The sequence below is a fragment of the Chlorocebus sabaeus genome, chromosome 4 (assembly GCF_047675955.1).
Source record: "Chlorocebus sabaeus isolate Y175 chromosome 4, mChlSab1.0.hap1, whole genome shotgun sequence".
Classification (NCBI taxonomy): Eukaryota; Metazoa; Chordata; class Mammalia; order Primates; family Cercopithecidae; genus Chlorocebus; species Chlorocebus sabaeus.
In genome coordinates this window covers 23,953,085-24,241,442 of record NC_132907.1, presented here as the reverse complement: position 1 = coordinate 24,241,442, position 288,358 = coordinate 23,953,085, and the positions used below count along the sequence as shown (strand labels likewise).

Genomic DNA, 288,358 nt, shown 5'->3' with positions numbered 1-288,358 from the left:
CGAATAACTTGACTGAAAAATTACCCCAGGCTGTCTTTTCTCAGCAGTAGGCTCAAGAAGAAAGCCTGATTAGTGTTACGTCCTCCCCTCACAAGGCGGTGAGAGGTTTCCTTTTCCCCAGGGCAGAGCACAGAGACTTTGGATTTAGTCCACCGTGTGTTAAATTCTACATCTCAAAACATGTAGAACTAGATCATCTGAAAAGGGAGCAATTGAAGGAGCAGGTGACAAAGAATAGAGGGGTGGTCAGTCCCAGGAGGGTCGGGGACAGATGCCTTATCACACACAGCCCTTCCCAGATGGCACCATTTCCAATGGGGAGCCTACACAGCATTCTGTCATGGGCATGGTGCACTCTGGCCTTGAGGACCTCAATCAAGACACTATTGATGGGAGGAATAAGTTCAATAGATCCATTGTACATCATGGTGACTACAGTTAACAACAATACATTGAATATTTGAAAATTGCTAACAGAGTAGATTTTAAGTATTCTCAGCACAAAAAGTGAAAATATGTAACGCAATGCGTAAGTTAAATGGCTTGATTTAGGCACTCCACAATGTTTATATATATCAGAGCATCATGTTGTTCACCATAAACATTTACAATTTTACCTGTCAATTTAAATAAATATATAAGACACTGTTGGCCAAGCATATGAGAAGGAGATCTGGGCTAGCTTGACCAGACTGTGACTGCCAGGGAAATTTTGGTGACAATTAGGATTCTTCTAATGTTAGAAACTGTCGGCGGGTGGAGCAAGATGGCTGAATAGGAACAGCTCCAGTCTCCAGCTCCCAGCGTGAGCGACACAGAAGACAGGTGATTTCTGCATTTTCAACTGAGGTACTGGGTTCATCTCACTAGGGACTGCCAGACAATCAGTGCTGGTCGGCTGCTGCAGCCTGACCAGTGAGAGCTGAAGCAGGGTGAGGCATTGCCTCACCTGTGAAGTGCAAGGGGGAAGGGAATCCCTTTTCCTAGCCAGGGGAACTGAGACACACAACACCTGAAAATCGGGTTACTCCCACCCCAATACTGTGCTTTAAGCAAACAGGCACACCAGGAGATTATATCCCACACCTGGCCAGGAGGGTCCCACACCCACGGAGCCTTCCTCATTGCTAGCACAGCAGTCTGCGATCTCGCAGCAAGTCAGCAGCAAGGCTGGGGGAGGGGCACCCGCCATTGCTGAGGCTGAAGTAGGTAAACACAGCCCTGGGAAGATCGAACTGGGTGGAGCTCACAGCACCTCAAGGAGGCCTGCCAGTCTCTGTAGACTCCACCTCTGGGGACAGGGCACAGCTAAACAACAACAACAACAACAACAACAAAAGCAGCAGAAACCTCTGCAGATGCAAGCATCTCTATCTGACAGCTTTGAAGAGAGCAGTGGATCTCCCAACACGGAGGTTGAGATCTGAGAACGGACAGACTGCCTGCTCAAGTGGGTCCCTGACCCCTGAGTAGCCTAACTGGGAGACATCCTCCACTAGGGGCAGACCGACACCCCACACCTCACACGGTGGAGTACACCCCTGAGAGGAAGCTTCCAAAGCAAGAATCAGACAGGTACACTCACTGTTCAGTCATATTCTATCTTCTGCAGCCTCTGCTGCTGACACCCAGACAAACAGCGTCTGGAGTGGACCTCAAGCAATCTCCAACAGACCTACAGCTGAGGGTCCTGACTGTTAGAAGGAAAACTAACAAACAGGAAGGACACCCACACCAAAACCCCATCAGTACATCACCATCATCAAAGACCAGAGGCAGATAAAACCACAAAGATGGGGAAAAAGCAAGGCAGAAAAGCTGGAAATTCAAAAAATAAGAGCGCATCTCCCCCTCCAAAGGAACGCAGCTCATTGCCAGCAACGGATCAAAGCTGGATGGAGAATGACTTTGACGAGATGAGAGAAGAAGGCTTCAGTCCATCAGACTTCTCAGAGCTAAAGGAGGAATTACGTACCCAGTGCAAAGAAACTAAAAATCTTGAAAAAAGAGTGGAAGAATTGATAACCAGAATAATTAATACAGAGAAAGCCATAACGAATGGACAGAGATGAAAATCATGACACGAGAAATATGTGACAAATGCACAAGCTTCAGTAACTGACTCAATCAACTGGAAGAAAGAGTATCAGCGATTGAGGATCAAATGAATGAAATGAAGCAAGAAGAGAAATCTAAAGAAAAAAGGAGAAAAAGAAATGAACAAAGCCTGCAAGAAGTATGGGATTATGTAAAAAGACCAAATCTACATCTGATTGGGGTGCCTGAAAGTGAGGGGGAAGATGGAACCAAGTTGGAAAACACTCTTCAGGATATCATCCAGGAGAAATTCCCCAACCTAGTAGGGCAGGCCAACATTCAAATTCAGGAAATACAGAGAATGCCACAAAGATATTCCTCAAGAAGAGCAACTCCAAGACACATAATTGTCAGATTCACCAAAGTTGAAATGAAGGAAAAAATCTTAAGGGCAGCCAGAGAGAAAGGTCGGGTTACCCACAAAGGGAAGCCCATCAGACTAACAGCAGATCTCTCAGCAGAAACTCTACAAGCCAGAAGAGACTGGGGGCCAATATTCAACATTCTTAAAGAAAAGAATTTTAAACCCAGAATTCCATATCCAGCTGAACTAAATTTCATAAGTGAAGGAGAAATAAAATCCTTTACAGATAAGCAAATGCTTAGAGATTTTGTCACCACCAGTCCTGCCTTACAAGAGACCCTGAAGGAAGCACTAAACATGGAAAGGACCAACCGGTACCAGCCATTGCAAAAACATGCCAAAATGTAAAGATCATTGAGGCTAGGAAGAAACTGCATCAACTAACGAGCAAAATAACCAGTTAATATCATAATGGCAGGATCAAGTTCACACATAACAATATTAACCTTAAATGTAAATGGACTAAATGCTCCAATTAAGAGACACAGACTGGCAAACTGGTTAAAGAGTCAAGACCCATCAGTCTGCTGTATTCAGGAGACCCATCTCACATGCAGAGACATACACAAGCTCAAAATAAAGGGATGGAGGAAGATCGACCAAGCAAATGGAGACCAAAAAAAAAGCAGGGGTTGCAATACTAGTCTCTGATAAAACAGACTTTAAACCATCAAAGATCAAAAGAGACAAGGCCATTACATAATGGTAAAGGGATGAATTCAACAGGAAGAACTAACTATCCTAAATATATATGCACCCAATACAGGAGCACCCAGATTCATAAAGCAAGTCCTTAGAGACTTACAAAGAGACTTAGACTCCCATACAATAATAATGGGAGACGTCAACACCCCACTGTCAACATTAGACAGATCAACGAGACAGAAAGTTAACAAGGACATCCAGGAATTGAACTCATCTCTGCAGCAAGCAGAACTAATAGACATCTACAGAACTCTCCACCCCAAATCAACAGAATATACATTCTTCTCAGCACCACATCACACTTATTCCAAAATTGACCACATATTTGGAAGTAAAGCACTCCTCAGCAAATGTACAAGAACAGAAATTATAACAAACGGTCTCTCAGACCACAGTGCAATCAAACTAGAACTCAGGACTAAGAAACTCAATCAAAACCACTCCACTACATGGAAACTGAATAACCTGCTCCTGAACGACTACTGGGTACATAACGAAATGAAGGCAGAAATAAAGATGTTCTTTGAAATCAATGAGAACAAAGATACAACATCCCAGAATCTCTGGGACACATTTAAAGCAGTGTGTAGAGGGAAATTTATAGCACTAAATGCCCACAAGAGAAAGCTGGAAAGATCTAAAATTGACACTCTAACATCACAAAAAAGAACTAGAGAAGCAAGAGCAAACACATTCAAAAGCTAGCAGATGGCAAGAAATAACTAAGATCAGAGCAGAACTGAAGGAGATAGAGACATAAAAAACCCTCCAAAAAATCAATGAATCCAGGAGTTGGTATTTTGAAAAGATCAACAAAATTGATAGACCACTAGCAAGACTAATAAAGAAGAAAAGAGAGAAGAATCAAATAGACGCAATAAAAAGTGATAACGGGGATATCACCACCAACCCCACAGAAATACAAACTACCATCAGAGAATACTATAAACACCTCTACCCAAATAAACTAGAAAATCTAGAAGAAATGGATAATTTCCTGGACACTTACACTCTCCCAAGAGTAAACCAGGAAGAAGCTGAATCCCTGAATAGACCAATAGCAGGCTCTGAAATTGAAGCAGTAATTAATAGCCTACCAACCAAAAAAAGTCCAGGACCAGATGGATTCACAGCTGAATTCTACCAGAGGTACAAGGAGGAGCTGGTACCATTCCTTCTGACACTTTTCCAATCAATAGAAAAAGAGGGAATCCTCCCTAACTCATTTTATGATGCCAACATCATCCTGATACCAAAGCCTGGCAGAGACACAACAAAAAAAGAGAATTTTAGACCAATATCCCTGATGAACATCGATGCAAAAATCCTCAATAAAATACTGGCAAACCAGATCCAGCAGCACATCAAAAAGCTTATCCACCATGATCAAGTGGGCTTCATCCCTGGGATGCAAGGCTGGTTCAACATATGCAAATCAATAAACGTAATCCAGCATATAAACAGAACCAAAGACAAAAACCACATGATTATCTCTATAGATGCAGAAAAGGCCTTTGACAAAATTCAACAGCCTTCATGCTAAAAACTCTCAATAAATTCGGTATTGATGGAACGTATCTCAAAATAATAAGAGCTATTTATGAGAAACTCACAGCCAATATCATACTAAATGGGCAAAAACTGGAAAAATTCCCTTTGAAAACTGGCACAAGACAGGGATGCCCTCTCTCACCACTCCTATTCAACATGGTGTAGGTAGTTTTGGCCAGGGCAATCAGGCAAGAGAAAGAAATCAAGCGTATTCAGTTAGGAAAAGATGAAGTCAAATTGTCCCTGTTTGCAGATGACATGATTGTATATTTAGAAAACCCCGTTGTCTCAGCCCAAAATCTCCTTAAGCTGATAAGCAACTTCAGCAAAGTCTCAGGATACAAAATTAATGTGCAAAAATCACAAGCATTCTTATACACCAGTAACAGACAAATGGAGAGCCAAATCATGAATAAACTTCCATTCACAATAGCTTCAAAGAGAATAAAATACCTAGGAATCCAACTTACAAGGGATGTAAAGGACCTTTTCAAGGAGAACTACAAACCACTGGTCAGTGAAATAAAAGAGGACACAAACAAATGGAAGAACGTACCATGCTCATGGATAGGAAGAATCAATATCGTGAAAATGGCCATCCTGCCCAAGGTAATTTATAGATTCAATGCCATCCCCATCAAGCTACCAATGAGTTTCTTCACAGAATTGGAAAAAACTGCTTTAAACTTCATATGGAACCAAAAAAGAGCCCGCATTGCCAAGACAATCCTAAGTCAAAAGAACAAAGCTGGAGGCATCATGCTACCTGACTTCAAACTATACTACGAGGCTACAGTAACCAAAACAGCATGGTACTGGTACCAAAACAGAGATATAGACCAATGGAACAGAACAGAGTCCTCAGAAATAATACCACACATCTACAGCCATCCGATCTTTGATAAACCTGAGAAAAACAAGAAATGGGGAAAGGATTCCTTATTTAATAAATGGTGCTGGGAAAATTGGTTAGCCATAAGTAGAAAGCTGAAACTGGATCCTTTCCTTACTCCTTGTACGAAAATTAATTCAAGATGGATTAGAGACTTAAATGTTAGACCTAATACCATAAAAACCCTAGAAGAAAACCTGGGCAATACCATTCAGGACATAGGCATGGGCAAGGACTTCATGTCTAAAACACCAAAAGCAATGGCAACAAAAGCCAAAATTGACAAATGGGATCTAATTAAACTAACTAGCTTCTGCACAGCAAAAGAAACTACCATCAGAGTGAACAGGCAACCTACAGAATGGGAGAAAATTTTTGCAATCTACTCATCTGACAAAGGGCTAATATCCAGAACCTACAAAGAACTCAAACAAATTTACAAGAAAAAAAAAAACAACCCCATCAAAAAGTGGGCAAAGGATATGAACAGACATTTCTCAAAAGAAGACATTCATACAGCCAACAGACACATGAAAAAATGCTCATCATCACTGGCCATCAGAGAAATGCAAATCAAAACCACAAAGGGATACTATCTCACACCAGTTAGAATGGCGAACATTAAAAAGTCAGGAAACAACAGGTGCTGGAGAGGATTTGGAGAAATAGGAACACTTTTACACTGTTGGTGGGATTGTAAACTAGTTCAACCATTATGGAAAACAGTATGGCGATTCCTCAAGGATCTAGAACTAGAAGTACCATATGACCCAGCCATCCCATTACTGGGTATATACCCAAAGGATTATAAATCATGCTGCTATAAAGACACATGCACATGTGTGTTTATTGTGGCACTATTCACAATAGCAAAGACTTGGAATCAACCCAAATGTCCATCAGTGACAGACTGGATTAAGAAAATGTGGCACATATACACCATGGAATACTATGCAGCCATAAAAAAGGATGAGTTTGTGTCCTTTGTAGGGACATGGATGCAGCTGGAAACCATCATTCTCAGCAAACTATCGCAAGAACAGAAAACCAAACACCGCATGTTCTCACTCATAGGTGGGAACTGAACAATGAGATCACTTGGACTCGGGAAGGGGAACATCACACACCAGGGCCTATCACGGGGAGGCGGGAGAGGGGAGGGATTGCATTGGGAGTTATACCTGATGTAAATGACAAGTTGATGGGTGCTGACGAGTTGATGGGTGCAGCATACCAACATGGCACAAATATATATATCTAACAAACCTGCATGTTATGCACATGTACCCTAGAACTTAAAGTATAATAATAATAATAATAATAATAATAATAAAAAGAAACTGTCAATGGGATCCTCTGTGAACTGGAGATGAAGGACTACCAGCTCAAATTATCAAGCTTAAGCTTTTAATATTCCTTAATATTCCTTAAAGCTTAAGCTTTTTATTCCTACCAGGGCTACAGCTCTTGCTACATCACTCCTAACCAATGAGATATCTTAAATACCACCAATATCACCTATCAAAATACTATTTCTAACATCTTGTTTATTACTTAACCAACTTCAAGGTGTTGGTTCAGATTAACTTGTTTGCACTTACATCACACTCCTCCAACTGAAGTTATTTCCAAGTGAGTTACCATAAATCAATATAGCTTTGTCCCCAAACCAAGCCTTCCCTTCTAATGTGTCACTATCGACTGTGAGGATTCAAACCCCAGGGTTCTACATAGACTTTCTCCAAGATATCGGTCTCTGTGATATCTCCAAGGTGAGACAAGACTCTACTTGAGTAGAGTAGCTACACAAGAGTCCTGTAAAACACTCAAGCTAAAATAAAATCTGTGTTTAAAAGTACTCAGGGCAAATTGTATACTAAACCACAAATCAAAAGCTGACAGCTGCAGCTGCCAGTTTCATGAAGGAATCTGTCCTCTTTGGCAAATGTCCAGGCTGGAAGGGGGCTCCAAGATCTCGTGGGGGTGATGCCATTCCTCATAAATGAAAAAACAGAGGTGCAGGCAGGTTAGTAAGTTTCATCTGGTACAGCCAGGATGACAACTGATGACTTTTGACATCCAATCTCATCACTTTCAACTAGCCCACCTTCTTCATACTATGTGAATTCCTTGGGATGTGTTTCTTCTGGAAAATGGGAGAGAGGAAAAGGCTAAGAGAAAGAGATTTTAGGCATCTGAAGTGGCAAATGTAATGGCATGGTAAAAAACTGACTGAACAGCCTATGGCAGAGTGGAGGTCTTGAAAGCCCTTGCCACATGACATCTAATACTAAATAAAATATAAATAAATCATAGATAGGTATATGATTGACTGACAGATAACTTTAATTGAGAATCTGAAGCTACAAGAAGGTGAAAGAATTTTGCCAAAACCTGGAATATAAGTCTAACAAGGTAAGCAAGTGTGAAAATCACTGGGTATCTGTGGGCATATACAAATCCTGAAGGTCGTAGCACTGAGGCATGGAGGACTGCAAACAAAGTCTTGGGCATGTGCAGAGATCTAGAAACGGATATACTTTAAGGGAAAGAATGAACTAGGAAGAAAAGTAGGGAGGGGGACCAATAGAAGCTGCGAAAAAATAGTACGTGTCTCTACCTTCATTCTAGAAGCTGGGAATAAAGGAAGGTTTTCCTGGCAATTTGTATCTACTGAGTAGCCTTTAAGTGGATTTAAGGCTCAGATCTACATTACTTCTGTGGTGCTTTAAAAACTCTAAGAATTGTTGTTTCAAGTAACCCCTAGTCGATGGTATCCCCAGACACCTAATAAAAGCAAATTCAAATCATCCCTGTAGAAGCACACTGACAACGCAGGACTCTAGGAATTCCAAGAGAAACTTCCATCACAGAGACACACACACACAATCACAAAGCACACAAACCACCATGAACTTGAATCAGCAAAAATAACACATAACAAAACTAGGCCTGCAAACATTTGACGTATTTTAATATTTCAAATACTAAAATAACCAGATACAGAATTCAAGATAAGCATTATAATTTGTTTAAAGAAAGAAAAAGAAAGAAAACTGGAAAAGAGCAACAAATTATCAAGATTTGAAATAAAACCAAACAAAACTTTCTGACATGAAATATAAAACAATTGAAATGTAAAACTCAATGGAAAAGGTTTTTGGTGAGGGACAAATAGGCACAGGGAGTGTGTGTGTGTGTGTGTGTACAATTTTTTTCATTTTTACATTCAGAACCATTTATTGGTTTCTATTTTTTTGTGCAAATATATGGGGTATATGAGAAAGTTTGTTACATGTATACAATGTGTAGTGATCAAGTCAGGGTATTTAGGGTGTCTGTCACCCGAGTACCAAATATTTTTGTTAAGTATAGTCACCCTACTCTACTATCAAGCATTGAATTTATTCCTTTTATTTTACCATATGTTTATACCCTACAACCCAGTTCTCTTCATCCTCCCCTCTCCCCAGCACCCACCCTTCCTAGTCTGATATCTTTCCACTCTCTGCCTGCATGTGATAACATTTTTTAGCTCCCCCATGTAACTAGGAACATGTGAGATTTATCTTTTTGTGCTTAGTTTATTTCACTTAACAAGTTCCATCCATGTTGCTGCAAATGACAGGATTTCATTCTTTTTTGTGGCTGGATAGTATTCTATTGTGTATTTATACCACAGTTTATTTTTATTTCATTTTATTTTATTTTTTTTACTTTAAGTTCTGGGATACATGTGCAGAACTTGCATGGTTGTTACATAGGTATACATGTGCTGCACCTATCAACTCATCATCTAGGTTTTAAGCCCCGCATACATTAGCTATTTGGCCTAATGCTCTTCCTTTCCCCACTCCACCCCGCTACTGGCTCCAGTGTGTTGTTCTCCTCCCTGTGTCCATGTGTTCGCATTGTTCAACTCCTATATATGAGTCAGAACATGTGGTGTTTGGTTTTCTGTTCCTGTGATAGTTTGCTGAGGATGACGGCTTCCAGCTTCATCCATGTCCCTGCAAAGGACATGATCTCATTCTTTTCATGGCTGCATAGCATTCCATGGTATATATGTACCACATTTTCTTTATCCAGTCTATCATCGATGGGAATATGGGTTGGTTCCATGTTTTTGCTATTGTAAATAGTGCTGCATTAAACATATGTGTGCATGTGTCCTCATAGTAGAATGATTTTTATTTCTTTGGGTGTGTACCTAGTAATGGGGTTGCTGGGTCAAATGGTATTTCTGGTTCTAGATCCTTGAGGAATCACCACACTGTCTTCCACAATGGTTGAACTAATTTACATTCCCATCAACAGTGTAAAAGTGTTTCCATTTTGCCACAACCTCTCCAGCATCTGTTGTTTCTTGACTTTTTATGAATTGCCATTCTGACTTGTGTGAGATGGTATCTCATTGTGGTTTCGATTTGCATTTCTCTAATGATCAGTGATGTTTAGCTTTTTTTCATCTATCTGTTGGCTGCATAAATGTCTTCTTTTGAGAAGTGTCTGTTCATGTCCTTTGCCCATTTTTTGATAGTGTTGTTTTTTTCTTGTAAACATGTTTAAGTTCCTGGTAGATTCTGGATAGTAGACCTTCATCAGATGGGTAGATTGCAAAAATTTTCTCCCATTCTGTAGGTTGCCTGTTCACTCTGATAATAGTTTCTTTTGCTGTGCAGAAGCTCTTTAGTTTAATTAGATCCCATTTGTCAATTTTGGCTTTTACTGCAATTGCTTTTAGTGTTTTCATTATGAAGTCTTTGCCCATGCCTATGTCCTGAATGGTATTGCCAAGTTTTCTTCTAGGGTTTTTGTGGGTTTGTATTTTACATCTAAGTCTTTAATCCATCTTGAGTTTTTTTTTGTATAAGATGTGAGAAAGGGGTCCAGTTTCAGTTTTCTGCATATGGCTAGCCAGTTTTCCCAGCACCATTTATTAATAGGGAATCCTTTCTTCATTGATCGTTTTTCTCAGGTTTGTCAAAGATCACATGGTTGTAAATCTGTGGTGTTATTTCTGAGGTCTCTCTTCTGTTCCATTGGTCTTATGTGCATTTTGGTACCAGTACCATGCTTTTTTAGTTACTGTAGCCTTGTAGTATAGTTCGAAGTCAGGTAGCACAATCCCTCCAGCTTTGTTCTTTTTGCTTAGGATTGTCTTGGCTACATGGGTTCTTTTTTGGTTCTATATGAAATTTAAAGTCTTTTTTTCTAATTCTGTGAAGAATATCAATGATAGTTTGATGGGAATAGCATGGAATCTATAAATTACTTTGGGCAGTATGGGCATTTTCATGATATTGATTCTTCCTATCCATAAAGATGGAATTTTTTTTCCATTTGTTTGTGTCTTCTCTTATTTCCTTGAGAAGTGGTTTATAGTTCTCTTTGAAGAGGTCCTTCACACCCCTTCTCAGCTGTATTTCTAGATATATTATTCTCTTTGTAGAAATTGTGAATGGGAGTTCATTCATGATTTGGCTCTCTATTTGTCTATTGTTGACGTATAGGAATGCTTGTGATTTTTGCACATTGATTTTGTATCATGAGACTTTGCTGAAGTTGCTTATCAGCTTAAGGAGTTTTTGGACTGAGATGATGGAGTTTTCTAAATATAGAATCATGTCATCTGTAAATAAGAGACAATTTGACTTCCTCTCTTCCCATTGGAATATGCTTTATTTCTTTCTCTTGCCTGATTGCCCTTGCCAGAACTTCCAGGAGGAGTGGTAAGGAGTGGTAAGAGGAATAGGAGTGGTAAGAGAGAGCATCCTTGTCTTGTGCCAGTTTTCAAAGGGAATGCTTCCAGCTTTTGCCCATTCAGTATATGCCACATTTTCTTTATCTATTGATTCATTAATAAATATTTAGGTTGATTATGCATCTTTGCTATTGTGATTAGTGCTGCAATAAACACGTGAGTGCAGGTAGGTCTTCCTTTGATATATTGATTTCTTTTCCTTTTGGTAGCTAACCAATGGTGGGATTGCTAGGTCGAATGGCTATTCTATTTTTAGGTGTTTTTTTTTTTTTTAATCTTCATATTGTTTTCTATAGTGGCTGTACTAGCTTACATTCCCACCAACGGTGTAGAAGAGTTCCCTCATCTCTTCATCCTCACCAACATCTATTATTTTTTGTCTTTTTAAATAATAACCATTCTGACTGGCAGAAGGTGATATCTCATTGTGGTTTTGATTTGGATTTCTCTTTTTAATTTTATTTTGAGAGGAACTCTCATTCTGTCACCCAGGTTGGAGTGCAGTGGCATGATCTCGGCTCACTGCAGCTTCCGCCTCCTGGGTTCAAGCAATTCTCCTGCCTCTGCCTCCCGAGTAGCTGGGATTATAGGCGTGCACCACCCCGCCCAGCTAATTTTTGTATTTTAGTAGAGACAGGTTTCACCATGTTGGCCAGGCTGGTCTTGAACTCCTTGAACACCTCAAGTGATCTGCCCATCTCAGTCTCCCAAAGTGCTGGGATTACAGGTGTGAGCCACCATGTCTGGCCTGCATTTCTTTAATTAGAGATGTTGAGCATGTTTTCATAGAACTGTTGGCCATTTGAACATCTCCTTTGAGACATGTCTATTCATGTCCTTTGCCCACTTCTTAATGGGATTTTTTTCCCTGTTGAATTGTTTGAGTTCCTTGCATATTCTGGATACTGGTACCCTGTCAGATGAATAATTTGAAAATATTTTTTCCCATTCAACAGGTTGCCTCTTCACTCTGTTGATTGTTTCCTTTGCCATTTGTCTATTTTTGTTTTTGTTGACTGTGTTTTTGAGGTCTTAGTTATAAATTCTTTGTCCAAACCAATGTCCAGGAGAGTTTTCCCTAAGTTTTCTTCTATCATTTTTATAGTTTGAGGTCTAACGTTTAAGTCTTTAATCCACTTTGAGTTGATTTTTTGATACAGTGAGAGATAGGGATCTGGTTTCAGTCTTCTCTACATGACTATGCAGTTTTCCCAGCACTATTTGTTGAAGAGGGTATCCTTTCACCAATTTAACCTCTTGTTGGCTTTGACAAAGATCAGTTGGCTGTAAATATATGGGTTTATTCCTGGGTTCTTTATTCTGTTTCATGAACCTATGTGTCTATTTTATATCAATACTGTGCTGTTTTGGTTAGTATAGCCTTGCAATATATTTTGAAAACAGATAATGTGATGCCTCCAGCTTTGCTCATTTTCCTCAGGATTGCTTTTGTTATTGGAGTTCCTTTTGGCTCCCATATGGATTTTAGGATTGTTTTTTCTAATTATGTGAAAAATGATCTTGGTATTTTTATAGGGATTGCACTGAATATGTGGATTGCTATGGTTAATATAGTCATTTTCACAAAATTAATTCTTCCAATTCATTATCATGGAATGTTTTCTATTTGTTTGTGTCACCTTCTATCTCTTTAATCAGTGTTTTGTAGTTTTCCTTGCAGATATCTTTCATCTCCTTGGTTAGATTGATTCCTAGGTATTTTTTGTTAGCTGCTGTAAATGAGATTGGCATCTTGATTTTTTTCCAAGCTGCATGATTATTGGTATATAGAAATGCTATCAATTTTTGTATATTGATTTTGTATCCTGTAACTTTACTGAATTTATCAAATCTAAGAGTTTATTGATGCAGTCTTTGGGTTTTTCTAGATATAAGATCATATTATCAGCAAAGAGGGACAATTAGACTGCCTGTTTTCCAAGTTGGATGCCATTTATTTCTTCTTTTGCCTGATTGTTCTGGCTAGGAGTGGTGAAAGTGAGCATCCTGGTCTTGTTCCAATCCTTAGGAAAAAAAAAGGCTTTTAAGTTTTTCCCATTCTGTATGTTGTTAGCTGTGGGTCTGTCACATATGTCTTTATTATTTTGAGGTACGTTCCTTCTCTGCCTCGTTTTGTGAAAGTTTTTATGAAGAAAGGATGTTGAATTTTATCAAATGCTTTTTCTGCATCTATTGAGATAACCACAGGGTTTTTGTCCTTTGTTCTCTTGATGTGATATGCATGTTTTTTGATTTGCAGGCATTAAACATCCTTGCATTCTGATATAAATTCCACTTCTTTGTGGTTTATTATCCTTTTGATGTGCTATCAGATTTGGTTTGCTAGTATTTTTGTTGAGAATTTTTGTGTCTATGTTCATCAGGTAAATGGGCTTGTTGTTTTGTTTTGTTTGTTTTTGCTTGTGCTCTTGTCTGGTTTTGATATTAGGGTGATGTTTGCCTTGTAGAATGAGTTAGGGTAAATTACCCCCTCTTCTATTTTTTGGAATAGTTTCAGGAGGATTAGTATTATTTCTTCTTTGTGTGTTTGGTAGGCTTTGACTGTGAATCCATCTGGTCCTGGGCTTTTCTTTTTTGGGAAACTTTTTATTACTAATTGAATCTCGTATTTACTATCAGTCTGTTCAGGTCGTCTATTTCTTCCTGATTCAATCTTGGGAAGTTGCATGTTTCCAGAAATTTATCCACTTATTCTAGATTTTCCACTTTGTCAGCATGAAGTTGTTCATAATAGTCTCTGATAACTTTTGTATTTCTGTTGTATCAGTTATAATGTCTTCTTTTTCATTTTTTAATTTTGTTTACTTGGCTCTTTTTCTTATCTTGGTCAGTTTAGCTGGAAGTTTATCAGTTTTGTTATCTTTTCAAATAACCAACTTTTCATTTCATTGATCCTTTGTAGTGTTTTGTTAGTCTATTTCATTTAGCTCTGCTCTGATCTTTATTATCCCTTTATCCCTTTTCTTCTGCTAATTTGGGGTTTGATTTGTTCTTGTTTTCCTACTTCCTTGAGGTACATTGTTAGATTGTTCATTTGTAATCTTTCCACTCTTTTAATGTAGGCATTTGTTGCTATAAACTTCCCCCTTAGCATTGCTTTTGTTGTATCCCACAGGTTCTGGTAAATTGTATTTCCATTTTCATTTGTTTCAAGAAATGCTTTTATTTCCATCTTGATTGCTGCATTGATCCAATGGTCATTAGAAACATGTTTAATTTTCATGTAATTCTATGGTTTCCAAAGTTCCTCTTGGTATTGACTCCTATTTTTACTCCATCATGGTCTAAGAGAATACATGATATGACTTCAATTTTTAAAAAAAATTTTAGATTTATTTTGCAGCTTAACATGTAGTCTAACCTGGAGAATGCTCTATATGTTGATTAAAGAAATGTATATTCTGCAGTTGTTGGAGAGAATGTTCTGTAAATGTTAGGTTTATTTGGTCTAAAGTGCAGTTCAAATCCAATGTTTTTTAATCTAGATTTTCTGTCTAGATGATCTGTCTAATGCTGAGAGTGGGGTGTTGAAGTCCCCCACTATTATTGTACTGTCTCCCTCTTTAGTTCTAGTAATGTTTGCTTTATGAATCTGGGTGCTCTAGTGTTGAGCACATATATATTTAGAATTGTTAAATCCTCTTGCTGGATTGATGCCTTTATTATTATGTAATGACTTTCTTTGCCTTTGTTTTTTTACTGTTGTTGATTTAAAGTGTGTTTTATCTGATATACATGTAGCTACTCCTGCTTACTTTTTTTTTAGAACAAGTGTGAAAGTCCATTAAAAAACTTTATAGTAGGAAAGAAAGGAAGGTACGCTTGGAAGAGACCCAAGTGGGTACCTCAAGATTAAATGCGCCATTCATTTTTTTATTTTTTTATTTTTTCAGATTGAAATTTAATTTATTGATTTATTATTACACTTTATGTTCTAGGGCACATGTGCACAACATGCAGGTTTGTTACATATGTATACATGTGGCATGTTGGTGTGCTGCACCCATTAACTCATCATTTACATTAGGTATATCTCCTAATGCTGTCCTTCCCCCCTCCCCCCTCCCCCACCCACAACAGGTCCCGGTGTGTGATGTTCCCCTTCCTGTGTCCAAGTGATCTCATTGTTCAATTCCCACCTATGAGTGAGAACATGCGGTGTTTGGTTTTCTGTTCTTGCGATAGTTTGCTGAGAATGATGGTTTCCAGCTGCATCCATGTCCCTACAAAGGACACAAACTCATCCTTTTTTATGGCTGCATAGTGTTCCATGGTGTATATGTGCCACATTTTCTTAATCCAGTCTGTCATTGATGGACATTTGGGTTGATTCCAAGTCTTTGCTATTGTGAATAGTGCTGCAATAAACATACGTGTGTGTGTGTGTTTATAGCAGCATGATTTATAATCCTTTGGGTGTATACCCAGTAATGGGATGGCTGGGTCAAATGGTATTTCTAGTTCTAGATCCTTGAGGAATCACCCAGACTGTCTTCCACAATGGTTGAACTAGTTTACAGTCCCACCAACAGTGTAAAAGTGTTCCTATTTCTCCACATCCTCTCCAGCAACTGTTGTTTCCTGACTTTTTAATGATTGCGATTCTAACTGGTGTGAGATGGTATCTCATTGTGGTTTTGATTTGCATTTCCCTGATGGCTAGTGATGATGAGCATTTTTTCATGTGTCCGTTTGTTGTATAAATGTCTTCTTTTGAGAAATGTTGGTCATATCCTTTGCCCACTTTTTGATGGGGTTGTTTGTTTTTTTCTTGTAAATTTGTTTGAGTTCTTTGTAGGTTCTGGAGATTAGCCCTTTGTCAGATGAGTAGATTGCAAAAATTTTCTCCCATTCTGTAGGTTGCCCGTTCACTCTGATGGTAGTTTCTTTTGCTGTGCAGAAGCTCTTTAGTTTAATTGGATGCCATTTGTCAATTTTGGCTTTTGTTGCCATTGCTTTTGGTGTTTTAGACATGAAGACCTTGCCCGTGCGTACGTTCTGAATGGCATTTCCTAGGTTTTCTTCTAGGATTTTTATGGTTTTAGGTCTAACATTTAAGTCTCTAATCCATCTTGAATTAATTTTTGTATAAGGTGTAAGGAAGGGATCCAGTTTCAGCTTTCTATGATATTGATTCTTCCTGTCCATGAGCATGGTATGTTCTTCCATTTGTTTATATCCTCTTTCATTTCATTGAGCAGTGGTTTGTAGTTTTCCTTGAAGAGGTCCTTCACATTCCTTGTAAGTTGGATTCCTAGGTATTTTATTCTCTTTGAAGCAATTGTGAATGGAAGTTCATTCATGATTTGGCTCTCTGTTTGTCTGTTACTGGTGTATAAGAATGCTTGTGATTTTTGCACATTAATTTTGTATCCTGAGACTTTGCTGAAGTTGTTTATCAACTTAAGGAGATTTTGGACTGAGATGATAGGGTTTTCTAAATATACAATCATGTCATCTGCAAACAGCAACAATTTGACTTCTTTTCCTAACTGAATACCCTTGATTTCTTTCTCTTGCCTGATTGCCCTAGCCAGAACTTCCAACACTATGTTGAAAAGGAGTGGTGAGAGAGGGCATCCCTGTCTTGTGCCAGTTTTTAAGAGGAATGCTTCCAGTTTTTGCCCATTCAGTATGATATTGGCTGTGGGTTTCTCATAAATAGCTCCTATGATTTTGAGGTACGTTCCATCAATACCGAATTTATTGAGAGTTTTTAGCATGAAGGGCTGTTGAATTTTGTCAAAGGCCTTTTCTGCATCTATTGAGATGAACATGTGGTTTTTGTCTTTGGTTCTGTTTATATGCTGGATTATGTTTATTGATTTGCGTATGTTGAACCAGCCTTGCATCCCAGGGATGAAGCCCACTTGATCATGGTGGATAAGCTTTTTGATGTGCTGCTGGATTCGGTTTGCCAGTATTTTATTGAGGATTTTTGCATCGATGTTCATCAGGGATATTGTTCTAAAATTCTCTTTTTTTGTTGTGTCTCTGCCAGGCTTTGGTATCAGGATGATGTTGGCCTCATAAAATGAGTTAGGGAGGATTCCTTCTTTTTCTATTGTTTCAGAAGGAACGGTACCAGCTCCTCCTTGTACTCTGGTAGAATTCAGCTGTGAATCCATCTGGTCCCAGACTTTTTTTGGTTGGTGGGCTATTAATTATTGTCTCAATTTCAGAGTCTGCTGTTGGTCTATTCAGGGATTCAACTTCTTCCTGGTCTTCTCTCTTTTCTTCTTTATTAGTCTCGCTAGCTGTCTATCAATTCTGTTGATCTTTTCAAAAACCCAGCTCCTGGATTCATTGATTTTTTGGAGGGTTTTTTGTGTCTCTATCTCCTTCAGTTCTGCTCTGATCTTAGTTATGGCTTGCCTTCTGCTAACTTTTGAATGTGTTTGCTCTTGCTTCTCTAGTTCTTTTAATTGTGCTGTTAGAGCGTCAATTTTAGATCTTTCCTGCTTTCTCTTGTGGGCATTTAGTGCTATAAATTTCCCTCTACACACTGCTTTAAATATGTCCCAGAGATTCTGGTATGTTATCTCTTTGTTCACATCGGTTTCAAAGAACATCTTTATTTCTGCCTTCATTTCGTTATGTACCCAGTAGTCATTCAGGAGCAGGTTGTTCAGTTTCCATGTAGTTGAGCAGTTTTGATTGAGTTTCTTAGTCCTGAGTTCTAGCTTGATTGCACTGTGGTCTGAGAAACAGTTTCTTATAATTTCTGTTCTTTTACATTTGCTGAGGAGTGCTTTATTTCCAACTATGTGGTCAATTTTTGAATAAGTGCGACATGGTGCTGAGAAGAATGTATATTCTGTTGATTTGGGGTGGAGAGTTCTGTAGATGTCTATTAGGTCCACTTGATTCAGAGTTGAGCTCAATTCCTGGATATCCTTGTTAACTTTCTGTCTCGTTGATCTGTCTAATGTTGACAGTGGGGTGTTAAAGTCTCCCATTATTATTGTGTGGGAGTCTAAGTCTCTCTGTAAGTCTCTAAGGACTTGCTTTATGAATCTGGGTTCTCCTGTATTGGGTGCATATATATTTAGGATAGTTAGCTCTTCTTGTTGAATTGATCCCTTTATCATTATGTAATGGCCTTCTTTGTCTCTTTTGATCTTTAATGGTTTAAAGTCTGTTTTATCAGAGACTAGGATTGCAACCCTTGCCTTTTTTTGTTTTCCATTTGCTTGGTAGATCTTCCTCCATCCCTTTATTTTGAGCCTATGTGTGTCTCTGCCCGTGAGATGGGTCTCCTGAATACAGCAAATTGATGGGTCTTGACTCTTTATCCAATTTGCCAGTCTATGCCTTTTAATTGGAGCATTTATCCCATTTACATTTAAGGTTAATATTGCTATGTGTGAACTTTATCCTGTCAGTATGATGTTAGCTGATTATTTTACTCATTAGTTGATGCAGTTTCTTCCTAGCATCGATGGTCTTTACATTTTGGCATGTTTCTGCAATGGCTTGTACTGGTTGTTCCTTTCCATGTTTAGTGCTTACTTCAGAATCTCTTGTAGGGCAGGCCTGGTAGTGACAAAATCTCTCAGTGTTTGCTTGTCTGTAAAGGATTTTATTTCTCCTTCACTTATGAAACTTAGTTTGGCTGGATATGAAATTGTGCGTTGAAAATTCTTTTCTTTAAGAATGTTGAATATTGGCCCCCACTCTCTTCTGGCTTGTAGAGTTTCTGCCAAGAGATCTGCTGTTAGTCTGATGGGCTTCCCTTTGTGGGTAACCCGACCTTTCTCTCTGGCTGCCCTTAAGATTTTTTCTTTCATTTCAACTTTGGTGAATCTGATAATTATGTGTCTTGGAGTTGCTCTTCTCGAGGAGTATCGTTTTTGCACTCTCTGTATTTCCTGAATTTGAATGTTGGCCTGCCTTGCTAGGTTGGGGAAGTTCTCCTGGATGATATGCTGCAGAGTGTTTTCCAAGTTGGTTCCATTCTCCCCGTCACTTTTAGGTACACCAATCAGACATAGATTTGGTCTTTTCACATAGTCCCATATTTCTTTGAGACTTTGTTCATTTCTTTTTACTCTTTTTTCTCTAAACTTCTCTTCTTGCTTCATTTCATTCATTTGATCTTCAATCACTGATACCCTTTCTTCCAGTTGATCGAGTCAGTTACTGAAGCTTGTGCATTTGTCACATAGTTCTCGTGTTATGGTTTTCATCTCTATCGGGTTGTTTATGGACTTCTCTGCATTTGTTATTCTAGTTATCCAATCGCCAAATCTTTTTTCAAGGTTTTTAGTTTCTTTGCAGTGGGTTTGTAGTTCCTCCTTTAGCTCTGAGAAGTTTGATCATCTGAAGACTTCATCTCTCAACTCATCAAAGTCATTCTCCGTCCAGCTTTGTTCTGCTGCTGGCAATGAGCTGCATTCCTTTGGAGGGGGCAAGGAGCTCTTATTTTTTTAATTTTCAGCTTTTCTGCACTGGTTTTTCCCCATCTTTGTGGTTTTATCTACCTTTGGTCTTTGATGATGGTGACATACAGATGGGGTTTTGGTGTTGATGTCCTTTCTCTCTGTTATTCTTCCTTCTAACAGTCAGGACCCTCAGCTACAGGTCTGTTGGAGTTTGTTTGAGGTCCACTCCAGGCCCTGTTTGCCTGGGTATCAGCAGCAGAGGCTGCAGAAGAATGAATATTGCTGAACAGCAAATGTTGCTGTCTGATCGTTCCTCTGGAAGCTTTGTCTCAGAGGTGTACCCGGCCATGTGAGGTGTGAGCTGTCAGTCTCCCCTAGTGGGTGATGTCTTCCAGCTAGGCTACTCGGGGGTCAGAGACCCACTTGAGCAGGCAGTCTGTCCATTCTCAGATCTCAAACTCGGTGCTTGGAGAATCACTACTCTCTTCAAAGCTGTCAGACAGGGACATTTACATCTGCAGAGGTTTCTCCTGCTTTTTATTTAGCTATGCCCTATTCCCAGAGGTGGAGTCTACAGAGGCAGGCAGGTCTCCTTGAGCTGCGGTGGGCTCCACCCAGTTCGAACTTCCTGGCTGCTTTGTTTACTACTTAAGCCTCAGCAATGGTGGGCACCCCTCCCCCAGCCTCACTGCCACCTTGCAGTTAGATCTCAGACTGCTGTGCTAGCAATGAGGGAGGCTTCATGGGTGTGGGACCCTCCAAGCCAGGCACGGGATATAATCTCCTGGTGTGCCATTTGCTAAGCCCCTTGGTAAAGTGCAGTATTAGGGTGGGAATGACCCAATTTTCCAGATATTGCGTGTCACGGTTTCCCTTGGCTAGGAAAGGGAATTGCCTTCCCCCTTGCACTTCCCAGGTGAGGCGACGCTTCGCCTTGCTTCGGCTCTTGCTCATTGGGCTGCACCCACTGTCCTGCACCCACTGTCTGACATGCCCCAGTGAGAAGAATTCGGTACCTCAGTTGGAAATGTAGAAATCACCCATCTTCTGTGCTGATCACGCTGGGAGCTGGGGGCTGGAGCTGTTCCTATCCAGTCATCTTAAATGCCCCCACTTCTGGTTTTTATTGCATGGAGTATATTTTTCCATCCCTTAACTTTCAGTCTTTATGTATTTACTGGTAAGATGAGTTTCTTGTAAGCAGCACACAGTTGGATCACAGTTTTTTAAATTTATTCAACCATTCTATGTTTTCAGTGGATAATTCTTGGGCTTCCAAGTGGCTTGCTTAGATGCTGATAGTGGCAGTGGTGAACTAGGGGAGTGGGTGGATTCTTGGTCCCCTGGGCAGCTAGTGTGGTATGAGCAATGACAGTAACAGTGGCATGACAATTCTCTGGATTCCAAGCAGTGTGTGTTGATATTGGCAGTGGCTGAAATGAGCTGGGTGGGTCAGTCTCCAGGCCTATAGGTGGCACTTGCAGATAGGTGCCAGCTAAGATGGCAGTGATTGAGAGTTTAGGCCCAACCTCAGGTCCCCAGGAGGAGTGCCCTGAAGCCCAGTGTGGTGGGTTGGGTTAGGCAATTCCAGGACCCCAGGCCATGTGCTCTGCTGCAGAGGGGTATGAGGGAAGCCAGGTTGGGTGGGCTTATATTCAGGCCCTGCAAGGGTAAAAGCAGGCAGCAGCCACAGTAGGCAAGGGTGGGAAATCCCTTGGACTCCTGGCAGAGTGCTTGACTGAGGGGTGGTAGCAGCAGTGCTGAGACTCTGCCACTGGAGATGGTGCAGCCATACTCAGTGTCCATAGCCCGCACCAGCAAGTAGAAAATGCACGGACCTCTCATGTCCCAGTCCTGGTGAGGCTTGCCCTCCAGCCCTGGTAGCAGTAGCCTGGACCTAGTAATGTCCCCAACCTGTCTGCAGGATTCCCCACCCAGCTGGTGACCAAATCCCAGTGGCAACTCATGCACCACTTGCCTTCGGGTCTTCGTCTCAGAAGTGCTCACTTCCCAGCATTAGCAGCTGCAGCCCATACCTCACTCGTTTCTTGGCCCCAACTGCAGGAATGCTCCCTGCTCCCTCCCTAGTCCCAGAAGCCATAGCCTGAGTTTCCATAACACCTCAGTCCCAGTGCCACTGTGCTCCAGGACAGTCTATAGTCTGTCAAAGCATGGGTTTGACACTGGTACCTTGCTATAGCTTCTTATGTCTTAGAAAAGGTGTGGGACCCAGCACAAGCTCCCTCCTGGGTGTTGTTTCATCCTATGGTCTCCTGGCGACTCCCCCATGTTAGTTTCAGGGATTAGGAGGGTTGAGAGGTAATTTTGTAGCCAGGAATGCATGATTCACAGTGAGGATGTGGGGCACTAGAAGGCTTTCACTCACTCTTTCCCCACATGAAGAGGTTACTCACAGCTCTCAGCAAATCCCGGCCAGGTGTGCTGCTTCTCTAGCTTCTCCTTCTCTACTTCTGGTGTCTCCTGTCACTTCTCTGTTGAATTCCAGTGTCTTCTCATGGATAATATATTTGAAGTGGAACTGTTTATACACTATTTTGGTTCTTTTAAGTGGAAGGGATGGGCATTAAATGCTTCTAGTCAGTCATCTTGAAGCCCACCCCCCAGGCACAGAGAATATTCAGGCCAATGAAACTATTCCATATGATTCTAAAACAGTGGATACGTGCCATTAAACATTTGTCAAAACCTGTATAATGTACATAAAAAGTTAATCTTAAAATAAACTATGGATTTTGGTTTATATTGAAGTATCAGTGTTGGTTCATTGATTGTAACAACTGGACCACACTGGGGTTGAATGTGCATGGTGGGGAGGCTGGAGTGTGTGTAGCAAAAGGTTATGAGGGAACTCTATGTACTTTATATTCCGTTTTGCTGTGGACCTAAAACTTCTATAAAAAATAAAGTCTATTAACTATATTTAAAGGGACATCATAAAAAAAAGCTTAATGGATGAATTAAACGGTAGATTAGAAATAGAGTTAATGAATCAGAAAAAAGTTATACACAATGCAGCATAAAGAGACAAAAACTACACACACACATATACTTATACACACACTTCATATATAGCAATGAAGTTCAGAGGTACAGAGAAAAGAAAAAGGACCAACATACGTCTACTCAGGGTTTCAGAAACGGCGGAGATTACAAAAAGAATAAAGGAGGCCAGGTGCAGTGGCTCATGCCTGTAATCTTAGCACGTTGGAAGGTCAAGGCGGGTGGATCACCTGAGGTCACGAGTTCGAGACCAACCTGGCCAACATAGCAAAAACCCATCTCTACTAAAAATATAAAAATTAGCTGGGCATGGTGGCACATGCCTGTAATCCCAGCTACTCCAGGGGCTAAGGCAGGAGAATCGCCTGAACCCAGGAGGCAGAGGTTACAGTGAGCTGCAGTCATGCCACTTCACCCTAGCCTGGGCAAAAGAGTGAGACTCCATCTCAAAAAAAAAAAAAAAAAAAAAAAGAATAAAGGAGTGGCAACACTTGAAGAGACTGTATAAATAATATTCCAGAATATTCCATGCATTTTAAAATCCAGAAGCACAGTGAATTCCAAACAGAATAAATAAACATAAAGGCACACCTACACATATTATAGTAAGATAGAAGAATACCTAGAATACAGAGTCTATCTTAACAGCAGCTGGAAACCATACAAATTATCTACAAAAAAGAGACAAGTAGACTGACAGTTGACTTCAAAACCAACAGTGGAGGCCACTTAAAATAATTTCTTAAATGTGCTGAATGAAAATAAATAAACATGAACCTCAAATTTTGTACTCCAAAAACCTGCCATTCAAGAATGAATACAAATATTTCAGAAGAAAAAAACCTGAGATTCTCAGTAATTCAGTAAAGAAATTTAGAAATTTAGAAATTCAGTAAAGAATTTCTAAAGGGTATACAGCAAGAGAAAGAAAAAAATTATTTTAGAAGAAAATCTGCAACACAAGAAGAAACATTTAAAAATATATGACATTTAAAAATAATATGACATTTATTAATTATATTAAATATAAATATATTTAATATATTTATATTATTTAAATATAAACATATTTAATATATTTATATTATTTAAATATAAACATATTTAATATATTTATATTATTTAAATATAAACAATAATATAAATGTTTATATTTAAATAATATAAACATTTAAAAATAATATGACAGTCATATACAGTAGTCCCCATTATCCACCAGTGATCAACTGCAATCTGAAAATAGGTTAGTACAGACAATAAGATATTTTGAGAGAGAGAGAAAGAGAGTTTGACACGTATCCACCATTACAGTATCATATGGCACAGTTTCATTGCCCTAAAACTTCCCTGTGCCTGGGGAATGGGCTTCAAAATGGCTGACCAGAAGCATTTTATGCCCACTCCTTCCCCTTAGAAGAACCAAAATAGTATATAAACAGTCACATTTCAAACACATTATCCAGAGAGGACACTGGAATTCAACAGGGAAGTGACAGGAAACAGCAAAAGTGGAGAAGGAGATGGCAGAGAGGCAGCACGCCTGGCTGGAATTCGCCACATTCATAGAACTTTTATCACAGTATATCGTTGTAATTGTTCTACTTTATTATTAGTTATTGTGTTAATCTCTTACTGTGCCTAATTTATAAATTAGAATTTATTATACATATATGTGTATAGGAGAAAAACATAGCACTGTATATATGTAGGATTCAGTATACTGCTATATAAACTCAGATAACCTTTCAGGAAGTCAATTCAGCTTACACATTCCACCACTCTGGCAAGCCCATTCCAAACATGCATTGCAGATATTACTTTTCAACCATGACTCTCTTTTCAGCTTAGAGCAGAGCTTCAGAATCTTTCTCAACACAGCACTCAAGATAGTTAAAGCTAATTGCTCAAAATTAAACAAATCTATTTGCCACAGTGGGATAAAAATACAAAAACAGTCTTAGCCAAAATTCTCCAGGATATAGAGTGTGAGGCAAACATTTTTGTTCCAGTGGTTTTTTGGAGGTGCAATCCTAAGGAAACATGAGTGAAGGAAGCAGAAAAGTGAGGTAGGGAAGGAGGGAGAGCAAATTCATCATAATGCATTATTAAGTATCACAATGTTGCACAAACAAAACATCTCTAGAGAGGTACCCACACCACTGCTTGTCAGAACAGTCCACTGGATGAGGGCAAGATGAATCCTTTTTCTGCTGGTCCCTTCCATCTTTTGTTTCTCACTGTCAAAGTCCCCCCACAGGTCAATAGCCCTCTCTCTCGCTCCTTCTCTGGGTTGTGTTGCCTGGCCTCTCCAAGCAGCCACTGGGAATGCTATGGCCTCTGTGGGTCCCATCCAGAGACACTCACAGTGTCTCTTGTTGGAGGTGGCGCCAGTGGCAGGGGCAGGGGTGGTCACTGGGGCTAGCTAGGGCAACTCCATCAGAGAAGCAAGGAGAAGCAGGACCAAACAGATTTGGGCTGTTGTATAAACCAGGGTTGGTACAAGTATGATCCCATTTTTACAAAACTTTTAAAAGTCTATGTATAACACAGATATTCATATATATATATTTGCATGGTTAAGTCTGAAGGGCTATGCCCAAAAATGTCTACAGGGGTTACATCTAAGTGATTTTTTTCTTTGTCTTGCTTGTCTATGCCTTTTCGGCTTGCTATAATAGATTTGTATTTCCCGTATAAAATAAAGAAGCAAGGCTGGGCGCGGTGACTCATGCCTGTAATCCCAGCACTTTGGGAGGCCGAGGCTGGTGGATCACCTGAGGTCGGGAGTTCGAGACCAGCCTGACCAACATGGAGAAACCCCATCTCTACTAAAAGAAAAATACAAAAAATTAGCCAGGCATGGTGGCACATGCTTGTAATCCCAGCTACTCGGGAGGCTGACACAGGAGAATCGCTTAAACCCAGGAGGTGGAGGTTGTGGTGAGCTGAGATCACGCCATTGCGCTCTAGCCTGGGCAACAAGAGTGAAACTCTATCTCAAAAAAAATAAATAAATAAAAATAAAATAAAATAGCAAAGATACATGCTGGTAATTAAAAATCATATTTTAAAGTATAATATCTAATAAATCACAATAAATTTTAAAAGTGATACTCATAAAATTATATAGTAAAAATGACCTGCAAAAAAATTTAGTAGCATATGACAAAAAGTATATATGCCCAAGTAAGTCTCGAATGATAAATAACAAATAGAAAAATGGATAAATGGAATAAATATGAAATGCATTTAAAATATGTATGTAATGAAAAATTATTACAATTAGAACCACAAAAGACAATTTTTTAGCCATCAAATTGACAAATATTTTTAAACAATGCTGTATTGACAAGGGTTCAGGGGAAAGCTCTTCATGCGCCAATGGTAGACACATCAACTGGACATCCCATCTAAAGGATGGTTTGGAATACTGTCCTTAGAGCTGAATTGCTCCTCCCTCCTCCAGATTCATGTGTTGAAGTTCTAAACCTCAAAGTGACTATATTTGGAGATAAGGCCTTTAAGTAGGTAATTAAGGTTACACGAGATCATAAGGGTGAGGCCCTAATCTGATGGGACTGGTGTCCTTATAAGAAGAGAAAGAGAGGCCAGAGACCTCTCTCTCTCTGGTGCACACACAGGGAAAGGGCCATGGGAGGACACAGTGGTAGTCTGCAAGCCAGGAAGAGAGCCCTAACAAGACACCAAACACTGCTGGAACCTTGCTGCCTCCAGAACAGCGAGAAAATAAATTTCCATTGTTGAAACCACAGTCTGTGGTATTTTGTTATGATGGGCCAAGCAGACTAATACACATAGCAAAATATTTTTAAATGCGTATGCCATTTAGCCCAGCAATTTAATTTCTGGGAATTTAGCCTAAGGAAATAACAAAGAATTTTCTGCAAAATTTAGCACTGTTTCCATTACTGAAATTTGATAGTGAAGCTCCTCATACCAGAGTATAATGTATATAATAAAATTGAAATCATGGGTAGAAAACATTGTGGAAAAATTTAATTATATATTTTTAAGTGAAAAAAGCAGATTACAAAATAATGTCATATGACCCCTATATGTATGTACATATGGTGCAGTAGTTAAGCACATGGGCTCTGAGGTGCCCTGGGGGTACAGCTCAATTCGTATACACTAGATGGATGACTCTGGGCAAGTTCCTGATTGCCTAGTGCCTCAGCCTCTCCGTCTATAAAAGGGGAATGAGACTGTCTACCACCTATTGCTATGAAGATTAATTCAGATAATGAGGTCATTATAATTAAGGGCTACTATAAATGGTGGCAGCCGAATGGGTACTCTGGACTCAAAGAGTTAGAGGATTTCAGACCTGGGTCCAGCCTATCTCCACTAAGTACATGACCTCGGGCAAGTCACTCCACCTCTCCTGGCTTTAGGTTCTTCACCTTCAGAACGAGGACTCTGACTGGCTGATCTCTGAGGATCCTTGTGGCTCTAACCTCAAAGGATGAGACTCTGTGTCCCATCAATAAAGGGAGTTATCATAGCTGTAAGCAATATAAAGAAGAGAACATCATCAGCTGCATACCACAGCCCTGCTCCTCTGGAAGGAAGCAGTTGTCCCCAGCCTTCCATGTAAGAGCAGAGTTTCACGGTAAACAATTCTGTCATTCCCCATGTGAGAGTGGCAGTAGTTTTCATAACCACTGGTTACAAAAATACATCATGGCAAAAAGCTATTTAGCATTGCTCTTAAATTAGTTTTTATTTTAATTAAGCCCAATAGCAACCTCATTTACTTGAAAAATCATAATACATATATGGGAGATGCTTCATTTATCTCAGCCACAGGCCACGCTTGGTGCGCTTATCTTCTTGCAGGCCCTTCACAACCACTCCAAGACCCACCATTTGAGAACCACTTAGATAGGGACAATTTGGAAACAACTAACAAAAAGGAAGTCTCCTCAAGGCCTCCCCAGGGAAGTAGGGGAGGAAGATCTTTCTTTCTTTGCCTGTCTCCAGTTTGAAATTGAGCCAAGGTGTGCAGTGTGCTTGTAGTCTCTGGGAATACTTCCGGTTAGAGTGCCAAACAGGGTCTAGACACCTCTGTAGATCCTGGGTTTCCATGGGAACTGTGTGAGCTGAGCACTGTGCTGAAAGCAAAATGCACTCCCTCAGCACAACTGGAAGCATAAGAAGGTGACAGATTGGATGGTCTCCTCTGTAGATCACCTTCATCATCCAAGAAAGATATTAGCCTTGATTCATGGAAGCACCATCCCTTGAACTGAAATCTTATTGTTCATTATGATTGCTGAATGTGCAAGATAACAAATTGCTACAGAAAACACTGGAACCCATGCTTGAAGCACATGGTTTCCAGTCACTAAATGTTTTTTAATCAAAGTTCCCTCATCTAAAAATTGAAAGTGAAAAGAATGCTAAATTCAATGTGGTGTTAATAAGATAATTAAAAGCTCCTAATAAACTACAAAGCATGATGGAAAGGTTAATTATTATTACTACTAGTAGTATCATGGAATCTTTTCAAGTTAAAAAATACTTGTTTCTCTGCCTCTGCAGAAATCTGGCAACCCAGATAGAAAATCTTTTAATAGCATACAAGAATGACCAGCTTAATCCCCAGCAAAACCTGTGCATGTTCATTCATCTGTCAAAGGTACCCTCTGTGCATAAGAATGATCTATAGAAGCCCAAAGGTTGATTATAAAATCTCAAGTGTCTGCTTGCCTCGAGTCATTTTAGATGAGCTATTCAAAATGCATCCAAGTAATCAGTTTGCTGTGATAGACTGGAATAACAACGAGGAGGGCTTGATTTCCTCTGCTGGAGAAGAAGCACATCCATTGTTGCCTTCCTGTCCGTGGGTTACATATCTAGCTCTTTGTGCTTAATAATATGATTTGAGACTTGAAATTTGTGTTCAACTGTATATGCTAGGAAAGAACATGTTACTTTATAAGAAGCTGAAAAACTCACAGGCAGAAATGAAATCAAACAGCTCACTTGGTATCCAGTATTTCCTAGAATTTGAGGGCCTATTTACATTTTTTGGAAGGTATAATTCTTTTACATTGCATATGTGCCAGTAAGTTCTTAAAAGTGGGATCTTACTAAAGACATTATCGTTTTGGTCTTATCTGCGCTGCCTTGCTGAGGAAACACTTTCAGTTCAAATTATTAATTAATTCCAATTAAAATCCCAACGCATCTTGTTAACTAGAGTTCAGGAGCACTGGGCATATCCTGGTGAGCAGAAGACATCAAGATGCAGAGAATTCAGACATAGACTGACAACGTGTAAGCAGTGTCTCTCCTCTTTTGTCAACGTGAGGATGTCTGTGTCACTTCTCTGATCCTCCATTTCCTTGTTTGTAAAATGAGTAAAAAATGCTTCCTAACATAATAAAATGAGAAAATTGGGATACAGTTGTAAGTGTTAAATAAATGTTAATACTACCTCAGTACAGTATGAATCCCCCCAGGAAAAATATGTGTATATGCTGAAATATTTACAGATAAAATGATATGATGCCTGGGATTTGTTTCACAAATAAAAAAGCAAGTTGTAAAATAATACAAGCCATATGCTTCCTTGGAGATGGATATAGATATGGAAATGAAAATGGAAACAGATGCAGATATAGACACAGGCTTAGCCGCAGAGACACAGATGCAGAGATGGATGTAGATATAATGCCTAATACTACTAAAGTGATTATATCTAGAGTAATAAAAAGAGAGCTTTCTTTCCCCTTGTTGGTGGCATATCTGTATTTTTCAGCTTTTTAAAATAATGAACATCTATTTCTTCAATTTTTAAGTATAGTTTGCCTTTCATTTTTGTTTTGTTTTTCAAAAAGATACTAGAGAAAAATTTAAGTTGCAATAGTCATGGTAAGAACATGAAGCATTAACTCCATACTGTCTTAAAACTAATAAGATCTCTTGGCAATTTTACCTTTGCCTAGTCCTTCCACTTAGCTCATTCTCTCCACCTCACCACCATCTCTTCTAATGGGTGGTGTTTTCCCACTTTCAGACGATTGCCTAAATTCATGTCCTCAGAAATCTGCCAGCTAGACCACCAAGTGATGCTCATTGTGTTCCTTTATAGTGCCTAACATAATTTTATAAGCATATTTTCTTTTGTTGGCTTCCTTGTTTATTGGCTGCCTCATCCATGAGACTCTACGTGTCAGGAGGCAGAGACTACGTGTCAGGAGGCAGATGACTGTTTTGTTTATCATTGTATAGCCAGAGCCTAGCATAGAGCCTGGCACATATGTATATATTAAATGAATGAATGAACGAATGAGGATCCATGCAGGAAAGCAAACATCTTCACCCAGACAAGAGCATCAGGCTCTAAAGCTGAGGGCATGGGCTGAGTCAGTAGGCATCAGAGGACTGGTATAACAATAAATATCTGCCTGCTATATTGGAAATGAAAGGTGAAGCATGATTGAATGGTTTCTGCTTAAATTCAAAGCACTCCTCCAGGCAATGCTTACTTAAGAATCCAGATCTTTACAATGAACCCCGCTCCTGCAGATGGGGAAACTAAAACCAGAGAAATCACACAGTTGGTAGTTGGCAGAGCTGGAAGCCCAGGTCCTTGTCTGTCAGCCTAGCGCTCTCTCAACTGGCCCTCACTGACCGCACTGTGACAGCAATATATCCCAGGCTCTCGCAGACTGATTGCCCCAGAGGTTCTTCCTGGCTTTTGTCGGCACTGGAGTCTGAAAGTAAATGAATAGACTTGCTTTTCCGATGGCCTTTTTATAGGTTGTTTATCACATAAAATACAGATTTATACCTAGTTTGACACCAACATTCCTTTTATTGCAGAACTATCTCAAATCCCAAACCAATATGAAACTCACTTTCTTCCTCGGACTTCTCTTCCACAGAAACTTGCCTAGTATCCCTCAGAGCCAGGTCTGCGGTTCATTGTCAACTTCTTTGGTGTTTAATAGTTATATTTAATTACATGTGATACACGTATTAAATGCATGTAATAGTAATTACATGTATTGAATGCTTACTGTATGCCAGGCACTATTTATTCTACATGTGTTACACGTTGTGACCAATGCTCAAAACAACCCTATGGAAAAGTGATATTATGCCCATTTAAAACGTGTGAACTGGGACACAGTGAGGTTTCAATAAGTCACCTAATTAGCAAATGGAGGAGCTGGGATTGGACCCAAGCAATCCAGAAACCACACTGATAACTACAAGTGGTTGTGTTGTCGCTGTTGTTGCTGTTAAATAACATAGGTGTTTATTTCCGTGTTGTACACTAGCACAGATGTACCTGGTCCGGGGCTGTGGGGGAGACTCCACCTTCCTCCACATGTGCCTCTTATCGCTAATCCAAGGCTGTGGCTCTGCTAACGGCCACTTCCCAGTCAATGTGAAGGTAGAAAGAGGAATACCGGAGCAAACCACTTCCCTTTCTCTTTCTTCAGCCACTTTTCATCTTGAAAAATTTCAACTCTATAGAAAAAAAATGAAAAGCAAAAAAGTGGAACCAAGAACTTTTCACCTAAATTAATTGTGGACATTTTGCTACATTTATATTATCTCTCCCAGCCCATTAGAAACATTATAAATGAAAATAGTTCACTTGATGAGGTAAAATATTGGGGAAAACTTACTTTTTTATTCCCTTTATTGTCAGAATGTTTGTCCCGAAAACACACAGCAAACAAGAAAAAACAATTTAAAAAGATAAACATGTGAAAGCCACAATACAAATGTGGCCAGCCTAGTTTCTCCATGCAACATAAAGAGAGTAAACAGAGAGGCAACTGGGATAGAAACAGAATGAATCTGGAGGCTGGATGCGAGCTGCAGCTCCACCACTTCCTGAGCTTTGTGATAATTGGGCAAATCACTTAGCCTTCCCGAGCTTCCATTTCCTCCTGGGTAAAATGTATAGGAATTATTAAAGATCTGTATTTCCAATGATTCTAATTTAGTAGGTCCAAGGAATCTGCTGAAAATCTGCCTTTTTACCAAGTTCGATGTAGCTGGTTCACAGAACACATTCTGAGGAACATTGAGTAGGAAGGAAGTTAGCTAAGGAATTTCTGATATGGGGGAAAGAGATCCCAAGCCCTTTACAATGTCTCTTCGGCTCTGCCTTCCCCAGCTATACCCCCTTCCCCTTCCCTTATCTTCTCCCGCCCTGGAGGCACCACAGTTTTACCTCTCTGGCTCCAGTTTGGTCTCCTCCAAGTGAAGTCCTCCTGTGTCATCTTCTCTACCCTATATCCCAACCCCAATTCACCCAACTTTTCCCACCAGTCTCTAACATAAAGCTCGCGCTTCAGACAGCCCTGTCTGCACCTACAACACCTCCCACTTGCCCTTAATCTCTGCCTTCTGTTCAGAGCCCATCTCAGCTCCTCCTCTTCCAAGAAACCCTCCCTCATTATTCCCACCACCCTGAGCTCCTTAAACAGTTTAGCATTTAACTCTACCTTGAGTTATTCTCCTGGTCTCCTGGTTTTATTCTGAGCAGCTCTAAATACGCTCTGAGCCCCTTGAGCAGCAGTGATCTCTCTTTCCTCATATTCTCTGTGACACTTAGCACACTACTAGACACATAGTAGGCACCAACTCAACCCAAACTGACTGGCTGATTACTTAACTGACTTATTGAGGATGTCTAGATGAGATCACAGAAAGCAGCTTTGAAAGGGTGAGAACAAGTGTGGAGCTTATAGGTTGAGGAACCCGCTTAGGGGCCCTTGAGTAGCGCTGACCAATCTTTAAGGCTGTTTTAAATAATGAGCCGTTAAGTGGCAAGATAAAAGTCGAGTTCACGATAAAATCTAAAATGAATGAAACGCAATGGGCAAACAGCTGCTGTCACATGCTCTGTTGTCTCTTTGATGAGTTTCAATTAAAAATAGCCTTAATACATAAAATTCCCTGGCGAGTTCCCTTTATTGTCCCTTTAGTGTGTTACTAAGGAGTTATTGGTATCATTTCATGGCTCCAGCACAAATGCCTCTAGGATTTATTGCTAGGTTCACATCTCTGCTCTTTTATAGATTTCTTCCAAGAGGGGCTTCAATACAGGGCTCCCATTATACGTCCCTTGTGGTAGTTTGGCTAGCGCAAGCTGCATCAGCAAATGGCAATAAAGCTCACCAAGGCAACAACAATTACTCACCAGCAGAGTTTGATTTAGAGCAGAATGTTTCTAGAAAGATTCTGATGTAACCCTTTTACTTCCACCACCCAACAACATAGAAATGGAAAAACCAATTACAGCTCCCAGGTTTCATATGTTGCTGAGTTTTGCCATAGCAGGAGGGGGAGGATGGTAACACACACACACTCACACATACTTCTCTTTAGACAAAGCCATTTTGCAAATAACTAAAAAACAATAATAGTGCTTCCAAAAAGGTGGTATGTTTAATTAAGACAAACTACAAAGAAGTACTATTAGAAAGGCCTTATTTTTATTTAAGGGCTTAAAAAAGCTTAAATCACAAACTCTTAGTTAGTTACGTCAACAGGCTGTCAATAAAAATCAGTAGGCTGGGGTCTCTAGAGTCACTAGCGCATTTATCAGTCCTGGGTCTTTAACCAGCGGCCATCGTCAAATCTCATTAGCTCACTCTGTATCCAGAGTGGAGAGACCATCTATCAGTTACTGTTACTTCGTGACAAACCATATGAAGAGAGTTTTAAATCCACCTGTGCTTTAAACCTGGGAAAGAGAGGATAAATGTCCTCGGGTATCAGCTCCAACAGATAAAGTGTCTGCAGTAGGCAACAGGATGACTGTGTGTGGGTTGGACTGCGTGGCTGTTTTGTTTTAAATTAACCAATGATTGCTGACTTCATTCTACAGACCTGACTTGCCCTTTCTGGATGCTTCCTAATCTCACTCTCCATAGAGGACCGAAAAATAAGTGTTGTAAAATTAGCACAAGTTTAGTGACATTATAATTAGATAACTTTCCCCCTTGAAAGTCCAACTCCTGAATCACTGAACAGATGTGATGTTCTGTTCAATGTTTATCTGACTGTAAAAGCAGAGAACAGAAACAATACACTTGTAATTAAGTAATAGGGCATGACATCCTTGACACACAGCCATCAGACACTGCCCTTCTTCATTTTAATACCCTCAGGTATTACTGCCCTTTCTTCTTTTTACAAAAATCAACAGATCATTTGAGCAAACATTTTATTCCCACCTTAGCCAACTTGTACTTATCTAAATGACTGCCAGTCTAAATTGTGTAATGGACCCCTTCCACCTACCAGATGCTCGGCAAAAGTCTTAGTTCATTAGATTGTCTAATGACCAACAGCAGTGCTTCCCAACCTTTATTGCATTTTCAGATCCCCCGAGGATCTGGTTAAAATGTAGCTTCTGATTCAGGAAGTCTGCCATGGAGCCTGAGATCCTCCAGCTCTAACAAACTCCCAGGTGATGCTGATGATGCTGATGCTGCTGATCTGAGATGCACACATTGAGCACAGATAACCTTGATAATCTTCTCTAAAATTTCCAACAGAAAATAGAAACACAGTTACATAGTTGCATGTGATTTGTTTCCTGGAAGATAACAATGATTATTTTTAAAGAGAAGTGGATTTTAAACATGAATTTTAAAACACAGTAGTAATCTCCCTAAATGTTGTCTCCGTGGATAGATATCTTTTTAGATCTCAGAGAGGTCCTTTGAGGCCAATGAGTATTGACTTCAGGAAGTGATCCAAGACAGAACACACACAGATTCATTTAAAGCAAAGCTTAAAGCCAATAGTTATCCACAGCCGCACTATTGATGACTGCTTAGCTCTTCCTTTACGGTAAATGTCCATAAACAAATCGAAATATGTTCTCCTTATTTTTGAAAACCTCTTCCTGAGAATAGGATTCAAGTTCATATTCTCACCTATAGCATCTGCTGTGCAAAGTTTATTTAAATGTGACATACTTAAATAAGATTTCTGAAATTACTAAAATTAATTCCCTTTGAAATTTATTAGCCTAATATAGATTCAACTATGGAGATAAATGTCAAAGATTCACAATATTCTGGTTCACATTTTATGATTTTATGATCCTGTACTTAATAGCAACTTTCTTCTGAGGAGCTCATAACACCTCATATTCATTCTCTCAATAAACTTTTCTGAGTTTGCTAAGACAATGGGTCACATTATAAATCTGGATTTGCAAGGTTAATATCTAAAGGCAACATAATTTTTCTATAATTCGGGTAAGTAGATACTAAATAGAACATCTATGTTGGATATGATTCTCTTATTGAGTATAATTAAGCTTTCCAAAAGAGTGGTTAACACCACTATACTCATAAATACTAGCATAATTTCCTATACACACAAGGAACATTGTAATAAAACAGCTGAATATATTCATTCCACAGATATCTAACATCTGTAATAATAATAACAATAATAACTATTGTTTATAATAAATCATGGACTATTCTAAACACTTTACATCTAAGTTGTTATTCTTTAAAACAATTTTATACGATAGGTGTTATTATTACCCCCATTTCACAGATGAAGTGAAATGCTGAGAGGCTAAATAATTGACCCGAAGTTATAAAACTAGTAAGTAGTAAAGCCAGAATCCAACCAAATCCAGGCAGCCTAACCCTTGTGCTCAAGCTCTACCATATGCCAGACACCATCCTAGGCAGTGATTATCAAAATTAAAGGTTCTTATGCGAATGGCAACGTGTTGTATTCATAGCATCTCCACTGAAGCCCAGCTCACTTCTTCCTATCAGTAGTCATTATGTCCTTTTCAACCGAGCTCATATTTGGCCTGAGAGCCTTTCTCAACCCAGAGTTCCAAGGCAGCCATTATCAATTAGAGATGATACATGAATCAAAATGTATTTGTCATGACTGATTGTGTGCACAAAGCACAATCATTTCCTAATCTTCAAATACTTGTACTTCAAATGATTATTCACAAGTTGGTACAGGTTGCACCAGGGAATTTTCACATCAAAATTCTTTACAAATGCCCTTTATAGGCTGTAATATTTCTTTAGCCTAAGAATTTGGGAAGGATGTTTACCTCCCTGAAATCATATGTTATTTTTTAAATCAACTATCTATAGAAAAAATTAAAATTAGAATCCTATATCCTAAAAATGGGAACAATAGACACTGGGGACTACTAGAGAGGAAGAGAGAGGAAGTGGGGAAAGGGCTGAAAAACTACCTGTTGGGTACTGTGCTTACCACCTGGGGAATGGGTTCAATCTATCCAAACCTCAGCAGTACACAATATACCTTTGTAACAACCCCGCACATGTACTCTGCTCTAAAATAGAAGTTGAAAAAGAAAAAAAAAATTGAATCCTGTGTCCTACAATATAAATACATTCAGATTTTTAAATTTTTGTTTAAAAAAATACTGGAAAAAATATGAGATTACATTTTTACAATCTTGAGGGGAACAAACCTTTCTCAAGCATGACAAAACTCCATAAACAACATAAAAAGACAGATTTAACTGCTCAAAATTGCAAAACTTCTTTACAACCAGGATACTCTAAGCAAAGTTAAAAAACAAATGACATCATTTCTGGATAGCTGAGATAATGGTGGCTATCTAAATCTGAATCTCTCCACATGTCCTCCAAAAAACCACATAGGTCAAAAAGAAGAAAAAAGATACATACACAAATTCCACACCTTCATCGAAACCGGTAACACGACAAACTTTAAATTATCTGTAATTAACAAAAAATATATATATACAGACACACTATACTAGATCTTCCACTACAAGCCTTAGCAGAGATTGAGTAGGGGAAAGAGGATCTCCAGAAAATCTGGGAGGAAGAGAGAAGAGGGGATCAAGCTAAAATAGCTCCCAGAGAGAGAAAGCCCATCTTCGATGTTAAAATACTGAAAGATAGTTTTTGTGGATAAGAATACAGACAACAAGGAAGAAACTGAAAAGTGACATGAGATTCAGGGAGGCAGTTCTGGAAAGGCTGGGGAAGAAAAAGACAAAGGAAAAGTACGGGTAATCTTTGGAGACTGCATAAAGAATGCAAAAAGAAGCACGAGGGAAAGATTTAGGAACCTGCAAGACAAAAGAATACAAAAGTAATCAAAGGACACACAAAATTATTAGGGCTAAATAATTCTTTATTGTTGGGAGGTGTCTATCTTGTGCATCTGTAGGATATTCAGCAATATCCCTGGCCTCTACCTACTAGATGTCATTAGCACCCCACCCCTAGTTATGACAATCAAAAATGTCTCCAGACATTATCAAATTCCCCTGAGGGGCAGAGTCACATCCCATTGGGAACCACTGACCTAGAGCAATGATTTGTGAATTTCTGATTGGTTTGTTTGTTGCTTGAAGTCTCTTCTCTAGATGTTTTGCATTTTTGTAGTAAATTTTTAAGGGGAAAAAATAATGAAAATTAAGGAAGGAAAAGATATTTCAATCCTTCATTCGTTTATTTCACATTCAATAAGAATTTGTTGAAGGTATTGAAAGGTAACAGACATTGTGTAAAAGATGAGTAGGTAAGGCAATCACAACCCAAATTTTTATACTTTTCATATTACTTAATTTAATATTATCGTGGATTTATTAATGTCTATATTTCTAAGAATTGCTATCACAGTTATTTTTAATCTAGGATGTTAACACACAAGCAAAACACTATATATGTCATTTTGCTACAAATATTTAGAAAACTCACTGTGGATAACTATTTTTGGTGCTATCATTGAAATTCTCTTTGTACAATACTTTGTTAGACATTGCTGTGATCATGTTGTGTAACAAATAGCCATAAAATCTCAGCGGCATACCACAATAGGCATTTATTTAACTTGCACATCGCTGTGTGGGCCAGGGCCCAGCTGACCTAGCCTGGGCTCAGTTTGAGTGGCTCTGTTCCTTGTGCCCCTCACCCTCTTCCTCCTATGGGCAGTTGAGAGGAGGCATGTTCTTTCGTGGCAATGGCAGAGGCATAAGAGTAACAGAATCACAAGAGAATTAGACTCAGAACTGTTACACTGTTGCTTCTATTCTATTCTCCTCAGCTAGCACACTATCACAGGACAGAGAAAATAACCTCCACCCACCGGAGTGAAGGGAACTGTAAATTCACATAGCAAGGGATAGAGACACAGCAAGGGTTGAAGGATTAGGGCCAATGCTGCCATTTACCACAGCAAGAAAAAAACCTTAATTTTGTTTTACTATTTCAAAGTTAAGATTTCCAGGCTGGGTGTAGTGGCTCACTCCTGTAATCCCAGCACTCTGGAAGGCCAAGGCAGTCAGATTGCTTGAACCCAGGAGTTCGAGACCAGCCTGAGCAACATGATGAAACCCCATCTCTACAAAAATACAAAAATTAGCCAGGTGTAGTGGTGCACGCCTATAGTCCCAGCTACTTGGGAAACTGAGGCAGGAGGATTGCTTGAGCCCAGGAGGTTGACATTGCAGTAAGCCTTGAGTGTGCCACTCCATTCCACCCTGGGTGACAGAGCACGAACCTGTCTCAAAAAAAGAAAAAAGAAAAAAAAAAAAAGATTTCTGAACACAGACTCTTAATTAATCCAATAGCAGAGTAACAATTTTCAACAATGAAAAAAATGATTAAGTCGTCAGCCTCAGAGGGATTATGATTTCAGTATGCTTTTATTAGAATAGCAGCAATACCAAATTTATTTTTTACAGCAATTCATTTCTAAAGACCAACATTTCAATGATAAATGCCAGTAAGTGACTTTTACTATCATATATACTACAGCTTTTATAGCAATTTTAAGCAAGAAACTTTTTAGATGTCATTATTTATATTCTTTATTTGTTCTTAAAAAAAATTTTTCTGAAACATAACACTTCTTAAAATCAAATATGAATCCCTCAGATTTAGATTTCCACATTCTGTATACTCCAGGGGGAAAAAATAATTGGATTGTGCTTTCTCATTCATGACCATTTAAATATTCAGTTTCTTAGGTTACATTTTAGTGTGTTTTTATGTTTTATTCAGGACACAATGTTCCAGCAAATATCACAAACCCAAATCAATGGCTTATACTGACATTAAATATGCCATTAACATGCTTGTTCCCAGGAAAGTTCAATGAGAAGGCGTCAACAAACCTGCAGAGAAAGGCTTGCTGCTTTCAAAATAAATGATAGAAGAGGCACCAGAAATAACTCAAAACATTAGGATGATCAAGAGGAGAAAAAGAAATGTGAAAATATCTAGCTCTCTGCTTGGCAGACAAAAATTATCCCGATTTCCATATACACAGACCTAGCAACAAAACAAAGTTTGTGCCATTTTCCACAGCAATCACACTGTTCCTTTCATCTCTGGGACTTAGATGTTCACAATGTAATGTGACTAACACCTTAGATCCCAGGTCTCTAATGTCCGTGTCACCACGAGCCACAGCAGGATACCACAGAGCAGCATTTCCAGAAAACAGCACTGAAAGATAAGCAACTCAGATAGAGGAACCAAAAAGAAGATAGCATATGTCGGTTATAGCATTTTTTTTTATCTCTTTTTCATTCGTTCACTTACTGAACAGAGAACGTTTACTAGCCATGCCTTTGAAAGGCAACACATGTCCCACTGTCTGGGATTGATCTTGAAAATGAAGAGAAAGAGAAGGCTGGGGCTAAACTTCTTAGTATTCAGAAATAAGGGGTGAGGGCATCTGCTGAGGTGGCCTGTGAGCTTTAGTCTATAGAAAGGTTTGGCAATATACTTTTGGCCTACGGTGCTTTAAAGAAAGTTTCAGATTAGAGGAGGATGTGCTGGTGGCAGGAGGTCATGAACACTGACAGCAGAGAGAGGGGCCTGAAGAACTTGAAGAGCAGACCAAAATCCCAGGTATAAACTCAATCACTTATACTCAACTGAGTTCATTTTTGAGGCTGTCTCATAATAATTCATATTCACAATGATGACCCACAGTCACTCAGAAGGTATTGACTTGTGTTCAATTCAATCTTTTTAAAAATGCAAAATAAATAAAATTCTCTTTAAAAAGATTTTAATGAAAAATTGTTATATATTTTGAAGAGCTGTATTGAGGCATAATTAATGAACAATATAATCCATATATGTAAAGTGCACATTTTTGGAGATTTTGATATCTGTATATACCTGTAAAACCATTCCAAAAATTATGAAAATGAGCATTCTCATTACCTCCAAAAGATTATTCACACCCCTTTGTAATGCCTTTCTCCTGCATATCTCTGCCCCAGGAACAATCTCTGGGCAACTACTGATCTGCTGTCACTGTAGATTAGTTTTCATTTTCTATAATTTTGCATAAATGGAGTCATACACTATCTACTCTTGTTGTTCGGCTTCTTCCAGTCAATATGATTGTTTTGAAATCCATCCATATTGCTGTGTATATCAACAGTTCATTCTTTTCAAATTGCTGAATAGAATTCCATTATGTGAACATACTATAATTTGTTTACCTTTTTACCTGTTGATGGATATATTATGATTGTTTCCAGCTTGGGGCTATTAAAAATAAAGTTCTTAAAAACATTTATATATAACTCTTGGTATGGAGATGTGCTCTCCTTTCTCTTGGATTAATACCTTAGAGAGGAATGACTGGATCAGACAGTAGGTATATGTTTAACATTTTCAGAAATTACTTTTAGAAATTGTTTTCCAAAGTGATTGTACCATTTTCCATTTCTTCCAGCAGTATATGAGAGTTCCAGTTACTCCACATCTATACCAACACAAGGTGGAGAGTCAGTCATTTTCATTTTCGATTCTGTAGTGGTATCTAAATGTAGTTTTAATTTGTATTTTCCTAATAACGAATGAGGTTCAGCATATTTTCATGTGTTTATTTCCCATACATATATCTTTTTTGGTAAAACAACTATCCAAATATGTTGCCCAATTTTTAATTGGGTTGTTTGTTTTCTTATTATTAGTCTTTGAAAGTTCTTTATATATTTTTGGTACATGTCCTTTATCAGATATATGATCTGCAAATATTTCCTCCCCGTCTGTACTTGTCTTTTTATTATCTTTAAGGGATCTTTTGAAGAGGAGAAGTTCTTAGTTTTAGTGAAGTTCAGTTTAATTTGTTCCTTTATAGATCATGTCTTTGGTGTTTCATGAAGAAATATTTGCCTAATTTTGCCGGGTGCAGAGGTTCACACCTGTAATCTCAGCACTTTGGGAGGCCAAGGCAGGTGGATTGCTTGAGCTCAGGAGTTCAAGACCAACCTGGGCAACATGACAAAACCCTGTCTCTACTAAAAATACAAAAATTAGCTGGACGTGATGGTGTGCTCCTGTAATCCCAGCTACTTGGGAGGCTGAGGCAGGAGAATCTCTCGAACCTGGGAGACGGAGGTTGCAGTGAGCCAAGATCACACCACTGCACTCTAGCCTGGGTGACAGAGTGAGACCTGTCTCAAAAAAGAAAGAAAGAAAGAAGGAAGGAAGGAAGGAAGGAAGGAATGAAGGAAGGAAGGAAGGAAGGAAGGAAGGAAGGAAGGAAAGAAAGAAAGAGGGATTTGCCTAATTTAAGTCCAGAAAGAGTCTTCTACCCATGTTTTCTTCTAGTGTAATCACCAAATCAATCTGGTTCAATTTTTATGTAACAAAGCTGAGTTGTTTTTCAGTTGCCATGGACCCCCCCACAGGCTGAAGGTCATGTAACCTGAGCATGCACAGATGAACCAAGCATGCAGCAATGAGCAGAATATAAGTGCTTGGACCAAGAAACAAGGACCAAATTAAGATGCAGAAGGCACATGGCAGGATCCAGGATTCAATCGGATCAAGCCCTGGTGTCACCGCATTGTAGAAGCCAGTCAGATTAGGCCTCCCAGCATCACCTCATTGCAAGATCCAATCACCTTATGCCTCATTATCCTCTGACTATAAAATCTGCCCTGAACCCCAGCTCCAAATTTGAGCCAGGCACTGGTCTCTTTGCTCAGCAGCCTTGCCATAAACTTTTCTCTGTACAAAAACCTAGTGCTTCTGTGTTTGGCTTTCCATTGTGTACTGGCAAGTGAACCCAGTTCTGTGCAGTGACAGTAAGAGTTTTTAGTTTCAGGTTTTATGTTTAGGTCCATGATCCCTTTTGAGTTAATTTTTGTGTATAATGTCAGGGGTTCTTTCATATCCCATTGTACAACATCATTTTTTGAAATGAGTATCTTTCCTCCTTGAATTACCTTTGCTATTTAGTCAAAATCAGGTTGACCCCATATATGTAGGTCTATTTCTGGACTCTATATTCTGTTCTGCTGATCTATTTGTCTATTTTTATGCCAGTACCACACTGACCTTGATTACTATAAGACTTAAAAATCTTATAAGGTAGTGTTAGCCTTCTACTTTCTCCTTTCTAAAGTTGTTTGACTGTTCGCATTTTCATATAACTTTTAGAATCAGCTTGTCAATTTCTATATAAAACTTCCTGGAATTTAGATTGATAGATTGCATTGAATCTATCAATCAATTTAGGGACAATTGAAATTTCTAAAATACTGAGTCTCTGATCCATGAAGACATGATCTCTTTCTGTTTGTTTAGGTCTTCTTTAATCCCTCTCACCAATATTTTATAGTTTTCAGTGCACAGGTCTTGCACATCTTTTGTCAGATTTATCCCTAAATATTTCATGATTTTCATTATTTTAATTCTATTATAAATAGTATTCTTTTAAAATTTTAATTCCACATTATTTGTTGCTAGTAAATAGAAATGCAATTTTAATTGTATGCTAATCTTGTATCCTGCAAACTTGCTAACTTACTTATTCATTCTAGTGACTTTTTTGTAGAGTCCATAAAATTGTCCACATAGATGATCTATGAATAAAAACTACTTTACTACTTCTTTTCTAATCTAGATGCTTTTTATTTTTTTCTTGCTTTATTGCATGGACTACAATAGAAGTATGATAACAAATAGAAGTTCAATAGAAGTATGATAACAAATAACCTTGTTTTGTTTCTATCTCAGGAAGAAAGCACTTTGTCTTTAAGTATGATGTTAGTTGTGTTTTTCATAAATGTCCTTAATCAAATGAGGATGTTTCTCTTCTATTCCTAGCTTGCTAAAATTATTTTTTTAATCAGGAATGGGTATTAGATTTTGTCAAATGCTCTTTCTGCATCTTTTGAGATGATCATATGATTTTTTTTTTTGATATGGTGTTTTATTTGTTTTAATATGGTGAAATATATTCATTAATTTTCAAATGTTAAACCAATCTTGCATTCCTAGGATAACCCTCTCTTGGTAATGATATATATTCTTTTTATATATTGTAGGGTTTGATTTTCTATATTTCATGAAGAATATTGGTTTTGTCAAGAGTTGAACTGAGTTGGAAAGAGCTTAGCTTCTAGATGTCAGAGTAGCCATTAAGACAAACCAAAATGAAAGTAACACTGAAGCCTTGAATCCAAGCTTGTCCAGTCCATGGCCCATAGGCTGTATGTGGCCCAGGATGGCTTTGAATGTTGCCCAACAAAATTTGTAAACTTTCTTAAAACATTATGACTGTCTTTTGCCTTTTTAAATTTATTTTATTTTATGTTAGCTCATCAGCTATCTTTAGTGTCAGTATATTTTATGTGTGACCCAAGACAATTCTTCTTCTTCCAATGTGGCCCAAGGAAGCCAAAAGATTAGACACCCCTAACTGAATCACTTACTGCAATTGTATAAGAAAGAGGCCAAACAGAAGAAAGTGCTGGTTCCCTCAATGTCCCCTTTTTGCCCTATAGAATGACATCCAGTGAGGGTCAGATGTCTCAGCATGGACTTAGGGACATTGTCTCACTGTCAAGGGATCACCATATAAAAGGCTCCTGCCATTCTGTGGGACCCAGAGGGTTGAGGGGGAGGGCAAAGGGGAAGTACCAGAGTAGAAAAGTACCGAGTACTGAGTCAGAGTGGGGAAAAGTGTCTTTAAATCCTCTCCAACTCCACTTTCCAATAAGGAGGGAGGTCTTAGCAGAGATGTCCCAACCAAAGGCCTCTCCAAATGGCTAGCCAGGGGACCTGAGTCCTGGACTGCTACTCCCTTCAGAAACTTCAGTACAAGGCTGGTGTTGGGAGGGCAGCTTTCCCCATAAGACCTGCTAGATAAAACCTTTGTAATTACCTTGGTCAGGCCTAAAAGATCACACATAGAATTTTGGCCAGAGCCAGGCTCCAGATTTGTGATCTTTTTTTTTTTTTCCTTGTAATGTTTTTGTCAGGTTTTGGTATCCGTGTAATTCTAGTTTCATGAAATGAGTTGGAAAGTACTTTCTCCTTTCCAGTTTTCTGGAAGAGATTGTGTAAAATTTGTATTGTTTCTTTCTTAAATGTTTGGTCGGATTTACCATTGAAGTTATCCGGTACTGAATTTTTCTTTGTGGGATGTTTTTCACTGCAAACTCAAACTTTGTAGGTATAGGGATATTTAGGTTATCTATTTCTTCTTGAATGAGCTTTAGTAATTTGTATCTTTCAAGGAATTTGTCCATTTCATCTATATTGTTGAATTTATTGGCAAGAAGTTGTTCATGGTATTCCTTTATTATCCTTTTAATGTCCCTATAATCTGTAGTGATGCCATCTCTCAATCCTAATCAGCCTGGCTAGAGGTTTATCCATTGTATTGACTTTCTCAATAAGCTTTTGGTTTCATTAACTTTTCTCTATTATTTTTGTTTTATGTGTCATTCAATGGTGCTCTGATAATTATTGTTTCCTTATTCTGACTATCTGGATTTTATTTGCTCTTCTTTTACAAGTTTCTTAAGGTAAGACCTAAGGTCATTGATTTGAGAACTTTTTTCTGTTCTAACATAGTTATATAGTGCTGTATTTTTTTCTCTAAGTCCTGCTTAAGCTGTATGCCCCAAATTTTGATATGTTGTATTTTTATTTTCTTCAGTTCAAAATACTTTCTAATTTCTCTTTTAATTTCTTCTTGAACCCATAGGGTATTTAGAAATGTTTCTTTATCTTCTGAATGTTTGGGGATTTTACAGATATCTTTCAGTTGCTTTCTAATTTCAGTCTCTTGTGGTCAGAGAGCATATGTGTGACTTGAATTATTTTAAATGTATTGAGATTTGTTATATGGTCTAAAATAAGGCCTGTCTTGGTAAATGTTCTGTGCACACTTGAAAAGAATGTGTATTTTGCTGTTATGAAGTGGAAAGTTCTAGAAATATCAAAAAGGTCAAGTTGGTTGATAGTGTTAGTTAAGTCTTCTATATTCTTACTGAATTTTAGTCTATTTATTCTAGCAGTTTTTGAGATATGACTGTTGAACCTATCAATTATACTTTCTGCTGATATGCCTTCAAGTTTCCTAGTCTTTTCTTCTGTATGTCTAATCTGCCACTAACACAATTTAGTATGCTTTTGGTGTTATTGTTGCTTTAATCTCTAGAAGTTCAATTTGGATCTTTTAAAAATATCCTTCATATCTCTACTTAACATGTTCAACCTTTCCTTTAGCTTCTTGAACAGATAATAAATATAGTTATTGCTGTTTTAATGTCTTTGTCTAGTAATTCTAATATTTGTGTCATTTTGGGGTCAGTTTCTACTGATAGATTTTTTTTTTCTTTTTACCTAATTGCAGGGTGTATTTCATATTTATCACAATCTGGGACATGGTTAAGTTACTTGGAAACTTCGAGTCTTGCTTTCAGGCTTTGTCAGGCAGGACCAGAGCAGCGTTTAGGATACAACTAATTTTGCTGTGCTACTGAGAGAAAATACTTCTTAATACTTCAGCAGATACCCTGTGAATTACATTTCCCACCACTGCTGGTGGGAGCAGGCACTATTCCCTGTGCCATGTGAGCCCGAGAGGTTGCTCCCTCTAATCATTCTGAGTGGTTCTTCCCAGGGCCCAGTTGGGTTTTACATATGCATGAGCTGATCAGTACTCCGCTGAATGCTTGAGGGGACCCTGTGCATGTCTCTGCGTTCTCTGTGCATCTTTCTTTCTCTGGCAGTCCATCCTTGAACTCTAACCACTTGGCCTACCTTATCTGGACTTCCAGCTCCAACTCCTAGACTCAGGGAAGCTGCCAAGCTCTGTTATAGATTCTTCTCCCTGTCCCACAGCCTAGACACTTTCTCAAGACAGTAAGCTGGGGCAACTGTAGGGTTCGCCTTGCTTGTTTACCATCTCTCAAAGGTCACTGTTGTGCCTGATCTTATGTCCAATATCCTGAGAACCGTTGTTTCATACACTTTGTCCTATTTTTTACTTATTTCAGGTAAGAGAGTAAATCTAATCATTATTACTCCATCATGACCAGAAACAAAGGTCCAAAATTTGTCAAATATTTTAATGTCAGCAAAATAGTTTTTTTTAAAGTATAAATGTATTTTTTAAATCTACACTGCACTAAAGTCTACTTATTTTTCAATTTTGGCAAATAAAACTAGGTTTTCATATAAGCTATTGTTCATCATGAGACTGTCCAGCTGTAAAAACTAGGAAATAATGGACTCTCAACTAAAGAGTTTTATAGGTCTAGATACACATTTTCAAGGAGCAACAACAAGAGATCAATAAACAATTAACTTTTTTGAGGAGTTGACATTTTAGATATTACCAAACTGTTGAACTTTGAATGTCTTCACTAGAGTGGCATCTAACAAAAACTAAGGAAACCTCTGCATGTGGGCACACACCCCTTTAGGGAGCCTTTCTTGGCTTAATTCTTTGACTCAGTACATATTTATTGAGCTCCTATTGTCACAGGGTCCTTAGGGTGTTGCCTCACCAACTGGAAAGCTCTGTGGCCAGCAGTACCTCTGCTTGGGTTTTGCTTGTGCCTGCTGGCTCATTCTGCCCACTCGGTCCAGCAGCTGCACTCAGCTTGCACTACTGGCCCAGATCCCATACCTGCCAAAGGTGAGCAGTGGGAGGTGTGTGAGTGAGTGAGTGCAGGGTTTGGCCACTGTGTACAGTCAGGTGCACCAGCTAGAGCAGGGCAGGCAGCTCCAGCTTCCAGCACAGGTGCTGGCTCCATGTAAGGCTACAGCTGGACCAGAAATACCGCAAGCAGCTTCCACTGTGGGCACCAGCATCCGGACAAGGAGAACACAATGGTGCCAGAAAGCTCAGGGACACCAGGAACTGCAGAGCCCCAAAGAGGGTGTTACAGGATGTCACGGCCCTGGCTTGGGGAGCTCCAAGGTCTAGGCTTCCAGAAAGGTGGCAGCTCTTCTCTCCTCATCACCTGCAAGGTGGTGAATAGGGAGCACGTTTTGGCCCTGTTTGTGTTACAGCTCTTTCAATCTCACCATTCAGTGGGTCCCAAGTTCTTGTTCCTCATCCAAGAAGAATGAGGTATACAGATATCTGGAGGGTGAGCAAGGCAGAGAGAACTTCACTGAGTAACAGAAGTGCTTGCGGGAGACCTGAAGTGAGTGGTTTCTTTCCACAGACAGGTTGTTCAGCTCTCAACAGAGAGGAGACCCGCAGTGGGTAGCTTCTTTCTGCAGGCAGGTAATCCCAATGAGTGTGCGAGTCTGACTGAGTCTGGGATTTTCATGGGCTCAGAAGGGAGGAAGTGCGTATTGATTGGTCTATGGGTGGCCATGGGCAGGCCTGGAAAATGCACCATAAGTTCTTGCCCTGGGTCACGGACCCCACCTGGAACTGGCAGCCTGGCCCCAAGGCTGCAGGTCGTCCCTGGCTTGAAGGTGGCACTTCACCAGGGACCCACCCCTTCCCACCTAGAAATCTGTCTGCCTCCTGCCACTATCAACATGCTTTTCATGGTGCCCAGACTGCTTGCACCAAGGGCACCTACAGACCTGCACCAAACTGCCCTCAGCAGCCCCCAGCCTCCCTCTCTGAGCTCACTGGTGTCCAAAGTTTCAGAGGGGGCCGAGGCAGTGTGAGGGATGGTTGCAACAATGCCTGGGCTTGGCTTCAACTTTGCTCTGAAATTGGAGCAGGCACCAGGAGCAGGGAGAGGCCAGGGAGCAGGAGTGGGCACTTCTGAGCCTGTGGAGAAGGAGGGCTTCCTGGGCTCCCTAGTGCACTGGGATGCCTGGATCTGGAGCCATGGCTGGGCAGCTGCAGCCCTGCCCAGGACCAGAGGGCTCCCATCCCACCAACTCAGTAGGGGGCAGGGTTTCTGCCTGTTCCCAGGCCCTGCTAGCTCCATGGAGTGTGCAGCCCCAACCATACCTCCCCTGCTACAGTTGGCATTCCCACAGCAGCTGCTCCAGATGGGCCATTACCACCATCAGTACTTACCTGTCAGTGACTATTCAAGGCCCTAGAGATACAGCAGGAAATAAGACAAGGATCTCAATCTTCATGCAACTTCATTTTACCCACAATAAGAAAATATTCAATAGCTCTCTTAAGAAAAAATAGATCAGAGTAAAGGAGTAAAGAACTTCTGTAGATAATATTTTAAATGGAGCTATCATGGACAGTCTCTATAAGAAGGTTACATTGGATTTAAGAGAAATGAGAAAGGAAGCCATGCAAAATTCAGAGAAGAGTATTCGGTGAAAGGAAATAGAAAGTACAAATACCCTGTGGCAGAAATGAGTTGGGTTTATTTTAACATTCTTTTTTAATAAAAATATAAATTATTTCCAGAGTATAAGCCAAGGTTTAATTTAATGTTCTGATAGAAATATAATCTAAAATCAACAGTAACTACACTACTGAATGTTGTTTACCTACGTGCATTCATTCATATTTTCATTCATATCATAAACTACATATCAAGCACCCTGCTGTGTATGGAAATGCAAAAACGTGTTGCCTCAAAATAAACCTCACATTCGGTTATAGTGAGCTGAGATTGCACCTTTGCACTGCAGCCTGGGCAACAAGAGAGAAACTCCATCTCAAAAAAAAAAAAAAATTTCCCTCACATCCACAACTTAGTAGGAGAGGTTCTAAGGCATGTATAATAAGCAATGAACGGTGGGGATAATGGGTCTTCCCATTTAACAGCCCAAAGGAAATATTAATTCTGAGAGGTCAGACTCTCCTGCTCACGTCCGAATGGTCCCCTGGGCCCTAAGTAGGTGAAAGGTAAGAAAGTGTGCTTAGGCATGAAAAGTTGAGAAGTAGCTGTTGAAAGAGAAGAGCAATTTTTCACAGATCAAAGAGCATGCCCTTCTGCCCTGCCCCTCTGGGTTCGTGCCCAAGTTCTTAGGAAGAAGAGATACATTAAAAAGGTTAAAAGGTATTTACTGCTGACACCTCTTTAAGAAACCAGAACATCAGGCCGTGATTCTTGGAGAAGTAGTTTACACTGGGTCCTCCTTCCTTGAAGTAACTGCTGCCACTTTAACAGGGAATAGAAATGGAGAGAGAGATGAAGCAGCCGGAGCCACCATGAACAGAGACCCAGACCCACACCCACCAAGACCAAGAGTCAGAGCAGACCCAATGTGCCACACCCAGGAGAAGAGGAAAGGCTGTTGTTGCCAGGAGGGCTGTGCTTATGAGCACACGGGAACATCCCTGGGGACTCCCTAAATGAGTCCCTGAATATGTCCTAATGCAAATACGTGACTCTGGAACTATATATCCTGAGGTTATGATCTTAGACCAGCTGCTTACTAGCTGTATTATCTCAGGAAATTATTAAACTTCTCTGAACCTTTTTTTACGTATATTTTAAGTAGGGGTAACAATAACACTGTGAGGTGTTAGGATTTTTGTGAGGTTTAAATAGCATGTGGTAAATGCTTAAACAATAATAGCTAATTTTAAATGCAGCTGTTATTATGAATATTATTATGATGAAGGAATTTTAGGAGACCTGGAATTCCCAAAAGTTGGTGAATAGCAATAAAAGAAATACTGTTGAGACACTGTTATTAGGATCCAATTCTATCCTGAAGCTGTTAGGCGCTGGGAAGCATGGGATAACATTAAAACTAAGGACGTGGCTTTGGACAATTTATTTAAGCTCCTTCAGCCTCAGTTTCTTCATCTGCACAACAGAGTCTTGGTGATATTTGCCCTTTTCCCTGACAGAGTTGTTACAAGGTGCTCTCCAACAATGGGCATGGAAGGTGCCTTGTAAAAAGCTGTTCAATATCACCAATGCCCAGCTGTCATTATGGTCACCAGCTCTGCGTGTGCTGCTCTGGGGTCTCAGAAATCTCATTTTGGGGCTATTTTTATGTCTGTAAGATGCAGCTGCTCAGAGTCAATTGCTATATGACTAGAACATTCTACGAACCACCTGTTAAGGCTGCCCTATGCAGAAGCCCTGGGACTAATCATCCCCTAGTTCCTGACTTGTGCAGCTCAAGAGACCAAAGGTAAATGTCTTTCTCCCACTGTTTCACTGTATTTACTTCCTGTTGCCTGACTACCTGCCTCCAGCATCAGTAATAGCCTCTGAGCCCTTGAGTATATTTATTTTCCATCTGCTCCCTCCCTTCTTGCAATAACAGTAATACACCCCTAAAGATCCAGGTCCTGGAAATTACAGCCCAGAAAAGGATTCAAAACAGCGGAGGTATAATTTTTTCCCTTGAATTCTCACACACTGAATAATGTAGCTATAACCCTCAGAACACAGCAAAGCACAATTTAAATCGGTGGGCTCCCTTGTCTTGTACGTACCATGGTACATACATATGAGAGGTGACCATTGTCCATGTTTCTTCTGGTCCAGAGGTAAGAAATAATCTGAGACCCCCTTAAGAAGTATGTACCTCCCAATAACTGCCCCAATGTGGTGCACCAAGTGCAGTGGGTGCCCACGTGAAAGCATTTCCACCGCCTTCTCAGCCCATCTCTACAGGTCTCCATGAAGCAGACTCTTCTCATCAAGCTTTAGCCCAAAGATATCTCTAGAGAGAGAGGAATGAAAATGCCTAAATACACTCTGAGGCTTGGAATGAAAGAAGCAATACTGATTCTAAGAAGGAGTTTAAATCCAGCTAAAAGATAAAAAGATGTGGACCTTAAACAAAATTAAAATTTAGAGTTTATAAGAGAAGTTTGAAGAAGAATAAAACATGCAAAAAGAGAGAATGTGAAACCTTGGAAATTTGAAATATGGGAGAAGGCATGATAAGCCAAAAGACATTTATGTTTATATAGTTGAAAGGAAATACTAAAAGTAATGGTGCAATTATCTGGGGGTAGAAAAAAATACAAGAAGGAAAAAACAGGATGATAGCATTCATGGCAAGGGGTGCTGAAAACAGTAGAATTTGGAATGGAATATAGATGGACAGGGAGGGCAGATTCATAAGAAGTTCTTTTCAATCATTCATGATATTGAAAGAAACATGAGACAGCCATTCCCCAAGAAAGGATGGGCTTAACTTTCAATAGGAGGGATTTATGATAGACATTAGAAAATAGCCTGGGTATAAGCATTGTGGGGAAAATGTGGAAACCCCATCTCTGAAGATATTAAGAAATAGGAGTAACTATTATCTTTTAGTAGTGGCTTAAGGGCAAACCTGGATACCTGGGATACCTGACCTTTCACAAATGCATCCATCCATACGCAACTATGATTCTGCGTTGAATTTTCTCCAATCCAATTCCCTCTTCACCACAGTATAATATAGAGATTTTCTTAGAAGTCTTTGTTATTTACTGGGTTTACCAGATGCTGTCCTGAATCAGCATCTTAAATCTAGTGCATCTCCCTGATCAGTATCCCAAGATCTCCTTAAAAATGTTTTACTTAGCTTTTCAGGGGCACGATACTGTCATTTCTCTGGTCAGCACTGTCTGGCACATAGAGAGTACTTGATAAACTGTCCCTGGACTATTTTCCATTCTGAGAAGTGAAGAAAATAGCTACAATAAAATAAAATAAGGGTCATGGAAGCCTCAGCAATGTCAAAGAAAAACAGATTGTTTTCTACCTCTTCCACAGAAAGCTGGTTGATAAGAGTCCTTGAGTTTCACCCATGTGATGGTTTTTATGTGTCAGTTTGACTGACTAAGGGATGCCCAGATGACTGGTGAGACATTAGTTCCGGGTGTATCTGTGAGGGTGTTTCCAAAAGAAATGAATGTTTGAATCCATGGGCTGAATAAAGAAGATCCACCCTTACCAATGCAGGTAGGCACCACCCAATTGTTGAGGGTCCAAACTGAACAAAAAGGAGGAGGAAGAGTCAACTCACTCCCTCTGTTTGAGCTGAACATCCATCTTCTCCTGCCCTTGGACATCAAAGCTCCTGGTTCTAGGGCCTTGAGACCCCAGGACTTACACTAGCAGCTCCCTCCCCACCCACATCCCCCTCTTCATCCTCTGCCCCCGTTGTCAGACCCTTGGACTTCCACTGGGAGTTATACCATCTGCTCCCCTAGTTCTCAGGCCTTTGGATCTGTACTAAGTTACAACACCAGCTCTTCTGGTTCTCCAGCTTGTGGACACCAGCTCACAGAACTTCCCAGCCTCCAAAATGGCATGAGCCAATTCCTATAATAAATCTCTCTTTTTCTTCCCCCCATCTCTCTATAGATAGTTGTATATAAATTTATAAAATAAATTTGTTCTCTGCCAATATTTAGAAGGGAGAACTGACATATTAGGTTATTGATTGTCTGACTCAGATTCAACTATTCCACTCTTAAACACTCCAATCTGGAGTACCTAGAGTCACCTCACAGAAGATTCTTTGGATCCTAGAAGGTGACTGAGTGCTACTCAATAAAGATTGACACAGAGCTCCAGACCTTAGGCCAGGCAGCACCCTGGTTTTCCAAATGCCAGTCGATTACATGTCATCTCCAAGATTTTGTCATATCTGCATATCATCCATTCATATCACCATTAATTACTTAATATTTGCCTTTACATTGTCTGTAAGTAAATCATCCTGGGTTTTTGTTTATACTTGTCCTAAGTCATAACTGCGAGAAATTATAACTTGAGGATGTGCTGTTCATTTATACCTTAAATTAAACATACAACTTTACAAATAAAAATATGTATGAATGAGCCACCTATTATTTCCCCAGTGATAGGATATTCTGCCCAGGGTTACATTTCAAGTTACAGTCCAGCCATTCTCAATCTTTTTTCCTTTCCGCCAAGATATACACAGATGGCATTCCCATCACCAGCACAATCCCATGTGAGTGTCTGAACTTCTGGGCAACTTCCTATGGAAACCTGGAGCCCTATCCTATTTTTTACTTATTCGAGGAAGTATATCAGAATACAAGTGAGTGAACGTAATTATAGGGATAACCATGAAACCACTAATTTGAGGAAAATAATATCTTTCTCACATTGCTGCTGAGACGCCAAAAATGAAACAATGAAGCATTTAACAGGGAGCTTAGCACACAGTAGGCACTCAATAATTTGTTCCTCTTCGTTTACATGAATTACTCAACAACTTCAGTGATTTTTGCTCAGTTGAAAAAAGTTGACATGATCTCATCACCAAAAGTTACTGTGTCTGAGGACTGTGGCCATCACTTACACCAGCAGGAGCTGCTCCAAGAAGGCGGCAGTCATCTCCCCTAAAGAACACTTTCTCCTCGTCTCCAGGAAATTATTTTTCTATTAATTCAGGGCATCATGAGTCCATATTTATTTTTTATTTACATCATAGCTAAGAAAATTGAGATCCACATAATATCTTTTCCTTCCAGAACCTTATCTTATTACTCTAAGTAGAAGAATTACCTTGGTTCTAACAGGCTAGTAGATTCTATAGAAATTAACTATTTAAGAAAAATATGAGTTTATGTTGGCTACTTAGGAAAGATAAAAGAGTTATCCCATTTTCCATAAGAAATAAGACCCAGAAATAAAAGAAATAGGAATGTAAGAAATAGGAAAAGATACATATAATTATAGAGATAACCATGAAACCACTAATTTAAGGGAAAAAATACCTTCCTCACATTGCTGATGAGGGCCAAAATGAAACAACGAAGCATTTAGCAAGGTGTAATATAAGAAATAGGAAAATAAGTAGGAAAAATACACATTTATTGAAAAAATATTCTTTAAAATGCGCTGTGATAAAAGCAGTGGGGGAATACAAAAAATTCTTTTTTATCAAGTCTTACAGTCTAGTAGAGAAGACAAAACATGTGTAATATGAAGCAAAATTAGATAAATGCCTTAACATTTAGCTTCTAATATTTTGTCATGAAAATACCTCCAGAGCTTTAAGTTGCTCATTCCTGTTCCTGGGTTTCTGCACCCATTTGGAATCTTTATTGACTACTCTAAAGTATGCATGGTTAAGTAATATTGAACCAGTTAAATTTTATCATGGTACAAGACATCTTCAGACATAAAGCCAACACATCTCACATCTCATTGCTTCCTGTGGCAGATCTAACACCTGAGGATGTCTGAGGGTCTGGATGCACAGCGGACCCAGCTTAGCCATGGAGTCACTTCACCATGGAGGGGACTAACAATTACAAAAGGTGGAGGATGCTTGCATGCTAGAGAATCAGTAATAACCTCAACTCTTGATTAAGTATTTTAAAAACTTCTATAGTAAGAGCTATTCCACAAAAATACTTTTACAGTATTATACACATGGCTAAATATAACTCTCTTAACTCATGTGACATCTTTTCTCTAAATTTTCTCCTGATATTGTTATATTGAGTTTTAACTTAAGGAGCATTTTGTGAAATACTTACATCATAGGTGAGAAAGTAGACAAACAGCCAAAGGAAAAAAAGAAAACTTTGAACTGATCCCAAGAGAAAATGTTTAAATATTTGAATATAGTGGTATTCAATGTTCCTTCTGAAAGGGTGGAGGAGAGTGAAATAAAATAAGATGACTTCTAGAGACAATACCTACATCCTTCAGGAGTAGCTCAGTGTATCAGAAAACACAGGCTCCAAAGGTGGGCAGAATGAACTTCCAATTCCAGTCCTATCACTGACTTATGATCTTGAGCACATTCCTCCACCTCTATCTGTGATCCTTGCTTCCCTCACTGTAGCATAGTGCTCATAAAATCACTTCATAGAGGTATTATGAGGATTAAATGAGATTACACATATAAAGCACCTGCACAACAGCATTCACAAATGTTGGTTCCCTGCAGTTCCCTGCAATGTGAAAGACTGAGATGTGGCCTACCGACTGCTCTGGGAGGGCACTGTTCCTTCATTTAGAATTACTTTTTGAGGGGACGGAGCAAGATGGCCGAATAGGAACAGCTCCAGTCTCCAGCTCCCAGCGCCAGCGACACAGAAGACAGGTGATTTCTGCATTATCAACTGAGGTACTGGGTTCATCTCACTGGGGAGTGCCGAACAATCAGTGCTGGTCAGCTGCTGCAGCCCGACCAGCGAGAGCTGAAGCAGGGCGAGGCATGGCCTCACCTGGGAAGCGCAAGGGGGAAGGGAATCCCTTTTCCTAGCCAGGAGAACAGAGACACACAACACCTGGAAAATCCGGTAACTCCCACCCCAATACTGCACTTTAAGCAAACAGGCACACCAGGAGATTATATCCCACACCTGGCCAGGAAGGTCCCACACCCACAGAGCTTTCCTCATTGCTAGCACAGCAGTCTGGGATCTAACCGCAAGGCAGCAGCAAGGCTGGGGGAGGGGCACCAGCCATTGTTGAGGCTTAAGTAGGTAAACAAAGCCCTGGGAAGATCGAACTGAGTGGAGCTCACAGCACCTCAAGGAGGCCTGCCAGTCTCTGTAGACTCCACCACTGGGGACAGGGCACAGCTAAACAACAACAACAACAACAACAACAACAAAAGCAGCAGAAACCTCTGCAGATGCAAGCATCTCTATCTGACAGCTTTGAAGAGAGCAGTGGATCTCCCAACATGGAGGTTGAGATCTGAGAACGGACACACTGCCTGCTCAAGTGGGTCCCTGACCCCTGAGTAGCCTAACTGGGAGACATCCTCCACTAGGAGCAGACTGACACCCCACACCTCACATGGTGGAGTACACCCCTGAGAAGAAGCTTCCAAAGCAAGAATCAGACAGGTACACTCGCTGTTCAGCCGTATTCTATCTTCTGCAGCCTCTGCTGCTGACACCCAGGCAAACAGGGTCTGGAGTGGACCTCAGGCAATCTCCAACAGACCTACAGCTGAGAGTCCTGACTGTTAGAAGGAAAACTAACAAACAGGAAGGACACCCACACCAAAACCCCATCAGTACGTCACCATCATCAAAGACCAGAGGCAGATAAAACCACAAAGATGGGGAGAAAGCAGGGCAGAAAAGCTGGAAATTCAAAAAATAAGAGCCCATCTCCCCCTCCAAAGGAACACAGCTCATTGCCAGCAACGGATCAAAGCTGGATGGAGAATGACTTTGACGAGATGAGAGAAGAAGGCTTCAGTCCATCAAACTTCTCAGAGCTATAGGAGGAATTACGTACCCAGCACAAAGAAACTAACAAGCTTGAAAAAAGAGTGGAAGAATTGATAACCAGAATAATTAATGCAGAGAAGGCCATAAACGAACGGACAGAGATGAAAACCATGACACAAGAAATAAGTGACAAATGCACAAGCTTCAGTAACCGACTCCATCAACTGGAAGAAAGAGTATCAGCCATTCAGGATCAAATGAATGAAATGAAGCAAGAAGAGAAATCTAAAGAAAAAAGAAGAAAAAGAAATGAACAAAGCCTTCAAGAAGTATGGAATTGTGTAAAAAGACCAAATCTACGTCTGATTGGGGTGCCTGAAAGTGAGGGGAAAAATGGAACCAAGTTGGAAAACACTCTTCAGGATATCATCCAGGAGAACTTCCCCAACCTAGTAGGGCAGGCCAACATTCAAATTCAGGAAATACAGAGAACTCCACAAAGATACTCCTCCAGAAGAGCAACTCCAAGACACACAATTGTCAGATTCACCAAAGTTGAAATGAAGGAAAAAATCTTAAGGGCAGCCAGAGAGAAAGGCCGGGTTACCCACAAAGGAAAGCCCATCAGACTAACAGCAGATCTCCAGCAGAAACTCTACAAGCCAGAAAAGAGTGGGGGCCAATATTCAACATTCTTAAAGAAAAGAATTTTAAACCCAGAATTTCATATCCAGCCAAACTAAGTTTCATAAGTGAAGGAGAAATAAAATCCTTTACAGATAAGCAAATGCTTAGAGATTTTGTCACCACCAGGCCTGCCTTACAAGAGACCCTGAAGGAAGCACTAAACATGGAAAGGACCAACCAGTACCAGCCATTGCAAAAACATGCCAAAATGTAAAGACCATCGAGGCTAGGAAGAAACTGCATCAACTAACGAGCAAAATAACCAGTTAATATCATAATGGCAGGATCAAGTTCACACATAACAATATTAACCTTAAATGTAAATGGACTAAATGCTCCAATTAAAAGACACAGACTGGCAAACTGGATAAAGAGTCAAGACCCATCAGTCTACTGTATTCAGGAGACCCATCTCACATGCAGAGACATACATAGGCTCAAAATAAAGGGATGGAGGAAGATCTACCAAGCAAATGGAGAACAAAGAAAAGCAGGGGTTGTAATCCTAGTCTCTGATAAAACAGACTTTAAACCATCAAAGATCAAAAGAGACAAAGAAGGCCATTACATAATGGTAAAGGGATAAATTCAACAGGAAGAGCTAACTATCCTAAATATATATGCACCCAATACAGGAGCACCCAGATTCATAAAGCAAGTCCTTAGAGACTTACAAAGAGACTTAGACTCCCGTACAATAATAATGGGAGACTTCAAACCCCACTGTCAACATTAGACAGATCAACGAGACAGAAAGTTAACAAGGATATCCAGGAATTGAACTCATCTCTGCAGCAAGCAGACCTAATAGACATCTACAGAACTCTCCACCCCAAATCAACAGAATATACATTCTTCTCAGTACCACATCACACTTATTCAAAAATTGACCACATAATTGGAAGTAAAGCACTCTGCAGCAAATGTACAAGAACAGAAATTATAACAAACTGTCTCTCAGACCACAGTGCAATCAAACTAGAACTCAGGACTAAGAAACTCAATCAAAACCGCTCAACTACATGGAAACTGAATAACCTGCTCCTGAGTGACTACTGGGTACACGACGAAATGAAGGCAGAAATAAAAATGTTCTTTGAAATCAATGAGAACAAATATACAACATACCAGAATCTCTGGGACACATTTAAAGCAGTGTGTAGAGGGAAATTTATAGCACTAAATGCCCACAAGAGAAAGCTGGAAAGATCTAAAATTCACACTCTAACATCACATAAAAGAACTAGAGAAGCAAGAGCAAACACATTCAAAAGCTAGCAGAAGTCAAGAAATAACTAAGATCAGAGCAGAACTGAAGGAGATAGAGACACCAAAAAACCCTTCAAAAAATCAATGAATCTAGGAGTTGGTTTTTTGAAAAGATCAACAAAATTGATAGACCGTTAGCAAGACTAATAAAGAAGAAAAGAGAGAAGAATCAAATAGACGCAATAAAAAATGATAAAGGGGATATCACCACCGACCCCACAGAAATACAAACTACCATCAGAGAATACTATAAACACCTCTATGCAAATAAACTAGAAAATCTAGAAGAAATGGATAATTTCCTGGACACTTACACTCTCCCAAGACTAAACCAGGAAGAAGCTGAATCCCTGAATAGACCAATAGTAGGCTCTGAAATCGAGGCAATAATTAATAGCCCACCAACCAAAAAAAGTCCAGGACCAAATGGATTCACAGCTGAATTCTACCAGAGGTACAAGGAGGAGCTGGTACCATTCCTTCTGAAACTATTCCAATCGATAGAAAAAGAGGAAATCCTCCCTAACTCATTTTATGACGCCAACATCATCCTGATACCAAAGCCTGGCAGAGACACAACAAAAAAAGAGAATTTTAGACCAATATCCCTGATGAACATTGATGCAAAAATCCTCAATAAAATACTGGCAAACCGGATCCAGCAGCACATCAAAAACCTTATCCACCATGATCAAGTGGGCTTCATCCCTGGGATGCAAGGCTGGTTCAACATATGCAAATCAATAAACGTAATCCAGCATATAAACAGAACCAAAGACAAAAACCACATGATTATCTCAATAGATGTGGAAAAGGCCTTTGACAAAATTCAACAGCCCTTCATGCTAAAAACTCTCAATAAATTTGGTATTGATGGAATGTATCTCAAAATAATAAGAGCTATTTATGAGAAACCCACAGCCAATATCATACTGAATGGGCAAAAACTGGAAAAATTCCCTTTGAAAACTGGCACAAGACAGGGATGCCCTCTCTCACCACTCCTATTCAACATAGTGTTGGAAGTTCTGGCTAGGGCAATCAGGCAAGAGAAAGAAACCAAGGGTATTCAGTTAGGAAAAGAAGTCGTCAAATTGTCCCTGTTTGCAGATGACATGATTGTATATTTAGAAAACCCCATTGTCTCAGCCCAAAATCTCCTTAAGCTGATAAGCAACTTCAGCAAAGATGCAGGATACAAAATTAATGTGCAAAAATCACAAGCATTCTTATACACCAGTAACAGACAAACAGAGAGCCAAATCATGAATGAACTTCCATTCACAATTGCTTCAAAGAGAATAAAATACCTAGGAATCCAACTTACAAGGGATGTAAAGGACCTCTTCAAGGAGAACTACAAACCACTGCTCAGTGAAATAAAAGAGGACATAAACAAATGGAAGAACATACCATGCTCATGGATAGGAAGAACGAATATTGTGAAAATGACCATACTGCCCAAGGTAATTTATAGATTCAATGCCATCCCCATCAAGCTACCAATGAGTTTCTTCCAATTAGAAAAAACTGCTTTAAACTTCATATGGAACCAAAAAAAAGCCCACATCGCCAAGACAATCCTAAGTCAAAAGAACAAAGCTGGAGGCATCATGCTACCTGACTTCAAACTATACTACAAGGCTACAGTAATCAAAACAGCTTGGTACTGGTACCAAAACAGACATATAGACCAATGGAACAGAGCAGAGTCCTCAGAAATAATACCACACATCTACAGCCATCTGATCTTTGATAAACCTGAGAAAAACAAGAAATGGGGAAAGGATTCCCTATTTAATAAATGGTGCTGGGATAATTGGCTAGCCATAAGTAGAAAGCTGAAACTGGATCCTTTCCTTACTCCTTATACGAAAATTAATTCAAGATGGACTAGAGACTTAAATGTTAGACCTAATACCATAAAAACCCTAGAAGAAAACCTAAGTAATACCATTCAGGACATAGGCATGGGCAAGGACTTCATGTCTAAAACACCAAAAGCAACGGCAACAAAAGCCAAAATTGACAAATGGGATCTAATTAAACTAAAGAGCTTCTGCACAGCAAAAGAAACTACCATCAGAGTGAACAGGCAACCTACAGAATGGGAGAAAATGTTTGCAATCTACTCATCTGACAAAGGGCTAATATCCAGAACCTACAAAGAACTCAAACAAATTTACAAGAAAAAAAACAAACAACCCCATCCAAAAGTGGGCAAAGGATATGAATAGACATTTCTCAAAAGAGGACATTCATACAGCCAACAGACACAGGAAAAAATGCTCATCATCACTGGCCATCAGAGAAAGGCAAATCAAAACCACAATGAGATACCATCTCACACGAGTTAGAATGGCAATCATTAAAAAGTCAGGAAACAACAGGTGCTGGAGAGGATGTGGAGAAATAGGAACACTTTTACACTGCTGGTGGGACTGTAAACTAGTTCAACCATTATGGAAAACAGTATGGCGATTCCTCAAGGATCTAGAACTAGAAATACCATATGACCCAGCCATCCCATTACTGGGTATATACCCAAAGGATTATAAATCGTGCTGCTATAAAGACACATGCACACGTATGTTTATTGCAGCACTATTCACAATAGCAAAGACTTGGAATCAACCCAAATGTCCATCAGTGACAGACTGGATTAAGAAAATGTGGCATATATACACCATGGAATACTATGCAGCCATAAAAAAGGATGAGTTCATGTCCTTTGTAGGGACATGGATGCAGCTGGAAACCATCATTCTCAGCAAACTGTCGCAAGAACAGAAAACCAAACACCGCATGTTCTCACTCATAGGTGGGAACTGAACAATGAGATCACTTGGACTCGGGAAGGGAAACATCACACACCAGGCCCTATCACAGGGAGGGGGGAGGGGGGAGGGATTGCATTGGGAGTTATACCTGATGTAAATGACGAGTTGATGGGTGCTGACGAGTTGATGGGTGCAGCACACCAACATGGCACAAGTATACATATGTAACAAACCTGCACATTATGCACATGTACCCTAGAACTTAAAGTATAATTAAAAAAAAAAAAAAGAAAAGAAAAAAAAGAATTACTTTTTGAACACCAGTAGGGATAAGTAATTGCGCTAGCACTAGCAATATAATAATGAGGAAGACCCTCAGGAGCTCCCATTTCCTATCATTCTAGGAATTTTAGATGCTGTCTTCCATTACAGAATTTCCTAAAAATAAGAAAGCACTGATAGAGAATGGGTATGCACAAAGACATGCAGCTTAAACATCAGTGGCAGTTCCAGAATTTGAGCTCCTCTCCATAATCTGTTTTCACCTCTCAGTGCATTAAAATCCTACTTAAGTGAAGAGAGAAAAGGTAGAGAAATGCAAGTGTTAAGTGGGTGATTTAGGTTGTTAGGAGTATGATCTATAGTGGAGGTGAGGAGGCAGAGGAAAGGCCCACACAGAAAACAGAGGCCAATTTTGACTACTTCCACAGTCCTTTTTATAATAGTTTTTTCTCTTTTTGTTGAAATTGCAGTTGATTTGGATGGCAAGACAGTAGAACAAATCATGAGGTGACAGGTAGGAGAAGAAGAGCATTTCGGAAAGGAAACAGCTCATGAGTCTCAGTGAGACATGTAAGTGGGTATTTCCCTAAGTACTGGGGTACTGGGGTGCACGTCAAAGATTCTTACAAGAATGAAGGACCTGCAGAACCCCAAAGAGACTCTCTAAAAAATACCACTAATTCCCCTGAAAACCACCAACTGCACTAAGGCTGCAGAGGTAGGTAGGTGCTTTGATTCCAGCAGCACAATGCAAGGTAAAAGAAATCTAGATTTGCTAATTTTGTATTTTTCATAGAGACGGGGTTTCTCCATATTGGTCAGGCTGGTCTCGAACTCCTGACCTCAGGTGATCCCCCACCCCACCTTGGCCTCCCAAAGTGCTGGGATTACAAGTGTGAGCCAAGAGTGGTGGCCCATGCCTGTAATCCCAGCTACTCGGGAGGCTGAGGCAGGAGAATCATTTGAATCCAGAAGGCAGAGGTTGCGGTGAGCCGAGATCGCACAATTGCACTCCAGCCTGGGCAACAAGAGCGAAACTCTGTCTCAAAAAAAAAAAAAAAAAATTAAAATAAAATAAATAAATACATAAATAAACTAGTTCTAGGCTCAGTTTTACCACATACCTCTGGGGTATGCATCTTTGAAGTAAGGAACTTAATTTCTCTGAATTTCACCTGTAAAGCAGTAGGGCTACCTAGCTATCAAAGGATTATTAAGGAAATGGAAGGAAACTGTGTTTTAAAAATTCTTTGTGTTGTATGGCCTTGACTTCTTCAAGATGATGAGATTCTCAATAGTGAAGATAAAATGCCCAGAAGGCAAGAGATTTCTTGAACCAGCTCTGTTGGAAGCACCATTCAGAGAAGAATCACAGGGTTATTTTAGAGTCCTCAGTTATATCACAACTTGCCTCATCTGTGTAACTGGAAAAAAATAAGCACTTCTAAGGTGTTCTATTGGCCTGAGACTCTTGGTTACAATATTCTGTGGATCCTAGACAGACCCATGTAAGCAGATGTCCCCTAAACCCTTCCTTGTGAAAAAATAATACATTTTTATACAAGAGAGAGGAGATGGGGCCTCATCAGGGAAACTGACAAGGCCTACTCCAGCGTGTAGCATTATTCTTTCAGTTGATCAACTCTTAACATTTTGGAAGGTAGAAAGTACTCTGCAGATGTTAATCATAAATGATGATTTCAGGAAACAATAGACCAGAGAGATTATGTCCCCAGATGGCAGCCTCCAGCACACACTGAAATGAATTGCCTCACTCAGTCCAGCATTCCTCTAAGAGGTCTCTAGCAGCACAGCCTTGCCTAGCGAGACTAGAGAGACTGGGAAGCCGAGAGAAAGACTGTACTACGTTGAAATAAAACTTATTTAAAATAAAACTCAGCAACAAGAACATTGGGAACTAGCCTTAGCATGAATGTCTTCAGACTGAGCTCCTTAGAGAATTCTTTTCTTTCATCAGGCCCTGGAGAGACAGTGGATCTAGGTCTTTAGATTTTACTAAATTCAGTACTGGATTTTGTTATTTGAGTACAACTAAGGCAGGACTTTATTATATCACTTAGACCGGAAAACATTCCTGTGCACTTAAAGAAAACACTTGGCATCCCCTGGTTTCTAGTTGGCTGTTTTGCAATGGACATAATTTTCTTATTATACTTGTTAGCTTCTAATTTTATGATGTCTAATATATTTGGCTTTCTGGTTTTTTTATGTGTAAGCCAGCTCAAAAGGGCATTGCAGGACAACTGAAGAAGATACATGCTTTTAAAACCGCATTAGGATTCTCTGAGTGTAGGCTCCCTTCCTTAAATCCTTTCTTCCCAATTTAGAATCAGTCATCCTTTCTCCCTAGGTAAAGGCATGGCTTTCCCTCTGACTCATCTAGAATGTAAATCTACATTAAGGCCTTCAGAATCTTCTCTTTTGTTGAGAAAAGAAATGATTCCCCCTTTATATAGACCACAGCCTCAGGAATTCTACTGAACGTAAAATGAGAAAAGCATACTCCTAAAGTTGCTTAAAATCAGATTTTTCATCCTAAATCCTAAAATCATATCTTCTCCATTGCCCCCAGTGCACTATTTTGGTTCATGAATCTTTCTTTTTTCTTTTTTTCTTGTAGTCTCAAGCATGAAGGTTTGGCCAGGGCACTGGAGACAGAGTTAGAAGATTTGGGTTCAAGTCATGATTCTGACACTTATTTGTGGGCAACAGACACATTTACAGCTGTGAGGCGGAAGTGCTCCCTGCTTGCCTGGACGCCTGTGGAGATGAACGAGAGACACAGTGGTTACATGCAGGTAGAACACCACACACTTAAGGGCTGGGGGAGAAGCAGGGTGTCTGAGAGTAAGGAGCATGGGGCCTGCAACCAAGCTGCTTGGCTCTGAATCCTGGCTCTGCTACTAGCTATGTGATCTGAGGCCCACTTAGTTTCCTTACCTGGGAACAGGAGATGCTAATGATAGTACTTGTATCATAGGGTTGTTGTGAGAACCAATTGATACTTGGAAAGTATGTAGAACAGTGCCTAGACACATCATCAGTGCTCAGTACATGTTAGCATTTTACTAGAGGCTTCTTTCTTTTGGGTCTCAAGGAGTGAATCAATCATCACACCTCGCCATTTCTTTCAGAGATGATTCCTCCTTTTCATTCCCATTACCTTCAGTCCAGGCCTCTATTTGGCCCCTCCCAAGCCACTGAGCAATGGCATTGCTGGACTCTCTAACCTCATTTCTTCTACTCCCTCCTGCACCTGGCTCCAAATCGATCCTCTCAAAACATCACTTCAAGCCAATTACATTCAAGCTTCCAACTTTTGGTGATTCTCAAATACCTATAGAATAATTGTAATACCTTAGACTACAATTAAGACATTATAAACTGATCCCACCATACCTTTCTTTTTTTTATTATTTTTATTTTTTTTTAGAATGAGTCTCGCTCTGTCGCCCAGGCTGGAGTGCAGTGGCGCGATCTCGACTTACTGCAAGCTCCACCTCCCGGGTTCACGCCATTCTCCCGACTCAGCCTCCTTAGTAGCTGGGACTACAGACGCCCGCCACCACGCCGGCTAATTTTTTTTTTTTTTTTTTTTTTTTTTTTGGTATTTTTAGTAGAGACGGGGTTTCACCGTGTTAGCCAGGATGATCTCTATCTCCTGACCTCGTGATCCGCCTGCCTCGGCCTCCCAAAGTGCGGGAATTACAGGTGTGAGCCACCGCACCCGGCCGGAGCCCACCATACCTTTTGAACCATCTATCTCTCTCACATGTAATCTTTCTACTCTTAGCAAAATAATTTTCCCCTTGTTCTTGAATGTAGCTTGTGATTTCATGCCTCACTGTTTTCGTTTATTCTTTTCTTCCTGCTTAGAACATCCTGCCTTTTGGGCCAATGAATGGGAGGCAGTGTAGTATAGTGATTAAGAACCCCAGCTTAGATGTCTGACAGGCCTGGTTTACCTCCCGGCTCCGTAACTTGGCAGGAATGTGATCTTGGGCAATTTCAATGCCAATTCCGTGTGCTGAACAAGGACACTCAGCATAGTAAGAGAAAAATCCACTTACGGTGATAAAAGTATTGATTCGGGGGGCTTTAATTGCCTTTTAATTCACTGATGTTTTACTACAACAAGTGAATGAGAACTCAAAACAAAATTAGAATTTTTCTCCTTTCTGTTGTCCTAGTACATTTTCTGTTTTCTACTAAAGAACATCAGACTTCTCAGGAACCTCATCCAGGATTTGACAACCTTCAACTACTCTCAAGGCTAATTCCTTTATTATGACATTCTTACTCTGCACAAAGCTACTCTAATCTCTCTCTCTCTCTCTCTCTCTCTCTCTCTCTCTCTCAGGTCACCTGAGAACAATGACCCAGCTTTCAGATTAGCCACAGCAGGACACGAGTGACTCGGGTGTGGGAGAGCTCTGCACTGTGAGGTCAGGAGCACCAGCCTTAGGAATGCAGCAAAAGACACGGAAGTCAAAGACAAATGACCTAGGCCAGAAAAATTGTCAACAAGTCAGGAAAGGGGAGCATGGAACATTGTCTGTTGTTTTATTTTCAAACATAGAAATATAAGACAGGCAAAAGCCAAACTGGTCTCCCCAGCAAAGAGGACACCAGCCTGGTTCCTTCCTCCTCAGTTAGCCCTTCTTAGTTCTTCTAGGTCTCTTTCTTGTCAAACCCTGAAGGAACTTTTCAGATTGTTTCAATCTATAATGCTCAGAAACAAGTTTACATCAAAGTCTACTTCTCTTCATGTCTCAGTGGTGGGAGTCCGGTGATCAGAGAACATGTGTTGCCCTCTGAGGCCATTTTTCCACTCATCCATCCTCTCATCTGCTCACTTCCTATCCTTCTTCTTTTCCCTCCCTCTTAACCCTTTCCTCTGTGTTTGAGAAAAAAATTTAAAAGCTCCCCAACACCTTCAAATATTTTGCTTCGTCTTAGCTACGTGATTCTCAACCTGGTTGCACATTAAAAGCACCTGGGGAACTTCAAAAAAAAAAAAAAAGCCTGAACCTGGCCCCTGCAGAATCTGATTTAGTTAGCCTGGGTCTAGCCCTGGTATGGATGTTCTGTTGTTTTGGTTTTGTTTGTTTAACATTCCTAGGTGTTTCCAGGGTGTACCCAGTCTAGAGAACCACTGCCTTAACTGGAACCTAGACTATCTCCTGGCAAACATGCTTCCTGCACCCCTCTCTAGAGATTCCACATCCTCCCTTACCAGAGTACTGCCAGACAAGATGGGACAGTCAATCTCAGGCCCCAGATTGCCTCTTCCAGACCGTGGGTCTCCCATCCTCATGCACAAACAAAGAAAAACATTACTCCTTTCCTGAAAGTACTTTATTTGCATGTCCCATGCCCCCTCTCCCCACCACCACCAACCTTATCTGCCTGAATAACATCTGTGTCCTTCAAAATGCAACTAAAATGGTAACTCTCCCTCTGAGAGGACTGCCCTGACAGGCCAAGTGATCTAGGAACCACCCTCTCTCCCTCTCCCCTCACTTACACCCTATGGATGCCTGCCATAGCCTTTATCTCTCTGTTTATAATAATCAGCTATTTCCATGTCTGCCTACCTCAATAAAGTGTGAGTTCTTTGAGAGTGGGAATTATATCTTCTTCATCTCTGTATCTGCACAGTGTAACTCATGCAGTGCCTGGCACATGGTTGGCATCAGATAAATACTTGTGAAAAAGAGCAAGCAGGAGAGAAGAGCTGGAGAAGGGAATGTGAGAAGGAGAGAAGTAAGAAAGAAAAGAAGAAATATCTTGCCTGTAATCCCAGCACTTTGGGCGGCCGAGGCAGGCAGATCACTTGAGGTCAAAAGTTCAAGACCAGCCTGGCCAACATGGTGAAACCCCACCTCTATTAAAAACATAAGAATTCGCCAGGCATGTGGCAGGTGCCTGTAATCCCAGCTACTCGGGAGGCTGAGACGGGAGAATCACTTGAACCCAGGAGGCAGAGATTGCGGTGAGCCAAGCTTGCACCGCTGCACTCCAGCCTGAGCAACAGAGTGAGACTTTGTCTCAAATTAAAAAAAAAAAAAAAAAAGAAGAAGAAGAAGAAATACCTCACCTCTACTGTCATCCTCCTGCCTTCCAAGGGTAAAATGTTTTACTAAGCATATTTTTGGAACTATAATATAGAAACATAGCACAGAAAGTAAAAATCCAAGACAATTCTCTCTTTTTTAGAAGAAAAATAAGCAAGTGACAAGAAAACCCATATATATAGAAGGTATTTTTTAAACTATATTTCTGGTCACCTACTAAGGACAGTATTTTTCATCTGTGACTACTTTACCATCAGTGACCCAGATCTTCTATGACAATCCCATTCTGTTGATGGTGGCTGTGGTGGGCAGAATAATGCCCCCTGCCAAAGACATCCATGTCTCAAACGCTGGAACCTATGAATATGTTCCATTGCAATGCAAAACGGACTTTGCAGATGTGATTAAGCTAAAGACCTTGAGATGGGGAGATTATCCTGGATTATCAGGGTGGGCCCAATGTAATCACAAGGGTCCTTCTAAGTCAAAGAGGGAGGCAGGAGAGTCAGGGTCAGGATGATGCAGTGTGTGAAAGACTTCACCCGCCACTGCTGGCTTGGAAGACGGAGGAAAAGCTAAAGAACACAAGTGACCTCGAGAAGCTGGAAAAGGCAAGAAAGCAGACTCTGTCCTGGAGCCTCCAGAAAGGAAAGCAACCCTGTCCACATCTTGATTTTAGCCCAGTGAGAGGCCAGAATTGTAGGACAGTAGATTTGTGTTGTTTCGAGCTGCTAGATTTGTGGTGATTTGTTAAAGCAATAGAAAACTAATACTGTGGCTATAAAAATGTTCCTAGAGTACACTCATACCTGTCAGTGCATGCTTTCTGCTTTGAGTTAATGTCACCTCTGCCGTAGTTACATTGTGAGATAATCACAGGTAGTCTTGCTGATGACCTTGAATCATTACAAGATCCTGAGTCATCAAGGCAAGAATAAGCCGCTATAACTCCAATCCTTTACCCGCTCAATCATGGAAAGGAGGACACAATACAGTCCGTGTCCTATATAGACATAATATGATGGAGCACAAAACAAGAGCCTGGAAAAATGCATGAAATAGTTCTTGACTTTGGATTCCAGCCTGCCTTTTGAATAGCTTGGACACCCAGGACCTCTGGTATACTGGTCGCCAGTCCTTTCAATCTATTGTGTCTCCTGCTAAAGGACACCAGGCTTCATTCTAAAGCTAGGATCTTGGGATAGAGGCAGAGAGGAAGGGGAGAAAAGACAGAGGTTCTTACACTGTCCATTCTCAGGATGTGATAGATGCAAAGTAAACAGACTTGCTGCACTGCCTGGATTAATCATATTGTGGGCATCTCCTGCAGGCCATTATGCAAAAAGGTGTTTATCCTTTGTCCCGGTCTGTCTGGAGGAGGAGGAAGTGAGAAAGAAAAGAGAAAAAAAATAGCCCATCAGTGGTGAATTCATACGTATTTTAGAATAATTCGCTGAATTTTAGAAGGAAATTTGAGTTAACCGTAAGTTAGCCAGAAATTTTATATAACCAGTATTCCTCATTTTCTGGCCTTTCTGGTCTTTCAGTTTTTCAACATACAGCTTATTATTTGGGCTTTAAAAACTTTTCTTTTAGCTACTGTAATACTTTGCATCCTTCCTTCTCCTCACTCAAGCATAGAACCAATTGAGAGAGTCAAAGGAGCTAGAAAGATGGAGATGAAAACATCAACTTTATTACTGACAAGCTATTTGGAGAACAGTCTTTAGGTGTGGTGCAACAATAGCTTCTAATACAGCACCAAATCGTTAAGCAGAAGGACCTACTCAGTCACGAGCAGCTGGCAAATAGTGACCCTTTCCCAGTGACAGAGCTCCCCACAGTCATATCCCGGGGAGAATCCTGAAGGGACTGAGATCCGCATGACTGTCCTGTCTTCACCTCCCCATCAGTAAGTCATTTGTTCCAGGAGGAGTAAGTGATGCAGCAAGAGAGGCCTGGATCGTTAGGCTTGTGGAAGCTCTTTAACACGGATATGTTGAAGAAGAGGGAATCAACGTTCTCCACCTGATAGTTACTTCTAAATGGTAGCAAATAAAGCTATGCTATAATTAAGCAAACTAAGTAATTATATAGAGAGAAATTTGAAAGCAAAATTAGCAAGAGCTGACTAAAGATCCATCACTCCCAAGCATCCCTGGAAGCAGCAGCCTCCCTCTTAAGAGTAATGAAAACAGTCTGAGGTGTGTTACTTACAATATGGTATGGCTATTTACAAACGCTGTCTGTTGTCTTTAGAATTCAGAGCTTGTTCAAAGTATCCCTATAGTAACATTATTCTTACCGCATTTCAGATTTACTTTCTTGAGTGGGAGAGAAAGAGGAGAAATTACAGATTACGTTCCAGAAATTACACATAAGCCAGTCTACCTCATCTGTGAAGAAGCTCCTAGTGAAGGACATTTAGTGACAGCATTAAGGGTGGTGGCAATTGTGAATAACTGAAATGCTCATACACTGATTTTTTTTCTTTTTTTTTTTTTTTCTGAGACAGGGTCTCACTGTATTGCCCAGGCTGGAGTGCAGTGGTACAATCACAGCTCACCACAGCCTTGACTTCCCGGGCTCAGGTGATGCTCCCCGCTCAGCATCTCAAGTAGCTGGGACTACAAGTGTGCACCACCACACCCCACTAATTTTTATATATTTTGTAGAGATGTGGTTTTTCTATGGTGCCCAGGCTGGTCTTGAAATCCTGGGCTCAAGCAATCCACCCCCCTTAGCCTCTCGAGGTGCTGGGATTACAGGTGTTAGCCACCGCACCAAGCCTATTATTTTTATGGTTACTTGTATGTCTTTTTCTTTTACTTATGGATAAATTTGATTAAGAAAGCAAATGAAATATGTTTTAAAAGCACATGTTCAAGAGTGACCCTACAAACATCTTTTGGTTAATGATAGAACTACAATATCAAGTAAATGCAGACCATGCAATGAAATCTGTGAAATTTGCAAGAATAATATTAATGTCATTATAAAAGATTAATGAACACAGTCCTTGTGTCACAATTTTAACAATAAAATAGGGGAGTTTTTGTTTTATTCTTCAGTTGTACATACTCATTCCTGAGGAGTATGAGTCTAGACAAAAACTTAAGTTCATTTTTAAAGTAATGGTAACAATTCTTAAAACCAGATTAGTCATACATTTTTTAAAAATAATCATTTTGAGACTTTAGTGGCTTATTTAATTATTCATTTGCTCATAAAATGAATTTATGAATGCTTTTTATGAATACAGTGGCCCTGAGAAAAGGCCTATGGCAAATTTCCTTCCCTTTCACTAACCCTCCCAGTTTGATGGGATTTTGCAATTCTGAGGATATTGTATATTATGCTTGCAAATTGCTAAGAAACAAAGTTGAAAGAATGAGCACTCCTCTTTTCTGCCCTGAAATCAGCCTCAATTCTCCTTCTTAGAAAAGCTTTAGGTTAGTCAAGAACAAGATTTGCCCTTAACATCAAATTAGTGCTATTGCTAGGTGATTGTGACATATGAAAAGCAACCTCCAATCAGAGAAGCCTCTGGAGTCTGACTGTGACATGTCACTATAAAGATGAGCACTCCCACCTGTTCTTGGGCCCTTCTCTCCATTCATAACTGATCAGAGGAACAACATCCACAATTACTAGCTCCAGCACCAAAAAGCATAAGTACTCCAAAAGACATCAAAGCCCAACCTCCAGAAAGAAAGCACATTCCAGCATTGATTTTGTCCATGGAAATTACTCATTCTTCGTAAACAAGGTCCTAAAGGAAGTGGTGTCCCATAGAGGCACATCGTCTCGCACCTTGGACCTCATAAACACTCTGATTAACAACTTCTTTCAACACATTTCCATGAAAGCTTACAGGTTGATGTATTTCAGAAATCGCTGTACTCTCACCCCTGAAGATATCCTGAAGGCAGTGTATTTGCTGTTGCCTCAGAAAACAGCTAACTATGCAGTGGCTTTTGGAAGTGAAGTGTTCCATAGATATGTCCACTCTTAAACTGCATATGCCAGCTTCATTGATCAAACTTATCATCCAAATGATCACCTCAACATTGAATTCATTCCTTTTTATTTATTTATTTTTTCTTCCAACTTATACTTTAGGATCAGGGTGTACAAGTGCAGGTTTGTTACATGAATAAGTTGCGGTCACTGGGGTTTGGTGTACGAGTGATTTCATCACTCACATAGTGAGCACAGTATCCAATAGGTAGCTTTTTATCCTCACCTTCCTCCCACCCTTCACCCTCAAGTGAGTCTTGGTGTCTATTTTTCCTGCCTTTGTGTCCATGTATACTCAATGTTTAGCACCCGCTTATGAGAACATGCAGTATTTGGTTTTCCGTTCCTGCACTAATTCACTTAGGATAATGGCCTCTAGCTGCATCATGTTGCTGCAAAGGATGTGATTTCATTCTTTTATGGCTGCATAGCATTCCATGGTGTATATGTACCGCATTTTCTTTATCCAGTCCACTGTTGATGGACATCTAGGTTGATTATATGTCTTTGCTATTGTGAAAAGTGCTGCAATAAGCATGCACATGCATTTGTCTTTATGATAGAATAATTCATATTCCTCTGAGCATATATCCAGTAATGGGATTGCTGGGTCTACTGGTAATTCTGTTTTAAGTTCTTTGAGAAATCACCAAACTGTTTTCCACAGTGGCTGAACTAATTTGCATTTCCACCAGGAGTGTACGAGTATTCTCTTTTCTCCACAATCTTGCCAACATCTATTATTTTTTGACTTTTTAATAATAGCCATTCTGACTGGCGTGAGATAGTATCTCATTGTAGTTTTGATTAGCATTTTTCTAATGATGAATGATGTTGAGCATTTATTCATATGCCTGTTGGTAACATGTATGTCTTCTTTTGAGAAGTGTCTGTTTATGTTCTTTGCCCATTTTTAACAAGGTGGTTTCTTTTTTGCTTGTTTAAGCTCCTTATAGATTCTGGATATTAAACCTTTGTCAGATGTTTAGTTTGCAAAAATTTTCTCCCCTTCTGTAGACTGTTTACCCTGTTGATAGTTTCTTTTGCTGTGTCCCACCTCTTTAGTTTAATTAGGTCCCAGTTATCAATTTTTTTGTTTTGTTGCAATTGTTTTTAGAGCCTTTGTCATGAAATATTTGCCAAGATCTATGTCCAGAAGAGTATTTCCTAGGTTCTCCCCGCTAGGGTCTTTATAGTTTTCAGTTCTGTGTTTAAGTCTTTAATCCATCTCAAGTTGATTTCTGTATATGGTGAAAGCTATGGGTCCAGTTTCAGTCTTTTGCATATGGCTAGCCAGTTATTCCAGCACCATTTATTGATTAGGGAATCCTTTACCTATTGCTTATTATTGACTTTGTCAAAGATCAGATGATTGTAGGTGTGTGGCTTTATTTCTGGGTTGTTTAACGTGCCTCATTGGTCTATGTGTCTGTTTTTATACCAGTACCATGCTGTTTCAGTTACTGTAGCCTTGTAGTACAGTTTGAAGTCAGATTGCCTCCAGCTTTGTTCTTTTTGCTTAGGATTGCTTTGACTATTAGGGCTCATTTTTGGTTCCATATGAATTTTAGAAACGTTTTTTCTATCTCTATGAAGAATGTCATTGGTAGTTTGATAGGAATAGCATTGAATGTGTAAATTGCTTTGGGCATTTATGGCTATTTTAACAATATTGGTTCTTCCTATCCATTAGCACGGAATATTTTTCTATTTGCTTGTGTCATCTCTGATTTCTTTCAGCAGTATTTTACTATAATTCTTGTTGTAGAGATTTTTCACCTCCCTGGTTAGCTGTATTTCTATGCATTTTATTCTTTTTGTGGCGATCTTTGATTCGGCACAAGAATGCAATCCTTGATTCAGCTCTCAGCTTGGACATTATTGGTATATAGAAATGCTACTGATTTTTGTACATCGATTTTTGTATCCTGAAACTTTATTAAAGTTATCAGTTCTAGGAGCTTTTGTGCAGAGACTATGGGGTTTCCTAGGTATAGAATCATATCATCCATGAAGAGAGATGGTTTGACTTCCTCTCCTCCTATTTAGATGCCTTTTTTCCTTCTCTTGCCTCATTGTTCCAGCTAGGACTTCCAGCACTACGCTGAGTAGGAGTAGTGAGAGTGAGCATCCTTCTCTTCCGTTTTTCAAGGGAAATGCTTCCAACTTTTGCCCATTCAGTATGATGTTGGCTATGGGTTTGTCATATATGGCCCTTATTATTTTGAGGCATATTCCTTTGATGCCTTATTTGTTAAGGGTTTTTAACATGAACAGGTGTTGCATTTTATCAAAAGCCTTTTCTGCATCTATTGAGATGATTATGTGGCTTTTGTTTTTAGTTCTGTTTATGTGATGAATTGCATTAATTGATTTGCATGTACTGAACCAACCTTGCCTCCTAGGGATAAAGCCTACTTGATCAAGGTGGGTTACCTTTTTGATGTGCTGCTGGATTCGATTTGCTAGTATTTTGTTGAGGATTTTTGTATCTATGTTCATCAGGAATATTGGCCTAAAGTTTTCTTCTTCATTGAGTTTCTGCCAGGTTTTGGTATCAGAATGATGCTGGCCTCATTGAATGAGTTACGAGTCCTTCCTCCTCAATTTTTTGAAATACTTTCAGTAGAATTGATACCAGTTCTTCTTCTTCTTCTTCTTCTTCTTCTTCTTCTTCTTCTTCTTCTTCTTCTTCTTCTTCTTCTTCTTCTTCTCCTTCTCCTTCTCCTTCTCCTTCTCCTTCTCCTTCTCCTTCTCCTTCTCCTTCTCCTCTTTTTGAGATAGGGCCTTGCTCTGTTGCCCAGGGTAGAGTGCAGTGGTGTGATCACAGCTCACTGCAGCCTTGACCTCCCGGGCTCAAGCGATCCTCCCACCTCAGCCCCCCCAAGTAGCTGGAACTATAGGCGTGCATCACCACACCTGACATATTTTGTACTTTTTGTAGAGAAGGGTCTTGCCATGTTTCCCAGGTCAGTCTTGAACCCCTGTCCTCAAATAATCCACCCACCTCAGCCTCCCAAAGTGCTGGGATGACAGGCATGAGCCACTGTGTGTGGCCTACCAGGTCTTCTTTATATATCTGGTAGAATTTGGCTATGAATCTGTCTGGTCCAAGGGCATTTTTCTGGTTGGTAGGTTTTTTTATTAATGACTTAATTTTGGAACTCAATATTGGTCTATTTAGTTATTAAATTTCTTCTTGGTTCAATCTTGGAAGGCTGTAGGCTTCCAGGATCTTATCCATTTCTTCTAGGTTTTCTCATTTGTGTGCATAGAGGTGTTCATCATAGTCTCTGAGGAGTTTTCTTTTGTATTCCTGTGGGTTCAGTGGTAATGTCACCTTTGTCAATTGTAATGCTGTTTATTTGGATCTTCCTTTTTATTACTATCTTATTTATTCTTTTTAAGAAACCCACTTTTGGTTTCATTAATCTTTTGCATAGATTTTTGCATCCAATTTTGTTCAGTTCAGCTCTAATTTGGGTTATTTCTTTTCTTCTGCTAGGTTTGGAGTTGGTTTGCTCTTAGTTTTTCTAGCTCCTCTAGGTGGGATGTTAGGTTGTTAGAGATTTTTCTGATTTTTTGGCATAGGCGTTTGGCACTATAAACTTTCCTCTTAACAGTGCTTTAGCTATATCCTGGAGATTTTGGTGTGTTGTATTTTTTATTTTCATCAGTTTCAAAGAATTTCTTAATTTCCGCCTTAATTTCATTCTTTATCCAAAAGTCATTCAGGAGCAGATTGCTTAATGTCCATGTAATTGTATGGTTTTGAGAGATCTTCTTGGTATTGATGTCTATTTTTACTGCTCCATGGTCTGAGTGTGTGGTTGGCATGATTTCAGGTTTTTTTAACTTGTTGAGAATTGCCTTATGGCTGAGTCTGTGGTCAATTTTACAGTATGTGCCATGTGCAGATGAAAAGAATGTATATTCTGTTGTTGTTTGGTGCAGCGTTCTATAGATGTCTGTTAGGTCCATTTGGTCAAGTGTCAAGTTTGGGTCCCAAATATCTTTGTTAGTTTTCTGCCTTGATGATCTATTTCTTGGTATTTTCCTGTTTCTCTTATCTCCAGAGATGAATACTTTCTTGCTATTTTGCCTTAAAGCTAGTTGACCATTTAGGTTTTCCTGACACCTGATTCCCACCCAGACTTCTGTCAAAACCTTGTTTTTCCTATGAATATGTAAAGCTCATTAAATAAATTTAATGTTTGTTGTACCATTAAGTTTTTGTTAACTATGCACAGGATGATTTTATTCATCTAAATATGACCATCAGATCATAATGACTTTGAATTTATTGAGACATATTTAGACAAACATCCTAATAAGTATACTAGCAGTGATAAATTTCTATCAAAAAGTATTTCATAGAGCAAATTCCATTCAACCAATTTAGTTCCTGAATGAATTCTTGGAAGATCATATTAACTATTAAAACTGTTTGTTTTCATTCTTACTTCTGGATTTTCCACCAGCTCAGTTCATATCCATGTAAACTTTCTTGAAGAAAATTTCTTAAAGATTTGGTTCATTGAGATTAATTCTTCCATGTTTATAACATAGAGCACTTATGAATCTACCACCAAATTTATGAACTTACGAACTTCACAAAGGTCTCTGAAGCTCTTTCCCAATCCCATCTGCCTTTTCACTATCTTGAGTTTTGTTTCTTTCCCATTTTTTCTTTGTACTGTTGCTACCTATATGTGTGTCTCTAAAGAATAGGTTTAATTTTGCTTATGTTATAACATAGGGATCATACTACATGTGTTCTTCTTTTAACATTATGTGTCCAAGATTTGTACCTATTGATATACGTGGGTCTAGTTCATTCTTTTTACTCCTATGCTATAAGATTCTATAGTAGAAACATACTGCAGTTTATTTACCCATGCTCTACTGATAGAAGTTTAGCTTGTTTTCAGTATTTTACTATTATGAACAATGATGCTATAATAATGAGAGTTGTAATAATAGCTAAAAATATAGCATTTGGATTGTGCCCAGCACTCTCTATATATTAACTTATTTAACCCCGATGACAACCTTGTAAGAATAAAATAATTGTTCTCACCCCACAGGTGAGGAAAATGGGGCACAGAGAACTAAGCAATTTATCCGTGGTCACACAGCTGTGTAAGGAGCAGAGCTGGGATTTGATCAGGTTGAAAGAGTCTCTGTGGACCTTCTGCTACATGCTGTGAGTGTTGTTATAAATATCTGTTGGTATACATATCCAATAATTTTTTAGGAAAACTATTTAAGCATGGAATTCCTGGATCACTAATACGCCCATATTCAACTTTATTAAATATTGCCAGGCTGTCTTCTGTTGTATCAATTTACATTTGTAATGGATGAAAGTAATTTAGGTTCTTCTGGTAACAAGGAACACATAAATTCCCTCAAGAAAAAGTGGTTTATTATACGTATACAGTGGGACCGGAACCGAGCCTATTCTAGGGAATAACCACCCACTCGTCTCTCACTTAGGACCCACTCTGTTCCTCCTGGGGTGGCTTACTTCTACATGCTTCCTTATCAGAGTTTCAGAAAATAAACCCGATATGCTTCACTCATTCTACTTGAGTCAGGCCTAGAGAGAGGTTGCTAGCACCCTAAAGATTGGCTTACCTTTATCACATGCCCACATCTACCTATTAACTGTGGCTTGGTGACAGAAGGGCTTCATGGTCTTCCAGAGGTCAGCAAATTATGGCCTTTTACTGCAAGGCTCCACTAGCTAAGAAGAGTTTTTATATTTTTATAGGGATGTTTTTTAAAAAAAATTTTTTTAAAGACTATTCAACAGTCCTATGTGGTCCACAAAGCCTAGAATGTTTATTTGCTATCTGGCTTTTTACAGAAAAAGTTTTCCAACTCTTGGTCTGCACAATGCTGCTACTTTTGCAGAATCTATAATAAGTCAGGTTTTCTAAGGCTTTTTTAGTTCAGTTCAATTCACAGATATGAAAAGTTCATAGTTGGCTTTTCAAATCACTGGAATGAGAGGGATGAATACAAATGGCACTCAACAATTGGGGCAATGGTCTAATCATTCACAGAAAATATTTACTACAAATTGAGGTATTAACATTAAGTAAAGGGAACTAGAAATTTTCCATATGTTATTATCTCTGTTTTGTGTATATTTTATAGCATTTTTAAAAAAATAACATTTTAAAATAAGATCAAGATTCCTGGGGAAAAAATTCTAGAAATGGCTTCAAGATTGATTATATAAATGCATGTGCATAAAAATATAAACTATTTTTATATAAAGTGGTAAAATATAAAATTTACATAAAATTTAGCATTTTAACCACTTTTAAGAGTATAGTTCAGTGGCATTAAATATGTTCATATTGTACAACTATCACCATTTTCCATCTCCAGAACCCTTTCATCTTCCCAAAATGAAACCATACCCATTAAACAAAATATCTCCACTCCTCCTTCCCCGAGCCTCCGGCAACCACCATTCTACTTTTTGTCTCTATGAATCTGACTATTGTAGATACCTCATATAAGTAGAAGCAGACAGTACTTGTCCTCTAGTGACTGACTTATTTCACCTAACATAATGTCTATAAGGCTTATCTATATTGTAATATGCATCAGAATTTCCTTTCTTTTTAATGCTGAATAATATTTGATTATATGTAGACACAATATTTGTATTATCCATTCATCCACTGATAGATCCTTGGATTGCTCCCACCTTTTGGCTATTGTGAATAATACTGTTATCAATATGAGTGTATAAATGTCCATTTGAGGCCCTGTTTTCAATTATTTCGGGTATATACTCAAAAGTGAAATTCCTGGATCATAAGGTAATTTTATTTTTAACTTTTTGAGGAGCCATCATACAGTTTTTTACCAAGGTCATAACATTTTACATTCCCAGCAGCCCTACACAAGGGTTCCAGTTTCTCCACATCCTTGCCAATCCTTATTTACCTTATTTACTGTTTTTTTTTTAAAAAAAATAATACCTATTCTAATAGGTGAAAAGTGGTATCTCCTTGTGGTTTGTGGTGGGTTTTTTTGTTTGTTTTTTGTTTTGTTTTTGTTTTTTTTTTTTGCATTTCTCTAGTGATTAGTGATGTTGAACATCTTTTCATGTGCTTTTTGGCCATTTATATAGTTTCTTTAGAGAAATGTCTACTCAAGTCCTTTGCCCATTTTTAAAATTGGATCGTATGGTTTTTTCATTGTTGAGTTGTAGTTCTTCACATATTCTTGATATTTCTCCCTTCTCAGATATCTTAGGTATCTCTTTTTCCTTTTTCTTTTTTTTTTTTTTTTTTTTTTTTTTTTTTTTTTGAGACAGGGCCTGGCCATGTTGCCCAGGCTAGTCTCAAACTCCTGGGCTCAAGTGATCCTCCTACCTCAGCCTCCCAAAGTGCTGGGATTACAGACATGAGCCACTGCACCTGGTCGTTGATACACAAAACTTTCGATTTTGATGAAGTACAATTTGTCTACTTTGTCTTTTGTTGCCTGTGCCTTTGGTGTCATATGCCAGTTTATTTTCTTGTTGCTCCTTTATGAGAAACATTTTCTATAACAATATTAATATTTTAAAAAATATTTTGAAGTCAATTCATAAAATTAACATAGCTTCCAAAATTTAAAAAGAGTCTCATACTAGCTAACACTCTAATTTTGACCCTTTCTGAAGGATCAAATACATATTTTTTACATCAATAGGCCATTTTACCCACAATTTTTTAAATCTTGGACCCGAGTAAGCTGAGACACTTAAATGGCAAAGACAAAGTAGCACAGACTGGTAGTAGTCATCTAATATACATTTACTCCTTCTCAGAAATAGAATCCACAATTTTCAGCTGAGCACACGGCCACCCAGGACAAAGACTGCATTTCCAAGACTTCCCTTGAGCTGGATGTAGCCCTGTGACCAAGTTCTGATAAATGGGAATGCATATGCAACTTACAGGGAATATCCTTAAATAGCAACAGAGTGTTTTCCTTTTCCTGTTGGCTGGACTGAGGATGTGAAGGCTGGAAAGGAACAGCTCTCTTAAACTAGGAGTTGAACCTGTGTATTAAGGATGGCAGAGCAGCATGCTGGAGAAAGCCTTGGTCTCTGATGATTGAACTGCCATTCTAGCTCAGGACTGCTTCTGTTTACATAAGAGAAATAAGCTTTTAACTTGTTTAAGCCATTGTTATTTTGAGTTTCTATCATTCACAGTCAAACCTAATTCTAATGTAGACATCCAGAAGATTATGGACTGCTACACAATGTGGTTAGTTTTATTAAATAAAAACATATTAATCTAGAAATGGAGGAAGATGAACGTCTTGTGTATTTGCCAGACAATGTTGCTGGAAAATGAAATCTTGTGCCATTTAGCAGTCTTTTCTCAAGGAGATGGCAGGAGCTTGCTTGTTTTTAGTCTATTGGACACATGATGTGATTATAAAACATTGTGTAAAATGCAAAAATATGTGAGAGATTCAAAGAAGATAGGAAACAGAATTTTCCCCTATGCCAACAGCATGAGCAATGTGTGGATTTTGTCATAATTTGAAGCTAGTGGCACACGGTATCATAGAAGATGCCACACACCAACAAGAAAGAATAGTGCTGACTTTTCAAAACAAATCACCCAAAAAATAAAATTCTATCAAATTTACAGATAATTCTTCACTAAGTTAAGAAAATTTGCTTTGGCAATAAATAATATAATATATAAAATAGACGCTATAATTTACTATAATTGTCTAAAGACTTGCTATGCACACTGCTAGTTTGTTCTTGTATGAGCTAAATGTGTCAGAAAGTACAGGGAATATGAAAGTCCACCAAGTAAAATAACACCTTACATATGGTGCTTATAGTTCATTTATGCATTCACAAAGTATTGAATGCCTTCTTGGACTAGATGCTGAGAAAACAAAGACTAATTCCATCCCTTTGAAAGCTTAGGATCTTATGAAACAGCAAACTGAAAATAAAATAAATTGTTGGGAACAGCTGACATGCATTGAGCTCTGACTCTGACATAGGCATAATTCTAAGGACTCCATGTTTGTCACCTCAATATAAAACCCAACGCAATCACATGAGACAGATACTGTGAAGTGACACATGTGAAGTGACACATGAGATAGTCACTTCACAGACAGGGAAACTGAGGAATGAAAAAAGCTAAAAAACTTGCAGAGGTGACACAGATAGTCATTTTAAAAAGGTGATTTATGGCTGGGTGCAGTGGCTCATGCGTGTAATCCCAACACTTCGGGAGGCCGAGGCGGGCGGATCACCTGAGGTCAGGAGTTTGAGACCAGCCTGGCCAACATGGGGAAACCCTGTCTCTACTAAAAATACAAAAATTAGCCAGGCATGGTGGCACAGGCCTGTAATCCCAACTACCTGGAAGGCTGGGGCAAGAGAACTGCTTGAACCCAGGAGACAGAGGTGGCAGTAAGCCGAGATCACGCCACTGCACTCCAGCCTGGGTGAGAGAGCAGGACTCTGAAACAAAAAAGGGGGGCAACTTACACTCACATACTCTGGCTTCACAGCCCGCAACACAATGCAGTACTGCATCTCATATGGAAAGAATCATGTAGAAGATGCTGTGGAACATGGGAGAAACATCCAACCCACATTCGAAAGGCATTTTAGAGGGGATGATGCCTGATCTAGGTCTTGAAGGATGAGTAGAAAATGCATGTAAGGCAGAAGGAACAATAACTGCTAATGCATAGGGCACTAAACAGCCTAAACTTAATTTAAAAACTACACGTAATTGCAGGTTAAGTGGCTGCAAATAAGCACAGAAGGGAGGTTGGTGAAAATGAGGTTAGAGAGGTAGGTAAATATCTGTCAGCTAACTTATCACTTGAATTTGATCCCAGTACCTATGGGAAGATTTATAGAAGGACTTTAAGAAGGAGAAATGTTATTTTATTTACATTTAGATTATTTTCACAGTAGTAACACGGAGGATGAATTAAAGCAAGATGAGACCAGTGTGTATACTATTGGAATTATCCAGGAAAGTCTTGATAAGGGCCTGAACCAAGTCAGTGGCAGTGGAGATGAGGAGAAAGAGATAAATCTGAAAGGTATTTTGGAGGCAGAATCCACAGGAGATACGTGCAATGTGTGCAATAACAGAGAAACCGCCAAATAGGGATTCCCAGAGCTCTGGCCCAGGAGACTTGATGGATCCAAGACATTAAGCACAGTTTCCTTAGCACTTCCATGTAAAATATCTAGACAGTATGCAAGAAAATTGTAAACGGTGCCACATAAGAAGTATTATAAGAGCGTTCAAAGTACAGAGAATCTGGCAAAAGTCAGATGACCTTGAGCAGGTGACTAGCACTTACTTAAAGCTTAGCTAGAAGAGGACAGCTTGAATTTTTAATACACCAGATCATTTTTTATCACAGCTCTGTGCTATGCCACACATCATGTGTTAACAGATTTTTCTCACCTTTGACAGCTGATTATTTCAGAAGACATTTGGCAGTATGGGGATAACTAGCAGACTGTGTAAATATGTGGGAAGAAAATAGCAACCTATAAATATAAGTCAGGCTGGAGGGTTATTCAGTTACATCCAAAATAAAGAATCTAGAAAATAATTTGGGTTATTTACAAAAGGAGAAAGTGACCACTGATTGATTCTAGCCTGAGTTTGGAAACAACAGAGACATTCCTAGAAGGAAAGAAAGCACAAGTTGCTTTGAAATTGATCTTTAACTGTTTATTATTGAGAATGATGATTCTTCCAAAAAGCCTCTTTTTAAAACTAAAGAGCTTTTGATCGCTCAGCAAATGAGAAAACTATTAGATGGAAAATCATCAAGGATATAGAATAATTGAAAAATACAATTAATTAACAGTATCCAATTGATATATAAAACATTCCACAGAACAACAACAGAATAGACACTTTTTTCCAGTACCCATGGAACATTCACCAAGGTAGACCATCTCCTGGGCCATAAAATCTCAACAAATGTTTTAAAATTAAAATCATACAGAGTGTTTTTCTAACCATAACAGAAACAAACCAGGAATCAGTAATAAGATAAAATTTTCTTAAAATACTTAGAAATTAAACAACACACTTTTAAATGACCCATGGGTCAAAGACGGAGTTCAAATGAAAATTTTTAAAAACATAGAATTTCAATGTAATTAAAATTACAACATATCAAAATATGTGGGATGCAGTTAAAGAAATGCTGAGAAACTTACAGCACTTACATTTCTAATGCTTACATTAAAAAAGAGGAAAGATCTCAAATTGATAAACTAAGTTCCCACGTCAAGAAGTTAGAAAAACAAGATCAAAACAAACTCAAACCTAGCAGAAGAAATGAAATAATAAATAAGAGCAGAAATCAATGAAATAAAAAACAGGAAAACGATAGAGAAAGTCAATGAAATAAGAAGGTGGTTTTAAAAAAATGAATAAAATTGATAATCCTCTAGCGATATTGGTAAAAATAAAAAAAGAGAAGACAAAAATTATCAATAGCAGGAATGAAATAAGGTATCACTACAGATCCTGTAGCCAGTAAAAGGATGATAAGGAAATACTACATGTATTAGTCCATTTTCACACTGCTATAAAGAACTGCCTGAGACTGGGTAATTTATAAAGGAAAGATGTTTAATTGACTCACAGTTCAGCATGGCTTGGGAGGCCTCAGGAAACTTACAGTTGTGGTGGAAGCTGAAGGGGAAGCAAGGCACCTTCTTCATAAGGCATCAGGAAGGAAAAGTGCCAAGAGAAGGGGGAAGAGCCCCTTATAAAAACCATCAGATCTCACAGGAACTCACTATCACAATAACGTCATGGAGGAAACCTCCCCCATGATTCAATTACTTCTACCTGGTCTCTCCCTTGACACATGGGGATTATGAGGATTATGGTGATTACAATTCAAGATGAGATTTGGGTGGGGACACAAAGCCTAACCATATCACTACATAACAACCTCATGTTCATGTAATCAACAACTTGGAAGAAATAGACCAATCAATTCCTTAAAAAAACAAACTACCAATACTCAGCCTAGATTACACTGATAACCAAATTACTCCTATAGCCATTAAAGAAATCAAATTCATAATTTAAAACTTCTGAATAAGAAATCTTGGACTCCCAATTTCTGGTCCAACATATAAGAAACTTTGACGTGGTCACTCTGCCCTAATAACAAGTAAAAAACTGAATAACCTGAAAAATCAACAGCTCCTCTTAGGTCCATAAGAGAAGTGAGCTCATAGGGCAAACTGCTGCCCCCAAAATTGGGAAGACAGGTAAATACAGAGAATCATAACTTACCAAAGCAGGAGCTTGTGAGCAGAAACCTATGTGAAACTGGTAACAGGGTGGGAGAACCTGAACTGTAATTGACAAATTGCTGGAGGCTCAGTGTGGACAAGTCTGGAAGTCACTCACCATCAGAGAAATGCAAATCAAAACCACAATGAGATACCATCTCACACCAGTTAGAATGGCAATCATTAAAAAGTCAGGAAACAACAGGTGCTGGAGAGGATATGGAGAAAAAGGAACACCTTTACACTGTTGGTGGGACTGTAAACTAGTTCAACCATTGTGGAAAACAGTGTGGTGATTCCTTAAGGATCTAGAACTAGAAATACCATTTGACCCAGTCATCCCATTACTGGGGATATACCCAAAGGATTATAAATCATGCTGCTCTAAAGACACATGCACATGTATGTTTACTGCAGCACTATTCACAATAGCAAAGACTTGGAATCAACCCAAATGTCCATCAGTGACAGACTGGATTAAGAAATTGTGGTACATATACACCATGGAATACTATGCAGTCATAAAAAAGGATGAGTTCGTGTCCTTTGTAGGGACATGGATGTAGCTGGAAACCATCATTCTCAGCAAACTATCACAAGAACAGAAAACCAAATACCACATGTTCTCACTCATAGATGGTAATTGAACAATGAGATCACTTGGACACAGGAAGGGGAACATCACACACCGGGTCCTATTATAGGGAGGGGTGGGGGAGGGATAGCATTAGGAGATACACCTAATGTAAATGACGAGTTAATGGGTGCAGCACACCAACATGGCACATGTATACATATGTAACAAACCTGCACATTGTGGACATGTACCCTAGAACTTAAAGTATAATTAAAAAAAAAAAAAAACACTCCAGGGATACCCAGTCATGGGGGATGGGGAAGATGGCACATTTTTGTGAGAGTAAATATCAGAGAAACATCCCTTAATGATTCCAGCAAAGGGAAAGAAAATGCGTAATTTTGAATGCTCCAGAGAATTCTGTTCTTCTTAACAAAGTCTGCCCTCGGAAGAAACAAATCACAGCCTAACCTGCTGGGGTTTTGTCAGAGCCTAGCTGACCTGGGGAAAGGAAATATCCAACCCCAGCTGGCTCAAGCCTTCTTAGTGACAGAAGAAAAATACCCAACTTAAGCCTCCTCTAGGCTATCCTGTCCCACCTAAAGGGGAAAAAACTGAGAAGCACTCCCCAAGCTTACAGTCCAGAGGCATGGGCTCACTAAAAGACTGAGACCTAACCATAGGGATATGGAAGGCTTCCCCTCACCTCACACCTTACCACCACATTACTAAAGGCTTATCTACGAAGTTCTCTTTACCCAGTACAACATGTAAGGCTATCAAGAAAAAATTATGTAGAAAGAAAAAAAAATGATTGCTATTTACAGAAGACTGATAAACACTGCAAATCTGTGACCAGAATCACTTTTTTTTTTTTTTTTTTTTTTTTTTGAGACAGGATCTCACGCTGTCTCACTGTGTCGCCCAGACTGGAGTGCTGTGGTGCAATCTCGGCTCACCGCAACCTCCACCTCCCAGGCTCAAGCAATTCTCTTGCCTCAGCCTCCAGAGTAGCTGGGATTACAGGAGTGCCCACTACCACCCGGCTAACTTTTGTATTTTTAATAAAGACTGTTTCACCATGTTGGCCTGGCTGGTCTTGAACTCCTGACCTCAAATGATACATCTGCCTCGGCGTCCCAAATTGCTGGGATTACAGGCGTGAGCCACAGCGCCAGGCTTCAGTCTCACTTTTAATGATGAAAGACTGAACACTGAACATTTTCCTCAGAAGACTGAGAACCAGATAAGAATATTCACTTTTATTATTTCCTTTAAACATCATTCTGGTGATGCCAGGAAAATCATGCAAGGAAAAAAAAGACCTTCAGTTTGAAAAGTAAAAACTAAATTATCTTTATTTCAGATGACATCAAAAAAGAAAAACCTACAAGGTATCCTAAAAGGTGAAAAATGTAATGTGGAAAAACAGAGTTAAGTATCAGAACCAGACCCAGATATAGCAGGGACGTTGGAATTACCAAATTGGGAATTTAAAACAACTATGATTAAGATGATAAGGGCTTTAATGTGTAGACACTATGCATGCAGATGGGAAATGTAAGCAGAGAGGTGAAATTCTAAGAAGAAACCCCAAAGAAATGCTAAAGATCGAAAACACAGAACTACAGAATAATGAACTTATTGGTATATTGGACATGGCTGAGGAAGGAGTCTCTGAACTTGAGAATATCTCAACAGAAACTGCCAAAACTGAAAAGCAAAGAGAAAAAAAGACTGAAAACCCCCAAGAATATTCAAGAACTGTGGGACAACTATATAAAAGGCATAACATACACGTAATGACAATACAAGAAAGAGAAGAAAGGAAGGGAAGAAAAATATTTGAAATAATAATAACTGGGAACTTTACCAAATTAATGTCAGATGCCAAACCACAGATCTAGGAAGCTCAGAGAACACCAAGCAGTATAAATGTCAAAAAACTATGCCACATAAAGGAAGAACAAGAAAGAAGGAACAAGTGAAGGTAAAATTAAAAGTTTTATTTGTTATTTTAATTAATCCCACAGAGAAGAGTTTGTTCAAAACAATAATAGCAACAATGTACAATAGCTCCCAGTTATCTGCAATTCCACTTTCTTCGGTTTCCTTTACCTATGGTCAACCAAGGTCGAAGATATTAAATGGAGGCTGCGCGCGGTGGCTCACACGTGTAATCCCAGCATTTTGGGAGACCAATACAGGTGGATTGCTTGAGGTCAAGAGTTTGAGGCCAGTCTGGCCAACATGGCAAAACCCATCTCTACTAAAAACGCAAAAATTAGCCGGGCCTGGTGGCACTTGCCTGTAATCCCAGCTACTCCGGAGGCTGAGGCGGGAAAATCACTTGAACCCGGGAGGCGGAGGTTGCAATGAGCCACGATGGCGCCACTGCACTCCAGCCTGGGCAACAGAGTGAGAGACTCTGTCTCAGAAAAATAAAATAAAATAAAATATTAAATGGAAAATTCTAGAAATAAACAATTCAGAAGTTTTGAATTATCTGCCGTTCTGAGCAATGTGATGAAATCTCATGCCATCCTGCCTGGGGCATGAATCATCCCTTCATCCAGCGAATCTATGCTGTATACTAGCGGTCCCCAACTTTTTTGGCACCAGAGACCGGTTATGTGGAAGACAATTTTTCCACAGAACGGCGGGGTGGTGAGGGGATGCTTTCCGGATGGAACTATTCGACCTCAGAGCATCAGGCATTAGATTCTCATAAGGAACAGTCAACCTAGATCCCTAGCCTACTGGTTCACAATAGGGTTCGAGCTCCTATGAGAATCTAATGCCGCTGCTGATCTGACAGGAGGTGGAGCTAAGGCGGTAATGCTTGCTGGGTGCTCACCTCCTGCTCTGCGGCCCGTTCCTAACAAGCCACAAACAGGTCCAGGTCCCCAACGGAGGCGGGTAGGGGGACCTCTGCTGTATACCCTAACCACATGTCAGCCACTTAGTAGCCATTTTGGTAATCAGATCAACTGTCTCAGTATCGCAGTCCTTGTGCTCAAGTCACCCTTATTTTATTTAACAATGGCCCCAAAGCACAAAAGTAGTGATGGTGGCAATTTGAATGGGCCAAGAGAAGCCTTAAAGTGCTGCCTTTAAATGAAAAGGTGAGTTTGTTACTTAATAGGGAAAGGGAAAAAACCATATGCCAAGGCTGCTAAATTCTACAATAAGAATGAATTTCAATCCGTGAACTGTGCAGGAAAAAAAAAAAAAAAAAAAAAAGCGTGCGAGTTTTGCTGTCAGACCTCAGATTGCAAAAGTTACAGCCATAGTGCATGATAAGTACTTTGTTAAGATGAAAAAGGCATTAAATTTATGGGTGGAAGATGTGAACAGAAGTGTGTTCCACTTAATGCCAGTCAAGTTCAGTACTATCTTTGATTTCAGGCATCCACTGGGGGTCTTGGAAGGTATCCACTGAAGATAAGAGGGGACTGCTGTATTTGATTATGTATCCTTCTGTGTGCATGTGTGTGGGTGTGTGTGAATGTGTGTGTGTGTTAGTGAAATGAATGCAAGCAGTGATACACACAGGATGGGAGGGAGGAATTGTGATTATTTTTTAACTATAAGGTACTTGCACTAATTGTGAAGCAGTATGGTGTTATTTGAATGTGGATTAGTTGTGAATATATATTGCAAACTCTAGGGCAGCCACTAAGAAAAAGGTAAAAAAAAAAAAAAAAATACAACTGATATGTGAAGAAAGGAGAAAAAAGGAACCATAAAATATTCAATCAAAATCACAAAAGGTAGAAAAAGAGTGGAAGACAAAAATGGAATAAGAAAAAGGAGGAACAAATAGCAGTAATAAATATGCTAGATATTAATCCAAATATATTAATAATCACTTTAAATGTCAGTAGTGTAAGTGTACCATTTAAAAGACAGATTATCCAAATTGATCAAAAAAACCACCCAACTCTACATTGTCTGCAAGAAACCCACTTTAAATATAAAGACACACATACATTAACAGTTAATAAACAAAAAAAGATATACTATGCTAACACTAACCAAAACAAAGCAGGATTAGCTATATTAATGTTAGAGCAAACTTCAGAGCAAGGAAAGTTCTCAGGGATAGAGAGGAGTATTATGTAATGATAAAGGGCCTAATTCTCCAAGAACACATAACAACCTGTCACCTGACAAGCATGCATCAAAATAAAGGAGGCAAAAACTAATAGAACTGCAAAGAGAAACGGGTGAATCCAATACTGTAGTTAGAGGCTTCAATACCCCTCTGTCAGAAATGGACAGATCCATTAGGACAGATCAATAAGGACATAGTTGAACTCAATGACCCATCAATCAACTGGATATAATTGACAAAAACCTGCACACGAATGTTTATAGTAGCTTTATTCACAGTTACCAAAATTTGGAAGCAATCAAGATGTCCTTCAGTAGATGAACAGATAGATAAAGTGTGGTACATCCAAACAATGGAATATTATTCAGCACTAAAGAAAAATGACTGTCAAGCCATGAAAAGACATAGAGGAAACCTAAATGCTTTTTACTAAGTGAAAGAAGCCAACCTGAAAAATCTACGTGCTATGCATAGCTATGTGCTGTGCTGTGTGTCATATACTACAGTATATGACATTCTGGAAAAAGCAAAACTACAGAGACAGTGAAAAGATCAGTGGTTGCCAGGGAAAAGAGGAATGAATAGGCTGAGGATTCGCAGGGCAGTGAAACAACTCTGTATAGTACTATAATGATGCATACATGTCATTATACATTTGTGTAAATCCATGGAAGGTATAATACCAAGAATAAAGCCTAATGTAAACCACAGACTTTGGGTGATAATAATGTGTCAATATGGGTTCATCAGTTGTAACAAATGCACCACTCTGGTGAGGGAAGTAGATAATGGGGAAGGGTACCCACGCATGGGGACAAGAGAGCATGTGGAAAATCTCTGTACCTTCTCAATTTTGCTGTGAACCTAAAACTGCTCTAAAAAATAAAATCTATTAAAAGAAAGGAAGGAAGGAAGAGAAAGAGGAAGGAAGGGAGGAGGGAGAGAAGGAAAGCAGGAAGGAGAAGCCAATCAATTATCAGATGGTTTCACTGTAGAATTCTACCAAAAATTTAACACCAATTTTACACAATCTCTTCCAGAAAACAGAAAATTACAGACTAGTGTCTTTCATGAACTTAGCCACAAAATCCTCTAAGACAGTAGAAAATCAAATCCCACAATGTGTAAAAAGAATTATACACCATGACCAAGGAGAATTTAGTCTAGCTATGCAAGAGCTTTTGATATGCAAGAAGTAGAATTTTTGTTTTTATTTTTGTTTTTTTGAAACAGGATCTCACTCTGTCACCAGGCTGGAGTGCAGTGGTATGATCATGGCTCACTGAAGCACCGTGCGTGACTAATTTTTAATTTTTTTAGAGATGGAGGGTCTTGCTATGTTGCCAAGCTGATCTCGAATTCCTGGGCTCAAGTGATCCTCCCTCCTCAGTCTCTCAGAGTGCTGGGGTTACAGGCATGAACAGGCCTTAGAAGTAGAGATTTTGATAAGGCATTACAGAAGACTCATTCTTTGTTCTAAGAAGGCCTACCAGAAAGGGTCCTTGGGTATGCAAGTCACAGGCCATAATGAAAAAAGAAATAGTTGAGAGTACCACTCAAGGAGAAAAGAATGCTCAAGCCGAGATGAGAAAATGTTATCTATGTTATAGGACGAACTGATTTTCTGCAAACACCATTTCCTTTGGAGGCATGTTTCCTTTTGGATTGTGGTTTTAGACTACCTGTGCCTAAATACTACTGTTGGTCCTTATGCATTTTTGGTGGAGAGTTAATCAAAGGCAAAAAGGACCTGTTTTCATGAAACACTTTGCGATGGTCTGGGCACAGGTGGTGCAGCTTCAGGGCCCTGGCAATGACGTGGACCCAAAAGTTAGAAAAGGGGCTGATTTCCCTGTGTGACTGCTGCACTGGGCCCAGCATCCCTTTGGCTCCTAGGGGATTTGTAGCTTCAGGGAAAAAGTATATTCCGTGAAGATTTTGGCATTCTTATAATAGGCACTATTATCACAGGCAAAGTGGAGGCTGCAGATGTGGACTCAGGGAAGCTGGAACATGAGAGAGAACACAACAGTCCCATGTGATGATTGCTTCTAATGGGCTGGACTGTGGGCATGCATGAAGCCAGGGCCCCTTTGGAGAATCACAAAACTCTGTGGGAATTTTGCCGGAAGTGTGAGCCACGGGAACTTTGAGTTACTCAAGTTATAACTGCAAAGAACTTAAGATTTTACCCCATCCCCATGAATCCTTCCAATGGGCATCTCATTTTTTCCCTTCTCACTACCACTTGTGGTCTCTCCAGCAGAGGAGAAAGAAAAATCACTTACCATTAAATTAATCTCTGCAGAGATGCATGCTGATCTCCCATCAGGTCAGCCTTTGAGAATGTTATTATCAAATAAAATACCTCTCATCCCTGTCTGATGAGATTTGCATTTGGAGTACTCCATAGTTAACAGGCTTTCAAGAAAAATAACTGATACAATTTAATGTGGTAGCCAGCCTCCAGATGGCTCCCTAATGACTCTTGCCTCTTGGTGCTCATTACCTTCCTTGTATAGTTCCCTCCTACAGTGTATCAGGGTTGGTCTGTGCAACCAATAGAATCCAGTGGAAGTGACAATGTGTGATTTTCAAGGCTATGGCATTTAAAACATTCTACACCATCCTTGTTTTCTCTTTGATCATTCATGCTGGGGAAACCAGCTACCATGTCATGAGAATACCAGAACAGCCCCATGAAGAGATCCAAGTGATGAGGAAATGAGGCCTCCTCCAACTGCCAGCATCAACTTGCCAACCCTATGAGTGAGCCCATTTGGAAATGGATCTTCCAGCCCCAGTAAAGCCTTTTGAAGACTACAGCCCTGATCAACATCGTAACTGCCAAGTGATGGATTAACAAATCTCATGGCAGACCCTGAGCCAGAACTACCCAGCTAAGCTGTTCTTGAGTTAATGACCCTCAGAAACTTTGTGAAAAATAAATTGCTGTTCTTGTTGCAAGTTTTAGGATGATTTATTAAGCAGCAATATTTAACCTATATACCTAATTTATATCCACATGAATAAGACAATTCAACAAAGTAATCCTCCCAAAATGAAGAAAAAGACTTCCCCCACAACACATTTTATCTTCTACCTTTAGTCAACTAAAGCAAATTTCTGGTACTTTTCAAATTGAATCACATTTTTGTCTCCACTTCAAGACAACTGTGTTCAAAAATATAAAGTCTGGGTCCAAAACACCCACCATAGTACCATATAGGCAGCTAGCTAGGCTGCAAGGACTGCTAAATTAATTTCACAAAGCAGGACAAAAATTAGTCTAAACAATATCTATGGATAAACAACATCATTATACTCAATTATCTGACTCAGACAAATAGCCAAAAAATCTGACAGTAATTTGATTTGAAAAGAGAACTATGATAAAATGCTATTATTAAAGAAAAACTAAGTGGCATTTTTTCTAAAGCAAAATACCCACAAAAACAAACACATTCAAAATATTGAAACTCCAAGGAAAATGCTGGCCTTCACATAAGGTGAAGAGTTTAAATAAATCTCAGAGGACTAACTGCAACGTTAGAGGCAAATCAGGATGTGATAAGTAGTGCAAAAAGAAATCACCAGAACCCGAGATAACTACCCAAGTTTTGGAGGATCTCAAAGATGAGATCATGCATTGTCATCATGTGTGGCTTTGTATTGTAGTGTATGCTTCATGTGTCTGTCTCTTAACCTAAATTGTAGCTTTTAGAAGGTACGGACTCAGTACCTAGCTGAATTTACTGCTCATAGTAAGTGCTCTAGTCTGAGTTCTTTAGGAAAAAAAAAAAAAAAAAATGAGTGTGAGGCAAGGCTTATGGACAAGCGTAATCCCAGGGCAACAAGAGAAAAGGAAAAGACAATTGAAGAAGCAGAGGATGGAAAGCAAATGTAAGATAATGCATTGATCACACTGGCTACCATTCCAAAACAAGCATTGCTTGACTCCCACTTGGCCATGCAGGACATGTCTGGACAGGCTATATGGAAAAATCGTAACTCAGAACAGTCCACTGCAGGGAGAAGTAGAGAGGGAATTTATCTGCCAGCTCCATCCTGACTCCTATTTCTCCCTAATCAAGATTTGCTCTAAGAGGAGTGGATTCCTCTAAACACCCAGGCTGTGGCCACTTCAGCAGCCACTAGCAGCTAGTCTTCTTTGTAGGACTTCATAGAAATCTAGTAATGCTAAGACAGGCCAGAGACTCTGAGCGTTAGCCTCAGGTAAGAGAAATGCATGGGCCCACATAGATTTCTTCACCACAGTAGCTATGGCAAAGCCATAAAAACACAAGGCTTTAGAAGTCAAGTAAGACTGAAAGAATGCATTTGATATAGCCATTGTTAGTAGATATCTGTGGCTAGACCCTTCCTGTAGTCTGAATGACAAACAGGAAAATAACAAGTACCCAGTATAGCTTCAAATTTCACTTTTATCCAACTTAATACATAAATCTAGCTTATCTGTCAACTCCAACCAGCTTTCACCCCACACCAGCAGGGCATCATTGTCTCCGAGATAGGGCTAAGAAACCAAAAAAAAAAAAGTATATTGTCAGTCTTCTATCAAAATTGATCTTTTTAGGAACAACCATCAGGTTTTGGTCAAATTGCTCTTCTCAAATCTTCCCAATGTTTCAGACTGGTTTCAGAATCCAAACAATCCAGCCATCTCCTGAGTAGCAGCCCAGGTTGATTCATTTTATGCAAATTTTTAGTACATGAATTGGAAATACTAGTAAAGGTACATTTTGTGCATAAAATTTGAAATAATTCAAATTCCCTATTTTTAAAAGAAATTGCATAAGTTTGAAGCTGGTAAATGGTATTTATATTATTGCCATTTATTGGATCTACTTTAAATGGTAAACAAGCAAACCTACTGTCATTTTTCAGAATGAGTCATGAATTATGTGAGATACTTTAAAACATATACTCACAATGCATCTTCCTGGTATTTTGCTAGTGTTAATATCATTTTACAGATGAAGAAACTGAGTCATACGGTTGAATTTTGGGTCTCAAAGCCAAAGTCTTCAAACTCCAAGTATTTTCCATTATATTACATCCATGGTTTCATTCCTCCCAACTTGGTGTTATGATCACATGTAATAAGCAAACTTGATCTTCACACATCACATTAATAAAAACATTGGCTGAGCCTACAAGATTCTACCCAATTTGTTCCTTTAAGTTGATTTTAAGCTGGTAATAGATATTCTTTTTATAGTATGGGTCAACTATACATCCATTTATCTACTCTAAATGTCAGCAAGACATTTCTCTCCAAGTTCACCATTTATCTCCAAGAAAATAATAATGGCAATAACCACAAGTATTTTTTTATACCATAATATATATGGTATATATAACCATAATATTTGTCATTTTTTGAGTACCAGGTACTGCCTTGGAGTCTTCACATACATTATTTCATTTAATTCTCATAACAGCCCATGTAAGGCTGTACTATCGTCATTTTCATTTTATAGATAAGAAAGCTGAGGCTCAGAGACATTAAATAATTTGGCCCAAATCACATAGCTAGCAAGATTATACTTAGTTCTGGACCCAGATTTTTACCATTGACCCAAAGTATGTTATGTTTGCAAAGTACGTTAGAATTAAAAACAAAAATGTTTGTATTATTACATGTGCATTAACTCATTTAATATTTATCACAGCTCATTTTATCATTATCACAGCTCATTTTACAGATAAGGAAACAGAGGCTCAAGAAGTTTCGTTGTCTTTTCCAAGACAAAAGATATCTTTTCTTATAGCTAATGAATGTCAGAGCCGGGAGTCAAAGCTCTAGACTCCTTGGTCAGGGTTCTTTGTATGCAGTTTCTCATTAGAGACTATCAAATGCTTGGCTGAAATCAAGACTGTCTGTATTCAACTCATTATTTGCTAATCTATCATCCTAGAAACACTATCTAAAAATTAGTATCCACAAATCCTATTAAATAAAATACCACTTAGAACAGTTGTGTTCACAAGTTCCTGCCCTCTGAATTAATGAGCAAGTTCTATCTTCATGGTTGTAACTGTAGATTTATGCTGTGGCCCCAGGCAAATTTCAGAGAAAAGAGAGATATCTGAGAAAATGATAAGATCCTTAGAGTAATACTGAAAACAGGAGTATAGCAATAAGGGTCCTCAAAATAGCTGACATCTTAAAGAGAAATTAACGAGAGTATTAGAGAAGGGAAGATAGGACCAGGAGGTTAGAGATGAACAAAACAAAACACCACACAATGAAGGCACCTCGACACACTAATAGAAATACAAAGAAAGTTCTCTTGAAAAGTTTCTGATACTTCATTAAAATAATGGTTTATTTAGTAGGATTTGGTTTGACCATATGTAACAGAAAGACTCAAAGTAACAGTGGAAATAAGATGAAAGTTTATACCTCTTTCACATAATAGAAGGCAGGAAATTGGTAGTTCAATGCTAGTGTTAAGGCTTCATGGTGTTAGAGGCCCAGGATCTTTCTACATTTTGTTTTGCCATTTATGGCTTCTATTCTCAATGTCACCTCATGTTCCAAAATAGCTGCTGGAGCTCCAGGCATTAGGTGTACAATCCAGGCAATGGGAAAAAATAAGGGGAAAGAAAGATCTACTCTCTCCTTTTAAAAGAGATTTTCCCAAAATAACTCACAACACTTCCATTTTGATCTTTTTGAACAGAGAATCCACCCACACCTGGTTGCAAGGAAGGCTAAGTCCATTATTTGGGTGTATTGCCTCCATATAAATGCAAGATTCTGTTCCTACGGAGGAAGAGAATGGATATTTGAAGGTACAACAACCAGGCTCTGCCACAAATGGGTAAACGATAAACATAACAATAATGAGAATATAATAATTTACTTGAGCTACCTCCTCAAAGACATCCACATCAGGATATTCCAATACCGTAAGTAGGTATCATAATACATTTTATATTTATAAAATTTTTAATGTAAAATCAATTTAGGAACTTTTGTAGTAAGAATAATGAGAATAGATTGGCTATGAAGCAAAAAATAAGAAAGCTAGTTTTGTGTACTAAAATCACAATATTCCTCTAATCTGGCAGTTGGCTTTTGTCCTCAGGCTGTGGTGCTGGACACATATGATAAGAAACCTTTTACATTTAGTGTCATCTTCATTCTCAAATGGTTACACTACAGATTTCTAAAATTGAACTTGTAGCAGCCTGCTTTTCTAGTTAAATATATTCATATTTCAAGCAAGCACAGCTCAAATTTCAAGGGAAAACTCTATCAAAAGTGACATTTAACTCCTATACATTCAAAATACTGCATAGAAACTAATCATTCACCTCTTTCTAAAATAATATGGAAATATGTGATTAAAGTGAAGGAAATTTTGAAAAATTGAGACGTATGATGCATTCCTATGCAAAAATAATTTTTTTCTAATAAATATAACTTTTTTTTTTTTTTTTTTTTTTTTTGCAGAGATCCAGGGGTCTCACCACGTTGTCCAGGCTGGTCTTGAAATCCTGGCCTCACACAGAGAGAAAGGAATTTTTAGCACAAGACGCAGTGGAGCTCAGGATTGGCTAAACTCCCATAGTATTCATGGCGGCCGCCTGCGGGGGCCCCAGCACGGCTCGCAGGCCACCTCTAGCTTTCTTCGTACCCCAGTCCCGGCCTCCCTCCTCCTCCCCTGCAGCCTGGATAGGTGGATACCTGCCCTGACACGGTGAGGCAAGTTAAGGCCTGGAGGGTCAGATGGGAAACCAGGTCCCAAGGCAGCAAGACCTCGACAAGCCCAGCACCCTCAGTCCTTCCCCCCGCCCCCGTTTTGAACACGTGTAACTGACAGTCTGCCCCAGCTCCCTGGGGCACACGCCACAGCTCTCTCACTCTGATACTGCGTGCACACAATGCTAGCTGCCCCCTTCCTGTCCTGGGCACCCGAGTCTCCCCCGACCCCAGGTCCCAGGTATGCTCCCACCTCCACCTCCTGCCCCATTCACCGCCTCTGCTAGTTCCAGAGGCCTCCACGTCCACCTGGTCCTCTCCCATCGCCCACAAAAGCGGGGGCACATGGGAGGAGCTTAGCTGAGCTGGGAAGAGCAGGGTGACAGTGGGCGACCCAGGATTCCCCCCACCTTCCCAAATAAAGATGAGGGTACTAAAGTTGTCTTGGTTTTTATTTTATTTTATTTTTTTCTTTTTCCAGTGTACTAGCTTGTCTTTTAAGAAAGGGGATCTTAAAAAAAAAAAAAAAAGACAAAAATGATTGTAAAAAAAGCAACACCCACACCTGTGTCTGTATACAGTCAGCTTATCTTGTGTTCAGTCGTTTAATCTCTACAGAGAGAAGCGGAAAATGCTGTATCAAGGGTGGGTTTAGCTGTGCCTTTCAAATAAAGATGTGAGAAGATTCAAAAAAAAAAAAAAAAGGAAACCCTGGCCTCAAGTGATCCTCCAGCCTTAAATGATAATAAAATAACTAACTTAATGATAACAAATAATTAACATTTATTAAATGATAATTATGTACCAAGAGGAGAGCTGAGTACTTTACAGTCATAAACTATAAGAGCTTCAGTGTGTTGTCTTAAAATTTTATGCCTTAGGCTGTATCTTTCATTTATCCCTTTCATAAACATTTGTCAAACACTTACTAAGGTGCCCAGCCCTATATTAAAAGATAAGGATACAGATATAAAGGAAAGAGACTATCCTAAGAAAGCTCATAGTACTTTAAAAAAATGAACAAGGAGATAAATAAAATTAGTATATTCTAAATCCTGCATGTACTGGCTCTGGACTAGACCATCTTGGTTCAAAATCTGGCTTATGAGTGTCTCTCTGCAGGACTTGAAGCAAATCGCATAGTTTCTCTAGGTTTCAGTGTCCTCTGCTGAAAAATGGAGATTACCAAATTACTGAATGAGATAATCCATGTGAAGCACTTAACTCAGTGTTTGGCACAATGTAAGTACTCAATAAGAGTCTGTTGTAATTTTTTGCTTGTGTAAATGATAGCATCCAGGGGCTAAAGGAACACTAGAAAAGACACTGAACTCAGACATGAAGTTAGGGAGACATTAGAAGGAATGATAGCTAAGTGGAGTACTGAAGGATGTGCAAGTCAGCTATTCCCCCCAAGTTCTCCAGCTTTCCAAAGGCAACCTTCTCTTCAATGCCCAAATGACAATAGCCTGACCTACATCCCTATAAAAGCAGAAAGTCACATCTTTCATTTGGTTACTTTCTCAAGTACAGCAGTGAAAACCTGAGGAATGATGGCAAGTTCTGTAAATTCTTGGGATCCCCAAAACAGATACTGTTACTGGATTATTGCACTAATCCGTGCACAGCATCTCCACTCAGACCTAACCCCTTGCCCTAGACTCTTTCTGCCTCCCCAGTGTCATGTAGATCCCAAGCAAGGACATAGACCTCTTCACTAATGCCCCCAAGGCACATCTAGGAGGGGCCTATCCCTTTAAATAAGGCTGCACTAAAAGATTTGAAAGAATAGAATACTCCTTGAAGGCAACCTATTGCATGACTAAAAGTGGTTACTTTGAAAGCCACAGCCCAAACACAAGTTGACTCTCTCTACCCGACTCCCACAAGTTTTCCTAATAGGAGTGGGGATCAGCTGCACCCCCATCCGTAGAAATCTTCAGACCCTTCCATATACCAGAGGACAATCTCAATTCCCTCTTTGCTCCCAAGATACAAGGAGTAATTGCCTTCACTCCATTGTCCAAGACCCTTTTCTTTTTCACCTCAGGATGGCAGAAACATGAGAACCCAGTTCCTTCAGGGTGAAGCTGCCCTCATTTCAAAGACACACACAGGACAATCACTAGAGTGAGTCTTTAAACGTTTTTCCAAATCAGGGCTGTTCCTTCGTAAATAGCTCCTGTGTAGGACACCAATGGTCCAGTTCATCTAGCTTCAAGCCGGTCTATATCCTTATCACAAAATTCTATTTGTCTTGAGGGGAAAGGAAGTCCAGATGTGTGATCTTCCTGCCATGGTTCCCAACCTTGAAAGGACACCGCTTGAACAAAAGGACACGTAATTCCACTAACACAATCATTTTCACGTAAAGGATAGTCTAAATCCAGATTTAGGTAATTTTTTTTCATTAACTTGCTAAAACACTACATTTATGTTATTAAACAATAGCTTACTCTGAAGCTTTTGCATTTGAGATTATTACTTTACATCCTGGACTTCCCCCCAAAACATGGATAGGTGTTTGCGCTACAAATATATTACTAAAAGAATTCACTCAAGTGGTCCACACTAAAACAAAGGGAAGTTTCACCCCAAAGACAAATGCTTACCTGTCTGCTTTCCACCAGATCATGTGTTAAGGATCCTTGCTGCTTTTCCACAAGTGTATGCTTCAGTAGTTTAGAATGGAAATAGCCCAGAGCATTTTAAAAGCAGTAAGGAACTGTCTTATTAAAAGGCATTTTTTAGCATTCTACTATGGAGCACAACAATAGCCTTTGGCCAGGAACTCTTTGAGGAATGTTAGACATACAAAGTAAAGCCCTTGTGGTGGTTAATTTTAGGTGCCAACCTGACTGGATTAAGGAATATCTAGAGAACTGGTAATGGATCATTTCTGGGTGTGTCTGTGAGGGTGATTCTGAAGGAGATTTGTGGGTGAGTCAGTAGACTGACCAGTGAAGATCTGCCCTCAATGTGAGCTGGCACCACCCAATTGGCTGGGGGCCCAGATAGGACAAAAAGAAATCTCCTCTCTTCTAGAGTTGGGATACATTCTTCTCCTGACCTTGGATATCAGAACTCCAGGCTCTCTGGCTTTTGAACTTCAGGACTTATACCAGTGGTCCCCTTGGTTCTCAGTCCTTCAGCCTCAGACTGAGAGTTAAACATCAGCCTCCCTGGTTCTGAGGGCTTTGGACTTAGATTGAGACATGCTACAGGTGTCCCAGGGTCTCTTGTTTGCAGATGGCCTGTTGTGGGGCTTCTCAGTCTCCATAATCATGTAAGCCAATTCCCCTGCTAAATCTCCTCTCATATAGCTATATCTGAATCTATCTATCGATTTATCTTTCTTTCTTTCTTTCTATCTACTTAAGAACACTGATAAATGCAAAGTCCCTGTCTAGAGAACAAGGAAAACCACTTTTTGGATAGTCAAAAACTATTTGGTATTCAAATATATACCCCAAAAGATTCTCATTAACATTACTCAAGTAATGATTTAAAACTCAGTGACTCATTATCTTCCCAGTATTATGCTACAAGTGTTTGAGATCAATGAAAAGTACCCACACTAAAAACAGATCACTTTCCTCAAAGACTCAAAAGTATTACAGTTTATCAAGGCACAGCTTGACAAAAGAGTCACAAGTAAGAACAGAAGTTTGTACAGCAGAAGTGTGTGAACTTTCAAGGATAAATTATAAATGGCATTGCAGATTCCACATCGGCCTTTTGTAATCCAAAGATCCAGACACCATGTTGAGAGGACACTCAAGCAGCCTCATGGAGTGGCCCATGTGGCCAGAAATTAAGACTCTTAGGCCGAGACGGGCGGATCACGAGGTCAGGAGATCGAGACCATCCTGGCTAACACGGTGAAACCCCGTCTCTACTAAAAACACAAAAAACTAGCCGGGCGAGGTGGCGGGCGCCTGTAGTCCCCGCTACTCGGGAGGCTGAGGCAGGAGAATGGCGTAAACCCGGGAGGCGGAGCTTGCAGTGAGCCGAGATCTGGCCACTGCACTCCAGCCTGGGCGACAGAGCAAGACTCCGTCTCAAAAAAAAAAAAAAAAAAAAAAAAAAAGACTCTTAGCCAACAGCCAGCACCAACTTAACAGCTATATGAGTGAGATACCTTGAAATTGAATGTTCCAGCCTCAGTCATGTGTCCAGATGATGTAACCACAGCCGACATCTAACTGCAAACTCATAAGAGACCCTTAAGCGAGAACACTCAATCAAATTACTCCAAAATTCCTCACCAATAGTAACTGTTAGAGAGAATAAATGACTATTGTAGTTAAAAAAAAAAAAAAAAAAAAAAAAGAACAGAACAGAGGTTTGAAAAGAGGAAGTTTCTTCTTCAAGTAGGTAAGTAGCTTGTTCTGCTTACTAACTTTGTGATCTTTAGCCAATATATTTACTTCACTGTGCCTCTTTTTTCTCATCTGTAAAATAGGGCCAGGGGTACACATCACTAGGTTAATGAAGATAGTGTTTGTCAAGGATCAGCAACAAAGCCTGGTACATAGTAGGCAGTCAATAATTACCATATCATATTGATTCTAAAATGCACACTTATTTTCACATTTTAACATCTCTGAAATTGAAATGGATCTATATTGTGTTATGGTTTAATGACAGTTTTTCTCTTTCTTAATGTGCATAAAATAACAGTACATCTTATAGTCAGTGGCATCTTAAGTTGATGAAATGCAGTAATTTATTCTCTCTCTTACTACTGTATCCAAGAACATATTTTACTCCCTCACAAACCTGACAAGTAACACAGAAAAAATAAAAGCAGCACTATAACAAGTGGTGCCTTATAACCATTTAGAATAATCAAGAACAATTTTTTCCCATTTCACCTGACTATTTCACTTTTAGAGCTGTGATAAGAACAACTGAGATTTTTGTGAAATAACAGGATTTTATTTTGTGAAATAAAAGATCTCTTTTTGCCTTTTTCACAGACAGGCCTTGTTTAAATTTTAAAAAAAAATTAATTTTGACCAGACATGGTGGCTCATGCCTGTAATCCCAGCACTTTGGGAGACTGAGGTGGGTGGATCACCTGAGGTCAGGAGTTCAAGACCAGCCTGGTCAATATGGTGAAACTCCATCTCTACTAAGAATACTGGCACACACCTGTAGTCCCAGCTACTCAGGAGACTGAAGCATGAGAATGGGAGTTGCGATAAGCCAAGATCATGCCATTGCAGTCCAACCTGGGCGACAAGAGCAAAACTCCGTCTCTAAAAAAGCAAAAAACAAAAAACCTAATTTCTAACTCTATGTGTTAGGGTTCTCCAGAGAAATGGAACTAGAGAGGAGATAGATAGATAGATAGATAGACAGATAGATAGATAGATAGATAGACAGATAGATAGATAGATAGATTTATTATTAAGAATTGGTTTACATTATGATGGAGGCTAAAAAGTACTGTGATCCACCAACTGCAATCTGGAGAGCCAGGAAAGCTGATAGTGTAGCTCCAGTTAGAACCTGAAGGCCTGAGAACCAGGGTGTAAATCCTCATCCAAAGGCTGGAGAAGGTGAGATGAGATGTCCCAGCCCAAGCAGGTGGGCAGCAAGAAAAAATGGTGAATTCTTCCTTCCTCCCCCTTTTGTTCTCTTCACGCCTTCAACAGATTGTATGATGCCCACCCGCATTGGAGAGGGCCATCTACTTTAATGAGTACATGAATTTGAATGTGAATCTCACCCAGAAACATCTAGAAAGACACAACAGAAATCATATTTAGTCTAAGCACCCTGTGGCCAGTCAAGTGGACACACACAATTAATCATCTTACTCTAGATAACATAATTCTATGAGAGAAAATAAATTCTCCTTATTTAAAAATGGTTCATTTATACAATACTGATTGGTTCTGCCAAATCATCTAGTATTTTAAGCATGTTGAGTTGTTTCAGCCCAAGTCCTAGTTTTAGAAATGATTCATATGATTCACCTGTAATCCTAGCATTTTGGGAGGCCGAGGTGCAAGGATCACTTGAGCCCAGGAGTTCGAGACCAACCTGGGCAACATAGCAAGGCCCCATCTCTTAAAATATATATATATCTCCATCACCTTCCATAGTTACCTGGCCGGGGGCAATGGCTCACACCTGTGTTCCCAGCACTTTGGGAAGCCGAGGTGGGCAGATCACTTGAGGTCAGGAGTTCAAGAACAACATGGTGAAACCTTGTCTCTACAAAACTACAAAAATTAGCTGGGTGTGGTGGCATGTGCCTGTAATCACAACTACTCTGGAGGCTGAGGCAGGAGAATTGCTTGAACCCAGTAGGCAGAGGTTGCAGTGAGCCAAGATCATGCCACTGCACTCCAGGGTGGGCAACAGAGCAAGACATCATCTGAAAAAAAAAAAGAAAAAGAAAAGAAAAAATGAGAACAGCCATGAATGAATGCTCACAAACACACCTAGGTCACCTGTCACCTTCTTCCTGGGATGCCCTTTCTCTTTGTCTTCCTGTCTATCTTTTGCCTCTCAATCTATTCTCTTTGCCTCTCTATCTATCTCTTTGGCTGTCTATCTATCAAGAGCCATCTACTGAAACAAGACATCATAGAACCTAAGAACTGGACTGAAACATTTCCTGATATGCCCAATTCAAAGTCAACTTCTTCTCAACAACTTCATTACTATATGAATAAAATAAGAGAACCCAAGTAATCACAAATGAAAATGTATACTGACTAAGAAATTAGACCTTCCCTGAAACTTGATCAGTCTTGCCCTGTCACCATTCCTGGAAAACAATGAGTTCTTGATAAGTGTTGAATGAATCTTTACCTTGCTTCTCACTATCATTTTACTTTCTCTAATATCTTCCCAGGTATTTATAGCATTTTCCTTTGTTTACTTGAGCAAGCAACGGCAGACTCTTCAATCTCCAGGCCGTATTTACTCTTGCCATGCCCATCAGAAGCCCAATGCCTACCTCCATCCTCCTTTTCCCTCCTCACCCCCAGACTCTACAATTTCAGACTGTGAAAGATACCTAGTTTGCTATTGACCCTGACATATTTTATATATCTTCTTGACACACTAATATATATTCTATAAAAAATAGAATACTAAACAAAAAATTTAATTTTAAAAAAACAATGGGAGAGAGAGAGAGGATAGAGTAGGGGGAGAGGCAAAAGTTACACTACTCTGAATATATTTCATTTTGTATATTTGACTTTGAGGACACATAAATATTTTACATAATTATAAAACAAAATTAAACTTAAAAATTAAATTCTATAAAACAAAAACAAAATTTTAAAAATAGATCACACAAATTATTTCCAGTGACTTTACAACACAATAATTTGATTGTTTAATCCTAGTAGGATTAAACCTAAAGATAAAAAGAACTATATAAATAGCCATAAATTGGGCCAGTGCAGTGACTCCCACCTGTAATCCCAGGGCTCTAGAAGCCTGAGGTAGGAGGGTCATTTAAGCCCAGGAGTTCAAGACTACCCTGGGCAACATAGTGAGGCCCTGCCTGTACGAATAATTTTTAAAATTCGCTGGGTGTAATGGGGTGCTCCTGTAGTCCCAGCTATTCTGGGCTCAAGATTACAATAATGGTGCCATTGCTTTCCAGCCTGGGTGTCAAAGTGAGACCTTGTCTCTAAAAATAAAGTAAAATAATTATAAATTGTCTGCAGTAAACACATTGTTGGTATAGTGTTGACACAGTTATTTTGGGGGGTTATGTTCTGTGGGACAAAGCAAATGAATAATTATGTTGGTGTCCTTGAGAAGCAACCGCTTTCTTCATGGAAAAAGAAGATACAGATGACGTAAGATTGATAATGGTAAACAAAAACCCTGTGATGCTGAGTTTGAATTAGAAGTATCAGTATGAATTCATCATTTATTTTATTTCTAAAAACTCCTGGCTGTGTTTACTGGAAAAACCTAGAAACTCGACTGTAGTTTGAAAACATGATTTCCTCTAAAAAACACAGGATACATTGGAGAAATAGCTGTTTCCAAACATGAGACAGAAAATGTACCAGATGAAGCTGGAATATCAGACTATACCAAAAAGCAAGGAAACTATAAAAGACTAGTGTGAGCCTGTCAAAGGACTCAAGAGCCAAGCAATTCTCTCACTGGCCAAAGATAAGACAATGTGGGCATTAGTAGGGATTAAAACACATCAAATAAATTTAAAGTCATGAATTCATAATTATTCTTTTAAAAACTCTCATTGGTCACATATGGAGGATGCTGGAGAAGCAATTCACTATTTCGAAAACTGGTAAATAAAGAGAAAAAATCAAGCATAAGTCTTGTTTTTTTATGCATACTATACTTTAGGCCATAATAACCATATTTTATACAGAAAGGTTTATCTTTGTAGAAATAACCCAGCCAATAAATAATAATACAATTTAAATATAATCCTTTTGTAAACCCTCATGAAATAATGGATCTGAGAAAAGATTTAATGGCTGTTAACATCACAAAAAAGTGACATTATTGTGTCTGGATAGAAGTACACAAGACCACCTATGAAGTAGCCACACACCAAATAATCAAAGATAAATCTCTTAAGCCTACAGAAATACAAGGAACAAGTTACAGAAATACAAAGAACAGCAGAATATGTTAAACAATCATCTAGAGGTGTGTCTTTGTCCATTCAGGTTGCTCTAAAGAATATACAATAAACTAATGGCTTATAAAAAACATAAATTTATTTCTCACAGTTCTGGAGGCTGAGAACTCCAAGATCAAGGCTTTGGTGTCTAGCAAGTACCCACTTATAGTTCATGGACAACCATATTTTTACTGTGTCCCCACATGATGGAAGGAACACAAGATCTCTCTTGCATCTCTTTGATGAAGGGCATTAATGCCATTCATGAGGGCTCCACCCTCATGACCTAATTACCTCCCAAAAACCTCATCTTCTAATACCATTTCCTTAGGGGCTAGAATTTCAGCATATGAGTTTTGCAGGGACACAAACATTCAGACCATAAGAGGATGCAAGAAGCAGAATCCATAGGATGATTCATTCTACAGGACAAAATGACCCAGTTTCTTCAACAAATAAATTACAAACGAAAAACGAGGAGATGGGGCAACTATATATATATAGATGCACTTATATATATTCATATATATATTCATGAATATATATATTTGGGGTTTTTCTTTTCAGCAGGGTTTTTTTTTTTTCCAGACAGAGTTTTACTTCTGTCACCCAAGCTGCATTGCAGTGATGCAATCTCAGTTCACTGCAACCTCCACCTCACAGGCTCAAGCATTCCTCCTGTCTTAGCCTCCCAAGTCACTGGGACCACAGGCACACGCCACTGTGCCCAATTAACTTTTTTATGTCTTTTTTTGTAGAGACAGGGTTTCTCTATTTTGCCCAGGCTAGTCTTGGACTTCTGTGCTCAAGTGATCTGCCCACCTCAACCTCCCAAAGTGCTGAGATTACAGGCGTGAGCCATGGCACCCAGCCAACAATTATATATTAAAAGAGATTTAAGAAGCATACCAACTAATAGCAGTATGCAGAGTGTGTTTAGATCATGGTTCAAACAAACTCTGAAAAAAAATTGAGATAATTAAAGAAATTTAACTAATAACTATTTCATAGTATTAAGAATCATTCATTTTTTAGATGAAATAATAGTAAATCTTTTAAATATATTATTGAAATGTTTGCTGATAAAATGATAGGATGTTTGAGATTTGTTTCAAAATAACCTAGGACTGAGGGAACGGAAAGGAGATGTAGATAAAATTCAGTCATGAAATCAATGAAGCTGAGTTAATGGGTACCTAAAGCGGGGTTCATTATACTATCTATTCACTCTACTTTTGAATATGTTTGAAATTTTCCATAATAAAAAGTTTTCAAAACTTGTTTTAAAACATTTTTTTTACAGTATCATTGTAAAAAAAAAAAAAAAGTACAATATATCTCACACCTACAGTGAATGAATCATATAGAATATTCAAGAAATACTAAAGATAACATGCTGACATGTAAGTAAACTTCTCAAGTTTCCTCAAGGTGGTCAGATACTGTTTGCTCCAACACACCAATCTTGACATAACACCACTTCTGGAAGATTCTCAGTCACCTATAATACTGAATATGATGTTGAACATCTCGGAAACAATTGTGCTCAATCCCCTGGGTCCCCCGGCAATGCTACGGCTTTTCCTGAGCATCTGTGGCTCTGTGTCTGGACCCCTGATTTTAGACTTACTGGTGCCAATAAGTCTCAATGACTGAGGTCCCTCACCTTTGAGGCTACAAAAATTTCTTGTACAAAGAAGATAAACACCCCTGGCTCCTCTTGTGCAGTATTCTGCTCATCTTTCAAGGTCTTAGGTACACAAAAAGATTATATTTACCTGACTAAGGCTGCTGGACCTAGATATGGGACCAGGATGGTAGCAGGGAGAGTGACAGCAGCACAAAAGTAGCAGCAACAGCAGCAGTGGCTGCAGCCAAGGGAGAAAGAAGGGATTCTGCATATAGGCATCACTGAGACCCATAGAGGGAGACAGGCTTGGTCATCAGTCCCTGGAGCCTAACCTTGTGGCATCTGTACAAATATTAATTCTGGCCTGAAGCCAGGACAGGAATTGCCAGGACACAGGCAGTAAACTCTCATCAGATTATTACAAAATAAAAGTGCACACATGGACATTGCAAGAAAGCATATGAGGGAGTCATTCAAATTCTCTAAAGAGTTTAGAATCTCAGATTTTGAAAACAGCCTCAACATTACAAAGCTGCTTAGAAACAGAAATAGGCTTGGAAATGGAAAAGAAATTTAAAGATCATGGCTTAAAAATATAAAATAAATTTAAAGTTGGTGGCATTTGATAGAAAAATACGCTAGTTTCGTATGAAGCTTCAAATGAACAAATTATTAATGAGTAAGACAATTTCACTTTTATTTATTTATTTATTTATTTATTTATTTATTTATTTATTTATTTTTGAGGCAGGCTTTTGCTGTGCTGCCCAGGCTGGAAAGCAGTGGCTAGTCACAGACATGGTCATGGCACACTATAGCCTCAAACTCCTGGACTTAAGGGATTCTGCCTCCAACTTCTGGATTCAAGGGATCATTCTGCCTCAGGCTCTGAAGGAGCTGGGACTACAGGTAGGTGCCACCATGGCAACTGAGACCATGTTTAAATTAGTGTTTTCCTTATAATTGAAGATATATTGGTAGACTGCATAAACCATTATTTTGAATTTTATACAAATCATGAAGCCACATTTAGTTTCTTATACAACCTCTACATGTTATAGGAAATGTCAAAGGAAACATTAAGATGCCATTGTATACATTTACATTTAAAATTAAATTTAGTCTCAAACAAAACTAATTTGTATAAAGAATTAAATATTTTTAGAAAAATTGCTCTAAGAGAATTATCAGCTCTACATATTCTAAAATTTTTATTTCAAAACAATTTATCAGGCTGACCTGAGGGTAGTGAGTTATCTCAATTGATTATTCAGTCAGTTACAGATCAAACTCTTTGTTCTACTCTTTCCCCCTTCTCACTACTATACTTGACTAGTCTTAAAATATAGTAACAATAATAATTTATCAGAAATGAATCCCAAATGTAACAGGCTACAAAATACTCTTAACAGCTCCAATAACAACTGCATCAGCAGTAAGATCCTCATCAAAATTTAAAATTATCAAAAATTATTTGCAATCTGTCATTTTCCGAGAGAAACTAATGTCACTTTCAATTGCATCAATTGAAAATAAAATATCTAAAAGTTTAAATTTTGATGATCCATTAAATGAGTCTATGGGAAAGCAAGCCTGAAAAATCTTATCAGTAATCAAGATACCATATTAATAAAGTGGTATTATATATTGTATTGTATAATATTATAATGCCAGAAAATATTATAATGCCAGAAAATTTTCGTACTTTTTTTTTTTTTTTTTTGAGACAAGAGTCTCGCTCTGTCGCCCAGGCTGTAGCGCAGTGGCCGGATCTCAGCTCACTGCAAGCTCCGCCTCCCGGGTTTACGCCATTCTCCTGCCTCAGCCTCCCGAGTAGCTGGGACTACAGGCGCCCGCCACCTCCCCCGGCTAGTTTTTTGCATTTTTTAGTAGAGACGGGGTTTCACCGTGTTAGCCAGGATGATCTCGATCTCCTGACCTCGTGATCCGCCCGTCTAGGCCTCCCAAAGTGCTGGGATTACAGGCTTGAGCCACCGCGCCCGGACAATTTTTGTACTTTTTAAGTTAATTGTTGCTCATATATCACTATTACCTCTATAATATTTTATAAATAATACAAATTTTTAAAGGAAAAACTTTATTTCTAACACTTTTAATGACACTTTTTTCCTGCTCTTTAAACGTGGGCTCTGCATTTTCATTATAAAGCAATTTTTGAACTCTTACATGAGAGAATAGAACAGCTATAATTCTTACAAATGTTAAACCAATTCTTGCAAGCCCAGCATTATAGAAGGTTCTAATTGGGCAGGGTGGTGGCAGAGGGCCAGGGGGGAGGCCTTTAAAGATCAACAATTCCATTACACAGATAGCAAAACTGAGGCACCAACCTGTAATTGTTACAAGTGATTCAGAGACAGACTTGGGACTAAATCTCAAGACTCTCAGTTTTACCTGACATAAATTCTACCACCTATTCTTGCTGATTCTATCAATGGTCTAGGAAATTAGAAAGACTGAAGCTTTTTTAAAAAGAATGTATTATTGGGTGTTGTAAAAGCTGAGAATCCAAACAGGATTGCCAAACAACCTAGATATCTACAGCATCATGCCTTTATCACCAAAAAAAAACTAGGTATTTTCAAAGAGCTGGAGCAATGGGAAGAAACACAGCTATTGGCCAAGCCACCTCCAGAAGCAGAGAGGGAAGAAATATTCTTTCTCCCTTCTGATCTTTCATCTTTCACCACAGATTCCCATTAGCAAAAATGAGCTGGAAGCCAGCTGACAGAAGAGCCTGGCAAACCCTGTCTTCAGGAGTCAGCCTTCCGTGACAGAGCGGAGAAAGGATGAGGAGTGAATCGAAGGCAACTAGCAAAAGACTGGCACACGGAATAAGCCAGGAATAGCCTCAGGTGTGAGTGCTACCTGAAAATCTAAGAAGTGCTGGTAGCCAGATATTAAGACAATGAAAGCCCTTGTCACAGTGCATGGCATATGGTGAGTAGCGGTTACAAAATCATCATCATCATTACTATTACTCTTAATAGTATTAAACAGGAAGAGGTTAAAAAAATGATAAAAGAATCAGGGGAGTTGGTCAAAGAATCATGAGACCAGCACTAAACATCAAAAATATTGACAAGACAAAGCTGAATGTGTTGCTTCCTATAATCAGGGAGGGCTATGCCAGTCAGGCACAGCAGACTGTTAGCCTTATATCGGATTTTTCTTTAGGGGAAGCGTGAAGTGCTAGGAATTGACAGACTTTCAGGGATATGAGTGGTTGGACAACATCTGCAGAAGCTCAGTTACTCAGGTGAGACTGCTGCTGATTAGCTGGCACTGAGAGGTGTGTTTACTGGAGTGAGTCTTTCCCCGGCGAGCTGACTCATGCGAGAGGGGCTCACTGATGCAGGTTATTCTTGATCAACTGAATGGGTTTAAAACTGGTTCTTGTGGCTATTTTGTTTCCATTGCTACAGAAAACAACACAACAACAACAACAACAACAAAAACAGTCTTTTTCTATGTTTGTAGGAACCTCTTTACTGTTAGTCCTTCTTACTGGTCCTTGTTCAATCAAAGCTGCAGGAGAAAACATCAAGTGTTGTGCAGCTCTTTATCCCTGTTGGGGATTCTCCTCGAAGGTGAAGTTTCATCTGTGGATATTTGATTTTCAGTTTTACATGTCTATGAAAATAATTGCATCCTGGTTTTTGTCTTTGAATCATTTGTTGAATCATTTGTCAGGATGGTGGCTGCACACAAGCATTTAAGATTCTGGAACATAGACATTGAACACCAGTGAGATAAGTATAACTGGAAAGGCCTGGCAGATGTTTTGGAACCGTGACCACAGATTTCCCAGACCTGATCACGAAAACAAGTCTCAAAGATTTTCCAAGTCTATTTTAGGTAGCCAGGTTGCCTTTTCTTTTAGCTTAGAGATAGATTATTCCAATTCACCGGAAGTGTTTAGGTATAATACACAATGTTGGCAATGGTAAAGAATCTTCCCTGGTTGGTCAAAATAAAATCCAAGACAATTCTATTATTTATAATGACTTGGTTTAAGGAATTTAAACTGGTTTGTTGTGTTTGCTGTGCCTCACAGTTTGGGATGTATTATTTACTACGTCAACCAAAGTAATTTTTTTATGAAAGCTTCTAGTAGTTTCACTCCTGTGGATAGGATCATTATTCTCAGAATTCTCTCTCCATAAAGGGTTTTATGTACTCTTTGAAATGATATATAATTCATTTGGGATGTTGGGGAATTTAGTTGGGGAGCTAAATTGTATCAGTTATCTTTTGCTCTATGACAAATGATTCCAAATTTAGCAGCTTGAAAACAAGAAAATTATGTCATATAGTTCCTGAGGGTTATAAGTTTTGGAGCATCTTATCTGAGTGGTTCTGGAATAGTGTCTCTTATGAAGTTGCAGCCAGGATGTCAGCTAAGGCTGCAGTTCTCTGAAGGTTGGAATAGAGTATAGGATCCACTTACTTCCAAGAAGGCTCCCTCACCTGGCTGTGGACTGGAGGCCTTAGTTTCTCATGGGCTGTTGGCAAGATTTCTCAATTCCTTGTCACGTGGGCCTTTCCATAGAGCTGCTGACAACATGGCAGCTAACTTTCCCTAGAGTGAATTGTATGATAGAGAATAAGGCAGAAAATACATTGTTTTTTATTACCTAACATTGGAAGTGACATACTACCGCTGTTGCCACAGAGGTCACATATACCAACCTTGGCACAGTGTGGAAGAGGTACGGTGTACAAGTGCATGAATACCAAGAAGCAAAAATCATTAGGTACTATCTTGGAGACTGACTACCACAGAAATTACACTGTTGGAATGGCCTAACTAATAATTCAACAGAACAATGAATCTTGGTCCTATATTGGCATTAAAGAGTCTCATTGTTTTATAGAGAAAAAAATAACAAAAAGATATACAAGAGATAATTCAACATTGATGGAACTCCAGATATACTGTTTCTGAGTACTGTTGACAAATAGTTATTGTTTGTATTTTGTAATTTCCCTGGTGCAGGGACATTTTATTTCATTTATATATTGCATTCAGAGTATCGTTTTTTTGGCTTTTTTTGTTGTTGTTTTTGTTGTTGTTGTTTTCCTTCTCACTAGGCTTCTTGGACAAAGAGTATTGTTATTGGAAAGTCAGAGTAACATACCTTCACATCATTTATTTAAATGGCTGAGCTAAAAATAGTTTGGAAGAACTGAATTATAGAGTTATAATGACAATTACCTAGATCAAGGATTAGCAAACTTTCTCTGTAAAAAAACTAGATGTGAAATATTTTTGACTTTGTGAGCCATATATTGTTTTTTGGTCACAACTCAGATCTGCTGTTGTAGCACAAGAACAGCCATAGGCAACATGTTTAAAAAAAAAAAAAAAAAAAAAAAAAAAAAAAGGCTGTGGCTGTGTTCCAAATAATTTTATTTACAAAAACAGGTGGCTGGCCAGATTTGGTCTGTAAGCCATAGTTTGCCAACTCTGGTCTAGACATAGGTAACTTATTATCACTAGTAAAGTGAATATGACAGGCTAAGTCAGAAGTATAATACTTTAAGCAATAAAGGAGAATAGTATTACCACAAATATAATATATAAGAATATGCAATAGAGAGTGTGATATATAGAAGAATCTTCTTCCAATGATCTTTAGCCAAAATTATCTACTCCATGTAATCATTAGCTTATTCTGAGGATCTTGGGTTAGCAGTCAACTTCTGTGAACCATCTGCTGAAGGCTCTCTGGAGAACTTCAATTTAACATATCTAGCAGATGTAACTTTTCAGTTGGGTCAAGGATCTTTTCATTTTTTCAGAGGATTAAGTGTCCTTATCACTATAAGGACAATAAAGTTTATAACTAATGGAAAAAGCCTTACATAGCTTTTATGTAAGCATTCCATAAATAAGTATTCTAATTAAATATGTCTGTGTATTAGACAATTGGAATATTCTAAGTAAGTAACACAAAATCTAATTGTGCTTTTATTTTGTTGTTTTGTTTTGTTTTTATTTTGTTTTCTGCCATAGTAAGAGCTGTGGATTTTTGATAGGGAAATACTTCAACTTACCCAGGAAATAACTGTGCCGATTAGTACACATTAATAAACACAATTGTATAAATTATATAAATCTATTTGGGGATGCTAAAACTATTACTTAGAGCAGAGGTCCACAACACCTGGCACCAGTTCATGGCCTGTTAGGAACTGGGCCGCACAGAGGTGAGTGGTGGGCAAGCAAGCGAAGCTTCATCTGTGTTTCCAGCTGTCCTCCATCACTCACATTACCACCTGGGCTCTGCCTCCTGGTCAGATCAGTGGTGGCATTAGATTCTCACAGAAGTGTGAACCCTATTGTGAACTGCGCATGCAAGAAATCTAGGTGGCTTACTCCTTATGAGAATCAAACACCTGATTATCTGCCACTGTTTCCCATCACTTCCAGATGGGACCGTCTAGTTGCAGGAAAACAAGCTCAGGGCTCCCACTAGTTCAACATTATGGTGAGTTGTATAATTATTTCATTATATATTACAATGTGATACTAATAGAAATAAAGTGTACAATAAATGTAATGTGCTTGAATCATCCTGAAACCATACTGAGCTTAATTTAATATACATAATGCATGAACTGGACATGTCTTCTGCTATACTACAGAAGTTTTCTGGTCACTGTTTAATACTGTGGCAAATTTATCCCTACTGTGATGGGTTGTTTAATGGAGAATTTTGGCAAGTGTCAATTTGAGGTTTCATCTCATATTTCAAGATCCAGTTTTGCCAGATCTTAGTCTTATGGAGTTCATAATGAGATAACTCCCCTTGTTTCTTTTAAGAATTTTGGCATCCGGGCCAGGTATGATAGCTCATGCCTGTAATCCCAGCACTTTGGGAGGCTGAGGCAGGAGGATCACCTGTGGTCAGGAGTTCGAGACCAGCCTGGCCAACATGGTGAAACCCCATCTCTAATAAAAATACAAAAATTATCCAGGCATGGTGGCACATGCCTATAATCCCAGCTACTCAGGAGGCTGAGCCAGGAGAATCACTTGAACCTGGGAGGCAGAGGTTGCAATGAGTCGAGATCACACCACTGCACTCCAGCCTGGATGACAGAACGAGACTCCATCTCAAAAAAAAAAAAAAAAAAAAAAGAATTTTGGCATCCAAATTTTGTATCTATTTCTTATGGAATTGATGAACTTCTTATTATTTCGTTGTTATTTACATGAGATCCTTGTATAAGAACTTCAGTCAGTCTGTTTAGTGTGCTATTCTGTTAAAATATTTCAATAGTACTTCTAAGGTATTTCAACAGTATCTGCAGTACAGTATACTAGCTTCAATAGTACCTCTTTTACTGTGTCCCTACCTCTGATACAGCAATTATTTTAGATATAGTAAAGACATCAAGTAATTAATATATTTGTTATTTTTAAACAGTACCTGAGTAAGATTTTAAAACCTCTTTTTTTGTGTCATAGTTTAAATAAATGAATTATTTTAAAAGCATTACCAGGCTGGGCACGGTGGCTCGCGCCTGTAATCCCAGGACATTGGGAGGCTGAGGTGGGCGGATCACGAGGTCAGGAGATCGAGACCATCCTGGCTAACACGGTGAAACCCCGTCTCTACTAAAAATACAAAAAGTAGTCAGTCATGGTGGCGGGCGTCTGTAGTCCCAGCTACTGGGGAGGCTGAGACAGGAAAATGGCGAGTGAATGCAGGAGGCGGAGTTTGCAGTGAGCCGAGATCGCGCCACTGCACTTTTTACATACTTATTCTTTTATTTCAGTAATTTTAAGTACCCTAGAGAAGACCACAGTTCAGTCACTGGTTCAGTTTGAGCAATTTAAACAGGTAGTAAATTTTACAAGGGAGAATGAGCTACTTATTTATAACAAGCATAGTTTTTTTAATTGTAGTAAAAAACACATAACCTGTAATTTATCATCTTAACCATTAAGCATACAGTTTAGTAGTGTTAAGTATGTTCACATGTTGTGAAACAGATCTCCAGACTTTTTATCTTGCAAATCTGAAACCCTGCTATGGTTAAATGACTCCTCAAAAAATTCATTTTGAAACTTACTCCCCAATGTGGCAACTTTGAGAGGTGAGGCCTTTAAGAGGTGATTGGATCATAAGGGTTTAGCCATAATGAACAGATTAATCCATTCATGAATTAATGGATTAAATGGTTAATGGATTCATGGGTTATCATGGGAGCCGGACTGGTGGATTCATAAGACAAGGACTAGAAACCTGAGCTAACATGTTCGGCCCCCTCATCATGTGATGTCTTGCACTGCCTTGGGACTCTTCAAAGAGGCTCCACCAGCAAGAAGGCTCTCACCAGTTATCGCCCTTCAACTTGAGACTTCTTGGCCTCCATAATTGTAAGAAATAAATTATTTTTCTTTTAAATTATGCAGTTTCAAATATTCTGTTACAAGCAACAGAAAACAAGCTAATACAGAAAATAGGTACGGAGAAGTGGGGTGTTGCTGGTAACAAATACTCAAAAATGTGGAAGTGGCTTTGGAACTGGGTGATGGAAAAAGGTTGGAAGAATTTGTAGAAACAAGCTAGATAAATCTAGATTTTGAGGGCTTGGCAGACAAGAAGACTAAAGAAAGTTTGGAACTCCTTAGTTATTGCATAAGTGGTTGTGATTAGGATGCTGATAGAAATATGAACAGTACAGTGACATCAGCAAGATTGTGAAGTATAAGATTCCCCAACATCAGTTCCCCAACAAAAATATAACTAGAAAATATTCAAAGACAAGAATATCACTCTGAATTCTCCAGAACTTGGGGGAGAAATGGAGACCCCCCCCCCCCCCCGCATCCACAGGATTGAGAGAAGTCACAACTGGTAAAAAGAATTGTTCATTTCAGACTGTGCCATTGCCTTTCCCAAGCCAGCAAAATACCACTCACAGAGATTTCTTTAAACTCAAGATTTCTGTGGTGAGAGGAGGGAATTGGAGGTGCATGTTCTGTCTCTCCATTGATCTTCAAATCTTTATGGAAGCCTACTCCTGTCCTGTCCCACAGGAATCATCAGGAGTTCCAGGAGAGCTAAACCACCTGCAGCGAATTGGGGACAAAAAGCAGGGCATTAATCACAATGACTGGAAAGTGGATCTTGAGAGCTTCTCTGCACTCCAATAAAGTGGAGATCCCAAGTTGAAGAGACTGATTAGCACCAAAGCACTGCAAGGGTCACAACCTACAGGAAAGCCCAAATCCTTGGCCAGATGTTCCATAAAGCCCAGGTGCTTGTGTGGAGCATTCCCTTCCCAGAAACAACTAAAAGGTCAGAATTAAGTTACAGTGCCAACTTAAGTCTTCCTCAGACTGGGAAATATTTGCAGGGCAGCAATATATTTTTGGGGCAACATCTAAGTTCCAGTGCTCACTATAAGTTTTCCACAGACTCAAAAACAATGTGAAGGCAACAATTTAGTTATGGAGAAGCATTTAAATTCCAGTGTTCAATATGAGTCTTTCCCCCAGGCCAGGAAACAACAGTAGGGCAACTAGTTAGTTCCACTGCAGTGTGTCAGTTCAGGTCACCATAAGTCCTCCCCAAAATGAGAAGCAACAACAGAACAGCATTTAAGTTCTGATAGTAAGTAGTAAAGGTCTAACACCACCAACGAATATCTGCAAACACTGGAATAGGTGACAGTCTCCTCAAATGCTCAGGCATCAATGGAAAGATACAAAAACTGTGAAAACTCAGAGAAAGATGACATGACCAAGAGAAATCAACAAAGCTACAGCAATGAACCAAGAAGAATTGAAGATCCATGAAATGTCTGAGAGAGAAATCAAAATAATCCTCTTAAACAAGTTCAGAGAGCTCAAGCAAATATGGATAGAAAACTAAATGAAATTTGGAAAACTATCCAGGAACAAAATAAGAAATTTGACAAAGAAGTGAAAACAATTTTTAAAATAATAGCAAACCTACAAATAAAGAGTATAATAACTGCACTGAAAAACTCATTAGAAAGCTTCAACAGCAGACTTGATCAAACAGAGGCAAGAATTAATGAGACTGAAGACAAAACATATGAAATTACCCAATCAAAGGAGAAAAAAAAAAAGAATTAAAAAGAATGAGGAAGGCCTATGAGAATTACAGGACACCATTAAATGAACTGACCTCTGCATAATAGGAATCCCTGAAGGAAACAAGAGAGAAAAAAGCTTAGAAAGCATATTTAAGGAAACAATGGCTGAACATTTCCCAAATATGAAGAAGGGTGACAGCATCTAGGTACAAGAAGCTCAGAAGTTATCAACCAAATTCAGTCCAAAGAGGAATTCTTCAAGACACATCATAATCAAATTAGCAAAAATCAAAGACAAAAAAAGGATACTCAATGCAGCAAAAGGAAAGAAAAAAATATCACATTTGATGGAGCTTCAATATGATATGCAGTGGATTTCTCAGCAGAAACCCTGTAGGCCAAGAGAGATAAGGATGCTATATTCAAAGTGCTAAAGGAAAATAAACTGCCAACCATGCATATTGTACCTAGAAAAGCTATCCTTCAAACACAAAGGAGAGATAAAGACTTTCTCAGACAAACAAAAGCTGAGGAAATAATCAACACCAGACCTGCCTTACAAGAAATCTAAAGGGAGTTCTTCAATCTGAAAGAAATGGATGCTAATGTGTAACATGAAAACATCTAAAGATACTAAACAAATTGGTAAAAGAAAGAAAACAGACAAATTTAGAATAGTTTAATGCTGTAATTGAGATAAAGAAACCACTAATAGCTTAAGAAAGAAGACTAAAAGACAAAACTGTTTTATGAAAATAACGACAACAATTGGTTAAGAAATAAGCAATATAAGAGGATGTAAATTGAAAAATCAAAAATCAAAATGAAGGGTGCTAAAGTGTAGAGTTTGTTTTGTTACTTTATTTACTTTGCAATCAAATTCAAGTCAGTATCAGTTTGAGATAACCTGTTATAACTATAAGAGGATTCTGTAAGCTTCATAGAAACCAGAAAGTAACAATATATAACAGAGACGCTTAAAATAAACAGCCTGGAATCAACAGGTATCACTAGAGAAAATTGCTTAACCACAAAGAAGACAGTAAGAGAGGGAAAATGGAGGGAAGGACCCACAAAGAAATCAGAAAACAAGTAACAAAATGGCAGTAACAAATCCTTACATATCAATAATACCTTTGAATGTAAAGGTATTAAATTCTCCAAAAAAAAAAAAAAAACATAGGGTGGCTAAATGGGTTAAGATTTTTTAAAAGACCCAATTATAAGCTGTCTTTAAGAAACCCACTTCACCTATAAAGACATGCACAGACTGAAAGTGGCAGAATTAAAACAGATATTCCATGCAACTGGAAACCAAAAAAGAGCAGGAGTAGCTATACTTATAGTAGAGAAAATAGACTTTGAGTCAAGAACAGTTAAAAAAAAAAAAAAGCAAAACAAGGATATTATATAATGATAAAAGGGTCAATACGGCAAGAGGATATAACAATTAAATATATATACGCCCAACACCAAAGCACCCAAACATTTAAAACAAATATTAATTCACCTAAAGGGAGAGATTATAATACCATGTGTTGTATTATTACAATGCAGTAATAGTAAGGGACTTCAGCACCCCACTTTCAGCAAAGGACAGATTGTGAAGACAGAAAATCAGCAAAGAAACATGAGAGTTAAACTGCACTGTAGACCACATGAGAGTTAAACTGCACTGTAGACCAAATGAACCTAACAGATATTTGCAGAACATTCCATTTAACAGCTGCAGAATACACATATTTTTCCAGAACACATGGAATGCTTCCATAAAACATTCCCCAGGATAGACAATATATCTTAATAATTTTTTAAAAATCAAAATAATAACAACGTATTTTTTCTGGAATAAACCTGGAAATCAATATTGGAAAGAATGTTGAAAACTGTACAAATTAATGGAAATAAAACAAATGCTCCTGGACAATGGAGGGACTGGTGAAGAAATTTAAAAGAAAATTTAAAACTCCTCAAGACAAATTAAAATGGAAACACAACATACCAAAACCTATGGGATACACCAAAAGTAGTGCTAAGAGAGAAGAAATATCTACATGAAAAAAGTAGAAAGACTTCAAATGAACAACTTAATGATGGATCACAAGGAACTAGAAAAGAACAAACCAAACCCAGTATCAGTAGAAGAAAAGAAATAATAAAGATCAGGGCAGAAATAAATGAAACTGAGATAGAAAAAAAAAAAAGAAGATTAACAAAATAAAAAGTAGGTTTTTAAAAAAGATAAGAAAAGTTCACAAATCTTTAGCTAGACTAAGAAAAAGAGAGAATACCCAAATAAATGAAATCAGAGTTGAAAAAGGAGACATTACAACTGATACCACAGAAACATAAAGAATCATTAGAGGTTATTATGAACAACTATATGCCAACAAATTGGAAAGTCTAGAAGATATGGATAAAACTCCTGTACACATACAATCTACCAAGACTGAACCACAAAGAAGTAGAAAATCAGAACTGATCAATAACAAGTAACAAGATTGAAGCAGTAAAAAACTCTCCCATCAAAGAAAAGCCCAGAACCTGATGGCTTCACTGCTAAATTCTACCAAGCATTTAAAGAATAAATAACACCAATTCTACTCAAACTATCCCAAAAAGTTGAAGAGGAGGGAGTACTTTTAAATTCATTCTATGAGGTCAACATTACCCTGATACCAAAATCAGACAAGGACACACACACAAAAGAAAACTATAGGCAAATATCCCTGATGAACATAGATGCAAAATTTCTCAGCAAAATACTAGCAAACTGAATTCAACAATACATTAAAAACATCATTCATTGTGATCAAGTGGGATTCATCCCAGGAAAGCAAGGATGGTTCAACATATGCAAATCAATAAATGGATACATCACATTAGCAGAATTAAGAACAAAAACCATGCAATAGTTACAATAAATGCTAAAAATCATTAAACAATATTCAACATGCCTTCATGATAAAACCTCTCAAAAAACTAGGTATAGAACTAATATACCTCAAAACAATAAAAGACATATATAACAAATCCACAGCTAACATCATATTAAATGGAGAAAAATTGAAAGTCTTTCCTCTAATATCTGAAATAAGACAAGGATGCCCACTTTCATCAATTTTATTCAATATAATACTGGAAATCCTAGCCAGGGCAATTAGGCAAGAGAACAAAATAAAGGGCATCCATGTTGGAAAGGAGAAAATCAAATTATCCTCGTTCACAGATAATGTGATCCTATATTTAGAAAAAGATGCCACCAAAAAAAATTGTTAGAACTGGTCAATAAATTCAGTAAAGTTGCAGAATACAAAATCAACATACAAAAATCAGCAGCATTTCTATACACTAACAACCAACAATCTGAAAAAGTAACCAATAAAGCAATCCCCTTTATGATGGTTATGAAAAAAAAAAAAACTAGGAATAAATGTAACCAAAGAAGTGAAAGATCTCTACAATGAAATCAATAAACACTTGAACTAAGAAATGAAAGAGGGCTCAAACAAATGGAAAGATATGCTATGCTCATGGACTGGAGGAACTAATGTTGTTAAAATGTCCATACTATCCAAAGTGATCTACAAATTCAGTGCAACTCCTCTCAAAGTACCAATGATATCCTTCACAGAAATCAGAAAAGAAATCCTAAAGTTTGCATAGAACCACAGAAGACCATGATCAGCCAAGGCAATCTTGAGCAAAAGGAACAATACTAGAGACATCACACTACCTGATTTCAAATTATACTAAAGAGCTGCTATAGTAACCTAAACAGTATGGTACTGGCATAAAAACAGACACATAGACCAATAAAACAGAATAGAACCCAGAAATAAATTCACACATTTACAGCCAACTGCTTTTCGACAAAGGTGCCAAGAATATACATTGGGTAAAAGACAGTTTATTCAATAAATGGTGCCAGGAAAACTGGATATACTCATGCAGAAGAGTAAAACCAGACCCCTATCTCTCAACATATACAAAAATCAAATGAAAATAGATTAAAGACTTAAATGTAAGACCTAAAAATCCTGAAGCTACTAGAAGAAAATAATTGGACAATGCTTTAGGACATTGGTCCAGGCAAAGATTTTTTGGTGAGACCTCAAAAACAACAGAAGCAAAAATAGACAAATGGGATTACATCAAACTAAAAAGCTTCTTCACAGCAAAGGAAATGATCAATAGACAATAGACTGCAGAGACTGTTGAATGGGATAAAATATTTGCAAACTATCCGTCTGACAAGGGATTAATAAAGAGAATATACAAGGACTCAACAGCAAAAAAATAATAATAATAATCTGATTTTAAAATGGGCAAATGATATGAGTAGACCTTTCTCAGAAGTCACACAAATGGCCAACAGGTATATAAAAAAATGTTCAATATCACTAATCATCAGGGCAATGCAAATCAAAACCACAATGTAATATCATCTCACCTCAGTTAAAATGGCTATTATCAAAAAGACAAAAAATAACAAATGCTTGTGGAATGTGGAGAAAGGGGAATGCTTGAAAATTGTTGGTGAGAATGTAAATTAGTATAGGCACTGTGAAAAATAGTATGGAGGTTTTTCAAATAACTAAAAATAGATCTGCCATATAATCCAGCAATCCCACTGCTGGGTATATAGCTAAAAGAAAGAAAATCAGTATATTGAAGAGATATTTGCACTCCATATTTATCGCAGCACTATTCATAATAACCAACATATATAATCAATCTAAGTGTCCAAAAACGAATGGATAAGGAAAATGTAGCATATATACACAATGGAATATTGTTCAGCCATGAAAAATAAATGAAATTCTGTCATTCTCAGCAACAAGGATGGAACTGGAGAACATTATGTTATGTGACGTAAGCCAGGCAGAGAAACACAAATATCACATGTTCTCACTCAAATGTGGTAGGTAAAAAAGTTGGTCTCTTGGTCAGAGTAGAATGATGATTACGAGAGGCTGAGAAGAGTAGGGGAGAACTGGGGGTGAAAAGAGGTTGGTTAATAGGTACAAAAATACAGCTAAACAGAAGCAACAATTTCTAGTTTTTGATAACATAGTAGAGTGAATATAGTTAACCATAATTTATTGTATATTTCAAAATAGCTAGAAAAGATTTGAAATGTTCCTAACACAGAAAAATGATAAATATTTGAGGTGATGGACATCCTACTCTGATTTAATCATTGTATGAATGTATCAAATATTAAATGGACCACACAAATCTTTACAATTATGCATCAATAAAAAATTTTTAAGAAAAATATATGGACAATAAAGGCCATTCTGATGAGATTTCAGATGGAACTGAGGACAAAGATATTGGAAACTGGAGTAAAGGCTATCCTTGTTATTAATTGGCAAAGAATGTGGCTGAACTGTGCCCATGCCTGAGAACTTTATGGAAGGCCAAAGTAGAGACTAATGAACTAGGGTATCTAGCAAAAGAAATTTCTAAACAAAATATAGAAGGAGCTTATGGTTAATTTTAGCTGCTTATGCTGAGATTTTGGAGAAAAAACAGTAATTTAAACACAGAATTTATAACTAAAATGAAAGCATAACAGAAAGATTTGGAAAACCCTCAGCCTAGGAAAGTAAAGAGTTTAAAAGCATGTTCAGTAGAGGAAACCAAGGGTGTAGCCCACAAACCATTTTCTAAAGAGATTAGCACAGATAGAAGGGAGTGAGGTGCTATTCCTCAAGACAGTGAAAAAAAAAGGCAATGGAAGGCATTTCAGAGATCTTCGATGCTACCACTCCCATCATAGGCTCAAGGGCACAGGAGGGCAGAATAGTTTCAGGGGACAGGCTCGGAGTGCTATTTGTATCCCAGCACAGCACTTCTAAGCCTCAGGTATGGCTTGTGCTGCAGCTCAGGAAAGTACAAGTCATAAACCATGGTGGCATCCACATGGTGCTAATTCTGCAGGCTTACAGAAAGCAAGAGCTGTGGAGGCTTGGCAGCCCCTACCTAGACTTAAAAAGGTATTGTTGAAAGCCTGGGGGCCTAGGCAGAGACTAATTACAGGGGCAGAACCACTGCTAGAAGCCTCACTAGACCAATGCCAAGCAGAAATACAGGATTGTGACTGCTGCAGAGAGTCCCCATCAAGGCAATTCCTAGTGGAGCTGTGGAAGTGAGGCCATCACAGAGAGTCCCACTACAGTAATACCTAGTCAAGAGAGTTCAGCCACTGCAAAGTCCCCACCAGGGCAATGCCTAGTGGCATTGTGGAAGTGAGGTCACTGCAGAGAGTTCTCAATAGGGCAATGCCTTCTGAAGCCATGGTAGTGGGACTGCCACTGAGACCCCAGAACAGTAGAGCTGCCAGCACGCAATGCCAGCCTGGGAGAGCTGGGTGTACTGAGCCCAGCCAAGTCAAAGGGACAGAGCTTCCCAAGGCCTTGGGGGCCCAACCCTTCCACCAGTGTGTAGAGGATGCCCAACAGGAAGTCAGAGGAGATTATTCTGAAGTCTCCGGACCCAATATTTGCTCTCTTGAGTTTCATACTTGCTTGGGCCCTATTACCCCTTTCTTCTTGCCTATTCCTCTCTTTTTGAATGAGAATGTGTACTCCATGCTTGTCCCACCATTATATTTTAAGAGCAAATTGCATTTTTATTTCATAGGCTCACAGATGAGACTTTGGACTTTGGATTTTTGAGTTAGTGTTGGAATGAGGAAAGACTTTGGGGCTACAAGGATATAATAAATGTATGTGTACATGAGAAGGACATGAGTTTTGAGGAGCAGGGACAGAATGCTTTGATTTGAATGCCCCCTCCAAAACCCATTTTGAAATTTAATCCCAAATGTGACAGTATTGAGAGGTGGAACCTTTAAAAAGTGATTGGATCATGAGGGTTCTGCCCTCATTAATGGATTAATCGATCAATGAATAAAATGGACAGACTTCGAATAATTGTCCTTCTGTCTCTTAGCCAGTATGGAACATTGAGTCTTTAAATTACTATTGTACTTTCAACAACTACAGGTATCCTTATTCATAGACTTCCAATTTTTAGAGAATAGAGGTTTTTATGGTTGTTTTTTCACTAAAGAGCCAAGCACTATATTGAGTTTCAGCTTATTTACTTTCTAAGACTCTGGAAATGTCTGACACACATTGAATACTTTCTAAATTGGCAATTTTACATTTCAACTTAATTTTCATTATTAAATTCTCTATTTCAGGATGGATTCCACTCACAATAAGAGAAGATACAATTCTCTAGCTATGGTTTTATGGTAGCTTCTTGAATATTTCGTGAAGTCTGTTTTTCATCTTTGCTTTGTTTATAATTTGAACCTTTTTAATTTTTCCATTGAAATGTCATCTTAAGTTTCCTTATTGTAGTTAATTTTTGAATTTTTATTGATGTTTTCAGACAACGTTTAAAAACTTTACATAATTGGTTGACAAATCTTTTCTCTCCTATCTTTCTGCTTACTAAGCATTTTCTATAACTAAGAAGCTAACACTTAGCTGAACTAGTTGGTATAGATCTGTGGTAGAAGAAATCGAGTATGTAATAAAATTTTGACTTCCATAACAATTTTCTGCCAATATTCTGAAAATTTAGCAAAATCCTTTATTATAGCCCTTAACTTGGCTGTAGACCAGAATTTTTAATTCATCCTTATGGCCTAGAAATTTTATAAAATAATTATTATTGCCCTGACAAAAGAGTAGCTCATTTAGAAGGTCAGGTAAAGTTAAGTAGAAAAAGAGAAAAACGCAAAGTAGATAGCTCTCAAAAGTTTACAAAGTCTTTGAGAGAGACTCTCTTGGAGTTAGAATTATTTTTCAAGGCCTTGGAATATCAATTAGAGAAGACTATTGACTATTTGGTATTTTGTCTCCTAACTTTTTAGCGTTTCTCTTAAAGGTATTAATTTAAAGATTTGGACATGTCAAAACATGGCATCGTTATTCCAAGACAATTTTTCTTTTTGCTGTTTTTCAATAAAAATGAAAAGTTAAAAATTATGGTGCTTCTTAAAGGAAATAGAAGTTCTTTCAGGAGGATGAGGCATTCGCATGGACAAACCCATAACACACAAGAGAAAGAAGCCACTACAGTCAGTCTACATCGTGAGGTTTTGAAGGGTGTTAGGTTTCCCCAACCAAGAATAAACTATACAGGGACAACACAGTCAACAACCTGACAATTCTTGACTCTGTAGAAGGGACAAAACAAAGTAAGCTTCTTTTCCAAATTAACAAGAAAAAGGGTACCCTCATAAAGGATTTATAGAAGTCCCTAGACGATGTTTGGCCAACCCTTTTTTCACCAAGTGATTGCTGGTCTGATGGACCTCCAGCTATTAGTTCTTAAGGCCACTTTCATTGTTTTGGAAACTTATCTGGTCTATACTCCCATATGTTCTCTATGAAACACTCCCTTATACACTCAATAGAAACAGACAATCCAGGATAAAACAAAACACATGAAACAAGACTTTGTACATACAGACAAACAAGAGCAAAAGGCAAGCAGCAAAATAAGCATGTTAATAGTAAAGAATATATGTATATCAAATGGCATACCTCCAAAACAAAAGGTCTAGTTGTTGTCTTATAAAAAGTTCTAAGTCTAATTGTTTATTGTATGGTTTATATTAAAAACCAAAAAACGCCTAATTGCTTTTTGCAACGACCTAGGCCTAAGCAAAGACCTATTTGGCTACAAATTCTAGAATAACAAAATAAATTCAGCACCAAGAGTCAATGAAACTAGCCAGAGATCAGATTATTGTTGAGATTAACTAACTTGGCAACATATCTGAAGGGTAAATAGAATTTTGGTACAAGGTGTCCAGTGAGTGCATCTGTTGGCCTAATGGTCCTCTAGAAGGCTGCCAAATGAAGACCAACATTCAATATCTAACATACAAAGACAAAGTTAACTTATTGCTTGTTACAGTAAGAGATGTGGGTCAGGCACAGCCTTTTCAAGCAGAACAGATGGCTGATCTTATATAGTGTTTCAAGAAAGCATAGCATTTAGGAATTGGTTGACTCTCAGAAACATAAGTAGATTGACATCATCTGTAGAAGTGTGATTACTCAGGTGAGACTATTGTTGATTGGGTACCGCTCAGAAACATGCTCATTGGAATGAGTTTGTCCCTGATTGACTGACCTTCATAAGTGAGATTGACAGAGTAGTTGGATTGCAAAATTGTGTTTACTGAGTTGATAGAACAGATTTAAAGCAAGTTATAGTGGTTACTTGTTACCATGACTTCAGAATTATCAATCTTTTCCTATGTTTCTAAGAACCTTCTTTGTTCTCAAGTTCAACAATATGATCAAAGAAGAAAGAAAAAGAAATAGAAATATTGGAGGCTATTCATGGCTCAGCATGGTGGAGCTCTGTCAAAAATGGTACACCTTACCACTTGGGAACAGGTGTCAGCCTTCGAGTTAAATGGAAAATGTTCAGTATGAGTGAGATTCCTTGTACTTTGTATGGTTGAGCCAGTAGAAAAAGGAAGAGATTCTTCTGAAAGAGTTATAGTTGAAACCAATACATATTTAGGCAATTTCAAAACTTCATTCCCTATTGAGATTATCACTTATTATATACAATATTCCTTTTAGAAAACATATTTATAAACCATACATGTAAATTTGTTGACAGAGTATTCTGTATTCTGCTTTTATGTTCCCTTACTTGTTTTTCTTCTTTATTTGATGATTATGGCAGGGTTCTCCTCAAAGAACTTCATATGCAATATGGTAAGCCACTTCTAGTTGTAATTTATTATATCGTCTTCATTTCCAAGGCAACTGGTTATAATGTTATTTGTGACCACAGACATAGAACTTCATCATAGAATTAAGCGTTAGAGACAGTAACTCCAAATTTATCTTTTGAAAAGAAGAGGAAGAAAAAGATAGCATCAGTATGATTAACAGCTTGATCTCTGGATTCAGACAGTTCCTGACTCCTCCACTTATGAATTGTGTGACCTAGGGCAAGTGACTAAACTTCTCTAAGCTTCTGTGTTCTCATCTGTAACGTGATGATAATAAATAATATCCACTTTATATGGCTATTGAGAGGATTAAAAGCATAAATTATGTAAAGAGCTTAGCATAGTTCCTGGCACATGGTATACACCTAATAAATGTGATATATCATTTTTGTAACTAATCTTTTTTAAGTATGAAAAGACTTTATCCTAAAATACATAATTAATGTGCTTTTCTTTCCTTGTTTCTACATAAATAAAAATTACTTTTAATATTTTGAAAACATTTACAACACAAAAATCTTAGCACTTCACAGCCCTTTATGATAAAAAAAAAAGGTTGATAATTGTGTTAATATATTTATGATAAGAAACAGCTTTACTTGGACAAGGATTGGACCTGTGAGGTCAAAGAAATGTGTGAGTTCATTAAGTGTGGCTTAAGTATCCAGAGAAGGTGGTTATTTGTACTCCTAAAGAGTTCACACTCCAGCAACTCTCAGTACATCTAATGACATAATATATGGAGCCACGGACCACTGCAGGAGAAAATGGTGAAGTGTCCATTTGGGACAGGGCCTTCTTATTCTCATGAATTTCTCAAATATGTGGGGACATAAGACTACAAAAGGATAAGTAATACTTTTGTGAAGTCTGTGGCCCATACCATTGTACCCCAGGAAAACGAAAGAAAAGTTCTGAACAATTCTGGTGAGCAATTACCTATTGAATTAATATGCCATAATATATTTGACCATTCTCCTACTGTGGAACATGTAGTTTTCCCCCGTATTTTTTCCTTTTACCTCGTAAATAATGATGCTGCAAGCCTCATCTTTGTTTATAGAGCTCTTTTCTTCCACTGAAGCAGCATGGTACAATGATAATGAGGCCACACCCTGGAGTCCTACTCTCTAGCCTCAAATCCCAGCTCTGCCATTGACCAACCATGTGATCTTAAGCAATTTGTTTAATCTTTGTTTCCCTCAGTTTCCTCATGTGTAAAATGGAGATAATAAAATTCCCAGTTCATATGGCTGCTATGAAGATTAAATCAGTTAACATATGAAAGGCACTTAGAAAAGTGTCTGGCATTAATTCAGCATGTAGGATTCAACATCTAGGTGTTACCTAAAGATGCTCCTTGACACTTACCATGGGGTTACAGCCTGATAAAACCAACATAAAATAGAAATCTCAGTGGTTGAAAGTGCGTAACAGAGAGTTTCCACTTGCTTCTGTTGCCCAGAATGAATTTTTATTTTTATACTTTCCAAATTTTCTAATACTTTTAAATTTGTTAAGTGTGAGAAATTATAAATTTATGGATTTTCTTACACCTTTAAATTTATAAAGTGTGAGACATTACCTTATTTTTTTAATGTGAATTTATTTAATTGCTACTGAAGGCATTTTGTAAGTTAAGTGACTATTTCCTTTTCTTTGAATGCTGTTAGTGCCCTTTTGTTTTTAGGGGTTTGGCGTTAGGCTTTAGTTTTTGTTTTGTTTTGTTTTTTGTTGCTGTTTTTTATTTGTTTGTTTTGAGACAGAGTCTTGCCCTGTTGTCCAGGCTGGAGTGCGTTGGCGCAATCTCAGCTCACTGCAACCTCCGCCTCCTGGGTTCAAGCAATCCATACCTCAGCCTCCCGAGTAGCTGGGACTACAGGCACTCATCACCACACCTGGCTAATTTTTTTGTATTTTTAGCAAATACAGGGTTTTGCCATGTTGGCCAGGCTGGTCTCGAACTCCTGGCCTCAAGTGATCCGTCTGCCTTGGCCTCCCAAAGTGCTGGGATTACAGGCATAAGTAAACGTGCCCGGCCAGGCTTTACTTTTGACTAAAGACTGACATATTGAAAATTTCATTGCTTCATCTGTCATATTTAGTACAAGTAATTCTCTCAGTCTCTTGTTTTCTTTTTAAGCTCCTTTTATTGTTTTTCACATTATAGATATTTTAAATGTTTGTATAGTTATGTGTGTCCATCTTCTATTTTTTCGTTTCTGATTGCTCTCCTCTTTTCTTCTTGTTTTCTTACAATTTGATTTGTTAATATTTAACTTCCTGTAGTTTTCTCCTAAAGGGCAGAGACTCTGTGAATCATTATTGTATCTATATGCCTAGCCCAGTCCCAGCATGCAATGAACTACAATAAATACTTGTGGAATGAATGAGTAAGTGAAGGAACAACTGAATTGGCCCCAGTAGTCCACAGACCACACTCACTTGAGATTACATAATAAGGTCACTTTTTTTTTAACAGCCAACTTATAAAAACTATGAACTTGCATTCCATAGGCTACAAAAACCTATTCTTCCAGAGGATTTCCTTCCCATGGATCTGTTAAATGTTCCACTAAATCACTACTACAATCATTTGTCAGTGCTGTTAGAGTCCAGCAAGTCACTTCTGCCATCACGTCACCAGTTTCTCAAGAATACTGCTCTGCCCTATCAGTTACTCTCCAAGCATAGATTCTGATCCCTCCCTTAATTATAGAGAGCACAGGTAACACATGAATAAAACAATTAACAAAAATGTACTGCAAACTTGGGTATGAAAGAAGTACAATGCAGGCTGGGCACAGTGGCTCATGCCTTATAATCCCAGCATTTTGGGAGGCCGAGGCAGGTGGATCACATGAAGCCAGGAGTTCAAGACCAGCCTGGCCAACAGGGCAAAACCCTGTCTCTACTAAAAATACAAAAATCAGCTGGACATGGCAGTGCACACCTATAGTCCCAGCTACTTGGAAGGTTGAGGCACAAGAATCGCTTGAACCTGGGAGGTAGAGATTGCAGTGAGCCAAAATCGCACCACTATACGCCAGCCTGGGTGACAGAGTGAGACTCTCAATGCAGTGTAGATTCCACCAACTACTGGAAGGAGTTACTTTGGGAACACAGTGTGGCAATGGCCAGCTCACCCCATCAACAGAAAATCGCCAGGCATCTCCACACTCTGGAACACTGGCCCTAAGAACCACTGTGGTGGGAGTATGTGTGTGTGCAGAGAGGAGAAAGAGATGTAGAGATGGACGAAGAGATTCAGAAAGAGATCTTTCCTCTTCAAATCCATTCCCTGCTTGTTTTGGCTGTTGTGACAATTAAATGAGTTAAATTAAATAATTGACAGTGGAAGCACCCACTTATGCAGAGTACAGTCTGGCTCCTATGGCCAGACAGGCAATGATAAAGGTCAACAGTACATTTTACAAGTCTGAGTTATTCTGTCTTAAATAACACAATGTGAAAGGCACCAATGCTCCAAATTCAGGTGGTATTATGCCAATCCTAGTCCCGTGATTCCCTTTCACAATTTTTATCTCCATAATAAAGAGCTCAGATCTACACAATGCTCTTGGCATGGTCCAGTGAGATAATCTCCTGTTACCAATTACTTAGACAAAACTCTCTCTCTCTCTTCCAACATAAATAAACAAACTGTACTTTGCAAGGACAATTCAACCTAAATCCATATTCTAGGGCTACATATTTTACCCCTCTGATTTTAAAAGGACATACACAAGCCACTAAACCCAATTTATACTTCTAAACGAAGCTTGTCAGCTTACTAGAAACTTCAATCTCCTCAAAAAGCAACAAGTGAGTACTTGCTGTAGACGTGTGTAATTCAAAAGGCCCATTCTGGTAATTTTCCCAAAACAAAGAAAGTCTGCTCCAAAGATGAATCAATGACTCCATCTTTTAAAAAGAAAACATGTGGCAACTTTTGAATGATTTAATGCCAGATTTCAAAAAAGGTAAAGTCCTGATGTGCAGCCTCTTGCAGAATGAATAAAGTAGTGTGAGGTAAATGTCCAAGTTAAAGTTTCTCCATATTAACATCTGGTTGTCTTAGCCCATTTTCTGTTGCTATAGAAAAATACCACAAACTGGGTAATTTATAAAGAAAAGAAATTTGGCTGGGCACAGTGGTTCATGCTGTAATCCCAGCACTTTGGGAGACCAAGGCAGGGAGGATCACTTGAGCCCAGGAGTTTGAGACTAGCCTGGGCAACATAGTGAGACCCTACCTCTACCACAAAAAAAAAAAAATTAGTCAGGTAGTCCCAGCTACTTGGGAGGCTGAAGTGGGAGGATCACTTGAGCCCAGGAGTTGAGGCTGCAGTGAGCCATGATTGTGCCACTGCACTCCAGCCAGGGTGACAGAGTGACGCTGTCTCAAAAAAAAAAAAAAAAAAACAAAGTATTTCTTACATTTCTGGAGGATATGAAGTTCAAGGTTGAGGGGTCAGCATCTGTTAAGGGCCTTCTTGTGTATTATCCCATGGTAGAGGGCAGAAGGATAAGAGAGCATGTGCGCAAGCAAGAGGTCAAACTTGAAGGCTCAACTCCTTTTTATTCAGCAATAATCCATTCACGAGGGTAGAAAATAAACATCTCCCATTAGGTCTCATCTCCCAACATTGCTGCACTGAGGATTAAGTTTCCAACCCATGCTTTTTTTTTTTTTAAGAGTCAGAGTCTCAATCTGTCACCCAGGCTGGAGTGCAGTGGCTCACTGAAACCTTAAGCTTCTGGGCTCAAGCAGTCCTCCTGCCTCAGCCTCCCAAACAGCTGGGATGACAGGTATGAGCTACCATGACCTGTTGGTTTTCTTACCAGTTCTTAAGTCATGATTCTTTTCTTAATTACTTCATTACTTGCATAAGCGGAGTTCATCATATCTTTAACATCTGTGTAAACTAGGCTATCTATCTGTTCAATTACCTCTTCATTTTTTAAACTCATTCCATATCATTTCCACTCATTTCCTTTAAAATCCTAGTATCTAACAAGAATAGTTCTTCCTTATAATTTTTTCCTCTCTTAGACTACTATATGAGAATTCTGCCCATTTATTTTGGAAAGCAGTTTTGGAATCATTTTATTGAGTTCTATAAAGTATTCTTTGGTTTTTAATAGGAATATGGTAAATCTATACATTAATTTGGGAAATATTCTTTACTATTCACAGTCATCCTACGTCTTTGCTTTCATTTGGGTTTTTAAAAATTATTTCATTAAACTTTTTATACTTTTGTGAACCCTGAAAATCTGAGCCAGGTCTCAGTTAACTTAGAAAGTTTATTTTGCCAAGGCTGAGGACACGTGCCCATGACACAGCCTCAGGAGGTCCCGATGACATGTGCCCAAGATGGTCAGAGTACAGTTTGGTTTTCTACATTTAAGGAAGACATGAGACATCAATCAACATAGGTAAGATGAAAATTGGTTCCATCCAGAAAAGGCAGGACAACTTGAAGCAGGGAGGGAGCTTCCAGGTCATAGGTAGATAAGAGACAAATGTCTGCATTCTTTTGAGTTTCTGATTAGTCTCTCCAAAGGAGGCAATCAGATATGCATTTATCTCAGTGAGCAGAGGGGTGACTGAATAAAATGGGAGGCAGATTTGCCCTAAGCACTTTCCAGCTTGGCTTTTCGCTTTAGCTTAGTAATTTGGGGGCCCTAAGATTTATTTTCCTTTCACAGTTTATAAGCTTTCAAGATTCCACATTAATTTCCATATATTTTATAATTTGCTGACATTGTGAGTAAGATCTTCTTTCATTTAACTTTTCTAGTTGGCTATTCCTGACATTTAGGAAAGATATAGGTGTTTGCAGATCTATCTTGTATTAGCCCATTTCACTGAATGTTTTTAATATCGCTAACAGTTTTGTTGCACGTGGGGATGGCTTAATTTGGATCTTCTATTTCTTCAAATAACAACTTTGTTTCCTCTTTTCCCAATATTTAATTCTCATTGCTTTTGGAGGACCTACTATGATTTAAAGAATTTTCAGCATTAAATTGGAAAATAATGGTAACAAAAGGCACTTTTGCTTTGTTTACTTTTTCTTTTTCTTCCTTTTTTGAGACAGGGTCTTGCTCTGTTGCCCAAGCTGGAATGCAGAGGCACGATCACAGCTCACAGCAACCTTGACCTTCTGGGCTCAAGTGATCCTCCCACATCAGCCTCCCAAGTAGCTGGGACTGTAGGTATGCATCACCGTGCCCAGCTAGTTTTTTAATTTTTTGCAGACACAGGGTTTTCACTGTGTTGCTCAGACTGGTCTCAAACTCCTGGCCTCAAGTGATCCTCCCACCTTTGCCTCACAACGTGCTGGAATTACAGGCATGAGCCACTGTGCCCAGCTGCTTTGTTCATTTTTTTAAAGGACAGTGTTTCTAGATTTGCTCTACCCTTTATAAAACTTTAAATTCTTAGTTTTTCCTGTTTTGATGTCATAAAATAGCAAAACTATACTCTAACTTAAGGTATTTTAAAACTGGACTTTGAATTTTATCAAATGTTTTGGGCTTTTATTGACATATGGTTTTATTATTGAAGTTTTTCCTGTTTCGATGTCATAAAATAGCAAAACTATATTCTAACTTAAGGTATTTTAAAACTGGACTTTGAATTTTATCAAATGTTTTGGGCTTTTATTGACAAATAGTTTTATTATTGAAGTTACTGATCTGTGATTTTTGACAGTTTCCTTTTCATTGAATCATTCACTGATTTAGAGAGAGAATTTCCCTAATTCCCCAATCTTGAGTAGCCTCCCCTCACTCTTTATCACATCCTTCATTTTGCTCTCTTCATGGCAGGTATTATTTTATTTTAAATTAGCTTGTTTGTTTATATCAGGGGTCCCCCACCCCCTGGTTCGTGGCCTGTTAGGAGCTGGGCTGCACAGCAGGAGGCAAGCGAACATTCCTGCCCGAGCTCTGCCTCCTGTCAGGTCAGCAGCGGCACTAGATTCTCATAGAAGTGTGAATCTTATTGTGAACTGCGTATGTGAGGGATCTAGGTTGCATACTCTTTGTAAGAATCTAAGGCCTGATGATCGGAGGTGGAACAGTTTCATCCCAAAACTGTGAGGGATCTAGGTTGCACACTCTTTATAAGAATCAAGTGCCCGATGATCTGAGGTGGAACAGTTTCATCCCAAAACCACCCTCCTACCCATTTCACCCATACACTCCCACACCCCCAATACCCCCACACCTCCCTACACAGCCCCCACTCCAGTCCCTGGAAAAACTGTCCTCCACAAAATCAGTCCCAGGTGCCAAAAAGGTTGGAGCCACTGGTTTACATGTTATTGTCTGTCTGCTATGCATGGCGCCCCTACTGGTAATGCTTGCTTTGAAATCTTTATTGGATTTTGCAATATTAAATTGTGATATACCCTGATCTAGCATTACAGTACTATCCTGGAGCTAATAGAAGCCAAAGCTGCTTCCTAAATCCTGGCCTTTCCTGCAGCTTTCTTTGCAAGTCATCTCTGTGCAGAAGTGGCCTTTCACTCAGCACGGAGCACTGCATATAATTCATGTTCCTCAGTTTCTGAGCTAATGTTCTGACCTCCTCTAAGTCTTGCTGCTACTGGACACTGGGAGACCTGGGATTTGTGTATAGTTTGATTCAAAGATTGTACAAATAAGAACTCATAATTGTTAAATATTTTTGGCAAAAGATAAAGTATTTCTAAACAAATAATGAGATCAAGATAGCAGCACTAGATAAAAAATAACACTTGGATTCCAGCCCAGATGTTTTCACTATTTACCATGTGATCTTGGCCAAGTTATTTATCCTCTTAGAGTTCTCTTCTGTAACATGAGGTCACTGCATTAGATTTATTGATGCCTCCAGCTGCAATTTAAAATGAATAACCTATTAGAGAAATGTATAAAAGTAATATTAATAAACTACTCATATCTAAATTGTTAAAGCAAACCTTAGTAAACCTTTAGGTACTGCTATCTTATCAAAATATGCTGATGGGATAGTGGAATTTTTGTACCCAAACATCAAATCATCTCTTCCAATTAAATCTCATGAATCATATGATTTGGAGTAGTACTTCTGCAATGGAAAACTCTGGGGTAGTCTCTCTAGCTTCTGTGCTTGTTCTAGGAACTGCTCCTCCCTCTCTTTTTCATCCTCCCATCATAGTGCAGCTATAATGGGACCCTTCCTTCTGGCCACAGCTAATCATCTGTGATCCAGGTGTGGATACCTCACCTAATCAGAGCCAGTGAGTCCCATCCCCAGGAATTTGGGTCTTGGATAGGAAAAAATATAGAAAGCAAGTTGGTCTCTCATTCTTGAAGCCATAAAGTGAAAACCTTGGGTGTGCTAGGCAGCTGTGTTCCCGTGGAAAAGTTGGTCTACAGAAAAAAGAAGCAAGCAGAGGATCTAATATTGCTGGTCCCTAGGCTAGCTGGAGTCTTATCTGTAGAGTAGGTTGTTCAACTCGTCCCCGTACACTTTATATAAGTTCTTCCTTTTGCCTAAGCTGGTTAGAGTCTTGATTTGTTGCCTTCTCCCCTGAAAAATAAAAAATAAAAATAAATAAAATAAATCTAAAATAATGCAACTTCTAATAAGATGAAATCTCTCATCTTTAGATAATCTTCCCAGCAGGTATGATTACTTCTCCCATAACCGTGTTCATCTCTGTGACTTCTATGGGAGTGCCTTGAGTTATCTGCTCACATTACTCCTTCCTTTTAAAATGAAATTTTCCCATTAGCTTAACTAGTATAACATGTACTTTCTCCAGCAAAAATTGATCTGTGTGGCTTAGAGATATTTTCACCTTGAATCTGTCACTTCTGAGCCCTTCTCCTTCAGATTCTGTTGCACAGAGCAATACAGTTGTCTATTAAAGAAGATTTACAGGAACTTAGACACTACTTAAACTATGTACAGATTTCTGTTGCACCTGTAAGATGGGCCTCAATTTCATCTTCTCAGGTCTTGAAGTGAGAGAAAAGATAAAAGATGTGTGATAATTTGAGAGAAATAATCTTTTGGATCAAAACAACTTAAGATATACTAGAATCATGGTAAATCCTCAACATAGCAATGTGATGGCCTCCTGCTTCCTCAGCAGTCAAATTCCAGTAGTATACCCACAAGAATTACAAAGTAATTTTATGCACTCCATATATCAGAACATACTTCTGAGGAAAGAATACAAATTATTTGAGCAAAAACTGAGCATAAATATAACTAACCAACATAGAGAAAAGAGTTAATGAGGAAGTGGGAAAGGTGTTAAGGGACAGAAATTAATAGCTTATCCACAACTATTGTTGAAATTTTCCTTTGTTTTGATTTTTGTAGATATCTTACTGGCTTATATATTCTTCACAATAAAATCCCTAATGATTTTTCTCCGTAATTTATGCAAATACGCATGCCCTCAGAAAAAATCCAATTCCAAGATTAGAAAGTCTTCCTTCTGTTTAGTCTTAAGGGACCATGAGATATGTTTTTCCCCATGGGCAACACAAGCCCTGTGAAATGCAGGCAGAGCTTTCATGCTTTAAAATTCATTTATCTAACTGTACAATCATTACCAGTATGGGCAAAGCAAATCCAAATTACCACTTACACTTCAGGCCAACTAGAAAAGAGACAGTTCTCATTTTAGAATTCTTTAAATCTTCCCTGACAGGAGTGCTAGAAAAAGCATAACATACGGAGTCACAAATTGGTCTTTTGACAAACTGCCAATCTATTGACTCTTAAAGGAAGAACAACAGTGAATACTAAGGACAAAACAGAAGTAATAGCTGAGAAGTGCAGTTGAAATTGAACTAAAAATGCAGAGGAAGAGAAAAAGGAGCCAGTCCAGCATAGGTATGACTTCAGAGCCACAAGGGAAAACTTCATAAGGAAATCTTTCGTTACTTTAAAAGTTTGGAAGACATCTTCGTAGCAGAAAGCCTCCATGGTTTGGTGGAATGCATTGATGCTTGGATATTAGGATTCCAGAATTTCTGGTACAGAAATTAAAAATTATAAGCAGACTTTCCTATTGCCCTTATTTGGTTTCTATCTCCAGGGATAATTTAAGAGATATGTACACAGGAATCTTGACTTTTTAATCTGTAAATTTTGCTATAACAATCTAGGTTTAAAAGTATAAACTTTTCTTGATAGAATGTCTCTTATTATGAAAGCTACAAATTCTGTATAAATTAATTTTGTGCAGAATTTTCATGACATACAAAACATGAAAAATGATATGGCAGATTATTTGGACCAATTACATGTTATTCCACATGTAATTATAATAAAATTATAAGTGACTTCTAAATTATTAATGAAATTAAAACTAAATGTTTAAAATATTTAGTTCTAGTTGTTAACCTGCTAACTTAAAATTACATATAGTCACATACATCGAACTACTTTTTTTCTTACAATCAAAATTAAAAATGAAACCATGTATAGAATATCATTTAATGACTCTAAAAAGTAGTATCAGGCCGGGCACTGTGGGTCACACCTGTAATCCCAACATTTTTGGAAGTGAGAGGATCATTTGAGCCCAGGAGCTCTAGACCAGACTGGGCAATAAAATTGGACACTCTCCGCACCCTTCCACCACAGTCTTTACAAAAATGAAAACAAGATTTTTTTTTAATTAGCCAGGCATGGTGATGCGTGCCTGTAGTCCCAGTTGCTTGAGAAGCTGAGGCAGGAGGATCGCTTGAATCCAAAAGTTTGAGGTTACAATGAGCTATGATTGTGCCACTGCACTCCAGTCAGGGCAACAGAGAAAAACCTGTCTCTCAAAAAAAAAAAAAAAAAAACATTGAAACAAGGTCTCGCTGTGTTGCCCAGGCTAGAGTGCAGTGGCATGATCTCGGCTCACTGCAGTCTTGGCCTGCCTGGCTCAGGTGATCCTCCACCTCAGCCTCCTGAGTAGCTGGGACCACAATCGCACTACCATGTTGGGCTAATTTTTCGTATTTTTTTTCTGTAGGGGTGGGGTTCACTATGTTACCCAGGCTGATCTCATTCCTGAGCTCAAGCCATCCACTGACCTTGGTTTCCCAAAGTGCTAGGATTACAGGTGTGAACCACGACACCCAGCCTATCCTGTCTCTTAAAAAATAAAATGAATTTAGACCGGGCACAGTGGCTCACGCCTGTAATCCCAACTCTTTGGGAGGCTGAGGTGGGTGGATCACCTGAGGTCGGGAGTTCGAGATCAGCCTGACCAACATGGAGAAACCCTGTCTCTACTAAAAATACAAAATTAGCCAGGCATGGTAGCACATGCCTGTAATACCAGCTACTCAGGAGGCTGAGGCAGGAGAATCACTTGAGCCCGGGAGGCAGAGGTTGCAGTGAGCCAAGATCACGCCATTGCACTCCAGCCTGGGCAACAAGAGCAAAACGCTGTCTCAAAAAAGAAAAAAAATATTAAAAAAATAATTTTAAGTAGTATCAAAAATTTTGGTTTAAGCTACTACATTTATTTTTGTCACTTCTCTCTTCTGAAAGCACCAGAAACTGACAGTACATGTCTTTCATTTTTTCTAAATTTTGGAACTGGAACTCTTCTATTTTTTCCAAATTCTGCTCCTAGAAGAGCAGAGAAACCTGAAATCAAAGTTCCTAATACCATACTGAAGTACTCTGATTCTCTCCATAAAGCTGGAGAAGGGCTCAGGAATTGGAGGTACAGAAAAGGCTGAGATGTAGGGTGAGACTGACAGCAGGAGAACCTACTGAAAAGAGGTTGAAAAGAGCACTGGAACCCTACCTTATGAAGCCAGCTAACTACTCTTGTCTCACCCTTAGGAAAAGAGGAGGTTTATTTTCTATGGCATTTGAACAAGTGAGGCCCCAGATTTGAGGACTCCAGGAACAGAGAGAGCAGGGATGAGGCACCAGCCAGAAAATAAGAGACTAATTAGTCATAATCAACCTTCCGCCTGTAGCCCTGTAACTCCTTCCAGGTGCCAGGACACAAGGAATCATTTTTATTCCTCCCAATCAAGACATCAGAGGAGCCTTCTATGGAGACCCAGAAAGTCCCTCAACACAAAAGCTATCTTACTGTCCCACATCCCTCAAGAGTTGCCTACCTGTCTACAAGTTCCTCATTACAACAGAGCTTCCAATCAGCTTTTCGGTGCCTTACTCTTAAATATTTCTGAATGGAGAACCAAGCCTCACCAGATATTTTTAAAAAGCCACCAAAATCAAAGGCATAGACAAAAACGAACAGAAGAAAAAGAACTTGGGGGGTGGGTGAAGAATGCAGGCAATAGAAGAAAATTGATTTTTAACCCCAATTAATATCATAAAGAGATAAGAGAAGACTAACTCAGTCTTTTACCCCCATGCCTTTCAACAAAAGATCTACATTTGAGATACCTTTAGACAGCATTCTCATTAAGATTTGCCATTATTTGCCACTAGTTTTGCTTTGTTGGGATTAATCAATATGCCCAACTCATCTTTATTTTTAATAAACTGTAACACAGACACTCAAAACATTTATCAATACTGAGACATTTCTAAAGAAAAAAGTTTGCATTCCTCAATTTTGGCTATACTGTTAATAATGTTAGTAGAATTGGCATTATTTTCAATTCTCCTAGAACAAATTATTAATCATCCCAAGCAATAAAAATAATCATAGTTGGTATTTAGTTGAGGGCTTACTTTGAGCTAGGCACTGTGACAAGCTCATTATATGCATAGGCTCATTTAATCCTCTCAACAGCCTTAGAAGATAGGTACTATTATTATTCTTATCAGACAGATGAGGAAACCAAGGCTTCCAAAGGCCAATTGACGTCTCCATGATGGCAAAGCCAAGATTTAAACCTAGATACACTGGGCATTAATGCTTTGCCTTTAACCCTTGTGCTCACTACTTCTTAAAGAAGAAAAAAGGAAATCAGAGTTGTATTGTGAAGATGCAAAAGGAAGGAGATTAAATAGTAAATTGGTAATATGTGTCACTTGAGGTTGAAGGTGTCAGGAGAGAGGAGGCTAGAGGGACATAATGCAGAGGGAATGGCCTTTGCTAGGGGAACCATGGATTGGCTCTTTTTCCCTTAAAATTCTTTAGGGATTTATCTGGGTTGTTGTATCAATTGTTTTTCTGTTTTTTATTTCTGAGTAGTATTTCTTGGTTATGGATGTACCATACTTTCTTTAACTATGCATTCATTGAAAAATATCTGGGTTGTTTCCAGTTTTTAGATATTATAAATAAAACTGCTATAAACACTCATGTACAGGTTTTCTGTAAAATTAAGTTTTCATTTCTTTGATAACTCTTCTAACAATGGCTACGTCAAAGGGTAATCACATGTTTCATTTTTTTCCCAACAGCAATGTATAAGTGATTCCGTTTCTCTGAATTCTTGCCAGATTTTGTGCTGTCACTTATTTTTTAAATTCCAGACATTCAGATAGATGTGTAATGATGTCTTATTGTGGTTTAATTTGCATTTCTTTAATGGCTAATGATGTTGACTGATTTTTGAATATTGGATTCGACTTGCATCCATGAAAAAAAAATATCACTTTTTCATGGTATGTAATTCTTTTTATATATTGCTGAATTCTATTTGCTAACATTTTGTTAAGAATTTTTGAGTTGATGTTCATTATATATTGACGTGGAGATTTCCTTTACATGTTGTCTTTGTATGGTTTTGATAGCAGGGTGAAAGTAGCCACATAAAATGAATTGGGAAATGCTCCCTCCTCTCTTATTTTTCTGGAAAAGTTACGTAATTGATGTTAATTCTTTAAATGTTTGGTAGAATTCTCCAGTGAAACCACTTGGGCCTTGATATTTATTTTCAGGAAGTTTTAAAATTATAAATTCAATTATCTTAATAGTTACATTTATATAATAGTTATGTAATTAAAATTATCTATTTCATGTTGGGCAAATTATAGTCATTTGTACTTTTTAAGGAATTGATCCATTTCATCTAAGTTGTCAGATTTTTGTGTGCAGAATTGCTCTTACTATTCCCATATCATCTTTTTGATATCTAGAGGGTTTGTGTGATATCCTCTATTTCATCCTTGAGTTTGGTAATTAATGTCTTCTCTCTTCTTTCTTTTTCATAAGAAAAAGAGATGGACATTTATTGATTTTAATTTTTTTCCAAAGAAGCTTTTTGTTTCATTGATTTTTCTCTCTGTTTTTAACTTCATTAATTTCTGTTTCTACCTTTATTATTTCTGTTTCTTCACTTGCTTTTGGTTTTTCTTTCTTTTTCTAGGTTCTTGAGGCGGGAAGGGGAAATCATGGCATTCTCAGATGAAGGGAAACGAAGAGATTTTGTCACTAGCAGACTTCTTTTAAAAGAATGGCTAAAAAAAACTAAACAGAAATTACATTATAAAAGGAGGAATTTAGGAACTTTGATAACCAAGAAAAAATGCTTTACTCAAAAATACGGTTAAATACAACAGGCTTCCCTTCTCTTGAGCTTTTTTTTCTTTTCCTTTTTTTTTTTTTTTTTTTTTTTTTTTGAGGTGGAGGAGTCTTGCTCTTGTCACCCAGGCTGGAGTGCAATGGCACCATCTTGTCTCACTGCAACCTCTACCTCCCGGGTTCAAGTAATTCTCCTGCCTCAGCCTCCTCTCCTGAGTAGCTGGAATTACAGCCCACCACCATGCCTGGCTAATTTTTGTATTTTTAGTAGAGACAGGGTTTCGCCATGTTGGCTAGGCTGGTCTTGAACTCCTGACCTCGTGATCCGCCTGTCTCAGCCTTCCAAATGCTGGGATTACAGGCATGAGCCACCAAGCCTGGCCCTTGAGTTTTCTAAATTACGTTTAATTGCTGAAAAATTACATTATCTGATGTGATTCTAAATGTATTTAGAGGAAATATTTAAGACAATTATAAAAAGGAGACAGTAAAGAGATATTACATTTATTGTCTTAGATTATTGGTTTGAGATTTTTCATCATTTCTAATAAATGCACTTAAGTTTAACCTAACATATGCTATAAATTTCCCTTATAGCCCTGCTTTAGCTGTGTCATAAAATTTTATATGTTATATTTTCATTTTGATTCAGTTCAATATATTTTTAAATTTCCCTTCAGACTTATTTGGCCCATAGATTATTTGGAAGTGTGTTGTTTAGTTTACAAATGTTTGGAGAACATTTTGCTGTTATTGATTTCTAGTTTGATTTTCTTATGGTAAAAGAACACACTATATAATTTCAATTCTTTGAAATTTATTGAGCTTTGTTTTGTAAAAGAATATGTTCTATCTTGACATTTGTTCCATTAACACTTGAAAAGAATGTTAAGTCTGCTGTTGTTGGATAGAGTATTTTATAAATGTTGATTAAAGCCTTTCGGTTGATGGTATTGTTGAGTTGCTGATTTTTCATCTAGTTGTTCTATAAACTACTAAGAGGTGCTGAAGTCTCTAACTATAATTGTGGATTTGCCTATTTCTCCTATTAGTACTATCAGTTCACCTAGCAATACAGAAAGGGGCAGGGAAGTGCTGGGAAGGGAAGGGCAGGTCCCTGGCAAGGGCTTAACTGCTGGCCCTGTGCCCATGGACCTAGGTGAGGACAGGCACTCCTGACTCCGCACCCAAATGTTGCATTTCCCAAGACCACCCTGGTCCACCACACCCCCATCTTGTGCCTATAAAAACTCTCGAGACTCGAGCAGGGAGGCACACAAGCAGCTGGATGGCGAGAGGATGGCAAGGGGATCATGCTGGAAGAAGAGCACATGACAGGTGCTGGCATAGCATCGACCAGCAGAACGAGGCAGAGTTTGGCCATGGCAGTCGATGGAGACCCTGGGCTGCCGAGCACTCCGACTTCAAGAGAAAACTGTCTCCCTTCTGGCTCCCCCATCTGCTGAAAGCTTCCCACTCAATAAAACCTTGCACACATTCTCCAAGCCCATGTGTGATCTGATTATTTTGGTACACCGAGGCAAGAACCCTAGGATACAGAAAGCCCTCTGTCTTTGCGATAAGGCAGGGGCCTAATTGAGCTAACCGATGCCTGCCACCTATGGACGGCTAAACTAAAAGAGCACACTGTAACATATGCCCACTGGGGGTTCAGCTGGAAACATTCACCCCTAGACACTACCATGGGGTCGGAGGCCAATAGCTTGCCCATCTGTATGCTCCCTAGAGGTTTGGCCAGCAGGGAACTGAGGAAGCGAGCCACACCCACATCACATGCCCTGAGAGGGGGACCACAGGACTTTTCCTGTTTCACTAGTTTGAAGCTGTTATTTGGTGCAGACACATTTACAATTGCTGTCTTTTTGGTGGGTTGACCCTATATTATTATATAATATCTCTCCTTGACTCTAGTATTTTTCTTTGCTCTGAAATATGCTGTATGTGATATCAACATAGCCACTCCTACTTTCTTTTGGTTAATTATTACATCACATATCTTTTTTTCATTCTTTTACTTTCCACTTGCCTATGTTGTTATACTTGAAGTGAGTTTCTTATAGAAAGCATATACGTGGTTCATATTTTCTAATCCATTCTGCCAGTCAAAATACAATGTTGTAGATCATTTATGTTTTTTTGTTTGCTTGTTTTTATTATACTTTACGTTCTGGGATACATATGCAGAATGTACAGATTTATTACATAGGTATACACATGCCATGGTGGTTTGCTGCACCCATTAACCCATCATCTATATTAGGTATTTCTCCTGATGCTATCCCTCCCCGAGTCCCCCACCCCCAGACAGGCAGTGATGTTCCCCTCCCTGTGTCCGTGTGTTCTCATTGTTCCACTCCCACTTATGAGTGAGAACATGCAGTGTTTGGTTTTCGTTAGTTTGCTGAGAATGATGGTTTCCAGCTTCATCCATGTCCCTGCAAAGGACATGAACTCATCCTTTTTTATGGCTGCATAGTATTACATGGTGTATATGTGCCATATTTTCTTTATCCAGTCTATCATTGATGGGCATTTGAGTCTGCTCCAAGTCTTTGCTATTGTGAATAGTGCTGCAATAAACATACGTGAGCATGTGTCTTTATAGTAGAATGATTTATAATCCTTTGGATATATACCCAGTAATGGGATTGCTGGGTCAAATGGTATTTCTTGTTCTACATCCTTGAGGAATTGTCACATTGTCTTCCACAATGGTTGAACTAATTTACACTCCCACCAACAGTGTAAAACTGTTCCTTTTTCTCCACATCCTCTCCAGCATCTGTTGTTTCCTGATTTTTTAATGATGGGTATTCTAACTGTCATGAGATGGTATCTCACTGTGGTTTTGATTTGCATTTCTCTAATGACCAGTGATGATGAGCTTTTTTTCATATGTTTGTTGGCTGTATAAATGTCTTCTTTTGAGAAGTGTCTGTTCATACACTTCGCCCACTTTTTGGTGGGGTTGTTTGTCTTTTTTCTGTAAATTTGTTTAAGTTCCTTGTAGATTCTGGATGTTAACCCTTTGTCAGATGGATAGATTGCAAAAATTTTCTCCCATTCTGTAGGTTGCCTATTCACTGTGATGATAGTTTCTTTTGCTGTGCAGAAGTTCCTTAGTTTAATTAGATCCCATTTGTCAATTTTAGCTTTTGTTGCCATTGCTTTTGGTGTTTTAAACATGAAGTCTTTGCCCATGCCTATGTCCTAAATGGTATTGCCTAGGTTTTCTTCTAGGGTTTTTATGGTTTTTGGTCTTACATTTAAGTCTTTAGTCCATCTTCAGTTAATTTTGTATAAGGTGTAAGGAAGGGGTCCAGTTTCAGTTTTCTGCATATGGCTAGCCATTTTTCCCAACACCATTTATTAAATAGGGAATCCTTTCCCCATTGCTTGTTTTTACAAGGTTTGTCAAAGATCAGATGGTTGTAGATATGTGGCATTATTTCTGAGGTCTCTGTTCTGTTCCATTGGCCTATATATCTATTTTGGTACCAGTACCATGCAGTTTTGGTTACTGTAGCCTTGTAGTATAGTTTGAAGTCAGGTAGCATGATGCCTCTAGCTTTGCTCTTTTTGCTTAGGATTATCTTGGCTATATGGGCTCCTTTTTGGTTCCATGTGAAATTTAAAGTAGCTTTTTTCTAATTGTGAATAAAGTCAATGGTAGCTTGATGGGGATAACACTGAATCTATAAATTACTTTAGGCAGTATGACCATTTCTACAATATTGATTCTTCCCATCCATGAGCATGGAACACTCCATTTGTGTCCTCTCCTATCTCCTTGAGCAGTGGCTTGCAGCACTCCTCAAAGAGGTCCTTCACATCCCCTGTAAATTGTATTCCTAGATATTCTACTCTGCTTGTAGCAATTGTGAATGGGACTTCACTAATGAACTGGTTTGCTGCTTGTCTATTATCAGTGTATAGGAATGCCTGCAATTTTTGCACATTGATTTTGTATCCTGAGACTTTGCCGAAATTGCTCATCAGCCTAAGGAGATCTTGGATTGAGACAATGGGGTTTTCCAAATACACAATCATGTCATCTGCAAACAGAGACGATTTGACTTCCTCTCTTCCTGTCTGAACACCCCCCATTTCTTTCTCCTGCCTGATTGCCCTGGACAGAACTTCCAATACTATATTGAATAGGAGTGGTGAGAGAGGGCACCACTGTCTTGTGCTGGTTTTCAAAGGTAATGCTTCCAGCCCCTGCCCATTCAGCATGACATTGACTGTGGGTTTGTCATAAACAGCTCCCATTATTTGGAGATACGTTCAATCAATACCTAGTTTATTGAGAGTTTCTGGCATGAAGGGGTGCCAAACTCTATCAAAGGCCCCCTGCACATCCACTAAGACAATCATGTGGCCTTTGTCACTGGCTCTGCCCATGTGATAGACCACGTTCATTGACCTGCATATGTTGAACCAGCCTTGCACCCCAGGGATGAAGTTGATCTAGTCATGGTGGATAAGCTTCTTGATGTGCTGCTGAACTCAGCCCACCAGCATTTTATTGAAGATTTTCGCATCGATGTTCACCAGGGACATTAGCCCAAAATTTCCTTTTTCTGTTGTGTCTCTGTCAGGTCTTGGCAACAGGATGGTTCCAGCCTCATAAAATGAGCTAGGGAGGAGCCCCTCTTTTTCCATTGTTCAGAACAGTTTCAGAAGGAATGGTACCAGCTCCTCTCTGCACCCCTGGTAGAATATGGCTGTGAATCTGTCTGGTCCTGGGCTTTGCTTGGTTGGGAGGCTATTAATTACCACCTCAATTTCAGAACTTGTTCTATTGGTCTATTCAGGGATTCGATCTCCTCCCAGTTTAGTTCTGGGAGGGTGCATGCATCCAGAAATTTATCCGATTCTTCCAGACTTTCCAGTTTATTTATACAGAGGTGTTTATAGTATTCCCTGATGGTGGTTTGTATCTCTGTGGGATCAGTGGTGACATCCCATCATTCTCTATTGTGTCCACTGGATTCTTCTCTCCTTTGTTCCCTATTAATCCAGCTAGCAGTGGATAGCAGTCCATCTATTTTGTTAATCTTTTCAAAAAACCAGTTCCTGGATTCATTGACTTTTTGAAGGGTTTTTCGTGTTTTATCTCCCTCAGTTCCACCCTGATCCTAGTTATTTCTTGTCTTCAGCTAGCTTTTGAATCTGCCTGCCCCCTCTTCTCTCTTTTAATTTTGTTGTTAGAGTGTTGATTTTAGACCTTTCCCACTTTCTTTTGTGGGTATTTAGTGCTCTAAATTTCCCTCTAAACACTGCTTCAGCTGCGTTCCAGAGATTCCGCTACATTGTGTCTTTATTCTCATTGGTCTCCAAGAACTTATTTCTGCCTTAATTTCATTATTTACCCAGTAGTCATTCAGGAGCAGGTTGTTCAGTTTCCATGTAGTTGTGTGGTTTTGAGTGAGTTTCTTAATCCTGAGCTCTAATTTGATTGTACTGTGGTCTGAGAGACTGCTTGTTATGATTTCTGTTCTTTTGCATTTGCTGAGGAGTGTTTTACTTCCAATTATGTGATTAATTTTAGAATAAGTGTGGTGCTGAGAAGAACATATATTCTGTTGATTTGGGGTGAAGAGTTCTATAGATGTCTATTAGCTCTGCTTGGTCCAGAGCTGAGTTCAGGTCCTGAATATCCTTATTAATTTTCTGTCTCGTTGATCTGTCTAATATTGACAGTTGGGTGTTAAAGTCTCCCACTATTATTGTGTGGGAGTCTAAGTCTCTTTGGGGTCTCTAAGAACTTGCTTTATGAATCTGGGTGCTCCTGTATTGGGTGCATGTATATTTAGGACAGTTAGCTCTTCTTGTTCATTGTTCCCTAGACTATGTGTGTCTTTGCACGTGAGATGGATCTCCTAAATACAGCACACCAATGGGTCTTGACTCTTTATCCAATTTTCCAGTCTGTGTCTTTTAATTGTGGCAGTTAGCCCATTTACATTTAAGGTTAATATTGTTATGTGTGAATTTGATCCTGTCATTATGATGCTAGCTGGTTATTTTGCCTGTTAGTTGATGCAGTTTCTTCATAGTGTTGATAGTCTTTACAATTTGGTATGTTTTTGCAGTGGCTGGTACCAGTTGTTCCTTTCCATATTTAGTGCTTCCTTCAGGAGTTCTTGTAAGGTAGGCCTGGTGGTGACAAAATCTCTTAGCATTAGATTGTCTGTAAAGGGTTTTATTTCTCCTTCACTTATGAAGCTTAGTTTGGCTGGATATGAATTTCTGGGTTGAAAATTCTTTGCTTTAAGAATGTTGATATTAGCCCCCACTCTCTTCTGGCTTGTAGTGTTTCTTCAGAGAGATCCACTGTTAGCATGATAGGCTTCCCTTTGTGGGTAACCTGACCTTCCTCTCTGGCTACCTTTAACATTTTTACCTTCATTTCAACCGTGGTGAATCTGATAATTATGTGTCTTGGGGTTGCTCTTCTCAAGGAGTATCTTCATGGTGTTCTCTTTATTTCCTGAATTTGAATGTTGCCTTGTCTTGATAGGCTGGGGAAGTTCTCCTGGATAATATCCTGAAGAGTATTTTCCAACTTCGTTCCATTCTCCCCATCACTTTTAGGTACACCAATCAAATGTAGGTTTGGTCTTTTCACCTAGTCCCACATTTCTTGGAGGCTTTGTTCGTTCCTTTTCATTCTTTTTTCTCTAATCTTGTCTTCACACTCTATTTCATTAAGTTGATATTTAATCTCTGATAGCCTTTCTTCTGCTTGATTGATTCGGCTATTGATACTTGTGCATGCTTCACGAAGTTCTCATGCTGCGTTTCTCAGCTCTATCAGGTCATTTATATTCTTCTCTAAACTGGTTATTCTAGTTAGCAATTCATCTAACCTTTTTTCAAGGTTCTCAGCTTCCTTGTGTTGGGTTAGAACATGCTCCTTTAGCTTGGAGGAGTTTGTTATTACCCACCCTCTGAAGCCTACTTCTGTCCAATTTGTCAAATTCATTCTGTGTCCAGTTTTGTTCCCTTGCTGGCAAGGAGTTGTGATCCTTTGGAAGAGAAGAGGCATTCTGATTTTTGGAATTTTCAGCCTTTTTGCGCTGGTTTTTCCTCACCTTTGTGGATTTATATACCTTTGGTCTTTGATGTTGGTGACCTTTGGATGGGGTTTTTGTGTGGATGTCCTTTTTGTTGATGTTGATGCTATTTCTTTCTGTCTGTTACAGTCAGGCCCCTCTGCTGCAGGTTTGCTGGAAGTCCACTCCAGATTCTGTGTGCCTGGGTATCACCAGCAGAGGCTGCAGAACAGCAAAGATTGCTGCCTTTTCCTTCCTCTGGAAACTTCATCCCAGAGGGGAACCTGCCAGATGCCAGTTGGAGCTCTCCTGCATGAGGTGTCTGTTGACACCTGCTGGGAGGTGTCTCCCAGTCAGGAGGCACGAGGGTCAGGAACCCACTTGAGGAGGCAGTCTGTCCCTTAGCAGAGCTCGAGCACTGTGCTGAAAGATTCGTTGCTCTCTTCAGAGCCCACAGGCAGGAAGGTTTAAGTCTGCTAAGGCTGCACCCATAGCCGCTCCTTCCCCCAGGTTCTCCATCCCAGGGAGATGGGAATTTTATCTATAAGCCCCTGACTGGGGCTGCTGCCTTTCTTTCAGAGATGCCCTGCTCAGAGAGGAGAAATCTAGAGAGGCAGTCTGGCTACCGCGGCTTTGCCAAGCCGCAGTGGGCTCCGCCGAGTTCGAACCTCCCAGAGGCTTTGTTTACACTGTGAGGGGAAAACCATGTACTGAAGCCTCAGTAATGGCAGACACCCCTCCCTACCAAGCTTAAGCATCCCAGGTCTACTTCAGACTGCTGTGCTGGCAGCAAAATGTCAAGCCAGTGAGTATTAGCTCGCTGGATTCTGTGGGGGTGGGATCCAGTGAGCTAGACCACTTGACTCCCTGGCTTCGGCCCCCTTTCCAGGGGAGTGCACACTTTAGTCTCACTGGTATTCCAGGCGTCACTGGGGTATGAAAAAAGAACTCCTGCAGCTAGTTCAGTGTCTGCCCAAATGGCCACGCAGATTTGTGCGTGAAACCCAGGGCCCTCGTGGTGTAGGGAGCTAAGGGAATCTCCTGGTCTGTGGGTTGCAAAGACTGTGGGAAAAGCATAGTATCTGGGCCAGAATGTACCATTCCTCACGGCTTCCCTTGACTAGGGGAGGGAGTTGCCCGACCCCTTGCACTTTCTGGGTGAGGCAACGCCCCATCCTGTTTCAACTCGTCCTCCGTGGGCTGCACTTACTATCTAACCAGTCCCAATGAGATGAGCCAGGTACCTCAGTTGAAAATGCAGAAATCACCGACCTTCTGCGTTGATCTGGCTGGGAGCTGCAGACTGGAGCTCTTCCTATTCGGCCATCTTGCCACCCACCTCCAACAATCCTTTTTTCCAATATGTTGAATGTAATTACAGATATGTTAGAGCTTAAATCAGTTATTTTATATTTTGTTTTCTATTCTGTTTTTCATTTCTCTGTTTTCTTTTCCTTATCTTCTTGTGGGTTACTTCCTGTGGATTACATTTTAGAATTCCATATTAATTTTTGTTTTTGACTGTATCTATTTCTTTTTTACTAGTTGCTTTAGGTATTAAAATTATACATCTTTTATAATTTAAAATTTTTCATATATTTACTATGGTTTAAATGTGTCCCTTCCAAAATTCAGGCATTGCAAATGTGATGGTATTAGGTAGTAAAGTTTTTAAGAGGTAATTAAGTCATGAAAGTTCTTCCTCATTAATGTTATTAAGGCCCTTATAAAAGAGGCTTCATGCAACAAGAGGGTCTTCAGCAGACAACAGATGCCGATGCCTTGATCTAGGACTTCCCAGTTTCCAGAACTGTGAGAAAATAAATTTCAGTTTATTCTAAATTACTCAGTCTCAGGTATTGTGATATAACAGCATAAGTGGACTAAGTCAATATCGATATCAAACCTATCCTCATGTACTTGTGGTGTAATTTTGCCAGTTCAAGTGAAGTGTAGAAACCTTATTTCCCTTTATAGTTCCTTACCTTTTTTCTTTTATGATTGTCCTAAGTATTCTCTCTATCAAATCAGATGTTAAAATTTCTGCTTTAACCCCTCAAGAGAAGGGAAGCCTATTATATTGACTCATATTTTTACTTAGTGTGTTTTTTCTTTGCACTTAATGTTCCAATATTCTTTCTTTCATAATTTCCTTTTTGTTTAAAGAAATTTCTGTAGTCATGCTTTTAGAAAAAAACTGCTAGTGACAAAATCTCTCAGTTTCCCTTCATCTGAGGATATCATTATTTCCCCCTCCATTCCTAAAGGATTTTTTTTGCTGGATATTAGATTTGGGTTGACAGTTTTTTCCTCTCAGCACTTGAAAGATGTTGTGTCACTTCCTTATGGAGTCCATGGTTTCTGATGTGAGATCCACTGTCATTCAAATTGCTTTTCCCTTACAAGTAAGGTGTCGTTTCTTGCACTCTGCTTTTAACAATTTTTTCTATGCTCTTAGTTTTCAAAAGTTGAATGATACATCTTGGCATGAAATCTCTTTGAGTTTATCCTATTAGGTTTCATTTGTCCTTTTTTTAGTAACAGCTTTATTGACATATAATTTTTAACCATAAAACTCACCTTTTTAAAGTTTATAATTCAGTGGTTTTTAGATTCACGACATTGTGTAACCTCCACTATCTAATTTTAGAACACTTTAATCACCTAGAAAAGAAACCCTATACCTATTAGTAATCACTATTTCCCCTCCTGACCCTTGGAAACCACTGACATACTTAGTCTCTATATATTTGCTTATTTTAGACTTTCACATAATCATGTAACATGTGGCTTTTGTAACTGGCTTATTTTACTTAAAGAAAGCATAATGCTTTCAAGGTTGAGTCATACTCTGGCATGTATTAGCACTTTATTCCTTTTTAGTACCAATTAATAGTCCATTGTGTGTGTGTGTGTATATATATATATACACACACACACACACACATACTATATTTTGTTTATTCATTAATCAATTGATGAACATTCGAGTTGTACCACTTTTTGGACATTACAAATAATCCTGCTTTTTGTACCACTTTTTGTGTAGACATATGTTTTCTTTTATTTGGAGTAGAATTCCTGAGTCATAGAGTAACTCTATATTTAATTGTTTGAGGAACTGCCACACTGTTTTCCAGAGCAGCTGTAGCATTTTACATTCCCACCAGCAGTGTTTGGGGGTTCCAATTTCTCCATATCCTCCCCAATACTTGTTACCTGTACTTCATGTTATAGATATTCTAATGAGTGTGAAGTGGTGTCTCCTTGTTTTGATTTGCATTTCCCTAGTAGCTAATGATGTAGCTAATGATTCCCTTGAGCTTCTTCTCATAAGCATATTCGTCATTTGTATATCTTATTTGAAGAAATGTCTATACAGATCCTTTCTCCATTTTTAATTAGGTTGTTTTTTATTATTGAGGTATAAGAGTTTTTATCTATACTAAATATAAATCTCTTATTGTATATGTGATTTGCAAATATTTTCTCCCATTCTGTGTGTTGTCTTTTCATTTTCTTTCTTGGTGGTGCCACTTGAAGCATGAAAGTTTAAAATTTTGATGAAATCCAATTTATTTACTTTTTCTTTTGTTGCTTGTGTTTTTGGTGTCATATGTAAGTCTTTTCCTAACTCCAGGTCACAAAACTTTACTTCCATGTTTACTTCTGATAATTTTATAGTTTTAGCACTTAGATTTTGTTCTATGATCCATTTTGAGTTAATTTTTGTATATGGTGTGAAGCAGACGTCCAACTTTATTCTTTTGCATGTAAATACCCTGTTGTTTCAGCACTATTTGTTAAAAAATAACTACCTTCTTCCCATTTAACTGTTTTGGCTCCTTTGTTAAAAACTCAGCTTCTTGAATCTGTAGGTTTATGTCTTTCACCAAATTTCAGAAGTTTTCAGACATTATTTATTTGAGTATTTTTAGCCTTACCCTCTTTCTTTTCTCCCTCTAGGACTCTGATTTCATGAATGTTACATCTTTTGTTGTAGTCACTTAGGTCCATGAGAATCTGCTCTTTTTAGTCTATTTTCTCTCTTTTGTTAGAGCGGATAATTTCTGTTCTTCTATCTTCAAGTTCCTTGATTTATTCCTTTGTCTCCTTCATTCTGTTATTCAACTCATTTAGTTTTTAATTTTGATTATTGTATTTTTCAGTTCTAAAATTTCCATTTGGTTTTTCTTTATGTCTTCTACTTATCTAATGAGATTTCCTATTTTTTCATTTGTGTCAAGTGTTTTTGTAGTTGCTCACTGAAGCATTTTTATTTTTTAACATCTTTGTCAGATAATTTTTTTACATCTTTGTCAGATAATTCTAACATATTTGTCTTCTTGGTTTTGTCATTTATTAATGGTCTTTTTTCATATAGTTTGAGATCTTCCTAGTTCTTGATATATATCATGAGTGATTTTCATAAAACCTGGACATATGAGATATTTATGAGGTTTTGAATCTCATTAAAATCTCTTTTAGCTGGCTTTTTCTAACATGGTACTGGCAGGGGAAGTGGGTGTGGGGAGCAGGCCAAGTTGGAGGAGATATCCAAGTTCCTCATTTGGCCTTCACTGACACCCAGGATGGGAGACTCCTTATTACTGACTTATGATGATGAAAGTACTGGTTCTTTATTTGACCTTCTCTGACACCACCCTGGGAAGGAGGGGTTAGGACACCTCTAAATAATTACTTAAATATTTTTCCATAATGCCAACCTGAAGATGTTTCAGTGTAAGGCAATTCTTTAAACTACCTAATAGTCTGGTGAGGGTAGGGGTCTATGCTCTCCACTAGGACTTTGCTGACATGAGTAGGATGGGGTCACAATTCTGTCTGTAGTTGCCTAGAGTATGTATTTATTGTCAAAAAGTTCTCTGTCTGCTATACTCCTTTTCTGGCCCTTCAGCTGGAGCAGTGTTTTGATGGGGCTTTTTTTGTCTGTGCCATTGGTGTTTCCAGGTTGCTGATGTCTAAAGTTTCAAGTCTGGTGTATCTAAAGCAAAAAGTAAACATAGGGAATTAACCATCATGTTGTTCTTTGGGTCCCAAGGTCTCTAGTTGATCTGTCTTTTTTCCACCATTTGGAGACTTTTATGTTTGCTTCATATGTAATGTTCAGAATTTTTCATTATACTTAGTGGGAGGAATAGGGACAAGTATATCTACTCCATCTTCCCAAAACTGGAAGTCTAAGTAGACCTTTTTATAAGCAGAATCGTATTATAATCACTAGGACATGTTAATACTTAAAGGAGCTTTGAAGTTAATTTTTCCCAACTCATAACTCCCTAATTTATCATTTTTAAGAATTCAAACTTTATATATTGGGCTTACTTTAAATGAGAAATGCCTGTAGATTATTTACACATTTCTGAATATTGACTACAGTTGTCCTCTTCAATATTTGAATTAAATTCTTCTAAATAATTACTGAAACTTTTTTTCATAATGTCAACCTGAAGATGTTTCAGTGTAAGGCAATTCTTTAAACTACATAATGTGAAATAACTGTCTTTCCAGAAGTATAAATGGAAACAATATTTTAGAAGATTCTATTCTATTTATTTTTTTATTTTTATTTTTTCATTTATTTTTGAGACAAAGTCTTGCTCTGTCACCCAGGCTGGAGTGCAAATGAATGGTGTGATCTTGGCTTACTGCAACCTCTGCCTCCCGGGTTCAAGCGATTCTCCTGCCTAAGCCTCCTGAGTAGCTAGGATTACAGAAGCTCGCCACCACACACAGCTAATTTTTGTATTTTTAGTAGAGACGAGGTTTTACCGTGTTGGCCAGGCTGGTCTCAAACTCCTGACCTCAGGTAATCTGCCCACCTCGGCCTCCCAAAGTGTTGGGATTACAGGCGTGAGCCACTGCGCCCAGGCTTATTCTATTTTAGAAGCTTGGCTGCATTTAAAAGATTACTTATCTTACCAGGTTTCTATATACTCACCAACAATTGCCTATTAAAGATATTTATTTAACAATTTTTGAACTTCCAGACCTACTTTTTCAATAATCATTCCTCCTTCTCAAACATCTTTGATTTATATTAATGTCTAGTAATACTTTCATTCACTGCCCTCTAACAACCTGCCCTGCACTCTGCTCATGAGTTCTTTATGTAACTTACCTTACTTAATCTCGTTTCAGACAAAAGAAAGTGAAGCTCAGAAAGACTGAACCAAAAGCATTCATAAGTGGTAAAGCCAGCGTCTGCATCTAGGTCCTCTGACTGCAAGCTCCACACTTGTTTTGACAATGCTACACCTGACAAAATAAGCATCTTGTCATTCCTAGGTGAAAGCTTATAGGCATGTTTTCTTCCTCAGATGCTATTTTGTAACCTCTAACATGTTTTTATTTTTATCTTGGTAAATTTTTCACCTGAGAAAATAAAATTAATACAGAAATTTAAAATATAAGGTATCTATAATATGTTTTAAAGGTAAAAACAAAGTTTATAATTTTTAACTTCATTTTTGTCATTTAAAAATTATCAATAATTCTTCAAAGTTTTACCACATGAGCATATTTAGGTATAAAGAGAAAATACTACTGGATAGCTGCTATTATATGTGCAAACTGTGCAAAGAAAAATAAAATAAGCCATGTTAATAAATCCTTGTTAATGATAAGATTCTCTTTAAAACATGTATTTTTAATTTGACCTAGAAGAGACAAAAAGGCTACATGTGTAAGAATCTCTATTCAACATAGAACTATTTTATATTAATATTTTCATTCACTTTGATTTTTACAAAAGAATACATATTTAATTTGCTTAATCTCAATTTTACAACATCTGATAATCAACATTTTTTTCTTTCAAATGATTGTGGCCAATAAATCCTCTTAGGCTAAATAATGTTACTTTTTCTTCATTTCAATTATTTCTAAACTATTAATCAGAGGAACTCCTACTAATTGCTTAGTCAGCAGTATTTACATCTGTCATTATTTGCTAATCCTTTAGATTTTAGAAATATTTGTGTTTTTTCCTTTAGCAAAGAATAATGCAAATACTACACATCCTCTGATTTGTACAGATCCTAGTCCACGATGTAACTTTTCAAATGCAGAAATAAGCCATTTGTTATTTGGATAAATACACTTTTTCTGGGTATATTTTCCGGCAGATAAACTAACATTTAGGAAAGTTTATATTACATTTTTGTTCTTAGTAATCTACTCCTATTGGGGGGGGCCTCTTTTTGATATACACTACTGTATCCAATTACTATCAAATTAACATTAGAACATGTTGTAATCATGAGTATTTTAGTTATCTATAATATTTTCCTTGCTAAGTTCAATTTCCCAATAATTAAAAAATGGTACTTTTAGTCTCAAATTTTAAGTTAAATAAACTAGTTGTTCCTGCAAAATGACTGTAGTTCAAATGAAAGCCGTTAACGTGTTTAGATGAACAAATAAATTATCTTAGTAAAAATTTACAGACATTTTCTAGTATTATGTACTGCAATTTTACCTAAACTACGACAGGAAGGCAACAACGGTTACGTATTTTCAAAATATATACAGCACTTCCAGTAAGATAGTCGGAACTGCTGGTATTTCTACTCACATTGATCATGTGAGGAATATTATCACCGGAATCATCGCCTTAGAAAATAAGAATCAGCTAGCTATGCAAATTTTAAGTATTTTTATACAGTAAATGTTACATATAAGAATAATCTGAGGGAAGGGAACTGATATTTATCTCATTACCGTTGTTGCAATTGGGTATAAAAACGTCCACCACTCCCATTTTGAATCATTTGCCGTACAGAAAATAGAGGACATTTTAATTTCTCATGATGGCAGGTTAGGGAGAGAAGGGCTTGTTATTTCTAAGAGCAAGAAATTACAGTTTTATAGGATTGCACACCTGGAGACGTAAAAATTTTATAAATCACTGAATTTTAATTACATAGTAGTTTATACGCCAGATACAACACACGTCAAAAGCCTATTTTGTACTAAGCAGGCAGCCATCCACCCGCATCTACCTACCGAAGCCATTTCTGCTTTTTACCAGCGACGCTGGAACTGTGTTATTGTGGGATATGTTCAGTGTTGAACAGGCTCCCAGGGCACGGCTCTTACTTTGGAGGTTATGCTGGGGTACAGAAGTTAGGCTGGGGCAGGGCCATCCTCCTAGGAGGGCCCAGCACAGTCTGGGCAACCACACTGGCAGGCCATTTTGCTCACAGCCCCACCGCGCCGGGCAGCGTCTGCAGCTGCTGCGTGCGAGACCCAGAGGCTCCGGTCAGCGCGCCGGCCGCAGGGAGTGCGAGCACTTGTGAGCCCAGCGCCAGGCCGGTGCCGCGCGCCGCCGGACGCAGGCCAACAGGCCCAGCCGACCGAGGCCGCAGTTTTCCCAGCCCCGCCGCCGTTGCCAAGGCGACCGCCGCCGAACGTTCCCGCGGCGGGCTCCGCCCCCCGGCCAATCGGACCGGCGCTCGGTGGATCCCAGATTCTCTTTGTTCCGCAGCCATTTCGGGCCCCGGACAGGAGGCAGTGCCGCTTCGGCCGAAGGCCTGAGCGCCCGAGGCCTCTGGGATGGTGTGGGACCGGGTAGGTGGCGTGAGGGTGCGCGGCACCTAACTGGAGGGGCGGCAGTAGAGGCTGTGAGCTCCGAGCTGCCTGACGCGCCTACGGGAGAGACGCTGGGCTCGCTCGCTCTCTCGGTGCCCGCCCGGCCGTTTGAAGCCGGGAGGCAGCGGCGGCGCGGTTCTAACCCCAACAGCTGCCGACCCAGGCGCCCTGCGGGACCCGGGTAGGGGGCAGGCGACGGCGGCTCCTCAGGTGTCCGAGGAGCCCGTTAGGGGCGGCGGGAGCCCGTTACAAGGGGCGGGAAGGGAATGATCTGATACTCAGGGAAGCGTTTGCCTCGCCTGTTAAGCTGTGGCGTTTGAGGGCCCTTGAGTGCTGCAGTCGGCTGCCCCGGGACGGCAGCCTCCCACTGGTTCTGAGCGCTGGCCGGCGCTGCCCGAGATGGACCAGTCTTTGTCCCGCCCTGGGCCCATCTGCCCGGGTCTCCCGCGTCCGCACACAGCGCCCGTCGTCCTCACATGCAGCTTGCCGATCTCTTTCTCTTGGCGGTTCTTTCTCCTTGGGGCTTCTTGGCCTCACGACATGTTTACACAATGTTTGTGACTGTACGGGTTTTGCGTGGGCTTGTGGGTTTTGCACTTCTACCTGCACTCCCATTCGTACAAGCAACAGGGAACAGCTGCTGAGGAGCAGACCGGCCACCACAATCAAGCTATTTTCGGAATGGCTTTCTTTAAAAATGATCGCGTGTTGCTTACTGATTTTAAAAATCAACTGGATTTTGCAAGGATTGCTTACAGTTTAAGTCTGTTATCTTAATCGCGAATCAGGTTGGTCTATCAGTAGATGTAAATGTAGAAAATTGAAATTGGAGGCTATCTACAAATTGATTTTGACAGCTGTATTAAGAAGCTTAATAACTGTCCTTTGAAACAGTAATGACTTAAATGATGAATGCGTAAATGGCACTTTTTTTACCCTAAAGAAAAGATACTTTTAAAATTGCAAGATGTATGGTGTAATAGGTGTTTGGAAATGAAGGTTGTAAAATGGCTGTCCTGACGTACTCACTTTTAGAATAGCAAAAGTTCCTGCAGGATTTTAAGTTTCCCTGTTATATCAAAGCTTTCATATTAGAGTGGTGAAGAAGCTATATTTAGTGGAAAAGGGGAAAGTCCCGTTTTTGGGGAAAGGATCTGTTTTCCACTTTTACCTTACTTGGCACCCTAGTTGTTCCTAGAGAAGGCTGTACCAGGATGAAAATTAGCAACCACAAAAGGGAAATAGTAGTTTGAAGGTGCAGATTTCTTTTTCAGTCTCTAGCTATGCAATGCATAAATTTATACTAGTTTGGCAGTACGATTTTTACTTCATGCAATTTAACATGAGCCTAATGAAGTACTAGTGTTCTGTTTTCTTTTTCCTAAAAGGGGCCGCCACCCTGAATTAGTCTTGATGTGGCTGCATCTTTGTCCTAGTCAGGAATTATTAAATTCCTCCCACTGAAATATCTATAAAAATCTTGTTTGCGCTTCTACCTCAACTCTCAGTGGCTTTATTACCATTATATAATGTGAACAGAATAAGATTTTTTGTAAAAATATATGATTCTAGTTGTAAGCTTTTCCAATATCAATACTTGTTATTGTATTCATTGTTTTTATGACTACAGTTTTTCTTATTTATAATTTTAAAGCCATTCCATGAACTCAGTTTTTCTAAATGTTGTAAATGAGCTCCTACATTGAAATGTAAACATCTATATTTAGAAGAATTTCTTGACTTTTAACCATGTTGGGTTCTGCAAATGTTTTTTTAAGAAAAGAAACCTGGTATAAAGGAAGTCAAACCAAGTGACATGTGTAATGAAATAAATTTATCAAATATAAACTGCAGAGAGGAGCACAGCAGTAAGTGGGAACGTTCTTTTTATTGGCCAGGGTATAAATTATGATATTTTTTTCCTGAGATTGATATTTGAATACATATTGGTGCCAAAAAGATATCCTCCCTCCTCAAAACAGTTCGTTTTACCAGCAAAAGGGTGAGAAAGCTGAGAGAATCAAAGAAACTGATGAGGTTTTCAAAAACAATGGAGAACAATGCCATCCTCAAACAGGAAGGATCAGAAACAGTGAAATTCCCCTGGAGGTTGAGGATTTTTCTTAGTTGGCCCTATTCAGCCATTGCCATGGTAAATCTGTTGAGTGTTGGCAGGTGAAGGAGTCTTCTGAGTTGTACAAGGAATGAACTTCACAATGGAAGACAGATGTTTGCAAGAGTGGTGCCTTAATCCGTATTGTGTTGCTGTAAAAGAATACCTGAGACTGGGTCCTTTATTAAGAGAAGAGGTTTATTATTTGGCTCACGGTTTTGCAGGCTGGGAAGTATAAGAAGCAAGGCGCCGCCATCTGGTCAGCTTGTTGTGCTGCATCATATCATGTTAGAGAAGGTCAAAGGGGAAGCTCCCCAGGCAAAGAAAGGGAAATCTGAGGGGAGGGCCTGGCTTTCTAACAACTCACCCTCGGGGAACTAAATCATGTCCACGAGATCATGATCAGATTTCAACATGAATTTTGATGCAGACAGACACACCATATGCAAACTACAGCAAGTGGCAACTGACTTGTAATTATATATGTGGATGTTAGTTGGGAGGTTTTCAAAAGCAAGTGTGATTGGGTTGCTTTGAAGGGTCCTTTGAAGTACTGTAAGTTGCTATAATAAGTAAGAATATTAGAGTTCTAGAGTCTCAATGGACAAATGAGATATTGAAATGGGAAATAGGGAGGCGGATTTGTCTTGGAATTTTCTGGAGTAGATAGAATACATATAGGAATAGTGGCTACATCTTAATCCAAAAAGACACTCCATGCCAGAGCAAATATTACAACTCAGTACTGAAAAAAAAGCTGATAACTGTGAGACCATAAAGTTGGGATTGATATATGCCTTTTTAACGGTTAAATTTTTAAAACAAAGCAAAACTTTTCAGTGTAGTGTAGAGAACAGGCGCTTTAGAGCTACACTATTGGGATTCAGATTTTGGCACCTTCTGTAAGTATCTGTGTGACCTTGGGCAAGTTATTTAATCTCACTTTTTCATCTTATGTTATGAGGAGTAAATGAGTTAATACAGTAAGCTCTTAAAACTGGGCCTGTCATGTATTAACTTTTTTATAAATAATAACTGCTGTTATCATCAATGTCATTATCATTGTTAATTATTTCAGAAAATATAGAAAACCATAAAATAAAAATTACAAATACCAGTACTACGTAGTAACTACTGTAAGCCCTTTGGTGCATTTCCTTCCAGTATTTTTTTCTGAGTTTATTGAATTTTTTTCACAGTTGACATTTTACTATGTGGGTAATTTTGTATTCTTTTTTCACCTAGCACCATAAGCATTTTCTTATGCTACTAAATTATTTTGTTACCATATTTAATGTTTGCATGTTTGTGTGGATTTCTCATTATTAAACGGTTTCTAAATTTTTGCAGTTATAAGAAACACTGCAATGAACATCCTCATAGAAAACTATCAATTTCTGCATTCTAGATTATGAAGATAGAGTCCCCAAAGCAAAAATACTGAGTCAAAGTAAACATCCAAAGCTCATGGTCCATACTGCCAAATTGCTTTTATTTAAGGGAATTTAATAATGAACTTATTAATACAATAAATTGAGACTACACAATATTTATTGTTTCTATTGCTTGGGGATTAGAAGAATAGAGAGTGGATTAACGTTTTACTTGTAATGTACTGGACATTATTTGTAGGCATTTAATATACATTGTCACTTTCATGTACATTTTTCTCATTTATTATCTTGGCTCTGTGTTATACATGGGAGTTACTTCTATTTTACTGATGAGAAAACAAAGTATAAATAGGTAAGTACTTTGTCCAAGGGCTCAGAGCGTTCGAGCCTGAATCTGAATCTAGATCTGCTTGGCTGCAAAGCTCATCATGCTGTTTTGTTTGTATACTTTTATATCATATACATACTCGGAATTTTATGCTGTAACTATAGATCACAGACCACATTTTTAAGATAAACTGAGTTGGGAATAATGAATGGGTAAGTTGCAAAGTTAAACAAGACAGGGCTTAACTTTCCACATACATTTTAGAGAAAAATCTTTACCTGGGTGAGATATAATAGGTAACAACTATATAAAACTAGGTTCTAAAGTGAATGCATCAAATATCTGTGGGTGCAACTCTTAATGATCTCAAAACAAATAAGTGAGAGAAAACCAAAGAAATCTCAAATTTGATTAAATCTGGGGAGTAAGAGGAATGAAAAGGCCCGTAAGTGCTTAAATTGAAATATGCGTTTAGTAAAACTCCTGGTAAAGTAAATGAAGGTTCTACTGGGGAAATAAAAAAATAATATGTGTTTCACATAAGGAAAATACAACTATCTACAAGGTAGGTAGTGGAGCCCCTTTATCCCAGATGCATATGTTCCTACCACAGATGAAAAAGTTAATCTTAGGAAGGATAAGATTCCACCACTTTTGTTTTTACTAAGAAAGGAATTAAGGAAGAGAAGTATTTCAGCAAATCATGAATATGCTAAATAAATGTAAATAAATTATTAGGAATAGGTGGTATCCACCAAAATTTTAAAGAAATGAGTATGAAAGTACAGAACTCTTGATTATTGTGCTACCATTAGAAATTATGTTTTTGAAAAATATTTAATGAAATTAAATATATATTTTGACTGGAGCATAGCAGAACTAGGAAATGATGAGAGCACTAGCAAACCATGAAGGACTTTGTGTGCCATTTATTAGTGCTGGCATTATCCCTTGTCGAGAGATTTACATACTATTGGAGAAAGAGATGTGTAAATAAACAAGTTCAGTAAGTGTATTTACAGATTTCGTGATATAAATCTGTAAAAACACCAAGAAAGGCCAGTAATAGATTCGTTGAGTAGAATAGGGGGAATGTCTGGAGCATTTTGGGAACTAAGAACAGCATTTTAGTGTGTGTGTCAGTAAAGATAAGGATCCGCTGTGTTCTTGGAAATCTTCAGCAGTTCAGGGGCCCTGAAAGGTATATAGCAGGGGTCCACAAGCTTTCTGTAAAGGGCCAGATAGCAAATAATTTCTGCTTTGTGGACCATACCATCTCTACCACTGTAGTGCAAAAACAGTTATGAAACCAGTGGTATGGCCAGATTTGACTAAGGCCTTAATTAGACAAAACTCTAATATATAGTACAGAGGGATTTGGAAGAGAAAGCACCTACTGAGCCTTATATCACCCTATCATGAGCCGTTGAAAGGTATGAAACGAATCTAGAAGATTGATTTGTGTGAATCATTAAGAAGAGAATAAAATAGATTTTTAAAGCACTCTACATCAATTTAAAAGGGAAAACAACTGTTTTTTAAGTGGGCAGGTTCCACAGAAGAGGAAATACCCACGGCTAGCGGGTAAACATGGAATAATGATTTACCTCACCAGTAGACAAATGCAAAGTAAAGCAGTGACTTTTTTTTTTCTGCTCATTATGCCGGCAAAAGAGAAAAAAGTTTTGTTAGTATGTATTGAGAAGGTTAAAGGGATAACATTGAATATATCAGTACAGCTATTTTAAAGTAAAAACAACTTTGACCCAGCAGTTTCCATTTCTTAGTGAAACACATGAGTGTATCATAGGAGTCATGTGTGCTAGGATTAGTCTTGGTCAGTAACCACAGAACCTCCAGACTTCCCGTTCACATTTTATCTCTGGCTCTCCATTCATAAAAAGTTCTACACTTTTTTTGGAGATGGAGTCTCACTCTGTCGCTCAGGCTGGAGTGCACTGGCGTAATTTCGGCTCACTGCAACCTATGCCTCCTGTGTTCAAGCAATTCTCCTGCCTCAGCCTGCCTAATAACTGGGACTACAGGCACACACTGCCATGCCCAGCTGATTTTTTGTATTTTAGTAGAGACGAGGTTTCACTGTGTTGGCCAGGCAGGTCTCCAACTCCTGACTTCAAGCAATCCACCCACCTTGACCTCCCAAAGTGCTGGGATTACAGGTATGAGCCACCGCGCTCGGACTGGGTCTACCCCCCCCTTTTTTTTTTTTTTTTGGAGACAGAGTCTAGCTCTCTTGCGCAGGCTGGAGTGGGGTCTACACTTTTTCTTAAACCCCTTCTCAACTCTTCATACCCTTCTAGTGTGCCTTTGAAATTAACTGTCTTATCATCTGCAAAATCCAGTCTGAACCTATTCTTAGATGTTGTTTTCACTTTCTTGCTCTAATGGAAACCGGACTCTCTTCCACTGTGCAGTTGTGGCTGTTTTTGTTTGTTTGCTCCGTAACTTTCCTTACCACTGTTTCTAGAGGTGGGAAAGATATCTGTCACGAGTCTCCTTGCTGCTTTCAGACTATGCTTCCTCCTTTCTCCCTACAATCTTCAGTTTTGAATTATGTCATAAAGGCTCACTGTCCCACTCTCCAGTCTTTATATTGAAATTGATAAGAGTATACATAACTGATCCGCCCAAACTCTGGCCTGTCATTTCCTAGACCTCTCTTCCAGTGTTCTTCCCATCTACGCTATGTCAGCCGCACATTCTACAGTGATACCCTCCTATATTGTCAATAACTGCAATCCTTCCATAGTTGCCATTTCATGTGTTCTGCTCTGTTATCTCTTCTTCCTGTTTTTGTAGCTCACTCCTAGTGCCTCAGCCCTAACCATCTTCTGACCCCAGTGGAATCTCCAACCCATTGATCCTATTACTATTGCCGCGCCCCTTACCCTCTTGATGTTTTTACTCCCTTTTACATGGAATTTACTCATCTAAATTTCATGGTTAATCAGTTTAATTACTTCTTTGGATCCCCTTCCTCGCTCTTTGCTTGTTTGGCAAAACCAGAGCCTTAGTTAAAACAAACTCTCTGGGTTTTTTTTTTTTTTTTTTTGCACTTGCCCCTATGTAACTGGGCATGGCCAGAAAAAAACCACGCAACCACACATGACCACAAACCTCAAGTGGGTCCGTAATGCTGCCCGATGATTGTACTGTATTTCCTAGTCTGCTTACTCTCCCACTCTTCTAAATGACTATTTCATATCTTATTTTCCCCAAACCTTCCTTATCTCTTTTCCCATCCTCACCTTCAGCTCATGACCTTGCCTCCCATTTTGCTAAGAAAATTGAAGTAATCAGAACTTCCATAGACTGCAACCACTCCACGTACCTCTGGCACTCTATTTATGAAATGGTCTATGCAGCGTTTGCTCAGTACATGACTGTCTCCCTGCCCATTACCTTAGATTAACTGTTCATATTCTTGTCTACCTTTGTACTAGGCCCCATTCTGTCTCATCTGCTCAAGGACTTGGCTTCACGTTCTCTCCTTCCACATCATCAATTTTGTTCTCTTTATTGTATCATTTCTATCAGCAAACAAATATGCTATCATTTCTCCCCTCTTAGGAAAAAAATTGCCCCATTTCACCACATTACCCCAATTTTTTGTTTCCTGTGGGAGCAGTATTTCTCGAAATAGTTGTCCGTACTTGCTATTGCCAAGTTCTCTCCTCTAGTACTCTGTTAAACCCACTCTAGTCAGGCCTTTGTCTGCACCAGTCCCACAGAAACAGCTCCTCTGGTTCTTCAGTAGCCCCCATATTGTTAAACGCCCTGTGTTATTGATTCTCATCCTATGTGACCTGTCAGCAGCATTTGACACAGCTGTTTGCTTCCCTTAGCCTTGAAACCATTTCTTCTTTGCCTTCTAGGACGTCACACATTCCTGGTTATCTGCTGTCAGTGCTGGTCCTTGTAATTCTCCTTTTCCTTTATTTTCACTGACCTCTTAATGTTGGAGAGCCCCAATTTTATTGTTTGTTTATTTGTTTCTATCTATGCTCATTTTATTGGTAATCTCATTTAGTCTCATGGCTTTAAATACCATGTAAATATCAACAATACCCAAATTTAGATCTTTAGCCCCTCTCCCCAATTCCAGTCTTATACATGCAATTGCCTATTCAGCATCTCCCCTAAATGTTTAATAATAGACATCAAGTCGGCATACCCAAAAACTAAACTCCTAAACTTTCTCCCCAGTGCCTACCTTACCCACAGACTCCCCCATTTCTGTCAATGGCAACTCCATCCTGCAGCTCAGACCAAAATCTTGACCTTATTTTTTTACTTCACTTTTTCTTTTGCTCTTCAGATCTGTTCTTTCAGGACAATCTGTTTTCTGTATCATCAAAATACATCCAAAATCCTATCATGCCTCACCACCTCCCGCACTGCCACCACCCTTGTCCAAGCCACTACCATCACATCTTGTTGGATTACTGAAATAGGTTGCTATGTGGTCTGCCCCTTCTGCCCTAGCCCCTCCCAACAGTATTTTCTCAATACAGTAGCCAGAATAAGCCTTTCGCAAATTAAGACAGTCCCTGTCACTTCTCCTGCAATGGCTTCTGTTATGGTCTGAATGTATGTGTCCTCCCAAACTTGAAATCCTAACTCCCAAGTTGATACTATTAGGAAATGGGGCCTTCAGGAGGCCATTAGGTCATGGAAGTAGAGTCCTCATGAACAGGATTGGTGCCCTTAAAAAGCCCTAGAGGCCAGGTGCGGTGGCTTATGTCTGTAATCCCAGCACTTTGGGAGGCTGAGGTGGGTGGATCACGAGGTCAGGAGATCAAGACCATCTTGGCTAACACAGTGAAACCCCATCTCTACTAAAAATACAAAAAATTCACCGGGCATGGTGGCACGTGCCTGTAGTCCCAGCTACTCGGGAGGCTGAGGCAGGAGAATCGCTTGAACCCAGGAGGCTGAAGTTGCAGTGAGCCGAGATCGTGCCACTGCACCCCAGCCTGAGTGACATGGTGAGACTCTGTCTCAAAGCAAACAAACAAACAAAAACCCTAGAGAGATCCCTTGCCCTTTGTCTCTTGAGGACACAGCAAGAAGTCTGTGAGCTAGAAAGCAGCCCTCACCAGATACTGAATATGTCTTGATCTTGGACTTCTCATCCTACAGAATGGTAAGAAACCGATTTCTGTTGTTTATGAGCTATCTCATTTATGGTGTTTTGTGATAGCAACCTGAATGGACTAAGACATTCCCTTTCATTCAGTCAGAGAATAGCTGATCCTGTGAGGCTCTACATGATCTGCCCAATCCACTCCACTTTCTCCTTACCCTCCTGACCTCATTAACCTTTTTTTTTTTTTTTTTTTTTTTTTTGAGATGGAGTCTCGCTCTGTCGCCCAGGCTGGAGTGCAGTGGCCGGATCTCAGCTCACTGCAAGCTCCGCCTCCCGGGTTCACGCCATTCTCCTGCTTCAGCCTCCTGAGCAGCTGGGACTACAGGCGCCCGCCACCTCGCCCGGCTAGTTTTTTTGTATTTTTTAGTAGAGACGGGGTTTCACCGTGTTAGCCAGGATGGTCTCGATCTCCTGACCTCGTGATCCGCCCGTCTCAGCCTCCCAAAGTGCTGGGATTACAGGCTTGAGCCACCGCGCCCGGCCCCTCATTAACTATTACCACTGTCCTCCTCTTGCTCACTGGCCTTCTTGCTATATCTGTCCTGTTCCTACTTTAGATCTCTTGCTGGCTCCACTCTCTGAAATGTACTTCTTCCACATATCTGCTTGGCTCAATGGACTTACCTCCCAGTCTTTGCTCAGATCTTACCATCTATGAAACCCTATTTAATACTATATTATATCCTGCACTTCCCACCCCCCACTCTTATCCTGGACTCCTTTTTATTTTTTGCATAGCACATACCACCTTCTAACGTACTCTATTAGGGGTCAGCAAGCCACAGCTCCATGAGCTTCTGCCCTGTTTTTGTACATTCTATAAGCTAAGAATAGTTTTTACATTTTTAAAGGATTGTAAAACAAAGCAAAAAATATGTGACATATATATGTGGCCTGCAAAGCCAAAAATATTTACCCTCTGGCCCTTTTCAAAAAAAGTTTACACTGTATATTTTATTCTGTTTATTGTCCTCCTCCTGCAAGAATACAAGCTGCAAGAGGGCAAGATCTTTGTTTTATTTTTTGCTGTATCTGCAGCAAGATACAGATACAGAGCCTAGAATGTAGTAGACACTCAGTAAATATTTGTTAAATGAATTGTTCGTAATGGTGCAAAATGGTAATTACGTTAAGTGTTCACCAATAGACCTCTATATTCCAATGAGTAACAAAATAAATCTCTGTATAATGACTAGGAAAGTTAAGGCGTATTTTGAAGTTTGCTATAGAACAGGCATAAAGCACTTTTTGTTTCTACAGATACCTGTGTGTTTAATTCCATAGAGAAGAACTCTACAAGGATATGCAACCGAATGAATACTAAAGTACTTCTGGGGAGGGAACCAAGATTAAGGGAGATAGTTGAAAGGAGCTTGAATTTCATATATATTGTTTGCTTTTCTTTTTTTTAGCAATGAGAAACTGTCACATGTTAATGTTTTACATTAAGTTATTTTTTTAATGAAGAGACAAGAAAAAACAAATACATATTAAGAAAATAAAGCAGAGAGAGGAAAAGGAAGAGGACATTGCCTTTCTTAAATGTCTTACTTGGCCAGCAGTCAATCTGAAAGCGGGGAAGGAGTGAGCAATGTGAATATGGGGGAAAGAGCATGCAAAAGTAAAGGCCCTTAGTTGGGAACAAACTTAGCATGATCTGGAGACTGTAAGAAAACCAGTGTGATGAACATAGTGAAAAGGGGGACAGAGACTGCTAGGAGATAAGTTCAGAGAGATGGGCAGACACCCATGTTAGGTACAGCTTTGCAGGCTGTGATGAGGATATAAGGTCTTCTGTGTGATGGGAAACCATTGGAAGATTTTGATGGGGGGAAGACATGATTTAATTACAGATTTAATAAGCTCATTTTTGCTGCTTTGTCTCAGAGAATGGGTTATGATGGAACAAAAGGGGAGGCAGGCAAATCTGCCTAGACCATGGACTAGGGTGGACAGCAGAGGGGGTGAGAAATGGTCAATTCAGAGTATATTTTGATGGTGTATTTTAAGTCTTGGCTGATGGTTGGTATTTGGGATATGAAGGAAATCAAGGGAAATAAGGATCATTGCTTCTGATCTCCATAATTGACCTGAACAACTGGGTGAAAACTAGTGGTATTTAGTGGTATTAGGCAACTGAAGGAAGAGCAGATTGGAATGGGTTAGAGAAGGGAATCAAGAGTTTCGTTTCAAGCCTGAGCAACATAGGGCGACCCTGTCTCCACAAACAAACAAACAAAAAAATGTGTTTTAATTAACTGGGCGTGGTGGCATGCGCCTGTAGTCCCAGCCACTCAGGATGCTAAGGCGAGAGGATCACTTGAGCCTGGGAGGTCAAGGTTGCAGCGATCTGTGGTCATGCCACTGTACTCCAGACTGGGTAACAGAGGGAGACCCTGCCAAAAAAAAAAAGAGTTTTGTTTCAACCAGCGAAGTTTGAGATGCCCACTTGACAAACAAGCAGATATGTCTTGTCAGATGTTGGATACTTGAGTCTGGAATTCAGGGTGCTTTTAATGTTGCAGACTGATGAGATTATTTAGATAGAGAATAGAAGGGGGTCTAGGATATTGAGGGGAGCCAGCAAAGGAGACAAAGAGCAGCCAGTGAGATACAAGGAGAACCAGCGAGATGTGGCGCCGTAAGAGGTGAAAGAGTGGTCACCTGCATTCAGCACTGTGAAGAAATTAAGATGAGGCCGAGAAGAAATTGTTGGGTTTGGCACTGTGGAAATCTCTCAGTGGAGTGGAGTACAACGGGAGGCAGTGACTATTCACAACTTTCAGGATGTTTCTGTGAATGGTGGGGAGTGGAGAAATTTAGTTGTGGGGGATGAACAGAGTCTAAGCTGGTTTTTAAAGATATTATTTTAAATTACTTTTGAACTACAGAAAGTAGTACAAATAATTCAGAAAACTCCCATATTTACTTTACCTGGATTCATCAGTTTTTAACATTTTGCCACATTCGTTTGCTCTCTCTTTTATGGGGGGGGTTGTTTGAGAGTAGGCTGCATACATCTGTGCCTCTTTAGCCCTTAATACTTTAATGTGCGTATCCTGAGAGCCAGGATATTCTCTTACAAAACTGCATACAGTGAGCAAATTCAGGATATTTCGTTTTTTGCAGCCCACATTACAATTTTGCCAGTTGTCCCAGTAACATCTTTTGTAGCATTTTTTTTTTTCCTACCAGTACCTGATCTGGTCTAGGATTTTATGCTCTATTTCGTTGTCATGTCTGTTTAGACAGAGAGGTATTTGCAATGATCATTATATCAGAAAGATAATTTAAAATTCTCTAGATATGTATTATAACTTCATAATGGTAGATCAGTTTAATATGTCATCCTGATAAGCATTAGGACAGAAAGAAGAGCAAGGAAAGTGAAGATACTTTATATGTACATGTATCAGACTTGCACATAAATAATGTGTTTTCAGAGTTATTGATATTTATTGTTTAGAAAGGTAAAACAACTTGGATTATTTTGTGATAGGGTTGAGTTGGCAGTAGTATATGGACATGGTTTAAGAGTTTTTCAAAAACAGTTTGTTTCAGCTCATAAAATGCTGCATGTCAAACCTTTGTTAGAAAATATTGTGAGACTTAATTTAGGAAAAGAGCATTATAGAGTGAAACATTGGAACCACACCCAGTGCTTCAGAATAGGCATTAGAATGCTCCATTGGGTGTTTGGTTCAGTGATGAACACAGTTTTCTGTTACACAGTTTTGAGGGGTAGTGAGTAAAGACTTCCGAAAGCACAAGTTATGATGCAAATTTGTCTCCAACATTTTCAACCAGAGATTGTTCCTGCTATTGAATACGACTTCTGCAAGAAGTCACCTAAGGCTAGCACAGTACTGTGCTCTTTCACAGGGGCCCAAGTATTAGCTGAAAGTATCAAGTGACATGTAGCTTTCACTCAGGTAACTTAGACCCAGAACTACTCTTGAACAATAGAGTTGAATACAAGTTTCCCTCAAGGATAGGAGTGGCTCGGAGAATTTCAGTGCAAGTATAAGAAGTAATGCCAGCTTTTGTATGTGAAGTATGACTAGATTCCTTATTTATAGTCATCTAAATGTTTTACTTCTAGAAGCTGAAAGCAACATGGTCTTTAGTTGCTTTATAGGTGGGGAAATAAACCAAATGAGAGTATGTGATTGGTGTAGAATTCCCCAGCTGGCTGCTCTTAATGCAGAGAATTGAGACTGGAGCCCCAGATTCCTGGTGCCCCTTCTTTTTTTTTTTTTTTTTTTGACTCTTCTTAGCACTGAAGATTTAAACACCCTTAGAGGAAGGTAGTTGGTCCTAAAGCCCCATACAGTTACCCTGGGCTGTTAGCTCTAGACAGGTTATGGCTGTGAGTTTAAGTGTCTGCGTCATCCTTCCCTTAGCCTGATCCCCCTGCACAAATAAGAAACAATGAAACCGTAAAGGGAGGGTGAAGGTAGGAGATTTTTCTGGAGTCGGTTTTAGCATAGATAATAAGCTCTGAATCAAGAGAGTGGTATGGTAGTTTAATATTTAATGTAGGAATTTGATGGAGAAGCTTAAGAGTCAGTAGAGAAATAAAAGGATGAGACATAAAAAGGATAAGGCACTAATAAAAATTCCAGCTTTGTTTTAACCTTACATCCTAATGGGCTAGAGACTTTTGTTAGGTACATGGCAGGCAATTTTTATTTGTAAAACAGAATATACACACTCTTACTGGAGTGTGATTCCCGTAGAGTTTAAATTGCTCAGCAGCTAGGGCAAAAGTGTCATTTTAGATAAAATTATTGTATTCTGATTCTGGGAAATACAAACTCGTGAACATCTCAAAAGTTTTTGAGCAAGTTCATCAAATGCCTACCCATGTATTATTTAATTTAATAACAATTTAAATTAATAAGTTAAGAAATCTTAGGAATTTCTGAGTTCATCCTCTCATTTCAGATGTTTTATTATTATGTTGGTAATTTCCAGCTGAGATCCTGCACATACAAGCACTTAAGACATGTTTCCTTTTGATTTAATAGCTGGCATTCCTTCCTTCTAGGAGATGCACAGTATGCTTATAATAATGTATGACCAAGAATTAACTGAAGATTATGTATTTTATTAACTGTAAATAATATGGATCAGTTACTACATGAAATTATTTTTTAAATTGAGGTATCATTTCATGTGACTCAAGACAAAGGTTTTCTTTTTGTGTCTCTCAACCCTACTCCAGGATTTAGGAGAAGTTTATAATAAGTGAATTTATGTTTCTTTTCTAAGAATCAGTTTACTGTAATGGAAATAGTATGTGTTTTTGAAATGGTTAATTAGACTCTTATGTCTACCAGTTGTAAGTGTATAGTTATGAGTGGTATCTACCTTAAAGACTAAACAGGCACACAGAATTATGCCATTAGCTCGTTAGTCAAGATAGTTGTAAGCATTCATGTTCTTTCCATCCCTTCTTACCACATTAGTTTTCTGCGGCAGAAAAATGTATTAAGAAGAATCTATTGATGATTCTAACGTAAGTACTTTAGATTTATTTATTTTTACAGTAGAGATTTTATTATGAATTAGTTTTTTACTTAACATATTTTAGTTATGATTATTGAGACAGTCTGTAGAATTTATTTCTACAGAAGTCTCAAGAACCATTGTAGGAGAATATAGGCCCTCTTTTCTAAGTTAAAGTTCATTTTCATTTGCTTTTGGCTTTTACATATTTAGTAGAGATTTTTTCTTAGTTCTTCTAGTACAATGTGTTGTTTGAGTGAGTTATTGTTTTTTCTTACATTGCCAGAATTTTGTATCGGCATTTGAAAAATTAGGAAATTGATGAAAGATCCTTGTATTATTATTTCTTTTGATATAAAATAAAATTTGGGGATTTGTTCTTTTAAATTTCATACTATTACTGTTTCTATATTTTTTACTTAGTATTTTGTAGCATTTAAATGTCAACATGAATTTCATTAATATATGTAATGATTCCTGTTATCTAAGTAAAACTTCTGTTCTCTAATATTCAGGAAAGCCTTTCTCTGAAACTAGGTCTCTTAGATTTTAAAACAATTTTTTGGTATAATGCTTGAGCTTTGCAAAAGTTGAATCCTTTTTTTTTATAACTATGAAGATGTTTTTGTTTTCAGTATTATCTTCATAGTATGTCTACTTATTTTGATTGTTGCATAATAGCTGCATCAGTTGAAGGTTGTATTATTTGCCATATATTTATTGTTGATATTAGAAATAACCCTGGAATAAAATCTTTGAGTATAATACTGTCTTTTGTGTATTTAGGATTCTTAGGATACAGGCTCAGAAGTGTAATCATGAGGACAAAGTGTATAAAAATGTATATGGCTCAATATAGATTGTTGAGTTATTTCTTATAGGTCATACTAGTTTTATACTACCGTCAGTATTTTGTTAAAGTTGATTCATCTCCTCAGCAACATAGGATATTATCATTTCAAAATTATCTTTGCTAATTGGACTAAAACCATTACTTTATTATTACATTTATTTGATTACTAGTAAGCTTCAGCATTTTCTCATGTTTGTTTAATGTTGTATTTCCTCCTGTAAATTTTCTTTCATGTGCTACTATTGGTTCTATATTAGCTTCCCAGAAAAGTTACTAATAAATTGCTTTCTTGTTGGAATATTTTAGGAGCTCTCTTTTATACTTGTTCAAATAAAGCAGATATTCATCTACCATATTTGTCAACAGTGGTACCTCCTGGAAATGCCTAAGAGATGTTGTAGGTCCTTTGAGATATGGAATGTCCGAGTCTTGAGAACCAAGTACTACCGCTAGCATCATAGGGAGAGTAAATTTCCACTTTCCCTACATCTTCCCCTGGTGTAAAGTGTTAGTAAAATGAATGTTGTGAGGTGTTTTTTTCCCTTGATGGCATCAGTAGCAGTGATTGTCAGTGCTCAAAAACAAAATAGTGTAATTTGGAAAAGATGGGGGAAGATAGGAGAGGGGAGGGATAGAAGAAGATGGGGAAGGTATTCTGTTGTCCATAAAGAGGTGTACACCTGAACTGGCAGATGACTTTATTCTGGGTTTTCTCTACTTTTCCCATTCAGTTTCCTTTCCACCCATCTGGGTATATTCGTTAGACTTCGTACCTCTCAGAGACCTGCATGTCAGCTCTCAGATTTACATTGGTGTTCAAATTGAAGGAAATTCATTCCCATAGCAGTCATCAGCCTTCATTGTACCAACCCTGCAGTTCCTAGAGAACTCCCTGCTGCTGAAAACTGCCTTACTTCCTGATGGCTTTCTATTTCTAATCCATGAATGACTTAAAATAAACCTCCCCTTTTCTCTTAGGCAATCTGAATTTGAGTTATTACCCCTCTTAAAAATAAAAGAGCTTAATCAGGATAGCAATTAGATAAAATATTATCTATTAATTTATCAATTAGATAAAAATTCAAATATATACCACATGATTGTATATATTACATAATTATATAATATATATATTATGACAAACTAGTCCCAAGATGTTTTTGCTTTAAGTGGAAGAAATTGAATATTTTAGGGAGTTCTTCCACCTCTACCTCCCTAAGTGCTGGGATTGCAGGCATGAGCCACCGCACACAGCCCCTCTTAATTTGTAATGTTGATTTCTGGGTCTTGATTTCCCCATTTTTAAAATAAGAGGATTGGATAGATGTTGTCTAGTACTCATTACATTCGAAGCTTAGGTGCTATGATTGCCATTCTCTAATTACAGTTAAAGTGTAAGTTAACAAATTTTTATTTTGTGGGCTGAGGGGAATGAATGGACATGATATTCAATTGGCCAATAACTTAGTATCTCTATTTGTAAGACTAAAATAAACTTTTTAACCTAAGATTCAGTTTTAAGGGTCTATGCTTATAACCTGAACACTTTCTTAATGTGTGCAGATTAACATTATCTTTTGTGTCTAGTGTAATTTCAGATTTCCTTTCCATCTCACATTTCATTCTGTTTTTGTACTCATGAATTTTTATATGTCTCATTAATCTTGGTTGAGCCTCAATGTTTCTTTATCACAGTAACAGAAAAATAACATAACACAGAATATATACTGCTGTTTTTCGTATTAAACTCTTCGTTGTATGGTAGTCTATCATATGACATTAGTTCCCACTGATTTTTTCCCACTTTTGGATTGTCTCTATAGAATTTTCTTGTCCTATCCCTTTGCATAATATGAGGTCCACCCTCCATCAACTACACTCGTGCATTTCAGTCAACGATGGACTACATATACAATGGTGGTCCCATAAGGTTATGATAGAGCGGAAAAGCTTCTATTGCCTCTTGATGTCATAGTGCAATGCATTACTCATATGTCTGCAGTGGCACTGGTATAAATAAACCTGCACTGCCAGTTGTATAAAAATGTAGCACATATGATTATGCACAATACATAATACTTGATAATGATAGTAAATAACTATTACTGGTTCATGTATTTACTATATTGTTGTTATTTTAGAGGGTACCTCTACTTATTTTTTTAAAAGTCAATTGTAAAATCACCTCAGGCAGGTCCTTCAGGAGGTATTCTAGAAGAAGGCATTGTTATCATGGGAGATGACAGCTCCATGCTTGTTATTGCCCCGAAGACCTTCCAGTGGGACAAGATACAGAGGTGGAAGACAGTGGCATTGATGACACTGACCCTGTGCAGGCCTAGGCCAATATGTGTGTTCGTGTCTTCATTTTTAACAAAAAAGTTTAAAAAGTAAAACAAAAATTAATATAAAAAAGTGTATAGAATAAGGATATAAAGAGAAAATATTTTTGTATAGCTGTACAGTGTTTGTGTTATAAGCTAAGTATTAAAAGAGTCAAAATTTTTAAAAATCTAAAGTTCGTAAAGTAAAAAGTTATAGTAACAGCTAAGGTTAATTTATTATTGAAGAAAGAAAATGTTTATTAAGTACCATAGTGTACAGTATTGTCCTAGGCCTTTGCGTTTACTCACTCTCTGACTTACCCAGAGCAACTTCTAGTCCTGTAAGCTCCATTCATGGTAAGTCCCTTATAGTGATAAACCTTTTTTTTTAAAATCTTTTATGCTTTTTATGCTTTATTTTTTATTTTTATGCTTTTTATCTTTTTAGGCTTTTTTTACTGTACCTTTTGTATATTTACATATGTGTAGATACACAAATGCTTACCATTGTGTTACCACTGCCTGCAGTATTCAGTACAGCAACATGCTATACAGGTTTGTAGCCTAGCAGACAAGCTATACCATATAGCCTAGGTATGTAGTAGGCTATATAACATGTAGGTTTGTGTAAGCGCACTCTATGATGTTAACTACAACAAGGAAATTGCCTAACAATGGATTTCTCAGACTGTATCCCTGTGCTTAACTGACACGTGACTATACTTAGTTTTTGCCCTTATACAATTTTTGTGCTGATTAAATTCATATCTGCTTTAATGTCCACCACTTGATTTCCATTTGTTACTTTGTTCTTATTCTTCCAATGTTTCTGTTTTGATTTTTCTACTTTAGAATATCACCTGCCTTAGTCTGTTCCTGTTGCAAAATACCTTAGACTGGGTAATTTATAAAATAATAAAAATGTATTTCTCATAGTACTACACAGGCTGGGAAGTCCAGCCAATTTGATGTCTAGTGAAGGCTTGCCCTCTGCTTCATAAATGGCACCTTCTTGCTGCATCCTCCCGTGGAAGAAGGGATGAACACTGTGTTCTCACATGGTGGAAGGCAAGCAGAAAGGCCAAACTGGCTCCATTTGGTAAGGGTATTAATCCCATTAATAAGGGCAGAACTCTCATGACCTAATCACTTCCTAAAGGCTCCACCTGTTAATATTGTTGCATTCAGGATGAAGTTTCAAGATGAATTTTGGAAGGACACATTGAAATCATAGCATTTTGCCCCTGGCCCCACAGAATTTATGTGCTTCTGTCAAAATACATTCATTCTATCCCAATAGCCCCAGAAGTCTTACCTCATTCCAGCATTAATTCAAAAGTCTGAAGCCCAGAATCTCATCTAAATCAGGTATGGGTGAGGCCCAAAGTACGATTCATCTTGAGGCAAATTGCTATCCAGCTATGAGCCTGCAAAACCAAGTAAGCCCAAGATCCAAGAAGGCAAACAAGATTAAATCTTAAGGCTCCAGAATAATCTTTGTGTTGCCTTCCAGATACAGTTGGGTAGGGGATGGGCCCCCAAGGCTCCAGGTCACCCTGCCCCCATGGCTTTGCTGGGCACAACCTATACTGCAGCTCTCATGAGTTAAGAGTCTACTGCCTGTGGTTCTCCCAAGCTGGAATTACATTCCAGTGGCTCTTTCAGTCTAAGAAGATCCACTCCAACAGCTCCATTAGGTATTGCCCTTGTGTAGGCTCTCTGCTGTATCCCTGCTACCATAGCTCCACTAGGCAGTGCCCTAGTGGGACCTCTCTTTAGTGGCCCCACCCTGTGATGGTGCTCTGCCTGAGCCCCAGGGTTTTTCAGTATTCTTTGAAATCTAGGTGAGGTAACAGTGCTCCCACAGCTTGTGCATTCTGTGCACCTGCAGAGTTAGCACCATGTAGACACCACCAAGGTTTACCACTTGTGCCCTCTGGAGGGGTGATCTGAGCTGAACCTCGGTGTGGTTGAGCCACAGCTAGGGTAGCCAGGGAGTGCTGCACTACAATGTGAGTAGCAGAGCCTTGAAATCATTCTGTTACCAAGGCACTGGCATTCCGGGCTTATAATAGGCAAGACAGTTGCAACCATCTCTGAAATGCCTTTTGGTTCATTTGTCCATTGTCTTGATGAATAGCACCTAGCTTCTTTCTGTCCGTACTAATCTCCTTATCAAACATTCAGGTTGAGAATTTGTCTTAAGTTCTGCCTTCCTTTTAGTTACAAATTCCATCTTTAATTTGTTTCTCTCTTCCTACATCTTACTATAAGCAGTCAAGAGAAGCCATGCCACACCTTGAACACTTTGCCAAATATCCTATTTCATCATTCTTAAGTTCTGCCTTCCACAAAACACTAGGACAGGAACACAATTCAGCAAAGTTATTTGCCCCTTTGCAACAAGAATGGCCTTTCCTGCAGTTTCCAATAACATATTCCTCATATCTGTCTCAGAGACCTCATCAGAATAGGCTTTACTGTCTGTATTTCTACCAATACAGACAGGACCACTTAAGAAATCTCTAAGAGGATTGAGGCATGTCATGCAGCTCTCCTCTTCATAGCCCTTACCAGAATAGCCCTTTACCATCCAACCTCTACCCATTACCCAATTGCAAAGCCACTTCCACATTTTTAGGTATTTCTTATAGTAGCACCTCACTTCTTGGTTCCAATTTCTGTCTTAGTCCATTCCTGTGTTATAACAAAATACTTTAGATTGAGTAATTTATGAGTAGTATAAATATATTTCTCACACTTCTAGAGGCTGGGAAGTTCAAGTTCAAGGCACCAGTGAATTAGGTGTGTCATGAAATCTCATTTTCTGCTTCTTAAGTGACACCTTGCAGCATCCTCACATGGATGAAGGAACAACACTATTTCCTCACATGGCTGAAGGGGAGCAGCAGGGCCAAATAGATTCCCTCAAGCCCTTTTATAAGGGCATTAATTCCATTCACGAGGGCAGAGCCCTCATGACAATGACAGTCACCTCCCAAAGTCCTCACCTCTTAATACTGTCGCATTTGGAATTAAGTTTCAACATGAATTTTGGAGGGATACAAACGTTAAACCATAGCATCAGTTCATTTAAATGACAAGTTAAACAGCCCATTTTGATGCATATTCTTTGATTGTACAAAAATAATCTAAGAAATCTTCATCCTATTGTTATCTGATGGTACGAACTGCCATCAGTAAACCTGGATCTTAATGACAATTTTAGTTGGGAGTGTAGCGTGCAGGGAATGAACATTAAGTACTGACTATTGTGGCACTTTACGTTCTCATTTAATCTTCTCATCAACCCCATTTCACAGATGACTAAACTGTGGCTTAAAAGGTTGGGCAATTTTCCTAAAAAAGACAGCGTCAATAATTAACAGAACTGGGGTTTGAGCCAATGAATGTACGACTCTAGAACCCATGCTTCCTCTACTCCATCTTGTTGCTTACCAGCAACAAGTAATGTGGAACAAGATTCAGTTCAGGAACTAAACTTGTAAAAATTGATTCCCTTTCAAAAATTTTTTCTGCTGTGTCTATCTTTTCATAACTGAAATTTGACTAATATATGCCCCTGTTGTGTGTGAGATTTCTATGAAGAAATGTATGGTTAGGTAAAACCTAATGTTAATCAGCCTACTAACCGCTTAACTTTTTTTTAATCTTCCTATTTTGCTGTCTAAACTGCTCTGATCCTTTTCTCATTCAACCCTTACCAATAAATACAGTGCTATGTTCCTTTTTCTGTATACACTTGAAAATGTGAAATACTGAATCCATACATTATACTTAATCAAGGACAGCTTTGGACATGAATAAGACATTTCTGGATCCCTCTCACTTCAGAACTTCAGGAGCAAGCTAACAGCAATAAAACAGTATACTTGTAGTTATCAAAATGAGCTATAACGGTTATCCCAATGTGCTAATTTTTTTTTAATTATCAACTTGGCTTCCTATCAACTGTTTAGGTATGTCTCACTTTATTAGTATGTAAAGTGGATTCTAAAATATTGAATTATACCTTTTATTGACTTATAATTTCAGATGTGTTTCATAGGAAAATATTTGGCTATTTGCATCATAGCCTTTTTTACCAGCTCTTTAAATTCAGTAAGTGTAGCTATAATTAGTAACTTGCCTGGTGCTCATATTTTGTCATTCAGTGCCATTATTTTACCTAGAGTACTACAGCTTGTCTCCACCTTTTATGCATATCATCATATAAATCAGCAAATGTATAATCAGTGTAGAGCAGTGTTACTTGAAGACAGGCTACTCTTTTAATTGATGGTACTTGCATATTTAATGAACTATGAATTAAAGGAATAGTTTGGAGTAGTAGAAATATTCAACCAGAAATAGACATTCATTCCAACCCAATTCTTAACATTTACTAGCTGAGCAATTTTTGGCAAGTGACTTAATATCACTGAGACAGTTTCCTCAACTCATAGAGCAGTTCTGAAAATTAAATGAGGTAAAATATGAAAGTACTTTGAAACTTTTTAAGCACTGTGTTTACTTAAAACCACTTGGCAATGTTCTGAAAGGAAATTTATAATCATGGTATAATACTTAAAGAAGACTTTTAAAAAGCTTTTTTTCTTAAGTCTGTGTCACAGAAATGAAAACTGTTGGACTAGGGTTAACAATAGGCAGTGACAGTAATCCATTGAACTACTTAAAAACTAACTCTTCAGTTGAATGTAGCAGTGGGACAATCCCTAGTAAAGCACATTAATAAATCCTATGATACTAAGAGAATCAGGGACCTAATTATTTTGATTAATTGGTTTTTAATGTGTAGGCTTATTAAAAGAGTTTAGTTTTATGAATGACTTAATATTGCCATTTGAAGAAAGATCTAGTTATTCACAAGATAAGTTGATTTGATATACAAATTTAAATCATATTTTGCCAGTTAAGGATAATAATTTTCTAGTGTGTGTTGTTGTTATTTACTGGAGATAAACTTCCCCCAAAACTTACTTTTCCCAAGTTCCCATTTCTGTCTTACAACATAAGTGGAACTTCTTACCCATTCTCTGTCACTGTTAAATTACAAAGTAAATAAACATTGTACTTATCCTTACTAGGAAGTACAAATTATTGTGTAACTTCAAACAGTATGTTCTTATGTTTTGGTTTTCATCAAAGACTTTTTTAGTGATTAGTAATGTTTCCCATATGAATTGGTGCAGCCTGCATTCTGGTCTCTTTTTCTGCTTTCTGTCATTTCCAGTACAGCTAGAACACCACTGCTTAAAGAGTAAGAAATAATGGAAATTGCCAGGAGCAGATATATTGATTTAATATAATGGTTCTCAACTGGCTATAAGTTCCCAGTAATTATAATGTGCAGTCAGGGTTGAGAACCACTGATTTAAGTTGCTTAAACATACATGCAGAGTGAGACCAACTGCAAAGGTTAAATCTGTTTTAGAACTCAACAGGGAGTTGGTGTTTTGAGGGTGACAATGAGATAACCAAAAGTTAAATGTGTGGGAGGTATTACTCCTATCAGCCTTTCGTTTTCATTAAAAATGAAAAATTTGTGCCCTGAAAAGCAAGGTGCAGTTATCATATCTGAAGTGATTGACCTGAAGTAGACATTCTTCAAGAGAGCTGTTGAATTATTGGTGATGCATGGAATAGAAAGGGAAAGTGTAGTATAACGCAGACCATTCATAGTCTGCCCACTGTTAAGTTCTCTAAGGGTTAGTCACATATTCGTGGGGTGGCAGAACGAGAATAATATGGTAGAGTAGTTCAGTGCATGGGCTCTAGAGTTGGGTGCATCTGGGCTTGAGTCCTGGCTTTGTTCATTACTGTGTGAACTTGGACACATAGCTTAAGTTCTCTTAAGCCTGTTCCTCTTCTGTAAATTGGAGATAATCATAGTACATATTCACGGAATTAAATGAGATCATGTATTTAAAGAATTTAAAATAATAATTGGCACATGGAAGCACCCATTAATGATAACAGGGTTGCTGTTATTAGTAGGCATGGTTCAGACTTTGGAATCACACAAGTTTGGTTTTGAATGCCTACTCTGCCACATACTAGCTGGCAAGCTACTTAACCTCTCTGAAACTTGGTTAATATAAAATGGAGTTAACAACTACCTCATAGTGCTGTTGTGAATATTAAATGGGCTAAAGTATAGGAAGTGTCTGGTTATAGATTGGATCAAATTTTGAGACCAAGATTTCCTTCTTATCACTCAATTTGATACCACACTCTTTTTTCTTTTTTTAATGTTGATTTGTAAACTTTAGCATTTGGTAAGCATGTCTAGTCATCTTCAAAGTTCTTCCAGAAAAGGCACTCTAAGAATACATTTATTCAAACTTTCCTTAGTACCTATTTTCCATTTTCTGTGTTCTGTTAATCTCTCAGCTCTTAGATGACAATAACTTTGTAATGCCAGAAAGTTAAAATTTTAATGTCTTAGCCTAATTTTTTCAAATGGTGAACGAGATGATTTACCCATCAGTCTCAATCAAGGATGATTTAAAACCCATGTGCCTAGCACTGTGTAACATGAGTTATGGTCCCTGTCCTTCTAATCTAGTTGAGCTCATTTCTGCAACTAATATGAGCTCAACAGTTCGTTTTGCATTTTCTTCTCTTCTTTCTTGATCCATAACCTCTGATTTTAGACTCTCTCTCTCTCTTTTTTTTTTTTTTTTTTGAGACTGAGTTTCCCTCTTGTTGCCCAGGCTGGAGTGCAATGGCACAATCTTTGCTCACTGCAACCTCCACCTCCTGGGTTCAAGCGATTCTCCTGCCTCAGCCTCCCTAGTAGGCATTACAGGCACCCGCCACCAAGCGCAGCTAATTTTTTGTATGTTTAGTAGAGATGGGATTTCTCCATGTTGGCCAGGCTGGTCTCAAACTCCTGACTTCAGGCGATCCATCTGCCTCAGCCTCCCAAAGTGCTGGGATTACAGGCATGAGCCACCGCGCCCAGCCTATAAACTTTCTTAAAGGACTTTCTAGTTCCACTGATAGCTATAATTTAACAAGTTTGTCAACATTTTGATGCATCATTAGGTGCCTGTAAACTTTTCTTTCTTTCTCTTCATACCTGAATTTTGGTTCAATTTCTCATAAAAGTTTTATTAAATACTTATATTCTTTAAATAGCATGCTCTTTTTAGATCATTGGATAGCTCTGATTTTTTTTCTGTCCTTGCTCATCATAGCATTTTTCTGTAAAAAAAAAAAACAACACAGTATAAGACATTTTCTGTGGAAGTCTACATATCTGATTCACATTCAGCAAATTTCTTAAGTTGTTTTGATTTATCTGCTTGTCAATAAAAATAATACTTGCTACCTACTTACAACAGAGGGGTGTTGTGAACATTATATTGATAATGTTTTTAACTCATTTACTCAATGCTATGGAAATATCTCATTTTTATTATATTGTCATACTATATACATACTACTATTTTTTTAGATCTATTATGACTTTTATGATGGTGAAGTGTGATTTTACTTTTCTCTTTTACCTCACCACAAAGGTATCAAAATATATGTTCTTTAGTATGCAAATGGTTGTATTTATGAGTAGTTTGCCAGTTTATAGAGATTGATGTTTCTTTTGGAAAGGCAGTATATCGGGGCTTCCAGACTGGACACTGGAGCCAGCTTAGTTGGGTTTGAATCATGGCTTTGGCATTTACTAGCTGAGCAACCTTAGGCAGGTAACTTCTCTGTGCCTCAATGTACTTATTTGTAAAATGTAATTAATAGGGCAGCATCATAGAGTTGTGAAGTGCTTAGAACGTTGCTTGGTACTCAAAAAATATTAGCTATCACTATTACTAACAAAATAGTGCACGTGTTTAAGTCTTCAATATTTAACTACCAGAGTTTTTGGTAGCATCTTGGTTCTCTGTGAAACATGACTGCCCTTCCCCTAACAAACTGTAATTTCATTTTATGTGCAGATTGGACAGTTAGGTCTTCTATGGCTCCTCCTGCCCTCATTGCAAACTGATGGGTTTTAAAAATCATTTTTATTGAAATATGACACATTCTAAAAATTAACATAATATTGAAGCTATAGAGCAAAAGATGAACCTCTCCTTCATCATTTTTGCTTTCTAGGAGGATTAATTCTTTTCCAGACTTGTATTTGATCATGTATTTTTATCAATTTAAAACCCGTTTCACAAACTTTGTATTATCCTTAAGAAATAGTCCAAGCTTCCTAACATCATCTATGAGGTCCTCCCAGCCTCACTTTTGCTTTTTGGTAATTCCTGTTAGGTTTCTGATAAAGAGTCATTTCCTCAAGGAAGTCCTTTCCTGACCTCTTAACTGGGTTAGCATAATGTCTTCACAGCCCTTTGTACTTTCCCTGCCATAGTCATTCTCCACTGAGGCAGTGCTGCTCTCTGGAGGGGTCCTAGTGACTGGGAGGTGCTCTTGTCATTTACTGGGCAGGGCTGAGAGGTGCTAGATGTTCACCATGAAGAATTGTCCTAGTTTTGTATGACTTGTAAATGTCTCATTAGATAATCACAAAGGTGTAAAAAATCTGTTTATAGATATCAGAGCCAAGAGCCTAACTCAATTTTACATATACACATGGAACTTTTTGCAGAGTTTTAATATATGTTGAATTTTCTAGGAATAAAAACTACTATGGCCGGGCAGGGTAGCTCACACCTATAATCCCAGCACTTTAGGAGGCTGAGGCAGGCAGATGACTTGAGGTCAGGAGTTCCAGACCACCCTGGACAACATGGTGAAACCCTGTCTCCGCTAAAAATTCAAAAATTAACCAAGTATAGTAGCACACACCTGTAATCCCAGCTACTTGGGCGGCTTAGGCAAGAGAATTGTTTGAACCTGGGAGGCGGAGTTTGCAGTGAGCCGAGATCACACCACTGCACTCCAGCCTGGGTGACAGAGCAAGATTCTGTCTCAAAACAAAAACGAAAACAAAAACAAAAAAACAAAACTACTATGTTATTGAAGGACAATTGTACCTTGTTTTGTTTGGATCCTTACCAAGAGTTGTTTACCATTTTGGGAAATGACGTCACTAATAGCAACATTTCTCACATTCATAGTGATTCAGCATATAGATGGAAACATCTAACTTTGAATTTAGTTGAAATTAGATGGAAAAAATTTTAATTGAACTAGGTGAGGGGAAAATGCATCTTTCTCTCCTGGTGGAATGTATTTGCTTTTTTTCTCTTTTCCTATTGTACTTTATCATGTACTTCATTCATTGACAGCTCATCTGCCTCTCTCACCAAATGAGAACTTAGTGGGGATAAAAACTATATTTTACTTATCTTTGAATCTCCAAAATTCACTGAGCACATGGTAGTTGTTCAACTTAATATTTACTCAGTTGAATTAATAGCAACAACAATAGCGTTTATTCAACAAGTATTTGTTGAATCAGACTCTGCTAGGCAAACAGAGTGAAAAGACGCTGTCCCTGCTCTCAAGGAACTTGTGATCTATTGCCAGGACAGACCTAGAAATAATTATAATACAATATGACAGTTTCTAGAATGGAAATAGCTATAAACCATAGATCTGTAATGAAAAATAATCTTAAGTCTTGTGGGGAGATCTTGGAATAATGACACAGAAGAGAAATAGTGTCCAGTATCAATCATAGTGCCAAGAAAGACTCTCAATAAATATTTGGAAAATCAGTGAATGAGGGTAGCTCTAAAGAGTGAGAAGGAGTTTGCCAATTGGTCAGGTTTAAAGAGGGCGTTCCCAGCAGGAAATCCCTATGCAAAGGCTCAGAGGTAGGAGAGGTGCAGGAAAAGATGATGGAGCATAAAGTTGGAGGTTGAGTCATAGATAAAAATGTCCCTGAAGGTAATGAACCAGATCATGAAGAGATTTCTTCCATGCAAAAAAGTTATATTTTATCTTGCAGATGCTAGAAAGTTTTAACTATTAAAACTATTATTTTTCAAATTACATATATTGTGTGCCAGGTACCTATGATCTGCATACAGAGGTAGTGTATTCCTGTGTTAGGGTTGGGAAACTAAGACTCAGATGAATTAACTTGCCCAGGTTTTCACTGCTACCAAGTGGAAGAACTAGACTTCAAACGTAGGTCAGTTGAGTCCACATCTCCAGTCTGCTTTTTAAACTATATTTTACAGACTATCCAGCAAGGAAGATGCTATATATTTTTACTTTCTTTTCAGCCAGTCTGGCTTCTTTACCTCACATGATTCTCAGCTGTAGCAAATTCAAAATTTTTATGTAAATTTAAGTTAAAAACTTACTCATAAGTAAGCTCTAGTCTTCTGGAAGTCCAAAATGGTATCACAGTAACTCACCACTTGCAGGCTACTTTTTATTTTGGGGCTGTCTTCTATCTTGTTTTTCAAATAACTGTATTTTGGCTTGTTTAAATGCCTTTTTTTTTTTTTTTTTTTTTTTTTGGTCACCATTGAATGTCATGGGCCAATCAGGCATAAGTTGTAAAATTAATATTAGTGTAGTATGGAGTATCATCTAAAGGAGCGAAATTTGAAGTACTACTTCCTTTTTTTGAGACATTTAGAAAACTGAGCCTTCACATGCAAAAAGAATACTCCAGGTAATATTTAAATTTTATAAGAAAATCCAATATTGATTGGATTGATTAATTATTCTATTTAATTAATATAAATGTAGTTTGCTATTTAAATAAATGATTTCTACTTCATATAATAATCCTAATGTGCTTGGTTAGCTTGAAGTACTTCAGATGTTATCTAATTAACCCTGTAATGTCTGGCTAGCCCAGGGTATAAGATTCTTCCTTATTTTAATGGTTTTTAAAATATAGTAAGTTTTGGAGATAGAGGCCACTGAACTGTATACTTAAAATGGTATATGTTATGTATGTAGATTTTATCACAATTTTTAAAAAGATGTGATAGAAAAGTTCAAAGTGGCCTAAGCAGTTATTCAGATAACTCTTACCAAGCAGTTATCTGAATCAAATATTCTTAAGAGCCTTTTGTTACAGATAATTTGAGTAAGGTGTGGGGAAACACCTATTCTGTCATCATAGGCTGATCAAATTAAATGTTCTTAATACTAAGCTGTTTGAAAAGAAAACCCTATTTGACGACAGAAATAAAGAAGGAAGCATGCTATTGGCCTGATATTATGGTGCAGCCATCCTCAGGATGGATATGATAATGAAGATGCCTTTCAGACTTGACTGCTATTGGTCCCTTGTTTTAGTTTCTTATTTAAAAGGGCAGCTAGGGGGTTAAGTGGGCTATCTGAATGTCACCTCAGCAGGTAGGGTATGCCTGGTAGCGGCTCCAACTCTAATATTACTAAGGCTCAGACTTTAAGTTCCCCACCCCCACTAGTATCAGGGAAAATTAAATTGTCATTGGTTAGCTTCATGAAAATTCAAAGAATGTGCTGGTGGAGATAAAGAAAACATTCATATTGTTGGCGTGTGTGAATTGTATAACTTTTTGGAAAATAATTTGGTAGTAACTGTTTAAAATTTTTTAATTCACATACTTTTTGGCCTAATAACCCTGCCAGGTTGCCACTATTATGTAGGGACATTGGTACAAGAATTTTTTTACTGTGTTGTTGGTACTGGCAAAAAAGTAGAAGCAATCTGGAAGCCAATCAGGGGATGGTTGAACAAATTATGCTCTATCCATTCTCAAGACCAATGTGCATCTATTAAAAGGTGAGTTAAATTTGTGTGTATTGGCCTGGAATTATGGCCATGTCATATTATGTGTAAAAAACATCGTAGAGTTAATATTAGTGTAGTATGGAGGATGATCTTAAAAAAAAGAGGAAAACATATATATGAGATTAGACTGTAGAAAGATTCACATAAAACTGATAAAACAGATTCTCTAGGGAGCCTGGAGATAGGATTGAATTAATTTGTCTTATACAACCATGTTGTTTGATTTATTATAATATTTGTAGTTTTTTAAAAGTTTGTGAAGTTAAAAGAGGGAAGGGGAGAAATCTATAGTGATAGAAATTATACTGGGGATTACTTTGGGAGGGGTTGATGGCTGGGATTGGACACAAAAGAAACCTCTTCGTACTCAGCGATCTCTGTCTTGAACTGGGTGTTGGTTACACAGATGGGTTCACTTTGTAAAAATCCATCTATGGATTATATGCTTATCATTTGTACAATTTTGTGTCTGTATTGTATCAAATAAAAGTATATAAAAATAAATGATGACAGTGGTACAATGGAATACTATTAACTTTTTATTGAAATATTTTCAATAAATATTTAATGATATATGAAGTCAGGCAAGAAACAGGACAGTCCCATTATTATAAAATATAATGTACATAAAAAATAGAATGAAGACTAGAATAAAAACACTACAGCATTAATACATTGTATATCTGGATGGTGGTGGTTTTGTTTTCGGTTTTTTTTAAGAACAGTTTATTAGATTGGGCCATTTATGAAGTCATTAGAACTTGGTGAGCAAAGTCAGACTACAGGATATTAAGCAGAAAAATAAGAGTGAAAGAGAGAGGAAAAGGCATTTTAAAAAAGAAAGAAAAAGCTAACTAGAGAGGTGAAAAGGTAGTAGTTTGTCTAAACCCTACTAGCAAGGGACTTTTCATGTTAAAAATCCTCTCCTTTATCAAACTGTTTGATTTTTACAAATAAGTCATGCTTGATACTTACATTTTGTTGTTTTTGTTTAAGCATTTAGTTTTAGTGAAAAATGTCATTAATAGTTTCAGTTGACTGTAGCAGATGCAACTCATAGTAGCTTTAAAAACCTATATTCATGTCTCAGTCTTCAGTGATTAAGTGTGGTTGTTTGCTCAGATCTTTTTTCGCCTTAGTTGCCACATCGAGGCAAATAATACCTCACTAGGTTGTAATGAGAATCAAATGAAAAACTGTAGTATGTGAAAATACTTTAATGGAATTAAACACTACCCAGTTGTAAAATTACATTATTTTTCTTGTATTTTCTTCGACCCAAAGTCCTTACTTATGGAATGTAGTTTGTTCATAATGGAATTTATTTCACTTAATAGGAGTTCAAAAGTTGAAGTTTATGCAGGAATACATTTTTTTTTTTAGTCAGGTTCTGCAGATGTTGCATTTAATGGTTTTCGAGATGTAGGTTGTGACTGCATCAATATTTTAGACTTTTTTAGTGCTTTATATATCAAATTGAATTGTAAACATTTTTATGACTTCTAATTATTGCTGAACTGTCAGGGAAATTAACAACCTTTTTACCCTATTTCAATCATTTTGCGTTAATTCGCCATGTGTATGTAAAATAATATACCAAAAACAGATCTCTTCAGGTGTTTCGCAGGGGTTTTGATAAGGACTTGACTTTTTATTAGCCCTTAAGTCAGTAGTAATCTTCTGGACGGAATTAGAGATGGGTTGGGTTGGAGAAAACTGCGTGGCACTAGGACCCAGGGGGCTCCCGTGAGCGGATCTTGGGGCCAGATTGCAAATTCGCGGTGACTCAGTCTGGTCGGCTGCTTGCGCTCGGCGGCCGCGGCGGCAGCAGCAGCAGACGTTGGCGGCCGGGGTGCCAGGAGCAGTTCCGCCGGGTTTCACTGTCCGAGACTTCCTTCGGGGCACCCCAGGCAGGTCCGCGGCGTCTGGGGAACGCTGGGGTTGTGGTGGCTGGGAGAACGGGTCCGCTGCGCGCGGGAAGCCTCCGGGCCTGTGCACCGGGAGTAACATTTGCTCCGTCTCTTCCTGTGTCTGGCTTTATTTGCAGCAAACCAAGATGGAGTATGAGTGGAAACCTGACGAGCAAGGGCTTCAGCAAATCTTGCAGCTGTTGAAGGAGTCCCAGTCCCCAGACACCACCATCCAGAGAACCGTGCAACAAGTATCCTTTCCGAGGCCTGGCCGCCACCCGGGCAGCTCGCCCCGCGCCGCGGCCCAGCTCCCGGCGGCCGGGGGCTCCAGTCGCCCCCGCCTCTGCCCCTCCCCCGCCCTCCGAGGCCGGCCTTTTGCCTGGGTCCGCGCGCGGGGGAAGCCGTCGCTACCCCTGCCGGGCGACTAGCGCACGCGGCCCTGGTGCCTGGGCTGGGGGCGCCGCCGCGTGGGGCTCATGCTGCGGAGGCCCCCGGCTTCCGGCCCGCGGGAGGCGGGGGCCCCTGGCAGCCGCCCGGGATCGCTACATGTGCGCGGGCCGGACCGCCACGTCCCCGCCCGCCACTGACCTGCCGCGGGGGTAGGGAGCGGGCGAGCGGGAGCGGCCCGGGCCCACACAATGCGCCTCGCGGGTGGGGGCGGCGGGCCGAGCGGGAGGCCGGGTGGAGGGCGCTCTGCGCGGCGGAGCTCGCCGCCTGACTGGCCAGAAATGGGTGGAGCTGGCGCGGGGTTTGAACTGCAGCTGTGTGGGTCCTGGAGTTTTTTTCCACGTCCTTGCCCTAAAGAGGCCGGGGACCTACAGGTGGGGGGAAAGGGTCTCTGTGCCTCACCCTGGGGTTACTGGTGTTAACACCTGTTGCGAGCTCCTTGTCACCCAAATGAGATTTTCTTTTTAAAGCTTTGGTTCGAGGCTGACTGCACAGTTATCTAGGTCTTTACCGAGTGTGCTGGTGTAGTGATCCTGTTGCTACGGTTTTACAGAGAGAAAAGGTTAAGAGAACCAAAACCCTACTCCGTATGCTCTCTATAGTGCCCTAAACCGTGCTCAAATGGAGAGCTCTTAATGGATCCAGTGAAGGAAACATTCACTCATTATATCATGAATAATATTTTAACCCCCGATCTTTTAAGCCTAAAGAAGTTAGTTAAGTCTACTGTTTTTTGCAGAAAAGCCTCTTGATATTTGTCAATAAGCAGCAAAATTACTTGATATGAAGTTTGGTAAGTAAGCTCTTAGTGTTTGTGTTTATTTATATTCAAAACATCTATAAAGATGAAGTTATTTACCCCGAGGGTTTCGCAGAAATACTGCATTGCCGTAACTTAAAACCTTCAATAGATAACAAAATTAGTGCGTACCTTCTTGGTTAATATAATACTTCCCATTTAAAAGTGGAAGGGATAATGATTTAGATCTGCTTGGATTTTTTAAAGCCATTTTGTTTGGATACTTCTAGTACTGAGGAAAGAACAGTTTCGGAGTGTATTGCCGTTTGTGTCTTGTAAATCCTGCTATGACTTAGTCTTAATTTGTGTTGTCTTAGTTCTAGGAATGATAGAAGTTGATAGTTGATTAATTACAGGTATTGTATGATACAATTACTACTTTCTTAAATTAGCTAAGCCCAATCCTGCATTGCAGTTATTCTGTGGCACCATATATCATAATTTCTTGTTTCAGTCTACATTTATTAGGCACGTCAGATGCTCAGTACTGTGCTTGGGCTGGTAGTCAATTACAGTTTCTTCCGTGTGCCTGGAACTTAGCATGTCCTCTGAGAAAGAACAACTTTCTGTTGCTGTGAGAGGAAAACTACTTCAGCTAAAAATATATACTGCTGTTTCAGAGTACCTTATTTTGTCTCTCCTAAGAAGATAATATGTTTAATTATTGTTTCATATAGGCTTTTGAGTACTTTTTGAAAGACCACTATAATAGGATAAAGAGATGTAGCTCAAGTTGTAAGAAGGTAAACCTTATCAGGAAATAGTTTTGAAATATTCATCGGCATATCAGCATGCTGTTAGTCTTGGCCATTCACTGAAACAAGAATTACTGTCTGGGTTGGAGAAAGTGGTTATACTTTGGAATTTTACTAGAGGCTATGTTGTTGGTTCGTTTACATTCTGACCCCTAAACATTGAGGGTATTCAAGTATGTAATAAATAGCTAATAAAGTTGCTGAAGTTTGATTCATGGATTTAATCAGAAGTTTAGGTTTGTTGGGTAAAACATTTTAATCTTTTTGTGTAGTAAAACAATTGGGAAGCATATTAGTTAGGGGTTGGGAGTCAGGGCTTGAAGAAAGATGTAATAGAGCATTTTGTCACAGCTGCCTCCTGATAGCGATGAAATACCTGAAAGTTGGTGTCACTGGAAATGTTAAATCTTGGGGATGAGGGGAATAATTGTACAGCTGTAGTGCAATAATCTCATAATGCTGACCTTATGGTAAGATATATAACCTGGTGCATAAATGGCACTTTATCTTTTTGGATTCTAAAGAACAAATGAGTCTGAAAAGTTTTTTTTTAAGTTATTCTATAAAGTTAATTTCTGTAAATGATCTTTAACTCTGAGAGACTTGTTTTCACTTGGAATGCTTTTATTTTTGTCATTTTATACTTAAATGCCTTTCTGTTTAGAGTGGTTTGAAGTTGAAATCTAAGAATTTTTTTGAATATTTTTTGCTATATTGAGCATGCTGAAGCTGGCACTTTCTTATGTTGTATTGCACGTAATTGATACATTTCAGCCATAAAGCACCTAAGAGGTTTAGCAAGCACCAGTGTGTTTTTGAAATAACATGTTGATAGATTTGGTAAGATATCCTTAGCCTTAGTTAAAAAAAAAAAAAAAATGCAGGACTGAAAATATCACCAAAGAGATCCTTGATTGTTAGATTAAAAACGCTTAATTTCTCACTGAGATTACACAGACAAGTTTCCTTAACTACTGTTTGTTCTAGAAACTGGAACAACTTAATCAATATCCAGACTTTAACAACTACTTGATTTTTGTTCTTACAAAATTAAAATCTGAAGGTAAGTAGGATTTGCATTGATAACTAAAGTTTCTTTAAGACCTATTTAAGTGTACTGAGAATTATTCATTTCAAATAATTTCATTTTGTAGTAACCATGTGCTTTATAGATGTGGGATGGACAGTCTTAGTTAATACCACTCAATATTTAGATGCTTAATAAGCATTCCTGTTTTTATGTATACAGACAGTCTCACTCTGTCACCCAGGCTGGAGTGCAGTGGTGCGATCTTGGCTCACCACAACATCTGCCTCCCCGCTTCAAACGATTGTTATGCCTAAGCCTCCCTATTAGCCAGGATTGCAGGCATGCGCCACCACATCCAGCTAATTTTTTTGTATTTTTAGTAGAGACAGAGTTTTGCCTTGTTGGCCAGGCTAACCTTGAACTCCTGACCTCAGAGGGTTTGCCTGCCTCAGTCTCCCAAAGTGCTAGGATTACAGGTGTGAGCCACTGTGCCCAGCCAGCATTCATTTTTAATTGGGTGTTTGTATAATAAGTTACTTAATTCTTTGCAGATAAAAAACTTGTTGCAAAGTCTAATGTTTTGCTTCCATACGTATAGATGGATATAACAAAGGTTGTAATACAAAGATTGAATGTAGGATTTAATAACTGAATATATGTGTTTATTGTAGAAAAAAATTGAAAGGTCATATAATCAAAATGAAAAATTATTGCATCTTCCAGAGATAATTATTGTTGATCTCTTGAATTCTGTCCTCCTCTGCTCTTATATGGCCACATACTATTTTAAAATTATTTAGCAAAAAGTGGGATCATTCTATTCATAAGTAGGCTTTTGTAAGTTTTTAAGAAACTTCTAACAGTATACATGAAACTTTTTCATGACTCTTAATTTTAAATTTAAATTATTTCTATGACAGTTTAAAGCCTGAGTAGTCTGATTATTAAATAACATGGTCATTTGATTATTTCTGATAATACATAATGTATCCCACTAGACATTATTTCATAAATATTTATGGAGCACCATCTCTTTGCCATGCAATTTGCAGGCTCAGGAGAGAAAAGTGAACAAAACAGACAAAACTCACTGCCCTCAAGGAGCTTACATTGTAGTGAGAGTTGTTTCTGGTAGCATTATTTGGGTATTCCCTTCCTGAAACATTGTGGACACCTGGAAGTCAAATATTTATTGAGCATCTGTTTGGCCTCTAAATGAAAGCACTGTACCCTATTCAGTGATTAGTGTTTTAGAAGGTATGGTGCAATTAATAAAATCCATGCTCTTGGAATTGGGAAATAACAAGTTTTAGACAACCAGACCATCTGTAAAGTTTTAGCTCCAAATTCTGACAGGTTAATAGTGTTAATGTGTAGTAAAAATCTCACTGATCCTGTATTCAGATTTTCATAATTCATACACAGCAATTTCTTTTGAATTATTTTCAGTTGATTTTGTAGTTAATTTGGGGGATTTTAATTTGTGAATGAAGGACACAATAGAAAATCGAGAACTCGTAAGTCTAGGTTTTAAGACACTAAGAATTCTTTCAGCAATTAATATTCCTAGTTTGATAAATATATTTGTGATACATTGCTGCTTAATATAGAAATTTTTCTGACACAGTTTGTGATCAACCTGTTTGTTTCTTTACTAAGATTTTATAAATGGATTTTTTAAATCTGTAATTGTTTTATTTGAAATTTTTATTTATTTTCACTAAGCTGTCCACTCTCATGTTCTCATCCTACATTCTAAATGTTAGGATTGTTGCAATATTATACTCTTGAGTAAAGCTTTCTTATGATATAAGGATACTTCCTTCAGGCCAGGCAAGGTGGCTCTTTCTTGGAATATAAGGATACTTCAGGCCAGGCAAGGTGGCTCACGCCTGTAATCCCAGCACTTTGAGAGGCCAAGGCAGGAAGATTGCTTCAGGCAAGGAGTTCAAGATGAGGAACATAGTGAATGGTGAAACTCCATCTCTATAAAAAATTAGCTGGCATGGTAGCACACACCTGTGGTCCTGCTACTCAGGAGGCTGAGGTGGGAGGATCACCTGAGCTCGGGAAGTCAAGGCTGCAGTGAGCTATGATTGTGTAACTGCACTCCAGCCTGGGATGCTTCAGAAGTACTTAAAAAAACACAAACATACAACTTGTTCAGTAGTGGCAAGAGAGTTTGGAAGCCATTGCTTTCACAGAGCATTAATTACAAAACCATAAAATGTTGGAAAGGATATTTTTCGGATTTTCTTGACCCTAAAATGTGTTTATGTTCATTATGCAGTTTCTCCAAGGATGCAGTAGTTTTACGTTGGTATAACACTTGATATTTCTTGTTGCGTTTATGCATTTATTTTTTTTCCCTGGGAAGATTGGGACACAAGTTTGCTGCATGTAGTTTTCTGTTTTAAAAAAACCTTTGCATCATGGCCGTTCATATTAAAGCAGCAATACAAGTAATATCTTAAATGAAAATGCTTGTTTAGCAATCTTATCACTGAATTGTAGAGTAAAATTTTTGATCTATAAGAGCCCTCAGATCAGCTGCTCTAATTCTCTCACTTTACAAATGAACAAATTGAGGGTCCACTGAAATAGTCTTAATTTTTTTAAAACAAAGGAAATCATTAGTCGTTGAATTTTTAAAATGGATTTTAAGAGAGTATATACTTCTCATATTGAATTGTTTCACTTCATTTTGTGGTTTATTAAGACTCTTCATCTTATAACCTTTATGGTAAAAACAATATGCTATATTTCTTGTAAACGAAGTCATGCCATTTAAAATAATTATATGGGTGAATTATTAACAGGTAATTTAAGGCAAGTTTATTGCTTGAAGAAGTTAAATATCTGACTTCATTTATTTCATGGCAATTTTTAACTTTTAAGAGAATTTAAAAGTATGTTTTGTTTCCTTTTAAATTACTCATTGGAATGGGTTGTAGTTGAAAATGAAAAGTAGTTTTTAAATGATGACATACAAGATTTTATAGTGCTGTGATGACCTGAGCGAAGTTGTGTGCAGAGAAAATGCTCTTTTTGCCTCTACATGTGCTTCACTCTTGAAGATTTCAGTGCCAGTCAGAGTTTGGGAACATCATACTAACTAGAACAAGCTTGGAATATATTATTTTTTAAGAAGACAGGTAAAACAGTGGTGTTAAAATAACGTTCTCTTCAACACACCAGCTCTTCATCTTATAGCCCTTTGAGAGGAGGGTAATACTGAAGAATGATTCAAAGTCTTTAGCTTCTTCACTTGTGCAATGGAATGAATAATACCTGCCTCATGAAGTTGTAAGGATTAAGTGCAGTGCCATTTGAAAAGCACTTAGCAGTGTTTAATGAAGATGTTAGCTATTGCTAATATTGTTGGTGTTGATGCCAACTGGTAAAGCCATCAGTTATGTTCTGCTAGTATTAAGTTGCTTTTTGAAATTTTGTAAATACTATCTATGGATTAAACCTATTTTAAGGAAACTCTTTAAATGTTTTTGGAGTTTTTTTTTTTTTTTTTTGCTTTTAAGTTCAGAGGCAAATGAAAATCATGATATAAATTAACAGCAATTATATGTTACATGAAGATGATCTTATATATTCTTTGTCCACTTAATTTTTCCAATATTATATTTTTTGACACTGGAGGAAAATGATTTCAAAAAAATTTTTTGTTGTTTTTGAGACAGTCTCACTCTGTCGCCTAGACTGGAGTGCAGTGGCATGATCTTGGCGTCTCTGCCTTCTGAGTTCAAATGATTCTCCTGCCTCCACCTCCCAAGTAGCTGGGATTACAGGCACACACCACCATGTCTGGCTAATTTGAGGGTTTTTAGTAGATATGAGGTTTCACCATGTTGGCCAGACTGGTCTTGAACTCCTGGCCTCCCAAAGTGCTGGGATTAAAGGCATGAACCACCACGCCCAGCCCTTAAACCAAAAAAAAAAAAGGATGTTTTTAATGACTAATACTTCCAGCTCTATAATGATGTTTATATCAGGAAACAATAAAGCTCAAGCACAGTGGCCATATATGTAAACTAAATTAACTCAAACTAAATCAGTGGTTCTCAACCAAGGACAATTTTAACCCCCAGAAGACATTTGACATTATCTGGAAACATTTTTGGTTAACACAACTTGGAGGGGTGCTGCTGGAATCTATGGCTAATGATGCTACTTAACATCTTAAAATGCACAGGACAGCACCCCACAACAAATAATTGTCAGTATGTCAAGGTTGAAAAACCCTGAGCTATAAATCATACACTAATCTTTTGTTAATCAGTTATAATTATTTTAACTGGTTATAGCAAGTTTGAATGTCAGTCAACTTTTGAATATAAATATTTTTAAAACTACTGTTATCGGCACATTTTGAAATTAAGACTACTTCAAAACTCAATACTATTACTGTTTTATTACAGATGAACCCACAAGATCATTGAGTGGTCTCATCTTGAAGAATAATGTGAAAGCACACTTTCAGAACTTCCCAAATGGTGTAACAGACTTTATTAAAAGTGAATGTTTAAATAATATTGGTGACTCCTCTCCTCTGATTAGAGCCACTGTTGGTAAGTTGTATTACAACAGTTTTGCTTACTTTGTTTGTAATTGGGTCGTTTTTAGAGATGACAGATTATTTCCTTAGGAATTTTTATTGGTTCATGTTAAATTGTGATGGGGAAACTTTCATTGCCTTAAATGCTTTCGAAATGGTGTAATCATGGTAAAAGCTCTCTCATCCAGTGAAACCAGTGACCCTGGATAAAAGGAGAGCCTAATTAAACTTAGTTTAATCAGAGTTCGTTAAAATGGGGCATCAATAAGTGATACTAATTTGCAGACACTACTTTTTCTTGAGCGTGCAGATTGGAGTTCTGGTGTTTTGTTTTGTTTTGTTTTGTTTTGTTTTGTTTTGTTTTGTTTTTTGTTTTTTTGTGTGTGTGGGGTGAGAGCGTTTGAGACAGTCTCTGTTGCCCAGGCTGGAGTACAGTGGCACAGTCTTGACTCACTGCAACCCCCACCTCCTGGATTCAAGCAATTCTCCTGCCTCAGCCTCCCGAGTAGCTGTGAATACAGGCACCTGCCACCATGCCCGGCTAATTTTTGTACTTTTTAGTAGATACAGGGTTTCACCATGTTGGCCAGACTGGTCTGGAACTCCTGACCTCAGGTGATCCGCCTGCCTCAGCCTCTCAAAGTGCTGAGATTACAGGCCTGAGCCATGGTGCCTGGCTTGGAGTTCTTATTTTCTGCCTAGCGTAATGCATGGGATGTAATTTCTTGTTTCACTTTTACAGGTAAAGAAATACTTTTTGATTGTTTATGGAAAACCTAAGTATATAGGATTCTAGATTTTTACTATTTTCTCCCTTGTTTTTAAATATTTGCCTTGTCGGTAATTCAGCAGCAACTTTTTAGTCTTTTCAGAGTGTTCAGCTTATTTTCAGGGGCAATACAACTTTCTGTTAGCTTATGTAATACTGAATTAACATGCTTAGTTATAGTAACTCGTATAAATCTATTTGGAAACACACACAACTGGCTGTTGGTTAACACCATATACCAACCAATGGAAGCAGTAATAAATAGCCATACTGAAGAGGAGCTTACTAATGGGCAGACTTTAGTATACCGTGGGCTTAGACAGCTAACTTTTACAAGGACCTGGAAAGCTTCTGTTAATCTACCCAGGCTGGTTAAATGAAAATCAGTTAAATGAGTCAGATGCTTTCATTAAGAGTTTCTGGCTGGGCATGGTGGCTCACACCTGTAATCACAGCACTTTGGGAGTCTGAGGCGGATGGATCACCTGAGGTCAGGGGTTCGAGACCAGCCTGAGATGGTGAAACCCCGTGTCTACTAAAAATAGAAAAAAATTAGCCGGGTGTGGTGGCACATGCCTGTAATCCTAGCTACTTGGGAGGCTGAGGCAGGGGAATCGCTTGAACCCTGGAGGTAGAGGTTGCAGTGAACCGAGATCACACCATTGTTCTCCAGCCTGGGTAACAAGCGAAAATCTGTCAAAAAAAAAAAAAAAAAGAAGTTCCTATTTTGTCTTGTTGTGGGTTTGAAAAATATTCATCTCTTTACTTACAAAGCATTGGCTCTATCACATCCCTCTAGATATTCTTGTATTAAACAGTGCCATCATTGACACTGATTTTAAATTTGATGGGTAGAGGACATTTGTGGTTTAAGAAAAAGGACTCGCTAGATTAATATACTCTTAGGTACCTTAAGGCTTTACCTATTCTTGATACTGTTAAAAAGAATGGTGAGTGTGTGCCAGCCTTTTCCATTTCAGATCCAGGAGAGAAATCCCCATACATAAGTGGAATGGGATTTGGAGGGAAGGTGGGTTTCCTCTGAGAGTTGGCAACTCAGCTGAAAGGAAAGGAGAGGATTTAGAAACTAGATATGAGATTGTTTCTTCCTAAACTGTGTTTCATTATAAACCTATCTTTAAGTGCCATTTGGTTCAAACTACAATACTTTGTGTCTTTAAATTTGAAAGGTTAGAAGTAATAGTATTGGGGAGAGAAGAATTGGTTTTATCTCCCAGTGAGTACTTTCACCTTCCATAAGGTTTTTGAACATGTTTAGGAGCTGACTTTATCTTGGGAATTATTTAAGCACTTAGGTATCATCTGACTTATTTTAAAACGGAGATTGGTGAAATTGACTTATGTAGGTATTTTTATTTCTTGCTGTGTATTAGTAGAATACGAAAGGTCTTTCATTTTAGTTTATGTTAAGTAGATATTTAAATATTCTAATTGTGAGGGACTATTGTAGTTTTCAGTGTAGAAACAGCTTTTATTTAGTTGCTTTACTACAGATGAAGGAGCTTCAAACATAACTGCAGTGTATTTTCAAATGACATGATGTCTGGGATTTCATAAAAGAGCAATTAGGAATGTTAAGGTGGTTGTGGGTAGAACTATGGATGAAACAACATTGACCATGTATTAATGATTGTTAAACCTAATTAATGGATACACTTAGTTCGTGGTATTTTTCTATTTTTATGTATATATGTGAAATTTTCTATTTTAAAAAGTCTGTAATGTTAACTAGATAAAACAGCTATGAGCTTGAAATAAGTTAGCTAAAAATGAGTTCATTTTTGTCCCTCCTCCCTTCACACACCCCTTTCAGCTATATGTATTAGTGAAGGTGGTAAAAGGTGTGATTGACAGATTCTTCCCAAAGAGGGGAGAAATTATTTTGGGGGCACAGCATTAAGACTCTAAAGTATTGGCCAGGTGCGGCGGCTCACACCTGTAATCCCAGCACTTTGGGAGGCCAAGGCACGGGCATCACAAAGTCAGGAGGTCGAGACCATCCTGACTGACACGGTGATACCCCGTTTCTACTAAAAATACAAAAAATTAGCCGGGCATGGTGGCGGGCATCTGTGGTCCCAGCTACTCAGGAGGCTGATACGAGAATGGCATGAACCCGGGAGGTGGAGTTTGCAGTGAGCCAAGATCGCGCCACTGCACTCCAGCCTGGGCTACAGAGCAAGACTTCGTCTCAAAAAAAAAAAAAAAAAAACCACTAAAATATTTCATAATTTTGTTGTTTTGTTTGTTTTGCTTCAGGAAAATTGATGAGTTTATTTAAATACATTGGTGCTTTCCAACAAATCTGGGAAGGTGGTTGTTTTTTTAATCACCTAAATTTTCTAATCTTTGTTTACATGAGAAAAAGTTGTAAAACACTTCCAGGAACATATTTTGTAAGTGAAATAATTTTTTGGGATTTCTGAAAATCATTTCTAAGAATTGGCAACAGACTCTTCATCAATTACTAACCTTCACAGAAAATTCTTGGTGTATGTATAGTCGTGCAAGTACTCCGACTCTACATTATCAGTTAATGTAGGACTCTGTTCCTCTAGACCCGAGTTTTCCAACCTCAGCACTTAACATTTTGGACTGGATAATTCTTTGTTGTTGGGCTATTTTGTCTGTGCACTACAGGATGTTAATCAGCACACCTGACCTGTACCCACTAGGTACCAGTAGCAGCCATATACCCTGTTGTAACAACCAAAAATGTCTCCAGACCATGTCACGTGTTAGGGTCAGGGAGTGCCTGACTGAACTCCTTAAGGGCAAGGACCATGTGTTTTGTATTTCTTAGCACCTATTAATAATATTTACAATACTTAAATATCTTAATTAAAAGATTACTGATTATAAAAATAGACTTGCAGCTTTGGCTTTAAAACTTTTTATTAACCTTAACAATACATTTTGGGAATCTTACCAAGGAAGTCTGTTTGGAAGGGACCACATCTTAATGACTGTTGGGTAATTCATTAGATGAGGTAAAGATGTTTCTCTTGTTTAGAGAGTATATAGTTTGTAATTTTATTATTTCAATGAATATTCTCTTGTATGTGTTTGTACACTTACAGGCAAATTTCTGTAGGATTAATTCGTGTAAGTGGCATTATTGGGTCAAAGTGTGTTTAAACTTTTTAAGATTTTAGTAGTTGTTGCCAAGCACACTGATTTCATTCCTGTATTTCTTGTAAATACTGAGAAATATGTGTCACTTCCCACTTTTTGCAGCTATGCTAGGTATTAGATGCTTCTTCATGTGTGGGTGAGATGATGGGTGCAGGTAAGTTTGTTAGTACATCAACATTCTTTAGTGTTCTGCTAACAGAAGTAATGAATGTGAGCAGTTCGTTAGTACCAAGTTGTAGATGGGGTTTAATTGTTGTGATTTATTGCTTGTTTGTAGTCTTTTTTAAGTCATGCTTGGTTTCTTTTAGACAGATTCAGATCTTTCTCATTCCCTTAGTTCTTTTATATTTTAACTTTAGGAAAGACTAATTTGCAGGAAGGATCAGGTCTTGCTGCTTTTGGATCCTAATGGAAGGCTATTTTATTGTAAGGGCTATATGTTGAAAATGCTATCAGTACATTAATTCTTACTATACAATTTAATTTTTGTGTGTGTGAAGAGTAAATTTGCCAGGAGCTTTACTTTCTAGATTCTTTTTTAGTTCTTTATCATTGGGAGTAACCTTCTCAAAACTAAAGGTAGAAAATTTATATACACAGTAATATTTGCTGTTCAGTAATAGTCATTGAGTGTTTACTAGATGCCAGGCATTTTGTATATATCCAGCTGAATTTTCAAAATAACCCTATGAAGAGTTTCCTTTTTTCCTTTTTGCACACTCATATTTTGCAGCTTAGAATGCATATAATTTTCCTATTGTCAAGAGTTTATACTCTTCTGGCACTGAAAGATCCATGATCACTAAGCATATTATATCACTAATATGTTTACTAAGGCAGAAAAAAATGTTAACACAAGACCTTTCTGTTGTCCTTGTGTTTGTATTAACACAAAACTTTCCTTACATTTGTGTGTATTTGCATAATTCATTGACTATCAACAACTCAGCTGCACAACACAGTTGAGATAATCTGTTCAGTCAGAACAACATGATCAGTGAGCCTGGGCCACCCAGCCTCCAAGATCGCCTCTCTGGCGACTCATTCTTGATCCAGTCAGTGGGAACTGTTTTAGGAGTATGTAGCCTGCCTACGTGAGGGAGAGTGTTGTAAGCAGTGAAACATGCAGAATTATTCTCAAGTGATGCTTATCTACTTAAGTTTTTCCTACCATGTTCCTTGTCTCTAGTTCCAGATTAAGTCAGGGAGCTATTTTTAGCCTCTTAATGTGTCTTTTATTTGAACCTAACAGACTCGTAAGTTCATCACCCAGTGTTAAGTGCTGCTAACATTTTGGTATACTTTCTACTCTTTTGTATGGATAAATCAGAATTATTATTTTTTTCTTTTGAGACAGAGTTTCACTCTTGTTGCCCAGACTGGAGTGCAGTGGCGTGATCTCGCCTCACTGCAACCTCCGCCTCCCGGTTTCAAGCGATTCTCCTGTCTCAGCCTCCTGAGTAGCTGGGATTACGGGCATGCGCCACCATGCCCGGCTAATTTTGTATTTTTAGTAGAGATGGGGTTTCTCCATGTTGATGAGGCTGGTCTCGAACTCCCAACCTCATGTGATCCACCCTCAGCCTCCCAAAGTGCTGAGATTACAGGCATGAGCCACCGTGCCCAGCCATTAGAATTAATTTTAATTGGTGGAACTATTCTTGGTATTATGGCAGAAAAAGAAGTTGCAGTTTTATACTTGGTAAATTTAACTCAAAAACCCTTAGAGGGTGAAATGTTGAAAAACAGTATTAGAAACAGATCTGGTTTCTGTGAGGTTTTTTCCCCACAAGATATGCAATGGTGATATGCGTGTCGTCGGTGAGTGTTACTAATTTTTTTTGAGACAGGGTCTCACTATGCCCGGGCATGAGTGCGGTCTCGTAATCATGGCTCATTGCAGCCTTGACCTCCTTGACTCGGGTGATCCTCTCACTTCAGCCTCCTGAATAGCTGGGATCACAGGCGCATATCATCATGCTCATCTGATTTTCTTGTATTTTTAGTAGAGATGGGGTTTCACCGTGTTGCCCAGGCTGGTCTGGAATTCCTGGGCTCAAGAGATCTACCCACCTAGGCCTCCCAGAATGCTGGGATTACAGGCATGAGCCACCACATCTAGCCAAATGTTATTATTTACATAAAGTGTGTTTGTACATACAGTTACTCACATGGCAATACCTAACATAATGCTGTTGGATTTCCTAAAGAAGTGTGTTTTCGTTCAAGGTATTTTGATCACAACTATAGCCTCCAAGGGAGAATTGCAGAATTGGCCTGACCTCTTACCAAAACTCTGTAGCCTGTTGGATTCTGAAGATTACAATACTTGTGAGGTAAGGATATTGGTTTCATATATAATTGGGTTTTTTCTGTTTTTCTTGTCATGTTATGTATTAGCAGCTTTGGGGGAAAATAATTCCTACGAAACATACAGCTTCTCAAAACTTAGAAACCTAAAGTTACCTTTGTGTTATATTACATTTGTAAATCATTTATTTTTCTGTAAAAACTGTTACATTATAAACCTCTTTTACTATATTTCACACAAGGACGTATCTTGTTTTTCTGTGATAAAATTATTCTTGGATGTATACGTATGTAATAAACAGTTTGTGTCAAGCTTAATCAGTGAAAGATAGACTGAAATTTACCAAATTCCTGGACCTTGAGTACTTTTTTAACTTCTCTAAATTGTTTTTATGCCTCTTATTATGTGATATCTAAGGGATGCTGAACTTGTGCTTTTGTTGTTTTTTTGGTGGGGTTTTTGTTTTTTTGTTTTTTTTGTTTTTTTAAAGACAGGATCTCACTCTGTTGCCAGGCTGGAGTGCAGTGGCACCATCATAGCTGAACCTCCTGGGCTCAAACAGTTCTCCTACATCAGCCTCCCAGGTAGCAGGGACTACAGGCATGTGCTACCATGCTAGACTAATTTTTTCTTTTTTTTGGTAGAGATGGGGTCACGCTGTTGTTCAGGCTGACCCCGAACTCCTGAGCTCAAGCAATCCTCCAGCCTCAGCTTCCCAAAGTGCTGGGATTACAGGCATGAGCAGCTGCACTTCACTAAACTTGTCTTCATTTTTTTGTTTTTTTGTTTGTTTCAAACAGAGTCTTGCTCTGTTGCCTAGGCTAGAGTGCAGTGGCATAATCTCAGCTCACTGCAACCTCTGCCTCCCAGAATCAAGTGATTCTCCCACCTCAGCCTCCCGAGTAGCTGAGATTATAGGCATGAGCCACCACACCTGCCTAATGTTTTTGTATTTTTAGTATAGGTGGAGTTTCACCATGTTGGACAGGCTGGTCTTGAACCCCTGGCTTCAAATGATCCACCTGTCTCAGCCTCCCAAAGTGTTTGGATTACAGGTGTGAGCCTCTGCACCAGACCATTGTCTTAGTTTTAATCATACGTTAACTCTGACCTGTGGGTGTTCTTTGCCACTGATTAGATCTCTAGCATCCTTTTCGTTTGGAGAGAGAATGATTTCTCATGGTTAGTGGATACTGTAAGTATCTATTAGCAGGCTTCCAATTTGGGTGGAAATCTATTTTATGTGGAAACCATATTCCGTGTTTTGACTCTATAAAGCAGTGACTCCTCTACCTCTCAGAGAGCGGAGATTGAAGGCAGGGCAGGCACAGGAATAACCTGTCAACAACCAAAAACAACCCACAGGAATAACCTAACCTAAAAGGGAAAGAAAACCGATTGGGCATGGTGGCTTACACCTGTAATCCCGAGGCCTAGCTGGGTGGATTGCGTGAGTTCAAGACCAGCCTGGGCAATGTGGTGAAACCCTATTAAAAAAAATTGGCCAGGTGTGGTGATGTGCGCCTGTGGTCCCAGCTACTCAGGAGGCTGAAGTGGGAGGATCACTTTAACCTGTGAGGTGGAGGCTGCAGTGAGGTGAGATCACACCAGTGCACTCCAGCCTGGGCGACAGAGCAAGACCCTATCTCCAGAAAAAAATGCACCTAACCACACATAAGGTGGTTTTAGGACATGGCAGTTTGTTGCCCGACAGGTGGATAAAGGGAAATAGAGAAGATAGAGAGAGGAGGAGTTAGCTAAGTACTGCTTAAAGCCACGTTTCTTGCTCCTTGAAAGAAAAAGAAAAATTGTTCGTTCCCATATACATAAAAATGCTTTGGGGCCAGGTGTGGTGGCTTACACCTATAATCCCAGCACTTTGGGAGGCTGAGGCGGGCGGATCTTTTGAGGTCAGGAGTTTGAGAGACCAGCCTGACCAACGTGGTGAAACCCCATCTCTACTGAAACACAAAAATTAGCCAGGCATGGTGTCGAATGCCTATAATCTCAGCTACTCGGGAGGCTGAGTCAGGAGAATCACTTGAACCCAGGAGGCAGAGATTGCAGTGGGCCGAGATTGCGCCACTGCACTCCAGCCTGGGCAACAGAGCAAGAATCCCATCTCAAAAAAAAAAAAAAAAAAAAAAAAAAAACTTTGGAAATACACTGATAAGATTACAGAAAAGCTAAGTGAGTAATCATGTGACAGTTGATTGCATTTAAATGGTGCTTTGGTGTGATGGTAGTAATATAAAAGAAGATCAGGCCAGGCGCAGTGGCTCACGCCTGTAATCCCAGCACTTTGGGACGCCGAGTCGGGCGGATCACAAGGACAGGAAATGGAGACCATCCTGGCTAGCAAGGTGAAATCCCATCTCTACTAAAAACACAAAAAATTAGCCGGGCGTGGTGGTTGGCTCCTGTAGTCTCAGCTTACTCAGGAGGCTGAGGTAGGAGAATGGCTTGAACCTGGGAGGCAGAGCTTGCAGTGAGCCGAGATTGTGCTACTGCGCTCCAGCCCGGGCGACAGAGCAAGACTCTGTCTCAAAAAAAAAGATCAAAATTCAAGCACTTTCCAAGAATAAAAAATTTAAGCTGCAGTAATTGTGAAATTGTTGAGCTGGTGTACTACATAGAAGTCATACTGTAAATAAACAATATTCCCATCCATCTGCACTAAAGATAGTGGTTTTCCAGATGTTGGTATGTAGTGATAGCTAAATGTTTGTTCTTATTTGAAATTTTTAATTGCCACATAGGTTAATTTGATGTAATAGGGTTTCAGAAGTAAAGCTTTTTTTAAAAAAAAAAAAAACCTTAATAATTAAATATGACTGTTTTAGCATGACAATTAAAATTCCTGATATTTAACGCATATTAAATTGAAGACTGAAATTTAATATATTGATTAAATTTTAGACTTAAAAATATTTTCAGATTTAATATTTTTAAGATATTATAAAATCTGAAAGGATGTTGAGTAATTTCCTTAAAGGATTTTACCTTCTATTGGACACGTTAAAGCTGTACTATGGAGAATAAGCATCAAGTTGCTGCTGATGGAATTATATAATATAAACGGTAAAGTAGGTGGGTGGGTAACTAATAGGTTATATGTTATGTGCAAAGGCTCTGGATTTTCCCCTTTAGTATTAAAATGGTTTTAGGAAAATGGTCGCCAATTTGCATTGCCTGCCCTTGCAACAGATTTTGTCACCAGTTACCCGGTGAATACTTTTATATGTAAGTAACTTTTCTTTTTTGAGGCAGAGTTTTGCCCTCTCACCCAGACTGGAGTGCAGTGGTGCGATCTTGGCTCACTGTACCCTCTGCCTCCAGGATTCAAACGATTCTCATGCCTCAGCCTATGGAGTAGCTGGGATTACAGGCATGCATCACCACACCCAGCTAATTTTTTTGTTTTTAGTAGAGACGGGGTTTCACCATGTTGGCTAGGCTGGTCTCAAACTGCTGACCTCAGGTAATCTACCTGCCTCGGCCTCCCAAAGTGCTGGAATTACAGGCTTGAGCCACCGCACCCGGCCTAAGTAACTTTTTAATGGTATTAATGACCTCTCTGTGCTTCAAAAAGAAAAGTATTATGGTGATTACTCTTCTATGTAAATGTAGTTTTATATTTAATTTAAACAAACTAGTATTTACTTCCTGCCAACCAAAATATCCTTCACTTCTAAGTCATTTAATGCTAAAACTAAAATATACCCTTGTATTTTAACTGAGATGTTTACATACTCGATGATATTATAATTTGTTTTAAAATTGAATATTAGGGCGGGCGTGGTGGCCCATGCCTGTAATCCCAGCTCTTTGGGAGGCCAAGGCAGGCAGACCAGCTGAGGTCAGGAGTTTGAGACCAGCCTGGCCAACACGATGAAACCCCATCTCTACTAAAAATACAAAAATTAGCCAGGCACAATTGCAGGTACTTGTAATCCCAGCTACTCAGGAGGCTGAGGCAGGAGAATCACTTGAATCCGGGAGGCAGAAGTTGCAGTGATGCGAGATTGTGCCACTGCACTCCAGCCTGGGCGAAAGAGCAAGACTCCGTCTCAAAAAAAAAAAAAAAAATTTGAGCGATTAAATTTACAGATTTTATAAGGCATTTTATGTGGGCCGAGAACATTAATCCATACAAATTAGTCAGCATTCTTCAGCTTGTTTTCATATGGCTTCATTTTTAACAAATTCTAATAATTTAAATGTGTCTCTTACAGGGAGCATTTGGTGCCCTTCAGAAGATTTGTGAAGATTCTGCTGAGATTTTAGATAGTGATGTTTTAGATCGTCCTCTCAACATCATGATTCCCAAATTTTTACAGTTCTTCAAGCATAGTAGTCCAAAAATAAGGTACTTATATTGCCAGTACTAATTCATTAACTCTGATATAAACCTGACCATTACCTTAGTTTTCATTACTTGGTATTTTTGAGATTAGCAAAAGATATTGGATGTTCCAGAGAGGTGAACTTATGTAATTGAAATTGACTACTTCAGTAACAAAACCTGTGAAATGTTGATTGTGAGGAAATTTTCGTTAAACGTGATAAAAGTTTTCTGCCTTTTACAGTAGTTAATTATATTTGTGATAGTTAACAGGCGTCTTCTAACTTCGTTTATTTAAGGCCGAGATTAGTTGTGGTTTTTTTCTTTTCAGCTTTTATTTTAGAATTGGGGTACATATATATGCAGGTTTGTTACAAAGTCCTATTGCGTGATGCTGGGGGTTTAGAGTACAAATGAATCCATCACCTAGGTGGTAAGCATAGTACCCATTAGCTAGTTTGGCCCTCTCCCTCCCCCTTCTTGTATTCCCCAGTGTCTGTTGTGTACCCAATGTTTAGCCCCCACCCCACTTATAAGTGAGAACATGCAGGTATTTGGTTTTCCATTATTGTAACATTATAATAATAATGTTATTTCTGGCGTAGTTAACTAGATAAGAGTTCACGTTTCCACAGTGTTTCCCCCTTTTAACATTTTAACTAAGATAATGGAAATGTGGTAATATACGTACTTCACATTTTGTGACTGATTCTCCGTAATTGAAAAAACAGCTGGGCCTGCTGGCTCATGCCTGTAATCCCAACACTTTGGGAGGCCCAGGTGGGTGGATTGCTTGAGCTCAGGAGTTTAAGACCAGCCTGGGCAATGTGGCAAAACCCCATCTGTACAAAAAACATAAAAATTAGCTGAGCATGGTGGCACACACCTGTGGTCCCAGCTACTTGGAGGGCCGAGGTGGGAGGATTGCTTAGGATGATGAGTTTGCAGTGGGCTGAAATTGTACCACTGCACTCCAGCCTGGGCAACAGAGCGAGACCTTGTCTCAAAAAAGAAAAACAGAAAAATCCAAAAACCATATTTCTGGTAATTGATACACCATTGCTGGATATTATTCATAAATATTTTTTCATGGTTTTTATTTTGTAGATGGTCATTTGATTAAAACGTTAGGTAAAGTTGAGCAATTCAGAAATATTTCACCTAAAATCACAGCACTTTGGGAGGCTGCGGCAGGAGGATTGCTTGAGGCCAGGAGTTAGAGACCAGCCTGGGCAACATAGCAAGACCCTTTCTCTACAAAAAATAAGTTTAGAAAATTAGCCGAGTGTAGTGGGGTGTGTGCCTATAGTCCTAGCTACTCTGGAGGCTCAAGCGGGAGAATCACTTGAACCCAGGAATTCAAGGCTGCAGTGAGCCGCTGTGCTCTAGTCTGAGTGATGGAATAAGACCCTGTCTGCAAAAAAAAAAAATTCCATTCCATGAATGTTGATTAATACCCATTTGAGATTCTGTTGTACAGGAAAAAAAAAAGCATTTTTCATTTTAATGTATATTTGGGTAAGTAACTATCTGCTATAAATATATACTAAATGTATCATCCATCTTTAACGTGATCTTATTCTACATTATTTAATACCTTATTAATGTAGTTTAACTGGCATTTACTATGTACTCTTAAGCGTTCTTCCCTCTCAACATAACTGTTGGACTTCAAGAAAATAGAATTAGAGTATAGGAAACTACACTACATTGCCTAGTTCTATAGGTGATGACTAAACAATTTAAAAATAAGAACCATTTTATCAGACTTGAGGTACTTAGAATTGAATTATTATTCTTAGTTGAAGACATTCTCATCATGGCCTACTCGTATTTAGCCTTTAGTTATATATTAGTTATTTTTAATAACATAAGCAGTCAGATCCACCACCTGAAACAAAATGAAGACCTTGACAACAGTCTACATCTAAACCCCAATTTCATACTTTCCTTTCATTTCTTGATAATTTTATTGCATGCATATGCAAAGGGTGTTATATGTCTTAGTTTTTAGCATTATAAGAACTGCACAGTACTGAATGTAGACATAGGCAACTTTAATATTATGTCATTAAGATTCATCTGTACTGAATCAATATAGCTCGTTTTGACTCCCTTGTAATACTTCATTGCATGACAATTAGCATATTTTTTAAGTGTTGCCAATCAAGTAGATATTTGGTGTTTCATTATGGTCTTGATGATACTCTTTACTATCATTAGTGATGTTGAAGAGCTTGTATGTTTATTGCCTTTATCTTGTTCTTGTCTTTTGTCCTTTTTTCTACTAGGTTATTTGTACTCCATTGATTTACAGGAATTCTCATCCTTTATCGGTTATGTGTGTAGAGAGTATCTTAATCCCTTTTTGTCTTTACTAAGAGTTTAAAATGTTAAGGGCGCTTTGACATTTAAGAGCTTAATGTATCTGGCATTTGTGGGTGTGTGCTATGAGAGAAATATTCTGTCTTTTCCATTTAGGTAACTTTTTCTTGCTGTCACATTTATTTTATAGTCCCTTCCTTTTCCCCATCAGTTTAAAATGTCACCTCTGTTACATGCTTAGTTATATGTGTGTGTAGGTCTATTAATGGGCCCTCTATTTTATTCCATTGCTGTTTCATGACTAAAGCTTCAAATTGAATTCTGGTATGTCTTAGAGCAAAAATTGGAGCGTTTGAGGCTTTTTTCTTTTTTTTAACAAATTATAGTTACTTAAAGTTTAGGCTTGGTGCGGTGGATCACCTGAGGTCAGGAGGTTAAGACTAGCCTGGCCAACATGGTGAGACCCTGTTTCTACTAAAAATACAAAATATTAGCTGGACATGGTGGCAGGCGCCTGTAATTGTAGCTAATCAGGAGGCTGAGGCAGGAGAATCACTTGAACCCAGGAGATGGAGGTTGCAGTGAGCCAAGATCGCGCCATTGCAACTCCAGCGTGGGAAACGAGCAGAACTCCGTCTCAAAATAAAAAAGTTTATGACATACTGCAGTGAATTTCTACACAGCAAGGAAAGAGTTGTACAAACAGCTCAAACTATATAAAGATAATTTTTCCGTATTTTTATTGTGTTCTGGGTTATCTCAACTTGAAAAAAATTTTGTTTAACGTTACTCCTATTTATAAGTTAAATTTACATTCTGTCCCAAAATGGAATGAAAATAAGGCCTACAGTTTTACAACATATAAATTTGGCAGAATTTTTAAAATAATCATAAACGGCAGGGCATAGTGGCTCACACCTGTAATCCCAGCACTTTGGGAGGCCGAGGCCAGTGGATCACCTGAGGTTAAGAGTTTGAGACCAGCCTGGCCAACATAGCAAAATCCTACCTCTATTAAAAATACAAAAGTTAGCCTGGCATGGTGGCATACATACACCTGTAATCCCAGTTACTTGGGAGGCTGAGGCAGGAGAATCACTTGAACCCAGGAGGCAGAGGTTGCAGTGAGCTGACATTGCGCCACTGCACTCCCTCCTGGGTGACAGAGTGAGATTCAATCTCAAAAATAAATAAATAAAAACAACTTCTTTAAAGAATTTTACCTTATAAAAATATGTGTTGAAGAAAGGCTAAAAATCAGAATTTGACCTGAAATATGTAGACTTTTGGGATGAGAAATTAGAATTGAAAATATACATGATTTAGCAGAATTACTCGGAGTTTACTAAATATCTCAGTTGCTTCTAGGGGGAATATTTTCTTATAATCTATAAGGAAGAGATCATATTGGAAAAAAAATTCATTCTTCACAAACAAATGCCATTTATATGGTATCAGATCTAATTAACAAGTTGGTATTGATTATGAATACGTGACGTGAGTAATTATTCTGCCTTTGTTATTGCCTTTGATCACCAGAAATCAATACAAGGAAGTTTTATTTTTATATATACAGATATCCATAGCATTCCAAGTTTGTCATCTGTAGGCCTACATCTGATTCCTTTTACTGGGAAATGATATTTAGAGCTTACAGTAGGACAGTAGGAATGCCTTTTCTCTTCCTTATACATTCTAGAATTGTCAAGTTTTATGAAAAATCTTGGAATTTACATTGGAATAACATTAAATCTATAGATCAATTTAGGAGAAATAGTCATTTTCACAATACTAATGCTTGCTGCTTTTTTTTTTTTTGAGACGGAGTTTTGCTCTTGTCTCCCAGACTAGGGTGCAATGGCATGATCCCTGCTCACTGCAACCTCCACCTCTCGGGTTCGAGCGATTCTCCTGCCTCAGTCTCCCAAGTAGCTGGGGTTACAGGCACATGCCATCACTCCCAGCTAATTTTTTTTATTTTTAGTAGAGATGGGGTTTCATCATGTTGGCCAGCCTGGTGTCGAACTCCTGACCTCAGGTGATCCGCCTTACCGTGGCCTCGCAGAGTGCTGGGATTACAGGCGTGAGCCACTGTGCCTGGCAATTGCTTGTTTTTAATAGTTTTATACTTTTCTTTTTAGAGGCCTTGAGCATATTATATTAAATGTATTCCCAGGCACTTGGTCTTCTGATACTACAGTAAATGGTAGCATTTAAGTTTTTCTAGTTTTTTTCTTCATTGCTGATGTACAGAAACTATATTAAACTTCTAAAGAAAGCATGTCAAACTGTTACTTTTAATTTAAAATGTAAATCCTGACTGTTCCCAAGTTTCTGAAAATTATTTGGGGAAGCTAGTAGTAGGTGCCTCTGGAGGCTGGTGATAGGATAAATTTCTGCCTTTTAAATTTAGCCTCACATGCACACACAAAAAAATGCAAGTTAAAAGGGCCTTAATTTAAAGGCCCTGTAAAAGACTTTATTGTATTTTTTTTCCATTTGTTTATTATGCCAAGTACTTAACATATATATTAGCTCATTTAGTTTAATCCCTCCAACAAATGGATGAATTGTAGGTGGTGGTGGTGGTGGTAGTGGTTTTCGAGACAGAGTTTTTTTTGTTTGTTTGTTTTTTGAGACTGAGTCTCACTCCATCGCCCAGGCTGGAGTGCAGTGGCACGATCTTGGCTCACTGCAACCTCCGCCACCCACGTTTGAGAGATTCTCCTGCCTCTTACCTCAGCCTCCCAAGTAGCTGGGATTACAGGCATGCACCACCAGGCCCGGCTAATGTTTGTATTTTTAGTAGAGGCAGGGCTTCGCCATGTTTGCCAGGCTGGTCTCGAACTCCTGACCTCAAGTGATCCACCTGCCTCGGCCTCCCAAAGTGCTAGGATTACAGGCATGAGCCACTGCACCCAGCCAGTGGTGGTTTTATAGAATGAAAAAAAACAGACTTTAAAGCATAAGCAGCTTACCCTGTGCTGCACATTTAAGTAGTTGAGCTCCCCATAGTATGCTTTTTTCACTTAATGTTACCTTAGTAAATGTTTATGTGCTTTGCTGTAACTGCAGAACCAAAAACCAACTGTGTTTTTGGCACAGTGGTTGAGACAAAGGTTCTCTTGAGGTTATATTTCAGAAGAGGAGACAGGACGGATAATGAATAAGTAATATAATTTCAGACAGTGATAAGTATGATGGAAAAATAATGAGATCAGGGATAGACAGTGATTCAGAGATACTTTATATAAATGGTTCTCTGTAAAGGAAACATTTGTACAAAGACTGAACAAAGTAAGGAAGTGAGTCTATGAAAGATGGTGAAGAATGTTTAAGACAGAACAGCAAGTGAGAAGGCTCTGGAATTAGGAATCAGCTTTTTAGAGTGACAGAAGAAAGAAACTTTGGTCTGTAGCAGCATGATGGGAATTGAAGTTAGGGAATAAGGGAGGAGCCACAGTATAAAGGAATATCTAGGCAAGTGGTCAGCAAACTATGTCCCATGGAGCCAAATTTAGCCCATGACCTGCAAGGTAAGGATGATTTTTTAATTTAAGAGGTTGTAATTAAGAGGGAAAAAAACGACAAAGGTGTTTATGTGGCACATAAAGCTTAAAATATTTACTGTTTGACCTTTTGTAGAAAAAGTAGATTAAGTTTTATTGCAGCAATCTGAATGAGAGTATAGTGTGGTCTGTGTGTGTCAAACAGGCTATAGTGGGGTTTGGCACAGTGGAAGTTGGGAAACCAATTACAGCCTATTTCACTAACTCTGGTAAGAGATCAGAGATCATGGCTTGGATGAGAGAAATGAAAGCAGTGAGAAATGATTGAATTAAGAGTAAATTTTTAAAGGTGGTGCCAATAAGAACTGCTGAGCAATTGAATTGCATATGCCAGAACACATGGACTATTCTCCATTTTTACTTTCAAAAGGAATGTTTACCTATCATTTTTAAATCTGTAGGTATCTAAAAAACAACTCTGCCCCTCACTCAACCTCCACTCTTTAGGGGTATGCCCTATTAAAAATTTGCGCATGTCCTTTCTAGCATTTTTCAGTTGCTTAGAAATACATGGTGCCCTGCAACTTGCATTTTGGACTTAATATATCATTCAAATTCTTTCTTTGTTGATATAGAAGTTTGACTTATTATTTTTAGTGGGTATATTGATAGACATATACCATAATACTTTTATGGAGGAATGTTTTTGCCAATTTTCTGTAGATAGAACAAAGTTACAATGAACGTATGTTAAATTTTAAACTTTGTTTCTAGGTCTCACGCTGTTGCATGTGTCAATCAGTTTATCATCAGTAGGACTCAAGCTCTAATGTTGCACATTGATTCTTTTATTGAGGTAAGACTTGTTCTTGTCTCCCTCCCCCCAACCCCCAACTTTTTTTTTGGAGAAGATTAGGTGATACTAACTGCATGTAGTTTTGCTTTAAAACAAAATAATCACTTATAATTTTAAAGTCAGTATTTAATTAAATGATTTCTGATAGTATTAAAACTGGATATGGGATAGATTGTAATTTTTGTTAGCTGAGAGAGCACTTCTTTTACTAATTTTTCTACTTGTATCATTATGCAAGCACTGATTTTGGTGGCGAGGGGTGTTTAGTATCTTGACTACTTTAAAAATTTTTCCTTCAATATACTGTTCACATTGCATATGGAAACCACGTCCCTCAGCTCATGCAGTTTTTGAAATGTGAAAAATTGGTGAGGTTAGATTAAGTTGATTGGTAGAATCTGAAGGCACAGACTACAAGGACAATATTTTCCATTGGTTTCCATTGTAAAATTAGAGGCATCAGGAAAAATAGACTCTTAAAGGCATTTTGAACTTTCCAATAAAAGTGGAAAGAAAAGAGCATAATTTTCTGGCCAGGAACCATGAGCACCACAATTTCTTTTCAAAATCTCTGCTACTTGATAACAATTAAAAGAATTGTTAAAGTTCCTTAAGCACCTTCACTTTTATTTTCATGAAATGGAATTTTAAGAGTCCCTTAGAAGTCAGACTGCTGATATTACTGTTGGGAAATTATAAGGAAGAGTCGGCAGACGGGGGAGGTCTTGTTACTTTTTTTCTTGTCACTTAAATTGACCAGCTTCTTTCTGAGCATTTTTTACCAATAGACTAAGAGTAGTAGCCATAAAGATCCTTTAACCATTTACAAGTTAAAACCAAAATGTGTCTTAAATAGTTCTACTGACTTACTACCTACTGTGGAACAGATGCTGTGCTTGATACTAGGGATACTTAAACTTTATGCCTACAAGGTGTTTTCTTTCAGTCTAATCTAGTCTAGTCTAGAGGTAGTATAATGTAGTGGGTAATACTAGAGGTCTGGAGTAGACTATTGGTGTTCAAATCCCAGCTTCTCAGTTTAGTAGCTTTGTAACCTTAGATACTTTATTTAACTTATGTTTTCTTTATATCGTCTGTAAAATGAGTCAATAATTGACCTACCTTCTTGGATTGTTATACACCTAGTTGATAAAAGTAAATTAGAACAGTACCTGCCGCAGAGTAAGCAAGTACTTCATGTTAGCTATTAAAGTATTAATAGTGCTATTTCTGTTGTAATTATCCTGGTGTTTCCTTTTGTATTACTCTTTCACAGTTTAATAAAGGGGACAGTGATAGACATACAAGCACCTTATAAGGAAATATAATCTAAAATAAATGAAACTCTCCCTGAAAATAAAAATTTCATAGGACTGTACTCAGCAAGTGAGGCAGAAGCGTTTTCTAACATTTTAAAATATTTTGCTTTACTATTAAATAATATGTTAATATTTGTTTACTACTTGATAGTCCTACAGAATTTAGCCAATTCTCCACCCTACAAAAACAGTAAACCTCTGGAGGAAGTGCCTCTAACATATAGTAGGCCCTCAATAGCAATTTGCCAAGTGAATAAGTAAACTAATTTTCTTCACTTGCCATTGTTTCTATGGTATCAAGTCTGCTAAGTCTAATGTATTGATGAAAAGTTTGTTGGTTACTAGTACATGGCTATAATGTGTAACCTTGGCAAAGCTAGGTATTCATTGACAGTAGTAACAAAAGTGACAAATGCAAGATGATGGCATTGGATATCTCCACCCCCAACCCAGTTGCTGTTCTCTAGAGTAAATTAATGAAATCTTTTAATAAAATTTAATGGAGGATGCACTGTTAATGGCAATGCCTGCTGGGAAAACAGTGCTCTTCTCTATGTAAAACACATGATTAAAACAGGAACTACCTAGTTTTGAGAGGGTCAAATGTGGAAGCAGGACTTGGGTAAATCAACATTTTAAAAATGCTGCAATAGTACTTCACATAATGTCCCATTTGATCATTGAATTTCTCCTCTGAATTTCTTGTAATGAGACTTCAGGTTCATTTTGTAGAGATTTCTGTGATTTCCTGAAAAAAGACAGTTGGGACACATTGGATTTTACTTATTTTTTAAATGCTTGTTTTACTGCTTTTAATACACGTATGTGTAAATAAAGTAAGACTGTATGTGTGACATGAGGAAGGCTTCATTGTGTTTTTCTTTCACATCCCCACTCTGAGAGATGTCTTTTTCTTCTAGTGGAAGCTTGTTGGTATAAGGAAATGAGTATGAACTCTGATTCCGTGAAAGCCAGATTCAGATCTTCTGCTGGTTATCAAGCTACTTAACTTCTATTAATGTGTTTCCTTATTTGTAAAATTGAATAATAACATGTTAAGAGTTTTGAAGATTAAACAAAATAGCCTATTGTCCATTCAGACATTGTATTTTTACCTTGCAGACGTACTTGTAGGGAACAGCATAATATTTAATATTAATTTTATTGAACAACATCAGTTTAGGGTTAAGTTAGAAAATCAGTATATATTAATATTTGTTGATTATTGCATCTGTATCACCTTTTTATAGAACTTGAATCTATTACCACCTCTCACCTTAAAAATCAGGGTTGGTAGGGAATAGTCTTTTGTCTCTGCTTCTGGGTGAGCAAACAAATGGTCCTATGTCCTAATGACGTGGTTTCTTAAAAATGAAAAATTTCCCCAAAATACAACTGATTGTACTCTATCAGAAAAGAATAGCTGTTCATCTTTTATCAAAATCATAATCTTTGTCAGCTATTTCACATTTAATTCTTATAATCTAATATTGTAGGCCATTCAGTCACTTTTTGGTATGTTATCTTCGTAGGGTTTCTTTAAATGTCACCAGCTTGCAGATTACTTATTTGTGTATAAGCCTTTCTAAAACTAGAAAAAATTATTTCTTGTGCAACAGAATCTCTTTGCATTAGCTGGTGATGAAGAACCAGAGGTACGGAAAAATGTGTGCCGAGCGCTTGTGATGTTGCTCGAAGTTCGAATGGATCGCCTGCTTCCTCACATGCATAACATAGTTGAGGTAACACTGGCAATTTAAAGGCTCTTTCCTCATCTTTCCCCTAAGAGAAATACTAGATAGAAAATGCAGCATACCAGATGGGGAAGGGACTATAAAATAATTATGATTGTCTTAAAATTATGAGTTATCTTTGTGGGGAGTTTTGTATTTCTGGATATAGTTGTATGTACTGTATAACTTTGGAAGTGTTTTAAGTAGTATGTTATCTAGAGTCTCCTTTTCACTTCCGAAGTTCCATATGGTAGAGAGAAGGGAGGATCTTTTTTAAAGGATGTAGTCTAAGATCTGTTAAAAAGCTAGCATTCGTGGTATGCAGCAACTCCTGTTCTAAAACTTTAGGAAACGTGACTGCATAAGGTAGGCCTATTTTTTCTTTGAAAAGTCAGGCAGGACTGATTGAAAGTTTAGTGTTAACTAAAGTGAAGAAATATTTTATCAGTTGCTTAGTCACAGCTGGGGAGCCTAATTTATAATGTTACAGTTTTTTCTTTTATAGAGTCTTCATTTTAAGAAATATATAATGGAGTTCTTAGTTTTTATTTTTATGTTCTAAGAAGGCTTAATATTTGATTAACATTCACATTTCAAAAATCTCAGTGGTATCATAAAAAAACTACACAGAAACATAATACATTCACTGAACACTTTTCATTGGGTAACATTTTAAATCAGTGTTTCTTTAATTTAACTGTATTTTATAGTCACCTAGGAAACTTTTAAAAAATTCAAATGCCTAGGTTGAAAACCGTAAAGTCAAAAGCTTGCTTGATAATGGGACTGAATTGATATTAATTGTGTGATTTAAACTAATAGTAAGGATCTTGTGTTTCCAGTACATGCTACAGAGGACTCAAGATCAAGACGAAAATGTGGCTTTAGAAGCCTGTGAATTTTGGCTAACTTTAGCTGAACAGCCAATATGCAAAGATGTACTCATAAGGCATCTTCCTAAGTAAGTGTTGCTTCTTATAAATGCTGCCTTGTTCTTTAATTTCTAAGTGATTCTTCATTTTCGTATTTTTATAAAATTCATTCTTTTGCCATCAGGGAGTGAGATTCTAAAGAAGCCAGACTTAATTTTATTGTTAGTAAAGAGATTTTTCAAAAAGCAATTGCCTATTTTAAATTATAATTGATTTTGGATAATTTACAGCACAGTATTTTGGGTTTGGTTTTGTTTTGTTTTTAATTCTTGTTACTTAACCACAGACTCTTATGAGGCTTTTTTCCCAAGAAATAATTTCCCACTGGTTGTGATGCAACAAAATTTAGTTAACTTAATGTTAAGCCCATTTTTCTTTTTTTTTTCTTTTTTTTACTTATTTATTTATTTATTATTATTATACTTTAAGCTCTAGGGTACATGTGCATAACGTGCAGGTTTGTTACATATGTATATTTGTGCCATGTTGGTGTGCTGCACCCATCAACTCGTCATTTACATCAGGTATAACTCCCAATGCAATCCCTCCCCCCTCCCCCCTCCCCATGATAGGCCCCGGTGTGTGATATTCCCCTTCCCGAGTCCAAGTGATCTCATTGTTCAGTTCCCACCTATGAGTGAAAACATGCGGTGTTTGGTTTTCTGTTCTTGTGATAGTTTGCTAAGAATGATGGTTTCCAGCTGCATCCATGTCCCTACAAAGGACACAAACTCATCCTTTTTTATGGCTGCATAGTATTCCATGGTGTATATGTGCCACATTTTTTTAATCCAGTCTGTCACTGACGGACATTTGGGTTGATTCCAAGTCTTTGCTATTGTGAATAGTGCTGCAATAAACATACATGTGCATGTGTCTTTATAGCAGCATGATTTATAATCCTTTGGGTATATCCCCAGTAATGGGATGGCTGGGTCATATGGTACTTCTAGTTCTAGATCCTTGAGGAATCACCATACTGTTTTCCATAATGGTTGAACTAGTTTACAATCCCACCAACAGTGTAAAAGTGTTCCTATTTCTCCACATCCTCTCCAGCACCTGTTGTTTCCTGACTTTTTAATGATCACCATTCTAACTGGTGTGAGATGGTATCTCTTTGTGGTTTTGATTTGCATTTCTCTGATGGCCAATGATGATGAGCATTTTTTCATGTGTCTGTTGGCTGTATGAATGTCTTCTTTTGAGAAATGTCTGTTCATATCCTTTGCCCACTTTTGGATGGGGTTGTTTGTTTTTTTCTTGTAAATTTGTTTGAGTTCTTTGTAGGTTCTGGATATTAGCCCTTTGTCAGATGAGTAGATTGCAAAAATTTTCTCCCATTCTGTAGGTTGCCTGTTTTTTCTAAAGTAAAGTAATACAAGCTCATGGGAGAAAACTAAATTGCAGAAAATTTTATGTTTTCTGCATTTTCACCACTCTGAGTAATCACTGGCAGTATTTTTGCTGTCATCTTTTAATGTTCTTTTCTGTGAAAGTACCATATACTAAATAGCATGTATTCAGGGTGTTTGAGAAGGAATTGGATTTAATTATATATAATACATTAACATGACATCTCACCTGTAGTTAGTGCTTAAAATTTTAAATATACTATTTAATGGTTTGTTCTTTTCAGTTGTTATATGCTGTGTGCTTTCCTCCATGTCATTAGTCTTTAAAACTTCAGTGGAGGTATGCTATTCCATCATAGTATACATAACCATATTTACATAATTGACGATTGTATATGTGTATAGTATAGAGAGAGAAAGACTGTTCTCTGCCATTGAATATTTAGGTTGTTTTGGCTTTTTTTCCCCCCTCATAAATAATCCTGGAGTGAATATCTTTCTTTGTCAATAAAAGGTTATTCCTTTTTGTTGTGATTACTAGGAGTGATTTTTTTCCCCAGAGTCAAAGTATATGAGCATTTTAATGATTTTTCACAATATTCCGAATAGTTCTCTAGGAAATTTATAGAACTGCATGCACCACTGTGTGTCTATCACAACTTTGGCAGCCACGAATTTTAATGTCTCAAATCTTAGTCATCTGGATAAGAAAAAAAAATTATTTTAATATGTCTTAATAGTAAAGAGTTTTTGTTTCTTTTTTTTCTTTTTCAGATATTTATGGTACTTGAATGTTCTTATTGTCCTATGGTCAACTGAGTTTTTTCTTTCCATCAAGAAAGCAACAATAAAGTCACTTTATTTGGAGGGTGAGGTTAAGCAAGATGTGGTGTTTAATTTTAATTAAATTAAATTTTAAGCAAGGCACGTCATATCTTGCTTTAACCTTACTCTCCAAATACACTGACTGGATTTTTTTCTCTTTAGGAAATCTATTATTTTTCCTTTCCTCTTTACTTTGTAATACCACTTTAATGATACGTTTGGGTTTCTGTAGGGTCATATAATTCTAAAAGTCATAGATAATAATTTTTATAAAAACTGCAGAAATTTTCTTTTTTTCAAGAGCAGAAATCCACTTTTATTTATTGACTTTTCATTAGTTTAAATCCTTGAGGGGTACAGCATCACTCAGATTTTGTGTCCAATGGCCTCAACAGGAAGATTGCTTTGAAATTTGGCATGAACCATGGCACTGTTTCCATGGGCCCAGATTACTCTGGCTTTGTTTGGTTTGCCACCAGGAATCTCTGTGTTTTTCTTTGTTTTATATACATAAGCCCATCTCTTGCCCAAAGAGAATTCTGTTTCACCTCATGCATAAACATCTTCAATTTTAAGAAGAGCTGTGTGTTTCCTTTGGTTCTGGAGGCCCTGCTTTTAGCCAGCAGGAAAGGCCTTGGGCCACAGCCTTCCAGACATACTTTTTTAGAACTCCTATTCCCACCAGACTCCAGTTATTTGCCCCCAAATTTCAGCAGCAGGTGCTTCACTCCAGAGATTTTATTAATGAAAACCTAGGCTATAACTTTAGAGATGATGTTGAAAATGCGGAATTACAACTAGGTACTCTTAACTCTATTACTGCACTAATATAATCCAAATATTCCTAAAACAAGCAGGAAATTAAAAGTTCAGCACCACCCATTTTGCTGTACTAATTAGTGCCAACATTAAACAACTCAAGCCAGTCATGACTGAGTTTGACTTATGTCTTCCCTACTACTGTAAGAGGAGGTCTCACTGTATTGCCCAAGCTGGTCTTGATCCTCTGGCCTCAAGCAATCCATACTTCTTGGCCTCCCAAAGCATCGGGATTACAGCCATGGATCACTGCACCCGGTGGGAGCCATTTTTATATATAAAACACAGCTGTTTTTATTGTTTTAGTTAATGTATTGACAGGATAGCAGAATATCATCATCAGTCTGATGCACAATGAAATAACTTGTTTTTCCTAGTTGTTAACCACACTTGCTTAGTGTAATACGAGCAAAAAGCGTTTGCATAGGAATTAAAATTGTTATGTGTTACAAGATCGCTCATAAATAAAAACTCATTTAGAAAGCGCCATTGTAGGCTGGGCACAGTAACTCAATGCCTGTAACCCCAGCACTTTGGGAGCAAGAGACGGGCAGATGGCTTGAGCTCAGGAGTTCAAGACTAGCCTGGGCAACATGGTGAAACCCTGTCTCTACCAAAAATACAAAAATTAGCTGGGCATGGCAGCACATGCCTGTAATCCCAGCTACTTGGGTGGCTGAGGCAGGAGAGTCGCTTGAACCCAGGAGGCAGAAGCTGCAGTGAGCCATTGCCCACTGCACTCCAGCCTGGGCAACAGAGTGAAACACTGTCTCAGAAAAAAAATGCACCAATGTAACAGGGAGGATATTAAGTTCTATTATCATTCTGGGCTATATAGTCTGTTCTATTTTTTTTAACTAGTACTATATTATTGAACATTAATGTATTTTGTAATCTGGTATAGCAGCTCTTGATTTCTCTTGTTTTTACAAAATTGTTTTGGCTTTTTCCCACCTTTATTCTTGTACATTAATGTCTTATAGGACTGTTGTGTGGCTTTTCCTTGTAAAACAACCCAGTGCTCAGGCCATATTTAAGTAGTCAGTAAACATTTATTATCTATATTACTACCTTTATGTGATGTTGCATTAAAAAACTCGTTTTTTGACTGGGTGCAATGGCTCACACCTGTAATCCCAGCACTTTGGGAGTCGAAGGCAGGTGGATCACCTGAGGTTAGGAGTTCAAGACCAGCTTGGCCAACATAGTGAAACCCCATCTCTACTAAAAATATAAAAAATTAGCCAGGCTTGGTGGTGCGTGCTTGTAGTCTCAGCTACTTGGGAGGCTGAGGCAGGAGAATAGCCTGAACCCAGGAAGCAGAGGTTGCTGTGAGCCAAGATCATGCCATTATACTCCAGCCTGGGTGACAAGCAAGACTCCATCTCAAAAAAATATATATGTGTATATATATATATATTGTTTTTAATGGCTACATGGGGACTTCAGGAGAAATCTTCACAATTAGACCTGTTCAAAAATAATAATTTGCCTAGCATGATTGCCAGGCACATGCCAGATTGCCACGTGGTCACAGTTAATTTCCGTGTCTTATTTTCTGGCCTAATTTTTTCTTATTTGCCCAGCCTTACCAGCCAGTCCTTTATTTCTTGCAAACCTTGCTAGGCCCATCTGCCACCCCATTCCAAGGCCCTTGACCTCTTTGTGTTCTAATCTGATTCTTTTTTGTTATTATTATTTTGAGATGGAGTCTCGCTCTGTTGCCCAGGCTGGAGTGCAGTGGCGTGATCTCAGCTCACTACAACCTCCACCACCCAGGTTCAAGCGATTCTCCTGCCTCAGCCTCCCGAGTAGCTGGCACTACAGGCGCGCGCCATGTCTGGCTAATTTTTGTATTTTTAGTAGAGACTGGGTTTCACTATGTTGACCAGGCTGGTCTCAAACTCCTGACCTTGTGATCCGCTTGCCTCGACCTCATCTGTTATTTTTATTCTCTTTATGTGACAAACATCAGAGCCATGAATAAACCCTACTAACGCGAAACTTCTGTCTACCTTACTCTAGACTAATTGAACTGTGAACTCTTTTCTTTAACCAGGTTGTTGAATGCCTTTGGGGAAAATTACACTCCCCCAGGGGGATTGTTGGCTATAGAAATCTGTGGTCATCAACCACAAGTGGACCCTTCACAATCTGCTAATTCATGTTCCAGATCAGCTTTTATCTTTTAGTCGCCAGAGCAACTATTTGAAACCTTTGTCACTCTTTTGATGTTCTCTTAATGCACTTTGAGCTCTTAATGCTTATAAAGAAAGCAGGTGACCCATTATCTTGCCCCAAAACTTACAGATAATATTTTCATATGAGTTGTCGTCTCCTAACCAAACTTAAAGTCCGTATAGTATAAATTTTTCATATCCCCAGAGACCTCACCGTACCAGATAAATACTCACTCCTAGCTTCTCCCTGTTGCCTCATTTTCCATAACTTTATAACTTGCTGCAGTTTTTTCTGTCTTCAAAAAAACAACTCAAACTTTTTTTGAGTGGGACTTACTGTCTTCACTTCTTTAACCCACATCTTGTTAACTCTTCATTATCTTACATTCTGATGTCTGTCCTCACCATTTCTCTGAAATTGTTGACAAAGATCATCAGTGATTAACTGTTAGTGATCCAGATACACCTGTTTCTCCTGCAAAATGCCTGTAGCTTACAAAATATAGTTCTACGTATTGTAAGTCTTACCTAGTTAAATTATGCTAACTATAATGTTTACTACTAATCTTTCTATTTTCGAATTTAGAAGGACTTTGAGCGTGAAAGTTTGACTGGCCCACATTTCTTAAACCTATCCAGGGGATTTTGTATTTCACTGCTTCCTTTTCTCTATTAGCATTTCTTCAGTTAATGAGAGCAGATATATATCACTGAATAAGTTCAAAGACAATATTACCGTTAATTATCTCGTTGGTTTTATTAGTACACATAAGGTTAAGACTTACTAATTATTCTGTTGAGATCTTTAGGATTTTGTTTCATGAATTTCTTTCTTTATAGGTTGATTCCTGTGTTAGTGAATGGCATGAAGTACTCAGATATAGATATTATCCTACTTAAGGTAAGGAAGGTTTTTTTGATGAATAGGGAACATGATTTTTATATTGATTTAGTACATCTTTGAATTTGGCCAATAAAACATTCATTGAGAATAGATCTCCAGTAAATAGACTTCCTATTGTCTATAATAGGTTATAGAAGTTTAAAGTTAGAAGCATAAGTTTGAGTAATGATAAATTCTTGCTTAATTTGGTACTAGATGGTGACATTGGTAGGGTTATTATTAATTTCCCCTTAATTACTTGGAGTTATTTTAAAAATATTCTTATATATGCTGCTCTGAATTTGATTCAGGTACACTTAGATTATACCAGCCAATGGAGGCCATGTAGTTGGCTGAAAGGGCCATATAACCTAACAGGTGTGTTATGTCAGTCTGTTTGCCCCTCCATAAGGAATATGTTCTGTACATGGGCGTGGTTCTTAATCACTCTGGAAGTATACTTCAGAATCCTGTGCATGACCCCATCTCTGGATATTCTGTTTCTCTTACTCATGTACATGTTATTAGCCTATAATGAATGCCACCAAAAATTTATCTTAAAAAAAACAACAGGGTGATGTTGAAGAAGATGAAACGATTCCTGATAGCGAACAGGATATACGGCCACGTTTTCACCGATCAAGGACGGTGGCTCAGCAGCATGATGAAGATGGAATTGAAGAGGAAGATGATGATGATGATGAAATTGATGATGATGATACAATTTCTGACTGGAATCTAAGTAAGTCAGAAAGGGAAAAGCACAGTTGCCTGCTGTGGTAACAACTTTATTGGGGTATAATTCATCTGTCCAATTTACTACCCATTAAAGTATACAATTCATTGGTTTTTAGTATATTCAGAGAACTGTTCAACCATTACCACAATCAGTTGTAGAATGTTTTCATCACCCATACCCTTCAGCAGTAACTCCCTATTGTTTACTGGCTCTGGGCAACTACTAGTCAATATTCTGTCTCTGGGTTTGCCTATTCTAGACATTCTGTGTAAATGGAGTCATACAATGCATTGTCCTTTGTGACCATCTTCTTTGACTTAGCATAAAGTTTTCACAGTTCATGTTGTGGCATTCACTTGTATTATGAAATAATATTTCATTGTAGTAATATGCCACATATTAGTTATCCATTCATTGGTTGGTGGATATTTGTGTTTCCCTTTTTGTGGCTGTTGAATTGTGATGCTATAAATACTCATGTACCATTTTTGTGTGTAGGCTTTTTTTTTTTGTTTGAGACAGGGTCTCTTGTCACCCAGGCTGGTGTGATTATGCAATGGCACAGTCATGGCCCACTGCAGCCTTGATTTCCCCGGGCTCTGGTGATCCTCCCACCTCAGCTCCGCAGGTAGCTGGGACTACAGGTGTGCACCAGTACACCTGGCTGATTTTTTTTGTATGTTTTTTGTTTGTTTGTTTGTTTTCTGGTAGAGACAGTTTTGCCATGTTGCCCAGGCTGGTCTTGAACTGTTGGGTTCAAACGATCCACCCACCTTGCCCTCCCAAAGTGTTAGGATTACAGGCGTGAGCCCCTGTGTCTGGCCCAACATGTATTCAGTTCTCTTGGGTAAACACTCTGGAGAAGGATTGTTGGGGTCATATGGTAACCGTATATTTAACCTTTTGAGAAATAACTTTTTGAGAAATTGATGTTTTCCAAAGTGACTGCACCATTCTGCTTTCCTAGCACCGTTGTCTGGAGGGTTCCAGTTTCTTCACATGCTCACTTGCCTTATTATTATCTCTTTATTATTATAGTCATTCCAGTGGATGTGAGGTAGTATTTTGTGGTTTTGGTTTGCATTTTCCTGGTGGGCCTGCTCTTATTTTATCATTATTGTATTCTTAAACTACCGTTTCTCAAAAGGCTGTTTGTTTTAATACTGTAAGAACATTACCACAAGCTTTTTTGGTTTTTCTAACATGAGTGTTTTTTGTGTGGTAATTTGCATGAGAATTGGCTATCATAGGTAATTCTAAAATAATATAAGTTGTTATGTTCAAAACTTATGAAATATGCTTTTTAAAATATGTTAATTTCCAACCTTAGCTGCAAATCACATCACCTGTGGAGCTAGCATTCTGGCCCACACTTCCTAATTGGGGATGAACCTAAACACCTGTGTTCTGATCTTGCTTGCTTGCTTGCTTGCTTGCTTGCTTGCTGGTTTTTAAACCTCTACTGCTCTAGTTCAGGGTTTCTCAGCCTTGGCACTATTGGCATTTTGGGCCACATAAGTTTTTTTTTTTTTTTTTTCCTACATGTGAATGCCACATCATGCACGTAATTCTTTGTTGTGGGGACTGTCCTGCACATTTTGGGATGTTAAGCAGCATCCCTGGCCTGTACCCAAAGATGCCAGCAGCACAAACACAGTTGTGACAACCAGCAATGCCTCCAGGCATTGCTAGAGATCCCCTGGGGGAGCAAAATCGCCCCCAGTTTAGAGCCCCTACTCTAGTTCAAAGTGTTGGGCTTTCTAATAACTATGAATAAAGCAGTTAAGGACAGACATTATTAGTCTGGGCTGTGTCATTCGTTTGGTTAGATAATGCTGATTCCTCTGTTGCCTCTTCAGCTTCCTATAGCTAACATTCTATTTAGAGTGCCTAATGTGCCAGGCACTAGGCCAAGGACTTTACATGCATATGAAAGTCTTACTTAATCATAAGTAAGAATAAAGTCATATTTATATTTAAGATTTCCAACAACCTTGAATAGGTAAGAAAACTGCAGAAAGAGAAATTTACCCAAGGTTAGCATAGCTAGTACTGATAGCACATCTAGTATTGGTACCCGAGTCTCACTTGTTAAGACAGCCCATGGTGTTCACTGCTATTACAGATTATCTCCCAGTGTATCCCTACTTTCAGACTGGGGGAGCTGGATGGCTCAAGATCATTACACAGATAACTAGAGGAGAAGCCAAATTTCTAAAAGTGAAATCAGATTATATGTACTCTGCTGCTTTCTTTCTGTATATCATATGCCTCATTCTTCATCAGTACATACAGATTTAGATTTCCTTTTGTTGCATGTCAGTGTACTGTTTAGTTGTATGGATCTACCATGTGGTATAACTAAGATCCTTATTGATAGGTAAGGTGTTAATTTCTGGCCAATGTAATGGTTTTGTTTTTTTTTGTTTTTTTTAAGGATTTTGTTATTGTCTAGTAGTTTGTGATTCATCATTTGCTATGCCTAGTTTTTGATTTTTTTTTATTTTGATTTTTGAAATTTTTGATATTTTCTTAGTACATTCTGTGCTACTATAACAGGATACCTGAAGTTCAGAGTGGAGGGGCTGCATCTGGTGAGAACTTTCTTGCAACAGCTGATGACAGAAAGACACACATAAGAGAGAGCTCAATTCACACTTATAATAAGCCAGCTCTCTTGATAGCTAACCCACTCCTACAATAACAACATTAAACCATTTATGAGGGCAGAACCCTTAAGACCTATTCATCTCTTATTAGGCCCTATCTCCCATCTTTGTTGCTTTAGGGATTAGGTTTCCAGCACATGAACTTTCAGGAACATGTTCCTACCCATAACAGTTAAATGATATTTTTCGATTTTGTTGCTCTTGTCTAAATTATTATGATAATAAAATCTGGGTTGATTAATAGTCCCATAGTTAATTCTTTGTCTGTAAAGAGTATTTTCTAGCATGTTTTATGTTTCATGTGCCAGTGACTTTTGTTCCAATTTTTGTGTCTAAATTCTAGCTAAGTAATTGCGTATTTAATTATAGATGATTTACCGCTGGAAATGTTAAGTAGAATTAATAATATATGTTTTTTGCATGATTGTAACATTGATTGTAATCATGATTGTAATACGATTATATCGTATTGAGTGGTTATATTAGAAGCATTGACTTGAGTGGCACAGTATTTGTTTTAGTTTTTCTGTATAGGCAGAATTCTAGTATGATAGTTATGTACAGAATACAATGTCTTCACAATTAATTTGCCAAGTAAGTTCTTGTCATAAAAAATATTCATCTTAATAGAAAATGTTTTTGACCGGGCATGGTGGCTCACACCTGTAATCCTAGCACTTTGGGAGGCCAAGGTGGGCGGATCACGAGGTCAGGAGTTAGAGACCATCCTGGCCAACATGGTGAAACCTCGTCTCTACTAAAAATACAAAAATCAGCTGGGCGTTGTGGCATACACCTGTAATCCCATCTACTCAGGAGACTAAGGTGGAAGAATCATTTGAACCTGGGAGGCAGATCTTGCAGTGAGCCGAGAACGTGCCGCTGCACTCCAACCTGGGCAGCAGAGCAAGACTCTGTCTCAAAAAAAAAAAAAAGAGGGCCGGGCGCGGTGGCTCAAGCCTGTAATCCCAGCACTTTGGGAGGCCGAGACGGGCGGATCACGAGGTCAGGAGATCGAGACCATCCTGGCTAACACAGTGAAACCCCGTCTCTACTAAAAAATACAAAAAACTAGCCGAGCGTGGTGGCAGGTGCCTGTAGTCCCAGCTACTTGGGAGGCTGAGGCAGGAGAATGGCGTAAACCCGGGAGGCGGAGCTTGCAGTGAGCTGAGATCCGGCCACTGCACTCCAGCCTGGGCGACAGAGCGAGACTCCGTCTCAAAAAAAAAACAAAACAAACAAACAAAATGTTTTCGTGTGACAGGCTACCTCCTATTCAATTGAATTCTTACTTTAAAACTCTGTATTAGAGATATGAATAAACAGTTACATATACAGTAAATATTTTAATATATAATAAGAGGTTAATGTAATATTTTTGAATTAAATATTTCCTTAGGAAAATGTTCTGCTGCTGCCCTAGATGTTCTTGCAAATGTGTATCGTGATGAGCTGCTGCCACATATTTTGCCCCTTTTGAAAGAATTACTTTTTCATCATGAATGGGTTGTTAAAGAATCAGGCATCTTGGTTTTAGGAGCAATTGCTGAAGGTAAGTCTAAGTCCAGTTTGAATTATGTAAGTTGGCTTCTAACTACTATTAGGTACTAATAAGGCTAGGCTACTTTAAGGAATTTCTGTTTTGAAGCAGATAACTGGTATTAAACAGCCATATGCTGGCTTCCAACCCTAGCCAGCTATTTTGAAAAATGTTTTTGTTATAATAAAGGTAACAGAGGCCAGGCATGTTGTCTCACACCTGTAATTCCAGCACTTTGGGAGGCCTAGGTGGGTGGATCACCTGAGGTGGGTTCGAGACCAGCCTGGCCAACATGGTGAAACCACGTCTCTACTAAAAATACAAAAATTAGCTGGGTGTGGTGGCACGCGCCTGTAGTCCCAGCTACTTGGGAGGCTGAGGCAGGAGAATCGCTTGAACCTGGGAAGTGGCAGTTGCAGTGAGCTGAGATGGTACCATTGCACTCCAGCCTGGGCAACAGAGCAAGACCCCATCTCAATAAAAAAATAACAAAAAAAATTAAGGGAACAGAATGAAAGGCTCTGATGTCTGAAGCATCCCCATTGCTTTAAAAAAAAAAAAAACCCTTGATTTCTTAGGTAAATCTAGGAAACACAATAAGGCAAGACTGTCATCATTCTCTATGAAGGGTTATTATTGATTCTGTCCTGGCAGTAAACATCTATTGGAAGAAATTGAAACACGTTAATAGGCATTTCTGAAAGCTATAATTTGTGTAGCAGAGATAAAATGAGGTCCTAACCCTATTATAAGATGCTTGGGAGCGGGTAGCTCTAACTTCAGGGTTTTAAAAATTTGGTATAGGTTATTGTAGTATATTTATAGCAGTAGAAATATTCTGGATTTTTTCATAGATACATGTTTTATTTTCACGATCAACCAAAATAATAATAACCAAATCTTAGCATTTTGAAAGATTTATTTTTTTTCTAGGTTGCATGCAGGGCATGATTCCATACTTGCCTGAGCTTATTCCTCACCTTATTCAGTGCCTCTCTGATAAAAAGGCTCTTGTGCGTTCCATAACATGCTGGACTCTTAGCCGCTATGCACACTGGGTAGTCAGCCAGCCACCAGACACGTACCTGAAGCCATTAATGACAGAATTGCTAAAGCGCATCCTGGATAGCAACAAGAGAGTACAAGAAGCTGCCTGCAGGTGGGACAGATTCATAACACAGTGTTCTTTGTGGGAGTGAAAAACTAATTTTCAACCTTCTGATGGAGTGTTGGTGTTAAACCTTTAATGAAGTGTTTTGTAATTGAAAATTTTCCAGTTACATCGGAAAGCTTAGTTTTCTTTTTTCTTCTTGGTGAAGTTTTTTGCAGGATCTGTAGCTTTTGGGTTTGCGTATTAGCATATTTTATACATTTTGTTTGGCCAGGAGAATTTTGTCATACGGGTTTTACCTGATGATTTTGTAGATCTAAATGTGACAACATCGATCTTAGCTGTTTCTTCCTTGGCTCATTTTTCCCACTCAGTGGTTATTATAACAGAATTATCTTACACCCTGATTCTCTCAAACATCTGAAGTAGTGATGACAGGACTTCTACTCTTGAAGGAATAACAAAGTTTGAGCAGACTGACATCTTTAGACTACAGGTCAACCTCTGTAACTTAGAAAGTCCCACAGGGACCTGTGGTCTGTTACTTACCAGTTACAGGTCTTGAGTGCTTAGTAGTTCTGCTCCAGTAGCCATTCTATTGGTTGCTTTGGAGGCTGTCTCTTCATATCAAAGCAGCAGTTGCTATTATTACTGCAAATATTCCAGTTTCCTGGAACAAACCTTTATATTTTAAAAGGGCCTTGTGCTTATGTTTATAGTTCTTACTTTTTTGAGTAGATTTGCTTTTACCGTTGACCTTGATAGTAGGAAGAAAAACTGTTGAACAAAGGAAAGTAAAATTTCATTTTATTTTTTTTAGATGGAGTCTCGCTCTGTCGCCCAGGCTAGAGTGCAGTGGTACGATCTTGGCTTACTGCAATCTCCGCCTCCCGGGTTCAAGCGATTCTCCTGCCTCTGCCTCCTGAGTAGCTGGGACAACAGGTGTGCGATACCATGCCCAGCTGATTTTTGTATTTTTAGTAGAAATGGGGTTTTGCCATATTGGCCAGGCTGGTCTTGAACTCCTGACCTCAAGCGATCCACCCATCTTGGCCTCCCAAAGTGCTGGGATTGCAGGCGTGAGCCACCACACCTGGCAAGGAAAGTAAATCTGAGTTTGACCTTAATCCATCTGAAGCAGTCATATCTGGAAGATATTCTTAGTGAGATGAAAGAAAGTTGAACGGGGGGCTATAGTGATTAATACAGCACTAAATAATTTTAAGGGAGGGAGGATATAGATTATGTTTGAGATCCTATAGTTTATTCATTCAGTACCTGGTGTTTGGGTTTTTTTAAGCTATTAATTGTTAAGCATATACTAAGTGCTGAGTTTACAGTCTCTGCCATCTTGAGGCATACAGGCTAGTAGGAGATACAAAGCAACAACATAATTATCATTTATAGCAAGTGCTATAGAAGAAATGGGTAAATAATTCGCAGTGCTGATGACCAGGGCTTTCATTAACAGATGGTTTAGACCATTTTAGGAAATTTCTGATTGGTTAAAACAGAACATAAACATTTTAGAAATTAAGAGTTAGATATGTCTTGCAGTCAATAAGTACTCTTTTTTTTTTTTTTTAAACAGTGCCTTTGCTACCTTAGAAGAGGAGGCTTGTACAGAACTTGTTCCTTACCTTGCTTATATACTTGATACTCTGGTTTTTGCATTTAGTAAATACCAGCATAAGAACCTGCTCATTCTTTATGATGCCATAGGAACATTAGCAGATTCAGTAGGACATCATTTAAACAAACCAGTAAGTATCTGTTAAGAACTATTATGGAAAATAATGTGTAGCATAGTTACAATCAATAGGTTAGCGTATATTTGGAAATTAAGATGTTTTGGGAGATGTGAATAGGTAGCATTTGCTACTTTAGGAGTATAGATCTTACAAAGGCAGCAAGTATATCCCCTTTCATATGGTATTCTTTAAGTATATACTTGGTGTGGAAACTACAACAGCATTTCACATGAATGCTCTGATGCTACTTAGAATAACTAAAGCAAAGGGATAAAAAAGTTTTTAGAATCTAGATATCTGCTTTTTTCTAGTGGTTTTGAATCTCCTGCTTCATAAACACTGTAGCTTTAGAGTATGATATCTAGACATCTTTGTTTTCTCAACAGGTATGGGGAGTATACTGTATAAAACAATTAGAAATTGGGGTAATAGGTTTAAAAATGCTAAATAATAATGCAAAAGTGCCTTGTTTCCAGTAGTGTTAAGAGGAGGATGGATTTGTCTAATGAGGGTTTAAGTGATAGTAGAATTTTAATATAGCTCCACATACCCTGCTGAATAGACTTCTATATGATTGCTATATCAAAAGTCTTAAGAAATTGTTTTATTTTTAGGTTATACTTAAAATTTGGTACAGGGCAGTTTGTAGGTTTGCTTTGCTGTTGGTTGTTTGGTTTGGTTTTGTGGTGGTTTTCTGAATGTCTTTAGAATCTGTGCCCCTGTTTACATGATAACTGTTTATTCGTTTTATGGATCATTGTTTAGTTTGACACTTAAATGATTTTAAGTCTGTTTTTCTACAAATGCATCTATATAAGTTTACCTCTTGATTTTAAAATGTACTGTATAGTAACAGCCATATTACATGTTACAGTTCCAGGACTAAAAAGAATTTATTTTTCTTTCTTTCTTTCTTTTTTTTTTTTTTTTTTTTTTGTGTGTGTGTGTGTGTGACAAGGTCTCACTCTGTCACCTAGGCTAGAGTGCAGTGGTGTGATCATAGCTCATTGCAACCTCCACCTCCTGGGCTCAAGCGATCCTCCCATTTCAGCCTCCCATGTAGCTGAGACCACAGGCGGGTACCACCATTCGTGGCCAATGTTTTGTAGAGATAGGGTTTTGCCATGTTGCCCAGGCTGGCCCAAACTCCTGGGTTCAAGTGATCTGCCTGCCTCGGCCTCCCAAAGTGCTGGAATTACAGGTGTGAGCCACCATGCCCAGCCGCAGAAATAAAAATGTTCTGTAACTTAAAAGAAAAACTTAGATCTTCCTTGATTGTGATTTTTTTAAGTAATAGATTTTGATTAGCTGTGTGTTTGTTGATAGACTTTTCTTTTTCAGCAAGGATAAAAGATTAGTAGATCACTAGTTCTAGTGATCTAGATTAGTAGATCTAGTTCTAGATCTAAAACTAGAACATGGTGATGTAAGTATAAAGGTAGGCAAAAGAAAGGAAAACTTTAAAAGGGAGTGTGCAGAACTGAGGAATGATTCTTAAAATGCCTTTTGTAATGATTTTACACAATTGCTTAAAATGGATTTTAATTTTCAAAGACTCAGTGGTCTTGTTTACATGTGATAGTGGAAGTTTATATGTTTTTCATCATTGTAAATAGGAATATATTCAGATGCTAATGCCTCCACTGATCCAGAAATGGAACATGTTAAAGGATGAAGATAAAGATCTCTTCCCTTTACTTGAGGTATGCAGGACTAGTAATATTTAATCTGTTGTCAAGAACACATGTTAAAATCCAAAATGGGTATATGTGATAAGAAAAGTGTTAATAAATTTATATTCTGAAGTAGACGAAGGAAATTATACATGTTGTTTTCTAACCTGCTTTACTTAATTGATAATAAATTATAGTTTTAAGTTCTCTTATGTTATCTACTCTGTATAGACAGTAGATAACATACTGGGAGGATATATATACCAGGGTGTATATATATATATCTTTTCACTCATAGATATATGTGAAGTAGTAGGATTTGGTGCCAGTAAGGAGGTACTTTATTTTCTAATTTGAAAATGTTTCCATGCGTACTTACTTTTTTGTAACACCCCTTCCATTGCAAACTTGTATATGATGTTGTAGTAACTGAACACACTATGAAATGTAGTCAATGAAACTTAGAAGTTCACCAACTTCTACTGTGGATTTCTTTAGCCAGAGAAGTTAAATTTTTTATGACCATGAGCAACGACTAATTCTGGGCTAAAATTTTTTATGACCATGAGCAACAACTAATTCTGGGCCCAACAAAACAAGAAGAATCATTATGGTTCGTTTTTTGTATGCAGTCGTTCCTCAGTATCCTCAGGGGATTGTTTCCAGGACTGCCTGTGGATACCAAAATCCAGCAATACTCAAGTCCCTTATATAAAATGGTGTAGTATTTGCATGTGGCCTGTGCATCTCTTCCCAATATACTTTAAATCATTTTAATTTTTTTCTAAATACTTTTGATTCAAGATTGGTTGAATCCATAGATACGGAGGGCCAACTGTATGTATGTTACTTTCCGGTGGGATCTCAGATGTGCCCAGTAAAGTCCATCCACAACATTGACCATGATGGGAGCATGAAATGAATCTCTTCAATTTGAGGGAAAAATATGAACGCATAATACTCAATCTGTCCTTGAAGGATAATGTTTCTTGTAGAAACTCTTCCTCTGAGTAAACCTGACCTGATTGGCTCACAAACTAACAGCAATGAATAGCTTCCAAAAGAGATGTTTGGGGAAAAAAAAAAAAAAAAAACAAAAAACACCTGCTACTGTAGAAACTAGTAGAGCAAGCTCGTAAATGACCAGGATTCTGTTGAGCACAGTTTAAAGCATTCATCATAATCTTCTGTGTAACCAGAAAATTTAGCATGTGTACTTTATTCTTCCTAGTGCCTATCTTCAGTTGCCACAGCACTGCAGTCTGGCTTCCTTCCGTACTGTGAACCTGTGTATCAGCGTTGTGTAAACCTAGTACAGAAGACTCTTGCACAAGCCATGGTAATTTTTTTAAAATGTCTTTCCCTTCTTGACATGGTGGACATTTTTCCAAAAATAGGCATAATGTATACAAACTTTTTCAGTAGTTAATTTAAAACAAACTTACAAAAAACATTGTGTCTAATTTCAGCTAAACAATGCTCAACCAGATCAATATGAAGCTCCAGATAAAGATTTTATGATAGTGGCTCTTGATTTACTGAGTGGCCTGGCTGAAGGACTTGGAGGCAACATTGAACAGCTGGTTGCCCGAAGTAACATCCTAACACTAATGTATCAGTGTATGCAGGTGAGACTTGAAAGGTGAAAATAAATTGAAGCCTGTTTCTCTGTGTCACATTGGGGTTAATTTCTTCTTATTTCTTGTAGGATAAAATGCCAGAAGTTCGACAGAGTTCTTTTGCCCTGTTAGGTGACCTCACAAAAGCTTGCTTTCAGCATGTTAAGCCTTGTATAGGTATGAATATTTTCTACTGCTATGAATATGGTTTTTTAAAGTTATTTTTACATCAGCTTTGTTTTTTATTATTAAACTGAAATTGCATGGAATCCCAACATTTATAAATGTACACTTTATTGGTTAAAGTGAAGTTGCTCTGACTGAAACAGGCAAGATGGCAGGAACCCCTAAAATTTCCTTGAGCTTGCCATCATCTCAGCTTTTTAGGCATTCCTGTTACTGGAGGAAATCTTAGTAATAATACTTTAAAGGACATGCCCACCATGGAAGCCTTGGTACCACGGCCTAGTTAATAGATCCTTTTTTTGAGTAGCCACCTTTTTGGTAGAGGTACACAGAAATAGTAATAATCAGTTTATTAGTCTCTAATAAACCAGCATACTTTTTCAGATACTGCAGAAAACTTCCAACAAATGTTACTTTAACTGAGCCTGAGCCTGGTGGCTCACACCTGTAATCCCAGCACTTTGGGAGGCCAAGGCAGGCAGATCACTTGAGGTCAGGAGTGCGAGGTTTGAGACTAGCATAACATTTGTCTTGGCCTTTTGTGACAATGATAAAGGAGTTCCTTGAATGTTGTACCATGAATTGTTCTCAAACCTATGGGTTATAAATGCATTATGGGATTTTCCCCCCTTTTCTGTATCTCAGCATGCTGGATAACAATTGTTTTAATATGGCCGGGCATGGTGGCTCACACCTGTAATCTTAGCACTTTGGGAGGCCAAGGTGGGCAGATCATGAGGTCAGGAGATCAAGACCATCCTGGCTAACACGGTGAAACCCAGCTTCTACTAAAAATACAAAAATTTAGCTGAGCGTGGTGGCATGCGCCTGTAGTCTCAGCCACTTGGGAAACTGAGGCAGGAGACTCCCTTAAACCTGGGAGGCGGAGTTTGCAGTGAGCCGATATTGTACCACTACACTCCAGCCTGGGTGACAGAGTGAGACTCCGTCTCAAAAAAAAGAAAAAAGAAAAAAAATTGTTTTAATACTTGATTTAAACCTTAATTTAAAATATTTACTGAATGTTTTATCATCTGATATAATCGTGCTTTTGTATAATAACCATTTCTCAAAAAACGTTAACATAAATTATGATATATTAAGAACCATCAAGTTTAAACCTAACAGTATAATGAATTCTTATGGGAAGCTTATGATTCTCATATTTACCATCTAATTTAGTTTTTTAGTTGAAATTTACATGAAGGATTTGATTTTTTTATTATAAAGTTTTTAAGATATACAAAAGTAGAAAAAATGTAACAAACCTCCTATCACCCAGCTTCAGCTGTCCAGCCTTGTTTCCTATATATTGTTGTCAATGGTGAGACACATAGATCTCAGATATTTTGGAGCAAATCTCAAACACAGCGTTAGAAGTCAATATTTTAGTACATACTACCTCTTCTTACAATTGTTTTTTTTTTAAACCATGTTTTTTATTCTGAAGAGTTTACTATACTGTGAATTTTACTGATTGCATCTTTCTGATGTCTTTAACATGTTCCTTTGTCTGTTGTATTTACTGTAAATTGTTTTGATACAGAGACTGAGGTTTAATGAGATTTACGTCGTTTTGTTTTTAAGACTTTATAGATGGTATTGTGTACTTTCTTAAGGAGGTACCTACATAGTGTCTAGTTGTCCCTCCTTTTTTTTATGTTATCAATCTTGATGATTGTCTCAATCAGTGATTCTCAACTAGGGACAATTTTGCCATTCAGGGAACATTTGCCAATGTCTGGAGACATTTTGTTTAACGCTGGAGAGGTGCCTTTGATGTCTAGTAGGTAGAGGCAAAGGTTGTTGCTAAACATCTTATCATACAGGAGACAGCTCCTCTTCCCCCCAACAAAAAAATGATCTGGCCCAAACTGTCAGTATTGCTGAGATCAAGAAACCCTGGCTTACATCTCCTGATTTATTAGGGGTTTAAAAAATTATGATATTCTAATTCTTCATTTAATAATAAAGATGCATATATAGAGAGACATTTCCCATATCAATAGATTACTGCCCTGAGGTAAAATCATATAGCAGAGGCAAGATAAATACTTTATTATTTTGTATTTACCGATTTTGAAAAAGTGAATTGATTCCTAGCATCCTCCAAAAGTATCTTTGATGTTTCAGAGTTTAGTTTTTGGGTTTTTTTAGTGCCAGTGTGACTTCATGATCTTCAAGCTGTTGTACTGCTTACAGTGAGAACTTAAGTTGGCTCCCAAGTCCTTTCGTTATGACAAGGTAGTCCACTTATTTTACACATTTCCTGCCTTTGCCTGTAATGTGACATTTTCTGAGAGTCCTTTTTTTTTTTTTTAGTGGAAAATGATATTCAGAGACCACAATCAGAGCACAAGAGTGAAAGTTGCTTTAAAAGCCGTAATCATTTATTTTTTTTTTTGTCTAATTACAAGAGATTACTCTGACCAACTCTTTTTAGTGGCATTTTGTAAAATATACCCAAACTCGTATTTCCTGTTCGACTTTATATGAAAGTTCATTGGCCAGATAGTGCTTTCTTAAGATAAACATTACCAACCCCTTTAAAAAATGTTTTTAAATACAGTCGCCTAACTTTTTCCACTGATTTTTAAATCGATTTTGCAGTAGTTTTTTTAATGGTGAAACTTGTTATTTCTTGCTTAGATTTTTGTTTCCATCTAGTAGATTTCCTTTAAAATACAATATACTGCTATTGAAAAGTTTACTACATAGTTTAAATTTTTTTTCTAGCTGATTTCATGCCAATATTGGGAACCAACCTAAATCCAGAATTCATTTCAGTCTGCAACAATGCCACATGGGCAATTGGAGAAATCTCCATTCAAATGGGTAAGATGTTTTTCCCTATTTAAAAGCGTAAGGCCTGGCACAGTGGCTCACGCCTGTAATCCTAGCACTTTGGGAGGCTGAGGTGGGCAGATCACCTGAGGTCAGGAGTTCAAGACCAGCCTGGTTAACATGGTGAAACCCCGTCTCTACTAAAAATACAAAAATTAGCTAGCGTGGTAGCGGGCACCTATAATCCCAACTATTTAGGAGGCTGAGGCAGGAGAATCACTTGAACCTGGGAGGCAGAGGTTTTGGTGAGCTGAGATTACACCACTGCACTCCAACCTGGGCGACAGAGCAAAACTTTGTCTCTAAATAAATAAATAAATAAAATACAAATTTTTAGGTGCCTTGATATTTTTGTAATTGCTTAAATTTTATTTATGTTTCTGTATTTGTATGACACATCAGAGTTAATAAGGGAAGCAAAATTTCACATTGATATTTTAACGTTCAATTTTTCTGTTTTGTTTTTTTCTTTTTGGGATGATCTCTAGGTATAGAGATGCAGCCTTATATTCCTATGGTGTTGCACCAGCTTGTAGAAATCATTAACAGACCCAACACACCAAAGACGTTGTTAGAGAATACAGGTACCATATGACTGAACTGTTTCAGTGAAGAGAAAATTTGTTGCATTTTAATTTTAATATGCGTAGAGAAACCAAAGCAAAACTAGCTTTTAAAATCAAGCTTATTTTGTATTTAATTGCTATTTTGGATTCTCAGTAATGAAATATACTGTTCCAGCTACATTCTATAACCAGTTTTCAGTGGTTATATATTCAGTGGTATAACCAGAAAAACACTTTTCTCCCCTATTCCAGTGTTTTAATACTTCCTAAAATGGATCCCAGCTAAGATAACTATTTGAACCACCTGAATTTTGCTTTTAAATCAATTCGGAGAGTAACTGGGAGCTGGGAAGTAATTTTTTATTTTTTTAATCTGTCCAAATGTGGTCAAAAAGATTCAGTGGCAAATTGGTTGGATAACAATGGCATTTGTAGTTTGTATTTCATCATACAATTTTCTTCGAATTGGGAATTTAGGCAGTATGTTATGGGATTTTTTTTTTTTTTTTTTTTTTTTAGGAAGCTTGTTTCTCTTTTGCATTATAGAGAGCATGTTTATATTAAAGAGTACCTTCCATACTATAGAACACTTTTGTGGGTGGATTGGGTCCTTTTCTTTCTACCCTCCCTGATTGCTGCTAACAATCCAGAAAGACAGAAATTTTGTTTTCATTCAGGCACATTCCTTTCTTTACATACTAAGATGATTCCTATAATTTATTTATAATTCAATGAGTATTCTACCAAAATACTAGACAAAGATTAAAATAAGGTTTTCCAAATAAGAAAGTTAATTTTCAAAGGCATTTTATTTGGTATTTTTAAATTATAGAAAGTTCATTTTATTCTAATGCTATTAAAATTGATAATGTTTATTGGTATGGAAGGAAATCTTTTAATTATGAAGCAGTTATCTGGCTGTTTGGCTGTATGGGTACTGTTTATTTTACAAAGTGAATTAGATTTTCTTGCTGAAAAGTGCAAAAATCTATGTATAGGATGGGTTATGAAATCTTGTTAGGTTTTTATCTTTTCAGAATGCAGTACCTATACATGACATTCAGATTTGAAACACTTGCCATTATAAAATTATTGTTGAACCTAAAAAAACTTCTTTTTATTTTTAAATGTGAATGCTTAACTGCAAATAAATGTTGAGTGTAATGTATATGAAAGTTTCTTGTGGGATATCAGCTGGTGAATTTGTTACATAGTTTATTAAACAAATTGGCTTTATAAGATTATATTTTAAGTATGATTATATCCTGCATAAATAAATGAGTCATAATGCCCTAAAGTTGATGGACTAAATTGATGTTATTGAGAAACACACTTGGATTATCACACTTAGATTATCACTTATCACAAGTGGCTGCATAAAGTATTGTTTTCTTTATTTCTTACCCAAAAAAGTGGGTTTTTTAAATTATTAAAATCATTGTCAATGGCTAATACCTAGATTTTAGCAGCTTTTAATTACCATTATCTCAATATTTCATAAAGCCAATTCCTTAGTCTGCCATTAATTTGCTTTTTTCCGATTAGTATATCCTACACTGAACTTTTTCAATGGACCATCATCTGCTTTATCGCATGTTTCATTGGATTGTTCATACTTGCCTGTTTAATGAGAATGTTGCATAGTTTGTGTCTTTTGAACATAGGTTTTCTTTCTCTTGCTTCATATGAATCTGCTGGATTTTAGTATTATCTGTGTAGTTTGCTTCAAGTAATCCTTAAACATTTTTCTTTACCCCCTACCCTTTTTTTATGAAAGGTTAACCTGTAAGTTTTTGAGAGAACACCATTAAAGCACTTCATGGTTTCTTTTCTGTTTGTATTTTTTCCCATTGTGTATGAATGTATTTATATGTACGTACCTTTGAATTGCAGAATGCAGTTCCGAGTTGCACTTGTTTTAGCTCTTTGTAAGTTTAAAGACTTCCTCAATTTTTATGGTGAATATATGTTTGCCCACTTCAAAATTGTAAAAAATAAAATAATAGTGTGTAATTATTATAATGTATTACCTATTTTGTGCTGTACCTTTAGTAGCAGAAACAGAATATTTATGTTTTCCTATGGTCCACATATCATATGTCATTGCAGTGGGCTGTAAATTTCATTTATTAGAATTTTATTTCAAATATGGCCTAAAGTTAGTGGACTGTTATCTGAATTACCAGAGGTTTGTCAAAATGAGATTTGACATTGTAGCATAGCAATATTCTAATCCATTCATTCAGTGAGTACTGAGACTTAAAATCTGACAGTTGATTTTGATATAAAGTAACAGATTTCCACTGGTTGGTTTGGCAAATGTTAATCAAATAAAAAAATTTTTAAACTACCAAAAATTTGGTTTAAATTCCCTAGATAATTTCCAAGGAATGGAAATTACTTTCACCTGTATTAGTTTGAGATACTTGAGAAATATAATCACATTTACTGATATTTCCTCAGGAAAAAAACTAGATTTTATTATTAAATTCTGAAATTTTGGCTAACTTTTGAATGAAGGTTATCTAAATTTGTCCATTTAATTGCTCATCTTATTAACAGAATGATAACTTGACACTCGATTGAGCGAGAAAAGCAATTCATCATGGTTTTTGGTGTTCTCTCAATCTTTAGATTTTTTTACTTCCTTTTGTTTTTCTTTTTCCAAGAGTATGCCATATATGTTGCTGCCCCTTATTTTAGGGGGTGGTAATAAACAGCACTGGTGAAATCTTATGTTTATTATCATACACAAATTCTGTTGGTTTCTGTTTCTGAGTTATTTGTTGTTTTTTCTTTATTTTTTCTCCTTCCCCCTCATTTGCTCATGTCTTGGTTGGCGTTTGGTGGTGTATAACCGTGATTGCGTTACCTTAGCAATAACAATTGGTCGTCTTGGTTACGTTTGTCCTCAAGAGGTGGCCCCCATGCTACAGCAGTTTATAAGACCCTGGTGTGTATTATTCAATCTTTTTTTTTAATTCATTTTTCTTCACTCTTTCTTTCTCTATCTCACTTTTAGATATATTTTCAGTTGGTTACAAAAATCACAATCCTTTATCATTGCCAACCATGTGACTAATCTTGTCCTATCAGGTTTGTGAGGTTTTTCAATAGCATCGTCATGTATATTTATTTTATGTTGTGGCTAACGACTAATTGATGCATGGGATAAGATTGTCACATGCTTGCTGTGTTAAAAAGCTTGATTATACATAAAAAGCATTTAAATATCCACCAGAAAAATAAAGATGCATGCAAATTCTATAAATTTAGGTTTTGCATTACGTTTCTTTTTTAGAATTAATTTGGAAACTTGGATTGCATTAAGAAATACATGTTTAAATTTGTTACGTATAAAAATATTATTTGCTTGTTAATGTAAAAATTAAACATCTATACCATAAGCTATATAGTAATAGTTTATATTGTGGCACTATATCCTATGTTTTGCTTCTTTCAATTGATAATCTTTCAATTCAAATCATTTTAGTAGTGTTTAATGGAATACAAGTCATGAGTACAATTTTAAAAGTTAATTTGGTAATTTGCTCTTCTTGGCTCAGGCTCAGTAATAGTTTAAAATGGGAGCTTCAAATGAGTTATCTACTTTATAGATGCAATTTATTAAGAAAATGTGGATTTCACTGTTTCTACTGTATTGAGATAAGATGGGCCCAACAAACAGGAAGTATGAGTAAATGAAACTAAAGCTTTCCGAAAAACTCTTTTAATATAATCATTATCTATACTGTGCTGCTTATTCCATTAAATACTGTCCATTAGTATTGTAATTGAATCTGCTTGTTACTTAAATGCTGAACTCAATTCTGTAATTCAACAGGTGCACCTCTCTGAGAAACATAAGAGACAATGAGGAAAAGGATTCAGCATTCCGTGGAATTTGTACCATGATCAGTGTGAATCCCAGTGGCGTAATCCAAGTAAGATGTTCACAAAGATTTGTTTTTAATGTCTGATTAATAAAATTTTAAAGGAAGAAATATTTTAATACTTTATTTATAAAAAGTTAACTGTTTTCAAAGATATTAAAATACAGTTAAACCTTTAAAATGTTTATTTCTTAATATCTTGAAATTGTAATGCCTTTTTTTCCTAAATTTTTTTTTGTCATGAAATGAGATAGTAACAGCAGATTGGGACAACAAGGTTATATTCTTGTCTTGAATCAGGCCGTGGCTTCTTTCATCCAAATTTCAGACCTCATTTATTTATTTTGTCCCTGCCTCCCATCCCTGGATATCAGTTTGTGGCTATCTACACTTAAGAGAGTGACCAAATCGTAGGAATCCTGTCTCTCTGTTCTAAATAAAATACTTTGAATCAGATTTAGAAATAATGAATAAAATGAAACACAAATCAGCCATTGAAATTGCTCTAATTTTGAGAGCTTATGATTTATTCATCTTTGTTTTCCAAGTTCAAGTTATATGTAGACATTTTAATTATTTGGCAGTAGTATTGAACATGAGTCCAGTTACGCATCTGGATCCAACTGCCAATTTTCTAGACACGCAAAACAAAAACATGTTGAATTACACCGTGTATATTCAGTGAACAAAAGACTAACTGTGGGACTCTAGGTTAAATACCTGGATTCTTCAGCAGACACGTTTAAGGAAAAGAAAGCATGGAAGGAAACCTGTAGACAAGAGACCCAAGATATATCAAATCAATTTAAAATGTAGTTGAGGCCAGGCATGGTGGCTCACACCTATAATCCCAGCACTTTGGGAGGCTGAGTTGGGCAGATCACAAGGTCAGGAGTTCGAGACCAGCCTGGCAAACATGGTGAAACCCTGTCTCTACTTCAGATACAAAAATTAGCCAGGCGTGGTGGCAGGTGCCTGTAATCCCAGCTACTCCAGAGGCTGAGGCAGGAGAATTGCTTGAACCTGGGAGGCAGGGGTTGCAGTGAGCCGAGATCACACTATTACACTCCAGTCTGGGAGACAAGAGCGAGACTTTGGGAAAAAAAAAAGTAGTTGAGGGAGGGAAGCGAAGAACTAAACTTTGGTGTCCAGGAATGCACACAAGAGTTAGAAAACTGCCTCCAAAAAATGCTTTTATAGCAATAACTTTCTCACATTTTTTAATTTTCAAGAAAATTACAACTTTCCACTCCGAGAGGGGTGTTTTGAACATTTTTAAATTGTGACAGTTTGATGTTTCCTAGCTTGTATTGTGGTTTTTCTTAACTCGGTTTTAGAAACGTTAATTCTGTTTTATAAAATTCAAATTGATATAGATGATAGACATTGAAAACCTACAAGTTAGAGTTAGATAATAACTTCTGACTGATTTCACACTCATAAAATACTCATAACTTACTGTTAGAACAAGCTAGTGCCATCTTGAGAGGTTTCTAGTTACACAATAAGCTCTTGACATTTTCTGTTTTTTTTAAAATACTTAAGAACTTCGTGTGATCTCAAATGTGTGTTAGAGATATCTGATACGACATGTACCATCTTTTTCAAAAGCATCTTCCGACCAGGATTTTATTGTTTCTTTCTCTTTGAATTAATGTTTTAAGATGATAAAAGTAGCACATGTATGATCATAAAATTGCTACCAACTTAAGAGTTTACAACTTTTATTTACATACCTTATTTTGGATATGGTTAAAATAAAATGTCATAGGTTTATTTACATTTAAATTTTTTAATCAGAAATTCTAGGTATCTATGCATTTAAATTTTTAACATCAGATTAGGTATTTGGAAGACATAATTTGAATAAATTGTGTTAAGCAAGTCTTATTTGCTTAAATAAGCATCTTATACACATACTGTGGTATTACCAAATTTTTTGAAATTAGTGATATTCTCTGAATTTATTAGTAAAATTTATAGTTGACATGTCAGAAAATCAGCATTATGTTGACTGCTGTTTGTTGAACTGTTAATGTTTCAGTATGATAGGCAAGATTGAGAGAATGTTTTAATGAAATGCTTAAAGCATATTGTCATCTTGTTCTTGTAGTCAGAATAGCCTGATTATCTTTTAAGTAATTGTCCAAAAGTTGGGTTTTTGGTTCTTGTTTGGATTGGGTATTTGTAATTACATAATTAGTTTTTCTCTAATTTTTGGTTGTTTCACTTAAGTTTTGTCTGAAAATGGACCTTGAAATCACTAATTTCTCTATTTCAAATCAAGGTCATTTAACATATATTTAGCTAGCTTTAAGTTCTTGGCTAGTCAGAACTGTAAGATCATTGATTTTATGTTTTTCTTTAATCCGGTAAGTGAAAGAGTATTTTTATAGGTGTCGATTTGGTGCTTTCAGTTCATTTCTGATGCTGAACATTTACTGCACAGGGGGTTATTTTGTTGTGTGATGGAGGACATTAAAGTCCAGTATAAACTGAATGAGTTGAGGTTCCTTGACTGTGGGCTAATAGGGACAGCCATTAAGGTAATCTCTTCTAATTCCTCATGATCATAGTTAATTTTTAAATGTTTCCTTTTTTAAGCTAGATTCTAAACTCCAAGGTTTACATGTATCTTTTGCTGAGTTTGACAAGTACAATGTCAACCTAAGATGTATTTCTTGCTTGTTACAGGATTTTATATTTTTTTGTGATGCCGTTGCATCATGGATTAACCCAAAAGATGATCTCAGAGACATGTTCTGTAAGGTAACTAATAAGTGTTTATAATGCGTCATCTTGGGACTGTTAATATCCTAGTGGAAAACTTTAAATTATGTTTACATTTTTTACAAAACTTAGGCTCTTCAAGTCAGTATTGTTAGTTTATATATATAACTCTTTTCTTGGTAACAAAGGTGGTTTGATCTTTTCTTAAAATACAGCAGTGACTCCTTTGTGTGTGTGTGTGTGTGTGTGTGTGTGTGTGTGTGTGTGTGTGTGAGAGTGTGTTGGAGTCTCACTCTGTTGCCCAGGCAGGAGTGCAGTGGTGCGATCTCAGCTCACTTCAGGCTCCACCTCCCAGGTTCGTGCCATTCTCCTGCCTCAGCCTCCCGAGTAGCTGGGACTACAGGCGCCCACTACCACCATGCCCAGCTAATTTTTGTGTTTGTAGTAGAGACAGGGTTTCACCATGTTAGCCAGGATGGTCTTGATCTCCTGACCTCGTGATCCGCCCACCTCGGCCTCCAAAAGTGCTGGGATTACAGGCGTGAACCACCACGCCTGGCCTAGCAGTGACTCCTATCTGTAAAGGATGCACTTTGAAAGTATTTTCCCAAGTGTACCACTAGTTTAGGTGGTCCCATTATTCCATTTAAGGAAAATAGTACATGTTTTTCAAGTGGAAATGGAGATTTGGAGTATAATCTGAAAAAGAGTAAATCTAAATGGCCGCCACAGGAGTAAGCCCATGTCATTATTTGCTTTGTTTATGTTTTTGGTGGCGGAGTCTCGCTCTGTCTCCCAGGCTGGAGTGCAGTGGCATGATCTCAGCTCACTGCAACCTCCGCCTCCTGGGTTCAAGCGATTCTCTTGCCTCAGCCTCCTGATTAGCTGGGATTGCAAGCACGCACCACCATGCCCAGCTAATTTTTGTATTTTTAGTAGAGGTGGGGTTTCACCATGTTGGTCAGGCTGGTCTCGAACTCCTGACCTCGTGATCCGCCTGCCTCAGCCTCCCAAAGTGCTGGATTACAAGGCATGAGCCACCGCGCCCGGCCTATTTGCTTTGTCAATACCCCCTTTTGATTAACTCATCAGTACTCAACCACAGTAAAAAATAAAATGCAGTTACACATTTGAATCACCCAAGATTAAAGTTAGTGAACTGTAGTTTGTCATGAGCTCAAAGCTTGTATATTTCCAGTTTGAAAAAATACTACATAAAAATTGTATTACTTGGATGACTTCTCTACTTCTCTGTTTTTTCATTAGTATGGTATCAGATTGCTTAGAGTATGTCTGTTACTGGAATACTTGCCAAATTCTAAACTTCTCAAAGCAGAGTTTAAGCATATGCTATGAAGTACTTTTAGGAAAGGCAGGTGTATTAGTCCATATTCAGGCTGCAGATAAAGATATGCCCGAGGGCCGGGCGCGGTGGCTCACACTTGTAATCCCAGCACTTTGAGAGAGTCCGAGGCAGGTGGATCACCTGAGGTCAGGAATTCCAGACCAGCCTGGCCAATATGGTGGAACCCCATCTCTACTAAAAATATGAAAAATTAGCTGGGCATGGTGGCGGACGCCGGTAATCCCGGCTACTCAGGAGGCTGAGGCAGGAGAATCGCTTGAACCCAGGAGGTGGAGATTGCAGTGAACTGATATCGTGCCGTTGCGCTCCAGCATGTGCAACAAGAGTAAACTCTGTCCCCCACAAAAAAAGAAAAAAAAAAAAAAAAGATGTGCCCAGGATTGGGTAATTTACAAAAGAAAAAGATTTAATTCAACTCACAGTTCCATGTGGTTGGGGAGGCCTCACTGTCATGGTGGAAAGTGAAAGGCACGTCTTACATTGCAGCAGGCAAGAAAAATAATGACAATCAAGTGAAATGGGTTTCCCCTTATCAAACCATCAGATTTCATGAGATTTATTCACTACCACCAGAAGAGTATAGGAAAAACTGACCCCATGATTCAATTATCTCCCACCAAGTCCCTCCTACAACATGTGGGAATTATGGGAGTACAATTCAATATGAGATTTGGGTGGGCACACACAGCCAAAACATACTAGCAGGGAATGGTGTAGAATCCTACAAAGTTTGAGAATTGCTACTTTAAAATGGATAAAATTTATAAATAATAAAATCAGTTGTGTTGGATTTCAGAAACTATGCAGATCTGTTTTTCTCTTTTGTTAGTGATAAATTAATGGTTTTTCACTCTTACAGATCCTTCATGGATTTAAAAATCAAGTTGGCGATGAAAATTGGAGGCGTTTCTCTGACCAGTTTCCTCTTCCCTTAAAAGAGCGTCTTGCAGCTTTTTATGGTGTTTAATCTAATACACTTAAGCTGCAGTCCCAAAATTAGGGGTAAGTTATAAGAAGTTTGGAAATTTTCAGGATGAAGAAAATTTTGTTAGGGCTATCATTTCAAACTACTAAATAGAATAAAAAGCTATTTGTTTTCTATAGAAGTTGAATAAAACATAGCCTCATATCATTCTATCTTGCGCTTTAAATTTAAAATTACTTAAGTGGGCCAGGCGTAGTGGCTCATGCCTGTAATCCCAGCACTTGGAGAGGCTAAGGCGGGCAGGTCATTTGAGGTCAGGAGTTTGAGACCAGCCAGGCCAACATGGTGAAAACCCACCTCTACTAAAAATACAAAAGTTAGCCACGTGGTGGTGGCACGTTCGTGTAGTCTCTGCTACTCAGGAGGCTGAGGTGGGAATATTGTTTGAACCTGGGAGATGGGGGTTGCAGTGAGCCAAGATCGTGCCGCTGCACTCCAGCCTGGGGGACAGAGCAAGACTCCATCTCATATAAATAGAAAATAAAATTACTTAAGTGAATCACTTTCAGATTTATTACCTCTGTGGTCTCATCACCAATTATGAATCAGCTGTTCTAAGACAAGGTATGAAATAGTTCTCGATTTTGTAATTAGAGCTAAAAATAGATCAGTATCTTTTATTCCTGCCTTTTTATACTCCTCTTCCCTTTCTTCAGAGGCAGGAGAAAAGGGGAGTGGGTTGCTTGTATTTCTACACAGATGGATTAACTGCCCTCTGTGAATTCACATGAACGTTCATAAATGGCCAAAATTTGGCATCAGTGGGTAGTAGAGTTCTGTTTGTAAAAGGACCACTGTCAGGTAACAGTTTAATCTCCCAGTAATCTTACCTTATTTCTTAATATCCTTTTTATCATTAAAACTGTTTAGCATAGAAAAAAGGTCTTACCAGGAAAACCAAGTGACTGGAAGATAGTGGAAATGACCAAATGAAATAGGATCAGAATGAGAATTAGGAACATCAAGAAGGCAAGTGTAGGCAGGGTGTAATGGCCCCCATCTATAATTCCAGCATTTTGGGAGGCTAAGGTGGGAGCGTTGCTTGAGCCCAGGAGTTTGAGACCTGCCTGGGCAACATGATGAGACCTCCATCTCTATGAAAAAAATTTTTAAAATTAGCTGGACGTGGTGGTATGCACCTATGGTCCCAGCTACTCAGGAGGCTGAAGCAGGAGGTTTGCTTGAGCGCAGGAGGTTGGGGCTTCAGTAAGCCATATTCACCCCACTGCATTCCAGCCTGGGTGACAGAGCCAGGTGCTATCTCCAAAATAAATAAATAAATGTTAAATTTGCTTTTCTCTCTTTTTTTATGTAGAATTTGTTTTTTGATATTTACTGAATGTAGTAACCCTACTGTGGTAATGAACACTTCTAGTGCCTTCTAGGCTAAAATATCAGACAACCCCAAATAAAAAATGCTCCTTTGTGTTTTGATAGGTGGAATTTTTGTTTGCTTAATATTGAGAATACTGCGGGGGGGTGGGGGGAAGATGGTGTTTTCATTCTGAGGGTTGTCCTAAAGAAAGTGCTACTTAATTTTCAAGAAAATAAGGCCACTTGTTATATAATAAATAACCAGTTCCCATTGGGTCCCATTTTGCAAAAGGGGATAAAGAATTAGACTAATAGCATCATACAAGCCTTATTTCATCTATACAAAGTGTTGTACGCCTGTCTGTACAACTCTGCTACCCAGCTTGGCCTCACTTTCACACCTGATGCAGCACAATTCAGCACCATAAGAGAAGGAAGCAGTGTAGTTATAAGTGACTAACATGATCTTAGGCAATTTGTCCAAACTTCTCATTTTCTTTATGGGTAAAGATAGTATTCGTATTTGATTAATTTTGTGCTCCACTGGCTTTGAAAGACAAACGATCGTTAAAGATAAAATTGTTTTTGTTCTTTTTCTTATAGGTCCTTCAGTCTTGGAGACTATGAGGGAGCCTCTGCACCCAGGGAAAATGTTACCCTTTACAGGGGGGAAGGGTAAACCAGTAGGGAATACAGTACAATCCCAACCCTACTGGGAGGGGCGGGAGGGAGGTGTTGCCGTCACTGTATTAAGTCGATGTTGGGAAACGTTTTAACATCTGGAGCTTTTGTGGGTGGAAATATGTCTCCAGTTACAACTCCGCAGTGGATGTGAAGAAGCAAAAAAAAAAAAAAAAAAAAAAAAATCTATTCAGTCTACTCACAAAACAGTACATTGTGGAATATTATGGGGAATTGTACCAAAACAAGAACCATATAAATGATGCCTAGGGACAAGAAAGAGGAACAGTTCAACAGCGCACAATAAAGGAAACCTAAGAATGGGAGTTACAAATAGTAAAGAAGCTTTTTTTTTTTTTTTTAATTTAAAGTTTTTTTATATAAGTTTTCCCACATGATGGGGCCTTGTTTTGCATGTTGGTGAAGAACTACACAAACAAAACTAATATAGTTAAAATCAGCTTGCCTTCCCATAGTAGAAGCAGGTTCTTGGAAGTTACAATTTAAGGTACCCCAAAAAAGTTGGAAATAAAGCAAAACAAACATAAACAATGAAGCACCCTGTGAAATGCCAAATGAGTCACTCCTTTTACCTTTTTTGGGATGGGCAGGGAGGGAGGAATAAATGGGGTTGGGCATATCAAACTAAAGATGACATCTTAATTTTGCATTGAACATTAATGTAGCAGATATAATTTGATGGTTATACTTCATTAGTTAATTTCTAGGCCAAGATGTTATTTTTTAAAGTGCAGTTTAAGGTTCAGGCATGCATTCTGGCTCATAGTGGTTGAAAGTAATTGAAATTAGTGGGAAAGTAGCATGCTTGCATCACATAGAGTGAGATTGGTATTCATTTACCTATGTTGCGCCAGTTTGTGTTGCAGTTTACCAATTCAATATAGCCCTGCATTTAAAGTTCCTTTTTAAGATTTGTGGATTTTATTTTTTATTAAGAATATAGATATATAAAGTACTGTAGTTACAGGTAGGCCTTGAAATATCTTTTTTAGGATCTGTTAGGATAAGATTGATATTGTATCGTGTGTAACCTGCACAATGTGGAAAGCTGATATACCTGTGCAAAATCTTTGCCTCTGTGCTGTCAGTGTGATGTGCTTTCTGCATGGTTATATACTACTAGTGATTTTATCAAAACTTCTAAAATTTAAATTACATGGTAAAAGATCTGTAAAAGGCTGCATAAATGTTAGTTGGCACATAAAGACAATTGTAGAAGTTGAAAATGATTGCTATATTTCAATGTTTATTCCCACTCAACATACTGCCTTCTAAGCTTCCCTTTTTTGTTCAAAGCATGATCTTAAAGATATGTTTAAGTTAATGGATGTAATGCAGGGTTCCTACACTGTATTTTGGCGCATGTTGGTGGCCCTCTGTGCCCTAGATATATGCACACAGGGTGCAAGTTAAAAGCTACAGAGTGAAAGTTGGTTTGGATCCTCTTCATTTCATTTGTTTAGCTTTTCTGTTATTTTTCTCTACTTACATGTATTCCTGTGAATAAATCCTTGTTAAGTTAACCCTTTACTTTTCCTTCCATGTGTATTTTCTTATATACTGTGAATGTGAAAACCTAACTGGTACACTTGATCTTGTGTTCATATGAAAGTGCAAGTCTTTATTAATTTGGATTGCCTGAACAGTGTATCCCATGATGAAGGAAAATGGAGAGATTTTTCTTTTTAACTCTGCTGGTCAGAGATGAAGCCACGCCTTTCCATTTTTCAATGCTGCATATTTAATCTGCAACAAAAATGTTAAGCCATAACAGCCTTTTTATATTTTAGTTTGTCACCTTCGCATTGCAGAATAAATACTGAGTAACCATTTTTATAAGCAGTTGCTCCTCTTTGCATGGTTCTATTCTCTAAAAGTGTTGAATGATACAGCCATTGCACTGAAGTTTGAGCTGTGTGCGTGTGAATTTATACTGTTTCAAAAATTTCAAATGCATGGTAGCATGCAGAAAGGTTTTTGTTATTATGTGTGTGTGTGTATTTTTTTGTTTTGTTTTGTTTTGTTTTTTTTGTTTTAACACGTTCTTTCACGTTTCCTCTACTTTGGCTTTGCAAATTTCAGTCTGTAGAGCCTGAAATTAAATTATTTTATAGTGCCTAGTATTTTTTAAATTATAAGTTGGATTCAGAGGGTATACAGCATTTTGCTTTCTAGTACCATTGCTTCACTGGGGGCTCAAAATTTTCCTCCCTGTTAGTCTTTAGTAACTGAGTAGAGTAGCTGTTTTATTCTTAGATTATAGTGATATTCTGTAGTGTTTCAAATACTTAGAATAATATGAGAGCTAGTTTAATATTCTGGAATAGATAATATTTTAAATTGAAATGACCAAATTCAATTTAAAACACATAAAAACAATCTTCAGTAAAGTTTTTTTAACCTGTGGTTGACAATTCTGTACTGAGTAAAGGCAATATTGTCACCTGTCTGGTTAAAAGTTAGTTTCCAATTAGGCAGATGAATAACACTATTAAAAATGCACCCAGCTTTGTAGTCACTTGACATTTTTTTAATTTAAATGAAATTTAATTTGAAAATAATAAAATTAGTTAAATATGACTGGCAACCTGAATTTGTATTGGGATTTTTTGTGTATTTTTCCCCTTGAGGTTATTGTTTCTTCCTAATTTATATTTCAGATACATAGTGTAGAACAGGAATTTGCAGAAGCCATTTAAGTTATCTTTTGAGGTAAGCTCTGATTTAGCATTTATTCTGATAAAACCTAATACATCATGGGATATATATAAAGCAACTTAATTCTTGTGTAGTCTTAATAGTTTTGAATGTTGACTGAATGTCTATGAAATTGTGAGTTTGTCTTTGTTACATTCCAGTGTTTCTGCCTCTTGGCATGCTTAAAGCACGGCTTACTTCATCTGCTCCTTACACACTAAAACGCTGTTAGTGTGCTCAACTACAGAAATAGCCGCTGCTAAGTGATGTAGATTTTCTACTTGAATATTTTTATGTTGTAGGAACCTCAGGAGGTCAGTGTTTACTGTTTTATATATGCCTTCTTTTTCCTGTTTGAGCTTCTCTCTTTGAAGGATTCTAACAGAACAAAGCTGCTGATCAACCTAAGTTGGAAACAGAAAGTGTAATTAATATAACTTAAATGCATGTTTGGCAGTTCCATGTTACAGTCCATTAGTGAGTGAACTTAGTGACACAGGTATTCATTTATTCAGGAAAGAATTTTGCTTTTTGTATTGTCTGATCTCTTCAATGACTTCATACTGTGTTTTAAAAAAAAATCACTTTTTTATATTTTTTGGTTGGTTATTTCCCAAATAATCAACATGTAAATAATCTTTTAAGAGCCAGTTCTGATGCTTTACATTATTGCTACTTGATTTTGTTACGCAAGTTAGATTTCAGAAGAATAGATTTTAAAACACTTAACCAAGCCATTACATCTTAAAAACAAAACAAGTAGCATACATTTTGTAATTAACATATTGATAAACACTGTGATTTTTTTGGTTAAGACTTTTTCATCTGAATTGCTTAAATTGCATATATTGTAAAATAGGATCAGATGTATATTTTAAACTAATTTCAATGGACTTTCCTCTTGAAATGCTTTGTCTACTCAGTTATAAAATATTCAGATACAAGTTTTATCTCAGGTGAATACTCTTGTATTGTTTTTGCTTTGGTGACATGCTTATAAAGGGTCATCCTACTTACATTCTTTGTTTTTTAGTGTATTTCATTGAGACTCTTTCCATTTAGTCTGATTTTTTTCCTAATATTCTAGCAGACTGGGGTGGTATAAAGCCCTCCTGACAAGCCTTTTGCGTGCAGGTTTAACTGAAAATGAGCTACATTTGGTCCTCATTTTCTTCAGACTCTCAAATAGGAAAGTGGACATTTTTCTCCCCTATATAAAATTATTCTGCCTAGCAGAAAAGCCAGAAATAAATTAGTTACATCTTAAACTCTTTAGTCTAAATTTAAGTCCTTTGCCATGAGGAAAAAGTGTTTTTTTGCTTCATATGGTTAATCTATATTATTCATATTGAATGTATTAACAGATAACGGTGCAAAAGCATTCTTCCCAGGGGAAGAGTGTATCATGCATAACTGCAATTTAAGTCCTTCCTTTGATAGTACTTTAAAACATACACAGCTTTGCTTACTGAATTATTTTTGCAAATAATACAAGGCGGGGAAACTAACTGTTGGTACTAGTATTGTTAATGAAGTGTAGGCCTTGGAACCTTTAAGAAAACTGGTCTTCAGATAGTTATGGGCCTGGGATAATCTAAATGAAAGGTTAGATCAATAATGAGCTGTGTTGTTAACAATATTATCTGGTAATAATACCATGCAATATAGCATTGTATACCAACGTAGTGCATTTTATACTGTATTAAATGTGGAGATACTTCTAATGCCTCTCTAAAATTAAATTTTACATAAAAGTTAGTTTTATTCACCTTTAGGCTTTCCAGGTGAGTTCTGACTAATTTTTTCAATCTCATGTAGATCTTTCACCCATTAGCATTATTTACGTAGATAATTCTTTATGCCTAGTTATTATACATGTTAATTTTAAAGGTACACATTTAAATTACACAATTGTTCATTGTGGTTTGTATTCCAGAATGTATTTTGTTTTTTAAAAGATGCATAATAGCTGAATGTATGCATGACTTTGAAAGAAGTTAAAATGGTGATTTTTTTTCACCTCTTGTACATTTTAAAACCAAGCCAAATCTATTTGCCAAGCAGTGTATCACTAATAAGAAAAGCAGTTTTTCTTTTTATTGCAATTTTTGTTTATCTACCATAGAATTTCCCTATACTGTGGCTTGGTATTATTCAAGATTAGCTATTTCGCAGGTCTTACATCTTTCTGAACGCCTATTATAATATGGTTAGCCTATAAGGCAGTGTTGGTCCCCTTCTAATGTCGGCCTCATAAAGGGGTTCCACTGTACTTTCCGCATACTACTATGTTGTTGTTTTCCTTTATGGATATATAAGCAAATTGAGCTTGGGTGATTTTTATGGAGACAATAATTAGACAATACTGTATGATTAGTTTTACTTAATAGATTATCATCTTGTGAGAAGAGATGTTTAAACGTGGTAAATGACTTCATATTACAAAACAGTTTTACACTTAATATGTTAACATTGGGTGCAATAATTTAGTAGCATTAGCTTTAGTTATAAATAACTGGATCTTTCTGCTGACAACTTAGGTTGTATGAGTTATGCTTAAAAGCTTTAAATCTGATGTTTCGTGTACCTGCCACACTATGTTAGAATGTGTCCTTCAAACATATCCTCCTGCAACTTCTCAAACTGTACTAAATTGATATTTCTTGAAGTCTAACTCTGTGCTAACAGATCTCCATTTTAAATAGAATACGGTTTTAATTTTTGATAAGCTGCTGAATTTTAAAGAGAGTTTTTTGGGGCCACCAAATATTTTGGATCATGCAGAGAATATATATTGTACTGTAGTAATTTTGTATTTACATTTGTATGATGTGACATAATAGATGTGAATGTTAATCACTGCTTGACTATGTTAATAAAGTTGTTTAACTATAGATGTTGCACTCTGATTTTTAATGAAAGGAAATGAGTTTTCTTTTTCCCTCTTACCCCATTTTGGATCTAGATAAGCCTTATGTTTTTGGGGGGTTTTCCCCTTGTTTTTAGTTTGAGGTTTTGTTTTGTTTGTTTGGTTTTTTTCCTTAGCTTACACATTAGTACACTTTTGTTGTTGAACATCATTTATTTCTTAAAACAAGTGTTATCTTATTTGCATAGTATAGTAAAAACCTATTTTTCCACATTTTAACTCGATGTGTTTTAAACAGTTGATTCTAGGTTCAGCTGTTTGAGGACGGGGGAGATGTATTGTGTAAAAAGGGAATTAAAGGTGAAATTGTGAATATAAAATGTTGATGTAAGGATAAATTGCATGAGTGTGTATGAGTGTATATCCTGTTAAGCCTTCCTGTATATCCTTCAAACAATTAAGATTTGTAATTTTGGGAATTAACACTTATAAAAGTAATTTTTTCTTCAGGTTGTAATCCATTAATATAGTTGCATGTTACTAATTAAATGTATATTAACATATTTCAGGGAATATGTGTGCATAACTGTCATATGGTTTTTGTTGTTGTTGTTTTTGAGATCCAGTCCTTCTCTGTTCCCCAGGCTGGAGTGCAGTGGCGTAGTCTCATCTCATGGCAACCTCTGCCTCCCTGGTTCAAACGATTCTCCTGCCTCAGCTTCCCAAGTAGTTGGGATTACAGGCATGTGCCATTGCGCCCGGCTAATTTTTATATTTTTAGTAAAGATGGGGTTTCACCATGTTGGCCAGGCTGGTCTCGAACTCTTGACCTCAGGTGATCCACCTTCCTTGGCCTCAAAGTGTTGGGATTACAGGTGTGAGCCACCACGCCCGGCCTTGTCATACAGTCTTTTATCTGAGATTTAGAACAGGAAAGAGCCTAAGATTACATCAGTACAATGCAAAAACTTTTAAGAGAAATGAGGCTTGGGTTTCTTTTTCTTTGTTACCTGGCCCTGAAAATATTTGAGATACTTCTGTTGTGTTAACAAGAAAAGAAAATTGGAACTTAGATACCGTGTACTAAAACACATCCTCAAGAGATTAATATTCCAGAATTTTAGGACTTAGGTTGTGGGGAAAAGATAATTAAAATCAGCCTAATTCTTGTTCAAGATTAGAAACCAAAAGTCGTTTCTAAGTCGTCAATATTTTAGTGACACTAAAGCCTTATCCATTTTATGCAAATGGTCTTTTTCTTCTCAGCTCAGGTGATTAAACCATCATAATGATAAGTGAGTAAGCCTGGCTTAATTTTTAGACTGGTGGGCATTCTTGTAATGAGTGCATAATCAGTATGACTCCACAATTTCACGTGGTTTAAGAATGATTGGAAAAGTGGCAGTAGGATCTACACAGCTAACTTTTAATTTCCTTTGTGTACTATACAGTGGAATATGGAATTGCCAAAGCTCTGTCATTTTTTAAATTCTTAATTTGAGTCTTGTGTTAATTTGATGTAAAAGTTTAAGAACCTCCTGAAACATCTCCAGTATGTAGATAGACACAAATAATTTACACATTACAAATTGTAAATTTTTTTTTTAATTGAGAGGAGTCTCGCTCTGTCTCCCAGTCTTCAGTGGCACAATATCCGCTCCCTGCAACTTCCACCTCCTAGGTGACAGAGTTTGGCCATCTTGGCCAGGCAGGTCTCAAACTCCTGACCTCAAGTGAAACGCCCATCTTTGCCTCCCAAAGCGCTGGGATTACAGGTGTGAGCCACCACCCCGGCCACAGTTTGTAAATTTCTAAACCATTGGCAAGAGCAATACAGAGAAGAGTTGTTACGCTGAGACCCTTTAGGTTTTTGTGCCAGTCAGTTCATTTATATGCATGTGATGGCAGTCTTACGCTGATGTTTTAAATCTTAAGTATTCTTTTCAAGCTTTGTGTTACTTCTTGAAGAACTTGAAACAATTTTAAGAAAGACAAGTGAACAGTTAAATGAATAGTAATAGAACTACCTAGTGATAACTACTAATATCCTTGTGTACGTACATAAATATATGGTGAGTTTGTGTTTTTAGTTATATCCAGAATTGTGTAATATACATTGACACACCTACGTATTATTCTATAAGCAATTTATGCAACTATACTGTTGTTGGACATTCCGAAGTTACTGCTAATTTGTCACTCTTAGAAATAAAGTTGTAGTGAGAGTCACAATGCTTAAATGTTTGCAAACATCTGTAGCTATTTCTTAGTGAAACTAGCAGGTCAAAGGTAGTTGGTGTAGTTAAATTACCTTTCAGTTAAATTGTACTAATTTTCATATCCAGCACCAACTTCAGTGGATTCTGTCATGTGTGCTGTAAGTTGTGATTTAATAGCATGATTTTCTAACTTTAGGAAATTTTACATACAAAATCTAGGTTTTTATATTACATATTTAACAGTTGTTTGAGTCTTACATTGCAGGCAGTGTTCCGTGATCTCATGGAGCTTCACATTCTCTTTTAGGGAGACAGATAGTAGTGTGTTAATGGTGGCAAGTGCCCATAAGGAAAGGAGGAGATGGAAGGTGATGATAGTGGGGGAGGTTGCTTTTTCGAATGGAGTAAGGAAGTAGGTCTGAAAGGGTGCCATATGAGCAAAACGCTGAAGAAATGATGGATGTCTGAGGAAGAGTATTTCAGATAAAGGGAGCAATAAAGACAGATGTCCCAAAAACCGTAATGCGTTTGTGTAAAATAAATGAGAGGGTTCTAATTTGAGCACCCAAAGTAAGGGAGAAGAGTAGGTTAGATCTAAGAGGTAACTGGAAGGCCACATGGTATAGGTGTTACATGTGAATGAAGTAAAGGGCCATTGTAGGGTTTTGGGTTAGAAAAGTGATGTAATTGAAAATAGACTATAGCACAAAGGTCAAAGCAAGTAGACCCTTTAGGGAATGCTATTATGAACAGGGAAGAGTTAATCAGTGGCTTGAATCAGAGTGGTAGTGGGGAAGGTGAAAAGTGGCTGGATATGTTTTGAGGAGGAATCAACATTTGCCAACAATTTGGGTTGTGGAGAGAAGAATCACAAATGGCTCTTAAGACTTTTGGCCTGACTTGAGCAGCTGGAAGGGTGGAATTTACCTTAACCAAAGTAGGGAAGATCTGGCATTTGGTTTGAGACACCCATGAGAAGTAGAGTAGGCAGTTGGAGTTCAGGGAGATAACCTGACTAAAGATGGAAAGCTGGAAGTTGGTGTATAAATACTGTTTCAAATCATTGAACAAGAACATCATCCGAGGACTGGAACAATTAAAGATGGTAGGGACTAACCCTGTAGCACTCAACATTAAAGTCTGAGAGCTGACTAAAAATCAAAGGAGCATAGTATTCGATGTATATTGTCTGCAGTGAGAATTACATTTATAGTATGAAGGTCATTATTTTGGTAGATTTTTGTATGGCTATGGGAGACATAGAATGAGAGCCATCTCCTTCCTCTCTTCTAGGTTTCTACAAAGCTTGGGCCTCTGTTTTCCTCAAGGCCAAGTTCAGTGGCTTTGTTTCTTTAAAACAGTTGTTCAAGAAATTTGGAAGCTTATGAAGAGTGAATAAACAGGCCAAAGTGGCCAGATTACTACCTTGAATATTACCAGCTTGTAGTGTCTACATTCAAAATAAAACACCATCCCCCAAAAAAAGATGAGCAACAAGTTTTTGTAATTAGATGAGATTATTTTAGAGTTCATATGAAAAAGGCAAGGCAGAAAAATTGTTAAAAACAGTAATGAGTGTGGAACAATGCCAGTTTGACATTCTTTTAAATTATGGCTTCAGGAATTTATGATGCATGAATAAGCAACTTGGAAGAACTAAGTTTAGAAACATCTAAATACACTAATATATTTGGAAACTATTTTATGGCACTTCAAAGTATAATTTTTAAAAGGCTAGGTGCGTTGGCTCATGCCTATAATCTCAGCACCTTGGGAGGCCAAGGCAGGTGGATCTTGAGCTCAGGAGTTCGAGACTAGCCTGGGCAGCATGGTGAAACCCCATCTCTACAAAAAATACAGAAATTACCTGGGCGTTGTGGCACTTTGGTTGGACAAGTTGGGAGGATTGCTTAAGCCCAAGAGTTCAAGACCAGCCTGGGTGACTTAGGGAGATGCCCATCTTTACAAAAAGTAAAAGCCGAGCATAGTATCGCACACCTGTGGCCCTAGCTACTTTGGGGAGGCTGGTTGGGGAGGATCGCTTGAGCCTAGGAGTTGAAGATTGCATTGAGCTGTGATCATGCCACTGCACTCCAGAATGGACAGCAGAATGACACCCTGTCTCAAAAAAAAAAAAAAAAAAAAAAAGTCTGCATGACAGTAAAGCTTGGGAAAAACTTGACAGACTCCTTTCACAGAAAATGGTAACTTTCTAAACTATAAAACACTGCAAGTCAGGATGGCCCAATAGAAAAGTAGGCAATGGGTATGTATAGTTCACAAGCTTGAATTTAAGTTTTAAAGATAGTCACCCCAATCAACTGAAATTTAATAGGTCACATACACATTAACAAAGGTGAAAGAGGTTTGAGGACATACTCTTACCTAGGGAATACAGAAAGACATTCATACATCGCTAGTAGGAACAAATTAGTACAACATGAAGGAAACATAAATCAGTAATATATTTAAAATATATGTGTGTGTGTGTATAGTTTGACCTATAAATCATCCCCTAAGTAACCTGCATGATAGCCCATAAATAAACAAGTGCTAAATAATCTTCACATTCTCTGAACTGGCAAAAATTGAAAACTCAGTTGCTATCAGTTGTTAGGATGAATGATGGAGGAATAGGAACTTACACTGATGATTTAGTCCAACTACTTTGGAAACCAATTTACCATTACCCAGTAAGATTGAACACTTGCATAGGCTAAAACCTAGGCCTACCCCTAGACCTATGTTCTACCGCCAAGGTATGTGTACAGTGTATACGTGCCTTAGAATAACTTGACATATGTGCCAGGAAACAAGAATGTATATCAGCATTGTAATAGCAAAAAAACAAAAAAGAATAACCCAAATGCCCGAAAGAATGGGTAAATTTTTAAAATAGAACTTGGCCAAAAAAGCCAGTCTCAATTCTGTACCTAAAGAGAAGCCGTTTATATCGAAGTTTAACAACAAAAAATACATAGTGATGCATGTATACATGTATAATACAAAATTAAGATGGTTACATCTTTGAGGCAGAGCTGAGAATACAATCATGAACATCTGTGCACCTGGGTGGTGGGCACATAGATATTCTTATTCTTTAAATGGTACATAAATACTCATTTCACACATAACTTCATTGCACCAGAGAAGACCTATTTGCTTACCATGCAATGGCAACATATCTTTTATTTTTTTTTTAGCAAGTGCACCTTTTATAATAAAACTAGGACTGAGAAAAAAGGCAGTTTTTTTGTTTGTTTTTGGTTTTTTGGTTTTGTTTTGTTTGAGATGGAGTTTTGCTCTTGTCACCCAGGCTGGAGAGCAATGGCACAATCTTGGCTCACTGCAACCTCTGCCTCCCTGTTTTAGCGATTCTCCTGCCTCAGCCTCCTGAGTAGCTGGGATTACAGGTGCCCGCCAGCATGCCCAGCTAATTTTTTATTTTTAATTTTTTTTTAAATAGCAGAGACAGGGTTTTACCACGTTGGCCCAGCTAGTCTCGAACTCCTGACCTCAGGTGATTCACCTGCCTCGGCCTTCCAAAGTGCTGGGTTTACAGGCATGAGCCACTATGCCCATCCTAAAAAGGCAAGATTATAACAACACTTAGCGTATGATGTGTTAACTTAAGATCATTTCAATCCAGTATTCTTGGGAACAAAAGAGCGTAAGAGCTTTTGTTGTTAAACTCAAGTATTAAATATTATCTACAAGGACAGATAATATATTAGGTTGGTGCAAAAGTAATTGACGTTCTTACCATTGAAATTTTACGATCTTTACTGACAAAATTCCTTAAGTACTTTCACTTTTTCACTTTGAAGGCACATATTCCCAACTAGAGAAGTATATCTGAGATGCTCTCTTCTTAACACTTCCTTAGAGTTTAAAAGTTAGCACTTGTTCAAAGGCCCACTCTTTATATGTGAAAAGAAAGGAATTAAGGTTACTAAGTCCTTCCCATGTATGCTAGGATTTTACAAGCATTTCTGTTTTTGTTAAACCTCATCCTTTATTTGTCCCTTGTAGGCATGCACATTTTCCTTAAGATTAAAATGAGTTTTATTTTTCTTGAGATTCTCTTAGGACTCTAAGCTTAAGCTATACCCAGTGATGTATAAATCAAAATATTTCCATTAGAGGGAGCCATTTACCTAGATTAACTCTGGAATGCTAGTATCGGAACAGTATTTTATAGGAATGTAAGGTATGTACATATAATAAGCATATTTCCACCTCTTAAGGTCACTTCAACATGCATTTTTACATGAAAATAATCTTGAAAACATTTTTTAGAGCAGTTTTAAAATTTCAGTGCTATTCTCACCTTGGAATGCAGGAAACCTTCAAGATATTTCCTTAAGTCCAAGTACAGGGTTTATGATATAGACAGGACATTTCAAACGTCAATGGACATGTGGGTCTCCTGAGAATCTTGTGAAAATGCATCTCTTGATTCTTAAAGTCTGGATTGGTCCTGAGATTGTGTATTTCTTACAGACTCCCTTGTGATGCCTCATTGTTTGTTTATGGACCTCACTCACTTTGAGTTAGCAAGGACCCAGAGAGTTCTTGGAAAATTGAAGTTCCGTTTTAACCAACAATAACAAAATAGCATGTACACTTCACAAGATATCGGAGGCTTTGTGTATTTTGTTTGCTCAAGTATCTCCAGTGCCCTGAACGATTCCTGAAACAAAATAAATGCTCAGTAAATATTTGTTGAATGAATGAGGACATGTCTAAGTGTTTTATGTATATTGACTCATTTAATCTTAACAGCCTCTGAGGTAAGTTCTATTATTCCTGGCTCACAGAGAAGCAAATAAGTCATATGTAATGAAACCAGGATTTGAACCCAAATAATTGGTCAGTGTGACCCAAGAGCCCATGCTTTAACAAAAATACTGCCACCGCCACCCGTTTTTAGGTAAGTTGTTACCAACATGGTGCTCAAGTATCAGACTGATACAGGTGATTATTGTCCAAAGGCCTGATATATCTGTGTATGGTTGCTTGTTGCTGTCTGATGGTGAGGTTCGCTATGCCACAACATAGAGTCCTGATGATGGTAGTCAAGACTGCACACTGTTGGTGTGGGGAGCACTTCCCCACTCTGATTTGGCTCACACATCGGGGGTGGGAAAGAAACAAGAGAAACATTCCATTAAGACTCACTTAGGTTTAATGAAGGAACAAGGTGCCCACTAGTCCCTAACCCATTATCTAATTTGGTTAAGTCTTATAGTTTCATCAGCCAAAGGAATGAACTGTCATAATCCCAAATTAAAGATGATTGATAAAGACAGGAGCTCCTCAAGTGTTCGTTGGCAACCAGCTAAGTGGAGTTATTTAATATCTATTTTTCAGGCTTTCTGCTGCACCAGAGATCAGTACTAAGCTATCTTCTGTGGCTTTCTGATAGGAATTGCCATTCCAGTTATATCATCATATTGTCAGAAGAAAGTTTTATTTGGCATTGTTACTTTTTCTAATCTTCCAAAGCCACCAATTTAATCTTACTTGCAAATCTGGCAAAAAAAAAAAAAAGAAAAAAAAAAGAAAGAAAGAAAGAAAGAAAAATAGATGGCTACTTCAAATTTTTCTATCTACCAGAAGTTTGTACATAAATAGTGGGATGTGTGGTATTAATAAATACATTTACTGTTCAACTAATCCATTTTCTGTCTGCAGCGAATTTGTTTTGTGACTGAAAGTTAAATTCCTGTAGCTTTGTATTTAATACTGAATAATAATGTCCCAATTTAAAAAAAATTTTTTTGGAGATGTAATCTCACTCTGTCACTGAGGCTGGAGTACAGTGGCGCGATCTCGGCTCACTACAACCTCTGCCTCCCGGGTTCGAGTGATTCACCTGGCTCAGCCTCCTGAGTAGCTGGGATTACAGGGGTGCGCCACCACACCGGCTAACTTTTAAATATTTTTAGTAGAGATGGTGTTTCACCATGTTGGCCAGACTGGCCTCAAACTCCTGACCACAAGTGATACACCCACCTCAGCCTCCCAAAGTGCTGGGATTACAGGCATGAGCCACCGCACCCAGACCCAATAAAAACGATTTTGTTGAATAGGAAGATTCACAGATACCTCAGAAAGCTTCTATCTTCTTCTTAGGAAACATAAAAGATGACCTGTATATGTAAATTCAAAGTTACCTAAGACCTTCTCCTACCTTTTAGATATCTTTATTTCCTGTAATCCCAAAGTCCCTTAAACATATATTCTCCAACCTCTGCTCCCAATACTTTGCAGAAATACTTGGCATACTAAGATTGTTTGTTTCTTATAGTTCTTTTGGGCCTATCAAATTTTCACAAGTTTCTGTGTCATCTGGCCCTTTCTGTGTCTCCCAGCTCAGTCTCCCTCTCCCTCACCCCTCTTCCTCTTTTGGGAAATACACTCCCTCTCCCTGTCTCCTCCCTCTCTCCTCTCTCTTTCCCCTTCCCCCTCCCCCTGCCACATGACTTCTCTGTTCCTTCATCACAGAGTGAGGAGAACCTTAAGGTCTTCATACCATCAGTTTCAAATGTCTGAACTGCTAATCAAGTTCAGCCCACACTCTGGAGGACAAGAATGAAACCTCACCTCCTGGAAGGGAGAGCATCTACATATCCTATTTGGAATTCCTCTCTAAAGAAGACTGTTCCTTCTCTCTTACTTATCTGTTTAATAATTTATATTAGTGTGGATTCGTGAATATTTGTTGTATTCTTTGGATTATAATCTAATACTATCATTATTTCATCGCCCAGCTTGTTCTGGGTTAGACTATTGGGAACACTTTCAGATTGGTTCCTGTGTGTGTGTGTCGGTGGGGAGGAGTTGTTTGTTTGCTAGTTTTAGAAACAGGGTCTTGCTATGCTGCCCAGGCTGGGCTCAAACTGGGCTCAAGTGATCCTCTTGCCTCAGCCTCTGAAGTAGTTAGGATTGCAGGCACATGCCATTGCACCTAGCAGTGTACTTTTGACATACTCCCATCCTTTTTTATTTTGTATCACTTCTTTACTTTCTGGCACTATATGATGCTCCAGGCTCATCTTGTATATTTCCTGCCCCAGCCGTAGAATTGGCTGTTTCCCTAAGAAGTCCTGGTTCTTTTTATTGGAGGATAGCATTTAGAAACCAAGATCGGGCCACTGTGTAAGTTAACTGCTACTGCCACTGTTCTAGTCCTCTCAGTGTGCAGGGCAAGGAAATAAATATGTGTATATGAACCCATGTATATCCACATATCTACATTTCTCTATTACTATAGGAAAAGAAACATAACTTCAAATATCTTCAGCTACAATCCATTCTAGTCTCTTCCCCCTCCACCTTCACTTTTACTTATTTATAATTTATTTTTCTGAAAGTAATAAACCTAGCTCCAATTATCTTCAGTGTGTTTACTTATTTGTTCAACTCTAGTAAACGTAGTTTCAGAATTACACGATTTTTGTAATTTTGTAATTTTCAAATTACACCATTTTCCAAAGTTACTTAGGTCAACTCCTTTTTTCATCATTACTTTCAATGAGGCCATGACAAATAAATTTACTTCTCTCAATCTGCATTTCATACTTGGATTCCCACCTCCCCCGATTTCCCGATTGATTTTTCAAATCCATTTGCAGTAAAACTTCTATTTTAACAAATGTAGCAAGACATGTCTTCACTACCCTAGCACTATGCAAAACAGTTCCATCACCCTAAATTCCTTCATACAGGCCCTTGGTAGTCAACCACTCACCCTTCCCTGGCAAGCCACTGATCTATTTTCCAACTCTATAGTTTTGTCTTTTCAATATCATAGAAATTGAATCATATAGCCTTTTGAATCTGGTTTCTTAGCAAAATGCATTTAAGATTCATTAGTTTTGTATGAATCAGTGGCTCATTCCTTTTTATTATTAAGTTGTATTCCATTATATGGATATGCTACAGTTTATCATTTTACTTGTTGAACATCTTGGTTTCTATAACAACCATATATAAGCTATTCGCTTGGGTAAATATTATTGAGTAAATATTATTGTTCTTAGTCTATACGTTTTGGGGTAATTTTTTACAGGGAAATAAATGTTAATAACTACAACTCTTTTTCCCCCTGAAACACCTGAGAATAAGTTACAGAATGCCCCTTTATCCATAAATACCTCAAACTGTATGTCCTAATATATTCTCTTACGTAGCCATAGAAAAATGATCAAAATTAAGACTCAATTTGCAACCTCTGCAAAGAAAATTCCCAGGTCACTCACTGTATCCAGGTAGCTTTGTCTCTTCATTTCCAATCTGGAAAGATTCCTCAACCATTGTCTCTCATGACCGACATTTTTAAAGAGGAAAAACCAGTTGTTTTGTAGAATGTCTTACGACTTTGGTTCATCTACTGTTTCCTTTATATTGGATCCAGAAATATGCATTGTTGGCAGAAATACTATTCTACAAGGGAAACATACCAATTTGTACCATTATTAGTAATGTCAACTTTGATCTCTACCATGTTTTGCTATCTACCATGTTTCCCAAATGTAAAGTTACTACTTTCTCTGCAATTAATAAATATCTTGTGGGCCAATACTTGAAACTTGCGAATACTGTATCCTTTTTTCTTCATTACACCTCCAGTAGTTTTAGCATTTATTGATTTTTCTTGCCTTGAGTCAATTATTACTATGTGGATTACCAAATAGTGTTTTTCTACATTTTTAAGTTGGCATTCTACTATAGGGAAGGTCTTTCCTGTCCCACTCTTTATTCATTTATATCAGTACGAAGAAATGAATTTTAAGGAATTTTGGCTTTATATCAGGCCAAAATTGGTAATATTTAGCATAGGTTTTTCTTCTCTTCTGCCTCCCCTTTCCTCTCTACTTTCCTTCAGGTCAAAAATTGGTAATATTTAGCATAGGTTTTTCTTCTTTTCTGCCTCCTCTTTCCTCTCTACTTTTCCTCCCCCAGCCATAGGCTTCAGAGCCTTGGTGGGCATTTATTTGATTCAGAAAGGGGCTCAAAGAACTAGAGCAAACAAATCCAGTTTGATTTCTGAATAGATTTTTTTTTAATTCCTGGTATCAACTGTACCTTGGTATCTTATATTCTAAGGATTAAGTTTTTGAATTACCATTGATTCATCAGAAAGAAAGAGAAAAGAAAATTGGTTAATATATATAGTATTTTAATAACAAGGCAAGGAAGAGACCATGGGTGGCTGCTATAATCCTTTTTCTTTTCTGAAACTACTTAGCACTAATTGACATTTATATCATCCTTCCTCTTCTACTCATTCCATGTTGTTTTTTGGTTTCGGTTTTTGGGATTTTTTTTGAGATGGAGTCTCACTCTATCGCCCAGGCTGGAGTGCAGTGGCATGATCTTGCCTCACTGCAACCTCCATCTCCCTGCTTCAAGCAATTCTCCTGGCTCAACCTCCCAAGTTACTGGGACTACAGGCGTGCGCCACCGTACCTGGATAATTTTTGTATTTTTAGTAAAGATGGAGTTTCACCACATTGGCCAGGCTGGTCTAGAACTCTTGACCTCAGGTAATCTGCCCACCTTGGCCTCCCAAAGTGTTGGGATTACAGGCGAGAGCCACCACACCCAGCCCATACTTTAGAATTTTCTTTTTTGTTGTTGTTTTTGTTTTTGTTTTGAGACAGTATCTCTCTGTGTTGCCCAGGCTGGAGTGCAGTGGCATGATCTTGGTTCACTGCAACCTCTGCCTCCCAGGTTCAAGCAGTTCTCCTGCCTCAGCCTCCCGAGTAGCTGGGACTACAGGTGCACGGCCACCACACCTGTCTAATTTTTGTATTTTTAGTAGAGGCAAGGTTTCACCATGTTGGCCAGGTGGTCTTGCACTTCTGACCTCGTGATCTACCTGCCTCAGCCTTCCAAAGTGTTGGGCTTACAGGCGTACGCCACTGCACCTGGCCAGAATTTTCTTTAGTGAAGATCCATTTATATTAGTCGGTCCTTCTTCACATGGTGGCAGGGAAGGAGAAGTGTCAAGCAAAAGGGGGAAAAGAACCTTATAAAACCATCAGGTCTCATGGCAACTATCACAAGAACAACATAAGGATAACCACCCCCATGATTAAATTACCTCGCACTGGGTCCCTCCCACGACACATGAGGATTATGGAAACTACAGTTCAAGATGAGATTTCAGTGGGGACACAGCCAAACCATTTCACCATTTGTAGTAAATTCTGTTTTTGCTTGCCTGATTTTTTTTTAATTCTGCTTTCTTTCCTGAAAGATCTTTTCACTGTGCAGATAATTCTAGGTTGACATTTGTTTTCTCTTAGCACATTGAAGATATCATTCCATTGTCTTGAGCCTTAAATTGTTGTTGAGAAGTCCTCAATCTAATTACTTTTAATATTTTATTTTATTTTATTTTATTTTATTTCATTTCTTATTTTATTTTATGTTATGTTATGTTATGTTATGTTATGTGTTATGTTATGTTATGTTATGTTATGTTATGTTATGTTATGTTATGTTATGTTAGACTGAGTTTCACTATTGTTGCCCAGGCTGGAGTGCAATGGCACGATCTTGGCTCACCGAAACCTCCACCTCCTGTGTTCAAGCGATTCTCCTGCCTCAGCCTCCTGAATAGCTGGGATTACAGGCATGTGCCACCATGCCCAGCTAATTTTTTTGTATTTTTAGCAGAGACGGGATTTCTCCATGTTGGTCAGGCTGGTTTCCAACTCCCAACCTCAGGTGATCTGCCTACCTCGGCCTCCCAAAGTGCTGAGATTACAGGTGTGAGCCACCATGCCCAGCGAAAATTTTAAAATTTTTTTGATAGGCCATCTGCTTTTCTTTTTGTTTCTAAGATCTTAAAATTGTGTGGAAATCCTTCCAATTTGTCCTGTTTGTGAAAATATTTCTAATTTATCCTGCTTGGGAGACATTGGTGTTGCCAGGTATGCAGATTAATACCTATTAATAATTTTTACCAGTCCACTTCTAAAACATTGAATATTTTCTCGTCTACTTGTGGAATATCATAAAATGTTTGTTAGACCTCACTCTGTTATCTGTCTTTTAATAACTTTTAAATGATAGATAGATAGATAGATAGATAGATAGATAGATAGATAGAGTCTTGCTCTGTCACCCAGACTGGAGTGCAGTGGTGAGATCTTGGCTCACTGCAACCTCTATCTCCTGGGTTCAAGCAATTCTCCTGTTTCAGCCTCCCGAGTAGCTGGGATTACAGTTGCCTACCACCACACCCTGCTAATTTGTTGTGTTTTTAGTAGAGATGGGGTTTCACCACATTGGCCAGGCTAGTCTTAAACTCCTGACCTCAAGGGATCCACCCACCTCGGCCTCCCAAAGTGTTGGGATTACAGGCATGAGCCACCAGGCCCGGTCACTTTTTAATATTTTTATCTCTTTCTCAATGTCTTCAGATATCTATCTTCCAGTTCACTAATTCTGTCTTCAGTTCTGTTTATTCCTCCGCTTAATTTTTCCATTGAGTCTTTAATTTTATTTATTGTATTGAACTAAAAGTTCTAGTTGATGCTTTTTCAAATATGGTTACTTTATATAGTCTCTTATTTCCTTGCTTATTATTTTCAATTTCTTTTTTTTGTGTGTAAACATGTTAAACATGATTTTTTTTCCTTTTTAGAGACAAGGTCTCACCCTGTTGCCTGAGCTGGAGTGCAGTGATATGATTATAGCTCACTGCAGCCTCAAACTACTGGGCTCAAGAGAGCCTCCTGAGTAGCTGGGACTGCAGGCACATGCTACGATGCCTGGGTAAGTTTTTTATTTTAGTTAGAGACAGGATCATACCATGTTGCCCAAGCTGGTCTTGAACTCCTAACCTCAAGTGATCCTCCCACCTTGGCCTACCAAAGTGCCAGGATTACAGGCATGAGCCACTGCGCCCAGCCAACATAGTTGTTTATACTCTGTGTCTGATAATTTCAATATCTGAATTCTTTGTATGTGTGATTCTCTTTTATTTATGGTGCCTGGTTTCCTTATGTTTCGTGATTTTTAAATTTGCTTATTTCATGTTTCTTAGAACTTTATTTGTGGAAGTTCTTGAGGCATGTGTTGAAATTATTGTTGTTCAGAGATAATTTATGTTTGCCTCTGCTACTTACTTGGCATACAAGCAACCCAGGGCCACTTTGAAATACATTTTCTGCTTGACCGTTGGTTGATTTTTTTTTAAGTAGCATGAACTCAGGCTGCACATTCATGTAACTCCTAGATTGTGGTTATGAATTTTTAGCAGAGATTTTCTCCATCTAGTGTGAAGGTCAAATTAGCAAATTTCCTTTCTATCCCCTTCTGTGTATAGGTTTATTTTGTGCTTAACTTTACCTTGATAATATTGTCTTTAGGGGGCCCAATTTATGATAAAGGTGATATTTTAAATCAATAGCAAAACGATGAAAATTTTAACTGTTGTGTTGTAACTAGAAACAAAATAAAGTTAGATTCCTATGTTATGACTCATCTAAACTATATTCTAAATAGGTTAAAGATTTCAAGGTAAGCTGGGTGCGGTGGCTCACAAATGTAATCCCGGCACTTTGGGAGGCCAAGGTGAGCAGATCACTTGAGGTCAGGAGTTCAAGACCAGCCTGGCCAACATGGTGAAACCCAGTCTCTACTAAAATACAAAAAATTAACCAGGTGTGGTGACACATGCTGTAATCCCAGCTACTCAGGAGGCTGAGGCAGGAGAATCGCTTGAACCCAAGATGGAGGTTGTGGTGAGCCAAGATTGTGCCACTGAACACCAGCCTGGGCAACAGGATAAAACTCCGTCTCAACAAAAAGAAGATTTAAAAATAAATGAAATAAAGGAAGATCATAAATATACTCTTTATATTCTTCCTCTCCTGGAGCAGCTCAATAATTTGGTGAAAGTTATGGGGAAAATGTGATGAGTGCCAGAGCCCTCAGGGGAAGTCCCACCTATTAGACTGAGTTTTGGAATTTTTAGAGACAAGCAGGTAATATCCAGGAATGTATCTATGGCTACATGACAAACCACTCCAAAACCTAGTGGCTTAAAACAACAACAGTCCTTTATTGTTGCTTATGAATCTGTTATTTGGGGAGGTCTTAAAAAGGAATCACATATCTGTTCCACATTTTATTGGCAGGAATGGCTTGACTGGGCCTGAGGGATCCACTTTCAAAATGTCTCATTCACATGATGGCACCTTGGGGCTGGCTGTAGGCCAGGAGCTCAGCTGGCCCTCAGTTTCTGGCTGTGTGAACTTCCCCATGGGCTGCAGGCTTCTTCACAGTGTGGTGGTCGGATTTCAAGATTAAATGTTCCAAGAGAACTATATGTATATTGCATTACCTTTTAGGACCTAGCCTCAAAAGCCGTATAGCATTATTTTCATTGTAGTCACAATTCTGCCCAGCATCCAAGGGAGGAAACATGGACTTCCATCTCTAAATAGGGATGTACTATCAAAGTTACATTATAAGAACAGCATGTGGGATGGGACACAGTGTTTTGCCCATTTTTGGAAAATACATTCTGTCTCTAGGAGATAGGCTTGCGATAAATCTGCCTCTTTAATGTGGCTTGGAACACAGTCTGCTGAGCTCACCAATGCCCCTACACACCTCGGCAACTACAGCTACCAGACTGTTTCACAGTGCTTTGGGAGTTTTCCATCGGAGGAGAGGCCACTACATATCTATCCACACACCCACCTGGTAGCCACCATCACGACTAACTCATTCCAACTATCACAAGACTTCTTGCGTTTCAGTCCTGCCTCAACCACTGAGTGGCTAAAGAGCCTTTCTGTGTCTCAGTTTCTGTGTCTGTAAACTAAGGATGATAACAATACCTACCTCAGAGGATTGTCTTGAAGACTAAATGAGTTAACTCACCTAAAGACTTAGAACAGTGTCTGTCACAAAGTTAGCCTGAAGGAGTTCCTGCCTCAGGGACAGACTCACTCTATTCTGTGCCCACCTGCCCATGTTTCTAGAGTAAAGTGAAAGTTGCTCCTGGCCAGAACGGGCCTTCCAAGTGTTGAGGTACAAGTAGCATCAACCAAAGAGTCACATGGAGGAGATCTGGGGCTGACCACTTTCAACTACCTTCTGAATAAATGTGGGAAGTCCTCTTATTTGAACTGTGAAAATGGAAAATGCTCACATGGATCCTTTTGCACCTGGGCTGCTCTTTGGCCAATGTACATGGCCTCCATGAACAGAGTGGTATACTCCACAACCAGAGCCCAGGTGGAGAGGCAGATGGCCTCAATCAGGCTACCCAAGTTTCCTCAGAAACCCCTCAGCAGCCAGTAGCCTTGGTTAGTTCAACCATCATTCAGGATAATGAGCTTATAGGAAAATCATTGGTTATGGGAGGGAAATCAGCCTCTGAGATGAAAGAGAAAGTGACTTCCAATAAAAACAAGCTAAGGCATGAAATAGGAGAAGGACATCTGCTTTGCCATTCCTTCTCCAAATTCCACTGAAATCACAAAGAAATAGAAAAATAAATTCAAAGCAGCACAGGAAAACCAGAAAAGGTGCTTCCAGCAAACAACATAGAAAGGAATTTTTCAAAAAAAAATTAAAAACACGGAATTGATAGAAAAATCTAGCAGGGCATAAAAGCCTAAAACCATTCAAGGGAACAAAGAACTTTGTTAGCGGAGGAAATAACGGAGCCATACCCCTAAGTCCCCATCAATTCCTGGAGGTGCTCTTGGAGCAGCTGGCTCCATTGTTCGGGCTTCGATGAGAGTCATGGGTATAGTTTTCTGACGTAGTGCAGCAGCCCCACAGCAATGGTGTGCTAAATGAAGTCAGTCTCTTAAGAATCTAGTTTGCACATCTCTTCTCAGCTCCCCTTTCAGTGGTTACGTTGCTAGCTTGAAATTGGCTAGGGTGGGAGATTTTACATTGCATGGAAATCAGGAAATGCTGCAGATTAGGACTTCCCCTACTCCACCCAGAGCTGGTTGTCAAACATTTACCAACATACCACTGTTCCAGAGTAAGCTAAGGTCAGAGGAAAAGGACAATACCCTGGAGGGTCAGGAAACCATTCTAAGAAGAGACGTTACCTACAGAGTCTGCCTATCCCTACCAAATCCCATGAGGCAGATTCTTGTAATCAAAACTTGCATTCACTGCCAGGTAAACAGGAGTTCATTTGAAGTGAGGAAATGCATCCGGCTATGAATTTCAGTCTAGACTGAAATTCTGTTCCTATAAATGGAACAAAAAAAAAAAAAACCAAGAATCAACAAACATTTGGAGAAACCTAGAGCATTAAAGAGAGCACCAAATTTAACAAATAGAACTAGCCCACTTAAAAAAAAAAAGTCAATGGAAACAGATAAAAACTTGAAATTAAACATAGTTCATATCCTCAGAGTTGCTTTAAAGCATATCACACTGAAACAAGAGACAGCTGCTATGAAACACAACCAGAATTCATGGAAATTTTAAAACATTATTACGGCTGGGCACAGTGGCTCACGCCTGTAATCCCAGCACTTTTGGAGGCCGACGGGGGTGGATTGTTTGAGGTCAGGATTTCAAGACTAGCCTGGTCAACGTGGTGAAACCCCATCTCTACTTAAAATACAAAACCTAGGCGTGGTGGCAGGCACCTGTAATCCCAGCTACTCGGGAGGCTGAGGCAGGAGAATTGCTTGAACCCGGGAGGCAGAGGTTGCGGTGAGCCAATATTGCACCACTGCACTCCAGTCTGGGTGATGGAGTGAGACTCCTTCTCAAAAAAAAAAAAAAAAAAATTGTTAAATCCAATACTTGGGTTGAATATACAATTAATGAGTTGGAAAATTGAGCTGCAAGACTTTCCAAAATTTATGCAAAAACTAAAGAAAAAACAAAAGAAAGAAAAAGTACAGCAGTAGATCAGGCGCAGTGGCTCAAGCCTGTAATCCCAGCACTTTGAGAGGCCGAGGTGGGCAGATCATGAGGTCAGGAGATCAAGACCATCCTGGCTAACATGGTGAAACCCCGTCTCCACCAAAAACACTAAAATTAGCGGGTGTAGTGGTGGGTGCCTGTAGTCCCAGCTACTCAGAGGCTGAGGCGGGAGAATGGTGTGAACCCAGGAGGCTGAGCTTGCAGTGAACCGAGATCACGCCAGTGCACTCCAGCCTGGCAACAGAGCGAGACTTTGTCAGAAAGAAAGAAAAAGAAAGAAAGAAAGAAAGAAAGAAAGAAAGAAAGAAAGAAAGAAAGAAAGAAAGAAAGAAAGAAAGAAAGAAAGAAAGAAAGAAAGAAAGAAAGAAAGAAAGAAAGAAAGAAAGAAAGAAGGAAGGAAGGAAGGAAGGAAGGAAGGAAGGAAGGAAGGAAGGAAGGAAGGAAGGAAGGAAAGAAAGAGAAAGAAAGAAAGAAGGAAAGAAGGAAGGAAGGAAGGAAGGAAGGAAGGAAGGAAGGAAGGAAGGAAGGGCAATATTAAGAGACACAGAAGATAATTATACAGTATAGAGCTATAGGACTGTAAGAATAAAAGGGAGACAATTATCAAAGAAGTAAAAAAAAGAACATTTCCCAGAGCTAAAGAAGGACTTGGATTGGAAGAGTCTACTAAATGCCAGGCAGAATTAATGCAAAATGATCTTCTGATCTTATCCAGGTATTAATATGGCAAAGAATGTAGGTCTTTACTGCCTAGCCACCCAAAAGTAATAAGAAGAACGAGAAACGGTAATGTCAACTCTATATCTGATGCAACTAGAAGACATTTGAAACTGAAGTAGAAAAAAGGTCTTCCAAAAGCAGTGAAGATCAAACAGAAATGTACAGAGCCAGCAGAATACATGACTCTAATGTGAAATGAATAGCCTAAGATGAAAAATCAATAATCTCTTTGTTTGCAACAATGGAATGAGGTTCCGGTGGTGGGAACTTTTCTGGACAGTTTGGTACTAAGAAAAAGCTGAGGAAGTGGATTTGAGCAAGAAATATCATAAACTAATCATGTTTTTCAGGAAGTAGTCTGTAGCTGAGGAAGGAGAAGGGGGAGAGACTGCATTGTGACACCCCATTGGTGCTGACCTAGAGGAGGCTGCAGAGAAGCAAAACATAAAGTTTATTCACACAGGCAGCACATAACCCTGTCTTATGGGGAGAGTTTCTGCTGACCATGAATACCATCCTGGCCTCTCTCACACAAAACTCCGGTAAATAGATGAGAACTTACCTTATTTAAAGTTGACCTAAAATAAAATAAAAACTAGCATAGGAACTATTTAAAAAAATAAAAGAAAAGATGGGAATACCCACCTCCAGCCCCCACAAAACAAACAGTAGATAAAGCATTCTCACCATAGAGCTAATAAAAGTTGAGACCAAACACATTGTCATGAATTAAAAGAACACAAAGCAGAAATACAAGCATCAGGGAAGGTAAAATAAAACATGGAGACAGTCGGGTGCGGGGGCTCACGCCTGTAATCCCAGCATATTGGAAGGCCAAGGCGGGCGGATCATGAGGTCGGGAGATTGACACTATCCTGGTTAACACGGTGAAAACCCGTCTCTACTAAAAATACAAAAAATTAGCCGGGCGTGGTGGCGGGCGCCTGTAGTCCCAGCTACTCAGGAGGCTGAGGCAGGAGAATGGCATGAACCCGGGAGGCGAGCTTGCAGTGAGCCGAGATCCGGCCACTGCACTCCAGCCTGGGCGACAGAGCGAGATTCCGTCTCAAACAAACAAACAAACAAACAAATTTAAAAAACAAACATGAAGACGTGTTTTTGTTCCTGTTGACGAAACATGAGACAGCAGGGCCCAGAGAGAAGTGAAAAAGAATGTTAAAATTTGCAGAAGTGAACATGATGTGCAAGCAGCACAAAGGGAAACAGACATTGTTGAAAACACAGTGATGTACACAGAGGGCAAGATTTTTCTTTTTAAAAAAGAAAAACATTTTTTAAGTGACAGAAACAATTTTTTTTTTTTTTTTTAGAGGGAGTCTTGCTCCGTCACCCAGGCTGGAGTGCAGTGGCACAACCTTGGCTCACTGCAAGCTCCGCCTCCCGGGTTCCCGCCATTCTCCTCCCTCAGCCTCCCTAGTAGCCGGGACTACAGGCGCCCACCACCATGCCCGGCTAATTTTTTGTATTTTTAGTAGAGACGGGTTTTCACCGTGTTAGCCAGGATGGTCTCAATCTCCTGACCTCGTAATCCTGCCGCCTCAGCCTCCCAAAGTGCTGGGATTACAGGCGCGAGTCACCGCGCCCAGCCAACAGAAACAATTCTTCTGAAACAGGGTCTCACTCTATCCCCCAGGCTGGAGTGCAGTGGGACCATCATAGCTCACTGTAGCCTCAACCCCCCCAGACTCAAGTGATCCTCCTGCCTAAGCCTCCCAAGTAGCTGGGACCACAAGTAGTCCACGCCACCACCTCTGGCTTTTTTTTTTTTTAAATAGAGATGGGGTCTCCCTGTGTTGCCCAGGCTTGTTCCCAATTCCTGGGGTCAAACGAACCTCCTGCCTCAACCTCTTAAAGTGTTGAGATTACAGGCATGAGTCATCACACAAGACCAAAATTTTTTAAAGTTAAAAAGAATTGAAGGCTGGGCATGGTGCCTCATGCCTGTAATCTCAACATTTTGGAAGGCTGAAGCGGGCAGATTACTTGAGGTCCAGAGTTCCAGACCAGCCTGGCCAGCATGGCAAAACCCTATCTCTACTAAAACGACAAAAATTAGCTGAGCGTGGCTGCACGCACCTGTAGTCCCAGCTACACAGGTGGTTGAGGCGTGAGAACCCAGGAGGTGGAGGTTGCATTGAGATGAGATCGCACCACTGCACTCCAGCCTGGGAGACAGAGCGAGACTCTGTCTCAGAAAAAAAAAAAAAGAAAAGAAAAAGAAAAAATCAAGGAAATAAAGTATGACGCAATAATTGTACAACCAATTGACACTAGTCAACTTATCATTGAAATAAAAAGGCATCAGGAAACCATGCCATGTTTTACTTTATTTAACCTATACTAGGACCTTTGGGGTTCCTAAACATGATGTTCATTCATGTTTTTTCCTATTGAGCATCCCATCCATTATGAACTTTAGTTCTAGCCCTGCCCCTCAACCTTGATTTCACTACCACTTTTTGTTTCATTTTGTTTTGTTTTGTTTTGTTTTGAGATGGAGTCTCGCTCTGTCACCAAGACTAGAGTGCAGTGGTGCGATCTCAGCTCACTGCACCCTCTGCCTCCCAGGTTCAAGCAATTCTCCTGCCTCAGCCTCCTGAGTAGCTGGGATTACAGGTGCCTGCCACCACACCCAGCTAATTTTTTTGTATTTTTAGTGGAGACAGGATTTCACCATGTTGGTCAGGCTGGTCTCAAACCCCTGACCTCGTGATCCACCTGCCTCGGTCTCCCAAAGTGCTGGGATTACAGGTGTGAGCCACTGTGCCTGGCCCACTACCACTTTTTAACATCTGGGTAAAATGATTCTGATTCTTTTTTTTTTCCTTTTAATGTTCATTTATCTTTTTTTTTTTCTGTTTTTCAAGTGTCCGACAATATTTATCTATTTTTAAATAGGTAATACATTCACATAGAACAAAATTCAAGGCCGCCCGCGGTGGCTCATGCCTGTAATCCCAGCACTTTGGGAGGCCGAGGCAGGCAGATCACAAGGACAAGAGGTCAAGATCATCCTGGTCAACATGGAGAAACCCCATCTCTACTAAAAAACACAAAAATTAGCTGGGCGTGGTGGTGCACGCCTGTAGACCCAGCTACTCAGGAGGCTGAGGCAGGAGAATCCTTGTACTTGAGAGGCAGAGGTTTCAGTGAACCGAGATCACACCATTGCACTCCAGCCTCGCAACAGAGCGAGACTCCGTCTCAAAGAACAAAATTCAAAAACTGCAGAAGATAATCTTTTAAATCCTGTCATCTAGTTCCCTTCTTCAAAATATCACTGTTACCAGTCTCTTACATATCCTTCCTTCCAGGGACAGGATATGTATATGAAGAAAATACATATGTAATATACATTGTGTATATGTATATATGTAATGTTTATATATAGCTGTAAAATGTATATATGTATATATACACACATATATGTTACAAATACACATATATAGAGATTTTTAAAATGTACATTGCAGTATATCATGCATTTTGTCCCACACCTTGCCTTTTTCTATTTATTAGTATATCTTGAATCCAGTAGTGTGCTGGTACACGTTTTTAACAACCAGCCGTCTTGCCACTTTTAGCCTATTCTCCACATGCAGCCAGGATAGTCCTTCTAAACATTAGGTTATGACACTGCTCAGCTAAAAGCCCTCTGATGACTTCCCATCACTCTTAGAATACCACCTGAGGTTTTTCTATGACCTATAAGGCCCTAGCTGATTTGGCCCAACTCCATTATTTTACCACATTCCCTACAACTATTACCCACTCATTCTGCTCAAGCCATACCAACCTCATCTGTTTTTCTGTGTGCTTTTTCTTCTGCCTGGTAGGTTCTGTCTGGTAGACATCACAAGATTTATTTCCTTCATTTCACTCACCTCCTCAGATTGATTTTCATTAAACTTTTTCTCTGAAATAGGACCCCCCATCACTTCCTGTTTTCTTAATATTAATAGTTTATAATAATAATAATAATTATTATTATTTTTTGTGATGGAGTTTCACTGTTTCACCTAGGCTGGAATGAAGTGGTGCAATCTTGGCTTACTGGAACCCCCACCCCCTTGGTTCAAGGGATTCTCCTGCCTCAGCCTCCTGAGTAGCTGGGATTATAGGCGCCCGCCACCACACCTGGCTAATTTTTGTATTTTTAGTAGAGACATGGTTTTGGCATGTTGGCCAGGCTGGTCTCGAACTCCTGACCTCAGGTGATCCACCCACCTTGGCCTCCCAAAGTGCTAGGATTACAGACGTGAGCCACTGCGCCTGGCCTTATTATTATTATTTTTTGAGACAGGGAATCACTCTGTTCCCTGGGCTCTGGAGTGCAGTGACGCAATGACAGCTCACTGCAGCCTCTACCTCCTGGGCTCAGGTGTTCCTCCCACCTCAGCCTCCTAAGCAGCTGGGACTACAGGGGTGCACCACCATGCACAGCTAATTTTCTTTGTATTTTCAGTAGAGATGGGTTTTTGCCATGTTGCCCAGGCTGGTCTGAAACTCCTGAGCTCAAGTGATCTGCCCGCCTCAGCCTCCCAAAGTGCTGGGATTAAAGGTGTAAACAATGGTGCCCTGCCATTGTTTTACATATTTTAACTAATTTAGTCTTTACAGAAACTCTTTGAGGTAGATACTATTATTACCCCCACTTTACAGACATGCAAACTCCCCAAGGTCACAAAGCTCATAAGTGTCAGAACCAAGATTAAAATCCAGGCAGTTTAATTCCAGAGCCATATTCTATATGGTCATCTCATCTGCTATATATATTTTTAATTAAGTAGTTGTTAAATTTGCAAATAAAAATCATATTTATCATGTGCAACATATTATTTCAAAATATGTATACGTTGTGAAATAGCTAAGTCGAGCTAATTAATGCATTACCTCACATATTTACAATTTCTTGTGGTAAGAAAAGTTAAAACCTACTCTCAGCAAATTTTAAGAATACAATACCTTGATTTTAACTATAGTCACCATATTGTATCATAGATTTTCTGATCTCATCTGCTATTTTTAAACAAGACATTATACTGCTCTTGCCCTGCTTTATTTTTGTAACATAGCACTTACCACTATGCTATGTATCTACCGACATTTCAGATATTATACTATGTGTCTACTTGTTTGTGTTATTTTTGCCTATCATCCCTACTGGGATTTAAGATCTCTGAGGGCAGAATTCAACTTTTCTTCACTGCTCTCTATCACACACCTGAAACAGTGCCAAAACACCATAGGTGCTTGTTGAGTGGATGAATGAATGGATATCTATATCTGTAGAGCTATATACATACTCCCCCCACCAATATGGAAGACCTTGTGTAAACTGAAAAGTAAGAGATGATGTATTTTTAAGAGTGAAGAAAGAATGATGACTTCCTCCTCCAACTATGATCACCAATACAAACACGTGCACCTGCAAAAAAGAGAAAAAAAGAAAAAACAAGAAAGCATCTACAAAGAACAGTACAAAGCTCTTTGGACAAGATATAAATTACTCAATTTAAAGGATGTATCACTCAGGAAATATGTAGGAAAAAAGAAATATGAGATTATACAGAAGGTAATGGTTTTGCAACTTTCTTTTTTTGGAGGAGATATATTTGAAGACAGCTTTGAATAAATGGAAATAAGTGGTTTTAGCTGGCATGTGGGAAGTAGGAAGAAAAAAATAACATACATTTTCTGGACCTAAATGAAAAAAATAACTAGTTGGTGACAGTTTGTTCTTGAAATACTATAAAGAAAAGTATATAAAGGCAGATAACGTCCAGTGGGATTTTAAGGCTGGAAACAATTTTTTTTTTTTTTTTTTTTTTTTTTTTTTTTTTTTGAGATGGAGTTTCACTCTGTCGCCCAGACTGGAGTGCAGTGGCACGATCTCGGCTCACTGCAACCTCCGCCTCCCGGGTTCAAGCGATTTTCTTGCCTCAGTCTCCCGAGTAGCTGGGGCTATAGGCATGTGCCGCCATATTCGGCTAATTTTTTTGTATTTTTAGTAGAGACGGGGTTTTACCATGTTGGTCAGGCTGGTCTTGAACTCCTGACCTCAAATGATCCGCCCACCTCGGCCTCCCAAAGTGCTGGGATTATAGGCCTGAGACACTGTGCCCGGCCTGGAAACAAAAATTTTATTTGATTACCTTTGGATCTAGCCTGTTTGACCCAGCCCACTTACCTCCTCCCTGCAAATAGTTAATGAGAGTTTTGTGGTCTTAAGGATTTTGATAAAGAACATTACAATCATTTCTACAGGCTGATATGGTTTTCTGTTTCCTTCTGTCTACAAAAGGGAGTGGTTTTTAATACAATTACCAAATGTCCTGTTTAAGGTAGGTCAACCTTAGATTTTGATTAGAATCTGAAATTATGAACAGTTACATTTCTTGGGTGTTTCAGGATTAACAATGAAGAGAGGAGAGACTTTTTAAACAGTAAGATGTAAATGTATTTCCTTAATTTTTTTTTTTTTTTGAAACGGAGTCTCGCTCTGTCACCCAGGCTGGAGTGCATTGGCACAATCTCGGCTCACTGCAACCTCTGCTTCCTGGGTTCAAGTGATTCTCCTGCCTCAGCCTATTGAGTAGCTGGGATTCCAGGTGCCTACCACTACGCCCAGCTAATTTTTTGTATTTTTAGTACAGACGGGGTTTCACCATGTTAGTCAGGCTGGTCTCAAACTCGTGACCTCAGGTGATCTGCCTGCCTCGGCCTTCCAAAGTGCTGGGATTACAGGCTTGAGCCACTGCGCCCGGCCTCCTTGACATTTTTGTAGGATTCTTATTAGTTAGCATTTATATTTACCTAGAGCACCTGGTTAGGGAGAAGGTAACCAAGAAAGGGACCTTTATGGAAATAATGTGGAAACTGAGGAACACCAGATCCACCAGTTAAAAACAAAAACCCCTAAATAAAATCCCTGGGGGGATGAGTTTAACTTTCATCCTTCACCATTCCTCTTCTTTTGACCTGTTTTGTTGCTTGAGGCATCGCTTCCTCCATAATACTTTATTCATGCCTCTCTTGTACTCCTAAATTAACAGTAGTTTCCCACTTACTTGTTGTATGACCTTGAGCAACTCATCTATATCTCCTGGATCATATTTTCTCATTTGTAAAATTGGGGTAATCGTTATGACCTCACAGCGTTAGTATGATGATTCAATGAGATAATACATGAAGGATGCTTTTAATATGCCAAACTACAATAACCCATAGTTCTTATTTTTTCCAACTAATTGATCAAGAAACTATTAGACTTATTAGAAATCCAGAAACACCCTCTTGGAGTACCACTTTTATTCTGGATCTCATATTCTTTCCTCTACTCAAAGACTTCATCTCTATAATTAATCTCTCTTTTCCTCCCTCTTTGGCTCATCCACTCTGGAACTCAAATTGCTTTATTACATCTCATCTTAATACTCCCTCCCTTTTATCATTTGTTCCCTTCAATACCTGCCTATTTTGCTGCTTCCTTTCATAGCAAAACTTCTTGAAGGAATTGTTTATACTTTTTGTCCTTACTTCCTCTTCTCTCTTCAACCCACTTCATTCAGATTTATATCTCCACCCCTTCAAAGAATCAACACTTGCCAAGGCCACTTCCAACTGGCTCAATCCAATGGTCATTTCTCAGTATTTGTCATGCATCAACCACTTCTTAAAACACTCTACTCTTGGCTTGACTGTCATCTCTTTTTCTTTGCGTTCTACTTTACATTAATCTCTTTTGCTGGCTCATCCACTTCTCCTAACCTCTAAATGTAGGAGTCCCCCGGGCTTTTTCCTCAGTTCCATAGGCTCTCTATCTTCCTCCCTTCCTCTCTCCCCTTTCTTTCTGTGTGATCTCATCAAATCTCCTCTATTCATGCCAATGACCCTCCCGTTTACGTCTTGAATCCAACCTCTGTCCTGAGCTCCAGAATCATATATCCAATTGCCTTATAGACACTTCCACTTGTATTTCCATTAAGCCCTTCACATTTAACAAGTCCAAAGCAGAACCACTGAGTTTTGGCCGGACTTGGAGGCTCACACCTGTAACCCCAGCACTTTGGGTGGCCAAGGCAGGTGGATCACTTGATGTCAGTTTGAGACCAGCCTGGCCAACATAGCGAAAACCCATCTCTAATAAAAATACAAAAAAAATTAGCTGGGCGTTGTGGCACACGCCTGTAATCCCAGCTACTTGGGAGGCTGAGGCAGGAGAATCACTTGAATCTGAGAAGCAGAGGTTGCAGTGAGCTGAGATCACACCACTGCACTCCAGCCTGGGCGAAAGAGTGAGACTCTATCTTAAAAATAAATAAATAAATAAAACCACTGAGTTCTCTCTTTCTCCAAACCAGTTCTCCACATTTTTCTATTGTTGTGGCACCATTCATTATATACCTAGTTGTTCAGGCAGAATTCCTAGGATCATCTTTGATTTCTTTCCTTCCCACCCTAAATCCAATCCATTAGCAAGCTCTGTCAGCTTTACTTTCCAAGTAGATCTTGAGCCTGATAAATTCTTACATTTCCACAGTTGTCACCTACTCCCTGCCATCATCTTCCCTCGTCAGGTCTATTATATCCATCTTTGGAGTGGCCTCCCAAATATTTTTTCCACTACCCTTCCTTTCACAGATCAGTCAATGTGATTTTTTTTAAAAAATTTTTCAGAGTCTCGATGTGTCGTCCAGGCTGGAGTACAGTGGCACGATCTCGGCTCTACACAACCTCTGCCTCCCGGATTCAAGCAATTCTGCCTCAGCCTCCTGAGTAGCTGGGATTACAGGCGTGTGCCACCCCGTCTTGCTACGTTTTGTATTTTTAGTAGAGACGGGGTTTCATCATGTTGCCCAGGCTAATCTCAAGCTTCTGGTCTCAAGTGATCCACCAGCCTCGGCCTCCCAATGTGCTGGGATTACAGGTGTGAGCCACCGTGCCCGGCCTGAATGTGATCTTTCTTAAAACATAAATTAGGTATCATTCTGCTGCTTAAAAATCCTCCACTGGCTTCCTATGGTGCTTAGATTACAAGCCAGCCTCTCTCTCTTTGACTTGACTCTGCTTTCCTGTCTGACCTCATTTCTGTTCTTCTTCCGTTTGATCACTGCACTCCAGCCAAACTGGCTCCCTTTACATTTACTTGAACAAATCAAGCTCACTGCTACTTCTGAACCTTGTTGTTCCTTTAATGTGGACTACTCTGTAGATCTTTGCATGGCTACTTCCTTTAGCTCATTCAGGTCTCTGCTCAAATGTCATGTCCTCAGGGAGGCCTTTTTGACCATTCTAGGTAAAGAAGAAGCCCGCTCTCCCTACTACAACCTATGTCAATTATACTGCAAATCATGTATCACTATCCCAAAAGATATCATTTATTTACATCCTTTTGGTCTGTCTCCATACATTTAAGTGCCATGAAAGCAGCACAATTATTTGTCTCATTCACCATTGTATCCCCAGTGTCTAGAAGAGGGCCTATCTCAATACAGGTGTTCCATAAATGTTCGTTAGATAAACAGTGAATGGGACCACTGGTACACTGTGTTCTGTTGAAATCTGGTGCTACCAGGTGTACAGAAGGTGCTGGTCCATTGGTGACTCATATTCCTGCCCAGGCTTCAGTGGCTCTTCAAGGGAGTGGCTCTCCAAGTCCACTTCCTCCATTCTTAGCTAAGCCAAGGGTGCTTCTTGCTTGGGCTCCTATTATTACAATTTCTAGTGCCCTGTTCTTCATAAGCATCCATCTCCTAGGGAGCTAGCTGGCTCCAGGACTGAGTTTCAGAAGTTGCTCTGGACTCTGCTACCCCATGGACCTCCAAATCAGTGTGCTAATGGAGGATACCCTGGGTGAATCCAGGGCAGTTTCCTGTCACTTTCCTTGCAGAAAGAAAGGAGGGAGTTGAAGGGAAAAGGAGAGAAGGAAAGAAAGAAAGAAAGAAAGAAAGAAAGAAAGAAAGAAAGAAAGAAAGAAAGAAAGAAAGAAAGAAAGAAAGAAAGAAAGAAAGAAAGAAAGAAAGAGAAGTAAAGTACAAATTACATTTCTTTGAGGTTACATTTTGGAACAGTGATTCATTAATTAATGCATTTAACAAACGTGTATTGCTTGCCAACTATGCGTCAGGCACTCTTCTATGCACATTATTGCTATAATTGCCATGATCTCTATCATCTTCATCGTGCGTCTATATTAGACTGTGAATTTCTCAAAGACAGAGATGGCCAGGCATGGTGGCTCACACCTGTAATCCCAGCACTTTAGGAGGCCAAGACGAGAGGATTACTTGAGCCCAGGAGTTCAAGACCAGCCCTGACAGCATAGGGAGATGCCATCTCTACAAAAAGTAAAAAATTAGGTGGGCATGGTGGTGTGTGCCTGTGGTCCCAACTATTAGGGAGGCATAAGTAGGAAGGCTTGCTTGAGACCAGAAGGTTGAGGTTGCAGTGACTTATGACTGCACCACTGTACTCCAGCCTGGGCAACACAGCAAGACTCTGTCTCAAAAAAAAAGCAAGCAGAGACAATCTTTTCATTGTAACAAGTGCATAGTAAATGTCTACTGCCTGAATGAATGAAACAGAGGAGAGAGTTAAAGACATTAAAGATTAGGCCCAGTTACATTTATATTCAGATAAAAACATAGAACAATTGTTCTTTAAATTCTACAATGTTACTATATTAAATTTTAAATGTCTTCCATGTTTTATATTTGTCTATTTAACACACTGTTTTTTTTTTTTTTTTTTTTACGTATTTGTAATTTTTCTTTTTTTTCTTTTTTTTTTTTTGAGATGAAGTCTCGCTCTGTCCCCCAGGCTGGAGTGCAATGGCACAATCTTGGCTCACTGCAACCTCTGCCTCCCAGGTTCAAGCAATTCTCTTGCCTCAGCCTCCTGAGTAGTTGGGATTACAGACAGGCACCACCAGGCCCAGCTAAGTTTTGTATTTTTAGTAGAGATGGGGTTACACCATGTTGGTCAGGCTGGTTTCAAACTCCTGACCTCACGATCCGCCCACCTCGGTCTCCCAAAGTGCTGGGATTACAGGCGTAAGCCATCACAGCCGGCCCATATTTATAATTTTACAAATAAAATGTATGACTCAACATACTTGTAATTTGACACCTTCTGTCTTTCCACTTAACATTAATGACAAACAGGCCATCTCAAGCCTGTAATCCCAGCACTTTGGGAGGCCGAGACGGGCAGTTCACGAGGTCAGGAGATCGAGACCATCCTGGCTAACACGGTGAAACCCTGTCGATACTAAAAAATACAAAAAAGTAGCCGGGCGAGGTGGCGGGTGCCTGTAGTCCCAGCTACTCAGGAGGCTGAGGCACGAGAATGGTGTAAACCCGGGAGGCGGAGCTTGCAGTGAGCTGAGATCCGGCCACTGCACTCCAGCCTGGGCGACAGAGCAAGACTCCGTCTAAAAAAAAAAAAAAAAAAGACAAACATTTTTTAGTGTTTGTTTTTTTTTTTTTACTTTTATTTATTTTTGAGACAGTGTCTTGTTCTGTTGCCCAGGCTGGAGAATATCAGCTCACTGCAACCTCTGCCTCCTGGGTTCAAGCAATTCTCCCGCCTCAGCCTCCCAAGTAGCTGGGATTACAGGTGCCTGCCACCATGCCTGGCTAATTTTTTGTATTTTTAGTAGAGATGGGGTTTCGCCATGTTAGCCAGGCTGGTCTCGAACTCCTGACCTCAGGTGATCCACCTGCCTTAACCTCCCAAAGTGTTGGGATTACAGGCACGAGTCACCGTGCCCAGCCCTGAGTGTTTTCACTTTATCATTATCTTCATGGCTTTCTGTAATTTAGTAATTTCTCTTATTTTTGAAGCACTGTTGGTTTCCCTGTGGTCACTAGCAATGCAGACCCTGGAACAACTGGTCACGTGTTTGTGCCTCTTCCACAATGACAAGATGAAGGAGCACCTGGGAAAGTACATCTAATTCTGGAGGAAGAGATGGCACCACGTGAGGAGCAGGCAGGGAGTCAATCCCAGGTGCGCTGAGGAGAGAAGAAAGGCACATCTACCCGGTAAGCTGCTCTGAAATGAGAAAGTAGTGTGCAGGGTGATGTTGAGCTCTATTGTGCAGTTGGATCGACATGCTTCTACCTCTTGGCCCTCACACAGCAGCCTGCCTGGCTGCCATCTGCCATTTGCTTTTCTTTCTGTTTTGCATAAGGCTTTTGCTTTTAATGTGCTGCTACTGAGTACAGAAAAGCAAGAGCGTACCAGACTTCAGGGATCTGTCTGTTTCTCTTCTGCCTTTTAATAGAGCTTAGCTTTTTTGCCACGTGTTATTGTCAAGTACAACATGAGTTAAGAGAAGGAATACTGCACCTGACGGGATGGATGCCATGCCTTGAATAAATTAGCAGGAAAAAGAAGAGGTTTATAGGATCTTCTCTTCTGCCACTCCCATCTTGGAAACAAGTGGAAGTATATTTGCAAAATTATATTGAAAATAATGAGAAAATGTGTTTTCCTTTATAGCCAACTCTTCTGATATGGACCTAGTTTCAAATGAAGTTATGAGGAAATGGCCCTTGTGACTAAATGTTGATTAATGTGCTGTGAGCTGTGAACCCAGGATGAGAAATGGAAGGAAATCAAACTAAGGAATGGAAAGGGGGAAGTACTCTGGGTGCCTTGCTTAAGAGACTGAACCCTCAAATCTTGGAAATAAACCATATTTTGTAAACCAGATAATTTAGACTTAGGTTATTTTTTGTGTTTCTTCTCTTATTTGGTATCATTTATCAAGTTATGTTTTAAAAGTCTGTAACTTTGGGCTATAACATATATGCTTAGGCCAGACTTTAACGGGGATCAACAGCATCCCCGGAAGCCGGTATCTCTTTAGCAGGTATAGAGAGCTCCTAAAAGAAAGATGATTCTGGTAGTGGGGACACCCAAAAATGAAAGGCCAAATTGAGTAGGGGCTTCTTTCCAACAGGCGATCTCTTGCTACAGTAAATCTTGGATGTTATTTAAATTTTATTTTATTTTTATTTCACAAAGCACTCTAAGGGCAGGTGTGGTGGCTCATGCCTGTAATCCCAGCACTTTGGGAGGCCGAGGTGGGTGTATCACCTGAGGTCAGGAAATCAAGACCAGCCAGGCCAACATGGTGAAATCCCATCTGTACTGAAAATACAAAACTTAGCCAGGCGTGGTGGTGCGTACCTGTAGTTCCAGCTACTCTGGAGGCTGAGGCAGGACAATCACTTGAACTTGGGAAGCAGAGGTTGCAGTGATTCAAGATTGCACCACTGCACTCCAGGCTGGGTGACAGAGCAAGACTCTGTCTCAAAAAAAAAAAAAAAAGAAAAAGAAAAAGAAAAAGTACTCTATCCTTTAAGAAGTACACTCAAGCCCACAAGAATGACATTTTCTACAAATTCTAGGATCAAGTACCAATTAAAGAGGACGAGTAGACTGGGTGCGGTGGCTCATGCATGTAACCCAGCACTTTGGGAGGCCCAGGTGGGCGGATCACTTGAGGTCAGGAGTTCCAGACCAGCCTGGCCAACATGGTGAAACCCTGTGTCTACTAAAAATACAAAAATTAGTCAGGCGTGGTGGCAGGCGCCTATAGTCCCAGCTGCTTGGGAGGCTGAGGCATGAGAATCGCTTGAACCCGGGAGCTGGAGGTTGCAGTGAGCTGAGATCACGCCACTACACTCCAGTCTGGGCAACCAAGCAAGACTCTGTCTCCAAAAAAAAAAAAAAAAAAAACAAAACAAACAAACAAAAAAAGAGTATGTGTAAAAGATAATGGAATTATTACATATTCAAGGTCTCATCTACCTTGACATTTCTATGATAGATGTCATCATTCATTCACTGAACATTTACTGAGTGACTCTTAAGTGACAGGTATTATAGGCAGTGACTTGTACACTGTTGTTATCTATGTCGGTTTTTAATTATTTCAAAATGAAATACATTTTGATAAGCAAAGGCTAAGTGTGTGTGGCACAAATACTTTAAGGCATATGAGCGAGCTACCCACTCAGGGGCTTATCTATGCTCTGCCAGAATGTATATGCATCCCTGGAAACCTCACTTGAGAGTGCAGAAGGTGGCTGATACCATCCACACTCTTCCTATACTACACAGTCTTGTTTGAAATTTAGTCACCTTAATCACTGTTTACTATAAAGTTCCACAACTTAAATATTGGGCAATTACAGGATATGGTGTTTTGGCCCTAACGAACCTTGCAAATACCTGAAATACACAGAATACTTATCTTCATTCCAGGCCTACTCTTAAATTGTAGGGGAGCAGAAGAAGACCAATGAAGGCCAGTAACTATTGTGAATACCATGCTAAATTGTCAGTAGGTTGTAGTCACACATTGGAACACTAACAAAAGGAAAATGTATGCTTGATACTACTGAGAAACAATACTTTGTTATGCAGGAATCTATAGCATTCAAGCTGACAGGAAGGATTTGACAAGTTAATTTGTCTTCTTTCTTACCTAAGCATTTCTGTTGCTCAAATTCTGACTCCAAAGCAGTCGCTGAAATGGGCAGCCATGCTATGTACAAATTTTCACTGCTTTTGAAGTTCACCGTTTGTTTTGAGGACATAAGACAAAAGATACGAAGAAGAGTTTTCCCGGAGCCTGAATAGTGTTCTTCATCGGGAAAGGGAATTTATGGTTATGAGCCAGTGTTCAGTATCAGATCACAAGTGGCAGAGGCACCCGTGTGTGTGGTTTTTTTAAAAATTAATGTGTGTGTGTGATACGTAAGTTCCTTTAAAGCGTGGAGTCCAGGATAGAAGTCTCTCTTGCCCAGGTCTAAGGGCGCGGTGGGGGGGGGGGGGGGGGGGGGGGCGGGGGGGAAGGGTGGGGTGGGGAGGCGGGGTGGGGCGTGGGAGGAGTGCTTAGTGACACTAAGAATTTAATGCCAAATGTATTTGCTGTGTGACCTAGATGGCTGAATTTTTAAAAAAGTTCTTCAGCATTGAGAAAAATACAGTTAGACTGATAGCTTAGAGAGCTGTAGCTTATTTCTAAGTTTGACTTCCCCAAAACTAAGTGTAAATGTCAGTGATATGAGGACTTTTTAAAGAAACAAAATAAACAGGATATACAAAAATAGAGCAACTATGGCCCATCTTGTTTCATCCCTTTTCATCTATGTCCTTACTCATATCCCTATCCATAATAAATGACTTTAAGAAAATCCTAGATGTTTTGCATCCTATGTATTTCTAACAAATATTCTTAAAAGTATGACCACAATACCATTATCCAATTATTCCCTATTCAACAAACACAATTTCATCTATCTGAAAGGCACCTCATGACTTTTACTTGAGGATGAAAATAATTTCTCATGAATTGTTATCTTATTGGTGTTCATTGCTTTAAGTCGCCTGAGGAGGTATGTGATATGCTACACTAAATCTATTTGTAGGGCCTGGCTTCAAGAACTGAAGATTCTGGACCTAGCTGACCTGGTGACAGTGAACTTGAGACCTCTACTAGAGTTTAATTATTATTACTATTATTTTTTTTTAACT

At 38.4% G+C, this 288,358-nt stretch overlaps 2 protein-coding genes, 1 long non-coding RNA gene and 1 pseudogene across 7 annotated transcripts; 2 read left to right on the top strand and 2 right to left on the bottom strand.

Moving 5' to 3' along the window:
* Positions 1 to 100,191: 100,191 nt before the first annotated feature.
* Positions 100,192 to 156,227, bottom strand: LOC103222989 (uncharacterized). 3 transcript variants are annotated; one of them, XR_012092751.1, is made up of 8 exons: positions 155,808 to 156,227; positions 153,922 to 154,058; positions 134,505 to 134,810; positions 134,047 to 134,132; positions 126,157 to 126,353; positions 115,313 to 115,462; positions 102,200 to 102,470; positions 100,192 to 101,826 (listed from the first exon to the last, which is right to left on the bottom strand). It is a non-coding gene; the product is annotated as an uncharacterized lncRNA (long non-coding RNA). The 3 variants fall into 3 exon arrangements; XR_012092750.1 differs by having other exon boundaries at positions 100,192 to 102,470; XR_005244586.2 differs by lacking the exon at positions 153,922 to 154,058 and having other exon boundaries at positions 100,192 to 102,470.
* Positions 156,228 to 156,247: 20 nt separating this feature from the next.
* Positions 156,248 to 253,929, top strand: TNPO1 (transportin 1). 3 transcript variants are annotated; one of them, XM_007974971.3, is made up of 25 exons: positions 156,248 to 156,371; positions 187,870 to 187,983; positions 190,721 to 190,796; positions 195,197 to 195,346; positions 201,488 to 201,594; positions 205,805 to 205,938; positions 212,523 to 212,604; positions 215,543 to 215,665; positions 216,499 to 216,617; positions 222,608 to 222,668; positions 223,224 to 223,392; positions 227,458 to 227,610; positions 228,532 to 228,757; positions 230,301 to 230,472; positions 232,077 to 232,163; positions 233,365 to 233,472; positions 233,603 to 233,761; positions 233,842 to 233,929; positions 236,675 to 236,773; positions 237,271 to 237,366; positions 240,226 to 240,301; positions 241,193 to 241,292; positions 243,936 to 244,010; positions 246,197 to 246,339; positions 248,240 to 253,929. In XM_007974971.3, exons 1-24 carry the CDS (start codon positions 156,357 to 156,359, stop codon positions 246,302 to 246,304), a joined length of 2,697 nt encoding a protein of 898 aa, XP_007973162.1. In that variant the 5' UTR covers positions 156,248 to 156,356; the 3' UTR covers positions 246,305 to 246,339; positions 248,240 to 253,929. The 3 variants fall into 3 exon arrangements, with proteins under 3 accessions (XP_007973162.1, XP_007973176.1, XP_007973170.1); XM_007974985.3 differs by lacking the exon at positions 156,248 to 156,371 and adding an exon at positions 187,609 to 187,732; XM_007974979.3 differs by lacking the exon at positions 156,248 to 156,371 and adding an exon at positions 187,609 to 187,736.
* Positions 199,403 to 201,481, top strand: LOC140711603 (histone demethylase UTY-like). Its single transcript, XM_073014919.1, has 2 exons — positions 199,403 to 199,412; positions 200,539 to 201,481. The coding sequence occupies exons 1-2, from the start codon at positions 199,403 to 199,405 to the stop codon at positions 201,063 to 201,065; spliced, it is 537 nt and encodes a 178-aa protein (XP_072871020.1). The 3' UTR covers positions 201,066 to 201,481.
* Positions 218,766 to 219,425, bottom strand: LOC119628313 (large ribosomal subunit protein eL33 pseudogene; annotated as a pseudogene).
* Positions 253,930 to 288,358: the final 34,429 nt, after the last annotated feature.

Coding starts and splice junctions, on each gene's coding strand:
- TNPO1 (XM_007974971.3), top strand. Junction 190,797..195,196: donor TACAAAATTAAAATCTGAAG/GTAAGTAGGATT, acceptor GTTTTATTACAG/ATGAACCCACAAGATCATTG. Junction 227,611..228,531: donor TTTAGGAGCAATTGCTGAAG/GTAAGTCTAAGT, acceptor TTTTTTTTCTAG/GTTGCATGCAGGGCATGATT.